The sequence below is a fragment of the Phycodurus eques genome, chromosome 8, assembly GCF_024500275.1.
Source record: "Phycodurus eques isolate BA_2022a chromosome 8, UOR_Pequ_1.1, whole genome shotgun sequence".
NCBI lineage: Eukaryota > Metazoa > Chordata > Actinopteri > Syngnathiformes > Syngnathidae > Phycodurus > Phycodurus eques.
The window spans coordinates 21,409,004-21,697,361 of NC_084532.1; the positions used below are offsets into that span (position 1 = coordinate 21,409,004).

Below are 288,358 nucleotides of genomic sequence, written 5' to 3' on the forward strand. Positions count from 1 at the left end.
CCAACATGTCGTAAGGCAGACAGGTTTAGGCTTCTTAGAGCATGTTTCTGTATAGTAAAGTATGTATTGCAATAGTTAGTAGAAAGTGTGTGTTGCGATTCTGAGAAAAGATGACACAGTTCGAGTGACTGGAGATTGTTTATATATAAAAAAAAAAAAAAAAAAAAAAAAAAAAAAAAAAAAAAAAAGCCACTGACGTTCAACTCGAGCCATGAGTCGCCTAAGAAGTCGCCTTCTTACTATACATTTTTTATTTTGAGATCAAAAGTACTCTTTTTTTGTTGTTTTATACAACCCCCATTCCAATGAAGTTGGGACACATTACAGTCCCACATTTAAAATTGTTTTTGGAAATTGTGGACGTCGTGTCCTCCGGGCCAAACAGGAAAAGAACCATCCGGACTGTTATGGATGCAAAGTTCAAAAGCCAGCATCTGTGATGGTATGGGGCTGTGTTAGTGCCAATAGCATGGGTAAGTTACACATCTGTGAAGGCACCATTAATGCTGAAAGGTACGTACAGGTTTTGGAGAAACACATGCTGCCATCCAAGCAACGTCTTTTTCATGGACGCCCCTGCTTATAAACCACATTCTGCACGTGTTACAACAGCGTAGCTTCGTAGTAAACGAGTGCGGGTACTAGACTGGCTTGCCTGCAGTCAAGACCTTTCTCCCATTGAAAATGTGTGGCATATTATGAAGCGTAAAATAAGACAAAGGGCACCCCGGACTGTTGAACACCTGAAGCTGTACATCAAGCAAGGATGGGAAAGAATTCCACCTACAAAGTTTAAACAATTAGTGCCCTCAGTTCCCAAACTTTAATTGAATGTTGTTAAAAGAAAAGGTGACGTAACACAGTGGTAAACATGACCCCGTCCCAGCTTTTTTGGAACGTGTTGCAGCCATAAAATTCTAAGTTAATGATTACTTGCTAAAAAGAACCAGGTTTATCAGTTTGCACATTAAATATCTTGTCTTTGTAGTCTATTCAATTAAATATAGGTTGAAGATGATTTGTAAATCATTGTATTCTGTTTTTATTTGTTTAACACAACGTCCCAACTTCATTGAAATTGGGGTTGCAGACTGAAGTGTCACTACATAAATTATTTTAGCATGAAACTCACTGTTTTGCTTGACTTCACAAAACTCGTTTTCACCGCTTTTTAGTTAAAAACCGGTGTTTTTGGTGAAACCAACCTGTGTTCTACTGCTTATTACTCAAGAACAGAAAAAGCTAGAAACAGCCTTTCTGGTGAAAGGGAGTCCGCTCTTTCTTTCGGTGTAGAAAGAAATTGTCTGGTAAAGAACTCAGTATTCTGTGGGTCTTGAAAGATCAGTCAAAATGATCTGAAACAGCTGGTAATATGGAGAAAAGGGCTGGCAGTGAGTTAATGACACAATTTTGAAATCCTTTGAATGCTTAACAGGACAAATGGTACGGGTGCAAGCATCATAGCAACAATAACAGCAGTCGTTTTTGTTCTCCCAGGGAAATGTCCCATACTTGTAATCCTGTGTATCTTGGCGGGTATTTTGACAAGCCTTTGTACCTGTGAAGTGATAATGTACTTGGTATTCAAAACACTGGATCTCTTTGATTACACTGAGCTACAAAAGTGTCTGGAAGCTGTGATAAAAAGTAGGTTCTCACTTGGACATCCCGAAAAGCTGCGCAACGAGCCCTCTGTGGAAGGTTTACCGGAGAGAGAGACAAACAGCAGCAGAAGAGTCACATTTTGAATGAATAGCTCCAAACGTCCTGCTTTTACATGAAGGAGAGCAGTGAGCTGCCTTGTTTGAATAGCAGTTCTACAAACAGGACAGAAACCTGTAAGACAAAATTAAACTGTAGAGACATGACAGAAATGACACCAATGATTTAACAACAACAAAAAAACAACTCCCTGCTGGCTACGGATTACAATGGGTGGGGAACATCTGGTCAGATATTAGATATAGACTACTCAAAGTTGAGGATATTTCGCTTTTGGGTGAAATTTCAGGTTGAACCTAAAGTGTGCCATAACCTTTATAATAAACATTTAAATGCACATGCCCAACTGTTCAATGTTGCGAGTACTTTTTGCGCAACTTGCTGTTTCTCAAAGAAAGAGCTGAAAGGTAAAATTTACAACAGATACATTTTTTGGTTAATTTGGTATTTAAACAGTTCTCCACTTAATGCCTTTTACATCTTGACATCATGCAACCAAGACGACACTTAGGAATTGATCAACAGTACCTCAAGATTGTAAGGCTGTAAACGAGAAGCAACCACTTAGCTTAGAGCATCACAGTGACATCAGCAGGTTGCAAGAGAGACGGAGAGGCTGAAAGGCAAAGAAGTACATGTCCCTAGAAACGTTCACAGATCAAACACCTGTCATGAATTTTGCCATTCAGCTCGTTATAGAACAGCAAATTGTGCCGAAACTGAACAGTTGGACATGTTAAGGGAAGGTTTAAAATAAAGGGGATTTTCACTTTTTGTGACTTTTGTCAAAACTGTCACTATGACCTGACTGCAGTACATGAGGAAAACCATCTTTTGGAAGAAAAACAAAAAAACAAACAAATAAAAACCAGCACTCTCTGGCCCCATTTTGTACTTCTAGTTTTTAAGAAACTAGAGCATCAGAGAGGAAAAACAAACAATCAATGTCAGGGGGCGTGACTGACAATTTTTCTTGTGCACTCACAGGCACACCCCCGCGGCCTCGTGCTGTTTCCTGCTAAGTTGGACCTGAGGAGCTTTGCTGAAACTATGGTGTAAAACTGGACTGATCCCATGACAAAACAAGGGTGAACATATAGGAGCTGCCTAACAAGAGGGGGAGGCGCCACAGGCAGCCGAAAGGATTCAGAACGTACATGAAATTAACATTTCTGCTCGACAGGTAAGTTTATCAAATCTTTGATTTTTAGTTAATTGTATATGTACCTTTCAAAAGATAAAACTTCAAAACGATAACACTAGTAACGCTTTACGAATAGGTAATGATACAAACGCAGCAGCTGTGGCTAACATCTTGAAATTTCAACTGAAAGACCCACATCCCGCCATTTTTGTGAGTAATATATTACAGTCCCCTCCAAAAGTACTGGAAGTTTTTATTTGATTTTTTGTTGTATAAAGATCAAACTATGAATATGAGACAAGGGTTCAGAATTTCAGCTTTTATTTCATGGTATTTACATCTAGATGTGTTAAACAACTCAGGACATAGCACCCTTTTTGTTTGAAGCCACACACTTTTCTAGTGATCAAAAGTATTGGAACATGTAACTGATGGGTGTTTCTAGTTGCTCAGGTGTTGCCTTTTAGATTGAATGAACAAACATGAAGACCAGAAAGCTGTCTATGGGAGATAAGCATACCATTTTGAAGCTGAGAGAAGAGGGAACGTTGATCAGAGCTATTGCGCAAACAGTGGGCATAGCCAATACAACAATTTGGAATATCCTGAAAAAGAAAAACTACCGGTGTACTGAGCAACAGACATCGAACAGGTCGGCCAAGGGTAGCAACAGCAGTTGATGACAGAAACATTGTGAGAGCTGTGAAGAAACACCCAAAGACAACAGTCAGTGACATCACTGCCAACCTCCACAGGGCACAGGTGAAGGTATCACAAGCCATTGTTCGAAGAAGACTTCAAGAGAAGAAATATACAGGCCATTCCACAAGATGCAAACCATTCATCAGCAAAAAGAATCAGAAGGCCAGATAGGATTTTGCAAGAAAGTACAGAGATGAGCCACAAAGGTTTTCTGGACTGATGAGACCAAGATTAACCTTTACCAAAGCGATGGAATGGCCAACGTATGGAAAAAGAAAGGCTCCGCTTATGATCCAAAACGCACAAGCTCATCTGTGAAGCATGGTGGAGGTAATGTCATGGCTTGGGCTTGCATGGCAGCTTCTGAAACGGGCTCACTAGTCTTTATTGATGATGTAACTCATGATGGTAGTAGCAGAATGAATTCTGAAGTCTACAAACCATTTTATCTGGCAATTTACAGAAAAATGCATCCAAACTAATCGGGAGAAGTGTCATCATGCAACAAGAAAATGACCCAAAATGTACTGCCATCACAACAAAGAACTTCATCAGGGGGGAAAAGTGGATGGTCTTAGACTGGCCAAGTCAATCACTGGACTTTAACCCAACAAAGCATGCATTTTACCTCCTGAAGAGGAGACTGAAGGGAGAAACCCCCAGAAACAAACCAGAACTGAAAGAGGCTGGAGTAAGGCCTGGAAAAGCATTTCAAATGAAGAATGCAAATCTGGTGAAGTCAATGGGTCTCAGGCTTGATGTGGTTATTCCAAATAAGGGTTATGCCACCAAATATTAAATGTTATTCACTTTAAATTAATTTAATCGTGTCTGTTCCAATACATTTGCTCACTTGCAAAGTGGGTGGCTTCAAACAAAAGGTGCTCTGTCCTGAGTTGTTTAACACATCTCGATGAATTCTGAACTTTTGTCTCATCATATTCACCTTTTGATCTGAAACCCAAATGTCTCCAGTATACAACAAAAACCAAGGACTTGAACTTGCCGTTCCAATACTTTTGGAGGGGACTGTATATGCACTCATGTGTCGCATGTTTTTAGGCTTTTTCAATTAGTTCCTCTGAAATTTTCTTTATTCTTAGAATTTCATCCGTATCTGGCCCACAGACCAAAGGTTCTCCACCCCTACAATCAGCAATTGTGTTCAAATAGAAGTCACATACACAGTCACAAACGTGTTTTACATCAGTGCGGCTCTTTCGATACCCACAAATTCCTCAAATAAAGAAGGACCTCATCCATAAGACGTTGCTTTGTTTGCACCATCAATTGTTTAATTTCATGTTTAAAACAGAAGCACCTTATGTCTGTTTTTTTCTTCCTGCAGAGTGTGAGAAAATGAAAACAAAAACGACAGGAAAACATCTACGTCATGTTCTCTCCGCCACAGCACCTCGGCACGTTGTAGCTGCGTGTGCCGCCATGTTTAAGGTCATGTGGTGGCTGAAGACTGAATGTGGGAGTCACAATGCAGCACCGATAGATTTTTTTCCCTCTCTCATATATATTTAGACATACATAATTACATATTAAATATAGCTTTGCATTGGCGCTTTTGTACAAAACTTTTTTTTTTCTTCCACTGAATGTTGTTTATCCAAAAGTGTTGTACACTCCAATACAATATTAAATAGAAGAAATTAAAGGCCAAAAAGGGGGGAGTTAAAAAAAAAAAAAAAGTCCCTGTGTACAGCACAATGTGTCACCTTTCTTTTTTGGATGTTTGTTCACTACAAGAATAAATAAAATCAGGCACGGTCCAAATTTAGCACCATTGTTTTCTGACAGCGAGTCACGTATATTGCATTGTACAACATTTCAGGATTTAAAAAAAAAAAAAAAAAATAAAAATAAAAAAAAAAAGGGGGGGGGGGGGGGGGGGCAAATAGGGGGACATAAATATATAAATCTAACAACTGTACAGTCAAGAGAATGAATCATATTCACAGTACAAAGACAAAAACGACAACACAAAAATGTGTGAACTAGTCCAGTAGTTTGTTGTGGTGAATGGTAAAAAGATTTTCCCAGTGTGTGATGGTTTGTGTGTGTATGTTTAACGCTTTTTAGAGTTGTAAAACCTCAGTATACACCCATGGTGCCCAGCAGCTCAAATAAATATAAAAAGTTTAGCTTAAGAAGAGGTTAAAAAACATCCTGCTTTGAGGGGGGGCTCAAAGTAGTGCCACTTGGAAAAACATGAATAATAAATACAGAAACACACGCAGTCTCGTTTTCTTCCTGTCATTATTATTATTGATATCTACCTGGATTTAGCTTCACTTAACTCGACAGCAGTGCCAGAGCAAACGAACACAGAGCACCATTTAATAGCAGAATAGTAAGTCATGTTCACACCTTTAACATTTCTAAACTAGGCTGAAAAAATTGGAGTAAACACTTTTTAATGTATGATGGCATACAGTAAGTCAGTAACCTCCACTGATATGTTAGTGTGATGACAGAAGTGCTTTGATCCAGTTAGCTAGGAAACTAGAGCTCTGTGAGCATAAAGCAGACGGATTAGTTCCACAAAAACCTTTTTCTTTGTTACTTTTGAATGAAAAGATCGGTGGGTCCTAATTAGACAAAACCATAATGCAACAAAACGCAACTATGTTGTTATCCAGTGTGAACTTAATCAAAACATGAATTTCCTCATCCTGTTTCATATGTCAGATGTAAGAAAAAAAATGAAATGAAAGAGAAAAAAAAAAAAGCGTGACGTCTGAGCAGAAATCAATGAATGGGTCAAACAGGAAGTGGCTCCTCCGAGACAGAAAGTTGTGTGCTTGTTGCATTAAGTCATGGAGGTGGAAATTAATTTCTTAATGTCTTACAAAGATGTATGAAACAATAATTGACATCTAAACCGGTTCCTTTGAAATCTGCTCATGGTGATCACTGCACTGAGTGTCTGTGTGTGCGTGTGTTTGTGTGTGTGTGCGTGCGTCCCCCAGTACAGAAGCCGGTCTTGGAGGCGGTCTGGTAGTACAGATATATTAAAGCACCAGTAAGTGAGGTGCAGAGTGCCTTGGGTCCACACCTTGACATTTGCATAGTTTATTTGATGTTGAGGTAGTTTTCAGCAATTACCTGAAAAGCCACACAAAACAAGACAAAATAAGTGATTTTACTACGACATAGACCAGTAAAATGCCCTTTTCCTACTGCACTGTTCTCCCTATTGATGCCGCCCAGGTACTATTTCTAGAACTCTAGTCTAGCATAGCCTGTTGCTGTTGTCTTAGTTAATCATCCAATTTCATAATGTCCAAACATTATTATTTACTACAAATAATATATCTCTGTTCATCTATGCCAGGGATGTATAATAACAGGCAAAACAATTACATGCTCTTCCACTAGATGGCAGTAGGTATATAATTTACATTTGTGCATAAATTGAGGTGAGCTCTTGATTTCACTATACAGGAGTAGTACCTTGACTGGCAAATTGCATCATTCTGTGACCAAGCTGGTGACTCAATTTACTGATAAAGTGGTATCTTGATTCACGAGTGAACAAAAATGAGTTTTTCGAGATATGCGCTGTTGCTTGGACCTTTTTTTTGCTTTGATTTGCAAGCAAAAATGTTATATACAATTGCGAGATGATGGCAGCGCGAACTTCACAACAAGCAGCAGTTTGGCAGATCGTGAACAATTCGTTCAAGCACTCAGTTCAAGCGGTTTATTGCCACTGCCAAACTGTTACTGTCAAAGTAAAAATAAAACAAAAATAATTACACCTGTATGTAAAACCACATAGCTTTGCCTGAGGAAAGTCCACAATCTTAATGCTAACAATGTGAAATGCCAAAGACGGGCTAACGTATACCATCAATGTTACAGAGTTACAAGCCTTCAAGCAACAGGTATTTGAATACAAACGAGGCATCACTGGTAGACAGAATTTAACACTTACAGGCAGATATTTATCCTCTGCGTAAAATTACTACTGCAACTGAGCATGTCACCGTCTCTATGTATGGTTTTATTTTACTGCCCCTGGTGGCCAAGGCACTGACAAAGCTGCACAATGAATTACAGGTACAGCTCAATAAATTAGAATATGGTAGCAATGTTCATTTATTTCATTGCTATTACATAATATAGATTAAAACACGGGAAAATATTTTTGAGCGCAAATTCCTGCCTAATTTCTACAATAAAAATCATTTTCATTGTTTCTGTTACGCAATATTCTAGTTTGTAGAAATGGTGAATTTGGGGTTTTTGTTTGCTCCAAGTTAAAATCGTAAAAACGATACATGTATATTAAAAATTATAAAATATTTTGAGTGCGTGGAGTGCATTTCTGAGTTACACTTTCTGAATTGAACTACCTAAAATAAATTAAGCTTTTGACACTATTGTAATTATTGAGATGTACCTGTAATCAGGATGCATAAACTGTTTGAGTCTTTAAAGTCTATTTATGTTATTTCTGTTTCTATAAAGTACCATACTGTAGCGTTCTACTTATTGAAAAATTTGCAAAAAAAAAAAAAAAGAAGCTGAAATTAATGAATGAAATTTCTAGTCATTTCAATGGGGAAAGATCATTTGGGATACGAGTGTTTTGCGTTACGAAGGTGTTCACGAAAGAAATTAAACTTTTAAGTGAAGGCACCACTATTTATCAAATTGCTTTTCCTCATTGAAATGATCTGAAATGCCCAGTGAGAGCTCACACCCACAACAGTGAAACTTTTTCGTGCAGTTTTTACTTTCTTGGTAGCCAATCTGAGGGCTAGATTTACAGCAAAAAACGAAATATATATAAATATATATAAATATGTGACTTGGCTCAATAAAAATTGTGAACCACAGGTCTCTAAGTTCCCACATTCCAAAAACATGCATGGTAGGCTAATTGAAGATTGCCCATACGTGGGAATGTGAGTGGGTCTATGTGTGCCCTGAGATTGGCTGGCGGCCAGTTCAGGATGTACCCCGCTTTTAACCCAGAGTCAGCTGAGATAGGCATCAGCATGCCCGCGACCCTAGTGAGGATTAGTGGTCCGGTAAATCGATGGATGGGTGGATGGTCTCGATGTGCTCTGTGATTGACTGGACACTTTTTCACTGTAAAGCCTGCCTCTTTCCCAAATGTCGGCTCGGATAGGCTCTCACAGGAGTATCAGTCGAAAATGAATGGATGAACAATATCAACCGAAACCAGGACAGTGCAGTAGGAAAAGGGGCAAACATCCTGTCATATCTGAAAAACAACTTTCATTCTAGAACTGAAGGTATGTCTTACCTTGTTTATTTAGAACAATCAACTCCCGACAAGCCTCTCTCTCTCTCTCTCTCTCTCTCTCTCTCTCTCTCTGTTTGCCCCTTACACCACCCTCCCCCCAAAACCTATCTTGGTCGGGAGCCAGGGAGTGGAGTTGTGGTGTTGGTGTAGGTGCCATGCATGCTCTGAGTCCTCCGCATGCTCCCGCCACCACCTGAGCTGGTGGCGGGAGGTGGAGGTGGCAAGCGTGGAGAGTAGTGCACAGTGTATGGACGAGACATGGAGGAGGTGTGAGCGAGAACGACAGAGGAAGAAGAGGAGGAGACAGTGAGGGCATGGGACGAATGCACCCTGTGGTGATGGAGTGAGGAGTGGGAGAGACGGGAAGAGTGGGGTGTCGGCGAGGTGTTGGCGGGCGTGGTTGCCGAGATGGAGGAGGAGGGGGCGCTGTGCAGGGGCGGCGGAGGGGGCAAAGAGAGCATGGGAGGGGAGGGGCTGTGTAGCACTGACTGGGTGCGACTATGCTGGGCCTGCAACAGGGAGGGAGGTAGAGGTGAGGCCGCGGAGGCTAGTCTCATGGAAGCAGGTTGGGAGGAGAGAGTGAGCAGAGAGCTGAGGCCTCCGGTGGTGGGCAGCGCCACCCCAAACTGATGGGAGGATACTGAGGGAACAGTGTGGAGAAAGGTACCTGCAAATCATATAGCAGAAATGGAGGGAGCAGGGGCAAGACAGCAGGGAAGCAGATACAAGTAGCAAAGAAGAGGAAAAGGAGGGAGGGAGGGGACAAAGAGAAGCGAGGGCTGAGCCAGGTAGCGCCAAGCGAGTCTTAAGACAAGCACACACAAAGCAAAATAGAGTCAGACCACTGTCACGTAAAAAAATAAAAATAAAATAAAAATAAATTAAAAAAAAAAATAAAAAAAAGCATCGAATTATCTTAAAAGGGGACATTTTGAAACTAGATTATTAATTGCTTGTACAGAGATAGATGGATCTGTGGATTGCCTGCCCCATCCAAGTAAGTCGAGTAAATTTTTTAGTTTAAAAAAAACAAATTTTCACCCAAGTCACTACAAGAGTAGAAGACAGAATGCTGATTAAGCCTATCAGCTGCTGACACATCTTGGTATATTTTTCAATATTATTTTTTTTATATTTAGTGACTATCCTATACATTCCCGTGCTGGATCACTTGTTGGCACTAAAAAATAACAGCGGAAATGACGTATTTTATCTACAAACGGGCAGGCCCATATATGGACAGTGTGCAGGTCGACTGAGCCATCGAGAAAGGAAAGCATGCGGGGTTGGAAGGAGGAGGAGGCATGTGGCCTACGTCATATCGATGCGATGAAGACTTTGTTGTAATGCTGAATTACAGCGTTAGGGGGCACCAGAAATCATGGATTAGAGCTTTAAACAAATACCACACCATATATATTTATTTTAAAAATATTTTTATAGAAAATAACATTCACAGGATAGGGAGCAAAAAGCAAGTGAAACCTTTGATTTAATAACTGGTTGACCCTCCTCTGCCAGCAATAACCTGAACCAAACATTTCCTATAGTTGCAGCTCAGCTGTGCACAACGATCAGGATGAATTTTGGACCGTCGCTCTCTACAAAACTGTTGCATTTCAACAAGATTCCTGGGATGTCTAGTGTGAATAGGTTGCTTGAGGCCATTCCACAGCATCTCAATCAGGTTGAGGTCAATACTTTGACTGGTCAACTCCAGAACACATATTTTCTTCTTCTGAAGACACTTGATTAGCTTCTGTTTCTTGGATCATTGTCCTGTTGTAACACTCATCCTCTTTTGACCCTCAACTGTTCTTCTGCAAAATATATTAATAAACTTGTGAATTAATTTTACCATTGATGATAAGTTGTCCAGGCCTTTAAGTAGCAAAACATGCCCATACCACAATGCTCCCTCCACCACACTTCACAATTGGGATAAGGTTTTGATATTGGCATGCTGTGCCATTTTTCCTCCACACATGGCGTTCTAAGTTCCTCCCAAACAATTCAACTTTGGTTTCATCTGTCCTCAGAATACCTTGCCAGTAATGCTGTACAACATCCAAATGATCTTTATCAAACTTCAAACGTGCAGTAATTTCTTTTAGACTGCAACGGCTTCGTCCTTAGTGTTCTCCCATGAACCCCATTCTTGTTTAATGTTCTTGTAAATTCTTGTAAACGGATCGTAGATTTGTCAGATGTCGGCAAGTCTTCAGCCTACACACTAGTTTTTTTTAACCTCATTGAGCATTTTGCACCATGGTCATGCAACTCCTTGCAAGAGAAGGAAGAGCGCTGAACTTTCTCCATGTATAGACATTTTGTCTAGCCGTGGACTGATGAACAAGACTTTTTGTAACCTTTCCCAGCTTTATATAGCTTTATTCTCCAGCTTTCCAGAATCCAAGGGTTCACTTACTTTTTCTCCCGCCCTGTGAATGTTATTTAAATAAAAATCAGGAAAACAATTCTGTGTGGTATTAGTTTAAGTAGACTTTTTGTTTACTGTTGTGATTTAGATGTACAACCCCAATTCCAATGAAGTTGGGATGTTGTGTTAAATAAAAACAGTATACAATGATTTGCAAATCATGTTCAACCTAAATTTAATTGAATATACTACACGGACAAGATATTTAATGTTCAAACTGATAAACTATTGTTTTTAGCAAATAATCATTAACTTAGAATTTTAAGGCTGCAACACATTACAAATAGCTGTGACAGGGTCATGTTTACCAGTGTGTTACATCATCTTTTCTTTTAACAACATTCAATAAACGTTTGGGAACTGAGGACACGAATTGTTGAAGCTTTGTAGGTGGAATTCTTTCCCATTCTTGCTTTATGTACAGCTTCAGCTGTTCAACAGTCCGGGGTCTCCGTTGTCGTATTTTACGCTTCATAATGCGCCACACATTTTCAATGGGAGACAGGTCTGGACTGCAGGCAGGCCAGTCTAGTACCCGCAGTCTTTTACTACGAAGCCACGATGTTGTAACACTTTCGGAATGTGGTTTGGCATTGTCTTGCTGAAATAAGCAGGGGCATCCATGAAAAAGACGTTGCTTGGATGGCAGCACATGTTTCTCCAAAACCTGTATGTACCTTTCAGCATTAATGGTGCCTTCACAGATGTGTAAGTTACCTATGCCATTGGCACTAACACAGCCCCATACCATCACAGATGCTGGCTTTTGAACTTTGCGTCCATAACAGTCCAGAGGGTTCTTTTACTCTCTAGCAGGGAGAGTAACGCCCAGACTTCCCTTTCCCCAGCCACTTCATCCATCTCTTCTGGGGGGATCCCGAGGCGTTCCCAGGCCAGCCGAAGGATATAGTCTCTCCAGCATGTCCTGGGTCGTCCCCGGGGTCGCCTCCCGGTGGGACGTGCCCGGAACACCTCACTGGGGAGGCATCCGAATCAGATGCGGAGCCACCTCATCTGGCTCCTCTCGATGTGAAGGAGCAACGGCTCTACTTTTGAGATCCTCCCGGATGACCGAGCTTCTCACCCTCTCTCTAAGGGAGAGCCCGGACACCCTGCGGAGGGAACTCATTTCGGCTGCTTGTATCCGGGATCTCGTTCTTTCACCATAGGTGAGGGTAGGAACATAGATCGACCGGTAAATCGAGAGCTTCGCCTTTCGGCTTAGCTCCTTCTTTACCACAACAGATCAATACAAAGTCCGCATCACTGCAGACGCTGCACCGATCCGCCTGTCGATCTCCCGTTCCATTCTTCCCTCACTCGTGAACAAGAGCCCAAGATACTTGAACTCCTCCACTTGGGGCAGGATCTCATCACCGACCTGGAGAGGGCACGCCACCCTTTTCCGACTGAGGACCATGGTCTCAGATTTGGAGGTGCTGATTCTCATCCCAGCCGCTTCACACTCGGCTGCGAACTGCTCTAATGAGAGTTGGAGGTCACGGCTTGATGAAGCCAACAGAACCACATCATCTGCAAAAAGCAGAGCTGCAATACTGAGGCCACCAAACCGGACCCCCTCTATGCCTCGGCTGCGCCTAGAAATTCTGTCCATAAAAATCGTTGACAAAGGACAGCCTTGGCGGAGTCCAACCCTCACCGGAAACGAGTCCGACTTACTGCCGGATATGCGGACCAAACTCTGACTCCGGTCGTACAGGGACCGAACAGCCCGTATCAGGGGGTTCGGTACCCCATACTCACGAAGCACCCCCCACAGGGCCACCCGAGGGACACGGTCGAACGCCTTCTCCAAGTCCACAAAACACATGTAGACTGGTTGGGTGAAGTCCCATGCACCCTCGAGGACCCTGCCAAGGGTGTAGAGCTGGTCCACGGTTCCACGGCCAGGACGAAAACCACACTGCTCCTCCTGAATATGGGATTCAACTTCCCGACGGATCCTCCTCACCAGCACCCCTGAATAGACCTTACCAGGGAGGCCGAGGAGTGGGATCCCCCTGTAGTTGGAACACACCCTTCGGTCCCCCTTCTTAAAAAAGGGGGCCCACCACCCCAGTCTGCCAATCCAGAGGCACTGTCCCGATGTCCACGCGATGTTGCAGAGGCGTGTCAACCAGGACAGCCTTACAACATCCAGAGCCTTGAGGAACTCCGGGCGAATCTCATCCACCCCTGGGGCCTTGCCACCGAGGAGCTTTTTAACCACCTTGGCGACCTCAACCCCAGAGATAGGAGAACCCGCTTCAGAGAACCCAGACTCTGCTCCCACATGGGAAGGCGTGTCGGTGGAATTGAGGAGGTCTTCGAAGTATTCTACCCACCGCCTCACAACGTCCCGAGTCGAGGTCAGCAGCGCCCCATCCACACTATACACAGTGTGGATGGTGCACTGCTTTCCTCTCCTGAGACGTCGGATGGTGGACCAGAATTTCCTCGAAGCCGGACCGTATTATGGACCGTAGATGATGAAATTCCTTGCAATTGTACGTTGAGGAACATTGTCCTTAAACTGTTCGACTATTTTCTCATGCGCTTGTTCACAAAGAGGTGAACCTCGGCGCATCTTTGCTTGTGAATGACTGGGCAATTCAGGGAAGCTCCTTTTACCCCAATCATGGCACCCACCTGTTGCAAATTAGTCTGTTCACCTGTGGGATGTTCCAAACAGGTGTTTGATGAGCATTCCTCAACTTTCTCAGTCTTTTTTGCCACCTGTCCCAGCTTTTTTGGAATGTGTTGCAGCCATAAAATTCTAAGTTAATTGATTATTTGCCAAAATAAATAAAGTTAATCAGTTTGAACATTAAACATCTTGTCTTTGTAGTGTATTCAATTAAATATAGGTCGAACATGATTTGCAAATCATTGTATTCCGTTTTTATTTATGATTAACACAACGTCCCAGCTTCATTGGAATTGTATATCGACCGCATTTTATGACCAATTTATGCAGAAATGTATGAAATTCCAAAGGGTTCACATACTTTCCCTCCCACTGCACATCTAGACTCAGTGATAAGCTTTTTATGTGGGGGAGATGCTAAGTTTCGTCTGGGTTGTTACGGAGAGTCCTTGTTACATGTAAACCCTCATTTATAGTGCATGTTTTAAAAAAAATTAATAATCAGTAAGCCAATTATTTTAAGGGTAGTGTTCTAAGAGGAGTTTGAATTTATATTAAACAATTTTGGAATCAATTTGCGGTATATTTATGGCATAAACGAGGTATTGCCAACATATGGCCCACGGGCCAGAACTGGCCATCAGGGCGTCCAATCTGGCCCTTGGAGATGGTTTTGCCAAGTGTAAAACTTAGAACATATTTTCTGCATTTGTTCAATAAAAGTAACTGTTGCTCATTTTGTCCACTGCAGGTCGCACCAACGCTACATTTCTGTGAAAATGAATACCTACTGTAGAAATATTTGAAGACACCGAAGATGTGACTCGGCTTTTCCCTGTCAGGACGCCACAGCGAGTCACCCACTTATTTTTAACCAGGCTTTGGTCCAAATATTTTAAGACACTGAATACTGTAAAATGTCCGTCAACAGCTTCAGGTCAAAAGAGATTGGTTTGGTGGACCCCTTTTGCATTTTTTATTTTTTTTTTAATGCAGTGTCACAACTTGTATGTAGAGGTATGTACCAAAACATGGATATTAAAAAATACAGAGGCAAAGTCCATTTATGTCAATAATTTGTTTCAAAAAGTGAAACTTGTATGTTATATTAGTTCACCACACACTAAGTGAAACATTTCATGCCTTGTTTCAATTTTGATTATGGCAGAAAGACAAAAAAATAAACAAATCCAGTATTTCACAAAATTTTAATATTTCATGTGACCAACAATAAATGATCTTAAACACAGGAATGTTGGCCTTCTGAAAAGTGTATTAAAGTAATATGCCCTCAGTACTTTGTTGTGCCTCCTTTTGCATTAATTACAGCATCAAGGTGGCGTGGAGGTGATCAGCCTTTGGCACATTTCAGGTGTTATTGTAGCCCAAGTTGCTTTGATATTGGCCTTCAGATCGTCTGCATTTTGGGGTTTCTGTTCCCTCATCTTCCTCTTGACAATACCCCATAAATTTTCAATGGGGTTCAAGTCAGGCGAGTTTGCTGGCCAATCAAGTACTGTTATTTCATTACTACTAAACCAGGTATTGGTAGTTTTGGCTTTGTGGGCAGGTGGCAAATTCTGATGGAAAATAAAATCATTGTTTCCAAAAAGCTCTTCGGCAGCAGGAAGCATGAAGTGCGCCAAAATTTCCTGGTAGACAGCTGCGTTGACTCTGGACTTGATAAAAGACAATGGACCCACACCAGCAAATGACATGGCTCCCCAAACCATTAATGGCTGTAGAAACCTCACACTGCACTTTAAGCAGTTTGACTTCTGTGCTTCTCCAGTTTTCTTCCAGACTCTGGCACCTTACTTTCATCTGAAAAGAGGACTTGGGACCACTGGGCAACAGACCAGTGCATTTTCTCCTTACCCCAGCACAGACACTTCTGACGTTTTTAAATTCAGAAGTGACTTGACATGGAATTCTCCAGCTGTAAGCCAATGTCATGTAGACGTCTGTATGTGGTGGTTCTTGATGCACTGACACCTACCTCAATTCACTCTTTATGAAGCTAATATATAAAATATATAACAAAGGTATCATGTTTTGAAACAAAGTATTGAAATAAATTTACTTTCCCTCGCTATTCAAATTGTTTGGCACATACCTGTATTATGTACACATTTACATGGCAGGGGGATAATTGCACCCTCTTTCTTAAAAGAGTTCGTTTGTGCGGTGTGATGAGTCAGTTTAGCTTGTCATTATTGCCACATGGATGCGGAAATTTAAGTAAATTTAAAATGATTTCTAGACCTTAACGAGTTGTTTTATAAACGGTACATATAAAAGATCCACTCTGAAGTGGCACACGTAAATGGAAAAACTGATTAATAATGTTGAAATTGCACTCATTTGTTAAGACATTTCAGATCCCTTGTATGATTTGCAAAACATATATTACATTTCAATATTTTCATAATGTATATGTAATTATTTTTACCAAAATAATGGGAAACATTTGGTAAACTCATTATTTAGAGCTTATTAGGCCACGAATATACTGGTCCAGCCCACTTGAGGTCAAATTGGGGTGGATTTGGCCCTAAACTAAAATTAGTTTGACACCCTCAGTTTAAATTAACATAGGGAATTTTCAACCTTGGGGGGGGGGGGGGCTTCAATTACTCGCTATTCACAGCAGGTCTCAGTCCCTATCAATTACTGTATAGTTAAATTAGCCAGTGGTTGCTTAAAGTGTCATAATTTGTAGTCTGGCGCAGAAGGGTGAACAACATCTGCTGATCTACTGAGAAAGAACCCCCCCCCCCCCCCCCCCCGCCCCAAAACAGTCATTTGAGTGTATTTCATATATACATGTGTGTTAACTGTAGATCATCATTTATGTATTTTGACCAAAGAATATCAGATCCCAAAGAACGTCAGACACCTTTTATTAGGACGCCGAGGAACTTGAAGGGGGAAAAAAAACAAAAAGAAAAAAAAAAAAAACATAACGTCTCCTTTAAAAGCGTAAGTGGTTGGAGATTGATTTTAGCGTGCAAGTGAAATGACTCTGACAAACAACTACACCCACAGAAAATTACAAAATAGCAAACAATTTTTAATTCTAATGAAATTGATAGTCATTTTTTTTTGTTTACATGCAGCATTTTCCAAGGGTGTTTGCAACTGCACCCAAGCAGCCAGTCAAAGCAAGGCAGCACAGAGAGCCAGGTACCCAGGCAGACAGAGAGGCAGCAGCAGCTTGGGCCTCCACTTACCTCCCTGTTAGTGGGCCTGTTCTGTTCCTTGTCTTTCATAAGAAGGTTAACACTTTCCCTCACTCTGACTGCTTACTAATGTTAAGACTGGGATGATAAATCATAAGCATTTACTCACCTCCTGCTGCTCCACCTGCAAGCCCAGCACTAGAGAAGCTGCCCAGGCCAGAGTGTCCGTTGACCAGTCGTGCGTTCACGCTCGCGCCGGAGCTTCCTGTCTGGGCCCCGAACAACGACTGTAAGACCGAAGTCCCTCCGAGTGGGAACTGAGAGCCCAGGTACTGACCCACTGAAGATCCTGTTGAAACTGTGACAGGGCTGCCACCGACTTTTCCGCTCAGAATGCCCGCACCGCTGCTGGCAGCAGCAGTTATGAAGAGATTCTGACTGGAATGGCTGCTGCTTGTCTTCAGCTCCCAATCACGAATGGCCTTCTGCTTTTGTAGAACCTGGCGGGAGTCAGGACCGTTGCCAGCCTGGCCTCCTCCACTCCCAGTGGTGCGGTTGCCAGCCTCTTGGCTCAGGAAAGGGTTGGGATTCATGTAGGTGGATATCTCTCCATCGCTCCCCTTCCTGGGCTGTTGGTGGTTTTTGTAATCAGTGTCTGAGTTTGACCCTGCCATTCCAAACGGCGAGCCCCCTTGTCTTTGGTCAGAGTTGGGTTGTTTGAGGTCAGAAATGGGTGAAAAGGTTGACTTCCATTTGCTTGTCGAGGATAATGATGATGAGGAGGAGGCCTCACTTGCTGTGCTGTTACCACTGCTGCTGCCTGACTTCCGGCCTAAAGAACACACAGGAAGAATTAAGTGGAACATGGAGATGAAAAAAAAAAAAAACTTTTTAAAGGGAACATGTGAAAATTGTATAAAAGTAATTAAAAGAAAATATATTTGTTTACCCTCGTGAGTGCCTGTCAAATCAAACAACCAAGTCAAGATTTTGTTAGCTACCTATTTCTGAAAATGTGTCTATAAGCGAGCCTTTTGCATTTTCCCCCACACTATATGCAGATGTCAACCCCTATCATCACCTCAGGAACATTCAGAATATTTTGTAAGGAACATTTAGATTTTGTCAAGAACATTTGCATCTCAGCCAAAACAAATGGGATTAACACACACATTTTATATAGAAAAAAAATCTTAAATTGATTAAAGATAAAAATAAACTAAAACAACTGCAGTGGGGCAAAAAAGTATTTTGTCAGCCATCAATTGTACAAGTTCTCCCACTTGAAAACATGAGAGGCCTGTAATTTTCGTCATAGATATACCTCACCTATGAGAGACAAAATGAGGGGAAAAATAAAATAAAATCACATTCTCTGATTTTTAAAGAATTTATCAGCTAATTATGGTGGAAAATAAGCATTTGGTCAATAACAAAAGTTCATCTAAATACTTTGCTATATAACCTTTGTTGGCAATTACAGGTCAAATGTTTTCTGTAAGCCTTCACAAGGTTTTCACACACTGTTGCTGGTATTTTGGCCCATTCCTCCATGCAGATCTCCTCTCCAGTGATGTTTTGGGGCTGTCGCTGGGCAAAACAGACTTTCAACTCCCTCCAAAGACTTTCTATGGGGTTGCGATTTGGAGATTGGCTAGGTCACTCCAGGACGTTGAAATGCTTCTTACGAAGCCACTCCTTCGTTGCCCAGCCGGTGTGTTTGGGATCATTGTCATGCTGAAAGACCTAGCCACATTTCATTTTCAGTGTCCTTGCTGATGTAAGGTGGTTTTCACTCAATCTCACAATACATGGCCCCATTCATTCTTTCCTTTACACGGATCAGTCGTCCTGGTCCCTTTGCAGCAAAACACCCCCAAAGAATGATGTTTCCACCCCCATGCTTCACAGTAGGTATGGTGTTCTTTGCAACTCAGCATTCTTTCTCCTCCAAACATGACAAGTTGAGTTTTTACCCAAAAATTCCATTTTGGTTTCATCTGACGATATGGCATTCTCCCAATCCTCTTTTGGATCATCCAAATGCTCGCTAGCAAACTTCAGACAGGCCTGGACATGTACTGGTTACTGATGGTAGCCTTTGTAACTTTGGTCCCAGCTCTCTGCATTATCAGTGGTCTTGTATGTCTTCCATTTTCTAATAATTGCTCCCACAGTTGATTTCTTCACACGAAGCTGCTTTCCTATTGCAGATTCAGTCTTCCCAGCCTGGTGCAGGTCTACAATTTTGTTTCTGGTCTTCTTTGACAGCTCTTTGGTCTTGGCCATAGTAGCGTTTGGAGTGTGACTGTTTGAGGTTTTGGACAGTTTAAACAGGTGCCATTAATACAGGTAAAGTGTGGAGGACAGAGGAGCCTCTTAAAGAAGACGTTACAGGTCTGTGAGAGCTAGAAATCTTGCTTGTTTGTAGATGACCACACTTATTTTCCACCATAATTTGCTAATAAATTCTTTCAAAATCAGACTGATTTTCTGGATTTTTTCCCCCCTCATTTTGTCTTTCATAGGTGAGGTATACCTATGATGAAAATTACAGGCCTCTCTCATCTTTTTAAGAACTTGCACAATTGGTGGCTGACAAAATGCTTTTGTGCCCCACTGTTTATAGAGGAAAACATATATGGTAGTAAACCTAGTTTTCAAGGAATGTACATGTACATTTTAATGTAGTGTAATGTACACTGTTTAAATCCATACTCCACTCGCAGTGCCGTAAATGCGAATTTGCAGATAATGTAAAGATGCTACCCCAAAAGACTAGCGTTGATCCAGTTGAATGAACCTTCATTCATTATTCATAGATTGTAAATGTAACCGCTGTAATGTCTTAAGTCATTCTTGTCACACAAAACCTCACAAACTAATACTCTCTCTCTCGAGGCATATGCATTTGAGTTGACTCACCACCTTAAGACAAATGTTATTGTTTTACTTATTCGATTGTGACTTCCCTAAGGCTCAAGATCGGAGCTGGGTAACATCAGAGCTAGCACATCAAAGACGGGGCATTCCATTACTTATAATCTTCTACACTATGTATCTGGAGGTGTTTTATCATGTTAGTCAATCAACCTCCTTTCCACAATATTGTCTTATTGCAAGTCTTTCAGTAAGGTGACTGCTTATTTGTTTTAACAAAGTTAAGCCACAATTTAGACAGCCGTGCGTACGCCACTGGGCACACGGCACATGCACGAAATGCACACTTCGTTGTTGGTGTTTGACCGTTCAGCGTGTTCTTCTTCCGATTGTCAGACTAAGCATCGAAACTCGACGCACTAGGGTAGCTCACTCGCAAACTCCAAGTGAATCTAGCAAGCAAAATGTCCTCTCCAGAACATTTCCGCCGTATACGGCGCAACAAATGGCAAATGCCCGTAACAAAATACGGCAAAATCAGCATCTTCGCATATCTGTATATGTAACAGTGGGGCATTTTCTTTAATTTTATTCCTGCGGTATTTTGAGAACCATGTCACAGTCATTACATACTGGCATATTATAAAAACTTTGGAAATATTTTAAATTGTGATTTTTTTATTTTTAAATCTTTGTTTATTACCTCTTTCACTATCTCCAAGTCTACTGGGTCCATCTCTGCTCTCCAAGGATATCGTAGCAATTTTTCTTTCAATTCTACAAGGAAAACAAGCACAGAAAAATCCACATAAATGGTGAAAGGCGTCATGTAAATAAGTAAAATTTTACCTCAATCATGCAGTTGTTCCTTCTCAATGCTTAGAATGCATTTTGTGGCCTTATTTGTGTAACTTCCTATTACTTTATTCCCCAAGTCACACTTATACTAGCTAATATTTGGATAGAAAAGCCTCTTAGGCCATAAAGAAAAAAACAAATGAAAAACAATGTCGTATGATGTACTTCAATGGCTTTAACTGAATTACCTTGAACTGGTGCTGTCAGCTGGGTATCCCGAGTCCTCATCATCAGTGCTGGGGGCGGAGGAGTAACGACCAGTGCCATTGACTTCCAGGGGGCGCTCCCTCTTCAGAACTGGAGGTTGGTCGAGGGCTGGTGCAGCGGGGCTGCGGCTTGACTGCTCCGGCGAGGAGATGGCGGCGATCTCCAAAGGCTGGTTGATGTTGTTCACCTGTTGATGACAGCAGTCATGAGCTCACACTTGACGCTCCGGTGTCAAAGGTTTCTCAGTGAGTGACTCACCATGGAATTAATGTTTAGTGGGGACCCGGAGGAGTGGTTGTTAGCATTGATCCCGGGGAACGACCTCCTCTTTGGGGAGCCGCAGGCTGCGACAGCTCCTGTAGAGCCGCGCTTCCGCCTACCCCGCTTACGTCCTTCTTGAGGAGCGAGGCCGTGTGTGGACTGTGATGACGACGTGTGCGCGGGGGGCGTGTGAGCGCGCTGCGTGCCGGGTGACTGGTGGTTGTGGTTTCCGTGGTTACTGAGATATCCCTGCTTGGTCGAGCTGCCAGCGTGATGATGAAGGCGCGATCCTGTGACCACGCTGCCTGCTGATGAGGAAGAGGAGGAGGAGGAAGAGGAGAAAAAGATTCTCCTCCGCAGTTCATTGTCCTGGGGCTCTGTCTCTGACTCTGCCTCCTGACGTTCCTGGCAGTCTTCTGGAAGAATCCTTGGGGGTCCGTCTGCATAATGAAGAACCCCTCCAGTGCTGAGTGGGGGGCTCTGGATTGGACCTCCTCTGCTCATGGGTCCCCCCAGAGGCGGGTTTGTGTGTGGAGGTGATGAAGAAGCACCATTTTGTTCCTCTGGATGGGGACCTCCATTCATGAGTCCTGAGCTAGATGAATATCCTACAGTGAACAACAAACATAATGAAGCACAATTATAGTGTACTTGCTATACAAAGAGCAGAAATTGGTTAATTATCTTCAACAACTTGACCAAAAAACATACAGTTCATCTGGAAAGCATTCACAGTGGTCCACTTCAAGTTTTATGTTACAGCCTTACAAAATGAAATAGATTCTCCCCCCCCCCATGCATATTCTACACACAACAGCTCATTTTGGCAACAAGAACAGAAGTTTTTGAATTTGTTGCAAATTTATTAAAAAAAAAAATAAGAAGAAGAAATCCCATGTACGGTAAGTATTCACAGCCTTTGCTTTGTTTATGCACCCTTGGCAGCAATTACAGCCTCAAGTCTTTGAATATGATTCCACAAGCTTGGCACAGCAGTCTTTTGGCAGTTTAGCCCATTCCTCTTCACAGTCTTTCTTATGTTCAAGTTCTATGGAGCGTGTCGTGGACAGCCATTTTCAGATCTCTTCACATATGTTAAATCGGATTGATGTGTGGGCTCTGGTTGGCGACTCAAGGACAAAGAGTTGTCCTGATGATACTCCTTTGAATAATTTGGTTGTCCTTTGGGTTGTTGTCCTGCTAAAAGATGAACAGTCACACAGTCTGAGGGTAAGAGTGCTCTCAAACAGGTTTTTATCCAGGATTTCTTTGTACATTGCTGCATTTATCTTTCACAGGCTAGATGAGATGATGAGCTATGGCTGGTTTCCTCCAAACATCCTGTCTGGCAATCATGCCAAAGAGCTCAACCTTTGTCACATCACCAAATAATTTTGTCTCTCATGGTTAGAGTTCAGTTTGGCGCATTTAATCACTTTTAGAATGGGCTTGGCTTTCACATGTATAGTGCTTTTCTATCCCCAAGGTGCTCAAAGCAACTAACTTCTCATTCACAGACTAATGCTGCAGAGCATCAGGAGCTACTGGGGGTTCAGTATCCTCCTCAAACAAAGGTTAGACCTGATCACAGGGACACAGGATCGGACACAGAACCTTCGGGTTGAGAGACACCTGAGCCACACTGCCCCTAAATAAGGCTTTAACATAAAATGTGGAGCGCTGCGAATACTTTCTTGAGGAACAGTATCTATAAACATTTATAACCTAATAACAAATGAAGATGTATTTTGTTTAGTGATGCACCAAAATTAAAATTCTTGGCCAAAACTGAAAACCGAAAATGAAGAAACCAAGGCTGAAAAACGAAACACCGAAAGAAATGATTATGCCACTTACTCATAAAATTCATCTTACATGTTCATGGCTAGGACTGCAGAGCAGCTAACCTATGGAAATTTACTTACAGAACAATTTGTCTGAATTTCCATATTTTTAAAATCAAGAACATTACCATGGGACAAGTATTACAGTACATTATGTAATAGGATCTAAAGTATTGTGCATACTGTTAAATTGCACAACATAATCAGTAACAAATTGGTTATTTTAATGTATTTAGTGCATCAACCTCAACCATCAACAGCGGATGCAGTTGCAGCCTGAATCAAATAAGATTACAATCATATAAGATTTGAGATCTGAAATGCTTTTAACACAAAAACCCATACATCATAAAATGACTTTGGCAACAATGGACAAACAATTAGGAGTTCAAAACAATGGGTATGCAGTAGTAAGTCACACTTATGGTAAATATTTATATGAAAAACTCATCTAGGCAATAAATATTAAACAATCAAATGAACAAGCGGGAATTGCGCATGCCTTGGGCCAAACTCAAGGATTGCATGAGGTAAGTTCACGTACTTTTAATACAATACGTCTCCCAAGCAGGCAAGAAAGAGTCATGTAGCCAGGCAAGCTAGCGCTGGCACTAATGTTTGTACTTAAACATCCTGGCGTTTTGTCGGATCATGCTCTAAAGCTTTGGTAAACATTGGATTGTGCACGTGAATAAATGTTGACAATGGTGACAGAGTATGTTGACAATGGCAAGCACGGGAGGCGATACGCCAGCAACATGGAAGATTAAAAAAATAATAATAATTCAAACATGCTAGACTTTTCATTTTAGCGTCATTGGGCTACCGTAGGGCCAAATCATTGGTTGTGGATTATTTCATACAAGAAGTTTTGTCATTCCCGACAAAGAATGTCGGGCCTGATCTGGGAAATCGCCCGCGATAGCTAATTGTGCCAATACCGGGAATCAAATCCTGTAGTCTGATCAAGGCATAAGTAGAAAAACCCATTATGAATGAAGGTTTATTCCCACAGATTTTTGTAATAATAATAATAATAAACATTCAGAAGCCAAAAGATATTCCTTACCATTAATTTGACTGGCCTGAGACACAGGACTGGGAGTATTTCTCTGCAATGATGCACAAAAAAAATAGCATTTTGTGATGCCAAGTAAAAAGTGAAACTTTTCAAAACGTTGAAAATACTCACCAGTCTCTCAGCCCGACTGGGAAGCACCACGCTGGCCAGTGGAATGCTGACTGGAAGTTTGCTTGGGTGAACAGTGCTCAGTGGAATACTTATTGGAAGGCTTGTGATACTGCTATCTGCCTGAATAGATGGACTCTTCTCCTTTCCACCCTGAAGGGAAAATGACTGATTGAAACCAGAAGAACAAACCACATGCATGCAAAGACAAATGTATTACCCTCTCAGTGCTCTTCTGAGTATTCTGCGCATCTAATGCATTAGGAGATGGGCTGCTCTGCTTGGCTCCGAGAGGTGAGTGAAGCCCACCCATTTCGCCTCTAAAATGAAATATTGATAATGACGTCACAACTAATCACCAAACTTGAGGAGCTTTTAGAAACTACAGACCTGTTTGTGGGCAGCCCAGGGCCTCTCAAGTGGCCAGCGGCAGTGGGTTCCTGGTTGAGGTGCCTACGCAAGGCAATTTTGGCGGGGGAGAAGCGCGTGTAGTCGGGAAGCGTGTGGGAGATGTGCTGCCTCTGTCGAGGCTCAGGCATAGCCGTCCCAGTGTCGTGGTCAGGAGAGATCGGCAGATAGCGTGAAATAAGCTCCGTCTTGGTGTTCACACGGTCGAAAGAGGGCGAGTGGGTGCCATTTATGGAGCGTTCCGGGCTTATGCCATTGAGAGCTGGGACTGAGGACAGGCCAAACTTGGAGGGGTCCATGTCAGCAGAGGAACGGGATTCCAGGTTCTTTCGGTAAGGGGAGCCCTCATGAGGGCTGTAAGATTTGAGCTGAAGCAGCTCCTGCTGCCTTTGACTTTTCTCCAGCTCTACTATGCTAATCTGTAGACACCAGGCGGAGCCATTACATCATTCAACAGGCCACGAATACATCACAATAACTAACGTGTCAGACAGAACATTATCCACTTAATATCCACTTAACAGCTAGCAGTGCTTTTAAAAATCAACTTTGCTGAAAATGGGGAGAAAGTTGACAGACACCTTACCTGTAACTCCAAGCAGTGTCTCTGCTTCTCAGAGATCTGTCTCCGCAAGGCCAGCTTCTCCTTCAGTAGACTCTCCAGACTCAAAGAGCCCCAATCTAACTTCAGCTCCTCACATCGAGACTTCAGCTGCAACCCAAACTTGGTTTAAATTCTACTCATCAGCAAAAACATCATACAACCCCAATTCCAATTAAGTTGGGATGTTGTGTTAAACCAATAAAAACAGAATACAATGATTTGCAAATCATGTTCAACCTATATTTAATTGAATACACTACAGAGACAAGCGATTTAATATTCAAACTGATAAACTTTATTGTTTTTCGCATATAATCACATCCACATTTCAAAATGTTTTTGCAAATTGAAATTGTGGAAGTCGTGTCCTCCGGGCCAAAGTGGAAATGAACCGTCCGGACTGTTATGGACTGTTATGTTTTTAAAAAGGGGGACCGGAGGGTGTGTTCCAACTACAGGGGGATCACAATAATCAATATCCCTTGGTAAGGTCTATTTCGGGGTGCCAGAAAGGAGGGTCGAATCTCGGACTGAGGAGCAGTGTGGTTTTGGTCCTTGCCGTGGAACAGTGAACCAGTTCTACACCCTCAGCAGGATTCTGGGGGGTGCATGGGAGTTCGACCCACCAGTCTACACGACGTTTGATCGTGTCCCCTGGGGGGGTTCCTGTGGAGGGTGCTCCCAGAGTATGGGGTACCGGACCCCCTAATACGGGCTGTTCTGTCCCTGTACAACTGGTGTAAATATGTGCTCTGCACTGCCAGCAGTAAGTCGGATTTGTTTCCAGTGAGAGTTGGACTCCGGCAAGGCTACCCTTTGTCACTGAGTCTGTTCATTACCTTATGGACATAATTTCTAGGTGCAGCCCAGGCTTTGAGGGGGTACAGTTTGGTATTACATCTCTGCTTTCTGCAAATTGCTTCTTCAGCCCGTGATCTTCAACTCTCGCAGGAGTGGTTTGCAGCAGTGTGTGATGTGGCTGGGATGTAAATTAGCAACTCTGATTCTGAGGCCATGGTCATCAATCAGAAAAAGGTGGATTGCCCTCTCCGGGTCGAGGAGGTGATCCTGCCCCAACTACAGAAATACAAGTATTTTGGGGTCTTGTTCATGAGTGAGGGAAGAATGGAACGGGATACCGACAGCCGGATAGGTTCAACGTCTGCAGTAATGTGGACTGCAGTAATCCGTCGTGGTGATGAAAGTGCTAAGCAGAAACACGAAGCTCTCGATTTACCGGTCGATCTACGTTCCTACCCTCACCTATGGTCATGAGCTGTGGGCTATGACCGAAAGAACAAGATCATGGATACAAGCGGCCAAAATTAGTTTCCTCTCTTCCCTTAGCAGTTAGGGCGCGAAGCTCGGTCACATGGGAGGGGCTCAGAGTCCAGCCACTGCTGAGATGCGATGGCTTGGGCATCTTGTAAGGATGCCTCCTGGATGCCTCCCTGGTGAGGTTTTCTGGCCACGTCCCACTGTGAGGAGGCCCCGGGGATGACCCAGGACACACTCGAGAGACAGAGTCTCTTGGCTGGCCTGGGAACACCTCGGGATCCCCACGGAAGCGCTGGACGAAGTGACTAGGGAGAGGGAAGTCTGGCCTTCCCTGCTTAAGCTGGTGCCCCTGTGACCCGAACCCGGTTAGGAGGAAGAAAATGGATTGATGGATGAATTTAAAGCAACATGGCAGAAAAATGTCTCACCAACAGCACACTGTGATTTCTCAGTAAAGCCATGTCTCTCTCAAGCTGTTTGGTCTGCTCTTTCAGCTGATGGTTGTGGGCAGATATCTCCTTCTGTGCCTGCAGCAGGTCCTCCACAGTGAGAGCTTTCACTCCCAGCTAAAACACATACACACACACACACACTCAATCGCTTTAAACACGCCAGACAAGAGTGCCCTTGAAGAAAGCACTGTGATACAGCATGTGGGTTTGAGTCCTGTATTTGGTAAGAGCAAACTGCACAACGGTACCATGAAGGTCGAACGAGTTAGAGCTTGCAACGGTTTGATCAAAGATTTCCGGAAAAAAAAAGTCTTAAATGTCATACAAGGCTATCACAGTGCATCTCACCAGATGTCATTTCAGTCAATACTGCATGCATTTTGCGGACTCATTTAAAGCAGTAAAGACTCTAGCCGCGTCCAAATACTTTTGGACTAACATCTCACCTAAACGTCAGCTGAGATAGGCTCCAGCTTGGCCCTAATGAGGACAAGACCTATGGAAAATTGGATTGGTAGTGTTTGATTTAATTTCTCTGTTGTGTGAGATTAATGTTGAAAAATGAGATGCGTGAGGCGCATCAAATCATCATGTCAAGTTACGATATTGTTTCCAATCCATTAATATTAGACTGGTTAGCTGCTTGTATGATAATAATATTAAAATGCTTGGTTTTATGATGATGACAGTTTAGAGTCTGGAACAAATTATTCCAAATATAGTTGTTCTCTATAGGAAATTCTGTGTTGAAAGTCAACCAAATCCGTGGTCATGGAACAGAATTGTGTTCGACTTTGAAGGTACAGAATGAAAACAACGTGCATCACAAAGTGTGATCTTCTAGTAACGCCACAGGTTGTTGCTTTTGCCTTTGTTGCTGAATCAAAAGAGAGCAGTACCCACCTCATCCAGTTTGGTCTGAAAGAGACCTTTAATTTTGTCCTTGTGAGACTGACAGATAGAATGGAGCTGCTCTGCCTGCATGGATAAATCCATGTGTTTTTGCTAAAGACAAAAGCCAAGACACAGGAAATAGGACTTTAGACTTAAGATGGATGTAAAAAACAAAACAAAAAAAAACAGTTAAATCAACAACTACAAGAAATCCAAATGTGAGTTAATACAAAAACAAAAGGTGCGGCCATAAATTACCTTCTCCTGCTCTAAAATCTGCTGCAGATTGGATTGATACTGAGGAGTCTTCATGTAGGCCATAAACTGGAGGTATTGAACTTTGATGTTATCTGTTAAAATACGGGTGACAAAGTAAATGAAAGACATTATGCAAGTTCACTAAAAGCACTGGTCTGGGTTCAGTTATCCTTGGCTCACCTAGCAGTTGTTGCAGACCAGGAGGGGTTGGGCTCAGCAGCATTTGATTGGCTGGATAGTGCTGAACCTTAGGAGGTAGTTGGTAAAAGGGACTCCGTGGTTGCAGGTATGCATCTGCGCACAACAAACAAGTTAAACGAGTCTAAAAGGCATACAGTTGAGGATATATTTCTCAATATTACAACGATGACTGGTGTATTGTGTGTTCCTCTGACCCTGAGGGGGTGCTGCTGAAAGGGTCTTGGCGTGCAGCAAATCCAACGCGCTCTGGTTCTTCTTCTTGTCGACAGCCGGCGCCGCCTTCTTGGGTCGACCCCTCTTCCTGTTGTTCAGCTTCCGACCCTTGGCCAAGAGCTTAGTTTGACGGGGCTTGGCGGGAGGCTTGACCACAGTCACCAACGGGGGGCATTCCTCCTCCCCACAGGAGTCCTGCTGTAAATCGCAAATTTATGCATCGAGGTCAAAGATAGCCCTTTTCATGTTACATATGTTGCATTTGCGATCCCAACCACCATGCCGGAGGAACTGGTGCCTGGGCTATACGGAGAGACTGAACAAAAAATATTTTATTGATCAGAGCCTGAAAGAGGTTTTGTCAGATGCAGCTGCCTGTGCCTCTGTCAAACTGCTCATCCCAGGCACATGATGTGGAGGTCGGGGGGGGGGAAAAAAAAAGTGATCCCATAACCTAACCTCTTGGGGAAAAAAAAAGCCAAAATGAGAGCTAGGAATAAGAGTCTATAACTTCAGAAAAAAGAAAGCAGCATTTAAGAGACAATCTAGGTAGTCCTACTTAAAATTCAGGTTTACCACTACAGGTGGTTGTCACACACACTGTGTTAATATGTTATGACAGTCTCGCAAATGAGGCAAGGGAGCCTGCAACACACGCCAACCTTATGTTGCAGCCTGTTTCAGCACATGGAGACCAAGAACCAAGAGAAGACAAGTCTGGATTAAAATCAGAGCAGAATATCCAGAGGTTGCACAAATAAGGAGTGAATTCCTTGCTTCCATTTCATACATCCCTTCTTTGTGAAGCTGGATTTTCGGCAACGATAGTGGGGAACCAAAATGATGAAGTAGACTGGACGTACAGTGGATATAAAAAGTCTACATACACCTGTTTACATGCCAGGTTTTTGTAAGGTTATAAAAAAAAAAAAGAAAAAAAAAAGGGGGACCAAGATAAATCATTTCAAAACTTTTTTTTCGCCTTTAATGTGACCCACAACTTGCACAACTCAATTGAAAAACAAAATGAAATATTTTAGGGGGACAAAAAAAAATAAAATAAAATGTACAATAACCTGGTTGCATTAATTTGTACAACCTCGAGCTAATACTTCATTGCAGCACCTTTGGCTTTTACAACAGCACTAGGTGTGTATCCATCCATTTCCTGTACCGCTTTATCCTTACGAGGGTCGTGGGGGTGCTGGAGCCTATCCGAGCTATCTTCGGGCGAGAGGCGGGGTACACCCTGCCTCTCGCCAGCCAATCGCAGGGCAGATATAAACAAACAACCATTCGCGCACACGTTCACGCCTACGGACAATTTAGAGTCTTCAATCAACCTACCGTGCATGTTTTTGGGATGTGGGAGGAAACCGGAGTGCCCGGAGAAAACCCAGGCGAATACAGAACATGCAAACTCCACACAGGCGGGGTCGGGATTTGAACCCCGGTCCTCAGAACTGTGAGGCAGATGTGCTAACCAGTCACCCACCTTGCCGCCAAGGAGTGTATCAATGTACCAAATTGTGATGTGGCAATATTTTTTCTAGTCTTCTTTGCAAACACATTCTAAATCTGTCAGATAGTGACGGCATCTTCTGTGCAAAGCCCTCTCTCCCGTTACCCCAAGATGGGTCTGGCTTATTCAATAGAAACAAGCACAGGGTTTCCACTAATTACAACCAAATTCAGCGTAATGTTGAGGGTTGCATTTTTAATCACTTGTTCCTGTTTGTTTCGATGGCAGTCCCTCAAAAATATTGCTTTGCACGAAAATGGTTCATGGCGAAAAGAAGGTTGAGTACTGCTGCAATAATGATAGCACGTTCTACCTTGTTTTGTTCCTTATGTTTGGTGGGCGTGGTGCTATTGCTTTTGCTGTCCTTTGTATCTTTCTGCTGACGTCGCCGAGCTGCCTCTTGCTCTTCCTGAATGGAGACATTGTAAAAGTTTGATACACAAATAGCCAGAATTAGCCAGAAGGCTAATTCTGGCTATTTTAACCATGTGTATTTCATGTGTTTTATGAAATTGCATTGTCCCCTTTCAAATAAACTGATTAATAATAATAACAAATTCCAATAATTACAGCAGCACATTTTATTGCAGAGAAGCAGAATATCAGTACTTACCCTGAGTTTAGGATTTTTTAGACTAGCAAAGTAGTTTTCAAGCTGAAAAACAGGGACAAAGAATGGTTTTAAACAAAAAAATTAAACTTAAAATATGATTGTAACCCAAACACACAAAGCATACGTGTCTCAAATACATTTTAATGACAGTCAAAGTTGGATAGTGAGCCAGGGTTTCCCTCATTTAATGCTGATCATGCATGTAAACGTTTGCAAGTTAGGATAGTCCTCGAACCATGTGGATGAGCAATGTTTTAGCACTACAGCCTTGTACATTATTTTAGCTTTGATGTCTTAGTCAGAGCTATTATAGACCAACATTTTGTGAACGAAGGACTTTGATTTAGTTCTTCTCTGACTGGTGTGATGCATTTGAGTCAATCTATTCATGCTGTTATAATAGGAGCACTGAGTGAAGATGCAACTGCCAATAATTGTGTTGAGTGTTTTCTTTTCCCCGAATGCCAGCCCAAAAGAATAATCGGCAATTTGATATAAGTCACCATATACAGCGGCTGAAATAAGTACACAACATGTCACCATATTTCTCACTAAATATATTCCCAATGTGCTATTGACATGAGATTTTCACCAGATGTTGGGAACAACAAGTAATCCATACATACAAATAAAGTAGAACAAATAAACTCAGAAATTAAGTTGTGTGTAATGTTGTTAAATGACAGAGAAAAAGTATTGAACACACCAATTGGTACTTTAATACTTTGCACAAAAGCCTTTGGCAGCTTCAAGACACCTCCTGTATGGAGAAAGTAGTCACATGCATTGCTCTGGTGTGATTTTGCCCCATTCCTCCCTCCACACAAGCAGTCTTCAAATCTAGAAAGTTCCGTGGGCTTCTTTTATGGGCCTTGAGTTTCAGTTCTTTCCGTAGATTTTCCATTGGATTCAAGTCAGGTGATTGGTAGGGCCATTCTAGCAGATATTTTTTTTTTTCCTTTTTCTTTGAAAACAATTGAGAGTTTCCTTGGCAATCTCTTTTGGATCATCATCCTGCTGAAATGTCCACCCTCATTTCATTTTAATCACCCTTGTAGATGGCAGCATATTTTTGTCAAGAATGTCTCGGTACATTTGCCCATTCATCCTTCCTTAAATAATGTGAAGTTTACCAGTCCCATTTGTACCAGTACCAGCACCTCCAAACCTAGTCTGCATTGTGCCATCCAAACAGTTCAATTTTACTCTCAGCCGACCAGACTATATCTTACCAGTATTTAACGGTCTTGTCAAAATGTTGTTCATCAAACTTTAAAGGAGCTTTGACAAGCTTTTTTTCAGGAATTGGGGTCTTGCATGGTGAGCGTGCATACAGGCCATGGCGGCGGAGTGCATTACTCACCGTTTTCCTTGTGACAACAGTACCTGCTAATTCCAAGTCTTTTTGATGCTCTCCACAGGTAGTCCTTGGCTCTTGGACAACTCTTCTGATTATTCTTTGCACTCCTGTCAGAAATCTTGCAAGGAGCACCTGATCGAGGCAAATTTATGGTGGTATGATTGGCTTTCCACTTACATATTATGGCCCAACCGTGCTCACTGGAACGTTCACAAGCTTAGATATGTGCCAATCATGAGGTGTGTCTTGACTCACACCTTGGCAATAAGACATTTTTGTAGGCCATCCATCAGGAATGAACCAGCTAATATTCATTTGCACTGACAAGGGGCTGGATTGCTGTTTGAGTATAGATTTTAGGGGTCGTCTTGACTTTCCATGCCTTTTTGCACCTACCTTTCTTCATGTTTTCAATATTTTTTCCCTGTGTCATTTCACATTATTACACACAACTTAATATCTGATTTTATTTGTTATACTTTCTTTGTATGTATGGATTACTTGGGTTGTTCCCAATATTTGGTGAAAATTTCATGTCAATAGCACCTTTGGAAATATATTTAGTGAGAAACATTGGGACGTTAAACACTTATTTCAACTGCTGTATTCTAAACAATACAAAATAACCATTAACTGATATCATAAACAAGTCTTGTGAGTTTCCTACACATTTGGCTGTAGTGTATATGATTAAAGGAAATGTCATTTGCCAGTAGTAGTTCTTTCAGGTAGAAAGGCTGTTTTTTTAAAGGTGCCGTATTTTGCTAAAACAACATTAAGGTAAAGAAAAACGTGTGCTCTCACGAGTGGGTCTTTACACAGACACAACCAATTAAGAGGAAAGGAGGCAGTCACAGCCAAATATGAACAAAGCGGATACAAAACTGGGTCAAACAGAAATATGACCACTCGTATGACAAAACCAATGTGTACACTTTTATACAAAGTCCATGCTCAAGAGTCACTCTATGGAGGTCTAAATAGATAAAATACAGGACCTTTACATATGCATTCAGTTTAAAGTGAAAAACAGCTTTCCTTACTATGGTGCGGTCTATGGTGTGCAGGTAGTAGGAGACTGGCTTTCCAGTCCAGGACACTGAGCCCCTCAGTGGCGAGAGCTCTACCACACGCATTATTGTGCCTATATCTACGGGTGACAGACAGAGAGGCATCAAGGCTATTTTACAAAACACTGATTAGTTGCAAGATAAAAAAGTGGCACTTACCACTCAAGTTTCGGCTGTTTATGCGAAAGTTTAAAGGTGCAAATGGTTTGGAGGATACAATTTTTCCACCTGAAAATTAAAATATGGACTGGAATTTAAATGTTGTGCAGTCCAAGATGTACAGTGAACTTAATATAATAGCCTAATATAACATAATGATAGCATAATTCAAGACAATCCAAATCTTATGGCCCTAATATGATGAGAATGAGTCATATGGAGTTATTTCCGGAGGCTTAGTAAGTACTCAACTGCAGACAAGGGAAGCCAATATTAGAATTTACAAAAGTAAAATTTATTGAAGTGAAAGAGTTTAAAACTAAATAAAAAGGACCTAAAAAATGAAAATGAGTACGGTAACTATCTTTTTTCCTGATTGGAAAAGGGAGGCTTTTACTGTGGATGATTATTAGAAAGCCACCATTTGAGGAAGGAAAAAAACAACGTGTTTTCTTGGTGTAATCTACATGCAGTGAGCACAAAAACATCATACTAACCTTCCTTCATGTTAGCAAAACGTTCCTTCAGCTGGTGATCTACCTCTGGACCAAAGGCAAAATTATTCACAAAAATAATACTGCAAGACAGAAAAAGAAAAGACACGTCAGTCAGAAAACATCAGACAACTTTGTGAATACAGTGTTTCAAAAGGTTGTTAATGCCAACCTTGTGTTGGCGATCCTTTCTTTCCATTCTTCAGACAGAAAATCTCCTCTTTCCAGCTGAAAAGCAGAGACAAGAAAGAATGAGTCTTTTAAGAACCCCTAATATTGACGTTGGTTTTGAAGTGTGCACACTACTTACAGTGTACTCCCCGTGTTTCTTCCCATACCATTTCATCCACTTTTTAAACTCTTTGTCCATGGTCTGTAAGAAATAATATCAACATTACTACACAAATAACTAAAGTAGTAAGGCATAGAAAACCACACTGCATCCTACCAGGCCCACCCCAATTGTTTGAGTTATTTGTTCAGTCGCCTGTCAAATCAAACGAAATGTTCTTTTTAATTATATTGAATTCATGAAAAGAAAGAAAGCTATACAACTGAATAATAGGACACTTATGGTCCAAGTTGAGATGTCAAAAAGTTACCGTTACTAACGTGAATTAATCTACATTAAATCTATGAGTAAAGAAATGCAATAACTTCATCACAATTGAATTGAGATACAATTGCTCAGACTGCTGTAGTGAATATACAAAGAGAGGAAACGGGTGTGAAAAAAGGAGAGTGCGGATTTTTGAGAGGCTCGTGGCAATGATCGCCTTATTCACGGACTGAAATCTTGTATTTCAGCAACATGAGACTCCACCACATTTTGCTTTTTAGCCACAGGTACACAAGTAATTATAATTACAGTGCACCGCAGCTATTCGCAGGGGCTAGGAACCGAGCCCAACCGCGAATAGCTAAAATCTTGACGCCCTCTTATAATTGCCATAATGGGAAAAAAATAATAAATCTGAACAATATGCTAATGAGCAAAGATATTGTTGAAATAAAATGCAGGGATTGGTTTAAAAAAAAAAAAAAAAAAAGCAAATAAGTGTGGATTTCCGCAAAGAACGGGGGATAGGTACCCCCCAAAAATGTATTTGCGAATGCAGGATCGCAAATATGTGGGGGTCTGCATTGGTACAGCGTGGCACTGTTCACTATTCACCTGCAATTAAAATTTTGAATTGTAGCAAAACTAGTGCAAGACGTTTGGCCACAGATAAAAACTAGTGGCGGAACCCAACGCACTGTGCGACAGTTCTGTTCTCTGGTATTTGGTCACATCGCTTGGTCGGCCGGTGAGAGGCGGGGTACACACTGGACTGGTCGCCAGCCAATCGCAGATGATCTAAATCTCATTCAAAATAAATTTGTTGTTTTGAGTTGTGTGTGTTACCTCTGCATAGGTTGCTGGAATGTCTGCTTTCTCGACGCCGTAGTAGTGTTTGCAGTTGGTCGCTGCTGCAACCTGTAGCACTACCTGACCCACACCTTTGCAGCACAAATATTTGACTTAATATTGACAAATCAATACAACATTTGGACTAGCGTACTTGGCATTCACACCACTGAATGGCTATCTTACCACTGCCGAGGTCCACAAAGGTGTCATCTTCCATCATTTCCATCTCATCGATGATCTGCGCCACCAGGTCGAAGGAGGTCTCGCCGTACACCTCAGGTGAGAAGGGCTCGTAGTTGTTCAGCTTCTCCGGGTCGGTAACCGAGTGGTTGTACACTTGCTGGAGGATGTGCCGCAGCAGCCCGTTGGAAGGGCGCTTGTTCAGCTTCATGGGCTGGGTGGTCCCTTTCCACTGCAGAGACAGTAGATTTATGTTTTGCATAGTACACAAGTGACATTCATTTAGTCAAAACTTCCTAAATTGTAGTAGTCAACTACATTCTAGAGTTGTGGACAAATTTTATTACATCTGAGGGGCACAGTTTGTGTCGTCTTGAACTTGTGCTCTTGGTTTCTGCTGTTGTTAAGAAATGGCTCCCAAGACTTTCTCAACTTCTTCGTTCTACATGAAGTTGTCAATCAAGATCACAAACACGATTTTATTTTTTTTTGTCCTGTTCGGCTGTTAGGTCAAGCAGAATGGAAAATCTGTATCCCTTTTATGCCGGAACAGTTTTACTGTGTCACAGTGGAGTTTTTAAGCTTCTGCTGTGGTTTCTTAGTATTATAATTGAGGTTTATTGAGAATCAGACTTGATCAGTCGAACAGAACATAGTTTCTAGAAGGGAGAGAGAAACAAAGACAAAAGACAAAGCAACCCGCCCGCACCTACCCACATTCCCATTAGCACCCACTACCCGCCCCTGAGTGTAGGAGGTGGACCCCCTCCTCCCCCAAACCAGGCAGGGAAAAGAACCCCACAACAGGCCCCACAGCCCGCAGGGGACCACCCTGCTCCCCCACGGGAAGAGGAAGAGTCAACCGCAGCGGGACGCAAGGAAAGGAGAGAAGAGGAGGAAGCAGGCCCGAGGAGTGACAGGGGGGCCGCCCCCCACCAGCAGCCAGAGTGGGGGGACGCAGGCGGGTGCCAGCCGGCACCGCCCCAGCACCCACGGAACATGGGCAAACAAGATGTTAATGAATATCGTAGGACTCGCCAACCTTTTTCAAACAGAGAACTGCAATACTTCTTGGGTACTGAAGATACACCAAGTACTCTCCTGCCTGCCTCTCTGATCAACTTGGCTGCAGTGGTCCAGTCTTCTGGAAGCTCCTCCTATCCACTGAGAGCCTGTCTCACCTCTTCCCGAAAAGCTTTACAACACTCGTCCTGTCTCAGCTCCCACCACATGGTTCTCTGCTCTGCCTTTGTCTTCCTAATCTTCCTCCCCACCACCAGAGTCATCTTACACACCACCATCCTATGGGGTCTAGCCACACTCTCCCCTACCACTACCTTACAGTCGGTAACCTCGTTCAGATTACATTGTCTGCACAATATGTAATCCACCTGCGTGCTTCTAACTCCGCTCTTGTAGGTCACCCTATGTTCCTGCCTCTTCTGGAAAAAGTGTTCACTACAGCCATTTCCATCCTTTTTGCAAAGTCTACCACCATTTGTCCCTCCAGGTTCCTTTCCTGGATGCCGTACTTACCCATCACTTCTTCATCACCCCTATTTCCTTCACCAACATGTCCATTACAATCTGCACCAATCACGACTCTCTGTCTGGGATGCTCAGAACTACTTCGTCTAGCTCCTTCCAGAATTTCTCTTTCACCTCTAGTACACATCCTACCTGTGGGGCATAGCCACTAATCACATGATATATAACACCCTCAATTTCAAGTTTCAGCCTCATCACTCGATCTGATACTCTTTTCACCTCCAAGAAATTCTTAGCCAACTCTTCTTTTAAAATATCCCCGACTCCATTTCTCTTCCCCTCTACACCATGGAAAAATAATTTCAACCCTGCCCCTAATCTTCTAGCCTTAGTGCCTTTCCTCCTGGTCTCCCGGACACACAATATATCAACCTTTCTCCTAATCATCATGTCAACCAACTCCTGAGATTTTCCTGTCATAGTCCCAACATTCAAAGTCCCCACATTCAGTTCTAGGCTCTGTGTTTTCCTCTTCTCTTTCTGCCGAAGAACCCGCTTTCCACCTCTTCTTCGACTTCGACCCACAGTAGCTGAATTTCCACCGGTGCCCTGCAGGTTGATGGCGCCGGTGGCGGACGTTGTAAATCTAAGTCAACAGAATTTTTTTTTGCAAATTGTTCCCCAGTGTATACCTTTGACCACAACTGAATGTTTGATATTGGATTTAAGAAAAAAAAAGGAGAACTAGTTGGATTGGGGTAATTCACAATTACATGACTGTCGGGATGATTTTGTATTCATTTCATATTTCACTTGCTTACCAGCTGGTGAATGCTGTCAATGGCCCTGTTGTATTTGTCACACAGTCTCTGCATACTCTCATAACTGTTACAATCAAAACAATAGAAGATTAGTGACATCATGTTGCCGTTTGTATGACAGAAATGTACAGCATAAACTCTGAAGTGAAACGCATGACCGGACATTTGCTGGGTTTACAGGGAGCCTTGTATTCGGATTAGAATATGGTTAGAAGCCGAACTGAATAAAAATGCTCCATATAAACACCTCAATTGGAATATACCGAATGGAATTTCATTCGGTTTCACAAGGGTAGAATATTCCTTTCCTCAAACGGATGAAAACTCATGTATAAGCTCAATCGGAATGGTCAGGCTACGTTCTGTCTGTGCATGCTCGGTTTTGACGTAAATGCACAGTGATGTCATTGTTTAGACACTTGAAAATATGGCGGCTTCCATACAAACTACTTTACTACTTCAAACTTGTTTTAAATCAGCTTAAGTTAGCCTACTAACACTTACCCGAGATTTTGAATATAATCATAAACTAAAAAGACTGAATTTGAGAAAATTATCTTACTTCCTGCGCTCGATAAAGTCCTTAAGATCCTTGTGAATAGCTTTTACTGTAATTGGTTAGAACAATCAACATTTAATATAGGTTACCATTTTAACCGCTTTTGTACTCATCTTGGTGATGAAAAGCGTCAATTGACTCACTCTCCATTTCTTCTATATACCGTATTTTCACGACCATAAGGCATACTTAAGTCGTAAATTTTCTCCAAAATGGCCAGGGCGCCTTATAATGCGGCGCGCCTTGTGTGTGCACAGAGTTCCAAAATCTATAAATGTTGTTGTGTGATGAGCACTCCGCTTGACTGACTGGGAGCATTTCCTGCCGACACGCTGCTTAAACAGAGGGAAAGCGGAGGTGGCTGAGGACAGCATGCGGACGTAAAGGGGGAAGGGTGTACGTGAAGGAGGACGCTAAAGGCACGCCCCCAGTCGGTATATAGCGCCGGTCAAGCCAGCCTCCACTCGTAAAGTAGCAATCAATCAATTCATACTAGGCATTACGGTAATAAGTCGCCAATTCACGGCGGAAGCCACCTTCAAAATAAAACCTTCCCAATAATACGGACGTCGATGCTCTTCGGTTAAGGAATGCAACCAGCAAGGTTAATTTGAATCTTGAGCTGCATTAAAAAAATTGAGTTTATTTATCTTCATCAAACCTCTTTTAGTGGAGTCCTTGGTGGTCTGTCACACAGATCTGGACTTGTCTTGCGATACCAATGGGATTATGTTGGGGTGGCTTTGGCTCAGTAGGTAGAACAGGTTTGAATCCCTGCTACGACTGTCCGCTTGTTGAAGTGTCCTTGGGCAAGACATGGATTAATGAACTCCAACCGCTGGACATCGGTGTAAACAGGGCGTTCCAAGTGAAGTTGCGAACGGCGTGGGAGCGATGAATGACAGATGGCGAAAAACAGCTTTACTAAGACTAGGAGGCAGTGCCGGCCGAGTTACGTCACAATTTGTGAATGGATTGTGGATGCTTGGGCTAACGTGCCTGCTTGCACTATTGTTCGAGCTTTCGTAAAAGCCAGCATCATTTCTGAGGAGCCGCATGGCAACGAGACTGACTCGAACCTCGCGTGTTTGATTGAGAACTTGCCCAGCTGTTCCTTTCGGATGCAGAACATGAGGACTTTGATGGATTTGTGGATGAGGATTGATCAAAAAATAACGTGAGTACATTGTTAAATACTTCAATAAAGTACAACCGAACTCAGTTTTGCTCCCACTGCCTTTTTAAAAACATTGTTTTAGCGTGCATGCATGCGACTGTATGTTTTAAGATAGCATATGTTTTACCATGCCTGCGCCCAATAATACCGCATGTATGCCTTATGCCTTAATACCTTATGTATGTGTTAAATACAGAAATAGACCCCGTAACTTCTGTAGCCGGGGATCGGCTCGCCAAGGTCCCCACCTTCGGCCACCGCCCAGCTCACACTGCACCCGACCCCAATGGCCCCTCCCACAGGAGACTCCGGTGACGACCCAGGACACGCTGGAGAGACTACGTCCTTCGGCTGGCCTGGGAACGCCTCGGGATCCCACCGGAAGAGCTGGATTAAGTGGGTGGGGAGAGGGAAGTCTGGGCCTCCCTGCTAAAGCTACTACCCGTGTGACCCGACCCGGATAAGCGGTAGAAAATGGATGGACGGATGGATGGACCCCGTAACTGAAACTGCGCCTTTTAAAACGGTGCGCCCAATGGTTGTGAAAATACAGTACTCGGCTGACACTGATAGCACCGCTACTGATACTGGCAAGAGCATTTTCATATTACATGTTCACAAGGCGTGAAGTTAAATCAATCAGTCAGTATTCTACTGTGATGATTTTTTTTTTTATTTTTTATTTTTATAAATCAATAGTAAAATAAAGATTTGTTATTCATATAATTTCATCATTCCCAAATTGTTCAGCCCCAGCCCTGATTGAGGACTAGGTGGTTTTAAGTGGGAACCCATCGTTAAAAGCTTATTGGATTCCCAGTGACGAGGCCTGAGTAAGTGTTGCTAGAGGTTTAGCCACATAAACACATGTGAATGTGGCTAAGTACACACGTGTGGCTCGGAGATTTTTATACTGTTGTTTAGCCACATTGACTGAGAGGTTTCATGACCCAGTGCAAACCATGCATTCTGAGGCTCACCTCTTGGTGTCGTAGTCGATGAGCACATAGTTTTCCATTGCCAACTTGAGGTCTGGAATCTCCTCGCACACCCACCTTGGAAACAAGTACAATTTAGTCACAAAGTGATTCACCTGACAGTCACACAGCAATGGCGTGTTGAGTCAAAGTGAAGAGGCGAAACTTACCGGATGGTCTCGATGATTTCATGGGCAGCATCGTGGTGTTTATCCTGGAAAGAGAAAGAAGTCATTTTCTACATCACTGCAAACCGGAACATACACTCGGAGAAACAATACACCATGAATGGCCAATAACCACTTAAGAAATGAGCTGTCACAGAATAAGATTACACATGCATAGACTCATGCGTTTCATGTAATTACTCACGGGCAAGAGTGAGGCACTAAACAAGAAATTAGTTAATGATTACAAATGACATGCTTGCTTTTCTAAGTCATTACACATGGAGGGCTGCGGCAACGTTTTGAGTCCAACACAAACACGGCTTGTCATAACCCAGCTGATGTTGGGCAAGAGGCGGACTGGTAATGGAGTAGTTGCCATTCACACCTATGGACAATTTAGAGTTTAATGAACCTAACATGCATATTTTGGAACACACCTCAGGACATGTCCATGTGGAAACAGAGTTGATGTAAACACAGAATAATTTTAAGAAATATGTGTGTCCACAGGAAAATGCTGTACTATATATGCCAGACCTGCGTGGCACTAACGCTGCCACAGAAAGTCATCAAAAACAGAATAGCCATGCGATGTAAACAAACGAACAACAACAAAGGTAAATGTCAAGTGAGGAAGAAAGGACACAGTCTGGATTGGATTTGTGTGGAAATTTTGCTGGAAAAGCCGTATCACGCTGAAGACTTTCTGCAGTAACAACGTAACACGATAATACACCGTTGTTGTTGTTAATGTTGGCGGTGTTAGCGCATGGTCACACAATGGGACAAATCATTGCAGGAAAGATATGTATATGTTGTACACACAGAAATGCTAGAGCATTATTTGAGATTCCAGAACTGATTGTATTCTGGCTCACAAAATGCTGGCACCGTGCGGACAAAATGTAAAATGATATAAAGCCTTTGCTGATACGGTCAAACTTGTTCCGTGTGGAAGGGGTCTGAGTCTCAGCAATCCATGTCAGCTCCATTTATAAAGAACATCCAACATGGAAATGGGAAAAGGTGCGAATGCCCCATTTAAGAATACTGCACTAAAAATATAACAGCAGGTGACCGCTGTCAATGGCCCATGTTGCATTTGTCACAGTCTCTGCATTCTCTCATAACTTAAGTTAAAACAGATTAGTGGCACCTTAGAATTGATTGAAAATTAAAAAACATACATTGGAAACGCTGAAGTTAAATACACCTCCAAAACCATACAATTTAGAATTTGTCCCCCCCAAACAGGCCTCTCAAGGAGCAGAAAACTTTAAAATTTCAAATACTTATTTTAAGTCATATTTTTTATATTGGTTACGCACGTCAACCAGTTGACAGTTAATACAAAAAATTGCCTGTACATTTAGAAAAGGTGCTATGATAGCGACAGCTTGACGCTGAAACATTATTTCTATTTTTATTATTTCCCATGGGGTAAAACTCTTCTGTCCAATCTTTCATGTAGTTTAAAATGGCAACATGGTATCCTCAGACAACCTTAATAAAACTGCATCATCTGCAGGGCTAGATGATAATCTAGACTGCAGTGCACGGGAGCAACGGGGCACTCAAGTTGCAGCTAGAGCACAGGCAGTGGGAGCCTGTAGCCTGAGTTGACCCACTGACCCACTTTCCCTACTCACGCTGCGGTGCACGTCCAAGGGAGTGCCTTTGGTGGAGGGAGCGCAGGGAAGGAGAAAGGCAGAGAAGAGAAGTGAGGCGGTGGAAAAAGAAAGCGAAAGCAAGGAGAGGCGGAGGAGCGTGGGGGGGGGGGGGGGGTGGACATAAAGGACAGCCAGGCGGCTGGCGAGGAGGGAAAAACCTGCCATTTTTCAGCTGTTCTGCGGCCTGGGCTAACAGCTCGCGGACCCCGGATTCCCGCTCAATATTGCCCGCCAACACATCACAAACTGCGCGTGCGCACATTCAAATACGCACAGGACAGGCTATTTCTGTCAGCGCAGTAAATAATCAACATAACTACTAGCTATCATGCAACTAGGCCCGTCTGATACGAAAACACTATTACTACGGGACATAAATCTATATAAAATGTTCGGTATGCATGCGGGATGCCATATGGGGGAAGTCACATGATCGCACAGAATGGCACATAGCAACACCAGCAGAGAGCCGTGGCTAAAAATAAACTGGTGAAAGGGAGACACCCTCCCCTCTTACTGTATATTGTGAGCAGAGTGATACAATTCAAAGGGGTGTGACTGTGAGGGTGTCAGCGACATTATGGACTACAGACTTACTGATTCAGCCAATAGGGCACAATAAAGGGATATCTCATCTGCTGTCCTCTCCATAGCGACTCATAACAGAGGTCATTAAAAAAAAAGACCTTTTGTTCCGTCTCTGTGTGTTTAACTTAACTGAACTGAACTTGGCTACAAGGGGCAACAGGCCAATGCCTGCAAACTGTCCCCATTCTGTTCACTGTAGAATCTCAGAAGTCATGCAATTCGGACCTTGTGGCAAAAAAAAAAGAAAAAAAGAAAAACGAACCACCAACATGCATGACATTACGTAATACAGTACTGCTCACCATTGTTGGTACCGCTTCATTTTATGATCTCTGTATGATATCATCGGAAACAAATGGAAACGTAACAAACTTTTATCGTCAGGATCTTTGAATTGGAGATCCAAAGTAATTTAAAGAAAATATTTTTTTTGAACTTAGATATTGTAATTTCAAAGAAAAACAAAACTGAAAACAGCTTTTGCAGCAAAATTTGCATAACTCCTTAATATCTGGTTGCACACCCTTTGGCAGCGATGACAGTCTCCAACATTTGTTATATCCATCTATAAGCTTTTTGCACTTCTCATGTGGTATTTTCTCCCACTCTTCCTTTGCAATTTTTTGTTCTAAGTTTTGAACATTTGCAGGGTTCTTTATCCCAATGGCAGATTTCAGCTCCCCCCAAAGATTTCCAGTTGGATTGAAATTAGGACTCACTGCTGACCATTTTAAAACAGTCCATTTGTTCCTTTTCAACCACTGCTGTGTGCTTTTGGATGTGTACTTTGGGTCTTTGTCTTGCTGGAGGACCCATGATCTTTGCCTCAAAGTGTTCTCACACTGGGTAAGACATTTTGCTCTAAAATCTCTTGATAATTTTCTGATTACAGTCAAGTCCTCCAGTACCAGATGTGGCGAAGCAGCCCCACAGCTAGGCCTGTCACGACAATTTTTTAGAAAAATGATATATTTTCCCAAGAAACTATCACAATAAACAATACTTTTTTTAATGCCTTTGAAATCATGAAAACTTAGGCATGTACTTATTTTTTACGTTTAAAATCATTGTTTTTATTATCATTACTGGTATTATAATTTCCTGTTTCTCTTTAAATTGTTTTTCTTTACTCTGTGTTATGGATTACCATGGGTCTGAAAGAAAGAATAAGGAGCTGCAAGACTAGCCTGGTTTACATGGAGCCTTCTATTTCGATTATAATCTGTTTAGAAGCCGTAACCGAATGAAAATGCTCCATAAAAAAAAACTCAATCAGGAATAAATAAGCCGAATCCAAATTGAATTTCATTCGGTTTCACAGGGGTGGAATATTCCTTTTGCCAAACTGTTGAGAAGTAAATTTTTGCCATTTGGAATAGACCCGGGAAAAGTGCTGTCTGCACAGGTTTTGTCACGATTTAAATGTCTGGTGACATGATTTACGCATGGCGTAAAAATGGCGGCTCCTGATGGAGTTCATATGCAACGGAGATCTTGTTTTTAACTACAACCCCAATTCCAATGAAGTTGGGACGTTGTGTTAAACAACTAAAAACAGAATACAATGATTTGCAAATCATATTCAAGTATATTTAATTGAATACACGACAAATACAAGCTATTTAAGGTTAAAACTGATAAACGTTATTGTTTTTAACAAATAAACATTAACTTAGAATTTTATGGCTGCAACACGTTCCAAAAAAGCTGGGACAGGTGGCAAAAAAGACAAAGTTGAGGAATGCTCATCAAACACCTGTTTGGAACATCCCACAGGTGAACAGGCTAATAAGGAACCGGTGGGTGCCATGATTAGGTGTAAAAGGAGCTTCGCTGAATTGCTCAGTCATTCACAAGCAAAGATGGGGCGAGGTTCACCTTTTTGTGAACAAGTGCGTGAGAAAATAGTCGAACAGTTTGAGGACAATGTTCCTCAACGTACAATTGCTAGGAATTTAGGGATTTCATCATCTACGGTCCATAATGTTATCAAAAGGTTCAGAGAGTCTGGAGAAATCACTGCATGTAAGCGGCAAGGCCGAAAACCAACATTGAATGCCCGTGACCTTCGATCCCTCAGGCGGCACTGCATCAAAACCAACATCAATGTGTAAAGGATATCACCACATGGGCTGAGGAACACTTCAGAAAACCAATGTCAGTAAGGACAGTTCGGCGCTACATCCGTAAGTGCAACTTAAAACTCGACTATGCAAAAGCCATTTATCAACAACACCCAGAAAGGCCGTTGGCTTCTCTGGGCCCGAGCTCATCTAAGATGAACTGATTCAAAGTGGAAAAATGTTCTGTGGTCTGATGAGTCCATATTTCTAATATTTTTGGGAAATTGTGGACTTCGTGTCCTCCAGGCCAAAGAGGAAAAGAACCATCCGGTCTGTTATGGATGCAAAGTTCAAAAGCCAGCATCTGTGATGGTATGGGGCTGTGTTAGTGCCAATGGCATGGGTAACTTACACATCTGTGAAGGCACCATTAATGCTGAAAGGTACATACAGGTTTTGGAGAAACATATGCTGCCATCCAAGCAACGTCTTTTTCATGGACGCTCCTGCTTATTTCAGCAAGACAATGCCAAACCACATTCTGCACGGGTTACAACAGCGTGGCTTCATGGTAAAAGAGTGTGGGTACTAGACTGGCCTGCCTGCAGTCCAAACCTGTCTCCCATTGAAAATGTGTGGCGCATTATGAAGCGTAAAATACGACAATGGAGACGCCGGACTTTTGAACAGCTGAAGCTGTACATCAAGCAAGAATGGGAAAGAACTCCACCTACAAAGCTTCAACAATTAGTGTCAGTTCCCAAACGTTTATTGAATGCTGTTAAAAGAAAAGGTGATGTAACACAGTCGTAAACATGACCCTGTCCCAGCTTTTTTGGAACGTGTTTAAGCCATAAAATTCTAAGTTAATGATTATTTGCTAAAAAAGCCATCAAGTTCATCAGTTTGAACATTAAAGATCTTGTCTTTGTAGCGTACTCAATTAAATATAGGTTGAACATGTTTTTCAAATCATTGTATTCTGTTTTTATTTGTTTAACACAACGTCCCAACTTCATTGGAATCGGGGTTGTACTTATAAGTTGTTTTTAATCAAGCGTTTTTTTTTTTTTTAAATAAATGTATAAAAACAGTATGCTGAACAGACAACAAACCACCTTGATAAATGATGTGATGTTCACGAAGACGTGAGCATGTCACACGGCTGTTCCGATTAAATGTACTGCACATCATGTATACACTTGATCGGAATATATCATGTCTCGTGTAAAAGTTGAACAAAGATATTCATTCCAAATGATTTCAATCAGAATCCGATCAAATGATGGGAAATTAGGGCTGACAACATAAGTTTCTGATGATCGATTTTGGTTAATAAAAAAAAAAAAAAAAAAAAGTCTCTTAATTTTTCAAGGGCACAAAGTGACAAAATAATCCTGAGGGACAGCTATTGCCGAATGGAACAGAAATAGCTTGACCTTTATATTACAAAATGTAAAGTTTGTGTGGTAGAGTGAAAATGACAAGTGGCAGCCTGTGTAGTTAATAAAGGTTCTATGGTGCCCACCATTCCATTCTGGAACACTAGTAACCCCATTCCATTATTTCCTATGAACATTTCTTCAAAATATTAAATTTGTGTTTGACCAGCACATTTATTTCAACCTTAGAAGTTCTACCGTACTAATTTTGTGAGATGACAACATGGTAACGTGGTGGATACTAGCACATCTGTCACACAGTGGAAAGGTCTTGGGTTTGAATCACGGCTCAGGCAGTGTGTAGTTTGCTCTCCCTGTATTTGGTTGGTCTTCTCTGGGTACACTGGCTTCCTGCAACACCCAAAGCATGTATGTAAGGTGAATTAATAATAAATTGTCTATAGGTGGTGTGAATGTGAGTGTGAATAGTTGTTTGTCTATATCAGTCATTCCCAACCAGTGTGCCATGGGAAATTATCAACCATTCCTTATCTGCTCAAAAAGGTATTATATATATTTATTTACAAGAAATAATGTAGCTATGTTTATCTATTTATCCCTTTTAACACCATAATAGATTTATTAGTTTCACAGCTTTCAGGGGCAGTTAGAATGATGAAAATTGCACGAAATAGCGAGGAGTTTGAAATACACATGCACCGTGGTGTCACCAGTGATCCCTGTGGTTTTGAGGCAGAGTGACAGAACAAATACATGCTCTTCTATTAGATGGCAGGAAGTACATACAGTAATTAATGTATCCACTTTTTGTGACATTTTTGTTTGTTGGTGTGCCGTGAGATTTTTCTATTTTAAAATATGTGCATTGGCTCGATAAATGTTGGAAATCACTGATCTATATGTGCCCTGCGATTGGCTGTCGACTAGTCCAGGGTGTACCCCACCACTCGCCCAAAGTCAGATGGGATAGGCAGCCCACTCCCATTTATTTATTATGAATTCTGTCAATGTGATGTGATGTCGTTGCGTGTGGGCATCCAAAGAGGTTGACGAGTGTGCGCCTCGAAGTATACCACAATAGTCTTATTGTGCGCGTTGAAAAGGCTTTTACAACACTGTGCCCATGCAATGTGGATGAGAGTGATGCAATCATCTGTTATGGAGTGGAATCAATTGCTAAACGTTTGCCTTCAAACAGGACTAGGTATGTCTTTTGGAATGCAACTGCTACTGCCATCCTGCCCTCTGTTGTGTTGACCATATGGACAAGGGGAGCAGAGAGGAAGTCTCGCCCCTTTGCAAACAGTTGGGGGTGTGCTTCAGACTAGGACCCGACTGCTTGTAACGCTACGCTGACACACAGGCTCAACCGTATCGCAAATTCCTGCCATGCTTGTTCTCGTGCGTGTATCCATGCAGACCATAACAAAAGGAAGTGGGTGAGGCAGTCAGAGCGGTTGGGAGAGAGTTATCAGTAGTGTAAAAGGGGGAGTCAACATTTAAAACCAAGCTCAGCCTGGAGTGGCTGATTGTGACGACTACATTTCCATACTTGTAGGCGGAGAGGAAACATACGCTCCCCCCCCCAGTATTCTGAGAATTTACATATTTTTTTTGTCACGGTTTACTGTCTCACCGCAAGCACGACAGAATAGAAACAGTTCACTTCATGCGTTTCACAGACCAAAAGACAACCGCTTCCCTTTCCGCCTCTTCTCAGGTCCTAGACAGTGAGCTCACCAACAAACAACTAGTCTTAGTCAGCTTGATGACAAATGAAAGTAAAAAGGACCAAATAACCACTCAGTGTCAACAAAACACGTCTTAGGCTGCCTTTACACTGCATGGCTCCATGACTCGTATCCAAATTCGGATACGAGTCATGTAGGGCTGCAACGATTAATCGAGAAATTCAAATAATTTGATTACATAAAAATGGCGAGCCCAAGTGAACAAAAACAATACCTGCACCTATTTAATAATGCAGAATTCTGTTTTAAATAATTTTTTTATCAGATTACTCAATGGGATAATTGGTAGAATACTTTATTCTAAAAATATTCGATAGCAGCTGCCCTCGCGTCACAGTAGCGTAAATAGAAAAAACACATTGAATCGTATAGCTTCAAAACAGAATGAGCCCTCTTCCAAATATGGATACAAATTTGATGCATATCAGGTATGTGCCAATGTGATTGCAGCGTAAATGCACATATCAAATATAGCTCGTCAATGCCAGCATGATATCATCCAAATATATTCATACTCGCATCTGCCCAAGCAAACTACAGCAAATTCATAGACCATTTAAATGTGATAGGAATAAATATGCTCCAGTACAGGCTTGTCTAGGCTTCCTCCCACATTCCCAGAAACACGTATGCTAGGTTCATTCAAGACTAAATACTCCACAGGTGTGAATGGTTGTTTGTCTACACGTGCTCTGCGACTGGATGGCGACCAGTCATTTTGCCCGAAGGCAGCTTGGCTCGGCTCCCCACAACCCTGAACAGGATAAGCAGAATAGAAAATACATGTATATAAACTATAAGTGTGTGTGTGACTTTAAATATGGACAGTAGATGGAAATAGACTTTAAAAAAAAAACAAAAAACGGACATAGGCATTAAACGGACGGGACTCGAACACTTGACACGCGGTGTAAATCCAGCCTTAAGAACAAAAACAGCCGTGACACTTTGGCCATGTACAAAAAGGTGAGTGTTAAGTAAAAACAGATGTTAAGTCTAAGCTAGTAAAAACAAACGTATATGCTTGCATGTACTTGAGAGCACTATAAGTCTACTTCAGTGTAACAGAGGACAAACATTTGGGGACACATGCCCAAGCTATCAAGGGACTGTTTTCATGTATTCCAAAACTGTCAGTGTCTATATTAATTATAATTAATAACCTAGGGTTAGTCTAACTTTTAAGCCGTTGCATTGACATTTACGGCAAACCAACACCAATGATGACCCGATCACATTTTTTCACTAGATTTTGAGCATCTGCCGATACAGTCGTCTTCAAATACCTCGGCAACACGTTAAGAAAAAATTAGATCCCCCTCTAAATTTTATCAATTATATTATTTATCATCTGAATAAAAGTATACCAATGCAATACTTCTATATAGGGCGATATGTCTTGTGGCAGCAAGGTGGACGACTGTTTAGCACATCCGTCTCACAGTTCTGAGGACCCGGGTTCAAATCCGGCCTCGCCTTTGTGGAGTTTCCATGTTCTCCCGTCCCTGCGTGCGTTTTCTCCGGGTACTCCGGTTTCCTCCCACATCCCAAAAACATGCACGGTAGGTTAATTGAAGACTCTAAATTGTCCGTAGGTATGAATGAGTGCGCAAATGGTTGTTTGTTTCTATGTGCTCTGCGATTGGCTGGCAACCGGTTCACGGTGTACCACACTTCCCTGCCCGCAGTTAGCTGGGATAGGCTCCAGCACTCCCGCGACCCTCGAGAGGATAAGCGGTGTAGAAAATGGATGGATGGATATGTCTCGTGCAGCAGTGGTTCAAACCTAGTACACAAAATATTTTTCTTGGATATCAGTGGTGAAGCACAAAATAATGTAAACAAATTACATTTACATATCCTGAAGATGACAAATCAACTCCCAGTCGTTTCATAGCAGAGTTTTCTGACAATATAAGCACCGAACCTACCAAAACAATGAGCACGCTTTTTTCCCACCTGAATTAAAAAAGTTGGATTCTATCTTTTTCCAGTTCTGTAATAATCACCAGTCAAACATGAACTGGTTTCACCAAAAATACCAGTTTCTGACCGAAAAGTGACGAAAAAAATGTGTTTTTTTTTTTATATAAAAAGCAACATGTCAAGCAGAGGAGTGAATGTCATGCTCACATTTTTTGCTTTGACATTTCAAACTATTAAAAACAAGACAGAAAGGGTTTTAATGGCAAAATTTATTTACAGATAATACAACTATGAAAGGCGCCGTGGGCGCAGCTGTCCGCTTGAATTGAATGGGAGTTGTTTTTTTTTTTTTTTTACATGCCATTCGTCATTCACGCAATGAACTGTCATCTTTTCTCACAACTGCGATACACAATGCTCTACTACCATTCTACACCAAATAATCTGGTTATGCAATTTGGACATACTCTGAGTGTAAGATGCCTAAACTTGTACAGATGTCAATGTGTTAGCATTTCTCTCCCTCATAATCAACGTCACAAGCAGAGAGAGTCACCGCGTAATCTATCTTCTACTCAAAAGCTGTGCTGGTTCCAAAGCAATGCACCACCACACCATCTACAGGGGTCTTTTAGTAGTAATGTGATGAGTGGCCGCAGTCTTTTCTTAAAAACATGGAATGAGCATTTTAAATGCAGTTTAATTTTTGAAAACAGATTTTCTATAGGAAATATCACAGGTTTCTTTCCCCCCCCCCCCAACACACACACAAAACTATTCCTCTACAACCCTTCATCCAATTTTCCAAATTCTTGGTGTACTCAGGTTGAAGTGGCTACTCCATCCAGAATCAGCATTTTGACACTGTCATTTTTGGCAAATCTTTTTACTTTGCTACTTCCAGTACATTTTGGAATCGTCCTGAAATTTCGCCAAGAAGCCAATTACCACAAACCTTTTAGGAATCGTGTATTTTACCAGAGTTGCCTTGCCTTATCTGTACAACTGCACATGAGAAAAAAAGCATGGGAGAAGTAGCGATGACAGATTTATGGGACAGAAGTAATTAATTTATGTTTGACTGGCGCTCCATATCTAGGTATGCACTTGAGAAAAATACACAACGTACTGCTAATTGTTATTTAGTAAAGGCTCTTGAAAACAATTGCTCTAATCAACATGACAATATTGCAAAATAAGTTGACTCAAGATGAACGTTCGCGACCGGGTGCTTAGTTGACACCACCAGGGATGTCCTAACCACACTGGCGTGCCCGAGCTCGGAAGTGGCTAGCACCGGGGCTAGCTAACAAAGCCAAAACACACACAACACACATACACTACATATAATCCAAAGTATGTTGATGAATAACACTTACGTAAACCGGTAATGGCCAAGGGTAGCCAGCGGCTTCTGCTCCAACCGGCGATTTGAGCCTGAGCTCCAGCTTTTCTCCCATTCTCCACTTGACGGCGGCTTGGGGTTGCGGCTAGCGAGTAGACTGCTCTCCGCCAGCTACAACGTGAACATGTTGAGGTGGCTGAAAACGTGTTTTAAAGAGGAAAAAAAATGCCCCCCCCGGAAAGGCGTCGAGGCGTGTAACAAGGGCAAGGTGACGTCTGACTCGGTTAGGAATTGTCAATAAAAATGCCCTCTTTATGACCACTGGCAATAACACCTCGTCTGTGTGGCCGCCATCTTGCCCGGCATTGAAAAACTATGGCAGGAGGCCACACACAGGGGAGAGTGACGTCACCGACGGGGAGGTGCTTTGAAGCCGGGGAACCGCGGCGGCGGATGGCGGCGTGCCAATTGTTTGTTTTTTTTTTCTTTAACACGCACGACAAGTTTTCGCACTCATTTTCGGTTCGTAATAAGTCCAAATAACATAAAATATTTTAAAATATGTACAATTATTTTCAAGGCAAAATGTCACTCGGGGACGAGAATGACGTGATTAAGTAACAGCTTTGACATGTCAGCTTTTTAAAAAAATATATTTTATTAATTTTTTTAAACATTCATAAGTGACACATTTTCCAAGAATTTCAACAAAGAATGTTGAACATTTGTTAGCATAACAGTACAGTACTGAACAATAAAATAACACAGCAGATAAATTCACACAAATACATGGAATAATATATATAATGCCTTTCAAGGGACCCAAGGCTATCTTCTGCCCAAAACACATACCACATCTCCTTACAAAAGTGCTGCTAAATGTATCTTGTGCATGAACTATGCTTTGATTTAGGTTTAGGCTCTGGCCTGGGCCAAATCCCAAACTGGAATTTGTTCTTCTGGAGAAGCCATTCTTTTGCTGTTTGGGCTCACAGCTGAGCTGAAAGGCAAGCAACTTGGACATTACACTTTTAACAAAAATGTCTTGTTTTTTAAAAATGTATTTATATTTTTGCCTGAACACCACCTTCTCTTCTTATTAAACGGAGCAAAATGTATTTGCAACAAAAAAACAAACCACATTGAGACCTCAAATGAAAATGCTTAAGACTTCCCAGATATCGAATTATTTGGTGAGTATTACATCATATGATGACACAATGACCAGAAAACATGATTATTATTTTTTTAGTAATGTCACACATCCCCTTATTAAAGTCACACGTCAAAGAAATGCAGTGCAGGATGATGACTTTCCAGATCTGTGATTAGTTTGACATCATGACTGTACATGTCACCAATCACCTCCTATTAAAGTCACAAAAGCAAATTTGCAATAAACCACACATTTATACCTCATTAAATTGCATGATGAGGGAATCCCAGATCAAAGTTGTAATGATTTTGTCAATATTCAATATACACAGTGACCAAAGAGGTGTTTTTTTTTCTATTGGGTAATGTCACCACTCTTTTTTGTTAAAAATCACAAAAATCTATTTGCAACAAACCATGAGTCCCACGTCAAATTAAAGCGCTCGAGAGATTCCCAGATCTGAAATTATTTTAACAATATCATATGATGACACAATGACTAAAAGATGTGCTTTTTGGCTTTAAAATGTCCCCAGGCTCCTTCTCTTAGTAAACTCAAATCAGTTTCAAAACCACAATGCACATCTTCACACAGACATGTCATCAAATAACATCGTGGGCACCCTGTGGGCGACACAGCTAGTTAAATCCAGTCAAAATGTGTGTCTAATAAAACCCAGAGAGGGGGAAGGAGGAGAGTTCCAGTGGCTTCCATATGTGTATAAACACGTCAGCGTGTACTGTATAGCCGCTGTATGTCGGGGAGACATGGCGGCGTGCCACAGTGAACCCACTGACCACATCCCTCCTCCCTCACCAAAGCTTTGCTGCATGAGGCCAACTTTGGGATGCGAGCCAGTAGCAGCATAACATACGAGGCCCAGGCCAAGTGGAGCAACAGTGGCCATGTGGAATTCTGGGATCCTTTAGCAGAGTGTCATATTACAGCTCGAGTCTCTTCCTGGCACTTGTATTACTGGCGCAAAGCCAAGGGATCCTCATTTACTCATGTGGTGCATTTATTAAGATAGTTTTAAAGGTAAGTCTGGACTATGTTAATAGAAAAACTTGTTTTGTCCCTCTTTAACACGGTGTTACCAGTGTATGTAATGCCCCTTGCAGTGTTGTTGACATGTCAGAAGGAACCATGCCAAGTGTGGAAACACTGGGAAAGATTTGGCGTGAGTTTGCTGCCTTCTAGTACAAAAACAAAGTTCGTCAGTTAGGTTGGTGGAAAGGAGGAGTGTGCTGCCACCAAGAGGTTTGGCTTGGTTCAAATCACAATAAATATGGAAAACACAGTTCATTTCTGGGACAAATTGTTTGTTTTTATTGCAAAAAGTATTGAGCAAACAATGGGGATAGAATTTGCTCTTGATACTATGTACCTTGGACCTTTTTCTTCTTAGGAAGTACTCATGACCCACTTCATTCGGTACACCTACAGACCAACAAGAGCTATACATAAAAATGCCGAAAAACATTACTATCAAGCCATTTTTGATTTTTTTCCCTCAGGAGGTGCGCTGGAGCCTACCCCAGCTGACTGGGTGAGAGGCGTGGTACACCCTGGATTGGTCGCCACACAACCGCAGGGCGCAAACCACCATTCACACTCACAGTTAAGCACAATTTTGTCTTGAATGAATCTGAGCTGCATGTTTTTGGAATGTGGAAGGAAGTTTGAGAACCCAGAGAAAAAGCACAGTGAAAACAAGGTTGGCGTCGAGTCGAACGTCGAACTTCAGAACTGTGAGGCAGACGTGCCAACCACTATGACACAGTGCTGCCAACAAGTAAATAAATACAATATGTGGTACAAAACTGTTTGGTCAAAACATTGCCCCTCTCAATAAGATCGACAAAGTATTAACAACATCTCCCGGTATGATGCAGTGAAGTTTTAAATCACAGCAAATAAAAAAAAAAAAAAAAAGAATAGCACCAAATAAAACAATACTTTTAAAGTTGCACTTTTTTTCCTACAACTGTTGTCTTGAATGAAGTAACAAATGTCTGGTATGGTGAGTGTTAAAAAATGTAAATTAAAACGTATAAATTTGTATTTTACTGAAAAAATGCATTAAAAAATTAATGTGCAACAAAACATCCCTCAAAATCAAGTTCAGTCATTTAAATTCAATACCAAATATATTAAAATTTTGAAGTGTTCCAGGCTTAAACATTTGCCAATTTTAAGTACATAAGTATGTACATATTAAAAAAAAAAAAAAAAAAAAAAAAAAAAAGTAAAACAACTCACCCTTTGAAGACACCTGACAGACATGAAATGAGAGGAAACAGCATTTGCAGGAACTGTCACCTAGGGGCATTTTATGGATATTGCTGGAATTAGTAACCGTGTATAGTAAGTATATTTACTTTAGCATCTGATTGGTAAAATGTGTTAATTATATTGCTTATATTTTAGTGAATAGCCTGACCTTTTCCTCTGCAACCCTACATTCTTTTTCCTGGGAAAAAAAAAAAAAGATGAAAAGTTCTTGAAACCAAATTTGAGTCAGTCAATGAATGCCCATTTTGTGTCATATGTGCTTGAACCATAAGCAGGCCCCCAATATATTCCACAATCAATCAGACAGACAGCAATAATAAGGTTAAAAATTTGACCAATCAGGATTTTAAATAATTTTTATTGAAACAAAAGATTTTCATTTCAGTCCCAGTCCCTTATGGTTTTCAAAAAGCATGCTTTGGGTTTTAAGTGCTGACATTTTCAGACTCTTCTGCCTCCCGTGTGTGCACCCCCAAATCGCCCCCCCCCCTTTTTTTTTTTTTTTTTTTTTGCTTGTACATTAGCAAGACAAGCAAAGAGGGTGAGGAAAAAGTATTCTACAAGGTCCTTTTGGCACAATCACTCCTGCGCGGCTGAATAGTCACTCACAACGGATTTTCATACAGGCCAGGACAGGTCAGTATGCAAACAGAAACAGTGCTGCAAATTCTCACATTGGGAAAGCACTTAAGGAAGAAGAAAAAATAATTCCTAACACGAGTCCAATTCTTCACATTGAAACAGAGCTTGGATTTTTGTCAAACCTTATTCTCTGCTCCTAATGAAGACGCAACGATTGTTCATTCAGAAAGCATGCACACCGACGAAGAAAATAGTCACATGAACAAAGAAACAAAAATAAATAAAAATAATAGTAATGTAACTTGGCCCAAAAAACAACCTCACAGATCACAGCAAGCTGAAGGAGAAAACGTGATTTGTCATCTTCACAAAGCAGGGGTTCTTTTTCCTATCGGGGGCCATTTTGGGTTGCTACACTAAATTTATTACAAAATAACTGAGCATTTGTGGGCTTTTCATCACAGTTTCTTTAAATTTATTCTTGGCATGTAACTTCACCCATGGGCCGCAGGTTTCCTAACCCCTGATATAAAGGATCTCCATATGCTGTTTGCTATTCTGCAAGCTCATCTGACATCAAGTGTGGCGGGGGGGGGGGGGGGGGGGAGGCAAAAGTCGATAGCGGGGCGAGCGTCTGTTGCGGTGGAGGATGGCTTCGTGTTAACAGGTATGCGGACGCAACGTGATCGGCCGTGGAGATCTGCCATACTAAATGTTTGCTTGTGATCATATACGCTATTCACAAAAAGTAATTGGGCTTTCAGTTGAAATTTCAGGTTGACCCTAAAATGCATTAACCTTTACAGATGAACTTGATCTTTGTCTAAACATTTGAATGCACGTTCAACTGATAAATGTTTTGGTACTTTTTGCACAACTTGCTGTTCTCGAACAAGGAGCTGAATCATCATGAGACCAAGACGACATCGAACAATCAAAGGTTGGGATAGTCACAAAAAGGCATAAAAGCGGACATCCTCAGAAATCTTTATGGAAGAAAACCCTATTGCCGTTCAGCTCCATCAGAGAACAGCAAGTTGTGCAAAACGTACTGAAACGTTGCAACAGACATACAGAATAGAGACTGGAAGAATGACAGAAAGGCTAAGAAGTGTACATCCTTGGAAATCATGGATCTAACACCTGCAGGTGGCCACTGGGCCTTAAGTTTCAAAAGTGTCATGGGCAGGTTTCAGTAGAGATAATGATAGATGGTGAGAGTCGGAGAAAAGCATAAACGCGGAGGTCCTGGGAAGTGAAATTTTCAGCTCCTTGTGCAAAAAAAATGATCAAATGTTGAACAGTTGGTGAGGTCCATTTAAAGGTTTAGAGAGGGTCAAGTTAACTTGTAAAGATTATATTGCATTTTAGGTTCACCCCTAGCTTTTTTGTCAGTAGAGTTTATGAGTTAAAGGCTTAAAAGGTGTTTTCGCACACAGGTTTTATCTTTTTTTAGAATTGAATCCGACGTTCTCTGTTGGCCACCTGCGGAAGAGCAGCTCTTCTCAAGCATGATGAGCAGTGAGACAACAGGCTTTGGTGATTTAAAGCGCTCGTGAATAAAGGGATGGGAGACTTAAGACTTCCGGAAAGCATGGCGTGCGACTCCATCGACGTGCGTGCTCTCTTTTAAAGAGAGAAGCATGAAGGGCAAAAGGCAGCTTTTGAATAGAATACTGGCTGACGTTCAAAATGAGGAGAGACGGCCTTGATTAAGCGCTGATATTCCCCATCACGCAGAGGCCGTGAAAATAAATATATTTCAATATATATAAGACGGGGAAGACTTTCATTATTTTTCCTAACTCAAAACAAACATTTGGCCTGCACTTCCCAGTCTCAAAAGCAGGACAGACATTTCCTTGGAAAGAAGTAGTTTTTTTTTTTTTTTTTAATTCCCTGATTCTTTCACATCTCACTGGAAGAAGCTGAGAAAAAAAAAAACAGCCTCACAAGAACCTGCGGTGACATCTTCCCCAACGAAAAGACAAGTAAATAGAGGACAAAGATTCCGTGTCCTTGTTCGAGTCCTCATGTGAGCCTTTGGCCTAAATGAGTAGCATCCTCGTCCAAACGCAAAAAAAAAAACAAAAAAATAATTCCAGGTTTTTTTTTTTTTTTTTTTTCCTTGTCCAAATAAGTACTTCTACTTTCAGAGTTGCTGTTGATCGTACTCGCCGATGACTCTTTTGATATGTGCCAGTTTGTTGTGCAGATATTCACAGCGGTTTTTCTCTTGGCTATAGAGGGGATTAATCTGTAAGGCATACAGAAAAAGCACAGTCAAAACAAGGGTAGATTTACAGGGGGACCTTGAGATACGAGTTTAATGCTTTTCGTGACCATGCTCCTAACTCAAAACACTAATCTCAGATGCCATTAATCCATTCCAGCACCCCTCCCCCCCCAAAAATATTTTTTTTGTGATGTTTTAATGAGAAAAATAGCACTTGTACTTAACAAAAACATGCAGTCATAACAATTAAATAGAACGTAAAGAATTCAACAGTTTTTGCTTCAATTCAATGTCTGGTGTGTGCGCCTTGGCCACCTGGTGGCAGTATAATACAGACAAAGGGAGCTACATGGAGATGGTCACAGCTGCTCAGTAAGCTTCAGTAATATTAGGCTATTTCACACTGGAGGGCATGATGCCCAATCAAGATTTTTCATTAAATCCACTCATTTTATGTAGTGGTTCACATTACCAAAAACAAATGAGACTATTTTTTTTTTTTTTGCCAAGTATGTCCAAACCACTCTAGTATGACAACAGACAGTCAATTGACAGAATACTTTTGAGTCACAAAGACATAGAGAAAAACACTGAGCAATAAAAGTTTGCTAGTAATCTGGTAATGACGGTACATTCATTTTTTTTTTTTTCCTTGACAATTGTGCAAAAAGATGCATAGTCCTCCAGCAATTAGAGCGGTTTGAATGACTAATATAGCAATAGTCCGGTGCAATGACCATTGTGCAAAGGGCGTCGAGACTTCAAGGAATGTATGCTGATCAGATGATTCTGATTCTGATGAGACTTCTATTGTGGACAGAATGAGTCGGTGACGTCACACGCATGCGCTCAAAACAGGATGTTACATTGTGCATGCGCACAAACATGAAGCCCGTGTGTTTGCATGAAGGTCTTGTCATGATGCATTTGCAGCAACTTCAAGGATTTTGTGTAACTGGAGCCAATATTTTCTTGTCTTTATCAGTTGTAAAGCATCTTCATTTCGCCACTGACTGTTTTCTGCTCCTACGTCCGCCGTTGCTTTTGTGGCACGCCTGTTTTGCCGAACAACTATGAATTGTTTGTTGCCTCGCCTTTTGATGACGGATAGGTCGGATGAGGGCGACCATCCATACTGCACTTGCATTGGATACATAACCAATTTATATCCACATATGAAAGAGGCCTGGGTCAGATATGAACAAAAAACTGAATTGCAGTGTCCACACTGACATGAAAAAAAAATCTGATACATCACATTCGGGGGAGAGAGGAAAAAAATTAAATAAAATTGAATTGACCTGCAGTGTGAACATAGCCTTAGTCAGTCTATACAGAGGATAAAGATTATATGCCTGTGAGTATTATGTTGTCTGTCTACATGGTGGAGCAACAACCATTTGTGTTCAAATATCAGTTGCTTAAAGCGTTATAACACCGCAACATTGATGCTCATTAGCCCATCTATGGCGCTTCCTATTAGTGTGTGTTAGAATTCAGCTAGCCCATCTATGGCGCTTCCTATTAGTGTGTGTTAGAATTCAGCTAGCCCATCTATGGCGCTTCCTATTAGTGTGTGTTAGAATTCAGCTAGAGAACGTTAAGGCAAAGTTGTGTGATTGTTTTAAATACACGTGTATTTCTCTTTGTTTTAAGTTAGGTTTTACAGTAAACTTGAACTGGGAGTGGTAATAAACAGCTTTTGAATAAAGAATTGCTTTCTATCTGCCAAACTGATGCTTGTTGTAAAGCACCATACAACGCTCACAACTCAAAATTTTGCTTGCAAGTCAAAGCATAAACTGGCCAAACAACAGCTCCTATCTCAAAAAAACTCTTAAATCTTAGCATTTCAAAGTACCGTAGTTCGCATTGCAATACATGATTGATTTTAACAATCTTGTAAAATATCTGGACAATCAGATTCAATTCAATCAATTTACCATCTCTGATACTGTATACACATTTTGTTCAAGTTAAGATTAAAGATTTAAATTGAATTAGAAACTGGAAACTTAAAAAAAAAAAAATTTATCAATAAATTAAGCCCCGACATTATTCATCGTACAAATGTTAAGGTCAAGTAATTCATTTACGGTAGCTGACAAGAAAGTGGCAAAATACTTGAAGCCAAGTTACTTATTAATTTTTAAAAATATATTTTATTGTTCCCCAATCATTCATATGCCTGATCTTAGACAATTTTGAGTAAATGCAATGTCCAATCTAAAATCAACCTAAGCAACATGTCGAACATTAAAATCAACTATACATTTACAACACTGGATAGTTATTACAGTGAATAGTTTTTTTTTTTTTTTTTTTTTAAATAAATAATTCTTAACACGTCTTAGTCATTTGTCATTTTGTGTAATCTCCAGTTAAAAAGATATTCATTCAAAAATTTGAAAAAAAAAAAAATACTTTTTGTTAGGGTATATACATTTGTTTCTCATACCATTCATTTATGTGTTACTGCAAGAAACCTACCTTTTTAATGTTATGATACTCTTGGAGTATCTGATTGTGGATTGTCTGCAAATGACAGAACACATGACACCACATTTTTAATGCTGCCATGACACAAAGATATCAGTTGCGTCTAAACAGAACCTCTACCTTGTACTTGTCTGTGCCTTGTTGGAGCTTCTTTAGCTCGTTATCCAGCTCAGTGAAGTGCCTGGTGATGCTCTCGATACGAGCATGCAGACCGCGGTACTCGCTGTACTCCGAGTTGAAGTCGTTTTTATACCTCTGACGCTGCTCTGGAGACGTGATCACTGTGTACTTCCTAAGGGCGCATTAAAAGAAAGGGTTACAACAATAGTGGAAAAACTAACTGGAAGTCAATCAAATAATGCCAATGGTCAACCAATCCATTTTTCCGCATAAGGAAATAAACATAGCACTAAGAAGTAAGGAAAAATGTGACTGGTAGATTATTTCTTTGTTGTAACAATGCTTCTAGGCAGTTTTTTCATGAGTGCAACACACAAACTCAGTTCTGCTGCTCATCCCACAAACATGTTTATTATAAATGTGGCACCATTTAAAACAGAAACAGGCTCTCTCACCTGACTTCATGTGTGACGGTGGTTTGAACTCCAAGACTTTGTGAAAATTTATTAATTACATTTTTGTTCCCTCATTTGTGCCTCTAACATTTTTACTTGGCATGACCGTGTTAAAAGAAGTTAATCCCTCAAAATTGCAAAATGACCACAAGTTTGATAAGTTAAATGACTTATGGTGACATTCGGGTATTACAACTGTACTTTTAACGTTCGTCTGCTTATGTCAAGTTACTTCCTGTGTATATTCTTCTTTTAACACCTCTTTTGTCGTGACCAAAAAAGCAAAAGAAAAAGCAATCATGCGCAGAAGTATGTGTTTGCTGAACTGAGCTACCATGAGCTACGCTAACTTCTTTCATGTCATGCATGACGGTTAAAAACGCCAAAACACACGTCCCCGGAGTTCATCCTTGAGGTGTCGCGAGATCTGCGGTGCCTCACGTGATGTCATATTCTAGTTTTGTACAACGTTAGAGAAGCACCCACCCCCCCCGAAAATGGTGCTCAAAATTCCAAATTGTACGACCTCATTGTTATGGAAGTCTACAGGTTCCACTGTAAATGTCAGTTTAATAAGTATGGCGGGGAAACGAAAAGTGGCAATAGTGACACTGTTGAAATACTTACAATAAGTAGTCCGCCACCTCTGGTGATGATGAAATACCGGTACTTTTGCACATTCCATTCAGAGCTGAAACACAATAACAGTAATATGAACATGTAACACCATACCAAGTTGCATTCCAGATGGGTGGGAAATGAGAAATATCCCACTGAGTTTACGAGACGAGGTCCGACCACAAAAGAGCAAACAAAATGGTTGATGGCCACAATATAGAACAGATATTATAATATACTGTACATAAGATTTATTTTGTGTGAATAATAGTCCTGACAACAAACTTTTTTTTTTCTGACAGCCTTTATAATAATAATTTTTAAAAAAACAAAGCAACTGAAAACTAAATTGGGCTAACTCCATTTTTTTTGTAATTTTTAAATCCATCCATTTTCTGTACCACTTCTCCTCAGTAGGGTCACGGGTGTGCTGGAGCCTATCCCAGCTATTAAGTGCAAAAATTAATAGAGGCTAGGCATGTCTTTCAGAGGAATACTGGTCCGGTATAAAGTTTAGTTCCAATTTCCTGATTCTTCAATGCAACACTGTGCCAACTCCCATTTCCAAAGAGGTTAAAGAGATTACTCAGAAAGTAAGCAATGCTATAGCTCGAGGTCCAGTGAATCTGCCTTTTGGTATACATTAATTTTATTTATCTTTTATGAAATATTGAAGGATTTGACAGATGTTTGGACTTTGATCACTATTGCACAAATTTTCCCCCCCCCCCCTAATCCTAGTGTATTTCTTGTTGTTGTTCTTGTTTCTAATGTGTTGATACTGACCGGGATCCAACCTATGAAATTAAAGATGACAGTACCTTAGTTGTGGATTAAAGTGCAAGCAATATGATCCAAGTCCAAAATCATTTTATTTGGCAGAAAGTCAAAATTTGAGGAAATCTCATTATAGCCATATAAATCACCAAGATACAAATCCCCCAGATTTTATTGCAGCCATTATACAGTAATGTTAAATCACTCTCCGACACAATGACCAAAATCGAGTTAATCCCACTCTCGGTCTCAGTGGCTCATTTTACCGAATAACTTTTATGGAGATGCGATCTAGCTACATAACTACTTCGATGCCTGTTGGGTTGAATGACAGTCTAAGGTGTCAGTTTTGTGGTATGCATCATCACAACTCTTCTGAACAGTACCAGGTTAGCTGGAGCAGGGTGTACAAGTGCCCAGCAGAAGTCTTTGTTTAATCAATGAGTCACACACTCTTGAAGAAGATGAATCACTCGCAGTGGTGACTAATGAAGCAACATATGAGGGCTTGCTTTTATTCCCTTGCGTTACTTTATAACAAAGTAAATATATGATGTTATGAGACTAAACTTTGTGATTGAAAGGATTTTTGCATTTGACTGCTTCAGCCCACGATGAGTCATATACCCTGTGCAACTACTGTCTGGAGATAAGTGGGGAAAAAAGTTGTTCTAGAGGACATTAAAAATAATGTTGGCCATTCTATCTGTTTTCTGTTTGACATTTTGAGAGCTTGCTGTGTGTAAGCTACAGATGTTACTGGAAAACTATTTAATTTATCTGTCTGTCACTATATCGCTGGCATAGATACCTCTAGATCAACAAATAAATAATTTGTCGTTGTAAATAATTTTGGGCCACATAAGTGAAATTAATCTTTCGCAGCCAATTGGGAATCACTGCTGAAAACGTAGGAAAGAAGGTTGCATTTGAAGGAGACCGTCTAATCCAGGAGAACAGTTGCAACTCACTTGTGCTTTTGAGTGGAATACTGTTGCTTTTGAGGTTTTCTGGGCTCATCCCACAGTTTCTGTCAGGCTCAGGCACTGTGTGTGGACTCTTCCTCTCCTTTTCCTCTTGGCCTTTGGCTCTCCCCTTATCTTTCTTGTCCTTGTCTTTATGCTTTTTGGACTTTTTCTTGGGCTTTTTGCTACCAGTAGTGGCTGACGGACTCTCGCCGCGCAAAAGAGGCGTGGGGGATGCGCCGACGACGGGCGCGGTCGTCACCAAAGGAAACGAAGGCACATGGCCGAGCCTCTCCGCCACCATTTCATGGGCGTCGCAGTCTCGGCCATTGTGGCTCGAGTCGTTGCTGACGTCCGACAGCGCCTCGAACGGTCGGGGGATGTCCAGCAAGGGGAGCGGCTGGGAACTGGATGTCAGGGCGCCATCTGACAGGGGAGCGCCGAGTACTGGCTGCGCTCCGCCTGCCTCCCCTTTGACGTTGGAAGAGCTGAGCTTGCCGTTGATCGGGCTTGGTGCAGTTTTGCTGGCAAGGTGCGATATCCTCGGCTTCTTATTGGTGAGGGGGTCAATGAAGTCTGCCGCTGGACGTTTCTGGCGGAAAAATAAGACAATGTCAACAACAGGGTTCATCAATAATACAACAGCATCTTGTACAGGTGCATCTAAATTATTATAGCATGTCAAAAAGGTCAGTTATTGCAGTAGTTCAATTCTTAGCCTACTAGAACACCTGAACTTTATTTGGGTTTAATCAGCGGCACTTTAAATGGTGGCAGGTGTGTGCTGATTCCCATTTAACATCAGTTTGAAATGTGAGGGTTGATTCTGAACACAGCCAAATCAGTTATAAGAGCTTGTGCAACCACATTATCTCAGTTGAAACATTTTACTTCCCCTAAACAAAAGATTTGTTATCCCAAATGAGTTGCACAGGTTATAAGTGACTAAGAGGTGAAAATGTTTTAAAAAGATATATCCTAGATATATGTAATTTTTTTCCAAAAAACTGCCTTTAAAACAGGGGTGTGTAGACTTTTCATATCCACTGTACCTGTTGCCTCTCCACTACATCTGGCAGGCATCTTCAAAGGGTGAGTAGTTTTACTTTATTTATCATTCGTGTAAGAGTATTCCTGAATGCCAGGAGTCCCACGACACACATTTACTGCACTCCTATCTCGAACGCAGTTGTTGCTGTCTGACAGGTATTTTATACAACAGATGCTGACATCATCTAATAATGGGATAAAGTGTTCCTGTGGGATATTTTAAAGAGTTGTTGGAACACCCCACTTTTGCTGCATTCTGTGTAAAAGGTAGCCCCTGGCATCTGGATTTTTAGCCCGTCTAACGGCCGCTTCTCTTCTTTCCCTTCCCCCTGCTTGGAGAGGGGGCTAGTAGCGATGATCAAAGTGAGGCTTTTACTGTGCAGGATTCTGCATCAACCGACCCGGACAAAACCCAAGAAAACCACTTCCCCGGAGATGTCTACCTGTGGTGCTTTAATTCATTAAATGGACTTTCATGCGGTTTAAACTATTATTGTAAAGCTTCATATCATGTGACTAATGTTTCCCACTTGGCATCCATTGCAGCCTGGTCATCCTGGAAGGAGAATCCCTCCATCTGTGATCCCGCTCAAAGGTTTCTTCCTTTTTTCCGTCCTTCCCCATAATTGAGTTTTTCCTTGCATTTAGACCTGGGGATGTCTTGAATTTTGTTAGTTGTGAGATTCCTTCCTGCTTTTTCAAATGACAAAATGAGACATTTTCTACCTCCGGGGGGTAATGCCAGAACCGAAACAGAGGTGGGACAGCACCTGTGCTGAAGGGAACTTCCTATATGCTAGGACAGGGGTGTGAAGTTTGATGCTCAACACGGACTTCCCCAACCTGTTGGGTTTATTTTATACACCATGGATCGATGTAGAAAAATGCATAAATGGGCCCCACAAAGTGTTGGGGGTGTTTCGTGTAAAGGGACCAGGATGCTCACCGGAGACGTTGAGCTGCTGGCTAACTCCTTGGGCGGGCTCTCTTGTGGAGCAGCAGTAGCATTGTTCTGAGGCTGGCACTGCTTCCTGGAAGAACAAACAATTACCATAATTGACTTGCGGTCACGCCATAGTTCCACCACAATGATTACGACGGGCTGCGACTCGTCTGACAAGGGCTATGTTAATGCTGCAAAACTGTGCAAGCAGACATCTGAAATCAGCTGCTGCGGAATAGAGCCTTTGTACTTTTTATTGCAGGCAGACAAAACCTAAAGGAGTAAATGACCCACAACTGATTATCAGTAGAGGGGGTGGCACCTGGACACACAAAATAATGTGGTGGCCCACCTGCCGAGGATGTTTTTGTGTGTGCGCTGGGGCCAGAATAGAGGTGGTCGAATGACACATAGCTGAACCGTGGACTACTGCCACTTCACACACGCGCACAAAACACACAGATCAGCATGTGCTGGAACTCTATTGTATCACACGCAGTACAGTCATGTTAATGTACTTGTCCTAAATGATAGCTGCTGGAGGAACGTGTCTATGTATGCATGTTGGCGGGGGAAGAGATCCCTGCAGTGTATAGTGAAAATCCGCAAGTAAATGACGCCCCTTAAATTTTTTTTACATTTTTTTAAAGAATTGCCTAAGTAAGCAACAAAGTTTAGCTTGATTTTCTACAACTACACTACTGCAGTTTTAAAAATCACCGCAAATAATTCTGGGTACCCATAATGATATTTGCTGACTATATTGCCAGTACCATGAGTGTGAGGAGTAGTTCAAATGTTTAAACCTGGAAATCGACAGTAAATGGTCTAATGGTCACGCCGTTCAAACATGTACTTGTATTGCGCCACTCGATAGTGACCTCCAGTGGGCAAATAAAATGCCTACACCTCTGTCTAAAGCATGGGTTGAATCAACTGGTCAATTATGCATCGACTTTACTACCCTGTAATAATCGTTAGAGCGTGATATGATTTTGCAATTTGTAGTTAACAACACGGACGACTGGAAGGCAGCCGGTGTTAAAATTTGACAACTTTGACTTGTAGACACAGTCACCCTCAAATATTACAATAGCACAAGCTCTATGCACGGCCATCCGAAGTGGCACCCGCTATTGCTGGCTGACGAACGTGCTAAATCCTGGAGAGGCACGTCAGTAAGTATGTTATGTAAAACAAACTGCTTCTTATAATGTGGACGTGCTTGCTGTTCTGTGTAAATTCCTAGTACAAGCTGACCATTGTCAGTAAATATGCATTATTTCAATGCGAAGCATTCAGTTCTCCTTTGATATATTTTAAAATCCTAGTACTGCAGGGAGTGTTTGAAGTTGTGTTATGTCCATTAGGGTTGAGAAAGTTTTGGCTTTCTATAAGCTCTTGAATGCAGCCTGAATTTGATTGGATGAGCTTGTCTTGGGGGTGGGCTGGTGCAACTGGGAAGAGTCAGAGAGGTGTTCGGATTCCCACAGTTTATAAGTGTGTGTGTGCGATGATTAGTCGCCATATCACAGTCATCACAATTAATAGTTTGATAAGATATGAAATCAAATACTGTTAAAAAAATGTATTTCAATCCTCAAGCAACACCTCTCAGATGAAAAGAGTATCAAGTAAATATAATAACATCTGGCACGCCACATCATTTTGTGGCCGGCGAAAGCAAGTCATTTGCTTCAACTTCCATGACTCTTGCTAAAAATCTGTACCAAAATTTTACAGTAATATGTAATAAATGATAACGTTGAGATATTGCAAGCAATTTTGTTACCACACCCATTTTTACAGTAACCTGAACAAACTACGATCCTTGACTTCTGATTTGAAAACTAGTTATCCATCATTTTGTTGTGTATGTGTGTAATATATATATATATATATATATATATATATATATATATATATATATATATAACAATCAGGCGATGAAAGATTTATATGGTTTCACGGTCATAGCGACCCTCTGATGGAAACTGTACCAACAATGTGGCACAATTAGACACACCCCTGCTACTGTATGTATATAAGAAAATGAGTATGTATCACCGAGTCAAAAACATAAAATGGCTAACAGGAACGTAGTAATTGGTATTTTCAGAGGTTGCGAAGCGGTGACATACCCATCGCCTTCGCACTTCCAGTTAATTTTTCGAAACCAAATCTGTAAGGCATTTATTTTTAAGGGTAGTGTTGTAAGGTGAGTTTGAAATGACAGTCAAGTGTTTTCGATCATAGTTTGGGTTGAAAGAGGTACAGTATACAATTCTAGTGCCTTTGCAGAAGTCTGCGCTCGACTGGAACGCTTTTGCACTTGATTTGTTCAGCATAAACCAGCTTATGTTGAATTGAGTCGTTCCTGATCCGCTGAACATTGCTGCCTGATCTATATATAGCTGGCTGGAAGCTGGCCTTTCCTTGCTAGCAGATCCTGAGGAACCAGATTTTTTCCACTGGGAAGAAAGCCAACACCTCATGATGTCAATAAAAATAATACATTGCTCCAATGGCAACATGTCACAAGTCATTATTCTGGGGAACCAAATACAAAAGGTGCTTTCTAAACCCATAATTACACAACATGTGATTGCATAAACCATGACATTCAGGTGCCATCTGCTACACGCTAGCCTAGCTCTTTTAAGGACAGGTTGGTAGCAACGGGTGACTTCTGACAACAATGTCTGCTAGAGTCTTCACGGTTCATTCTGTGATAACTGCACAGAAAACAGATTTAAATGTGAAATCAGCAGAGGAAATCAGCTTCATGCATCCTGTGTGTTTGCATATGAAGGGCCAAAATGAAAAGATAACTTTATTTTTGTAATCGTAAAAAAAAAACATTCTGGGGAAAAAAAAAAAAAAAAAAAAAAAGATCTGGACAATATGACTTTTCTTCCGAAAATACTTTGTTTAGTCATAATTACAACTTTATTCAGATATTACAACTTGTCACCTGCGCCAAAAACACTACTTTATCCAAGAAGATACAGCTTTTCATTGACTTTATTCTTTTAACACTAAGACTTCTTCCTCTGAATATGTTTAAATATTTCAAAATTGTAATGACTTGCTTCCCTGAAAAAGACCACTTAATTCTCGTAACGTTGCAACTATGAAAACTACAACTTTGTCATTATTATATGACTCGCGAGCAGAAAAAAAAATACTTTGTAAAATTACAACTTTACTCTGAAAAATCTGACGCTATTCTTGTAATTATACGTTACTCCTCCAAAGAATACTACTTTATTTATTACATTTCTTATAACTTTCCGACTTCAATTTAATAATTTTAATTAGTAATTTTAATTCATTTGATCTCAATTTTACTTTTGACCACTTCATATATCAAGATCTGTTTATAAACAATTGATAACAATAGGCGGTAAGTCGTTGCAAACTGATTGATGATCCATCTGATTGCAGCATTTTTAAATACCACATCAGGTACATGATGATCACTGATGACAATTACAGCATTGTCAATGTTACAAAATTCACTTTTCATACAGTGACCAGTTGGTCAATCATACCTGAATAAGATTCTCTTAAGAAGCTGCTGGTCTCCTTCCGTGTATCCAGGCCAGTCTTTATGAACTTCCTTGTACAAAAAGTCTTTTAATGTGAGGGTATTATCTTTCCCGTTCAGGTTTGCCACCTATTAAATGAAAAGAGGTCAGTAGTGGAGATGCAGTTAAGAAATAAAGTTGCCATTATACGACACCGAGTGCACGTGACCTGTTGCAAGTGGCTGTCCAGGGAGTCTTTGTCTGACTGCAAGAGGCCGTCTTTCTGCAACCTCAGGAGCAGCTCGGGCTTCTTGTAAGGCTTGAGGGCCAGCAGGTGGACCAGGCGTTCTCTGAGCGGCCTGTGCTGAGTGCTTGCTTTCTTGACCGCGCTGCTGGAAATGATGACTGGCCGAGAGGACCTGCGCGAGGGGGCCACGTCGGACAAGGCCGATACCGGTTTCCGGATCTGAACCCTTTTCCCTGAAGAGTAAAAATGGAGAAGCTTAGTTTTTGTGAGATTGGGTGTGAACACACGAGATTTCAAGATCAGCGGCGGAACAGAATATTTGTGTATGTGGTGTTATGTGTTGAGATTATTGCCGCACACCACACACAATAAGACCAAAACTGTGAAATACCTGATTTTTTTTATTGTGTGGGTCTCTCAAAGATAAATATTTTAAGATGTGAAAAATCCTTGTGTTCCAGTCCTAGTAAGACTTTTGAGAAAGATCGAACGTGGCCAAACTGCAGCTCGTGGATCATGTACTGTATACGCAAGAGCATTTGATCAGGGCCACCAATTGTAATTACAAATAAAATTAAAGCTGCGAGCAGCGATGAATTGGCCCTTGAACTTCTTTTTTCATGGCAAAGCCTTGAAATGATCAAACTCTGGTGTCATGCTCTGCCCACATTAGGCCCGCTGCACACAAAGCAAATTGAACTATCGCGGCATAGTGTGCGGCAACTACGAGTAGCGTTCATGAGTGTCAAATTCAGATGTACCCGTGTCAAGAAAGCAAACAGTGGAGTCTCTGTCGCTGAAATGCAGACAGTTAATGATGTGATCCATCCTTGCCAAAAGCCTCCCAAAATATACACTCTCTTCTTTGTGGCAATTCACTTCTTCGACAATCGCGCCATGTTTTGGTAGTTCAGTAAATAATACAGGACAGCATATTGTATGTAGAACCTGAAAACCCAATAAAGGGTTGCAGTTTTTCCACTGGAGCGCACCATGTCGCTCTGTGTGCGACAGACTTTAGATGACGAGCCTGAGATGGCGTAGGCAAAAGCTGCCTAGGAAGCAGCTCAGCTCTCCTAATTAACTTCAAAGAGCCTGCTTGTTTAGTTTGTGACAGTCTCATCTTTGCAAGCGGCCAATCAATCATACTGCAGCAGAGGGACCGCACCCCCACAAAAGCTCATTTCAAAACCGCGGTATAGCTTCATATGACAAAATTGTGGCCAATGTTTCATACACTGTAGTGGTGGTCTAAAAACATCTCAAACTCCAGTGTAGGTGGTATATGGCAAGACAACTTGGGAGGTTGCAGTATGCACAATTTTGTCTTTTAATTCCAAAGATGCATTCAGATATTTTCATTTTTTAATGATGCGTTTTGTTTTTCTGGCATTTTTCTTGAGGCACACCGCTCACCAACGAATCTGCCGCCGGGCTTGATGACAATGGCGCCCCTGCTGCGCGTCTCCTCCTCGACCTGGGCCATGCTTTCTCTGGCCTTCTGGTAAGACTCGTCCGTGGCACATACAGTAATCTTGTCTTGGATGGCACCCAAACAATCCAGCTGAATGCTACCCTCGCTGCCAAAACAAAGAGGAGAGACCGTGAGAGAGGAAGAACAGGGTGGGGTGACTCAAAGATTCAATAGGGAAAAAAGTGTGGAGTGTTATTACAGACAAAACATTTAAACAAACAAGTTTTATATTGTAACCAAATACAGTTTTACTCTTAACATCCTTTGGGTGCAAGCATTACTTTCCCAATTACCATACGTCTTTGGGTTTCTCCACACCAACACACCAAATGCCTTTCTGTCTGACCGCCTTCATGCCTCCATTTTGACAGTTTGGCAGCAAATGAGATGCTGCGGTAGCAAGAGGCTGAGCCCCTGTCATTTTACAGTTTCACATTGACGCTCTGCGCATTGATAAAGATCCAGCCGGATGATATATATGAACTCCACCTGACCCACATGCTTGGGGACAGTTTTGACGCTGAGCAGAGTGCATCTCCTTTCTGGACTTCACAAGCTTTGGCTTGAATTTCATTTGATTCAGTCAGCCCTTTTTTGTTGTTGTTTTTTGCCAAGTAGGACAGCAATGAGAGCGTTAATGTGCTTTGGTGCTGAGAGCGTGAAGAATCCTTGACAACATACAGCTGGAGGTCAATTTGCAGGACACAAGGAGCAAATAGTGGTCTTATTGCCTGTTTTGAATAAACTGGCCTGTCTCCTGGTATCTCCTTCACACAGGGTTCCTACATATTTGAGATTTCAAAATTCCATACTTTTCCCAGACTAATTTCCAGACCTCTTGGTAAAAAATAAAATAAAAATAATTTGTGTCCTTTGAGTAAATAGATTATATTTGTATTGTTAGCCTAATAGCACAATTGCCCAAGTCATTTTTGAATGTTTTCATAAAACAAAAACAAAAAATTCAAAAAACTCTGAAGAGTTTAGTTGCTTCGATTGAACCTCTGCGTATTTCCAGGACCAGAATGATTGGGAATCTACGCAAACAAAGAAAAACACAAACTTCACATTTATTTATCAGAAAATCTGACTGTGTCAGGTTGCTGTTTGCTCGTATAATCTATCATATAATCAAATCTAATCTGCGCATTATTTTGCGTCATGATTTTTTTTACAGGAACTATTTGAGACGTTCGAAGGCTGTACATTATCATCAGACAATGTAGACCGATGGAATTTTCTGAGCCAATTAGAATCGAATATTCACCAAGACCATGGTATAATACTGTGTCCGCTCACACAAACATTGTAGCTGCACTTCCAAGCACCTTAAAAAAAAAAAAACTCTCTTTTTATTTTCGAAAATAGAGCTGTTGTAACAGTCTCCGAAACATGAACATTAATCCATACAATAGTTTCTATACTTTTCCCAGACATGGAAATTTATGAAATTAATTCCATACTTTTCATACTTGCGTCGGAACCCTGCTACCTATTGTGCTGGGAGGCACAGCAAATCTTCTGGCCATGGCGTGGCTGTACAGTAGCTCTACAAGGTCAACACACACCCATGTTCAAATGCCAGGTTTTTGTGATAGACAAAAGGATTGAGATGATAATTTTAAAACGTTTTCCACTAGTAATGTACAACTATAACCTGTACAAATTGCCCCCCCAAAAAAACCACCCAAAAAACATAGAAATAAAAATAATGCGGTTGTGTGCACACCCTCATGACTGTGGTTGTGGCAGTGTTCAGAACTAACCTAACACATTCAAAATCATGTTAAATGGGAGTCAGCACACACCTGCTACCATTTAAAGTGCTTCTGAGTAACCCCAAAAAATTTCTGATGTTTTACGAGGTTTTTCCTAACATTTTTGTACAATTCATGGTCCACAGAGACCTTCCACAGTATCAGAGGGATCTCGTTGTTCACTCGGGAGAACGGCACAAAATAATGTCCATGCATTAGATACCATCGAATATAGTGATGGCAATCATCATCACGTGGCGAAAATATGGCACAACGGTGGCATTAACAAGAATTAGACATCCACCTAAAATTAAGGAAAGGATGAGAAGAAAGCTGGCCAGGAAGGCTGCCAAAAGGCCAACAACAATATTGAAGGAGCTGCAGGAATTTGTGTGTGTGTGCATTTGCATGTATGTAGATAAGTGTGGAAAAAGTTTTGAAATTATTTATCTTGGACTTTTTATATTTATTTATTTTTAAATCACAAAAACCTGGCATTTCAACAGATGTGTGTAGATTTTTTTATATGCACTGTATGAATGTACCAACCTTGACCAGTTGGATTCCCCTGGTTGGCACCAGTTCTAAATCATCTGCTCAGCGCTGGCTGGGTCATCGTCAAACATCATCAGTTGGGTTAAACTAACCTGTGTCACAACGGTCTATATTGCGCTCACTTTCTCTGTTCGTGGGTGAAGAACCCAACGCTTGGTGAATTCTGCCTCACAATAAGGAGAGCTATAAACGGTAGCTTCAGTCCACTCCACCTCTCCTGGTGTTCTGGCCTGGCTCCTAGTCTTGCTTACACTCTCTTGACAAATGATTTTCTTGCTCAAAGCCTCTCCTTTCCAACAGTTGTTCTACCCAGTTGCATGGCAGCAGGTAAAACCGATTCACACTTGTTACTTATCATTCCTCGGGTGATATCCCAAAAATGTGATCGACTTGGGAGATATTCTGTGATGATGTAGCGGAGCTGCCGAGCAAGCCTATGAGAGTGCGGGCTCACCTGGTGATGTACTGCTGGATGCAGTCGAAGCTGCCCTGAGGGTTGTCTCTGCCCACGTTGGACAGGTAGAAAGTAAAAGTGTGTAGTTCATTGGAATTTTCTGACCGTGGTATTGAAATTTTCTGCAGGAGGCAAAAAGAGAAAACATGAACGTGACTTAAGATACAGTGGGTATTGAAAGCGAAATACTGAAAGTAATATGCTACAAAGAACTGATGCAGTAAAATAAGGAATTATTCATCAAATGTTGGTAAAACTATAAAGTACTGTATTAAATATTACGATACAGTGGTGACTTAAGTTTAATTCGCTCCGTGACCACGCTCTTAACTCAAAACACTCGTATCCAGAGCTGCCAATCAATAGAAATTCATTTCCAGAACAATTTGTCTGAATTTCCATATTTTTTAAATTATCCATCCATTTTTCATACCGCTTATCCTCACTAGGGCCGTGGGTGTGGTGGCGCCTATCTCAGCTGACTTGGGACAGTTATTGCAGTAGAATATGTAATAGGATAAATATATTTCTGCATACTGTTCAATTGCAGAATATAATTATTACTCTATAATCACAATTGTGGATAAGTTATGGCTTCAATATTTTATACTTTATAAAATGAAACCGACGAAGTTGAGAGTACACGAGTGATGCTTATCTAGATGTGAGCAGAAAAGCGGTTGAAATGGTAAGATAGGGCAAAAATAAATAAATAAAATAAAAACCATTATTAATTTTGTCATTTTCTTATGCAGTTTATTATCACGATTTTATTAATACAGTTTTTAAACTTGTTTAAACTGCCAGTTTTAAAGCATCTCTCCTGAAAAATGTAGAAGCTACAGAGTAATTACATTTTTTTAACATAAGTAATAAGAATCCCCTGTCGGAAGGAGTTTCAACTCCCCCCTCCGACAGAACCTTGCTCATGTTCATGGAGAGGAGGGGGACATCGAGTCCGAGTGGACCATGTTCCGTGCCTCCATTGCTGAAGCGGCCGACTGGAGCTGTGGCCGTAAGGTGGTCTGTCCCTCAGGTGCCTGTCGTGGCGGCAATCCCCGAACCAGTTGGTGGACACCAGCGGTGAGGGATGCCATCAAGCTGAAGGAGGAGTCCTATTGGGCCTTCTTGGCCTGTGGGACTACTGAGGCAGCGGATGGATACCGGGTGGCCAAGCGGAATCCAGCTTTGGTGGTCGCTTTAGCAAAAGCTTGGGCATGGGAGGAGTTTGGTGAGGCCATGGAGAAAGACTTCCGGATGGCTTCAAGGAAATTCTGGTCCACCATCCGGCGTCTCAGGAGGGGGAAGCAGTACACCATCAACACTGTGTATAGTGGGGATGGGGCGCTGCGGACCTCGACTCGGGACGTTGTGAGTCGGTGGGGAGAATACTTTGGAGACCTCCTCAATTCCACCGACGGTTCTCTGAGGCGGGCTCTCCTATCTCTGGAGTTGAGGTCACTGAGGTGGTTAAAAAGCTCCTTTGTGGCAAGGATGGATGGACATTACAACACATTTAGCCAAATATAAAACAACACTGAACTAGTTTACAGTCTTGACAGTGTTTTTGCAGGTATGCAAGACTCAAAGTAAACAAATTGCTCTCCTCGAGATAATGAAGATTTAAAATGTGAGGACTATAATTTTCAAGTTATGATGCTAAATATGGTTCTAACATGACTCAGTACCAACAGTAATAGGAGTTGTTATTCTCAGACAAAGAATGTATTCCTGTTAGTAGTGTATTGTTATATTGTATGTCTACATGTGTTGCAGCACCATTTGTGTTCAAATTAATGAATTGATTTTAATTTATGTAAAGCATTTTGGGTTGTATTGCATCTTACTCGGTCACTTGGGTATCAAATGAAGCCCCTACATTGTTCGACTGTTCCATCACTGGCTGGCTTTTCAGTGACTGTTGACATGTCATTGGATAGATTAAAAAAAAAAAAAAAGAAAAAAAAAAAAAGTCAGTCCTCACCTGAAGTCACTGAGTTTCAAACACGTAATAAATGTAAATTTTTTTTTTTTTAATAACTAATTTTGGGCCAACAATCAAATAGAAAATTATTTGATTGAAAAAACATAGCCATGGTGAAATATGGTCATTATAAGACTGCTTTGGGCTTGTTTTACCTTTACTGGAATCCCTTTACCCTGAAACCTAGAAAAGAAAAGTGAGCTGACAAAGCAGCTTTGCATAACCCCTCAATATGATTCCCATACTTAAGACTTAAGGACGAGGTGGAATAAAAATACCAAGTGGGTAATTCCTTTTTCCCTCCCTAAGCATAATAATTGAAAACTTCTGCTATCCACACAGCGTGAGAATGCATGTAGTATTGGTTCTATTCCATATCATTACAATTAAAACTCGTCATTGTTTGAATTTGAAGTAACTATGAGATTCATCCCGGGCCTTAGTAAATGTGCTCCAGGACTCTTCTTACTGAAAAAACACAGAAAGCCTCTTAAAGCTACACAACTGCTTTCCATTTTCCCATTATTACAGAAACCAAGAACTATGATGGGTATTTCTCTCTCTCTCTCTTTTTTTTTTTTTTTTTTTTTATAATATATGGCACATCTGTGATGTTTCTTGGTAGCAAGTGAACATACCTGGAAAATGCAAACACTTGGAGGTTAAGAAGTATGAAGAAAATATTAAATTTGTCTCTAAAGTCGCACAAACCTTCAGAGCCTTCATGCATGATCTAACCTCAAAGTACGGCTGATATTAATTGAATAACTCCAATAATTCGATTACAAAAAAAATTAAGCAAAATCTCTATTTTTATTAAAAAAAAAAAAAAAGTCCAAAGTTTGGGATTATTTCACACCTAAATAAATATAAAGTACATCGTGTTTACTGCTAAGCAGAATTGACTTTTACAACTATGTTTAATATTGCCATAATGTAAACATTAGCTAATTTAATATAGTTACCACAAAACATTTCATAATGCTATGTAATGCTAAGTAAGTGACCTCACATTCAAAAGCAGTAAGACTCCAGGGTCAAGAACTGCTTTATTCTCTTTTTCCCATAGGTTAAAGTCTTTTTACATCTGTATTTAAAAATAAATAACTAAATCTAAAATTAAGACAGTGTTTTATTATTCTAACACTTATGACAGTTACGGATAGTAAAAATCTTATGTAAAAAAAATAAATAAAAAAAAAACTGCCAGCAGTTAAAGGTTTTTCCATCATCTCCTAGGGCAAAAAGCTTAATCCTAAGAAGTGGGAGGTTGGCCCATGGTTTACTGTTTTGATGAAATGTGACTTTAGACTTGCATTAAACCAAGCCAAGTAATAAACTTTCTGAAGAAGACATCTTTTACAAAGACAGAACGTACAGTATATTCCTCATCCCTTGTTGTACCGACATGCGGTCAGAAGGCAGGCGGCTCAGATCTGTTTACTGAAAGACTTGTGTGGCATACTATAAATACATGTCCTTTATTTCCCGTTTATTTTGCACCACTAGCATAACATGACACACATTGGCTCTTACCATAAAGAGCAATCAAAGTTACTTATAAATTAGATTTGTTATTGACTGGTATGTTCTGAATACAAGGTAAAGACCTCCTCAGGAACACCAACCCACCAAGAACTATCATACGTTGTTATCTCTTAGACCACAAAAGATCTTATAAGACTCTGCTTGGCTGTTGCATGCATACAGTTGGTTTCACATTAATACACTGTTCATCAAAATAAACAGAAAAACAAGGCTCAATGAGTGCAAACATAAATCACCACAGGTTTGTAATTTAGTGTTATTGGCAGAGAGTGTTGGTCAGTGGCTATACATTACAGGGATATAAAATGTAATGCTAGAATTTGAGTCAAAGGGCTCATAAACCAGAGGAGATGGACGTGTGAATCCGGGGATGATTGTGATGCAGACAGGCGAAGCCACCGAGGACTGACGCAGTTGACTCAGTGACTCACTCTAAAGAATGAGTCGAGAGCGAGGCTCCTCCACAACAAATGGCTCCTAGGCCCAAACTCATCACATGCGTACAATTTGTAAGTGTGAATACAGCTATAAAATGGCTGGGAGTAATTGATAAATTGGGATTGCAACGTCCTCAGAAATGGTATGAGAGTGCAAAGTTGTTGCTGAAGCAAAAATGGCAAATTGAGGACTGAAAGGCTGATTAATCCATCGTAGCAGCATACCATTCAAGTATGCTCAAAGTCATTGTGAGCAGTATGGGTCTGATTGGACAATTGGTAAGTGCTAAATTATTAATCTTTGAGTGATTGTAATTTCTCATCATTGATTTTGGAATCGATAAAAATCTGAATAAAAAGCAAAAGGTAGACTGCAGTTTTCAAACAGCTAGCAAGATTTTAATGTGGCCTCACTTTCTTTGCTCCCTCCCGCCACCCTCGGGTCTCTGACTAAAGCCATGGCCCCAGTCTGCTACATGTACGCACAGTACGCAAATGATTGGCATCTCTTCGGTCACGCCTTCTGTCTCTACAGTCTAAGAGGCTGTTCCTGTCACGCCGTGCCAAGTTTTAAAATTAAATTAGAGGCATTAGATGGGGCCACCAGCTACCCGCCAGTTGTGGTAGCCCGCTTGGGAATGTCCTTGCATAAGACAAACTATGGCTTTGCTGTTATTATCATAAGAGCAAATAAATAAAAAGAAAGTATTGTGTGTTCAAATAAGGTGTTTAACTTCAGAATACTTATTTGAAAAAACTAACAAAATACAGATAATAGTTCATGTTTTGATCATATGGGTAGAAGCAAAATCATGCATTGTAAAAATGCATTATACATAGGTAGAAGGGTTTTCCAGAATTTTGGTGAACTGTGGGGGTGCGCATTATACACGAGAAATTGCGGTACATTATAAAAGGAAAAAACTGACAAATGTGAATAAGTAATTTTGCCAACTCACCATGTTGGGGAAAATGGTCATTTTTTCTTTGATTAAATCTGAATTTGTTGAGTGACAGCATCAACTCATTCACTGCTGTGGACATTTATCTTAAAGTGGAATCCCACTGTTTACTGGCACTGACGAATATATCATCAACTAATAATTTTTTTTTTTTCTTCCAATGGATAGGCGTGGGAGAGAGTTTCGTCGAGCTTGTTTGTGAAATCCAGGTTTGTAAACCACAGTAATAACTAACAGATCCCTGTAAATGGGTTGGTTACATCGCTTTGGATTTGAAATTCAGTTTTGTAAACTGTGGTGACCAACAGATCCCTGTAGATGGCGATGTTGCATTGCTTTGTATTTGAGATCAGCGCATCTTCTGAGTTGGAGATTAGGATTAGACGGTGATTTTCAATTTGTCATGTCAATTATGAGGGAGAGAAATGCCTACATGTTGGAAGTCGGAGGTTTAAGCACCTGACACAAAGAGTATCTATATGTAGGGTATAAATAGAGCATGTGTCGCAGTTGGTAGTAAAAAGTGTGTGTTGCGATCGTGAGAAAAGATGATGCAGTTTATGGAGTGGATGAGGAACACCATATAAAAAAAAGCCACAGACATTCAACTCGAGCCATGCGGTGAGTCAGCGTCACTCATGGAGTTTTTTTTTTTTTTTTTTTTAGCAGTATATACAACCCGAACTCCAATGAAGTTGGGACGTTGTGTTAAACAAATAAAACAGAATACAATGATTTGCAAATCATGCTCAACCTATATTTAATTGAATACATTACAAAGACAAGATATGTAATATTCAAAGTGATAAACTATTATTTTTAGCAAATAATCATTAACTTAGAATTTTATGACTGCAACACATTCTGAAAAAGCTGGGACGGGTGGCAAAAAAGTCTGAGAAAGTTGAGGAATGCTCACCAAAGACCTGTTTGTTCCTCAATGTACAATTGCAAGGAATGTATGGATTTCACCATCTACGGTCCATATCATCATCAAACGGTTCAGAGAATCTGGAGAAATCACTGCATGTAAGAGTCAAGGCCGAAAACCAACATTGAATGCCTCTGACCTTCGATCCCTCAGGCGGCACTGCATCAAAAACAGACATCAATGTGGAAAGGATATTACCACATGGGCTCAGGAACACTTCAGAAAACCAATGTCAGTAATACAGTTCGGCGCTACATCCGTAAGTGCAAATTGAAACTACTATGCAAAGCAAAAGCCATTTATCAACAACACCCAGAAACGCCGCTGGCTTCTCTGGGACCGAGCTCATCTAAGATGGACTAATGAAAAGTGGCAAAGTGTTCTGTGGTCCGACGAGTCCACATTTCAAATTGTTTTTGGAAATTGTGGACGTCGTGTCCTCCAGGCCAAAGAGGAAAAGAACCATCCGGACTGTTATGGACGCAACGTTCAAAAGCCAGCATCTGTGATGGTATGGGGCTGTGTTAGTGCCAATAGCATGGGTAAGTTACACATCTGTGAAGGCACCATTAATGCTGAAAGGTACATCTTTTTCATGGACACCCCTGCTTATTTCAGCAAGACAATGCCAAACACGTGTTTGCACGTGTTTGGCATTGGCACTGCACGTGTTACAACCGCATGGCTTCGTAGTAAAAGAGTGCGGGTACTAGACTAGCCTGCCTGCAGTCCAGACCCATTGAAAATGTGTGGCACATTATGATGCGTAAAATACGACAACGGAGACTACGGACTGTTGAACAGCTGAAGCTGTACATCAAGTAAGAATGGGAAAGAATTCCACCTACAAAGCTTCAACAATTAGTGCCCTCAATTCCCAAACGTTTATTGAATGTTGTTAAAAGAAAATGTGATGTAACACAGTGGTAAACATGACCCTGTCCCAGCTTTTTTGGAATGTGTTGCAGCCATAAAATTTTAAATTAATGATAAACTTTGTTTTTAGCAAATAATCAGTTTGAACATTAAATATCTTGTCTTTGTAGTGTATTCAATTAAATATAGGTTGAATATGATTTGCAAATCATTGTATTCCGTTTTTAATTTATGTTTAACACAACGTCCCAACTTTATTGGAATTGGGGTTGTAAATTATTTAGCCATCAAAAGTTCTTTGTCGGTGTTGTTTTTGTTGTTTTTTAGTTTGAGGTGTCACAAAAGCAAAAACTATCACTGTTGAAGTCAATGTTTTGCTGGACATGTTTCTTTACACCAAAATGTTATTTTCTCTGCCTTTTGGTCAGAAAACAGTTTTTTGGGGATGAAATCAACACATTTTCTACTGCTGATTACTACAGAAGGGTGCCTGCTCTTTTTTTGGTAGGTTTGGTGCTTATACGGTCATAGAATACAATATTCTGAGAGTCTTAAAAGAGCAGTCAAAACGCTCTAAAACGGCAGGCAGGGAATGAATTAAGTGCGTTTAAAAGTGCTGCGATTAGATTAGAATAGATACTTCTTGGATGGACGATTATCATTTTGTGTCTACGTTGGTCAGGTTGGGTTTATAAAAAAATCTAGTGCACACCAAAAAAGTAAAACTCAAGCTTGTTTCACTTCAATGCGAACACTACACGGAACAAAGACTAACCAGAGTGAACGCAGTGTTTTTTTTTGTTTTTTGGCATTTATGTTTTTAAGTTTGTGTTCTTCTCTGTGATGTATAATGTGACAAAAAACTACAGGTAAAAAGTACTTAAAGAACTTTGTCTCCCTGTCACCACAAAACCGATGAGGTGAGCGTTAAGACATTACTAAAACACCAAATAAGACAGCACATCCTGTCTACAAACAATGCCCTGTTTACAGCTTTGGCTACTGGTACAAGTGGATTTAAACAGGCTGTCCAAACACCCCCTCCTGCTTTGTCATGCCTGCAAGTCTGCTCATCTTTTCATTCTGCTTGGCATAAAGAAAACAATACCTCTTTTCAGGATGGACTCATTAGAAAAAGGACAGATCCCCACACAGTTCTTCCTCCCAAGCCACAGAGATGAGTAAAGAGACAGAAGTAGAGCGACAATGGACAAAAGGTCATATGGGGTAAAAACGTTTAGTGTGCATTGCCAAACGCTGTCTTACGATTCTGTTCAAGTTACAGTGCAAACGCTAAAGCTGATCGCAGAGTGACCTGCAAGATGTTCCTGTAAAAGCTCCAAAAGACAGAAAGCGAAACTTACTGATTTACTTTATGACTCACTTGTGGCACAATCCTGAACCTGAAATACACTTTAAAAACATATTACTGTCATGTGAGGTTTGCTAGCAAAACAGTTGACAAGTATCCTTGAAGATCGCCATTTAATTTGGGCTCCTCCCTGTTTCCAGGTTTTACATCATGGTATAACCTCAAGACATTGTGTCTTGAGGTTTATTACACAAGACATTGTGTAATAAAATAAACTCAACACAGAGTGAAGGTGAACAATACTCTGTCAAGGAGTATTGTCTAGCCCCACCTTTTAGAAGCATACCGAAACATACCACTATGGCTGTAATAGTGGAATATTTTTGGTCACATATTTTGGGAAATGCAATGAATTGCATCCAGAACCTAAAAGGCTATGTGCCAGGGTGAATTAATCTCTTTGTATTTTGGGCTAATCCGCATCACTACTTATTGTAATAAATATTCTTCAGACCTACAGGAGTAAGAATGCTAAGGTTAAAGACTAATTCGTGCACACAGTACGTATGAAAATGGATGCATAAGTTTTATACGGTGTAGAGTTCACTGCCTTTATACAGTACTTCCATGTGTAAATTTGGTTGGTTGGGATGAACATTCAGCATTATCCACCACCAGAGGATTCTACTCTGAATCAAGTTTTTCTCCAAATGAGAGTTTTTGTTTTGTTTTTTTCCTTACAAAACACAAGTTGACGTTGGTGGCTGTAGGTTGGTCAACACCTTAAGGTATAGCCATGTTGAAGGTTTTTTTTTTTTATTATTATTTTTTTGCATTAGTATCAGCAGTTTCTGTAAAATATTCGCTTTGAATCTCAGTCCCCAATAAACACGGGAACCTTAACTGTTTATTAAGCATAACCTCAGTGGCACACGTTATTCAGCCAGTAGTTGACAACAGCGAACATCAATGTACAGTTTATTTGACTGACAGGTGAAGGACTCGTTTTCAGAGGCCCAACCACACAGTAGCCGCGTTTACATGGAGACATTTTGCCATTCTGATTGAAGATCTCTGGTTAACACTTTACATGTGACGTGATGTATCCCGATGGAGTGTATACATGATGTGCACTACATTTAATCGGAACAGCCCTGAGACATGCGCACGTCGTTGTGAAAGTCACGTCAATCAAGATGGAGGTCAGTCGTCTATTCATCTCAGTAGTTGGGATTGTTTTTATTTTTAAAAACACTTGATAAAGCAACATAAGGAGTTAAAAACAAAGTCTCTGTCATATACGAGCTCTGTCAGGAGCAACCATATTTACGCCGTGCATAAACTATGACATTACTGTGCATTTACGTTGAGACGAAGCATGCGCAGAAAGCTTTAACCAGCTGTATCCCGAATGGCGAAAATTTACTTCTGAGCAGTTTGGCATAAGGAATATTTCAACGCTTTGAAACCGAATAAAATTCCACTAGGATTCTGCCTGTTTATTTTTATATGGAATATTTTCCCCATTCGGTTTGGGCTTCTAAACAGATTATAATTGAAATAGAAGGCTCCATGTAAACCAGACTAGTCTTGCAGCTCTTTATTCCGGACTCAGGAGGAGCCATATCACAGTTAAAAAAAATAAAAAATAAATAACTTATAAAGAAACAAGAAAGGAAATAATACTGATTTAAACGCAATCAAATAAAACAATTATAATGGGGAAATTTTTCATGATTTCAGGGGCATTGAAAAACACCACCATCGTTTATATTAATAGTTTTGGTGAAAATAGTCAAAAAAAATTGTTATCGTGACAGGCCTACTCGTCAACTGTTTACATGTGAAGTGATATATTCTGATCGGGTGTATACATGTGCACTACATTTAATCGGAACAGCCAAGTGACATGCGCACTTCGTCATGAGTCACATTTATCAAGAAGGAGATTCATCCTCTATTCAGCACAGGAGCTGGGATTGTTTTAATACATTTATTTTTAAAAACACTTGATAAAAACAACTTATAAGTAGTTAAAAAAAAAAAAGATCTTCGTCGCATACGAGCACTGTTGGGTGCAGCCATATTTACGCAGTGCGTAAACAATCTCACTGCGCATTTACGTTGACACAAAGCATGAGCAGACATAGCTTTTCCCGGTCCTATTCTGAATGACAGTATACATGAAAAGTTACTTCTGATCGGTTTAAGCAAAAGGAATATTCCACCGCTGTGAAACAGAATGAAATTTTATTCGGATTCTGCCTGTTTATTCCGGTGTTTATTTGGAGCGTTTTCATTCGGTTTGGGGTTCTAAACCGATTGTAATCGGAATAGAAGACTCCATATGAATCGGGCTAGTCTTGCAGCTCTTTATTTCGGACCCAGGGGCATCAATACCACAGAGTAAAGAAAAAAACTTGTTTTGTTTTTCTAATAAAGAAACAAGAAAGGAAAATATTAACAACACTGATTTCAAAGCAAAAAAAAAAATAAGGGTGGGCCTTATTTTTCATGATTTTAGAGGCATTTAAAAAAATCATTTATTGTGATAGTTTTTGGGAAAATATCTCTTTAAAAAAATTATCATCATTACAGGCCTCTGTTAGACCTGCTGCACACCAAGCAACTGAACTGGACAATTGCGAAAAAAATACAGTCGGCAACGCACATGCGCATATCAAACGCTGGGCTCCATATATTCAAACTCGCTGCAAAGGAAAAACTACGACACTAGGTGTTCTTACCAGGAAACAACATTAAAGCACAGTGTTTTACTTTTTTATATAGCTATATTATAATAACACAACGAGCAAATGAGTAAGAAATACAAGGAGAGTGGATATTTGAGAGGCTTTTGTCTCCATTCATCTACTCGTCCATGACTGTGACACACACTCTCCTTGCTTTGCTTTTTCAGCCAAACGTGTGTACACACATGCATGCACGCACGTACACACACACAAAATAAAGATGGCATTTTCTCGACTTCCTGAAAAGTGGAAATCTTAGAGATGTAAGAATTCTGCCCGACAGCGAAAGTACTCTATGTACTGTACTGGTACGGCATGGCGCACTGAATGCCGCTTTCTATCAGACTAACTCGACGATACTGCTATGCCAAAACCATCGGTCGATCACTCATGAAAACTAGTTGCCCAGCACACTGCCCGACAGTTCAGTTGGATTCTTAAATTAATTACCTTGAGGAACGCAACAACAGCAGCATTGTGGGCTGCAGCCTTATGGACAGTTTTACCAGACTCATCACCGGCTGATTAAGATAAATACTCAAGGGAGGTGGATCCTCTCATTTACATGACTGACATCTGTGGTTACAACATTAATCCCCTTTTTTAATTCTTGCCTTCCCGATGTGGGAAATATCCTGGTGTGAGTGTGCATAAACTCCGTCAATAGCCAAGAGTGGATGCTTGAAATCTCATTGTGAAACATCTGCTGTGTCATTTAGCCACGTTCACACTTGTGCCGAACATTCTGACCTCAGCAGCAACACATTTTCCAAATACAATGAGTCTGCCGCGTCACTTTAGAAGTAATTTTATGTATTAATAGACTACAACATCCAATCACAAATGTGGCAACCGATTTGAAAACATGACACAAGGTTCAAATACCAATTTAAAAAAAAAACAAAAAAAGGCTAAGTGATTGACTCTTCAATGTCTGTGCATAAACAATGGTGTCAATACTAATTAGTTACTACCTGGCCTTTATTTGAAGGAGGCATGTCTTCTTGAGATTCCACACTTAAGCTTTGTGGAGAAGTGTGGTATAGAACGATCTAAATAAAGGGGCGGAAACAAGAATATATATATCCATCCATTTTCTACCACTTATCCGAGGTCGGGTCGCGGGGGCAGCAGCTTTAGCAGGGACGCCCAGGTTTCCCTCTCCCCAGCCACTTCATCCAGCTCTTCCGGTGGGATCCCAAGGCGTTCCCAGGCCAGCTGAGAGACATAGTCTCTCCAGCGTGTCCTAGGTCATCTTTCCGGTGGGACGTGCCCGGAACACCTCACCAGGGAGGTGTCCGGGAGGCATCTGAATCAGATGCCCCAGCCACCTCATCTGACTCCTCTCAATGTGGAGTAGCAGCGGCTCTACTCTGAGCCCCTCCCAGATGACCGAGCCGCTCACCCTCTCTCTAAGGGAGAGCCCGGATACCCTGCAGAGGAAACTCATTTTGGCCGCTTGTATCCGGGATCTCATTCTTTCCGTCACGACCCACAACTCGTGGCCGTAGGTGAGGGTAGGAACGTAGCTCGACCGGTAAATTGAGAGCTTTGCTTTTCGGCTTAGCACCTTCTTTACCACAACGGACCGATACAAAGTCTGCATCACTGCACCGATCCGCCTGTCGATGTCCCGTTCCATTCTTCCCTCACTCGTGAACAAGACCCCAAGATACTTGAACTCCTCCACTTGGGGCAGGATCTCATCCCTGACCCGGAGAGGGCACGCCACCCTTTTCCAACTGAGGACCATGGTCTCAGATTTGGAGGTGCTGATTCTCATTCCAGCCGTGAACCGCTCCAGTGAGATTTGAAGATCACGGCTTGATGAAGAGAACAGAACCACATCATCTGAAAAAAGCAGAGATGCAATTCTGAGGCCACCAAACCGGACCCCCTCGGCTGCGCCTAGAAATGTTATCCATAAAAGTTATGAACAGAATCGGTGACAAAGGGCAGCCTTGGCGGAGTCCAACCCTCACCGGAAACGAGTCAGACTTACTGCCGGCAATGCGGACCAAGCTCTGACACCGGTCGTACAGGGACCGAACAGCCCGTATCAGGGGGTACGGTACCCCATACTCCCGAAGCACCTCCCCACAAAACACATGTAGACTGGTCGGGTGAACTCCCATGCACCCTCGAGGACTCTGCCGAGGGTGTAGAGCTGGTCCACTGTTCCACGGCCAGGACTAAAACCACACTGCTCCTCCTGAATCGGAGATTCAACTTCCAGATGGACCCTCCTCTCCAGCTCCCCCGAAGAGACCATACCGAGGAGGCTGAGGAGTGTGATCCCCCTGTAGTTGGAACACAACCTCCGGTCCCCGTCTGCCAATCCAGAGGCACTGTCCCAAATGTCAACACGATGTTGCAGAGGCGTGTCAACCAGGACTGCCCCACAACATCCAGAGCCTTTAGGAACTCCGGGCGAATCTCATCTCATGAATTGTTTGTCATCATAGGGGTTTTTGGAGCTGTGCCTTGTCTGGTCCCTCACCTAGGACCTGTTTGCCATGGGTGACCCTGCCAGGGGCATAAAGCCCCAGACAACCTAGCTCCTAGGATCATTGGGACACACAAACCCCTCCACCACGACAAGGTGACAGATCAAGGAGGGGAGAATATATATATTTATTCATTTTTTGTCTTTTAGTTAACTCACTGGCAGATGGATAGTGTAATTTTATTATTATTATTTTTTTACATTGTCCTTGATTTCTGAGTGAATAACGCATGAGTCTAAACGACAGCTGAAATTTGGATTGTTTGGCCATGGAAGATTTCTGCACTCTACTCATAGCACTTTAAAAGACTGCCCTTGCCACAGAAATGGCAACATCTCACAGCAACGTCAGTGTTCAAATCCAAATGTAGAGATGGGTATAATTGATTGATCAATATAATAATTGATCATGAATAGTTTTGTCAATTGTGGAATTCATTGTTGATTAATCGTGTCTTGAAGCAATTTAGACAAGAAGTTCACAGTTCGTGGGCACCGTTTATTCAGTCTCAACTTGTTTGTGGTCTAAAGATGAGGTTCATGTTAGTTATGGGATGTAAAGCTATATAGAGTCGTACATGCAGAACTTTTTCATGATATTAAATACAATGAAACAATTTTTAAATTTCCCCATATCCGACATCGGAAATGTAGTCACATGCTCATCCTTGCATCCAAAAGCGTGCCTGTTAGTACATTCCAAGATCATTATATTTGATGGTACACTGTGTAGGGAAAAAGTGAAAAATGGAATAGTATAATGCATTCCTACAATACAGACAAGATTATATGGTTACGTTAAAAGAAAAAAAAGGTTTTATCAAGTCAAGGTAGAAGCTTGACAAAACAAAAACAAACAAAACATGTGGTTGCATGACTTACCCCTTGGTTTCCATTAAATGTAATCAATGGTTGTGATGACAGGACCTGAAATAAGAAAAAAAAAAAAAAGTTACCACTACCAATCAATTTACCTAATTCTTAGGTTTTCGAGCATTTCTACAAATGTTTAAATATCAATTCATGAATGTTGATTAGATTTAGGGTTGTGATGATTAATCGAATAATTCACATTACAAAAAAAAGTCAAAGCAAAATCTCTGCCTCGCAATAATTATTTTTCCAGACAGACTAACATTAGTGCAGTAGCACACACCACTCTGGAGAGAAGAGTCCATACAAGACTGTACAAAGCTTGGGATCATGTCACACTTAACAAGGACAATAAAAAGTGCAAAACAAAAGTGGGAGCATACCACTGACATTTTCCAAATACTTTAAGCCATGTACGGAGCAGAATACACTCAGTCTAGTCGATTGGTGACACACAATCATTTGTCACCAAAACCAAAGGAAAAATATTAAAAAAAAATAAAACATTATGTCTTTGCAAAGCACATTAAGAAGGATTTTGTTGACTTTGTGCTCAATGAAGTTAAAAAACAAAAACCATGATTAAACAATAGAATGGAAGGAGGAACATGCATTTGATTTTGTACCATGCACTTAACAAGTAGCCTGCTGACAACTTGTTTTTATATAAAAAAAATAAATAAATAAATAAAAAAACATGGTTCCTGGTTGATATAAAATGACAAACAAAAAGACTGAGCCATGAGGAGGAGCACTTTTATTCAGATGCTCACCAGAATTTAGTTTAGATTTTTATGCAATCTTGCTAACTTTTCTCCCATTTGCTATGGCATAATGACTGCTAAGAAAGTTAAAACCACTTTTTGTACAAAAAAACTACTAAGAAATCTGATTTCTATTCCAGCAAAGAATGAGGACACACGTACCACAAAGAGGAAGTCAAATTGGCTGTTCCTCCTCCACACATCTTTGTTGGTTCAAATGAAATCAAAGTTCATTCGAGGGCAAGTCAATCAAAGACACATCACGCTTTGTACTCTCCCATACGAAGCATTCACTCTCTCTTCTGTTGAGCCTATAATTCTCTAGATTTAAGCTTGAATCTGCTTTTTCTGGAATGTATACTCAACCAACTGAAAGCATGAGTGAAATGCAAGCGTGAAACAAAAGCTTGGTTTAACACCAGTCACAAGTTGTGACTTTCGGCTTGACCCATCAGGGGTCGCCCAGAGCGAGTCACTCAATTTGTTTGGCAGTTTTTCATGCTGGATGCCCTTCCCGATGCAACCCGCATTTATTTATTTATTTAAAAAAAAATAATAATAATAAAATAAAAAAATAAATGCGGGCTGAGGACCGTCAGTGGTTGGTTATTGGGCCACTGAAATCGGTTGACTTCAAAATTGCTCACCGTAACTTGGAGGTGGCACTAAGCATATCGTACATTTTTAAAGCTTCGGTTGGCTGTGATCCGCATTTGAAAACTAAACAAAAGGAACTGCATTCACATCATGGGATTCAGAGAGAGAGAGAGAGAGAGTGAGGTGGTACAAATCCTGCCCAGACATTCCTGACAGACTAACTGAAGCTGGTTCTGCAAACCCTGCTAGCCATGTGACAGCTCTTGCTCAGAAAACGCCTTGCTTACCAAATTCACTGCATGATTGATTAATTCATGGCCTAATGTTTAATTTAAAATTCTGGGAAATAAAGAAACTTACTGACTCACCCACGATTGCACAAAGACTAAAGACTATCCCACATTTGATTGAGCCCATGAATTTGCGCAACAATTACCAAAGTGAGGTTTTAGGCTACTCTTAACTCATTCACTGCTGTGGACATTTACATTCGTCAACTGGGATCCAACCGTTTACAGCCAGCGACGTCGAGTACGTTTTTCAAAAAGTAGGCATGAAAGAGGGTCTTGCCAAGCTTGTCTGTAAGATTCAGGTTTGTAAAACATTGTAATTACTTTCTCAGTGCTTTGTCTTTCTTGTTTTATTGTTTGAAGTGTCACAAAACCAAAAATATTAGCTTCTAATTCCCTGTTTTGGTTGATATGTTTATTTTATATATGATATGTTTATGATATAGCTTGTTTTCTCCACTTTTTGGTCAGAAACCGGTGTTGTTGGTGAAACCAACACATGGTCTACTGCTGATTACTAAGACCCCTATCTCATTGGCCAGGGGACTAGTTGGCAACCTGATGGCGACTCAAGTCTTCACTGGTTGCAGAGACGTCTCCTGGAGAGGAGAACAGCCGAGTTGCCAGGGAAGTGTGGTCAAATCCAATGTTTGACTTCATTCGTGACAAAACTGCGATGTCCACATACATTTTCATCACCAAAATGTATGTGGACATCTTTACTTTTCCCCACTTCAACCTCTAAAAAAATATCAGAATGATAGCCCCAATATTTTGGATTTTATGGACGATAAAGTGCTTTCCTCATTATTGAGGACTGTGCTGACGTTCTGTCGATGTCTGTGCTCTGAAAACTGCAGGACATGTCGTCCACTTGAAGGTTCGACAGTAATGCAAGTATTCTCGCTGTCGAACTCAAATGGGCAGCAGGCAGCAAGCTACAGCTGCACATGCACGCAACAAGTGCTGCACCTGCGGCCCATTACTTGTTTTTCTTCGATTGTGGTTTTACATTTGTGAGCCAAAATTTAAACCACGATTAAAATTAAATTAATTACCCAGCCTGTACGTTAGAAATGTAAACGGTTTCATCTGAATTGTAAGCTGTTATTAAACCTGTCTGCATTAATAAATTACATGTGGAAACCGATGTCTCCTCTCTGGAGGCAGTGATTAATATTTCATCGCTGTATTTTAAAAACAAAAACACAATGTACGTTATATTTATTAAAATAATGTATATACTGTACATACATAGTCCTATATCAGAGACCTCCGGGTGAAATGGTTGTCACCTTGTCTGGAGACGTCTCCCAGACATCTTCCTGGTGAGCGCACAAGCAATATTTTGGTCTCCAGGGCCCCAAAGTCACCTTGACTGATAAGCCTCGGCAGTGCGAAACATGCTAGAACCAAACTTTTTTTTCTGGTGATAGAAGAGTCTAGTCTTTCGTTAGGAAGTTTGGTGCTTATCACAGAAAACATCCTGTGGGTCCTGAAAGATCAGTCAAAATGCTCTAAAACGACTGGCAAAGGGGGGGAACCGTTTTGGAAACAGCTGGCAGTGAATGAGTTAACAGACATGTTTCAATATAGACTACAGGAGTTACATTACTATTCGGTATTGAAATTGTATTGAGTGCACACCCGAACACCCTGTAAAATATATTTTTCTCCATGTTTTGGGGGGATTTTGACCTAAAACATTCAAACATCACATACCAAATATTGTTTAAGGTATACATACTGGGAAAATATTTCGCCTTTGCATAGATCATAAATCAGAGTTTTGTTTCCAACTACACTGCATTTTATTAGATGTATTGTATATGTAATACAAAAGTATAAGACATTTAGGAATGTCTTAACCTTTTTTTTTGCATTTGCGGACATTCCCCCCACCCTAATGCTGCGTCACAATTCATTTGACTTGATATACTCATTTCACTCATATACTCATGAATGCCTGCTCATGATTCATTTTCCCTGCAACGGACTGTTTCACTTCCTGAGCTCAACACAATGGGAACGCCAAGAACACCTGACATTTCATGGAGCCAAACGCCTTGGTGAAACCTCAACACTGCACCAGCTTTAGCACTCCAGCCCCCGGCCCCCACCCCCACCCGGCTTCGCAAACATAGTGCTACCATCAGCTCGTTGATTTGAATAGGCTGCTGACATGCCACTATTCTGTGGGACCTGATCCCAGAATGTTCCACAGAGCTAACATTGGGGACAGAGCACAGGTCCGGACTGTGGGATAGATGACAAGGCTGTGAATGCCACCACACACTGGCAATTAGAAGCAGAGTTAGCAAAGCCGTTAACAGAGGCGGGACAACACCGGTGTGTCAGGGAATTCTGCGATCCCAGTAAAGAGCTGTTATATTTAACACCCAACACTCACATCTCTCGCCCTGTTGTGTTGACAACAATGTCCAACAAGTGTTTTATACATCACACCAGACATTGACGTCATCACAAATGTAATTATCTGATTGAAAGATGTCGTGCTAGGCCTTCCGGTTTAGCTATAATAGGCCTGGCAATATGGCCTTAAGATAAAATGTCTGCCCACCCCCAAATCTGATTAAATCAAAATAATCAAACAAACTGATATAATGCTGCAATTTTGATGAGTCTCTTGCTAAAACTGCAGTAGTGGCAGGATAGAACAGAGCAATTCAGTACAAAAACACATCCTGGTTATAACCAGTTAGAATGACCTTAAGACGAACACGATGAAATGCCTATAAATTATTATAAAAGTCTTGTGTGTTGATTGAGCAGACTCCTCGAATGTGTTTCACCGCAAGTGGCCTCATCACTGCTTGAAGGAATTCCTTTGAAGCTCTTAGTGCTTTGGCCGTGACTCAGGTCAAGTGAGTGTTATTAATTTCCCACTGTACACTACACTGTATCTTCATCGTTAAGAGGACATGGACAATCGTGTGACTGATGAGCAAAAAAATAAATAAATATAAATAATTTAAAAAACACTTTAACCACCGAGGCCAAACTAACGCTAAATAGTGGTAGATTCTGCTCTGCTAAAGATGACCACACACATAAGCCATTGTAAATATTGACGTGGTTTAACAACTACGATTGACGGCTCCGACCGCTTTACGAGCAGATCAGTTAGATGCTCAATTTTGGTATTATTGATATGCGTGTACCCTACTTTACCAACTGTGTTTGCAGGGTCGGACATTAATGGTGGCCCCGTGACGATCTACTACGTGGCTTACAGACGCTGGCTCGACTGGGCCAGTACAAATTTAATACAATGAAATCAACACGTTCTTGCTTTTCAACCCACATTGTTTTAGTTTTATCCACATGACTCAATCAAGATCATGTTATCGCACTGCACACATTTTTTGCGCATGTCAGGTTAACAATCCTTGATTATTCGGTAGAATAGGTATACACCCGTAGATTTATTCTACAAATAGCGTTTGCTGTCGAGGCTGCTGCAGCAGACCACTCCATGTAAATTTATCCAGGCCAAATCTATGCGAGAAACCACGTAATTTCATTGGAGCATCATGTTTTCATTGACTTGCAAATCTACTTGAGTAACTCGCTAAAAATATGACTAACCCTGACAGTTCTTGAAATGTCTAATTCTGAAACTAAAACTGTCATTACATTGTATGCAGTATCAGAATAGTGATACAATACCAAAACATCATATGGAATAAATTAAACTGAAATGTAAATTGTTCAGTAGTCAATGAAATTTTATGCTGCCTGAAAACAAACATTACATTCTAAACAACTATACATAAGTAATTGTCAAAGGCTTAAAAAAAATACAATATGAAAACAAATAATTATTTAAGCTTTTCGTATTATATCATGACTATACGGGGTAGTGCCAGTTGACAGGGTTATGTTGTGAACAGAGGACTCCCTGCCCTAATACTTATTGTATGTGTAAACACTCAACTGTCACTGAGGTGATTGAGATGTTTACTATGCTAAATAACCTTATCACTAAATCAGCATTTCCAAATAAAAGACACTCGTGTTAATCAAGCAAAGACTCTTTTGGCCAAAGTCAATCATTCTATCCATTTATCTATTCTGCCTATGCTAATAAAGAATGAGGAATCTTTAAGACAACAAGTCTGGCCATTGATCAGTTCATTAGTACTTCCCTCATGAGTGACAGAACATCATTAAAAGGTCTTATCGGGAAGACAAAACCTGTGTGCATAAACTCACTCCGCTCGCATAACGCACAAGTCCGAAAGCACGTCCGTGGCAACGCGTGACGACGTGCCGCCGCTTCCATGTTGTGGGTCACAGAGTCTGACTGCCGTGTACGCCGTGACACCGAGGTGACGTGATCGCTGGTGAGAATGTTGCCACAGAAGACTAAGGAGCACAGTGATATTTCGAGTCATATTTGGCCTGGTGTGATCATCTCTCGCTCTCTCTCTCTCTCTCTCGCCGTGTCCCATGATCAGCTGAAACTGGAGAGTCAGCATTCCTTAAATAACCATTGCAGTGGCACATGCTAACCTGCTTCAAGCTACCAAATCCCCCCCGATCCCCTCAAGCCCATCTGTATTGCTTCCCATATCAGCAAAACAACAATTTCTAACAGTTAAAAAAAAAACTGAAAGTGAAAGTCTGGGGGAAATACCTTTTCTATTTAAAAAAACAAAACAAAAAAAAACACTCCTTTGTTAAATTTGTCTATCATGCATACCTTGGGTGCACACCTCAGTCAAGGCTAAACAATATTGATTGGGGCCCAGCACCTGCAAACTGCATACCTGGATTTGACCATTTCAGATGCATCCATTTATAATTGAAAGATTTAGCAAACTGGTAAAAAATTCCTGTTTTCCAATGTTAACAAAAATTCTTCGGAAAGGGCAATGACACAGAGTTCCGCTAAGGGTCAACAATGAAAATTTGAATCAGTGCCATATGAAGCCCCAATTTCCCCTGCATTCCGGGCAAATTGGTGTATTAGAGGCAGTAACGTCATCTTAAAAAAACAAACAAACAAAAAAACTATGCCTTTCAGAGAGACCCTGCCCAAGTATGCATAGTCACATTGCCATTGCAGCTTCATACATTCAGATAATTAGATGCATGGCACAGTCGGTGCTAACATCTGGGATTGCAACAATTGTTTCCTAACAAAAGGGTGTGGGCAGGGAGTCTCAGGTCAGGTCTCGGGTCTGCGTTTGTCCGCCTTTGCTTTGCCAGAATTTGCCAAGTGGGCATTATCACAGCCGATGCAGTGAACCATATTGACATAATTAGATGCATGGCTACATCATCATGATAGTGACTATTGGATTTATTTTTCATGTAAGAATTCTAGTAAGTACAACAGCGTTCTTATTTTTTTTTCAAATTTCTCACAGATGAGATTTTACTTCAATTGAATCATCACCATCTGCATGGACAAGTTTAGCATAACAACTCAATCATCTTATAAAAAAAAGATAAAATTAGCACCAGCCACAAATTGAAGGTAATGTTAATATGTATTACAATAACGCCATCTTGAAACATTTGCAACCAACTACGAGAGTTAGCGCGTCAGCATTAAGCTTTCAGCATACAGACAGGAAAACACGTCCACAAAATCCAAAATGTTGGTGTGATCGTTCAGATATTTGCAGAGTTTCAAGTGGGCATAGGTAGAGATGTCTATATAAATTTTGGTGACAAGTGATTGCAGTTTTATGTAAGTTTCCTTAAAAGACCTAGGTAATCCTGTGAATATGGGCACTTATTCCATAGTTCTGGATTTAGAAATTATGATCCCCCTTAAATAGACTGTCGTAATTTTAGGTTTGATTTTTAAGCGAGATTTTGGCCCTCCTACATTTTGGACACGTCACCCTATCACGGCCTGACACGTAAGGGGCAGGAGGCGAGGACATTTCCTCATTGAACTACTATGTATTCTGTATAATCTTTGCGCGTATTGAAAGTCTGGATGTTTAGACAATAACGAGTGAAAACAGTGATAGTGAAAGTTTTGAATAGGCTTTTTTTTATTTATTATTATTTTTTTTTATAAATAGATTGTTGAAATGGGCGGCACGGTGGACGACTGGTTAGAGCGTCAGCCTCACAGTTCTGAGGACCCGGGTTCAATCCCCGGCCCCGCCTGTGTGGAGTTTGCATGTTCTCCCCGTGCCTGCGTGGGTTTTCTCCGGGCACTCCGGTTTCCTCCCACATCCCAAAAACATGCATTAATTGGAGACTCTAAATTAACCGTAGGCATGACTGTGAGTGCGAATGGTTGTTTGTTTCTATGTGCCCTGCGATTGGCTGGCAACCAGTTCAGGGTGTACCCCGCCTCCTGCCCGATGACAGCTGGGATAGGCTCCAGCACGCCCGCGACCCTAGTGAGGAGAGGCGGCTCAGAAAATGGATGGATGGATGGATTGTTGAAATGCCTTCTTGAGGAAAGAAGACAGCCACATGCTCCCACATGAGGTAGTGCTTGCAGATTCATTTCCGCACATATAAACAGATTTTATCAGCCTAATTTTTTATTGATTGAATCACAAATGCCTCTAAGATGTTGGAAATGAGTTCCTATGGATGACAAAGGTGTTTCTGTAGGGTGCACGGTGGCATTGTGTTTGGCTGGCTGTCATAACAAACTGCCAAAAAGCTTTACATCACTTATTGTCCCAAAACAGCGATCAATTGTCACCAATTTATGTTGACATCTCTATTTATGCCCACTTACACATCTGAAAATATAATGCAGCCCTATGGGGGGGCACAAGCCAGCGCAAACTGTAGGCCAGTCCCAAGCCCGGATAAATGCAGAGGGTTGCGTCAGGAAGGGCATCCGGCTTAAAACTTTGCCAAACAAATATGAGCGTTCATCCAAAGAATTCCATACCGGATCGGTCGTGGCCCAGGTTAACAACGTCCGCCACCGGCGCCGTCAAACTGCAGGGCGACGGTGGAAATTCAGCTACTGTGGGTCGAAGAAGAGGTGGAAAGCGGGTTCTTTGGCAGAAAGAGAAGAGGAAAGCACAGAGCCTAGAACTGAGTGTGGGGACTTTGAATGTTGGGACTATGACAGGAAGATCTCGGGAGTTGGTTGACATGATGATTCGGAGAAATGTTGATATATTGTGTGTCCGGGAGACCAGGTGGAAAGGCAGTAAGGCTAGAAGTTTAGGGGCAGGGTTTAAATTATTTTTCCATGGTGTAGAGGGAAAGAGAAATGGAGTCGGGGTTATTTTAAAAGAAGAGTTGGCTAAGAATGTCTTGGAGGTGAAAAGAGTATCAGATCGAGTGATGAGGCTGAAACTTGGAATTGAGGGTGTTATGTATAATGTGATTAGTGGCTATTCCCCACAGGTAGGATGTGACCTCGAGGTGAAAGAGAAAATCTGGAAGGAGCTAGACGAAGTAGTTCTGAGCATCCCAGACAGAGAGTCGTGATTGGTGCAGATTGTAATGGACATGTTGGTGAAGGAAATAGGGGTGATGAAGAAGTGATGGGTAAGTACAGCATCCAGGAAAGGAACTTGGAGGGACAAAAAGGATGCAAATGGCTGTAGTGAACACTTTTTTCCAGAAGAGGCAGGAACATAGGGTGACCTACAAGAGTGGAGGTAGAAGCACGCAGGTGGATTACATCTTCTGCAGACGATGTAATCTGAACGAGGTCACCGACTGTAAGGTAGTGGTAGGGGAGAGTGTGGCTAGACAGTATAGGATGGTGGTGTGTAAAATGACTTTGGTGGTAGGGAGGAAGATTAGGAAGACAAAGGCAGAGCAGAGCACCATGTGGTGGAAGCGGAGACAGGACGAGGGTTGTGTAGCTTTTTGGGAAGAGGTGAGACAGGCTCTCTGTGGACAGGAGGAGCTTCCAGAAGACTGGACCACTGCAGCCAAGGTGATCAGAGAGGCAGGCAGGAGAGTACTTGGTTTATCTTCTGGCAGGAAAAGAGAGGAGGAGACTTGGTGGTGGAACCTCACAGTACAGGAAATCATACAAGGAAAAATGTTAGCTAAGAAGAAGTGGGACACAGAGAGGACTGAGGAGAGGCGAAAGGAACACATTGAGATGCGACATAGAGCAAAAGGTACAGGTGGCAAAGGCCAAACAAGAGGCATAGGATGACATGTATGCCAGGTTGGACACGAAAGAAGGAGAAAATGATCTATACAGGTTGGCCAGATAGAGGGATAGCGATGGGAAGGATGTGAAGCAGGTTAGGGTGATTAAGGATAGAGATGGAAATATGTTGACTGGTGCCAGTTGTGTGCAAGATAGATGGAAAGAATACTTCGAGGAGTTGATGAATGAGGAAAATGAGAGAGAAGGGAGAGTAGAAAAGGCAAGTGTAGTGGACCAGGAAGTGGCAATGATTGGTAAGAGGGAAGTTAGAAAGGATTAAAGAGGATGAAAAATGGAAAGGCAGTTGGTCCTGATGACATTCCTGTGGAGGTATGGAAGCATCTAGGAGAGGTGGCTGTGGAGTTTTTGACCAGCTTGTTCAATAGAATTCTCTAGCACAGTGAGAAGATGCCGGAGGAATGGAGAAAAAGTGTGCTGGTTCCCATTTTTAAGAACAAAGGTGATGTGCAGAGCTGTGGGAACTATAGAGGAATAAAGTTGATGGGCCACACAATGAAGTTATGGGAAAGAGTAGTGGAGGCTGGACTCAGGACAGAAGTGAGTATTTGCAAGCAACAGTATGGTTTCATGCCTAGAAAGAGAACCACAGATGAATTAAGGATGTTGATGGAAAAGTACAGAGAAGGTCTGAAGTGTCTTTGTAGATCTATTGTGTCTTTGTAGATCTAGAGAAAGCCTATGACAGAGTACCCAGAGAGGATCTGTGGTACTGCATGCGGAAGTCTGGAGTGGTAGAGAAGTATGTTAGAATAATACAGGACATGAAATTTTTTGCCAACATCGCAAGTCTAATAGAAATATTTTAAAACCACCAAATCTTCTTGGTATCTATGATGATAGCATAACAGGGGGCTCTTTTGAGGCCACCAAATCTCTCTCAAACATAGCTACGGTAGCAATATTGTAAAAAGTTGTTTTGATGTCAAAATTATGACATTCTCACCAATTTACCTATGATAGTGTCACCAAAATGCACTATTTTGATGCCACCAAATTCTTCACCGACATGGCTCCGATATCGTAAAAAGAAAATTATTTTGGTACAACGTAATTCTCACAAACTCAGCCACTATGACAGCATCATAAAAAGGTGCTCTTTTGATGATAAAATTATGAAATTCTCACAAACTCAGCTACTATGACAATACTGTACTGTTTCTAAATTATCTTTGAACACAGCCAAATTATTTGCAAACTCAGCTACCTTTACAATATTGTAAAAAGGATTTACAAATTCTTCCAACCCCACAAAAAATATATAATTTGCAAACAGCTACAAAGAAATATGTGAGTTTGATAAAAAACAAAAAAAGTAATTAGCTAAATTGGCTCCAATGACAATATTAATATTGCAAAAAGGAACAGTAACAAAATGACAAATAGGAAGCCAATTCGCTGGCACAATTTATAGTTGGTGCTTATCAGCTGTCAGTGGCGCTGTACATAAACACTGTGTGTGAGGAGATAAGGCCGCCTTCTCCTGATCAGCCAGGTTTTCCCTGTCAAATAGTTATAGAGGCTGAAATGTTAAAAGGCAATCCTCCGGAAAAGCAGCAGTAGTCCTAACACAGCGGAGCCATTTCCACAAATGAATCCAAGTGTGTCAAACTCATTTTCATTGTGGGCCTCATCGTTGTTAGGGTTTACTTCAGAGGGCTGTTATGACTGAAAACCATACAAATGTACAGTGGTGCCTTAACTTATGAGTTTAATACATTACACGACCATGCTCATAACGCAAATCTCTCCTATCTCAAATTATCTTTCCCCATTGAAATGGATGCAAATGCTATTAATCCCTACCAGCTTCCCATAAAACGCCAACAAAATATATTTTAACATGTTTTTAATTGAAAAAAATAATTAGCACTTTACTGTCTATGCATGCATACAATAGTAATATAATTAAATAGAATTCAATGAATTGAACAGTTAGTGCATCAGGATTTCATGCATTCAGCACCTTCTGGTTTGGGTTTCTTGGCCACCAGAAGGCAGTATAATACATGGCAACAAATACACAAGAGGAGTGTTGTTATATTGTCTGTCAACATGTGTTGCTTTACTGTTTGTGTCCAAATATACATTACTTAAGGGATTAAAACACCACAATGTCAAATGCTAGTTTTATTAGCATTTTGCATTGTGTGTTAGCATTAAGCTAGCTGGCTTTTGTCAGACAAAGTTATGCAGCGTGTGGTTAAATATACAATGTGTAAGTCTTTCGCAGTCATTCGCAGGTTATTCACACTACGACTGCAAACAATTATTTCGTAATACATTAAAACTGAGTATTATTTTTTTCCATAAATTGATCATGATTCACATGGTGGTCTGTAACATGGCAGAAAACAGAGTAATATGTTGATCGTTGTTTTCTAAAGTGAAACCAGATGTTTCCAAATGTCTTATTTTGATTAAACAAAATATAATTAGTCTGGATTTCATGAGGGACTACAGAAATCTGAGAATATTTATTGAGAGGCGGAAATCAGAGGATTTGGAAAATTTCTCATTTAAACAATGGCTCTAAACCAGGGGTCAACAAGGATAACATGAGTAGCCCGCAGCCCTGTGATAAAAAAATATTTTATAGTGATGGGATGTTGTGATTACATAGAAATGCGGAAGAGATCCTTTGAAAATGTAAACACTTTCAAAAAGTTATAGAAATTAACACTGATTATTATCTGTTTCCTAAATTGTTAAATTATTCTTGATCATTATTGTGAGAAATCATTAACATGATCAGTGTGCTTCATATAGACGAATCTATATAATTGAGAGTAAGAACATAATTAAAAGGTAATTTGAGCAAATTTGTTATTTCAGGTGTGTTTCAAACTTGTAGCCCTTGGCCTTAATCAGTACCCACACACCTTGCAGTTTCAAAAAGATTGCTGACCACTGCGCTAAACGATTATCAAAAATAGTTTAGTATTAGTATGATGATGGATTAGTTGGCAATTAATTAATTGTGACACCACTAATTCAAAATGTAATGAAAACTGTTGTTCTTTTAGGCAGGATGGTTTGAAATGGATTAATGGCATTCCCATTCATTTCCGTTGGGAGAGCTGATTTGAGATACAAGTGATTTGAATTACAAACGTGGTCACAGAACAAACATATATTGTACGTCAAGGCACCAGTGTACATCAGTTTTGCTTTATTTCAGAAGCTGCCACTGATGGTGTGGCCACTTGCTGGCTGCTTCACCAGATTGTTTTGACAGCTTAACAAACTTTCTGGAAACAAGTTTGGAACGAAATATGATAGTTGACAAACTCACTAGTGAGGTGACAATAACACCCAAATAAAATAAAATATGAAACTCGAGTGTCCAGTAGAGGTTTCAGAGTCAAGTCTGGGTGTATCTGCTTTAAAAAACGCTAACTACCTCACTAAAGTCAAGCGGGCTCAGTGGGGGAACCGAGGGGCCGCTAAACTTCCCTGGTGTGGCCGCCTCTCGGGGCTCAAGAGGGGGGTTAGCGAGTTGGAGTGGCCCTGCTCCCCCTCCCTCCACACTCCGCACTCCGGCTTTACTACCGCCGCCGCCTGTCACAGCCTCGCGGACACATTTCCAACAAACCCTCCTCCCTCCCTCACCTCAGCCCGAAATGTCTCGTTCCGCCGTGGCCGTGGGTGCGCTTACCTTGCCGCCCCGGTAACCCTCGAAGGCCCTCAGCGCGCTGTCAGTGAGTTTGACGTGGAAGACGGAGACATTACTGCCGTTGCTCACTCTTCCACAGGACAGCCCGTAGCTCCGCTCCTCTTTCAGCGCCGCCATCTTGGCTGCCGTTCCCACCACCGCCGCTACAAACACACACGCACGCACACAAACCCGCGCGCACAGGCACGCACAACCGACAATTCCCGTTTCCTCGGAATTGGCTTGTCAAATACTGTCGTCATATGATGACGTCACGCCAGCCCATTTTGATTGACCCGCCCACGTAGATGTGCGTCAAACACGTCGAGATCAGTTCATTAGACCACTAAATACTTAAAATATGTATCCCGTGTTGTATTTTATGAACATTAAGAGTTTATCTTAAAATGTTTTGCTTATTAAACTGGTAAACTAAACTAGCAGGTAGCATTCCATTTTTACAATATCTGTCGAGTTACTGAAATAAGGTGCAAAAAAACAAAACAAGTTGACGTGAGTTCAAAGAGGACGGCTGTTCAGCAGGAGAGGTATTAGATCATATTCATTACGTCATTAGAACGTACAAGTGCCCCACCAGTGTGGGAATATAGCTATTTGTGTTAACCTACAAAAAAAAAAAAAAAAAAAATCTACTATTAGTATATATAAAAAAAAAATACTTGACCCTAAACATAAATGAAAATGAAATATGAGTCAGACCTAAAAACGTTTAAAACATTAAACGTTAAAAAAATTACACTACAAATAAAATATACTTATCAAACTTTGAAAAAAATACAATTCATATTCATCAGTCAAACCCCAAAAAATAATTTTAAATATATTCTTGTTAGAAGGAACGCACACAGGTGTGACGACAGAAAAAAAACATTTATTCTGATGTATACAAAATTAAACAGGAAATCTTTTGTCACCAACTGTTAATGGCATCTTTTTCTTTAATTTATATTTACCAAGGGCACATTCATGTAGCTCAGGTGCATTTCCTACAAAGCAACTAGCAATGACGCTGGAATAAATTCACATTTTAAAGGAAACAAAATCAAAGTACCTCACACACTTCACCCGCATTAGACTTGTCAACATTTGGTCTTAAAACTGTCAAAACCTGAGGTATAAAGTGTCCTCCAAAAGTATTGGAGCAGCAAGGTCAATTCCTTTTTGTTGTATACTGAAAACATTTGGGTTTCAAATGAAAAGATAAATGAGACAAAAGTTCAGAATTCCAGCTTTTATTTCATGGTATTTACATCTAGACCGGCCGACCTGTTCGATGTCTCTTCCTCAGTACACCAGATGTTTTTCAGGACATTCCAAATTGTTGTATTGGCTATGCCCCATGTTTGTGCAATAGCGCTGATCGAATTTCCCCCTTCTCTCAACTTCAAAATGGTTTCCTTTTCTCCCATAGACAGCTCTCATGTTCATGTTTGCATAACAGCAAATTCCGTTTTCACAGGTGTAACCCAAAGCCAAACACAAGCACTAGCTAATGTTTAAGTAATCCCCCAGCAGTCACATGTTCCAATACTTTTGCTCACTTGAAAAGTGGGTGGCTTCAAACAAAAGGTGCTCTATCCTGAGTCGTTTAACATCTCGATGTAAATACCATGAAATAAAAGCTGGAATTTTGAACTTTTGTTTCGTATTCATCTTTTGATCGCAAACCCAAATGTCTTTTGAAAATAACAAAGGAATTGATATTTCCGTTCCAATACTTTTGGAGGGGACGCTATATAGGTGACAAAAACATCCAAAATAGGCTCTCTTCCTGCAGTGTCAAGGTCGGACTGTTTTACAGCATTGCAGATCACCTCGCAGAATGTTCCTAATGTTTGGCTTTGGATGTTTATCTAAGCAAACTGTACCTTGTGCTCTATTCAACTTACATCACACACATTCTAGAATAATTTAATACAAACTGAAAAGTAATGAGGCGGCACGGTGGTCGACTGGTTAGAGCGTCTGCCTCACAGCTCTGAGGACCGGGATTTAATCCCCGGCCCCGCCTGTATGGAGTTTGCATGTTCTCCCGTGCCTGTGTGGGTTTTCTCCGGGCACTCCGATTTCCTCCCACATCCTAAAAAAATGCATGGTAGGTTATTTGACAACTCTAAATTGCCCGTACGTGTGAATGTGAGTGTGAATGGTTGTTTGCTTGTATGTGCCCTGGGATTAGCTGGTAACCAGTACAGGGTGTACCCCGCCTCCTGCGCGCTGATAGCTGGGATAGGCTCCAGCATGCCCACGACCCAAGTGAGGAGAACCGGCTCAGAAAATGGATGGATGGATGAAAAGTAATGAATATGAAGTAGGAGAAGTAAAATAGTGCATTACAGTGAACCCCCAGTATTCAAGGTGATAGTGAAACACCGCTAGTAATACAGCCACCCTAAGGTTTGTAAAAGCCTATAGATGCCACAAGATTGTGACAAAGCACTTTCGTTCTGACTAAATTAAGATCATTCTCTTACTTCAACATCGGTTCTTGGCCACAACACCCGAGCAATACTGTTACATCAGACATAGCTTTTTTTGGCCTTAGCACAAAAACAGCAAATAGGTGAGCTTTTAGGCAAGAGGATAGGATTCCCCCCCCCCAAAAAAATATTCAATTCAGCGATTGGGCAAATACCGAACTGTAAATATGTGGGGGTTCACTGAATTATATATTGGCAACACGTGGAATAAATGATTTTGAGCTTTTTATAATGGTCCTTGTCGCAGGCCCACTTTGCTTTGAATCTGAACATGGCAGCGGCCATTTCAGATTCAAAGCAAAGTGGTCCTTGTCGCAGGCCTAAAAGGGGAGGATTACTGATAAATAGCTCCTACAGGGGTTGTTAAGATACAAATACGTGATGCATACATCAAACTTCTCATGAACAAACAGTAGTGTTTTAACTCCTCATTCGATTGACTATGCTGACATGTCCTCTGTGCCAGATGTGCTTCTTTCTTGGTCCGTTCACAAGCTAACGAAAAAAGGCGCTCGCTTCAGTTTCTGGCAGCCAAGACCACCGATAAGGCTACGCCACCGATGGCGACTGCCGTGGCGCCGAATAACCACTTCCAGCTGAGACCCTGGAGAAGAAAAGGGGTGGAAGACAAGAAAGGAGAGAGAAAGACCATGTTAATTTTTGATAGCAACACAATGGAAGTAAATGAAGTGCCACGTTTTCTCCACCCTCAGTAAAGTCACAAAAAAACCCAGTTGAGATTGTTGGGGATAGAGTAAAAACTGCCTATCTGCAATTACCATACTTGCACACATTATCTTCTGTACAAACAAAATAAAACTGTTTAAAAAAATTCAGCTATCTTACAGAGGGTTAACTGCAGTTCATTTGTGCGGGGTTGAGGTAAACATGCTGCTGTCCTTTAATTGGTCGACAGAGAATTCTCACTTCTGATTCATCATGGAATGTTAAAAGCAGAAGGGGAAAAGAGGAGTTTACTGGTATGACATTTGCATTGAGTTCAACTTTTTTTTTTTTATTATTTCCCAACCTTATGTGTTACTAACTGTCCCGTCTACACACACTGCACCAGAAACAATCATCACCAAGCTTTACTGAGCCGGAACAAACCATGTGGCTTAATCATGCCTGGTAGCAACCAACACAAATGGAGTGTGTGTGGGGAGTGACTGTTGATTCAACCAGATTGCTGTCTAAAGAAGCGCAACAGGACATCAGCTATGTGAAGTTAAGATACAGCATGCATAGACAACTATGGCACTGATGTGGAAACAGAAGTTCAGAAGATTCAGATATCTCTATCCATTTTCTAGAGTGTGAGATACCCAGGAAAATCCAAGCCAAACACGGGAAGAACATGCAAACTTTACACAGGACGGTCTAAACAGATTCAAACTCAGAACTGAGGCAGAAGTGCTAACCACCAATCCACAGTGCTGCCCACCATAGGGACTATCATATATATATATATATATATATATATATATATATATATATATATATATATATATATATATATAGTTTCATGTTAATTCTTGTTCAGCACTTTGTTATAGCTGCAGTTTTTTTTGTGTTCTCTAAATAAATTTGAGTTTAACTTTAGCCAGATAAGTATTAGTTAATTTATTTCATAACAGGCCACAATGTTAATTGTGAAACCAATATAAATGTATAACCCAACTGAAGAAGGGATTTGTGGAAAATTAATGCTTGTAGTGAAGAAAAATTGCAATGCAGTTCTTTCTTGGCCCGTTGCCCAATCATCTACAAGGTTTTGTAATAGTTTTGACATCATCACCATTGACTTGACATTGGGCCGGGCTCAGAAGACTCAACAGGGACTCACCCATGACGACTTAGTCCAGCGTTTGTGTGGGCCGCTGCTGGCGGGGTTACCAAGCATCTTCTTGTACATGGCCTGCTCTGCTCCTCTCTGCTCAGAGTGTTTCTTCACTAGTTTGGACAGCTCTGCGTGGATGGTCTACCGAGGCACAATGGTTACAAATGAGCTTACACGTGTAATGGAAATGTGTCAAGAGGACAACAGCCTGACATTAATACTTGGGCAGTTTGGGAATGATGAACGTCAAAGGGAATGTGGTCAGACTCAAAACATTTTATTCCTAAAAAGTAGATTTCATCTTATTGAAATCAACTTAAATTGAAAAACACTTAAGCCTTTGTAACATGATGCAGTTTGAACATTAGCACTGTGCTTCAAAATAGGAAAAGAAAACTGTACTTGAATGATTCAATTAAAATATATTGTGCATAAAAGCTAAATCAAATGTGTACTTAATGTAAATGTTGAAAAACAAAAGGTTCATAAAAATTTTATACATCGTACTGTACTTTTCAATTACAAATGAATTGTACTTATAAAAATGTAGTATAAAGTTCTTGAAAAGTAAAAATAAATAAGTACTGTACTAGCTTTAAACAAACATTTTTAAACAGGTTTAAACTTTAGGTTTAAAGGTTTAAAAGTTTAAACAAGAACAAAGGTTTATTTCATGTTTTGAAGATTTATTTTCCAAATGTATTCACTGATTCTTTCATGTACCATTAGAAGAAAGCACGCGTACTACATAAAGACACGGTGAGAATCCGAGATAGAGAACGACCACCAAACACAGCCTAAGGTGGAATATTGCCATGTTATAAAACATTGTTTAAGACTTAAAATAATCCTCCCTCGTGCTTTAAACACATTAAAAATTATATGTAGCATTTTGTTAGTACTGAACATATTGTTGCACAAACAGATGCAGGTTGGTCAACCTATGCAAAAGGTTTGGCTCGCAATTTACAAAAATGCGCCCCCTAAGTTTTTGATTTCATACTGATTTACACTTATCGTGTTGAATGAAAAGCTGAAAAAGCCAAGTTGTGTTTGCCAGATTGGTGTAGGACTGTGTGGGGAGTATTCTGGCCCTGAATCCCACACGGCCATAGACCCTTGTATGTCCATCTGTGGGAGCGGAAGAACAGGAGGCACGAGATGGCACCGGCGTGCAAGGCGAAACCTATTTAAAGCCACTTGAAAGCAGATCCTCTGAAATGATGACTCAGCAGCTCAGACTGTGGGATGGGATTGATTTTCTTTGTAGCGCCATCTAGTGGGCCTTCAAAGGCAAAAGGTGCTAGTCAAAAGAGATTTCTGGCAAATGAAATTACAGTTGGAGTTTACAAGGTCCAACTTCTAAGTGCCAAATCTTTTGACTCCTCTCCTTGATCACGACTCAAAATTATACACTGAGGGTGCTAGTTAAAATCGATTACTGTTGCTTGTCACTTTAAATTAATTTCATGAGGACCTCTTACATACATGAAAACTCTTTTGGTTGTTGCCATATTTAATTTCTACTGTTAAAAATTTGTGTTCCTGATTTAATACTTTTGTACTAAAAATAAAATTTGTAATTTATAATTTTATTTGGGGCAAATATAATTTTAAATAATTTTTTTAACTTTATAAATTTATTTGGGGCGAATATCTGATTTCTTCTAACAAAACTAGGGGAATGGAATATTGCAGATTTTTGGGGGGAACACATCTACATCGTGTTGCAGAAAATCCCACTATATCGTGGACATCTGCGTATTATACCGAACGATTTTTTGATGGGTTTTACAGCTTTTGACATTAATATGACTTATGTACATTATTGAAAACATTTTTTTATTAAAATGTAGTAAAAGGTCAACATGAAACATGATGACCGTTTAAGTGGTCCTGGGGTATTTTCATTTTCTTGGGCTCTGATTAGTTGCTGGAAACCATACATTATTGGATAAAAAACTTTCAGTTAGGTTTTAAGCCCTTCAATGGACTTGCATCTTCGAAGGCTTCTGCTAGTGAGTCCAAGTTCCAGAAAGAAGATTCTGATCATTTAGTAGAAAGCAAAACCTCCTGGATATGCTCTGGGAAGGAAGGTTTTATGCACCTTAGTATTAAAGACAAGACAACCAGAAAGAAAGAAAAAAAAAACTACAAAAAAAACTAGACAACCTGCTATGGAATGCCATACCTAGTCATTACTGCCATGTATGGGTATTCACGGCACACAGCATTTATCCAGTACAAGTGGTACCTCGACTTATGAGTGCCCCAACTTTTTTCGGAATATGAGAAGTTGCTGAGACGACTTCTTTGGCTTGACAACAATGAGTTATGAGTGCACTTCAGACCCTCTACTGCTCCAGTTAAATGGGGTGGGGGAAATCGAGCATTTACAGTGGAACCTCAGGTGACTAACAAATTGGATTACAAAAAGAAAAATTCCGACAAATATTGCTTAACCCATGCTTAATGGTAGTCAGATGGAACACTCCGTATCACCCAGTTTTGCTTTCTCCCACTCCACGTAAACATCATTCACTGTACGTATCACGTAGTTAGGGTTAGGTAGTATGTAAATTCATTCGTGTGTTTGTGTCTAGAATGTGGGAAGGTAATTTCTGACTTTAACTATACAAAATTGTATTTTGGGGGGTGGTGGTATTTGCAGATTTGGAACTTTTTTACAGTTTCATCTCCAATCTGCACAATTTTCAATGGAGAGCAGTTTGGGTCACATATGGTTTAAGATACGATATAAGATATACATTAACCTCAAGTATAATTTATGTAGTCTAAACTTGAATTCTGACTGGCATTTTGTTGTATTTGCCATTGCAAGAAGGTCTGAAATTTCCAACTCCCCAGTTTTCCAGCACATAGCATTTGGGTGGGCATTACCTTGTTGCTTGGTTCCAGCTTCAGTGCTTTTCTCAAAGTTTGAATGGCTTCTCCATATTCGCCTTGCAAGGCCATTACCTGTGAGAAGGCAGCATCAGACTGTCAATTTTAATCATGACAAGGAAGCTAAGTAAGTGTGTGAAACGTGTACTTTGCCCATGCGGAAGAGTGCTTTGATGTTATTTGGCTGGTGAGCAAGGGCGGCGAAGCACGACTTGAACGCAGCTTCGTAGTGGTCCAGCTTGAGCTGTGCCGCCGCCATGTTGTTCAGACACTTCACTTTCACATCTATCAACTCGTTTTCCTCCTCTGGGTTTATGTCCACTGTCAAGACACACAAACAAATGGTGATACTTTCTTTTCACAGTGTGAAGGCCAACTTATAGTGCTACCTTTGGAGCTGGATTCACTGATCTGCAGGGCAATGCCGTAAGAGTTGATGGCGAAAGCGTAGTCTGCGCGCTGATAATGGACATTGCCCCTTTCTCTCTTTCCACTGGCCAGTGCGATCTTTTCTAGCGGGGGCAGGAGTTCCAGGTCTGCTGCATCGCAGACTTCCTTCAGCTCCACTTCCAGAGACAGCTCAGCATTGGGCGGCACATCCGGTTCACAACTGGAGTAACACATCATAAATACCATTTAACATGCAGAAATGTTGTGCGGCATACATTTTATTAGATAAATGAAACACTGTCACTACCTTCCCCAGGTACCATATGCATATGTGGCAGCAGTTTGGACGAGAGCCTTTTCGCCCATTTCCATGAGCAGCACTGCGAGATCAAGGGCCTGAAAGACAAAAACAAGTCATTGCAACAATTGCAAAAATGACCACAATGTACCACACTGGACAGCTTTAGGATTGTTCTCATGCATTCCTGCACACAATTGGATAAAAACAAATACTGTGCAATGGCTCCACCAAGTGGTAGAATTGATGGATGACAGATTTTTTTTCCAACCCTTCATAAGAAATAGTACACGTCCAAATTTTAAGAGAAAACATTTTTAGTAAAATGGAAAGAAAAATGGATAAAGAAGGGAATATTTATGTTTAAATTGTAAGCCATTTTGGTCAAAATTAAATAATGTTTCAGTAAAAAATAAATAAATGAAAATATATCGATTTAGGTTCTAATGCAGCAAGGAGAAACCATGTTTAATTAAAAATTGAAAGATCTGAGAACATTTTAGGTCCAATAGGAAGGATTAGAGACAATTATGGGTCAGAATAGGAGGCAACATTAAAATGTTTGGTCAAAATGTAAGAAGGACAGACCATGCATAATCAAAATGCAAGAAGCATAATTCTTGGGTCAAAATAAGAGGGGGAGATCCATTTTTTGGGCTAAAATTATCAGAAGGACAGAGATTTTTGGTCAAAATAAGATACCAAATTTTGGGGGGTCAGAATGAAGGAAGTCGTAATGGAAGAAGTAGATGCAATTTTGTTGTCAAAATGGCAATTTTGCATCAAAACTGGAGGAGTAGAGAATATTTTTGGTGAAAATAGGATGACAAAAGATTTTAGGTCAGAATGTAAGTATATAGACCATATTTAATCAAAATGGAAGGAGGAAACATTTTTGGTCAAAATAGAAAGGTCAAAAAAGGAAAAGACTACTATTTTTGTCAAACTGGATGGAGATACTTTTTTGGGGGAGGTGGCCAAAATCAAAGAAGCTGGATACCATTTGAGGTAAAATTGTAAGGAGTAACTATTTTTGATTATAGTGGAAGAGAGACCATAATCAAAATTGAGATTTGGGGGGGGGGGGTAATGGAATGGAAGATGGAAATCCAACTATTAGCCCATGTTGACAGTCACCATTGCAAATCCAGTAAGAAGCTTCATAAATTGGTCATTGAAAAAATACCACAACGAAGGACTACATGCGGCCAGTCAGTTTTCTCCATTAATAATAATAATAATCCAAAATACTGCTTTTCTAGACTCAAAGACGCTTTACAATTTTCATGCATTATTCACTCCCTCCTCAGTCACACCCTGGTGGTGGTAAGCTATTTGTGTCACCACAGCCGCCCTGGGGCTGCCGTTCTGTGCCTACGGCCGCCACATTCATTCGTAGACAACGTGGGTTAACATTCACTGCCATCGACAGATTTAGAAGTCAAATATCCATGTTAACTGGGAAGGCTGGCAATGAATGGCGGCGGGAATACGAACCAGTGGCCCTCCGGTTGCAGGGCGTACTCTTACCCTCAGCTCCACAATTAATAGTACTTTTAGTGATGGAACAAATTAACCAAATGAAATCAAATCAATTGAAGGTGTTTGAAGTGAATCCTAAACATGTATTACACCAACATGAGGAAGTTGAACTGCAGTACCTGGATGACATCGCCGTCTCCCAGAGTGAACGTGAGCTTGGGTTGTTCCTCCACCAGCGTTCCATCCTTCAGGAATGTTTTAAGACAAATGGTCACATTCTGTCCTTTCTTTGGTCGACTGTCTCGGCCCTCGCCTGCCACCAGGACCTTTTTCTTCAGTTGTTCATTACCTAGAGACGAACAGTTTTAAATATTACAATTACAGAACACATCATTAGTATTCCCGCATTTTGTAGCCCCTGACTCTAAGTACATAAGCTGAGGGTTCAAAATCATGAAGAAGAAAAAACAAAAAAAAAAACAGCTTTCGCTTCCGCTCTCAAGGGCTGTAGGTGGGTATGCTGAATGCGCTGAAACCATGGACCGGAAAATATTGGATGCTACTTCGTCTAGCATCTTTTGTATGCCTAAACACCCCTACATGATTGAGCCGCTTAATGCATCGAGTGGCTGGAATATATCCCACGGGATCATCATGGGCTTTCTACGCCATGACGAGAGGACCTAGCCACCAGCTAGCTCGCGAGCTAACCAGGGTTCATGTCGGCCGATGGACGGGCGGCGTTCCCACCTCGCTTGGTGTTTGTATTCGGTCTGCGGGTCTACATAACAGAGAAACTTCAAGGAAAGTCAACCATTTATTAAACACGACAGCACATTATTCAGCAGATATCTACTACTAGTACCCATAATGTTTTGCGTTTGAACATATTACAGTAGCCTGGATAACAGTAACACTTGGGAATATAAATAACGACACCGAGCTACTCTGTAAACTGTGGCATCCAGGGAAGATGCATTGTATGGATAACTAGCAAGCTAACTGCATGCTGTAGTGGTAGAAATAGGCCAAGTAATTATAACGAAGTAACTTGCGCCGGATAACTGCTGATGCGAACGAAGGCACACGAATGACTTCATAATGGGGGAGGAGCAACTCATGCGAAGGGCCCAGTGCACTCAAAAACATCCTGAAAACTGAAAATGGTGAAAAACAGTTTAACGTTACTTTAATGTTTACTGTTGTCGTACTAGAGCGGCTCCAACTACCGGAGTCAAATTCCTTGTGTTTTTTGGACATACTTGGGAAATACAGATGATTCTGATGGCAAAAGAGAAGTTTGACTAACCCAAATTAACAATGTAGATAAACTTTTTCTGACGAGTCGTAATTACATACCTGCATGGGTTTTCTCTCTCCCACATCCCAAAAACATGCATTAATTGAAGACTCTACGTTGCCCGTAGGTGTCAATGTTAGTGCGTATGGGTGTTTGTTTCTGTGTGCCCTGCGATTGGCTGGCGACCAGTTCAGGGTCTACCCCGCCTCCTGCCCGATGATAGCTGGGATAGGCTCCAGCACTCCCGCGACCCTTGTGAGGATAAGCGGCTCGGAAAATAAATGAATGGATGGATGGAAATTTAACCCATGAATCTATGAACAACTGTGTTAAAGAAAAAAACCGCAAGTACCGAATCGCGAATGCACGGGGGAACGCCGTATTGTTTAAACTATCTTCCTACTCTATGTTAGCCAGTAGTCAATAAGCAAAGCACCTACCTAGCATATCCAGCCATTCCTGCGATGCTTCTTCTCGGTCTGTCTCCTCATCTCCGCGTTCCTTGTGTGAGTCCCGGCCCTCCCCGGCGCCGGCGTCTTCTAGGGGAGGGGGGTCGTCGTCAATGTCATCCTCGTCCAAGACCTCAAAGTCCTCCCCGCTGTCGAGCAACGACGTCCGGCCGCTCTTCTTGGCCGGGTCCGCCGCGCTGCTCTGACTATCTACGGTGTCCATAATGTTTCCCGTTCATAAGTTGGAGTCGCTAAAGTGAGTTCATGAAACGTTTCGTTAAATTTTTTAAACGTAGTATGACGTCACGAATCAAGGTCCTGTTTGTGACTATTTCAAAACATCTCGACCCGCTTCGTTTCGGCCCTCAACATGCCCATAAGCGACAGTTATTGTTGCTTACGGACTCGTAAATAAAGAAAACGTGCACAATACGTCACTATTTTCAAGCTTTCTTCACATTTCTGAAGGATTTTACAAAGTTCTCTCGCGGTCGCTTCAAGGATAGATGGTCTCGTGACAGGTAGCCTTGAATTCGTTATGCTAGAAAGCTAATTGTCTTAACGCTAGGGACAGTCTTTTTCTACTATTTTCATCCCCCCAAAAAATATCACGTATAGCTTACCTTCGAACACGGCCGCTCGCTTCGAAGGTCCAACTCTTCAGTACGTTCAATTGAAGGTGAAGTTATGTATATTTATTTAAATAGTCAGTCTGCCCATGGCGGATCGAAGCAACAGTTTCGCCACAAGCCTCTACTTCCGGTTAACCTTGCGCTACCCGTGGCATTACGGTAATCAATGTTGGAGACAGTTTCAAAGTAAAATCTTGAATTTATTTATGCCGTTTCAATATATATATATATATATATATATATGGACGTACCATCCATACCACGTTACCACCTATTCAGGAGTATAATAGACCTGCTTTTTGGGTGACGTTCAATTTGCAGTCAGCGAAATCACCAACGTTTCATCTTATTTTGAAACGGGCTCGTATTAACCGTAATGCTCAGAATAAACGGGTATGCCAAATCAACCAAGAGGCGACTTGATTTCCCTCCACACACGTACTATTTGTGCAGTACTGATTGATGCTTATAGCTTTTCAGCGTTAAAGTATGTTTCAGATTTATAGAAGTTGTACATGCAAGCGACTTTAATCACACAATACAGTTTATCCGACATAATCCTCAATTGACGGACAGCTCGAGAGCTTTTTTTTTTAATCTAGTGAAGGAAATTGTATTAAATAAAAAAAATTAATAAAAGTGTGTGTTTGATTTGTATTTGGATTATTCTTTGTTCTCAATGGAACCGTAAATTGAATTTTCTGCAACAGGAAATGTGTCTGGCTGTTCAGTACATTATAAACAATACCAATCATTAATATCATTACTGCAAATTAATTCCACCGAGCAGATGCTAATATAAATACACTTATTAAATTTACACTCTTAATAATTCAAATAATACCTATAAAATGGCACTTTGTGACAGTGTCGCACTGCTTACACATTCCCTGCTCTCCCTCTCAATGATGTGCATTTCAGCAGTTCCCTTCTTCTTGCATTTCCTTAACAATTAATAAAGGTTTTAGTTTTGCCACAGAATTAATGACTTTACATTATTCCCTACGGAAAAACGTATTGTGTACCACTGTAGCATTTTGCACAAGAGAGTCAAACAGTGAGTAAAATAAAAATCAAATAACATTTATTTTTGATGCATTGTTTCTTCTTTCTGATAAGCAAATTATGTTTTTTCCTCCTTTCAGTCTAAAGAAACTTTACAATATAAAGAAACATACAAAGAACATCTTTATTACCTACACAAGACATCTACGTCCCTAAGACAAGATTCCCAACTAGCCTAGCATGAAATACAAAGCAAACCAGGAGACAGACTGCTTCATATTGAACACTGCAGGAGAATCCATTATGTCCCGCCCAATAACCCCAACCCCCTCCTCCCTCCCACACTCAACATGACCAGCAGATCTTACTCCTAATGGTACAGTATTATACATCACAATAGAAGTACAGAGATGATCCATATACACAGAGGACTGAGAGAGTGTCTGTACAGGACTCCATATCAAAGGACACTGTTTTTCTTTTCACCCCGTCACGGTCATTTAATAACAAACTCCTCTTGAGTGTTTTCAATGGCTAAAAAAATCCTTCATATTAAAAACTGCAATATGAGGTCAGGTTTTAATGATTACTTCTAGTCATCTCTGCGTCCTAGAACAACTTTTTTTTTCTTTTCTTTTTTTCCCCAGAGTGGACATTTAGCCACATGTGAGCCAAATAGTCAACGGGTGTCCTCTTTCCTCTATGAAAAAACATGGACAGTTTCATTAATAATTTACTCTCAGCTGTACTCATCGGTAGTGACTGACATATCAAAACATGTCCATGATATCAAAATGCATTGTACAGTATTTACAAAAACAAAACGAAAAATTAAAAAGTAAAGAGGGGTGGTATTTGAGGAAAGAAAGGGAGGGTACGTGTCATTATGTTGACCGGTGGGAGTGTCTCCCTGGGCGGCCTCCTCTGGGAGCCAAATCCTGGAGATATCCACCCAGCACATAACATAACAATATAATTTTTATCCCTTTAAACTCAGGCCAAATGTACAGGAATAATCATGTCACTTAGAAGATTCTGTGGACGTTCTGTGGATTATTCTTACTGCTGAATGGATCAAAACAATCTGATAAAACAACAAAGGAAAAAAACAAACATATCACTTAGTTGATTCTGTCATCTTTCCAACAGTCTGGACTACTTAACCAATGTATGAAGAAGTATTAAGGCCGTGCTATAAAAAAAAGAGAAAAAACGAGTACGTGTTAAGAGATTTTGAGAGTTGTAGTTTTTAAAAAGTTGTAGTTTTTCTTTTAAAGTTGGAAGAAAAAACGTATTATTAAGGAGTAAACGTGGCATTATCCTGATAAAACGCTTTATTTCTTTAAGAAAAAAAGTTGTATTATTATGAATGAAATAGTTTTATTTTATGAGAATAAACTTGTAATATTACGGTTCAAGGCATTATATTATTATATTAGGTTGTATTTTTTTTTCAAACTGATGATGAGAAAATAAGGTGACAAAGTTGTACTTTAAGAAGAAAGTTGCATTTTCTTTTTAAGAAAAAAAGTCATAACATTAGAAGAATAAAGAAGTCTTTTTTCCAAGAAAAAAAGTCAGATGATTACAACAATAAAGTTGTAATATTATGACGATAAAGGTTATTTTTTCCCCCCCAAGTAAATTTTTTTTACTGTATCCCTTTAGAATAAATGTGTAATATTATCAGAATAGAGATGTATTATTTCAAGTGAAAAAAAAGTCACATTACAAGAATAATAGTTTAATATCATGAAAATAAAGGTGTATTTTTCCCCCAAAAAATTGTAATATGATGAGAATAATGTACTAATATTATGAACATAATTGTTTATTTTTGCAAGAAAAAAGTTTAAGAAAATGTGAAAGATTAAATTGACAAGATCCTCAACAGGTTTATGCTTGTACAAATCTGACTTTATTCTCATAATACTATGACTTTATTCTTGTAAAACTATAAATATTGCCTTAACAGTTCAACTTCATTCTTGTGATATTCAAACTTTATTCTCAATATCAAAAATATTTTTTTTAAAATTCATTTTGACAATACAGTTTATCTTTGCAGTGTGGCCCTAATACTCCTTCATACCAAAGGGCAAAATCACCACAATTGAATTCGAGTCCAAATAAACACAATAAGTCTTGAATCGAAAAGAGGTCATGTTAAACTCCATTAAAAAAAATAAAAAAATAAAAAACTGATGCAGGGGGTAAACACATTTTAGGGATTTAATAAAAAGGAAAGGAATAAAATGAATAAAAGGACAGCAATATGGGTTAAATATTTACACATGAGATCAAATCTGTTGGCTCACCTCAAAAGATTCAACCTTGACGGATTTATGCTGCATTCCATGAAACTGGGAAAGCGGAAGTTTCCGACCTCAGACTAGGAAAAAGTGCATTGTAAAACTGCTTCAAGTCAGAGTTGCTTTTCATGAACTTGGCGGAAATCATGATGTACTTTGACATACAGTGGATAGTAAAAGTCTCCACACCCCTGTTCAAATGCCTGGTTTCTATGATACAAAAACATGAAACCAAGAGGAATTTCAAAACCTTTTTGCACCTGTCACCTCTACAACTCAATTGAATTTTTGTTTATCCTTTTCGAGAGGGGAAGTAAAAATAAACAACTGAGAAAATGTGGTTGCACAAGTGTGCACACCCTTAAAACCGGGGAAGTGGCTGTGTTCAGAATGAACCAATCACATTCAAACTCATGTTAAATGGGAGTCAGCACACACCTGGCACCATTTAAAGTGCCTTTGATTAACCCCAAATAAAGTTAAGCTGTTCTATATCCACTGTCCATCACATATGTATATGTACTGTATGTATGATGTACTATTTGTACAGTACATGGAGATACCTATCTTTAGGTATTTGTTATAATATAGATTGCCATTGAATACAACTGATTTGTGGAAATTAATTGTCACAACATAAAAAGAACATAAAATACTGATCGAGTGTTTTTTTGTTTACTTGTCAACAAAACACTTTGAGCTCCGAATGTGATATTTCCCATTACCCAGCAGGCCTTGAATGGAGCGAAACACCTCAAGATATTTGTCAGGAGATAAAATTAAAAAATATATATTGCGCATTTTTTGGGGGGCCTGTGCTTATTATTTCTGCCATTGTTGAGCTTCATGACTGGTTGAATGGACTGGGTGTGATATTTTGGGGGGAGGGGGGCTCCAAGGCTCATGACAAGGAGGGGTGGAGGGGGAGTGGTCGCAGCAGGCGAGGAAGAAAGTCTCATGTTCTTACTCCCATTTTACAGACGCTGGGATGGGGGCCCTTGAGGGGGGTCCTGCTGTCCATGGGCATCCCGAGGGGCTGCGCGCCGATCCACACGGATGAGGGAGGAGAAGGGGAAGGAAAAAGGGCAATGCAAGTCACACCAAGGGTGGATGGGGAGGATAAAAGGGAGATGAAAAAGTAAAGTAAAACATAAAATAAAAATAAAAAAAGAATCACACACTCATCGTCATGTTGGGTGAATACTGTAAAAAAGAGAAAAAAAGAGAGGGAAGGGAGAGAAAAGATAAGCCCATACTCTTTTTCAACTTAGTCAAGCAACGATGGACTAAATGCAGCCCCCCTTTTTACAGCAGCATGTCATGTAATATTATGTGAGTACACCAGCAGCAAGCAGAGCGCAGTACATAGGAGGAGGAGTAGTACAGCCCACAGAAGAACGTTAGAAAATATAAGGTGGCAGTGATAGATTGTGATGCATTATCAGTATCATCGTAAGCCTTTTTGAGGATATTTTGCATGCGCACGTGTTGTGTTGCTATTTCCATGCGTGTTTGGTTGTGCATGCCATTTTGTTGTGAGGGCAAAAAAAAAGAATACTGATCACAATCTTAAACTACGTCCACCAGGACTGTTCTAAACATTTAATGGATTGGATTGATGCAGGTCAACTAAATATGGAATTGAACTGAATTCAATTCTTAATAAATGACTGGTATTCAACAGCAATTATAATTATTATTATTGTTGTTTTTTTGATGGGATGCTTTTCAAAGTGACCTTTCAGGTTTAAAATTAGAACTCTTTAGATTTATCTACACACTGCACTAATTACCTCTCCTATGCATGGAAAATGTAGAAAAAATCAAAAACTGGATATACATAGTATGGACTAAAAAACAAAATCACAATTTAAATAATATACACTGCATTAAATATAAAATAAAATAAAATATATATGTAATAAATAAAATACAGTGGACCCCTGCATACTTGTGGTTCGGCACCCGCAAATTCACCTATTCATCCATCCATCCATTTTCTGAGCCGCTTCTCCTCACTAGGGTCGCGGGCGTGCTGGAGCCTATCCCAGCTGTCATCGGGCAGGAGGCGGGGTACACCCTGAACTGGTTGCCAGCCAATCGCAGGGCACATACAAACAAACAACCATTCGCACTCACAGTCACACCTACGGGCAATTTAGAGTCACCAATTAATGCATGTTTTTGGGATGTGGGAGGAAACCGGAGTGCCCGGAGAAAACCCACGCAGGCACGGGGAGAACATGCAAACTCCACACAGGAGGTGCCAGGGATTGAACCCGGGTCCACAGAACTGTGAGGCTGACGCTCTAACCAGTCGTCCATCGTGCCCACCTATTCAAATTTTTAATACATTTTTTATTTTTGTTTTTTTTATTTTTGGGGCAAACCAACCGCAAAAACATATTGGTGGTTTATACCTGCTTATTCAATAATTGTTTGGATATTATTTTCTTTTTTTCCCCCCAATGCAATTATCATAGGCGTCAATTATCTGCAGATCTTTGCTATTCACGGTCCGGTCCACTGTAGACTATATATATTTAAATAAAAAAACAAATATCTATAAAAATTAAAAACTTTTTTTTGTCAAGGTCTTTCTGTCTCAAAAGTGTTCTCTGTTGTCTGTTGTCGTAATAGAGCGGCTCCAATTACCGGAGACAAATTCCTTGTGTGTTTTTTGGACATACTTGGCAAATAAAGATGATTCTGATTCTGACTGACATACTTAACGTATTAAAAATAAAATAGGTAAATAAAATAACATAACCATATATAATGAATAAATAAAAATCGAATATATAGTGTAATAAAACTATAAAAACATTAAAATATATAGTAATTATACTTTAGTATATACAGTATTTATTTTATTTTCAATGGGATTCAAATGAACTACAATGCAATTTTAGAATAGCAGTACAATTAAAACAAAACAAAGCAATCAGGAAAATAAATGAGATGGTCCCCGTTCAGTCATCAGTCATATTTTCCCCCAAAATTACCAATATTTCACAAATATCCAAAGGTATGTCAAATTATGAGCACAATTGTAGCAACAGGTAAATCGAGGTAAAAAATTTGAATGTTTTCAAGCGCTCAGGCAACAATATATAATTGTTCTGGAAATGGTGATTTATTTATTTATCTATTATTTTAACAGGACTCAGAAAATTGACTTTGTTCTATTTTGGTGCAGACTTAAATGCTAATGGGGTGGCCTTGGTGGACGTACCGTATTTTCACGACCATAAGGCGCACTTAAAAGTCTTAAATTGTCTCCAAAATGGACGGGGCGCCTTATAATGCGGCGCGCCTTATGTGTGCACCGAGTTCCAAAATCTATAAATGTTCTTGTGTGATGAGCGCTCCGCTTGACTGACTGGGAGCATTTCCTGCCGACACACTGCTTATATAGAGGAAAGGCGGCCGTGACTGAGTACAGCATGCGGATGTAAAGGGTGCGCGTGAAGGAGGACGCTAAAGGCACGCCCCCAGTAGGTATATAGCGACTGGGTGTGCATTGTGCAAAATAACATCGGTTTGGCTAAGGACCCCTGAAAATAGCACCTACGAAGAGACACGCTTACGAAGCACAGTTTAAACTGCAAGCTGTCAGTTACGAGGAGGGACATGGGAATCGAGCAGCCGCGAGAGAATTCAAGATCAACGAATCCATGGTTTGACATCCCAGGGGACCACAACGGTAGCGATACGCATAACGGGGCACGAGAAGTCAGGTTTTACTGTTGTGCTTGGTTGTCATGGTAATGGACAGAAACTGCTACCGATGGTGATTTTTAAGAGGAAGACGCTGCCTAAAGAAAAGTTTCCAGACGAAGTCTTTGTTAAGTCTAATCAAAAGGGCTGGATGGATGAGGAGAAAATGAGAGAGTGGCTGAGTGAGGTGTACGTAAAGAGACCGGATGTTTTTTTCCACACGTCACCGTCCCTGTTGATCTGTGACTCCAAGCGCGCCCATCTCACAGCCGCTGTGAAAAACCAAGTGCAACTAAGACTGGGAGGCAACGCCGGCGAGTTACGCCACCTTATGTGAATGGATTGTGGATGCTTGGGCTAAGGTATCTGCTTTGACTGTTGTCCGAGCTTTCGCGAAAGACGGCATCATTGCTGAACAGCCCCCCGGCAACGAGACTGACTCCGACAATGACGAGAGGGAACCCGGCGTGTTTGTTGGAGAACTTGCCCAGCTGTTCATTTCGGATACAAAAGATGAGGACTTTGATGGATTTGTGGATGAGGATTGATCAAAAAATAACGTGAGTACATTGTTAAATACTTCAATAAAGTACAACCGCACTCAGTTTTTTGCTGCCTTTTTAAAAACATTGTTTTAGCGTGCATGCATGCTACCGTATGTTTTAAGCTAGCGTATGTTTTACCATCCCTGCGCCCAATTATACGGTGTGCCTTATGTATGTGTTAAATACAGAAATAGACCCCGTAACTGAGACTGCGCCTTTTAATACGGTGCGCCCTATGGTTGTGAAAATACGGTAGTTGAATACGTCGTGCTACTCACACTTTCACTTTGGAATGGGTTTAAAAAGTTGCCTGCCATCTCGCCGTCATCCCGAGGAGTGCCAGGCGGATTGTTCATGCCTGCCATGTTGTTGGGAGAATTCTAGCACACAACCACACAACACAGTCAGTAAGTGGATTGACATGCTTATTATGTAACACACACTAGGGGTTGTACAGACTAGTAGACTGGTTGATTTGCCAGCTTTACTACTCCAACATTGATCTCTAGTGCACGATGTCGATTAGTCGCTGGTAATCACATGCTTTTTAGCTTGAGGAGGAAGGAAAGCCGCTTGCCACAATAGATGAGTGTGTTGAATTCAATTAGTCTGTCACCTTAACTGATTAAAAATTTCGCCCATATTTGGCACTGGTTGTGAAGCGACTGAACAGGAAGTAGCCTGGGTTTACCTATAATAAGGAGTCGGATGAGATTAGTAGTAGCTAAAAGGGAAGTACGGGTTTATTCGATTCTAATGGGACGGCACGATCTCGGGGAGTTGAGGTTTGTCCTTGAGCTCCTTGACTCGATGAAGACCACTTCAGGGTGTATTTCATGCTGAGCAGGGAGCAATTTCTTTTTTACCACGTCCCAGTATGGTGCAGTGAGTCATCACATTATTGACTAATTCCTCCATTTTCTCCCCCATTTTCTTTTCACTGTAGAACGCCGCCAAAACCACTTGCGTCGAGATGTCATCAGCGCGCGCTACCAACCTCCGCAGCACGGCTTGCACCCTTGCATTTACTCAGTTCATGGGTTGCTTGACGCTGCACTGCGCTGTGTGAAGTGCAGTGTGAAAAGGCCTTTATTCCACCGCACAGGAAAGGGTGTGTGATAATTTGTCAACACTGCAAATTTCCACCATGGAGAACCTGTTGCTGTGGTCAGGTTTCCCTGTTTGGCAAAGTTGTGCAAGCGTCACCTAGCTGTGCCAGTGGCAAGCATAGACCGAGCAAGAGGATTTTTTTCCCCCTGGCTGAAATTGCTGTCATGCCACAACAGGCAAGCCTTCACCCAGCCCACATCTATGCTTTTGTTATAACATGTACGTTCTGCGTAAATTCGGTGTATGAGCTGTTTATTGTCAGTAAATACAGCACAGGTACATCTTAATACATTGAATATGGTAGAAAGGTCTATTTATTTCAGTACTCATACATTATGTAGATTTATTTAATACTTGGGAAAATACTTTTCAGAGGGGAAATTCCTGCCTAATTTCTATATTAAAAATAATTTTCATTGTTTCCCGATTGTTTGATAGTGAATTATGGGTTTTCATTTGCTATAAGCTATAATAATCAAAATTATAAATATATATGTTTAAGTCATCAGATATTTAATTCTGAGCATGTGTAGTGCATCTCTATAATATTAGTTTTACTTTTTGAATTGAACTACCTGACTAAATTGAGCTTTTGACATTATTCTAATTTGTCGAGCTGTACCTGTAGATATCAATGACATCATCAGCGACTAGTCGACATTGCCTCAACTTTCACCACATTAGTGTCGATTTAAAAAAAAATAATTCTGAAGTCGTGCAACATCTAACTCACACAAGTTGTTTTTCATCTCACCTTTGGCAACCCGTCCATGTCACCAGACCCTGTGAGCAGACAATGGAAATGAAAGCTTAGGACTGGTCCACACACTAATTCACATACCCGTTCCAAGCAGCCTAATAGACTTGAATAAAGCTGAGTATTAGACACACAAGAGTGTCTATCTGCACCATCAACTAATCCAATCTCGTTTTAATTACAGCTAAAGAGGACGATGGAGTGCTTCCTCAGCTGGCCTCTGGAAGGCGCAGTTTGATTTCCAGTAAAGAGTGGCGCCTCGATGCTCACCTAGCGAGCCGTTCATATGATGCTGCTCCATGGCACCCATGCCACCCATGGGCCCGTCTGGCCCCGGTCCCATTGGGAACTGTGAAGAAAGAATAAAGCGGTCACTGACAAGAAAAGTCCATTATTGTTATTAGAGATTTCTTTATTATTGCTCACGTTAGGTCTATTTCCACCAGGGCCAATGGGGTTCATCATTGTATAGATGTTTTCACTTGAGTTTGTTGAATCTGCAAGGGAAAAAAACAGTGGATGAAAACAAAAGAAAAAAAAGAAATGCATGAACAATTTTATGTATATATTTCATATCCCTTTCCTGTGATTTATAAGAAATTGAGCCAAAGAAAGTCTACAGAAAGGGTTTAAAAAGAAAATCTATATTTTTATGAAAATAAAGTGGTCAATTAAAAAGTTGTACATTTGTTTTTGATGAAAATGCCTAATTTTACAAAATAAAGTCACAATATTACAAGAATAAAACGAACATTTAATGGAAATAAAGGGGAAAATACAAAATAAATGATCTTGTAACTTAAAAGTTTCCTCATAAAATCAGGATTATTGTCTCATAACATAACAACTTGTTCGCATAATAAGAGCCACTGAGAACTAGAGTGAGCTAACTCCGTTTTTGTCATTTTTAAGTTAAGTGCAGACATAAATAGAGAAAATGAATACGACAGGTAGTCTAAATCAAGTTCCAATGTCGACATACTGTATAGGGGGCAGTCCTTTCTTACATTCAGCACATTATCAGATTTAGCAGTGAGAAACTGGGAATGAAGAAGACTCAGAAAGTAAATAGTTCTTAGGTAGGGCACCAGTGGATCTGTCTATTAGTATAAGTGAATATTATTTATCATCTTTGATGATGACTTTACCTCAGCTGTGGCTAAAATTACAAGATATATGATCTAATATTAATATCCCATATGATCCAAGTCCAAAATCATTATATTTGGCAAAATCGGAAGAGAAACACAATTTATGCAAAAATTAGTATCCATAAGAAGAGATAATTGGCGGCACGGTGACCGACTGGTTAGAGCGTCTGCCTCACAGTTCTGAGGACCGGGGTTCAATCCCCGGCCCCGCCTGTGTGGAGTTTGCATGTTCTCCCCATGCCTGCGTGGGTTTTCTCCGGGCACTCTGGTTTCCTCCCACATCCCAAAAACATGCATGCGAGGTTAATTGAAGACTTTAAATTGCCCGTAGGTGTGAATGTGAGTGTGAATGGTTGTTTGTTTCTATGTGCCCTGCGATTGGCTGGCAACCGGTTCAGGATGTACCCCGCCTCCTGCCCGATGATAGCTGGGATAGGCTCCAGCACTCCCGCTACCCTTGTGAGGATAAGCGGCTCAGAAAATGGATGGATGGAGGAAATGATAATTGTCATATACAGTAAATCACACAAATCTTATTGCACGTGAACACTTATGCTTGGGTGGTGATAGATGCATGAGGTCAGAGGACATATTTAAGTAGTATATCATATTTTAAGTCAAATATTTAAGTCTGTTGCCACACCGGCCAAGTGACAATGCTTCAGTCACACACAGCTCGCTCTTCCGTACAGAGACGTCGCCGTGCTAGACCCTCATTGCGCATCATTTAGAGGGAATAAAAGAAGCCGCTCTGATTGGCGGCGAATGAAGTCGACTGTGTTCACTCCCACAACGGTGTAGACAGCCCCTTTTTTTAAATACGCCACTAAAGACTTACGCCGCCAGTCGCGAAAATATTCCACTTTTTTTTCCTCAGAATATCACAAGTTCTTCTCTTACGATGATAACTCTTTTTAATAATATCATGACTAGTTTCTCATAAAATCATGATTTTATTTTTTTTCTTGTCTTTTTTTTCTGGTAATTAAAATTTTCTTTTCAGTGTAACAACCACTCATGTTCTTGACATTATGTCAATGTGCGCGTCTGTTTTCTACGCGGTACGCCACCAATCAAGAGCCATTATGGCAATCTCCTTGACAGAGATCGTGCCGTTACAGGAGCAGTGGGGCAACTTAGCAACAGCACGCCTTGTCGCCGCTCACGAGGATGAGATGACCTTGATCTCACATTGCCAAGGGAAAGTTGCAAGTAAAAGGCTGGGAAGGGGGCGGGGGGAGACGGCAGATGTCTAGGTGCGCCATGGACAAAGTGCCTGAATCTGGCCATTGTTGTTGGGACTGAGGGCCAATCGTGAGTGAGGTAAAATTTTGTGGGAGATTGAAGTGTGTGCATGATGTGTCGTCGTGGCGACTGGCAGTGGAAAGTATGCCTTCCCTCACTGAGTACGAGAGTGGGAAGGTTTTGTATAGAAGGTTTCCCAGGAAACGCAGCACAATAGAAGCATGTAATAAATAATAAACACAACATCTTATCCACAGGTGAGTGTGTTTATTCTTAGCCAATTCTCAAGAAGGGCACCATATTGGTCATTTTCAAAGTGCAGATGGAGCAGCACTTGCATATACTGTACAGTACAGTACAATAAAACTTTTTATGTAACCATTTTCATCCATCCATTTTCCGTACCACTTATCCTCACTAGGGTGGCGGGTGCGCTCGCGCCTAACTCGGTTGACTCTGGACGAGAGGCAAGGTACACCCTGAACTGGTCGCCAGCCAAATTGCAGGGCACATATAAACAAACAATCATTCACACCCACATTCACACTCACACCTACGGGCAAATTAAGAGTCTTCAACTAACCTACCATGCATGTTTTTGGAATGTGGGAGGAAATCGGAGTGCCAGGAGAAAACCCACGCAGGCACGGGGAGAACATGCAAACTCCACACAGGCCGGATTTAAACCCAAGTTCTCAGAACTGTGACACAGATGTTCTAACCATTTTCATTTTAATATAAATGTCATTTCTTGTTTCAGTTATTAAACTTTTACATTATCATTAGATTTAATTGTATATCACAAATAATATTTATTGAGGTTTTTCTCCAAATAAACTTTATCGGTAAACCTTTTTACTCACAATGGGGCAAACACATCTTTTACCCAAGATGCACAATGTATTGGAACAACAGTCCTTCATAAAAACAATACTAATAACTTTGACGATAATAACTCAAACCATACATTTGTTCATGGGGCGACTGTCCTAAATAACAATTAAAAGATAACTTAAAATAGATAACTTTTTCTGGTAACATTAACCTTTGTGATTGCAATTTTCCTCCCTTTTCCCCCCTCCTGAAAATACTGATGTATTCTCACACCTGTAACCCTTGCAATATCACTAGCTTGACGACATGTTAAGTCATTTTAATTTAATAGATTGTTTTAAAAATATATATTCATTTTTATTCACATTTGGCAGCATGTTTTATATATTATGGTTGTATTCAATTAAAATAATTGATCTTTATTTTCTTGGGTGCCTCTTTGCCCCCATTTTGAATTCCCACTTAAGTTTGAAAATGGGTTCCTTGCCCATATTGTCTTTTACTATATGCTGTAAAAGTGACTTTATGATTTTAAAATTTATTTGAAATCTTTCTTCAAATATGCTGTAAGATATCTGCTACTTGTCCAATAAAGATTTAATTTGGCCTAATATGAGCCCCTGATAACTAGAGTTGGCGAACTCCATTTTTGTCATCTAAAGTGCAGAAATGAACAGAGAAAAGACATATCTTTCACAAGAATACTGGTCTAAATCAAGGTTTAGTTCCAATTTAGACACATACGGATTCGTCTGTGCAACACTTGGCCAACTTCAATTTCCAAAAACTTTAAATCACTCTCCTGCAAAATGACAAAAATGGATTTTGCCCACTCTAGTTCTCAATGGCTCATGCTAGCTTCCATGAGCCTGTACTGTAAGTATTCCTTCACTGAAATGTGAAACTGTGCATTGAAACGGGAAAGGTCTATACGTCACCTCCAGGACTCGGCATGATGGGAGTTCCTGGTGGGCCTCCTCCCCCTGGGGGGCCCTGAAGAGAGAAAGAAGAAAGGAGGAGAGTAAAGTGAGCGCTCGGTGGTGTCAGCACACCTCTGTTTACACATCTCAGCAGAAGTGACGGATTACTTCATGGTCACACACACACACACACAGACACACACACACACACACACACACAAAGACGGCAGCGGGACACTCACTACGTAGTTGCCCGGAGATGAAGACGAATAAGCTATCTGTGGAGAGACGACACACTGCCATGTCAAACACACTCAGATGTCAACGCAGATAAAGACGTGAGGGGATAGTGTTACTCACTGAGTTGTTGTTAGGGTTCGGCCATGGACCCCTTCCGCCAGGACCCCTAAAGGGAAATATAAGTCACAGGTTTATTCATGCTCACTATTGTAACACATACTGGACACAACATTACACCGGCAAAATAAAAATATAGTAACGCTCTGTTGTAATTGACACTCTCAGGGAGGCATTCATTTAACAATAGATTTTTATATAGTTGACTATATACTGCAGATCACTAAAAAGTCCACTAAAACCCCATTGTGGTGAGACTGTATTTGGAATTATTTACTCATTCCCTACTCCACACTCACCATAGAACGGAACGAAAGACACACGTTTTTAAAATAAATAAAAAATGCATTTTGAACAGGCTACTAACATATTCATGCCGGGCATCCCTGGCCCCATTGAGTTTGGAGGAGGCCTCATTCCTCCACCGTAATTCTGTGGGAAGAAAATAGGAAAAGATACACAAACAGTCAATGAAGCGCAGTGGCCGTAACTTCTTTAGTTACCGGTAAATGTCGTCAGCCTAATAGCAGTTGCCTAATTCAACAGTTTCAGAAAACAAGGATTTAACAAAAAAGAAGATTCCATTTGCCTCGAGTCAACATTTGCGGATTACATTGACCTGGATGACTGAGAGTCTACACAGTGTGACAAAAGTAAGTATAAACATATTTTTTTTTTTTTTAGCTAGCACGGAGTTAAAAATTACTTTGGAAATTATGCTATTAGGCTAACGATTTACAGTTCTCCACTGAAGGAGGCTTCCTTTATCCTAGCTCCGAGTAGCAACACAGATATTCATAGAAGCGCCACATACAAAGCTGGGGACCGCGGCAGACTGAATTTGAGAAACAAGCGGTGAAAGATGATGACAACCAGCTAGCTAACCAGCAGGCTAAGTAGCTAGCTGGAGAGGCAGCCACTTGTTTCAAGGGATGAAGGCACTATGCAGCTAGGATTTACGACGCCGACAGGGAAAAACAGATGCAAGTTGCTAACTTTGGCTAAAGTATGGCGAGGGGTCCTGGTTAAAGTAAGACATTTTAAGCTTAAAGTTCCTGTATTTTACCAAACCAACTTTTTCTACTATTTGGGATGTTATATTGGCTTTATGGTGCCTCAGTAAACATGTGAAATATGAATTAAAATCATCCATGCATTCCTGAGTTCCAGATGTTTTTCTGCCAAGAGGCCTAAAATCAGGTCATTCGAATTTCTCGAGCTTAGCTATGTCACTTGCGAAGATCTCCGCCGACCTCTCCACTCCCGAGCCAGCGCTGTCAACATAACTAACACGTGTGCTCTCACAAGTGACTCTTCTACACAGAGGATCAGAGGAAAGGGAGCGGTCTGAGCCAAATATGGATAAAGCGGATGCAAAACTGGGTCAAACAGAAGTAGCTGTCAGAAGTAGTGTCCAGAAAAGGAGTATGACCAAGGTGTTTTTTTAAAATGAAATTGACAGTTATATACTAAGTCCATGTTATAGAATCACTCAATGGAAGTCTAAATAGCTAAAATATGGGAACTTTAAAAAAATATATATATAAATAAAAAAATAAAAATTAAATACATTTCTAAAACATCTTAGCCAAAACGTGCCAGCGGATTTTTCTTTTGTTGGACTATTATTTCGGAATAGTACAAGGAGTAATGATTTGGTTCTGATTCGCTAGTTTTTCATTGTTGTCAACTACTGTTACTGCTTCTATGAATAGTGAATGGGGATTTAGAGGCCAAGTCCAAGCCCGAGTAATGACCCCCATGCTGCTTCATCAAGCAAGTGTATAAAGAAGTTAACCATTGTAAAAAAACACTATTATGGAAAGAAGTGATGACGCATTTGGTGGCTTACTACATTTAATGTGAATGCTTACATCACGTAACTTCTTGTGTCTATTTGTCTTCCTTAATCCAAAGAAAAAGCCAAACACTTGCTTTGAGTTAATCATCTGAAGCTCATTAGGTATGCTGACATCATCGGTGAGACACGTTTTAAGACAGTTTAGAGGCGTATTTTTAATGAAAATGTTGGATGGTGGAATTCAGAATGGAGGACTTTAGAGACTCCACAGTATTTATGTACTGCCGTGTTTTGGCTTTGCATGTGTATGAGTGTCTGTGTTTGTGTGTGGTGAGTGAGGCTCCACTCTGAGGAAGAGTTTTGTTCAGCAGACGATTACACTTGTCGAGCAGATGCCACACCAGCTGCCGGTGCGCTCTGTGCCAAGAGTGGCATCGTAGTAAATGGGTACCACTGGGTACCTCTGTGTGTGTGTGTGTGTGCGCGCGTGTGTGTGTGTGTGCGTGTGTGTGTCTTGTGAGGCTGCTGCACAATCAAGCAGCTGTCCAGCCATTGTCATTTAAAAGGACACAGGACAAAACAGCAAAAGTGTAAAAAGAAAAGTGTGTCACGTTGGCACAACTTTTGGTGAATGTGTTGGCAAGCGTGTGATATTCCTCCCAAGGTGGGAGTCGGCAGGCGGGCATGGGGAGTGTGTAGAGTGGGCAGAATCCAGCAAGGAGCCAAGCTCACAATAAAAAGGCATTACAGTATTAAAGATGGATAAGATCCTGGGTTTTGGATTCGAGGTTTCAAGGTTACAAATGGCGTGCTGTAAACTAGTTTGCCTAGCGTCGTAAGAATACATGGTCACGCAGCACAAGAAAGCACGCTCAGTTGCCAATGTATTTACTGTTTTTCATCTGATTGTTTTACAGTCGTGTTTTTTATACAAACAGTTACAGCCAATTTTGGTTACCGAGGATCCCCTGTAATTCAATATTTTGTACCTGTGGACCCATGCCCCCCATTCCTCGAGGGGGATTCATTCTCATCGGACCGCCCATGTTTGGATGTCCTGTGCAGAGAGACAAAGAAACACACTTTAAAAAAACAACACTGAAGTAAGTGCTTCGATTGGAATAATAACAAAATTATTTGGTGTGCTATTGTACAGTGTTTCCTCAAATAGTGATCTTTAAACTACTACTACAACTACTATTACTACAACTATTATGAATAACAATAACTGATATATGCAGCACATTTTAAGTGACCCAAGGTCGCTTAAATAAATGTCAAAATAATCACCAAATGAGCTGTTCGCCACGAAATAAGGAAAAAGAAAAACATGGTAACTGTAATTGCCTCAATTCATAAATGGTACTGTTCCCACACAAAAGATTTCACAGGGTTGCTAATTAAAACAGCAGCACCAACTGAGGCCCTTTCAAAATATCAGCAGCCCTTACACATAAAGTTACAGCTCTGATACTTTCTCAGAGGACGGATAATTGCCAGGTCAACTTTGTCCCCCATGTTGCTAACTAAAACAGTGGCACCTACTAAGGCACGTAAAAAGTAGCCCTTTTCACAGTGCATTTTAAAAGATGGCATATTTCTCCTTTTTTCCTGTTTTTTGTACTGTTTTTATTCCAGAACAGCAATACAGAAAAACAGCTGAAAAATGCCAGCTTGCCAGGAAAATAAATCCCCATCAATCAACGCCTTATCATCTAGTAAGACTGGTCATTGTTAGTTGCTACCTTGAGGTCTGGTGGGGTCCAGGCTGTTTGGCAGGAGAGGCTGTGATCCGGGAATGCTCCCGGGCGGCTGGTTTGGCATGCGGAGTGCGGGTCTCGGACCACCTGGGTACCGCGGCGACATGAATGGCTGCAAAAAAAAATAAAAAATAGATGAGAAATATATTTCAATATTGTTAATTATTATTGTTATTATCTTTTTAAAAGCAGGTTTGTAGACACAGCTAGTGTAGCCAGTGAACGTGGTCAATTCAAGTATTAGTCAACAGGGGGAGGTGTTGTAACGCAGAAGAATGCACTTGTTGGTCACAGTTACATGACATTCGTAAGTAAGGATCCACTTCGGAATGGCAAGACCTCAGGTAAGGCATTAGGATGAAGTCAAAGAAAGGGGGAGGCTAAACAAAACATGCAACAGTAACTTCTGTGAAGTCTGTCTTTACAAATTATTTAAGAGCATGTTCTTTTTGTGTTATGTGTTTACTTTGTAGGTTGCAGAGGTGTGGATGTGAACTGCAGCAGACTGAGAGCTGTTTCTAATATTGTGTCTCTCTCAAGCAGCTCAATAGTGTAACCTCGATAAGGCAAACGTTCAACTATGAAAATAATTTGTAATCAGTTCATCAATAGTTACTCTTTAAATATATTGTTATAGTAATTTTGGAAGTACTGTGTTTTTACATTTTTCTGTATAGTTTATTCCTGTTTCTTTAAAATGTATTTTACACAAAACAGTGGTGACTTGAGATAAGAGTTTAAATCGTTCTCTTCCCATTGAAATGAATGAAAACGCCATTATCCATTCCAGCCTCCTGCTGAAAAACAACAAATATTTTTGGAATGTGTTTTTAATAAGAAAATAGCACTATCCAAGCATCAGCCTCATAGTTCTGAGGACCGGGGTTCAATCCCCAAACCCTGCGTGGGTTTTCTCTGGGACATCCATCCATCCATCTATCCATTTTCTGAACCGCCTCTCTTCACAAGGGTCGCGGGCGTGTTGGAGCCTATCCCAGCTATCATCGGGCAGGAGGCTGGGTACACCCTGAACTGTTGGCCAGCCAATCGCAGGGCACATACAAACAAACAACTATTCGCACTCACAGTCACACCTACGGGCAATTTAGAGTCTCCAATTAATGCATGTTTTTGGGATGTGGGAGGAAACCGGAGTGCCCGGAGAAAACCCACACAGGCACGGGGAGAACATGCAAACTCCACACAGCCGGGGCCGGGGATTGAACCCCGGTCCTTAGAACTGTGAGGCTGACGCTCTAACCAGTCGTCCACCGTGCCGCCAAAATAGCACTATGTACTATTTTATTTTATAAAAACATGGACAATTACATAAATAAAAAGTAAAGAATTTCAAAAAATGTTGCCACATTTTTTGTCTTTAATTCAACAGACATTGTGCTGCTGCTTCTGGTCTGTACGCCTTGCCCACCAGGGGTCAGTATAATACTTTTATACATGGAGACGGTCACATCTCACTTCTCAATATGTTGCAGTTTTATTAGTCATTCTTCACAGAGGATAAAGAATATATTACCTGTCTACATGTGTTGCTCCACCGTTTGTGCGCAACTATCCATTGCTTAAAATCACAGGTGACACCGATGCTATTCGGTAGCCCGTCTGTGGCATTTTGCATTGTTTGTTAGCATTAAGTTTGCATTAAGCTAAACAGACAGTAAGTGGTTATTTTAAACACACAATGTGTAATTATTTTTGTTTGTGTATGTTTAGTTTGGCAGTAAATTTCAAACCGGGATGGCGATAAACAGCTTTAAACCTCTTTTTGAAGAATTATTCACTATTTGCCAAACTGCAGCTTGTTGTGAAGCGAGTTGAGTTCGTTGCCACTACACAGCACTCATATCTCAATTGTTTGCTTGCAATTCAGAGCAAAACTTCAGCTGAAAAAAAATCATGATTTAATTGTTGCAATCCAATTCATTGTGCAGCTCCTTCCATTTAAAAAAACAATTTTGTGAATGCAGAATTTCTTGATATACTTGATTTCATTCAATTGCGCAGATGTATCTAATAATTTGACCAGTATTTTCATCATTTGGAGTTAGGAGGCATTACATACATACTGATAATAAGGCAGAATTTGAGCATTTTCTCAACCATTTAATGTCATAAAAGTTGATCAGAAAATACTAATCTGAGCGATTATCCTTTGGTGTAGGGTGTACAAGAGTGATTTTTCCTTCCCTGTCTGCTTGGAAAATGGTCGCGGCTGACAATCGTGTTAAACGTGTTAAATATTTACGCAAATCCTTATGTGTGTGTGATCAAGTTCATCATGTGTGGGATTTCACATTTAAAAAAAAAAAAAAAAATAAAAATTCATACAAGTGTACCCCAGAGAATATGTCACTGGAAGTTGAAGACACGCACGTTTACAAGCAAATATAGTGCAGGTGCGATAAGTACTGTAGATGACAATGTGATTGCAAACACAGTAAACTTGTACACTTGGATCAGAGTAGATCATGATAATAGACGGCTGGTTCCTCAAATTTCCTATGAGACTTCACCAAAAGTGCAAACGCCCACTTTGTCACGTGAGATAATAAGAATTACTTGAGTGTCAAGTGTGAAAAAAACACTGTTGATTATGTGAAAACGGTAACGGCATCTTGACTTATTACAACTGTTTTTCTCTGGTCTCTTCTCGTCCGTGACCAACTTGTGGTGGGTTTATGCGCGAGGAGACACGCCGTGTTGCAATATTAATGCTCCACTGATGGACTCCGGAATGGCGAGTGCCTGTCCGAGGTGGGAGAGAAGCCCCCCCTGATGCATCTCCGCCCCTTACAGGCCAGCCCTCCCCTGCTAAATTATTCATCCCGTACGCTGTCCTGGATGCTGGTTGTCCCGAGCCAGCGAGAGAATGAGTGTGTGAATAAGGAAGTGTGCGTGCGTATGTTTGTCTGTCTTACCTGTCCATGAGGGCCCATCATGGGATTGCTGGGGTTGTGTGGGGGAGGCTGTGTATGAGGGGAAGGCTGAGATCCTGGGGGACCCTGGAGAAGAACACACATGGTTATGTCAATAAAGATCAAGTACTAAATAGCAACTATTAGAGACGGATTCTATAGGTTGCACATTTTTTGTTGTTTGCTGGAAATAAAAAGTCGACACACCCCTGTTCAAATGCCAGGTTTTTGTAATATAAATAATTAGACTACGATAAATCATTTTAAAACTTTTTTCCACCGTTAGTGTGACCTATACCCTGTACAATTTAATTGCAATTATTATTATAGTTGAATCTTTTCGAGAGGGGACGTAAAAATAAACAACTGAAATAATGTGGTTGCGCAAGTGTGCACACCCTTTTATATGAAAATCAGAATCACACTTATTTTCCAAGTATGTAAAAAACACACACGGGATTTGTCTTCGTTAGTTAGAGTCGCTCTAGTATGATAAGAGACAACCATTTTGACAACAACAAAAAAAGAAAACTTTCAAACTTGTTAAATGGGAGTCAGCACATACTTGCCATCATTTAAAGTATCTTTGATGAATCCCAAATACATTTCATCTGTTCTCGTAGGCTTTTCCTGACATTTGCATTTATTTTGCTTTCTAGCAAAAGCTTGAAGTTTTTGTGCTAACAGCGACTGCTATTTCGAACAGTTGAAAATAATTTCCACTTTGTCTAAGGCAGCAGTTCCAGCTGAAAAAAAAAGCAGCCCCAAAGCATGATGCTGCCACCACCACGCTCCACTGTAGGGATGATGTTCTTTTGGTGATGAGTGTTGTGATTGCGCAAAACATACCCTTTGGATTTACAGTATGGCTAAAAGGTTCAACCTTGGTTTCATCGAACCATAACACATTTTACCACACGTTTGAGCTTTTGTTATGGTCCGATGAGACCAAGTCTCATTTTTTTATATCACAAAAACCTGGCATTTGAAATGAGGTGTGTAGACTTTTTTTTTTTTAGCCATTGTACTCGATTTAATACCGTTTTTCCACTGCACAGTACCTGCCTGCTCTGCTCGGTTGCAACATAGTACTGCGTGAAACTGCAAAAACCATACCGCACTGAAGACATCAGTCAGAACCAGACCACTGACAAACAAAAAAATGGAAGAGGAACAAGGATCTCCTGTACTAGATTTACTTCGCAACAGTTGGTAAGGACGAGACGCATTTTGTTCAGAAGGAAACTGAAGGCTGAGGGCTGGTGTCACGGTGACCGACTGGTTAGCACATCTGCCTCGCAGTTCTGTGCCTGAGTGGGCTTTCTCCGAGTACTCCGGTTTCCTCCCACATCCCAAAAACATGCACGGTAGGTTAATTTGCAGACTCTAAATTGCCCATAGGTGTGAATGTGAGTGCGAATGGGTCTTTGTTTATACGTGCCCCACGATTGGCTGGCAACCAGTTCAGGGTGCACCCCGCCTCTCACCCCAAGGTAGCTTGGATAGGCTCCAGCACCCCTGCGACCCTAGTCAGGATAAGCGGGATGGAAAATGGATGGATGGATGGAAACTGAGGGCAACAAGAAAATGAAGAAAATTAAAACTGCGGAGTGGAGACTTGAAGTATAATACTGCAGTGTCCAGAGCTGAGGCAGAGTATGCTAACGTTAGCATGTATGGGTTTATTTATTTTTTGTCATTTCAAGTGAATTACAATTTCTTAAGACTGAAACAAAACCCACTAGGAACCACCAAGAGCTGTCATTTTGTCATTGTATTCCTTTGACGAACTACTTATTTACCTACATACTTATTATTTACTTATAATAAATAATTTACAACTACATGGAACCTAGCGTACGTAACAAGATTCCCCTTCCTACTTTAATCAGTATTTTGACATCACAGGCTGCAACCAGGTGATAAGTAATTCGTGTTTTAACACCATTAAATAAACAACAGTCCGCATCCAACTCTGGAGCATCAGTATGGAGAAGCAGGATCACCCCAAGCTGGAGCGGCCTTATCTGTACCTCTGTCAAGCACTCAGGTGGCATTACAGGTGTGTGTGTGGTTAAGTGTGTGTGTCTGTGTGTGTGCGCTTACGTGTGTGTATGTGTGCGTGCGTGTGTCTGTTTATGAGTGTTCTCCTCAAGTGTTGTGCTTCGTGCATGCAGGCATGCTCCAACAGGTGTATATCTAACATCACACCGAAAAGCCAAAAGGATTATGGGATTACTTGCAATATAACCTGAGAAACATGCACTTAAACACATGCTCGCTCTCTCTCTCTCTCTCTCTCTCACACACACACGCACGCACATACGGACGTGTTCCGTAATTGTGCCGCCATGCAAATCAGAAAGAAAAACACACATTGTCACTGAGGTAGAGATGATTGTTTTCCTTTACTAATTTAACATGTTTCTTTTAAATATGTGCAGTAGGAAATTGACCTGATTAATACAAGGATTATTCCCCTTGCAGTAGTTTTTTTTTTTAAGAATACCAATTACGTGATTCACTCTTTTTTTCAGTCTTGTGTATAATACAAAACCTCACTACATGAATCCATCCATTTTTGATCGAATTTTTCCTGCTTCGGGTTAAAGGTGAGCTGGAGCCTATCCCAGCTGACTATGGGGCGAGAGGCGGAATACAGCCTGTACTGGAAGCCTGCTAATTGCAGGACACATAAAGGCAGGCAACCAAGTATCCACACACTCACATTCACACTTAAGGAGAATTTAAAGCCATGCTGCCCAACTATAATTTTATAACATTTAAAACAAGGTAGAAACGAATATGGTGAAGTCCCACCAGCTACATGCTAGAATCTTCTTGATTCCATTAGAGAAGAAATTATAAACTGAATTATTGTCCATGTAGTTGTAATTTGCTTGAATCTACTGACTGCGATCGACATCCTGTTTTGTTTTGTTTTATCTGTAAAGTATTAATTTAGTATCTTTCATTAGGATGTTTTGTCTTTGGCTATGTGTTAAATGTCCTGAGCCCCCACCCAATAAGCTTTTGACTAGCTTCTATGAGATGTTTCTTTTCACATGCTGTGTGGTATACTTCCGTATATACTGGTGCTGATGTGAGTGCAACTGTATTGCTTCAAACGTGAAGAAACAGAAACAGACCTTATTATAATGGAAGTCAAATATTTTACACCAAGTAGCACCGGAAAAAAATATTTAGCTCCCCAAATACCACTATCATGACCAACATCAAAATACAATTCATCAAAAACAAGACCGAGTTTTCAATCCTAAAAAGATTTACTATTATTGTAAGCCACTGTAACATTACATTGGAAAATCGACTTTATCCCTCCATTCCGTTATTGTTACATAAATGAAGATTTACCAGCGAAAGGCTGCTGCATGTGATCAGATACTTGGTGAAGCAGCATGTGGCTCATTACCCAAGGCTATTCTTGTACGCTCTGCTCAGAGTGACAGGAAAGACTTTTAATGCTAGGTGTAAGTGTGACAGCAGTATAAGTCAGAAGACCTTGTATACTGCGTTCCACATGTTTGTACCATGCAATTTATACTTTTCTCGCGAGAATATAACTAGCAAGACCACTCTGGCGCTTTTCCAGCATTTATTACAGTAAAGTAATATAGAAACCAGCAATGCCCCGGTGTACCTAACGACGTGTGCCACTGTCATGATTTGATATAGCAATTTATGGATCAAGGAGGGAGGGAGTCAGTGGGTGCTGCAAGTTAACCTGCCTGAGTGACACCTTGAAAGGAGTCACTCTGCATAAAGGAGCTTTGACTTTTGAAAGATAGGATAAGCTCAAACTACGCTGCTCAGTAGCAAAGAGCAAGTCTACAGGTTGCCCCATCAAAAAAATAAAATAAAAAAATCACTCTTTGACTGCCCAGTATTCATATATATTTTTCTTTTTGTTTCAGGTGCCCCCCTCAATAATGGCAAATGTACAATTAACTTTTCTAAAAAGAGAATTTGTCATAAAGTGCTGCTAGAAGTAAAACCTGTCAAAAGTGAAAAGATAATTTCGAAAACAGGTTCACAGGAATCCACCAATGTGACGCACCACTGCTCGCATCAGTGTTAAATTTGAAGTAGGGATGCGTGGATGCTGATACCAGTATCAGTATCGGTACCAGGATCGGAATCGGTGCCGTTACTATTATTTTCTGTACTTGTAAAAACGCTCCGGTACTACGACACCCGATACCAGCCTGTCATATACTGGTACTATCCTATTCCATCCTCTCTGAGTATGCAGTGTGCAGTTAGGCAGTTAGCAAACAGTTCGTCAGGCTGTTAACAAAATAGAAAATAAAAAGACATCACACATATTTAAGATAACACATAGCTTCATCTTCCAAATGCCTGCAAGCTTAATCCTAACACATAATGTGAAATGTTTTGGTTTTTTATCAAATGTCTGCATGCGTGCAACACACTGCCCCTCCCAAGAAAGTGGAATAGCAATATTCCGTGTGGAAGTATTATATTTAAGTGGCACTTATGCCATGTTCAATAGTTAAAGTTTTTGTTTTTTAACGTTATTTAATTAAAATAAAACACATTATCATCGAGATTGCTAGATGTAATGGCATGGTCAATTGAGCATGGTACTTGGTTCCGGCGAGTACTCAAATCTCAGTACTCAGTCTGAAAAACGTGGTATCGGTGCATCCCTACTTTGAAGCAGATGGAACTGTTCAATATGTCCATAAGCAACGTTTTGCAAGACCTTGGACATCCACCGGCCCCGCAAGAGAAGAACAATCAATAGAATCGCTCTTCCGCTCCCCAAAGAAATCGTTACGACAATCAGGTCGTGGGATAGAAATCACAAAATCGAGCATTTAACACATGTTGACGCCAGCACATTGCGCAGGAATCAGTAGACTAGGGGGGGAAGAAGTTTTCTTTTATGCTATTAAATGATCTGTAATATAACATTGCTTTCTTTCATTTAACTCATTAAGTTTGTATCGTCATGGCCGCTCTTAATTTTTTTGGGATTCCCTGCAGAGTCGAAAAATATAAATAGCCACCAAGGAAAGAAATGCAGGTGCTTCCTCTCGCCTCCCCTGTTGACTTTCACTCTGCCGTGAGACAAGTGTGGTGAAGCCGCTTATTAAGCAGACAAACAGCACTCTGCCGGCCTGAAATCTATCCCTGTGTTATGAAAATGTTGGTTTAGTTGGACATGCGGCGGAGTCTGAATGTGTTGGCGCAGTAGTGACTCGTGTGTGTCTGTGTGTTTTGGGGTGGTTAACACCTGCTGTCCTGGCCCACTCTGTCTCTCAGCAGGTTCACACTGGGGCTAATGCAGCACGAGCTGCGCCTGACCTCAGAGGTTATTGTGGTTGTTGCCAAGCCAGCCATCCAGCCAGCGTGTGTGTGTGTGTGTGTGTGTGTGTGTGTGTCTAACAAGAGACCCCTGCAGGGTCTGGCTGCACTGACCCAGATGCAGCTTCTTCTTTATATACTCACACAGGCTAGTTTTCCTCACTTAGGAGGAACCTGCGTTGATATTTTCCTGCTTCATGCCTGGCTCCAACAGTCTCCTTTAATAATTCACTGTATAATCTGAAAAGGAGCTATTTTATCCCCACAATCACAGTTCGGTAGCGTGCCTCGTGGGGATAATATGATGAACACACATGCACACGCATGCTTTACAATCCTCATCATACAATATTGCAGTGAATTATTAAATTCAAATGATATTCAAATGTGTTTAAGGTGTGAACTGCCCCTGATGTACAATGAAACAATGACGTTCGTTGACTTTTTGGGATCTCAGAACTATGTTTCCATCAAAAGAAATAGGTGAATACTGTAATATATTCATTACAGGGTCAAACTGTCACCACCATAAAACATTCATCAACTGGACACGAGGTGTTTTAAATACAAATGTAAAATGTTTAAACAACCATACAAGTGTAGAACTATCAATCCATTTTCTATAGTGCTTGTACTCCTTAGGGTTGCGGGTGAGCCGGAGCCTTTCCCAGCTGACTGGGTGAGAGGATGGATATACCCTGGACTGGTCGCCAGTCAATCACAGGGCACATATAGATAAACATCCGTTCACACTCAAATTCACTCCTATGGACAATTGAAATCGACGAAAAGTATGTCTGAAAAGTGTGGTCAATGATTCTTGACCAGAGTGTTGTTAAGCGACATCCCATTATCACCTTACAGACCCTGATACATCTGGGATACTCTGTTAGAAGCCAACAAATTTGCAGGTCGACTTAAATTCCCCCCGTTCGGTACCTGACACACAGGAAGTTGGGAAAAGGAGTGAGGCTGAGATGGCCTCTGTAAAAACTTAGAATTTACTTTACTTCAACTTCTAGGGTATATTCTTTTCTTTTCGTGTTCTCTATTTTGAAAAAGTGTTGCAATAACACTCGCACAATGAATCCATCATTTCATACTAGCTGAAATTAGGCTTCACGTGATATGCTGAGCTTTTTCAGGCTTTTTATCACCCACTGTACAGACTTATCAAGACAACTTTCTTTCTGTCCCCTTAAATGGGGGTGGAGGTGGGGGGAGTAGCCTCTGTGTAAACAGATTCATGCCCCCACAGCATGAAGAATAGCCCGCACACACACATACTCTTCCCCCATAATGTGCCATAATGGAGCGCAGTGCCTCGGCTGGCTGGGCCTCTGCGGGCCTTCCTGCCAGTTACATGTGAATGGGCCGGCATACGGCATTTATGAGCGCACTGTCCCCTCCACAGGTCCCCGCAGAAAAAGAACACTTCAACTGTCACAGAGGTGCACGCAGTCCAACACTGTGTGTGTGTGTTTGTGTAGGAGCGCCCAGGAGTGGATGAAGGGGTGGAGGAGGGACATGGGGAGCGTTAAATGAAGCAATTAATAAAATCATTTTCTAGCCGGCTAAGGAGATAACAGCTTGGCACGGGACCACAAAAGCATCAACACAGCCCCCTCGCCTTGCCAAACACTCCTTTAGGCTCAAGGAAGACCCGCAGCAGCATTCCTGTTTGGTGGCTTTAACTCGGACGCCACGAGAGGGCAGTGTGTAGCTGCAGTCGAGTAGCAGGAACACACACACAGACACACACGCGCACACACAAACACACACGCACAGAGTGAGAATACAAAGCAGCCTGCATCACTGAACACAACAAACAAAGCCAGGAGGAACAGCCTGCACACGCGCGCGCACACACACACACACACACACACACACACACACACACACACACACACACACAAGCACATTGTCACTCCTTGCTAACATTCCAGAGAGCTCTCCAGCTAGCTGACAATATACGTATATAGCATGGCGACAAGATGACAACACGCTATCATGGCTGACTGAGACATTAAACATGATAGAACGGCAGCAAGTCGTCCGTGTCAATTGGGCAGCACAAAGGATGAGCGGGAGCCGAGGAGGTTTTGGGTTCGAGTCTCACTTTGAGCTCCCAAACATGTATGACAGGTTCATTGAAGATCATGTAAGCCACAGGTGTGAAACTGGTGGCCCGGGGACCAGATCTGGCCCGCCACATCATTTTATCTGGCCCGCGAAAGCAAATCAAAATTTCGAATTGTGTTTTGGTGTAATAACAGTGAGATATTTGCAAGCATTTTTTTGTTGCCAATCTCGCTTTGAAAGTAAATGTAACTGTTGAAAAACTTTTTTATAGGCTTCTGAATTCAAAACTGGTTATTCATTGTGTTGTGTATTCTGTATTTAATTATATGAGGTAATCTTTCATTTATATGGGTTCACAGTCGTAGCGGCCTTCCGATGGAAGTCATAACTACGATGTGGCCCGTGGCAAAAATTAGTTTGACACCCCTGAGGTAGAGGGTTGACGAGAACGGGTGGACACAATAACCAAACAAGCACACAAGACAAAACTAAAACTAAACATAATCTAAACTAAAACACAGACCATAACACCAACTTAACGACTCTCTAAGAGAAACCATAACTACAGTGTGGCCCGCGACAAAAATTAGTTTGACAACCCTGATGTAAGCGTTAGAATTGCTGTCATGGACATTTATCAGAGCAGACACTGCTCTGTGCACTTTCAGCCCCTTAACTACTCAAATGGCCGTTTAACTCACAAAATGCCCGACAATTATTTGCACTGCCCGCCGCAATAACTGCCAAATAACGAGGTGAGAAAGTTGCCATTTTCTTTACTTGCAATTAAGTCGCTTGGACTATACAAAAGTATGACCATGTCAAAGCCAGAAAGCTAGGCAGCGCTGCAGTGTTGTTGAATGCGCAGACTAGCATAAGCTAACAGTTGCATCCGCATTAGCAGTAGCACATGAATACACTGTACAGTAAACTCATGTGAATACCGAGCCTGAGTAATTGATCAGTGATTCTTAAACTGTGGTACACATACAAATAATGGTATGTGGGCTCCTTCTACTGGTATACAAAAGAATCACTGAATTAAATGCTCAAATTTGATATCATGTTACAGTGGCTTAAAGTTTTTTTTTTGTTTTTTTTTTATCCAGTCGAGTACCTTTGTTGAGTACAGGTCAGTTGTGTTTAACTATTAAGTACAAGCCATTTGCATTTCTGGCAGCACGGTGGACGATTGGTTAGCACATCTGCCTGATAGGGATAGGCTCCAGCACGTTCGCAACCCTTGTGAGAATAAGCGGTACAGAAAACGGATGGATGGACATATGTATTTCATCTTTTGGAACTGTTTGTTTTCAAACATTTAATTATTATGTGTAATACGTTTGAATTGAATCATTATTTGAGTTCAGTGTTGATCTTCAAACAGTGCATTTGTGTTATAGTGGCTTACAATGAATACACTGTTAGGAATAAAACCTAGCCTTGTTTTTGATAAACGCTTGGGCTTACTACCTGGAGAGCGAAGTATTTTTCTGAGGTGGTACTTGGTAAAAAAAAAACTATTCCGTATTAATAGATTAAACCATATACACAAAATAGGATCCCAAAACACTTTAATATCATTTCAAACTCCTCTTACAACAATACCCTTAAAAATAAATGGCTTACAGATTGTTTTAGAAAAAAATGCCGTACCCCGCCTCTCGCCTTCAGTCGGACTCCTGCTTCCCCGTGATCATGAACAGGACAAGAGCTATAGAAAAGAAAAGTCTATTGACGTCTGAGGCAAAGGCTAGCGTCATATCTGATGTTTACCTAGAGTGAACGCCATCAAGAACGGTAAGAAGAAAATGTTTCAAGTGCTCGTCATTCTTCGAAATCCCTGAGGAAGAATCGCTAGGTGTCACTTTTGTGGCAAGACAAGCAGCACTGATAAGAATCAAGTTTGGTGCCATTCCCTGTGGGTTTGATGTGGAAGCCAGTGACACCTTTTTGGCCAGTTTCCCCCCTCACAATATTTGGGCTGCAACTTTACAGGGATTTCCCCGAAACTCTAGAGCAGATGAGCGTGTATTGTCTCTGCAAAGTTATAGTAGATTTATACATCAGGAACTAGGACTCTTTCGGAGAACCATTGTGTGTTTGGACCAAGGGAACTGTCTGAGAGAACATGCAGAGCTGAGATTTGAACACCAAACCTTACAACCAAGAGGCAGATGTGCTAATCACTCGTTCACCGTGCTGCTTTTTCTGGTTTAAGTTTAGGAAGTGACAGATCTCTTAAAATTCAAGAAGACTCATCCAGACAAATCAATTGAAAATCATGAACGGGAACACAAACGTAGTGTATTGATCAGCGTTTTCAACAATTTCATTCTCAAATTATTCTGAATTTTGTTTTTTTCCTTCTTCAAATTGTCACGTTTTGAAATATTTCTACAGCATTCATTTCTTCATAAATTGATTTTCTAGTTGCTTTTTACTAGCTTTCCCCCCCCCCATTCATCAAATTCTGAAATGAAAGAAAAATCTAAATCAATTGAAAACGCCTAGTGCAGAAATCAGAAATCATTCAAAATGTGTCGTATTTTTGACACGAACGCTACAATTCTTACTTTTTTTTTTTTTCTTTTTGACTGTGACAGTTAATAAACAACACCAGCGTGCATTCAGAGTGGATTATTTCGTGGTGCGACTAATCAGAGCCGATGTGCGCCTTTTACTTTTTTGGAAAAAGCAGGTGGCTTTCTAATTCGCCACGTGCTCGCCACGCGGCCGCTTTGAACAGCCTCTTGAATTTGTCTTTGATACTTGTGTCGCTTGTTCTTAAATGTGTCACCAAACTTAATCCTCTTGTTGGGCTTCGTCCCGGAAGCTCTGCAATTACCTGTGTGCTAAAAAACCCTCCTGCTCTAGACTCTCGGATCAGTTTTTTGGGGCAAGAGGAGACATACAGTTGTGGTCCAAAGAGCCTGCCCGCCCCGTCCTGACACGTCCATGAGTTGTTTGACTGCAGATCAGAGGATCAACCCAATGTAGATATTAATCTCAAATTATTTGCACTGTCATACAGGTTTTTAAAGCGCGCCTTCATTCTGCTTTGATGAATGACCCCAGTTTTCCCTTTAAAACGGACGGGATTTGCAAATGGACGAAAGCTTCAGGATTTCACTTAATTGGTCCGGAAGAAAATATATATATTTACTACAAATGATGCATCTTTGTTCATCTAACTATGCCAGCGATGTACAGTGACAGGCTAGAACATGCTCTTCCCCTAGATGGCACAAGGTACAATTCATCTGTGTGTCCACCTGTTGCCATTCATACAACAAACGAAACGGGCCCAGATTTCACACAAAGGCTGGAAAACATTGGACTAAACCACAGGGAGTTGATATATTGAATTGGTCTCCTCTACAAATCTTCCACATTGTGGAGTGTATGTCTATGGGGAAATTCATCCCAAAGGTGCTTGATGGGGTTGAGGTCAGGGTTCGGTCTTTTACACCAACCTCATCCAAGCATCCCTTTGCTGACGTTAAATTGACAGGTTAATTCAGCAGTTCGGCTTCTGGCGACTATATGAGAAAATTGAAAAACAATGATCGATGAAGATGAATGTTCAGAACTCCTGTTTCCATGCCAGTGTCATACTGATCAGAATACTGCTGGACATAGAAGTTCTGCCGCAGGGTGACTGTAGCCCACAGTTAATTGCGCACACAATCCACAGAATTCTTTCAGATCAATTAATGGACAATGATGCCAATGCATACTAAAAACACTGGTGAAAAAGTCTCTTGGTGCCTTTGTGTGCTCTTCTCCTCCTCCTCCTGCTGCTATCATTAATTCGCTCTCCCCTCCTCGCCATCTCCCTTCTGCCTGTCCTCCCCAGAGGGCCGTGATGCAGCAGTGATGGACTTTGCCTGGGAGGGGAGGGGGATTATATACCTGACGTGTACACTGTTTGGACCCTTGCACCGTCTCCTTGTCTTGTCTTGTCTTGTCTCCTTGTTTTCAGTTTGCGCATCTCATCTATCTACTGTTTGTATGCAGCAGGTGGCACGTACCACCTCTGCCCCTCACCCTTGCCTCACTCACAAACAAAGTTAGGGTCGCCTATGTTAATTACCTCGCAAACGCAGCGGGGAAGGCAAATAAGAAAACTGTTCACGAGTCGGCGAGTGAGCGTGGGTCACCGAAGCAGCATGTTTGCGAAAAGAAGTCCTCTTACAAGAATAACATCACATCCCAATGTTTAGATGGATAAAGTGAGAGTTTAGCAGGAATCAGAGGAAAAATCTTCCCCTTTCAAAAGCGAGAGTAGTGCGAAAGGCTGGCAACCGCAGTAGCCATTACTTCACCAGGGAGTGAATGTCAGCTAGTCAAGACTACAAGCGTGTACGCTTTCAGCTCCAGTTTCAGCTATGCTATACTCAAACTACCGCATAGTAGTGTGCGTCTGTGTGTGTAATTTAGAAGTTTCAAGAGGGGCACGGAGATTCTTGCCTGTGTCGACTTCAAGCGTGTGACAATAAATCTCTCCTTTTGTTTCAGACCACTTCTTTCTGTGGTGAATAAGGTACTGCTTATGTATTCTTCTTTCTTTTTTTTAGACTTATTGGCAATTTATCGCTGCTTACTCAAGAATTTTTGGGTTTAATAATAATTATATATATATATACATGTATATATATATATATACTGCGATTGGCTGGCAACCAGTTCAGGGTGTACCCCGCCTCCTGCCCGATGACAGCTGAAAATGGATGGATGGATGTATATATATATATATATATAAAACGTTTTTTGAAGTTTACTGAAATGTGAGAATCTGAGATATGAAATTGAAAAAAATATGCTAACTAGAGAAAGCATTTTTTCCAAAAATATGAATGTTGAAGAGCTGAGGCTGATTCAAAATTTAAAACTATTGAAATGTGAGAGATTGAAAAATGAAAGTCATAATAATAACTTGGGAATGCAATCGCTGAAGAAATGGCATGTTGAAATGTAGTAAAATGAGACAATCGGGAAAATGAAAGAACCAATAAAGTAACTAGAGAATCTAATTAACTAATAATAAATGGTTTCCTATGAAATGTGATATATAGAAAAATCATGCTTATTTACTAATAACAACAGAAGCATGTGAAATTCATGTGTTTGATGTTTTCTCTGCAAGTTATTGCTGGCGAGTGAAACCAGACAATGAAGGCTGAAGAATGTGGTCACGCTTGAAATAAATCCATCCATTCCTCTTGTTACTCCCTGCATCCCCACTGCCATCCTGTCTGTCTGCCTGTCTTTCTGTCTGTCTGTCTAGCTGTCATGCGCACAAGGTCTATTTATGGCACGTCGTGTCACTCACGCAACACCACCGGATAGCTTTCTCCCTGCCTGCGCACTGCTCATACATCATTAACATTCTGCGCGACCCTGACACGCAAGTACGCACACACATTTTACATCCTTGAGCACATGGATATGCATGCAAATGGCGGTGTTGCACACGGTACACATGTCTACAGAAATATTCCGTAAGTGTGTTTGTCCTCTTGTTTAGATGTTGGAATGAAGGATCAGTGTAATGATTTAATTATGACGTAATTAAAGTATAATGTTATTGTGTATTCAATTTAGTCCAAATAATGTTTTGATTCCATATATCAATTTCATTTAGTTTATGTAATGGTTTCTTTTCAAATGGACAGTACAAAAATTGTATGTAATTATTATTATTATTAAACATTTATATTAATAATAATTATTATTATAAATGTATTTTTTTAATTAATTTATTCTATTGTCAATTTAATTTAGATAATTAATGTTCATGTTGTATATTCTAATAAATATCCATCCTTTTAAATCACAGTTTCTTTAAAATTGGCAACATTTGTTTGAAGTTATAACAATTCATTTATAATTTATTAATGTGCTTAATTGTCAATCTAATTCATACTTATTTTTTCATTGGTTTTTAGTTACAAAACAAACTATTTACTTCATAACCGATCTAGATTGTAATTTATTTCATTAAAGAATTTTATTGCCAAATTTATATTCATTGTTCAAGTTTGGGATCAGTTGTTTTTTTTAACAAAAAGCATCTTTTTTAATTAAGATAACATCAAATTAATCAGAACTACAGTGTAGACATTGTTAATGGAGTGTTTTTTTTTTTAAGGACATTTCTTTGTGACCTTCAATCTTTTCAATGGCCGATCCAATGTTGTGTTTTCATGGAAAACATAAAACTGACTGGATGGCAACAAATCTTTAAACAGCAGTGTATGTCTACGGTATATTTCAATTATAACACGATTTAAGATGACAGTGTGTGTGCGCCGTCATGCTTCATTACTGAAAGGGTCATTAAAGTTGTGCTCAAGGACACCGCCATGAGACAAATGGCCATGAAACATGATTGCTGCGCTCAATGGCGGTTTTGTTTGTTCAGTAACATTTAGGGATGCCTTCGTTCCAATACATGACGATATTATAAAATCTCCATTTCCAAACTAGTTGGATGTGGGTCAAAGTAAAGCGAGCTGAAAAGGCTTGCGTGCGTACAAACTAGGGAGAGTGTGTGTGTGTGCGTGTTTGAGAGAGAGAGAGAGGGAGAGAGAGAGAGAGAGAGAGAGAGAGAGAGAGAGACCCTGTAGAAAGTCTTCAGAGAAAAGCGATGACAGGAGGAATTAGTAAAGCAACACAAACCAGGGAGAACAGAGAACCTCTCTGTCCACCTTCACTGAAACATTAAAGGCCGCGATGGCTATTTGAGCTACAAAGAGAAAAGAAAAGGCTACAAAGTGCATGAGGAGTCAACAAGCGGGCCGTGTGACATATGGGCGGGGGGCAGTGGGACAGAGAAGGGCGCACATCTGGACAAGGATTAGGACAGCTAAAGAGGCTAACAAAAAGGAGGAGGAGACAGAAAGATGGGTTTAAGGGTAGTCAAGGGAGATGACAGATTCTTACATACAGTACAAACTAAATCATGTGAAAATATCAAGCTTCCTGATGTATACTTTATGCAATAATATTAACTAAAGAACCTATTTTCCAAACAAATGAATGACACTAAGATCAAATGAATGAATGCAGAAAAGCTGACACTGCGCTGTGAAATACAGCTTAAATGTAATTTAAAAATGGAAGAAAACCTTTTATAAAAAAAATAACTAGAGAATGCAGTTTATGTAGACATAAATGTGGAAGGGCTGACACTGAGCTGAAATGCTGTAGAATGTTTTGAAATGTGAAAATTTGAAAAGTCAAAGAAAAAATAGAAACGAGAAAATGCAATTTATGGAGAAATGATAATAATAACACAGTAATAACTACAGAATGCAATTTCTGGACCAATAAACAGTGAAGGACTGATGCTGTGCTGAAATTGTGTCGAAATATATGGAAATGTGAGAATATGAATAACATAAGAAAATTTAACACGAACAATGATCACTTGATTTAGAGAAATGAATGCTGAAGATCTGAGACTGAGCAAAAATGCTGTAGAATGTAGGATAATCAGAGAATGCTATTTGTAGGCCAACAAGCAGAATGTAAATCTGAGAATTAAAAAAAAATAATTAACTGTTTTTGCAGATGCTGAAACCAAGGAAGATTGTACAAATATATATATGTAAACATGCAAAAGCAAACTACATTTCTGGTCCTTACTTGAAAGAATCCCGGTGGCATGGGTCCTCCCGGCATGCCATCGTTGGGCGGCATGTTGCCCATCACTGGACTGGGGGCAGCGGCCGCACTCTGGAAAACACACAGGGGACACACGTTGAGCCACAAAGTCAAACTTCTACGGATCTGATATGACAATAGTTTACAGTTTTTTCGAGAATTGGTTATTTATCTTTTGTTCCTCAACCTCATTTAAAACAAAATGGTTATATTTAATTGTAAATAATAATAAGTCGTAATAATAGTTGATATATTGTACATAATGAAATAAAAATGTAAATTCATTCACACACACACACACAAATATATATATATACAGTGCAATTTTGTATTCAATAATTTGTTAATCTAATTAAATTATAAATAATGAAATCAATTAGAATCAATGATTTTATTATCCAAATGAACTTTTACATATTTTTCATCTATTTATTTGTTTTTAAATTTATTTTACTCATTGCTCGCATTAAATAATTGTTAAATAACGTATCACAAAAAATACCCCCAAAAATAAATAAACAGCTTTACCTTAAATACAAATTTCCCAATTTTGTATTTTCTTCCAAACAGTTGGTTAATTAATTCTAATTAAATAAATCCTGAAAAATAAAAAATGTATATATTTATATTTATATTTTCTTCATATTTTACTTATCTTTTTCAGATATTTTGCATACGCATTTAGACATCTTTTAATAACCATATCTACTAATGACCTAGCCATTTAAAAAAAAAAAAAAAGTTTTCCCACCAGTCCACTTGTGTTGCTATTACATTGTAACCTTTTAGGCCAGAATACACTATATGAGCGATTTTCAGTGTCTAGTATAGTAATACACACACAAAAAAGACTGAATTTAATATTCAATCTGTGCATAATGTTACAGTGTTGTAATGTTTTTTTTGTTGTTGTTTTTTTTTTTTAAATCCAGTACAGTTCATTTGTAAAGTACAGTGTAGTTGTATTTAACTTTGAAGTTTAATACATTTGCCTTCTTTTTTATTTTTATTTTTATTTTATTTTTTAAACTCTACATGGAACACTGAAGAGCTAAGAAGTTATTTTAGGTGTTACTTGGATTAAAACGTTTGAGAACCACCGCGATACATGAAGCTTCTCAGAATTTCGGGGACCTCCCTTATGTGGGTGTCATCATTTCTGGCGTTATTTGTATTGGGTCTGACTATCCTGTTTGTCTCAATTGTTCAGGCTATTGAGACACGTCCCGCCCTGGTATGTCTTCCACAGGTTTGTCTTGGACGCGTCGTGACATCCGAGGAAGCCAATAACAGACTTTGCTTTACTTCGGTGGAATGAATCACTTTGTTTCATGTTCTCTCACGAAAATACCCCGAGACGTGACACGCCGCTAACCTCAACCTGGCCCTAATAAAACGCCTAATTGTCGGCGGTTTGGGGGGGAGCAGGAGGGAGGAAAGCTGCATAAAAACACAACCGACATACCCGAGCGCATGATCTACAACAGAAGGAAAGAACTTAAGTGAATAAAAAGTATAACACAATGTGGAAAAGCCCACTTTAGCCTCCAAAGAGGACTTAAAGGATCAGGACATTCACTAGTTGATTTCTCTACTGTGCGTGTGTCTGTATATGCGCAAGAAGTGTACAAGGCTGCACACACGACGCAGGTGAAGCCAAAGCAGCAGCAGCAGCAGCAGCAAAATGCCCCCTTCTCCTAGTTGCCATGACAACCCCGACCTCAGCTCCTGCACTCCAGTGCCCATTAAAACCCTCAGGCCGTCAATCAACAGCAGGGCAGGGGTGGCGGAGGGAAAGCGAGGGAGTGAGGGGGAACGAGAGAAAAAAATAAAAATGAAGAGAGGCAAAAAGCAATACGAGATGCAGTCAGACGGAGCCCTGTTGTCCACCGTTATCGCCTCCGTTCTGTCGCCGACGTACAAACATGTAAAACCGCGCTGATAAACATTGAATAAAGTATCTTAAAGCGACTTTAGCGTACCCTGTTGCTCTGCCTTAGTTGTGAATGTTGAAGTATTTTATTCCATTCTCCACTTTTCTGCAGCAGACTGTTTTCGGGCCCCTTCCCAAAGTCTCCTCTTGACTAAAACACACGGCAACCCTGTTGCCCCGCCTCCTGCCCGATGTTAGCTGGGATAGGCTCCAGCACACCCGCGACCCTAGTGAGGAGAAGCGGCTCAGAAAATGAATGGATGGATGGATGGATGGATAGTTCTGGATGCTGAAGTTGGCATTGGTTGATTTCTCGCTGCCCACAGTCTCCTTTCGAATGTCACACATGATAATATTAGCTTGCCCTGTTACTGTGCCTCAGTTCTGGATGCCACCATGTTATACTTCACAGTCTGCACTTTTAGCAGCAGGCCATTTTCTTCATCAATACTTTTAGGCTGTTTCTCCCTACTCTCAGTTTCCTCTTGAATAAAGTGTCTCATTACAACAAACAAATTAAACTCTGCGTGGTGTTTTTTTGTTGAATTGAAATCTAACCTCCATTAACAAGCCAGTTCTGTGTTGCGGAGAAGCAGAAAGAGACTTTTAGCATAAGCTGCTAAACAGAGGGAAAATACGCTTACATTCCATTCCATGCATGCTTTTATCTCACAAAAAGCAAAGTCGGAGTACTTTTTTTGACGACAGTGACAATTTGTGGAGTTCACATGGTCACACTGAAGCTAATGTGAGTAATAGCGGCAGATGAGGATAGATGTAACACTTTGACAAGTCTGACTCATTTTGGGTTAAAAGTGGGAAAACAGACAGTTGCGTCTGCGGTTTTGATCGTTCTCTCTAACAACAGAGGGGCCGCTGTCATTTGGCCCCTTGGTTTGTGAAGCTCTTCAGCTCCGTGCCAATGGCTACTTTGCCTGCCAGGCTGGCTGGATGGCCCTCAGACAGTGAATGAGCGGCTGGTATCAGTGCGGGGATCAGACCGACGCTTGCAGGGAGTAATGGATCCACTGTTATCTGGTTCCAAACAAGCAGACCGACACGCTACTACGACTACCTGCTGACCACTAACAACACTGCTGATGGTTCAGCAAGTGTCTCTATGAATATGTTTTCCATCTCCACACATAACGGTTGAAATTGCTGTTTTTGAGTCTCCATAACCTCACAAACCTCATCACTACCCTCATCACCACTAGTCCCTTCCCGGGGACCCTCTGTCATGACCCTCCTTCACCTCCTCTTCCCTAAACCACAAGTGGTCCAATAAGTCTGTCAGTGGAGGCGATCCCACGATGATAAGCAGAGACGAGAGTGTGTGACGGTGCAACTGACGGCACACAGCAAGGGAGAGATCTGTGACACAAAAAAGAAAGTAGCCGCTCTGTGGCGCCTTCCACCTAACAGGGCCCTGCTAAGACCTGGAGGCCAAGAGAGAGGGCACTATCTGGGAAGGATCTAGAATGCCATCCATTTTTTTGTATCGCTTATCCTCACTAGGGTCGTGGGCGTGCTCGAACCTATCGCAGCTAACTCTGGGCGAGAGGAGGGGTGGCACCCTGAACTGGTCGGCGATCTAGAATGTTCCCTCGCTATATGGCGGTTGATCGTTCACGCCCCCATTATATTGTGTTTTTTTTTAAACACCCGTTTTTTAATGTCTATTAACAGTGTCGAGTGTTGCCTGGAGATAAGAGGGATCAAACCTACGATTTCTTTGCGATACAAACTGTCATTCGGCCGATTTTTTGCTTTGACTTGCGCGCTGTACGGTGGCAGTGAACTCAACGAAACACACTTCACAACAAACAGCACTTTGGCAAATTGTCAACATCCATCCATCCATCCATTTTCTTTACAGCGTATCCTCACTCGGGTCGCGGGCTGCTGGAGCCTATCCCAGCTATCCTTGGGCGCAACACCAATTACTACGTTCCTATTAGCCAGGGATTTGGCTCCTTCTTGTGGCATCTTAGGGCATTACAGAATGAGCACACGAAAAAAAACAAAAAAAACCGCAAAAACTGAATAATGAACCACAAAAAGGTATTCACTGTACCCCCCTGCCCCTCGGAGCACATTGATTCAATACCCAGTTGATGAAGTAATTACACACATACATTCACACAATGAGATAAAAAGGGAAACAGTGACATGGCTGCTTGCCAGTAAACTTTATATCGATTAGGGCGGTTGACTGCAGAATACACAACACAAGGCACATACAATGGAGGTGAGCTATTGTAACACCCAAGCGGGATGCAATGGATTTGTGCTTTTGGGCGTCCACCAAAGACTTTATTTTTTTTTTATTATTATTCGCGAGCATGTTCACATAGCCTTCCGGATGTCATCTTCAATAGCTTTCAAATAGGGAGCGGAACCATCTCTGAAAACTTAAAACTTCAGTCAAAATGGCTGCCACGCACCTCGCTGTGAGAATCGTCTGATTTCTCCCGGCCAATCACACTTGGATGAATATTAGGAATCTGAATTACACACGTTTTTAAAGTAAAGTAAAGCATACACAGTTTAACTTCTTTTTACACATGGATAACCGTTAATGCAATGCAGCAAGCCTCCCTCTCCACTCCTCTTTCATCGCTTCATCCTAGGGTAAGTAGTTTAGGTTTTTTATTTTCGTTTTATTTCACACTGGTGTAGCGGACACGTCATGAAAAGATGACACCCAGCACCCCAGTCTCCGGCGAGACTCACTCTTCCCACGAGATAGGACTATTGGACTAGAGATAGGACTATTGTTCAATCCCCGACCCCGCCTCTGTGGAGTTTGCATGTTCTCCCCGTGCCTGCGTGGGTTTTTTCCAGGTACTCCGGTTTCCTCCCACATCCCAAAAACATGCATGGTAGGTTGATTGAAGTCTCTAAATTGCCCGTAGGTGTGAATGTGAGTGTGAATGGTTGTTTGTTTATGTGTGCCCTGCGATTGGCTGGCAACCAGTTCAGGGTGTACCCCGCCTCCTGCCCGAAGATAGCTGGGATAGGCTCCAGCACGCCCGCGACCCTTGTGAGGATAAGCGTGATGGAAAATGGATGGATGGATGGATTTAAATAGGATGCAAAATTCTCTTTAAATAGTTAACATGACATGAATTCCAATCAACTGAGTTGATGTCAGTTCATGAGTGGCTTCCATCCACACGCACACCACACAGACAAACGCACACGTAAAGGCCTTTATTCGCAGCGTTGGTAGTTAATGACCAAAGGTTGCCGACGGCCTGCTGCTCACTCGGGTGAAACCTTTCTAACACAGGTCCCCCCTGCTGGCACTGTTCTTTAATTACACGCACAAACATAGACGCACAAACACACACACACCTGTGTGATCCCGACATACACCCCCACTCGCTCAGCCCGTGCCCTTTCACTCCCTCATTAGGCACTCGATGTCGCCACGAGAGACTCGAGACGAGCACACATGCGGACACACACACGCTATGAGTGGAACATGTATTTGCAGCTAGGTGCCTAATTGAAGATCATTAACGCTGCTAATTAGGGAATGCTCCGAGGCTAGAGACAAAGCTAAATGTGGCAGGATGAAAGGAGTGTGTTGAGGGAGGGAGGCAGGGAGGGAGGGAAGCAATCCATTCAGACAAGTTATGAATTGCACATAGTTTGTCCCAGTGGCGCTGCTGCGGACAACTCCGGCGATGCTCTATTGAGTTATTTGTTTACTTTTGAGGCACACATCAACAGCTGTGAGGAGTTGGGTTCAACCTCGCCGTACTCTACGACGTGATTTTGCTTGAGCAGTGACAGGAGTTTGTCATTCCGTTTGATCATATTGCGATACTACCACAAACAAGATTTACAGTGGACCTTAAAAAAAAGTCTACACACCCCTATTCAACTGCCATGTTATTGTGATGTCAAAAATTGAGACCAAGATCAATCATTTCAAAATTTTTCCACCATGTGACCATTTACCTGTACAAGTCTATGGAATAAAAAAAAAAAAAAAAAAAACATCTTTTTTGAGAGGGGGAAGTAAAAATAAACAACTGAAATAATGTGGTTGCACTAGTGTGTACACCCTCTCGTAACTGGGGGCATGGCTGTGTTCACAATCACATTCAAACTCCTGTTACAGTAAATGGGAGTCAGCACTCACTTGCCAAAATTTTAAGTGTCTGTGATTAACCCCAAATAAATTTCAGAAATGCAATAATAAATTAAATAAATTGAATACATTTCAGGTGTTCTACAAGGCTTTTGCTGACATTTGTTGCTTACCTGTGGTTTAGTAAGTTAGTTACAGTTACTTCATTACAGTTACATAGTTAGGCGAAAGTTACTTAGAGTTAGTTACTTAGTAACAGTTACATAGTTACAGTTACTCAGTTACAGTGATCATAACAGATACTTAGTTACTTCACTGTAGGGATGGTGTTCATTTGCTGATGAGCAGTGTGATATCTGGCTAAACATACTTTTAGAAATTATGACAAAAAGTGTAAACTTGGTTTTATCACACCGCAGCACATTTTCCCACCATGTGTTTGGGAGATTTTAGTTCTTCTACCACCTTTATACTTCCTTAACACCAATTAGATGTCCAGAGTGTACCCCGCTCCTCTCATCCAGCTCCAGCTCACTAGCGACCCTAATAAGGACAAGCACTACAGAAAATGGATGGATGGCAAATGTGTCATTTTTAGGATCATTAATGATCCCTGGGAACTGATCCCTGCTGTTCAGCTGGCCATCCATTGTGCTGCCCGTTATGTACATTATCTCCGTGTTCATAAACCTTCTCTTTTTCACTCTTTACAAAGCTGGAGGCAGAAGCAGAGCTGTAACAGAGGCGGGAAACTCCTGTGTGTTTGGGAAATCCACAATGCTGGGACCAGTGTGCATTTAACACCCGACATGCAACTGTAGCTATGACCACGAAGTGTTCAATACTACCAAGTCTGGAGCCTCTTTCACATTGTGTGTAAAAGTCAGCTTTTTTTTCCACATCAACGATTTGTGTGTGTGTGTATATATATAAAACAAAATTTTGCCAATTTTGCTGGACTTCTGTTTGAAAGACGACGGTTCTTTTGTTTCTCTTCCTTCAGGACTACTGGACATGAATCCTCAGAGGTGAAAAACAACCCATCGGCGGCGTTAAAATCAAAGAGCAAGCGCACATTTCATCAAGCGCTTTCACCCCGACCTCCACTAATCATAAAGAATGGGGGAGGGGGTTGCCATTAGAATAGATGCGTAGCTACCCTGCTGCTCTGCAAAAAAATGTACATCATCAAACTCTGCTATCGCATGCTTATATGTTGTACCTACATATAAAAGAAAAACCAACAGAAATTCCTCAGGCTAACTGACGCCGTCTGAGGCGAGCAGAATGCTCTGGAAAGCAGCGAAGTATGTAAACTAAAGCAGCAGATGACAAGAGTTGGTGCCACAAAAGATATGGCGACTGACAGCAAAAATACCAGGAATGCATTTCGTGTCTGAGCCTCATGATAAATATGACCTACACACACACAAACATTTCCGAGACTGCCACACACACATACATTGGTGGTGGGCACATACAGTATATGCACGCAGACCCCTTCACATTATGACATTTAGCGAGCAGTATAGAGTGGCATTTAACTGTTGATTTGCTGAGTGACACATTTCTATGCTCCCTGCATACTTCTTTATGAATGTACGATTGGAGATGAGGAGCGCATCAGCTAAAGTAGAATGAAATGAATCAATAAAAATGAAAGATACAACACACTTGAATGAACACAAAGAGTGAATGTGATCAAATTGGCAGCAATGTGGAGTTATTGCATCGAGTTTGTGTGAATCTGCGAAGCGCATCAACTATTACGTCACAAACGTTGGAATTCATATTGCAGAGGTTAATTGTTCATATTCAAATTACATAAATGTTATTTAGTCATGAACGATGATGAATATGATGTTGCTACATCAGCTTTGTTCTTATCTGAATGGATTGTTTGATATAATTAAGGCCCACTGTAAAAGCGACACGCCCGAATATGACTAAAGTGGGCGAATTGCGAACAAATTACAAACAAATTCGGCGACTCACACCCGTACACATGCGGATTGATCCTAGCACACATATCAACTTCCTGCAACGTAAAAACCGCGACCCATGGTGTTTTTACAGGGAAACAACCTTTTGAGGCGTCGGATATTATGCTATTATTGAACCAGAAACAACATGGGGTGATTGTCAAGGAAGAAGCGGATTTCCCTGGCCGCTGTAGGTAGACTATATCAAGAGGTGCGGTTTCTGACATGGTTGATATGGGCAGCCGCCCAGGTCGGCATTATCTGGGGGTCGCACTTGTACCCCCACCCACCGACCCCCCTCCAGGAGTTTGGTGTTTACATCAGTGGCAGTAGTAGCAGGACTTCCACTTCGTGCTTTGTCTAGAACAGATTCAGTTTCAAGAAACTTGCCATGGATAGTGTAAATTGTACTCGCGTTGTAGCGGTGTGATGGCCATAAAGCTTCTAAAACGGTCAGTCGGGGGCAGAAAAGCTTCTTGCCAGGCGGCAATTTTGTGGCGCTGCTCCAATGTCAATTGGTGAGTCGCGAGCAAGAAAAACTGCAAAGCCTAAGCAGTCAAATGCTGACGGCCTCATTTGACACTTGTATGACAGTTAACAATGTTAAACAATTACTTGGAAAACATTCCTGTACAGTGAATAAAGGCTTTGCGATGGACAAAGCTTGATTCTGGAGCAAATTATTTCTATTGTATATTCCTAAGAAATCAGTGGCCAAAAGAACATTTGCATTTAGGGTGTCATCCAACCTACAGACGCACGCTTCAACACTTGCTACTGAAACGTGTTGTAGCTCCAACTTTTTTGCCAAGATTTAATAACATAACACTTCATCAGCCAGACCTCCTACGGGACTATCAAAAATGAAAAGAGTTTCTGGCAACCTGGTTAGCAAAATCTACATTCTTATTCCCTGGCATTCTTTCATATTATTCTGCTGCTATGCTCTTTTTTTCCTTATTTATATCTGCTCAGAAGAGGAAAAAGGTGCACTAAGAGCGCTTACAGCCGAGGACTTACAGTCTTGCTGCGCAAATATTCCGTGGCGCCTACAGCAATACAGTGTACGCTGCAGTCAGATGTCCTTACCTTAAAACACTGAACATATTTGCATTTTTTATTCTGCATGATGGGTCAAAAACGGGTGTTGTAATCACCGTCATGAGGATTGCGGGTAGGGTCCACGCTTTCACCACCTGCACACTGTCGGATGTTCCGACCCGATCTCGACCCGTCCCGTGTGGATGCGCAGTTTATGTTTAGCGACCGACAAGACACAGGCGAGACATTTAAAACCATCTCACGCCAGTCTGATCCACTCAACCCGTTTCTATTTTAGCGTACGTCTGAGTATGTGTGTGTTAATGTGTGTGTGGAACTAGGCAGGAAGAGGCATTCCCAAAGGAGCAGTCCTCTTGAGCACCAGACATTGGGGGGTTGGGCGTTCAGACACACACACAGACACACACACACAACTAATTTCCATTTCATATCCCCGAGGCAGCGGCGTATGGACCACCTCCACCTCCAAACAACAAACCGACAGCTTGGGATTGAAACATTTTGATAAATGGAGAAATTTACATGGTGGTCTGGGACAAGGGAAATATTTTATTGTGCGGCATGTTGCGTCATCTCATCAGTTAGTCAATCGCCATGTGACGTCGAGGGTGAGCCAGCAAGTTCAAACCTAAATACCGTAACATCTGTACACAAGTTATGCCTGAGATACCAATAATAGCATCTCCTTAGTTTTAGCGTCAGCATTTAGCATGATAATTAATTAATTGATAAGAATTACAGTCATGCTGAAAAACATTGGCACCCCAAGGTTGCCAATGGTTTTAGCCCTGACTGCATTGTCTATCATATAAATATTTGTTTTAAAACTAAATCCTTCTTACATTATTCTGGAATTTAACAAATAGAAATAATTTTAGTAATCGTAATTGACTTGAAACAGGAAAAGCCAAGACAGTCAGTGGGAAAAAAGCGCTACGTTTCTTTTTATACACTCACGGCTAAAAACATTGGCACCCCAGGGCGCAGCTAGGGCATTGCAACAAGGCGAGCGGTGACTTGTTCTCAAACAGCCTGCAGTCTGAAGAGAAAGGCAAACCCCGCAAAGACATTCAAAATATAATGTCTATTTTTCTTTGTGGTGGCAACAAATACCACCATAATGACAACATTAAAATACAGTCATGTATACAATATACAGTAATGTAGTAGGCCCAAGAGGTTGTATTTGTAAGAATTATGTTTATTATTGCAAGCCACTGTAAAAGTGATTCAGTTTGAACATTAACACTTTTATATAAAAATAAAAAACATAGATACATGAATAAATTAAAAATCTCATTTGCCGACGCCAAGATCACTCACCAGGCCAGGCCCTGCCTTTTAAAGCCATCAACACTCAAAGTCACAGATACTCCAGCAAAACATGAGGGTGGCGACCCCAAGCGGACAGAAATAATACCTAAACCCCATTTGCAGGTTTGTGTGTTTAATAACACAAACATCTATTTTATCCGATTACTCAATTAATCGATAGCATAATCAGTAGAAAATAGTCCACAAATAGTCAATAGCTGCAGCCTTAATTGTGACTTTTACTGCTTTCAAAAGGCGATTCTACCCTTCAGACAGAACTCACTCAGTTAAAGACATTGCATAGTCCAAAGTGTGAATTCACATAGCAGATTTAGCTCCGCACACTGACATAATTAGATATGACAGTGACCATTGCTTTCAACACAAGGGGGCACTGAATCTCAAATGTTAAATTTTACATTCCCTTACACAATGGCGACCTTGCGCCTCTGATACTACCGAGATGACAAATTGGCGACGGGACTTCCCACATCGGTACCTTATACACAGGACAAGTGAAAATGTGGAATAAAAGCCATTTTAGCCAGGCAGCTTGCAAGGGGCTTTTGCTACACATCATGACCAGCTGAAAGGAATTCAAGCAACTCATGAATAGATGTTTCTTGTACTCAATCTGTGCAATAACAGTCATTTGTGGTGTGTTTTTACAAAATACGTAAAACATTCTTTTTACTGTTCCTGGAAAACAATGCGACAATTTTTATTGTTTTGATTGATGAATTGATTGTTCATTTCCCCCATAGTCTAGTGGTGGTCAACTCAAGGAGTTTCAAAAGCAACAAAGAAAAACAAATGGAAGCTCACACTTCTCCAAAATTAACTTTTCAACATCTGTCCAAATTAGGTAGACCTACACAAATGAACTGCCATAGCTGATCAGGTTCTCTGACTAGGAATAACTATATGTCAAGTTTAGTCCTATTGGCCATCCTGCTCCCGAGGTAAGTCGGGTTCTAGTCTTCAGACCCGCCGACCTAACAACACCTCAGCCTGTCTGCTGCCAGACAGTCAGGAGGAGGGGAAGGAGGGGGAGACAGAAAACCACATTCCCAAGACAATGGCTGGTCTGTGAGACTTGCTGAAACTGTGAGGTCCCCTGGAGGCACGTGGCCCGCTGAAGGGTAGAAAGTAAAACGTTTAAGAAAAGAGAAAGTAGCAAGAGGGAGGGGATTCACAGAACAGATATGGACAAAATCGATAGAATATCACTCGTATGTAAAAACAACAATACATCTAACCTGTACTTAAGATCTAAATGTGTGACTGTAACTGCTACAAAATATCCACCTGATTAAGTCCATTTGCACTTACTGTACGTCAATCAATGAAAATGAAAGGGAAAAAAAAAACGCCATCGAATAATCTACGTCGACTCTGCTAACGTGACCTCAGCTTCGATTTCAAAAAACCTTTGTTCAACCGCTGCCATACAGACCATACATTTACAACATGCGGTAAGTCTCCGCATGTGAATTAAAGAAGACATTGTATGTGTGTCTTGGTAGGTGCTGCTGTTTTGGTGAGCAACTCAGCTCAATTGGGCTCAGCAGTTAGCTTTTGAATTTCTGTGGAAGATCATCTTGAAAACCTTACAGGAAACTTGTTTACAACATGCAGCACTTGAGTTCATCGAAGAGACTGTTGCTGTGCCTCGGCCGGTGCTCCTGTTTTGGTTAGCAACACAGCTCAAATGGGTTCAGCACTTGATCAGCTCTTGACTGTCTGTGGCAGAGCATCTTGGTGGCAGAGCATCTTATCTACAATGTGGCAATTCTTTGTACCTCATGTGGCAATTCTTTGTACCTCATTCTTCTGAGAGACTGTTTACATGCCTTGTTAGGTGTTCCTGTTTTGGTTAGCAACAGAGGTTAAATGGGCTCAGCAGTTTACACGTTAATGTCAAGATCTTTAATAAGGCACAGGAAACGTGTTCACAATGTTATATAATTAATATTTAGTTCATCAGAAAGACTTCACGCTGCTGTTTTGGTCAGCAACATAGTTCAAGTGGGCTCAACTCTTTAATGTCCATGTGCGAAAGATAGCTTCAAGAAAATAATACTAAAGACTATTTTTTTCCCCGTTGGCAAAAGGGAGGGTTGTATTTGAGGGAGGCGTTTATTTGTCTGAAGCCATTAGAGAAAATACACTATGACATAAATGTTCTCCGCTCACATTCTCACTTCTGAAGACCTCTTTTGCTTCCTCAAGCAAGTCGGTCATTAAACCTTCACGCCAAGCGAGGCGGAGAGCACGGAACGCTTCCTGGGGTCGCCGAGCCAACACTTCCTGGGTCAGCCAGGATGGAGGTTGACAAATATTTACTCTGGGACAACAGAGGCCGAGGAGGAGGAGGAGGAATGAGGAAGAGCAACTTTGCACGGAGCGCACGTGTAGGCAGGCTCACCAGCGTTCGCCATCAATAAATAAATGGAGGCTGACAGAAATATCCACGCCACGACGGCAGCTAGCCATGCGCTGCATTGGCACGCACACCCAGAAAGAGAGGACAACACGCACACGCACGCACATGCACAAACACAAGCACGCACACACACACACACACACACAAACATAAAGAAAGAGGCACGACGACGAAAGTGGGGAACGACACGTACGGGAGAGAGAAGGAGAAAATGAAGAGATTTGTAGAAGGAGAAGATGTCTGCAAGTATTAGTCAGTAGCAGGAAGGTTGAACATGCTTCCCTCCCTTTGACCCTGTTTGGCTCAACACACACACACACACACACACATACACACACATGCATGCACACACTGAGCATGAAGGGGAGGTGGTGAGCAAATAGCTGCTCCTAAATCAGAACCAGAAGTTGAGACAAAGAAATTGAGCTGTTGTGTGCGTGTGTGCGTGTGTCTGTTTTTTTGTATTTCTATCTTTGTGCGGCATCACCCATGAGAGGACGTATTACACTTCACCTGCGTGTGTAACGTGTGTGTGTGACTGTGTGTGTGTGTGTGTGTGTGATAGAGTGAGTGTTTGGGTGTTCTTGTTTGGGTGTTCTTGTTTTTATGTCTTTGTTGGTACATTCAGGCTGGTGTGTGTGTCTGTTCCCGTCTTTCTGTCTTTTTGTAGCACCAACCTTGACATCGGACCTTCATTGGTGGGACATTTGTCTTTGTGGGGACAATTTGGCTGATTCACACTGGAATTAGACTGTGTGTGTGTGCGTGTGTGTGTGTGTGGATCCACTTTGACATGTGCAGTGCACACCCTGAGACGTTTATGTACACACACACACACACACGCCCACACAGCATGCATGCACCATGCACATTATATTCAGGGAGACACGTTACCACTCTTCAATGATTACTTTAAATATGCCAGTGATCACAGAATGGCGGGAAGATCGAAGCTCCACACATGAACACAAACAATTGCTTGCATACACACACAAATACACAAGGACACACAAATACACACAAGCAAACTATGCCATCTTCCCCATGCTCTAAAAAAAACAACACACTAATTTCATTTGCTGTTTTGTCCCTTATCAAGTGCCAGAAGGCTGCTAATGGACACACATGCACACACACGCATAAACACACACAGGTACAGTAATGCTTAATATTTCAGCCACATGGGCTGTGTCATGCTTCTGCCATCAGATCACATAAAAATCTATGGAGAGGCATCAGTGACTCTACAAAGTCCTCCCTGGTACCAGTGAGGCCGTGTCATAGCATGTTAGTGGAACATTCTTTATTTACCTGGGGAAAACCCCTTGAGGTGCAACATCTCGTTTCCCTCCTCTCGGGTCCCACCTTCACCTAATACCTTCAAGCTGGCATCGAAATAGGAGGTGACAACATCCAACGTGATTATACCATAAAAAGATTATCAATTGACTGATCAAGGATTTTCCCCCTACAAACACCACCACTGTTTTTTCACTATATTTCCTCACTTTGTGGATGGGGGTGTTCATTTACTAAACTGCAAAGGTGCTAGGTAGATATTAGGGGTAAGGAATCTATTAAAATATTATTTTAGGCATTCAGAACATCCTGAAAGCAAAAATATCCCAATCAATCAATTCATTTCATTATTAATCACCACTATAATTGTCCTTATTTCCTCATATCGTGGATATAGGCGTTTATTTACTCAAGTGCAAAGTGCACTAGCATCTCTTAGGGGTAAGGCATACATTTTTCAACATTATGATGGATAGATATGGCGTCAGTGGTTAAACACAATCAGTTCCCGGAGGCAACTTTGATTTATGTTTATATTTAACATCCCAAAAACATGCATAGTAGGCTAATTGAAGACTCTAAATTGCCCGTAGGTGTGAATGTGAGTGCGAATGGTTGTTTGTTTATGTGCGCCCTGCGATTGGCTGGCAACCAGTTCAGGGTGTACCCCGCCTCCTGCCCGATGATAGCTGGGATAGGCTCCAGCGCTCCCGTGACCCTTGTGAGGATTAGTGACTCAGAAAATGGATGGATGGATGGATAGATAGATAGATAGATAGATAGATAGATAGATAGATAGATAGATAGATAGATAGATAGATAGATAGATAGATAGACAGACAGACAGACAGACAGACAGACAGACAGACAGACAGACAGACAGACCATGGCTGTATCCGGCATCTCTCATGGGTAGGGCATCAATTTTGAAATAGATTATTTTAAAATATTTATAGATAGATGGATCAATAGATATATAGTTATATTGCGCCTGGTGGTGTTCATTTACGCAACTGCAGAGGACACCAAGCTTCTTTTACGGTGAAGGCATCTATTTTTATATCATTTTAGATTTTTTTCCCCACAAATAAATAGTGACACATCTTTCTTCAATTTGGATGGATAGCTGGCCAAACAGACCTTATTTCCTCATATATTGGCTGGCAGTGTTCATTTACTCAACTGCACAGGGTATCATGCATTTATTAGGGGTAAAGCATGTATTTGTTTAAGGAGATAATTCAAAATATATTTTACCCAGAAAATAATGATACTTTGTTATGCAGGGTAGATACATAGAGCAAAAACCTCTAACAGGGAAGAAAGCCAGGCTTATTAGCACGCAGCAACACACGTGTACCGACATTTACATGCAACGGGGAACAGCGGCGTGTGCGTACGACCCTGAGAATATGGCACGCACACACATTTCTCAACCCTGTATCTCACACACCTCACGCGTCACCCTCCCGTTCTGCTTTATGTGAAACCCACACATGAACACAAGCAGGCTGCACAACCCCATGAGGAGAAATGGGGTCGTTTGCCTCCGTTATCTCCTTTTCTCAACACCGCACCACCCCTTCCTCCTCTTTTCACCCCTTGCTTAACTTACTCTCTCTCTCTCTCTCTCTCTCTCTCTCTACAATCACCCCCCCCCCCCCCCCAGCCCTCAACCAATGGCGTCTGGGTGGCAGGCAAGCGCGGAGAAGCTGTTGTCATGGTGACGGGGCTCCTGTCTGTGCGCTGTCCCTCAGGCATCCCACATCCAGAAATCAGCATTGTGTTTACATGAGGAGGGGAGGAAGAGGAGGAGGAAGGAGAAGGGAGGAAGAGAAGGAGGAGACTGGGAGCAAACTGCCCCACTTTGGTCAGCTTTTACTGTGCATGCGTGCATGTGTTTGTGTGTGTGTCTGTGTGCTTTAACACTGTAGACACGCAGGCATCTCACACTCCTATTCCTGGCACCTCCACCCAATATATGATCTTTCCTGGACTCCAGTATGCAGACAGACCAGCTTGACCCAGTACAAAACCACACCTCTTTAGACACCATCCCTCCACTAACACATACACACGCACGTAAACACACTCCCCGCGAGATCAAGTAAGCAACCCAAACCACTTGCACCTGGTGTGGCCCAAAATAAGGTCACCGAGAAGACCCGTGATGTGGGCTGGCACATCGCAGATCATGGTGTGGTGCAGGGTCACATAACTACTCGCACAGAGCAGGTGCATGATAGTGGATGATAGTGCATGATTGTGGTAGTCCTGTACCACTTATGGAGGAGATACACTGACCAATCAAATACTAAAACTGTACCAAAAATATAATAACTAAGCAATGAAACAGGCCCTTACACCCCTTTCTCATAGCGTATCCTAGAAATTATACAGCGGGTACAGAAAGTTTTCAGACCCCCTTAAATTTTTCACTCTTTGTATATTGCAGCCATTTGTTAATATAATTTAAGTTCATTTTTTCCTCATAAATGTACACACGGTGGCACGGTGGACGACTGGTTAGAGTGTCAGCCTCTCAGTTCTGAGGACCCGGGTTCCCCGACTGTGTGGAGTTTGCATGTTCTCCCCGTGCCTGCGTGGGTTTTCTCCGGGCACTCCGGTTTCCTCCCACATCCCAAAAAACATGCATAAATTGGAGACTCTAAATTGCCCGTAGCTGTGCATGTGAGTGTGAATGGTTGTCTGTTTGTATGTGCCCTACGATTGGCTGGCAACCAGTTCAGGGTGTACCCCGCCTCCTGCCCGATGACAGCTGGGATAGGCTCCAGCACGCCCGCGACCCTAGTGAGGAGAAGCGGCTCAGAAAATGGATGGATGGATAATGTACACACAGCAACCCATATTTACAGAAAAAAAACTTAACTGTTGAAATTGTTGCTGATTTATTAAAAAAGAGAAACTGAAATATCACACAGCCATAAGTATTCAGACCCTTTGTTGTGCTCATATAGTTAACTCGGGTGCTGTTCATTTCTTCTGATCATTCATAAAATGGTTCTACACCTTTATTGGAGTCCAGCTGTATTTGATTATACTGATTGGACTTGATTAGGAAAGCCACACACCTGTCTATATAAGACCTTACAGCTCACAGTGCATCTCAGAGCAAATGAGAATCATGAGGTCAAAGGAACAGCCTGAAGAGCTCAGAGACAGAATTGTGGCAAGGCACAGATCTGGCCAAGGTTCCCAAAAAATTTCTGCTGCACTTAAGGTTCCTAAGAGCACAGTGGCCTCCATAATCCTGAAATGGAAGACGTTTGGGACGATCGGAACCCTTACTAGAGCTGGCCGTCCGGGCAAACTGAGCAATTGGCGGAGAAGAGCCTTGGTGAGAGAGGCAAAGAAGAGCCCAAAGATCACCGTGGTTGAGCTCCAGAGATGCAGTAGGGAGATGGGCGAAAGTTCCAGAAAGTCAACCATCACTGCAGCCCTCCACCAGTCGGGGCTTTATGGCAGAGTGGCCCGACGGAAGCCTCTCCTCAGTGCAAGACACATGAAAGCCCGCATAGAGTTTGATAAAAAAAAAAAAACACCTCAAGGACTCCAAGATTCTGAGAAATAAGATTCTCTGGTCTGATGAGACCAAGATAGAAATTGTCAGCCTTAATTCTAAGTGGCATGTGTGGAGAAACCAGGCCCTGCTCATCACCTTCCCAATACAGTCCCAACAGTGAAGCATGGTGGTGGCAGCATCTTGCTGTAGGTGTGTTTTTCAGGTACAGGGAAAGGATGGCTGGTTGCAATCGAAGGAAAGATGAATGCGGCCAAGTACAGGGATATCCTGGACGAAAACCTTCTCCAGAGTGCTCAGAACCTCAGACTGGGCCGAGGGTTCACCTTCAAAAAAGGCAATGATCCTAAGCACACAACTAAAATACCGAAGGAGTGGCTTCAGAACAACTCCGTGACTGTTTTTGAATGGCCCAGCCAGAGCCCTGATTTAAACCCAATTGAGCATCTCTGGAAAGACCTGTAAATGGCTGCTCACCAATGTTCACCAGCCAACCTGACAGAACTGGAGAGGATCTACAAGGAGGAATGGCAGATGATCACCAAATCCAGGTGTGAAAAACCTGTTGCATCATTCCCAAAAAGACTATTAGCGCAAAAGGGTGCTTCTACTAAATACTGAGCAAAGGGTCTGAATACTTATGGCTGTGTGATATTTCAGTTTTTATTTTTTCAATAAATCTGCAAACATTTCAACAATTCTGTTTTTTTTCTGTCAATATGGGGTGCTGTGTGTACATTAATGTGGAAAAAATGAACTTAAATTATTTTAGCAAATGGCTGCAATATAAAAAAGAGTGACAAATTTAAGGGGTCCTGAATACTTTCCGTACCCACTGTACATGGGTGTGCGTGCATTATACACGAGAAATTACGGTACATACAAAATTATTGTTAGGTATCGAAGGTCGAATGGAGAATTTGATGCCAAAAAAAAACTGTTGTTCCATCATCTTCCCAAGCTCTTTTTCAAAGGTCTTGGTGCAATATATAAAATGAGGCGTTGACTACGGCAAATGAATTTGTACGTACAGTAGTTAACTATGTGGCTGACACAGTTCAGTGTATGGAAGTGTTACAGCTTTTTTACAGCAGTTTTAACAAAACGGGTTTACACAACATCTAACTGAACTACTTTTACTCGTTATTGCCCAAAAAACATCCAGACTTTTAATCTTGAGGCAACATAATACGCATGGCTTCCGTGGAGTTAGGGAAGAGTTTTACACCACTTCTCAGACAGTTGAGCGTTCAAGAGTAAACAGATTTGCTCTCAAGCTATTTTCAACACTTTGAATTGCAAAATAATGTGTGGGGAAAAAACTAACAGACTACGTGGGGACAGACTAACAGTATAGATTTATGAAAAAATATTACCGTATTTTCACGACCATAAGGCGTACTTAAAAGTCTTACATTTTCTCCAGAATGGACGGGGCGCCTTATAATGGGGCGCGTCTTATATGTGCACCGAGTTCCAACATCTGTAAATGTTGTTGTGTGATAAGCGCTCCGCTCGACTTTTTTTTTTTTTTTTTGGCATTTCGGGCAACACACTGCTTACGCAGAGGAAAAGCGGACGTGGCTGAGGACAGGGGAAGGACGCTAAAGCCACACCCCCAGTAGGGATATAGCGCCATTTTTTATTTTTTTTTAACCGCTTTACTGACTGGGAGCATTTCCGGGGTGTGCATTGTGCAAAACAACATTGCTTTGGCTAAGGACCCCCGAGCAGCCGCGAGAGAATTTAAGATCAACGAATCCATGGTTCGCAAGTGGAGGAAACAGGAAAACAAGCTTCTCCAAGTCAAGAAGACGAAGCAGAGTTTTCGCAGAAAAAAAAGAAAAACAAAAAAAGCTCTCAAAATGTCTGGCCTCGAAATAACAATGACAAAGAAAAAAAACAATTTAAAATGCCAGTTGTGAAGAGTGTGACGACAGCCTCGCCACGCCTTTTGGAGGTACTTGTCCCAATTGAAAAGAAAATACAGTTCCTGCTTGTTTCATTTTTACTGTTGACATGGCAGTTGTACTGAAAAAAAAATATCTATTTAGGATGACTTCCAGGATATTCCTTAAATAGTTTTTTTTTCCCCTTACTGAAGCTCAATTTGTTGCAGCACTTCACCGACTGTGAGTGAAACAGTGTAGCAGTCAAGTGGCTCGGCCCTGAGTAAACAGGATGTTAATGGTTGTGAGTGTGCAGTTTCAACATTAAGTGCCTAACCTGCGCACGGCCCGAATGGAAACGTCCGACCGACCGAGGGGAAAACGGTTGACAGTCGCGTTGATTGACGTGATTTTTCGGCGTGGTGGTACAGTGAGCTACAGGCGGCGCGGGTGTTTGTGTTTGCCTCCACAATGCCTTTCATACCCCTCGCATCAGCCCTCCTTTCATCAGACCACCCCCCGCTGTGCCGTTTCAGAGGAGGGGTCCGGTCGGAGAGGCGGATTAGCTTCTTACTGGTCCTGATTCTGAAGGGGGGAAGGGAGGTGGGCTTAAGCAGCCTTGCAAAAAGCAGAGAGGAAGACGCAGGAGGGAGAAGAGGAAAGGACTCCTTGTCGGGAGAGATGCTGCTTGTCACTTGTTTACATTGAAATTATTTTTGACTCTCTCATGTAACTTAGGCTAGGTTTACACTGCAGGTCTAATTGCCTAATTCTGATTTAGTGCCTATTCGATCTCTTTCCAGGTTCCGTTCCCATGAGTCGGAACGTGCCGTGGTCTATCACTAACGCAAAGTAAAGTCAGAATCTCAGTGAATATTTGTATGAAAAACCCTACCACGCCTTGAATGTACAAAAAATCAAGTGAAAAACAGTAAGTAACTGAGTCAACACCGTCGTAAACCGAAGACCCATTGTCTCTACTTTCCAGTGATCCAAACCCAAAATCATTGATGCACATGCTCACATGCACAAAAAAGCAAACCCAAGACCACCTCTTCAAGCGATCTTGGTTCACTTGTTTGGTGTGCACCGGGATTTTCGGATGATAGCGTTCCCATTTATCCAAACAAACCAGCAGAGCAATCACAGTTTGTTTTAGCCTCTGTGTTCATACCGGTATTTATTGGACGAAAAGTAAAAAACACATACAGTGGTACCTTGACTTACGAGTTTTTCGAATTACGAGCCATTGTTGGTGAATTTTATGCTTTGTGTAGCCAAGTCGCCATTGTATTACATCATCCTTAGGCCTCACTCTCCAGGCATGATAATCGAATTACACTCATGCCAACAGTTACACGAATGTAACAGTTGAATTAAGCGTGGGTTGATTCAAGTCTGCGTTATAGAAAATAAACGAACATTGAGTTACGTGAGTTATGATTTTTAAGTTCGTACCGGAAAGCATGGTGGAAGTGTATCATTAGCTTTATCCTATTATCCACTGATGCTAATGTTATCACGAGCTGCATGCTACGCATTATTAGGAATTCCGCATTCCGCTCGCGCTCGAGGCAAGACATGCGGCGCTTCAATATAACTGGCTGCAGGACACGCACCGTTGCAATATGATTGGCTTCTGTATCCCAATAGAACACGCCCTACCGCTTCCAGGCGGGAAGAGAAGTATGTGACTTAAGTGTGGTGGTGTTAATATGAATCGCACTAAACGTAACCCACACTAATCTTAATCCCAACCCTAGCCCTAAACCTAACCTAACCAAACTTCTTTGTTTTTATTTTGTACAAATCTGATACGTATTTGGAATGGTCATCTAATTATATCTGCGTAGCCTGCTCTTGCCACAATGCAGGAGCCAATCATGTTGCAACGGGGCATGTCCTGCCTAGAACACGAGTGGGCTTCCTAATAACGCGCATGCTACACCTCTTGTAGGAGGTCTCGATACAGTTTGGTCCGCATTGGAATTTGTTTGGCATGTCAGATGTCCAAATGAATCACGCCCAAGGGGAACCCAACTAGAGTTGGATTAAAACAGGCTAAAAGGGTGCAAATGTGAACGTAACCTAGAGCTGGATTTTTGTGTGTGCCTTTGTTTAAGTGTAATTTGGATGTCAGTGTGTTCTGTTAGTGGAAATGGCCATATCTGAGACGTATGTCACTTGAAATATACATGGAAATATACAGTGAAAAAAAAATATATAACTATAATATATATATATATATATATAGGCAGGCATTAAATCGGATTTGTACTATAAATTCAGCCTGTGTGTGTATTTGTGAGGACATCCACCAAGATGCACGCCGCAAAATTCCTTTTATGTTAATTGTCTTATTACCACCACCATTCATGTTATAATTTCAAGTGATTCCAAATAACGAAAGGAAAAAAAAAAAACAGATGAAACCCCAGCAGACGCAATCTGATTTAGCGCTCGTTGAACCCGATCAATCGAGGTTCAACACTTGCCAAACTGAAACATAAAAGACGGGCGCGTTGGAAGTAAAACAGACATTTTGTCAGAAGGAAAGGCAAAAGAATTGGAGCCAAGGACATTTTTGTATTTTCTCTTTGATATTGATTGTTCGTGAATATGTGGAGGGGGTCTATTCATAAGACACACAGTTACTCACAAAGGACAATTTGATGGAAAGAAATTAGGAGTGAAATGACACTCATATTCCCTCCGACGTCATGTTCCAAACAGCTCACCTGCTCCGCCCTCCCCCTCCCACCAACCCCTCACTTCCATCTCCTACTCCAGTCCTGCCTGCACCCACCCATCCCTGCTGCCCTCCAGCCTCGCGGCAAAGCGCAGAGCAATCCCTTGGCGGGTCAGCCAGATTAAACCGCCGCTGTAATCGGCTTGGCTTTCACCTCCTTGTCCTCAGCCCGAGCGAGAGATGGATGGAGGCGATGAGGGGAGGGCGGAGGAGTTAAAGGGCAGCGGGATGGAGAAGCGAAAAGAAAGGGGAAGAGCGGGTAGAAGGGAACAGCTAAATGACAACAAGGGCACGAGAGAGAGGAAAACAAGGAGAGCCAAAGGGGCTAATGAATGTCGTGAAGGGGAGTTATTAAGGACGAGCGAGGGCTGCGGCTAGTTGATGCTTTGTCAGGCATCCTCCCGGCCAATGGGAGCCCTGTTGTGTCCGTGTGACTCGTTAACAGGTAGCCTCTACCTTTGAGCTCATATAGCGGGGAGAAAGAAAAGGCTGTTATATATGAACAAGGCATATGGTGGGTAGGAATGTGGTTTCGCCAATAAAAACCAAAAGGGGTACAGTAAAGTAAGTGGGGGTGTATGGATCTGAGTGAGACCCTCCTCCCTCCCACAACAGAGAAAATGCCGCCTGCAGTAAAGTCACACATTATGCATGTAAGCACCAGGAGGGCAACTTTAATGCAGAAAGTCACAACAAAGCAGCACAATTCAGACCGTAGAGAGTTCATGAAAGCATAAAAGGATTGTTTCCAGTCAGGCTTTACTGACGGGAGCTAAGCTAGTGTAGGGTCATGTTTTCAGATATTTTTAGCTGATCTAATTGACATTCCGACGAGAAACTAGAAGGATTTTGCACAAAAATACTGACCTAATAATTGTTTTATCAATTGAAATAAAGTCAGTTTCTACGCAGCATGACCGCGTTACGAGCTTGACGATGGAACGATAACACTTGTAAGTCAAGGCACAACAATATATCTTAGTTGTAATTTTATAAAACACATGCTTCTTGAACACAAGTTCAAGAAGTTCTTACAAAGTAGGGGAAGGGCGACTCATTCCGGGCTTCATAGTGCGTCACGTGGCTCTGCCCACTTGAGTTGAGTACTACGTAGTTCTCTGTCTTTGCACATCCATCCATCCGTCCATTTTCTGAGCTGCTTCTCCTCACTAGGGTCGCGGGCGTGCTGGAGCCTATCCCAGCTATCATTGGACAGGAGGCGGGGTTGCCAGCCAATCGCAGCGCACGTACAAACAAACAACCATTCGCACTCACATTCACACCTACGGGCAATTTTGAGTCGTCAATTAACCTACCATGCATGTTTTTGGGATGTGGGAGGAAACCGGAGTGCCCGGAGAAAACCCACGCAGGCACGGGGAGAACATGCAAACTCCACACAGGCGGGGCCGGGGATTGAACCCCGGTCCTCAGAACTGTGAGGCAGACGCTCTAACAATTTGTCCACCGTGCCGCACGTCTTTGCACATGTTTCCAGCAATTATCTTTAAACATGTATAATGAATTTGAAATCACTTTGCGGGGTCTTTAAGAATGTTGCATATGTTGAACATATAAGGAGTTCTAAAGGGCTACAAGAAAACGTTAAGTGTGCAACATTTGCTCACTGATGACTCCAGCATGCTTGTGGACGGGTAATGATAATGAGCACCATCAATAAAGCAAGAAAAGAACATGAAAGAAAAGCCCAAAAAAGAAAGAGAAAAGTCCCCCATGCACCTACGCACGCACATACCGCCACGTTCACGCCTCACAAGTGATTGATGATTTTAGGAAGTGGGTTCTCTGACACAGGAAGTCCAGTCTGGGTCAGGCCTCATCGCCATCTGCACGCCGCACGCACGAACGCGCACGCGCGCACACACACACACACACACACACAAACGCACAAAACAACACTTTGTGGAGCCTCCTCATCAGCACGCTCCTTCGCACATTGGGATACCGCTTCCTCTTGAGCGATCTCGTCATCGGTTTTGGGCTCGGGCGGGCCAGCGCGAGGCTGTTTTTGACAGCGGCCATTACGGCGAATAATTGAGGAGCAAATGAAGACAAACGATTTGATTGCCTGAGCGCTCCCCAGCAGTCAATCCGCCATCTCGGTGGCTCCCGTTCACGTGTATTGATCAGCTTTACAACCTAAGTAGCCGGCCAGGAAACTAAACGGTGGTGATCAATGCTATTTAACAGATTATTGAGTGCCGACTGGTTGCCCGAGACACGAGGAGTGGGGGAGGAAGGAATAAGAGCACATGAGATTGGTTGCTTTGGTGATGATGAATAGTTGGGAAATGGCAGAGAAACAAACAAAGGTAAATCTAAAATATTTTTCCCATCTTTCTAGTATATATGGTTAAAATTCAAAGTTGGCAACTCGAGGATAAATTCCCTTAACCTATGGAAATAACCCTAAAATGGCTGCTTTAAACCAAAACTGTTCACTTCATGTTCGAGCAAGACTTATGACAAGTCATCAAACTTTGCTGCCATGCTCTGCCTACATGCAGTGATGAAAATCCAATTTAAATTATAATTTTTTTTGCAATTTAGTGTCGCTCATCTTTGTAGTATACCTAGTTCAATTTTTTTTAAAGCAGCTCTGGACGTGGCAAAAAGACCCTAAATTGGAGACTTCAAAACACTCCGGTTTCCTCCCACATCCCAAAAACATGCAGGGTAGGATAATTGAAGACTCTAAATTGCCCGTAGGTGTGAATGTGAGTGCAAATGGTTGTTTGTTTGTATGTGCCCTGCGATTGGTTGGCGACCAGTTCAGGGTGCACCCTGCCTCTCGCCCGAAGATAGCTGGGATAGGCTCCAGCAGCCCGCAATCCTCGTGACAATAAGCGGAACGGAAGACGAATGAATGAATGAAAACAAATGGCAGACTTTCCGTGTCTTTTCGGGCATGGGTTTTGAGACTTTCATGACCAGTCATCAAACTTCGCTGTCATGCTCCACCCACATGCAATGACGAAAACATTCTGAAATCAACAGCCATTTGTGCAGTATTTATAGGTCACATTTTGTAGAAATCGGACAGAACATCGAGGCCAAGTTAGCTTCTGGCTGACTTTTCCATCTTTTCGGGGATGGGTTTTTGAGACTTTTAAAGCCAGGCATCAAATTTCACTGCCATGCTCCTCGACCGTCACATCATGACAAAAACAACAATCTTTTTCAATTTAGTGGTGCCCATGTGTCTCGTATATGCACTTTAAATTTTGCAGTAATTAATCAAAATCTGTAGGATAAGTTCGCCTTTGAAGAAGCCCTGAAGATGGTGTAAATAAACCTTAATTTTGAATTACAAACCAAAAGGGCAAAATCTTCAGTATATTTTCGGACATGGATTTATGAGATTTGTTAAACTTCACTGCCATGCCCTTCTCACAACCAATGACGACAACCGATATTTTCGGTCTAAAATTAACACAGCACACACAATACACGTTAGAACACAAGAGTTGTCACATGATATTATTCGTGGCCAAAGAACAAAAATCCTTCTTCAACACGCTTGCCGCTGGAAAAGTCAGGTACACACTTGCACAACTTGGCCAAACGGGCAAACATGTCAAGCAGCGGGTTCTGCACTGTGGAAATTTTCAGTATTTGCAAATAATCACGGACCTCTTTGTGTGCCATGGAACAATACCACGCACTGCTTCCACTTTGATAGTTGTGTCATATTGTGTATCAAACGGTTCAAACAGACCGCCAGACGTATTCCACAATGCAACCTTTTTTCCACAACCACTGACAACAACAACAGGCAACACTGGGGCACCATCTTGTAAAGTCAGACCTTCAAAACAAAAGAACAGTTTTTGTGCTTCTGCCTCTTCCTCAAGCAAAAAACAAGTGATTAGCGACTAGGCGGCGTCACTCTCTAATCACCATTGTGTAGTCATAAAGTTGACAAGTCGACTAGTTTGTATAACCCCCTAGGCCACACACAATGAAAAGAAATTATTATTATTATTTGCTAATTTGGGAATGCCCATTTGTCTAGTATACATAGTTCACATTTTATAGCAATAAGACAAACTCGTTCTTTCTTGTAGGTCTACTCATGATGACTACCAAACATTCATGTTCCAGCTTCCACTCTTTGCTGAAGCTTCTACCACTAAAGGCTTCTTTATACTCCCGCGGGCGGCGACCGCGCTTACGTCACTGCGGCTATCCGGCGCATAGTTTGCCTTTATAATCGAGCGCAACCCACGCACGCAGTTTTGAAAATGTACTGCAGTTCTCTTCCAAGTCGAGGGCGTCGCTACTGCTGGTATTCGCTTGGACACCACAGGGTTGCCGTTTTTACTTTCCTTTCAGTAACAAGAAACAAAGCAACAACAATGGCGACCGTGGAACAGTGTCTGCTAGAACAAATGGACCTAGATGGCCAGATGATATGTTTAATTATGCTGCAAAATCTATCGAGAGGGCGGCGGCGTAGATGGTATGGAGAACCAAGGGGCACGCTGAGTACGTCATCACAGCATGTGACTAAAACGGACCAATCGCGAGAGATGATCTCCGCGGCGTTCGACGCTATTTTTGTCGTGTGCGCGGCGAGCTACGCAGAGGTGCTGCGCGGGGCAATTCGTCAGTCACGCGATGCAATGCGGGCATTGTCGGCCACACGACCGCGGGGGTATAAAGAGGCCTTTAGCCATTAAAACTACATGCATTGGTTCCACGGAAAGAAGCTCGCTGAAATCAGCCCCTCCTTTGTTCCTCCTGCAAGCTTGACGGAGGTTTCAAGTAGTGCGTGACAATGGCTGCCGGCTGCCGCAATTACAGCGTTTTGACTAAATGCTCCTTCAAGTGTGCCATTCTGGAATTAAACCTACCTGACACCTGTTTTGACACTTTTAGTGCTTTGGGGTTTCTGTAAATAAATAATAACACATAAATAAAATAATGTGCGTATACTAAACAAAATTTGTATAAGAAAGATCGCTGTGATTGTGGGTTGTGTGACTACATACATAAAGCTACCTCCAACAGCACCAAACATGGTAGGCAGCATTTGGTAGCGTTTAACGGAGTAGTGCGTTACCATGGTGACCACCCCTGCTCGGGCCCCAAGGAGCCCATGAAGCAGCGTGCTTGGTGAACCAAAATGTGTTTCTCGTCAGTGCGAGTGTGTGCGGGCACTATAACGCCATCTAGATTGTGCTTGTAATTTTTGTTTGTCTGTTTTACTGTGGCTGAGATTTAAACCAACAACAAAAATTACAACCCGAAAAACAATTTGTTTGGGGAAACAAGAATGTGGCCAAGCTTCAGTGAATTACTATGAGAGTGAGTGAATACAGACTTAAATATGGCTCTAGTAGATATCTGGCTGCGTGTACGTTTGCTCTGTGTGTGTGTATGTGTGCGTGTGTGTGTGTGTGTGTATGTGTGCGTGTGCGCGCGCGTGTTTGTACTCCCCGCGCCTTTTCCTCAGTTCAGCAGAACCTCATTAAATTCAACAGGAATGGAAATCATTTCTGCACGGAGCATGCCGGAGACAGAAGGAGATGGAGGGGAAGACGTGCTGCATGTGGGGAGGGTGTGGGGTTCCATAAATACATCTTTTAATATATATTTTTATAGATTAAAATCATCCAGTTATTTAATGTTTTAAAAGTTGGTTCCACCAACGAGCGCGTGGAATTAGTTACAAAGGGAATTCGACAAAGAAAGAGCAATATTTGACTGCTGTCCTAAAATAATATATGAAACTGGGTTTATTTATGTCTTCACAAAACTTTGTAAAAGGGCGCCACGACAGATCTGGATGAAGATACAAATCCAGGATTTGTTTTTCACTTTTATTGTAGAAAATGGAACATTTTCCTAAGGCTAAAGATTTATACTACATGAGTAAAGTGACAAAAAAAAAAAAAAAAATTTCCCGCGTGGCCCAATTTGGATATGCATTATGGCAGTATAAGTAGGGGGGTGCACTCCAATAAACACAGTAATATTAGTCACTTTCAAGTGATTTGAAAGTTCACTATATTTATTTTAAGTGGAGTGGCACAAAAGGAGAATTAGGCAGTACTGCCTAAACAGTGTGGCCAAAGCAAACACAAGCAAAGAGTTAGCTTCTGACACACACACACGACACAAAATATAACATTGGTACATTGTAGCAGTCACTTGCACACCCCGCAGTAGAGGGGGGCCGGGTGTGCCAGTGCCAAAAACCAGCTGCTCTGAACAGGGCTCTTTAGCGAACATGATAACGGAGTTGTTATTCTAGATCCTTGGGGTATTCTGACCGAAGCATGTCACATACATTTATTGAATACACCTGGAAATGTACTCTACAAATATAAGAAAAACAAGAAGTCAATACTAAAACTGACCTAAAATCCAGAGGAAAATATGGTACAATTGTAAAACAAGAGTCCAGAATCCATTTGAAAAACAGGCAAAGGATAAGAATGAACCAAAAAGGCAAATCATAGGAATGGCAATAGCAGTAAAAGTACCAAAAGTGGCACTTAAATGTGAAGTTTACAGATTTTTTTTAAATTTGTTTTTCAAAGTTTGAGGTTACAGGAATTTACTCTCGTGGGACCACACTTTGAAAAACATTGTATTAACGCTGTTTTTACAAAATCTGACATGTGCTTAATCTAGATTAGGGGTGTCCTCTCTGTGTCCATAAACACACACAAAAAAAGCAAGGACAAACAACCAAATATAGAAAATGTCCAGATGGAAATATTAATAATAAAAAGGTAATCTGATGTGGTAGCAAATCAGGGCCTTCCTCCCTTCCTCGTCTCCTACAGACATCGCCGCTGCTTGCCGCCACACAATATGGAGCAGACGCTAATCTGGTCGTGCAATGAGGAGATTATGGCATTCTCCCTCCCCCCCGCCCAAAAAAAAACAGTTCAGTAGAGAGGAAGGTCCAAAACCTTAAAAACCTTCCCTTGCTTTGACTTTTTGCGACGCGCTCCCTTCAGTGAACGCTGACCTTTTTTCCTCATCTTAACAGAGTGCAGTGTGCTGGATCGCTCCACTGCAAATGTCAACATTTTACAGAAAAGATGTGCAACAATAAACACAGATCTGAACCTCACAAGGAGGATGTGCCGAAGGACTAACACATTTGTGGTGTGCAAGCATGTGAGCAGTGACATTTGGTGTTTTGTTATATTTTGTATGCATGCATTAGGAGTGGGACAAAACATGAATACTGCAATATATAGAATGCATTTCTTGCAGTATTCATTATGCCAACATAAGTTACCGTTACTGTCTGACATCCAAGTATGTGATGACAATGCAGATAAATGAGGTAATCTTATAATACAGAGGTGCCTTCAGGATAGAGTTAAATTTGTTTTGTGGCCACGCGCTTAACTCAAAACACTTGTATCTTAAATCATCCCCAAAAAACATATTTTTTTTAATTAGGAAAATAGCACTCTAAAATATTGTGTTTTATAAAAACATAATCGTATTAATTAAATATGGTGTGCGTGCAACTTGGCCACCGGTAACAGAATAATACGGTCATGCAGATACCAACGAAGAAGAGTTTCTTAGCTACTATAGGTGACTCAGTAAACTGCAGCAATATTGGTTGTTTTACACAGAAGATTAAAAAAAAATATGCCCGTGACTATTGTTATATTGTTTGCTTACATAATATTAAATATTATGTAGGCAAACATAATCCCACTAGTCCTACTTAAAGCATTACAACAGCACCACATTGATGCTGTTCGTTAGCCCATCTGTGGTGTTTAGCATTGTTTGTTAGCAGTAGGCTAGCGTGCTTTGGTAAGACAAAGCTATGTGGTTTGGTTAAATACGCAAATACATAAGCCCAAATTTCTTTTTGTTTTATGTTCCGTGTGACAGTCAAGTTCAGTTCTGCCAAACTGCTGCTTGTTGTGAAGTGAGCTGAGCTGAGCCGACTGCCACCATATCGTATTTCGCTCATATTTAAAATCTGCAAGTCAAAGCAAAAAAGATGAAAAACAACTCGTATCCTAAATAAATCCTTTTAGATGTGCGGATGTGATTACCAAAATTAGATCCTACATTAGAATCTTTGGGTTAATGGTCAATTACAGGTGAAACTAGTAAAGAAATCCCTTGAAAAGCTGCTATAAATACAGGAAGAGGGAAATGATGTACGCGAAGAACAAGTGTCGATCCTGTCGATTAATTAGGACATAGGCAGAGTCAGATGTCCGTATCAAGCCTGTTCTTATGACATTTAATAGGATTTCAGACAAAACGTGATTGTGGGAGTTACAAATTTTTTTTTTAAAGATAAATGCAACTTTTCCAACTAAATTCTCATGAGACCACATTCAAATTGCATAAAGGGAATCCTTCGTTACAATCTTGGGGCTGACAATAAATTACAGGTCAAATGGGTTAGAAAACCCTTGAAAGGCTGCTATTAATAGATGTCGAGAAAAATGATACATGCGAAGAACAAGCGGGAGGACCAAATGAGAGGTGGTTGAGGCGGAGGGCGGGTGTGAATGTAGCCACGGAGGTAATCAGCGAGCCAATGGGGAGTCGTTCCACTCGGAGCCAGCAGGCTGCACAAGTACCTTGAATAAAAATAATCATTACGGGGCATTAAAGGCACCGTCTGTAAATATACCCCGGGTAGCGGTAAAGAACGAGAGCTGCGGCGACATAATGTTGCATGTGAGGAGTGTGCCACTGATGTTTTGTGAGAGGGGAAAGGCAAAGGGGAAAAAAAGGAAAGAGAATGACAGCAAATGCCTCGAGCAAAGCAACAGAACTTTTGTTTGTATTGTCTGATCCTGCAGAAATATTCCTTAAAAAAACACTAGGCTGCTTCGGGGTTTCAATACAGCGCCTTTTACACTGCACGTAAAGCCCTGCATTTTCGGAGAGGCCGGGGACGCTGGTGTTGGGAGCGAACCAGTATCGCCGTTGTTGCTGTCATCATGGGACTGTTACGGTTGTTGATAGGGCTGTTGTTGTGCCCATTGTTCTCTCATTCCTCCCCCAGTTGTTCAACCCCTCTTTCCTCTTTCTCTCTCAATCTACTGCTATGTACTTGTACTCTGGGTTCTGTGAGCTTTCCCTTGCCGATGTCGCCAAGTGCTTGCTGTTGAGGGGTTCATTTGGTTTCCTTAAATACACTTGTGCCTTGAGATAAGAGTTCAGTTTGTTCAGTGACTACGGTCATAACTAAAAACACTGGAATATCAATCCTTCTTTCCCCCTTGAAATAAATGGAAATGCCATTAATTTGTTTCAGCCTCGCAAAGAAAAGCAAAAAAATATTTGCAATTTTCTTACTAAGGTTTTTAGTAAGAGAAATACCACTCTATAATATTTTACTTTACAAAAAAACATACAGCAATGAAAATGTAAAGAAAATAATTATTTTTCACACGTTTTGCTTCAATTCAATGGACATTGTGCTGCTCCTTCTGGTGTGCGCACCTTGGCCACCAGGGGGCAGTGTAATATTTCATATGACTACAACCGAAGAGACGAGAGTCACAACTGCTCAGTAAACTGAAATAATATTAGTCCTTTTTCGCAGATGATAAAGAATACTTCTCTGTGAGTATGGCTGTATTGTCTGTCTTCATGTATCAAGCCAAAATGTGTGATCAAATATCCGTTGCTTATAACATTACAACACTGATGCTATTCATTCGCATTAAGCTAAGTGGAATTAAGCACACACATTCCCAGTAATATCCCACTTTGCTGAATTCTGTGTAAAAGAAAGGGTGTATTTTTTTATCAAATGGCACACTCGCACTCTGCTCACAACCATTCTCTGGCCCAGTCATGCATACGGTGCCTTCGGGGACCTAGTACTTTATGCATCACACTGCTGCCTTGCTGGGTTTTGTGTAAAAAGCTAAACGCTGCTCCTCTACTGGCTCTATGCAGCCATTTCGCAGGATTTCTGTGTGAGAGAGGATTAGGGTTTCTTCAGAGATTCAAATTAACATCAATAGCTCTATAATTACTGTGGAACTTTTGGCTAAAATTGGTTGCAGTGCGTGTGCGCCGGGAATGTAACCGGGATATGTGTCTCGCCCATACGTTCATTGTGCCTCTTAGTGTTTCTGTGTATGGGTGAAAAGGAAGGATGAAGTTTGCAATTAAGAGCAATTGAATGAAAAAAAAGTGTCAGTTTTACTCTTGAATACAAACAGAGAGGGCTTCAGTGTCTTGTAGATTTCAAGGCCTGTGTTGGTTTCACTATTTAATTTGGTGAGCAGGGGACAGCATATACACACACACACACAAACACACGCGTGTGTGAATGGCGTGTGTGTGTGATCACACAAAAACAACAATTAAGGCACTTCTGCACACGTGTATCCACCCATAGCATCATTGATAGAGAGGGTCTGTTTACTTGGGTTGGGAGTTTGGGTGTTCAGCTGGTACTTGAGACTGGTGGACTGGCAAGACCGTGTAGCACACACAAACACAGTGCCAGCTTTTGACGCCCATGACAGGCTAGCCTACTTCCACTGAGAGAAGTCGCGGCAAGGGAGAAACAGCAGAAAAGCAACTCAGGCAATCGATGGATTGATGCATGCTTAGGTTCTCGCCGTATTTACTGCTATTGCTCATAGATATCAGATTGTGCTGCATTTGCACCCATTTTTAAAATCAAACTATAGCTAGGGAGTGTGTGCTGAGCTAAGTATATTGTTCTATCGGCCGCAATAGTCACCTTGCGCTAATGCGTCACACTCCACACTCGACTGGAACTTCCCGTTGCTTTGCAGTAGCTAAAAAAGACACTCATGGGACCTTTTATTAGGTACACATGCTGTAATGGAAATTTACCAGAGCAGGCTGCTACTTGCTTTCAATTTGGTGAAACAGCATGTGGCTCATTGCCCAAGGTTGTTCTCGTAGGCTCCGTTCCAAGGAAATCTTTCCCCATTGAAATGACTGGAAATGCAATTAATCCGCTCCAGACCCCCGAAAAACACCAACAAATCCTTTTGCAACGTGTTTTTCAATAACAAAATAGCACTTGAGTATTGTACTTTTGGAGCATATTTAAATAGAATGTAAAGACTTAAAAAGTTTTTCATCATGATTTCATGCTTTAATTCAATGAAACTCCTTCTGGTGTGTGAGCCTTGGCCACTAGGGGGAAACATAATACAGCCGCAGAAATAATACACTTAAATTTTGACGGTGTAACACGAAGAAGAGCATCGCAACTAAGCTGCAGTAAAGGCTTTTCACAGAGCATAAAGAATATATGCCTGTCAGTAGGCATGGGCCAGTATCCGATTCTGACAGTATGATAACTGTGAGCAAAAATATCTCCGTTTCACTGTATTTTGAAATGTTTGGGTAAATAGCAACAGCTTTTTTTCCATTGAATTTGCTCCGTAGGTGCATTAGTAAACGTAAATACAAAATAAACACTTGAATTTTCTAAATAAAATCAATATGTAGTAAAAATACTTTCTCAGAAAATGAGTTACTCTGCTCTTATCCGCTTTGTGAAGTAACAATCAGAGCAGAAACAAACTGATGTTAGCCATGCTAGTTAGCTAGTCTGCCTTCGGTAGCGAGCCTATAGTATTTATTCCACCGATTTTACACTCGCTAACTATCGTAGCTGGCTGTAAACATTTAGATCAAGACAGCGTTATATTAATGTATTAACATTACCTTGAATTTGCTAAAGAGGGATGGGTGGCGCTCTTGTAAATGTAATATGGTACTGGCAGTATTGGCTTCTCTTGAAAAACAACTTTGTACGCACATTCTGCATGTCCTTCTTCTACGAAGCCGCATTCCCGCAAAAATTCTCAAGAGTCACACCAACAATGTTAGAGGGTGGAGTTGTGTCATTTTGCTGACTGATGACCTAAAAAAAAAAACAACAACAAAACAGCTCATACCGCCGTAACTGAACCATACCTACGTACCTATGAGTGACTTGTTCCTCACTTGAATTTGTGTTCAAATATCTGTTCCTTATAATAATCTCACATACACAATGTTGAATTCTCTTTGTTTTATGTTTGGTTTTAAAGTAAACCTCAACTGGGAGTCGCAAGAAACTGCTGCTTTTTGTGACGTTCACCACTATCTCGCGCTCATAACTGGAATTTTTGCTCCTAAAAAAAAAAAAAAAAAAAAAGACCAAATAAATTGGCTGACCGATGACTCGGATCTCATAAAACCCATAGCTCGGGTCACTCATGAGTAGAGTTACCACTGGACTTTGAACAGGGCTCAGCAAAAATAACCTTGGCTAATGAGCCACATGCTGCTGCATCATGTCTAAATACAAAGACAGTTTTAGAATGAGAGTGTTCTTGAGTTTACAGTACCTAAATGGGTTAACTTCCCCAGCAGTGTAAATACTGAAATTATCCAAACCGTTCTCCAATTCTGCTCATTGCGAGGGCTTCAATGTAACCATTCAATAAGTTGGAACTCTCCCAGGGACCAGGCTGACAATCTCTGAGCGCTAGTCAGTGTTTCAGAGCTAATGAGGAACAGCAGAGCCGGAGTGCTACTCCGAGCCGGTCCTCCACAAAAGAAAGCTGCAAGTAAAACGGCGGCCGTAAAAGAGCAGCGAATATTAACGTCCTTGAAATTTACTTAAAAGTAAGAGAGGCTGAATATCTTAGGGATAACACCCTAATGCCAGGTTTTTGTGGCCTCTCCAAAAAAGTTAACTAAGCAGAGTGCAAACCAAAAGCGTGCAGCTAGGTCTCGTGCGCCACTTTGTGCACGAGCCAAGATAGGAAATGCGGGCTTGGCAGGAGAAGCGCCTCAGACGACGTGCCCCGGCCCACGTCAAACTTACCCCAACTTTAGTTTGATTTAACATTAAACTGTTTAACCTTGTATGACCATTAGGAATGTTAAAATGCTTTGTGATTTGATTGACACAGAAAAGTGCAGTCGTAACTCTACTTGCGAAGTAGGGCCCGAGCAATAGGAATTGTTTGGAGGGCGATGCCTCTTCCGATATTTGGCAGAAAAAAAAAAAATAAAAATCAACTGATTAATTCAAAAAATATGCAATTAATAAAATAACTTAATTTTTGGGCCCTTATCACTTATAACAGCAAAAAGTATGAATTACAGACAGAACCTTTTATTGTTCTACTTTGTCCTTTAGTTGAGTATTTCTTTAACTTAGAACAGAGAGGAATTTTCAAGTACAAAAAATGCTTCCTCTCAACCAAAAGTTTCTCTTGGTTGCCCTTCTGGTTGTTATGCACGGTAGATTTACGAACATGTGGGATATACTGTTCTTCATCTCCACTTGTTGCTGATGGTGGGAGTAGAGTAGCAGGAGATTTTTCTGTAAAAGCAATATCATGCTCAGGAGCTTCGGCAGCACGAACACGGCAACGGTAACACGGCAATCCACCATTGGTGTTGTAAAAGTTGCCGGTGTTCGCACACGGTCACGCGAGAACTGGGACAACCATGTCATCGTCTCAAGAAAGAGTTCAGTTCTCCCTCTAGTGGACATCCTCCTGCACAACACAACAGCATTTATGGTGCTAGTTTCATTAGCCCGTCAATGGCGTTTTGTATCGTGTGTTAGCGTGAAGCTAGCATACTTGTGGTTTGATTAGATGCACTGTGAAATTCTTTGTTTTCGGTTTAAACTTCAAATGGGAGTGGAAATCAACAGCTTGAAGGAAATACTTGGCCTCTTTTATAAGGAATTGTTCCGTATTTGCTGCTTGTGAAGTTCTCTGCCACCATTTGTGGCTCGAATCTCAAAACGCTCAGTCACTAGTAAGTCGAGGTACCAATGTATAAAGACAAAATGTAATAAAAGAGAATACACAGCAATCAACTGTTTTTATGAATTGTATTGAACCCAGCGCCTTCACCATGCTACTTTAATACATTATTGGGATTGTAGTATGCTTTAGTGTAGAACTGCATTGCATCACACTGAGACTTGTGTCTAAACTTAATGTGCTGTATTTTTGCAACCACTTTAGAGACACGTGGCTGCAAAGAAAGAGAGAGAGAAAAATAATAATTATCTTTCCCTCATAACAACATAACCCAAAAGAGAACTGAGGTAAACAAATGCGCCAATGCGCTACTATACCACTTCCTAGCAGGTAGTATTCATTTATGATGATGTTGCAACTAAGAGGGCATTCGTGGGAAACTGGGTTATAGGAATTAAATTGGACAGGCTTGGAAATGTGCATGTGTGGAGGAGGTGAAGTCAAAGCTGCACCTTGTGGAATACAGAGCTGCCAACGTATAAAAATTCACTTCAAAAACAATTGGTCCAAACTTGTCTGAATTTGCATATTTTCAAAATTTTGTCAAGAACGTTTCTGTGCGACAGTCATAATCATAATCGTTAATCAATTATGGCTTTAGTATTTGTCGTCTTAATGTTTTTATTACATCAACCTTTTAATGGTGGACGCAGTTGGAGCATGAATCAAAGTACCAGTATATGAGATTTTAATCTTCCATCATCAAAAATATCTGTGTCTATGGATTAATTCTTCTTTACCAATTCCGTTTTCAACCCTGGCAGATTAATCAGATCTCAAACGTCAAAATTAAAAGTCAGCACTCTATTTTGCAAACAAACAAATAGCATTGCTGATAGACTGAATTTGTATATGTATGGACAATAGTTTTGGTTTCTATTTTGTGCAATGTACTTCTTGTACGCGTACAAGAAGTACATGTAAGAAGAAGAAATGTAATGTGGTCTTCTCTTCCATGTTATTTATATTACATATTTATATTTCCTATATCCACAATTGTTGCTGAAACAATGCAAATTTCCCCGTTATCTTATCTTATATCACAAATAACTGTCTCATTATGATTCCCATTGGTTACCATGTTTTTGGACTTGTATGAAAGCTAAGAAGGTGTACTGGTTACTTTCAAACTAGGGCTGCAGCCTGCAACAATGAACCGAAGACTTACTTAATAATTATATCTATTATAGCAGACTGGTTATCTTTGTGTTTCATGTAAATAAGATATTTGCAAACATCTTTTACTTTGGAAAACAATTATCAAGACTTTTGCCTATTTTCTGGTGTTATGGACAAAACAGGTAACTGAACAATAATCAATTTATTTTTCCGCATTTTCTGCACTGTCAATTTGAAATAATGTCTTGTTTTTGGATAAATAAAAAAGATTATCTGATTAATCGATAATCGAAAAAAATAATAATAAGTAATAATAATAATAATAATAATAGTAATAATAATAGTTGCAGCCCTAATCATTTTAAAATCATCCTACAACGGACTGCGCTCTACCATAGAGCTCCCACCGTGTATGCTTTTCTGCCTACTGCCGCCCGTTGCCTCACTTTGAAGCCTCCCTCTGTCCACGTCTGTCAAACGCATCCAAAGGAGCTCACAGGCTACCCGGAGTCGAGGATCAAATGCTTTACGGCCACTTTAAGCCGGACCACAATGAACCTGCGGCTGGAGGGAATCATAAACAATATTTGATCTTCTTGCTTCTGTCACTCACAAACACACGCACACAGCTTGAGGGCAGCACTTTGGTGCACACCTCGGATAGATAAAGGTGTACACGTAGACGCGTGCATAAGAGCTGACCGGCCTTAAAAGGGACAATAAACAACCACAAAGACAAATATGCCTGCATGGGACAAACTGAGGATGTATAGGAGGGGGAGGGAAACTTGAAAGAAATGCTGGAAAAACGGTGTGTAGGCAGCACTTAAAGCAACAGCGGCCAAGAAGAAGTAGAAGAAGAAGAAGAAATTGCCGTGCCAACTCCATTCCTCTGCTGTCTCTCTCTCTTCCCCTCCCTCGTCTCCCCATCTGAAAAAAACCCTACTCTGCTTACATTATGGATGTTATTATTATTCCACCATGTCGTCATGTCGCCCCCGCTTCTCTCCTTCCCCCGAGCGAGAAAGCGGGCACTGCTGGCACCCAGCCAGATTACCCAATCAATCTCCTGTGAGATGGGAGGCGGGCGAGGAGGGAGGCAGGGGGAAGGGTGGCGGGAAAACAGTGCGGAGGGGAGGGAGCGTAGAAGAGAGACGAAAAAAAGGGCAGAGAAGCGGGGGGGGGGGGGGGGTGGTCATGTATGGGGGGAGGAGGGGGGAGCTGTTGTGAAAAAGACCTGAGAGGAATGAAAGCAGGGGAAAGAAATGGATGAGTAAATTCTGCCAAAAAAAGGGGACAAAGAAAGAGGAGAAGAGGAGGCTCTGAGCACACCGCACCTGGAGCAGCAACCTGGAAAACCCGCACACACAAACACACATCCACACAAAAGGCCGGGCCATCAAGCTTGTTTACAGAGTGCAGCTCGTCCCCTTGTGCCACCTGTTACTGTGGTACAGTCTGACAAATGTTTAACCCTCCCAAAACGTCCCCTGGCAACGGCTCGCAGCGCACCTCCGGCCGTCCCATCATTATATCATTTGTCATCTTCATTTACGGGCGCGTCGCTAGTGTACCGCTTCACATAGCTGACTTCCATGCAGCTGGTGCGGGACCGAAAGAAGAGCAACTTGACATCAGCTACGTGAAGCTGAGCTGTCCGCAGACCGTGTGGCATTTGTTACCGGGCCGCAGAGAAAGGATGACCAATTTATATCATTTCTGTTGTATTGCAATTCGCGTGTCAACGTGTTTTATTTTGAAAATTGACCGGATCTTCTCCGCCGCAACAGCTGCTCACTTGACACGTCGAGACTGCGCAGAACGCTTCCGTTTCCGGTCCGAGCGGCAGAGCTCAAAGAACGAAATCATTTCATAAACGAATTCAGCTCATTACGTTTACTGAAAAGATTTGTTCTCTTGAACGAAACAACACTATATCAGGATTCCTACTTAAAATACGGGTTTATCGCAACAGTTAACTCTCACGCACCAAGTCCGCTCTGATACAGATAGTCGTAGGTTTCTGCTCGACACAGGCAGAACTACTTTTACGGCGTTAAAAGTCTATTCTCATTGAGGAGCTACGGAACTGCAGTCTGGTCTAGCTGGCTACAATAACTCCGACCACCCCTCCTGCATCGCGTCCACAGTGGACGCACCACGAACGGCGAAGGAGGAAGCATGAACTGCGTCATCTTTTCTCCCAATCGTGACACATAATTTCTCCTAACAATTGTGACACATACCGTTTATACCGTACTTATGCATATAGTACTCTCTTTGAGATTGAGACGCCTAAACTGGTTCGACTTCCAACTTGTAGGCATTTCTTTCCCTCATAATGGTCGTCACAAGTTGAGCTCAACCCCTAGTCTATATCTTCTACTCAAAACCTGTGCTGATTCCAAATCCAAAGCATCTACGGAGATCTATTAGTTATTACAGCGGTTTACAAACCGGAATTTCACAGACAACCTCTCCCACGCCTACCTGCTGAAACACATACTGAACTAATATGTTTGGCATTGGCAGCAAATGGTCAGATTCTAGCTGACGACTATAAACGTCCACAACATTGAATGAGTTAATATCGCTATAGAAACAGGAGTTCCGAACGTTCTCCTATCTAAAACACAGTCTTTAAATAAGTAATTGTTGATCACCATAGCTAGTCAAGGAAATTTCAAGGAAACAATTAACAAAAACACACTGTGATATGTTAGCATCAGCCCAAATACTAATGATACGTTAACAATATGTGTAGTGCTTCTACCAACATTGCTGCACACTGTAATAATGACAACAATGACAAAGAACACTGTGTATTTGTACAGTATTTATTGATGTGATTTAGAAGGAAATCATACTTCCCATCTGGACAAGAAAAAAATAATCCAATAATTCTTACTGTTTCTTTAATAGATTAGTACTTTAGGATTACATTCCACAAATGCAAACAAGGTCTTATCCGTCTATTTCTGGACACTAATATCAGATTATGCCCTTGCACCTCAGCCCTCATCATGACAGTTGTCAGCGCCGCCGTGTCAGTGACGCACTTGCGGCGTAAAATCTGAGACGCTTCCACGGGGCGCTGACCTTAGATGGGCAAGAATCGCAGATGTTCGGGTTCGAGACCTCTGGCTGAGCCCGAGCGAAACGTCTGCGACAACACGGCTCGAGTGCGGCGCTCCCAAAAAGACTTGTTTGTCTCGTCATTAGAAGCGACACAGAGAGCGCCATTCTGTCTTTTAATCATCCGTGTCGACATTGCCGTAATCAAAGTGCTTTTGAAAAATTCCAGAAGGAGGAGTACAAAGCATGACTTTGTTCCCTTTTGGGAATTGAAGGTGATTAAACGCGAAGAAAGGCGCAGATTGACAGAAAGGCAACAGTACTTAATACAAAGAGAGAGGCCACTTGAACAGAGGTACAGTGGTGCCTTGAGTTGAGATACAAGTTTAATATGTTCCATGACCAGGCTTGTAACTCAAAACACTTGAAATGTGGAAAGAAAGAAGAAAAACACCACTCTACAATACTGCACTTCATCAAAAACATCATACCACTATTAAATGTAAAGAATGTAAAGAATTAAACAGTTTGTGCATCATAATTCATTGCGACTGTGCAGCTCCTTCTGGTGTGTGCGCCTTGGCCACGTGGGGGCAGTATAATGTATAAGTTTATACACTAAGAAGAGTTTCACAACTAAGTGACTCAGCAAGCTGTAGTAATATTAGTAATTTTTCATAGAGGATAAATAAAATATCCCTCTGAGTATTGTTATATTGTCTGTCTATGTGTTGCTGCTAGGCTTTACACAATCAGGATTTTTGGGGCCGATCACTGATCACCGATCAGCGAGTTTAAAAAAAAACGATGACCGACCACCGATCCGATCACAAGATGGAGCAATGTGTCTATTTATATGACTTGTTCATTTACTGTATATACTTGTGTACTTAATTGCTCAAAAATATATATTTACAATAAATAAAGTATCTTTGTTCATCTATTTATGCCAGTGAGGGATCGTGACAGACAGAACAAATGAATGGTCTTCTATTAGATGGCAGGAAGTATATACAGTAATTAATGTATCCACCTTTTGTGACATTTTTGTTGGTGGTTGTGCCGTGAGATTTTTAAATTGTAAAATATGTTCCTTGGCTCCATAAAGGTTGGAAATCACTGCTCTAGTCAGATCGTGTATTCTAATCAGTCAGGTCAAACCAACATTACAAGACAGAAATAATGGGTGCTAACTTACTGTAATTAAATTACTTTATTGTAATTAAATTACTTCACACACACCAAAACTTTGGAGCTTGATTCGACAGAACGCCTGCATGTTCACTTACAACCGTTAGTGCTAACACTAGCTTGCTAGGCTACATAACGTTTTGTTGCCTGCTTGAGAGCGGTATCATATTAAAAGTACGTGTAGATACCTCAAGCAAGCCTTAAATGCACGTCCTCTCCCGAGCACCGGTGACCACCAACGCACGTTTTCCCCCATTTTGTTCTGATAAACACACGACACGATCGATTGTTGTTGTCGTCGCCATAGTAACGAGTGTATCCGGTCGTGTTTGAGTTGACAAGATGAAGCCCAGTGATCGTAAAAAACAGGATGCTGTGGTATCGGAATACGATAAGATTTTATTGCGGTAGTCTGACTCGTTAAAGATCGTTAAAGACCAAATTTCTCTTGTAGCCTGATTCGTGCATTACGTGTTGTCTGTCCCACACCGCCGACATGTTTTTTTAAAAATAACTTTATTGGTGGTCAGATATTTACAGTAGGGTTAGGGTTAGTTAAAAGACACGTGACAAGGCTAAAAATAAACTAGCTTTTGGATTCGAATAGACTGTACACGACGGCGACGTGGAGCAAATGTTTTTTGCGGAGTCCTTGATCGGATCGGCAAATTATGACCTTAAAGCCGATCATCATAAAATGCTAATTATCGGCCGATACCATTCAAACAGATCAGGTTGGTGTAAAGTCTAGTTTCTGCACCGTTTGTGTCCAAATATCGGTTGCTTAAAGGGGTATAACATCTTGACATTGATGCTAGTTTCGATAGCCCGTCTATGGCAATCTGCATTGTTAGCAAAAGCTATGCTTATCTCAGATCGGCATTAGTTAACAGCGTAAGCATCTGATAAGCAGCACATGCATTGATTCTTCGGTGAAGTTGTCGACACAGTGGTAATGAGGGGTATTTAATTTACTGTGTTCTACCTAGTGTATGAAGTGCTGCCTCAATGGGTGAAAATACATTTTTGCCTTCATGGGCCCTCACTTTTTTCACCCACACTCTAGGCTCTGCTTCCTCGCTATGATCGGCAAGGCTTAGATTTGGCTCCAGGTCATCAGGTTAACGAATGCCAGACTATCAGTCCAGCCATTTATGGGCTGGTTCACTTGCACGAGAAAGGCCAGCCCTTAAACATTTCAGTAAGACAGAAATTGATCTTTGGAGTATTTTGACAAAAGCCTATCACAGACATGTTATTGAAACACATCCATCCATCCATCCATTTTCTGAGCCGCTTCTCCTCACTAGGGTCGCGGGCGTGCTGGAGCCTATCCCAGCTGTCATCGGGCAGGAGGCGGGGTACACCCTGAACTGGTTGCCAGCCAATCGCTGCTATTGAAACACAATGGAACGGTTTTAAATTGTTGAAAAAAATGCACCCTACAGTATGTCTCCCTTGAGCTATTTGCGAAATGTGTGTGCATGCGTGCGGGTGTCAGTGTGTGTGCGTGTGTGTGTGCGCGTGTGTGTGTTTGTGTGTGTGTGTGTGTATACATTTGCATACAAGTGTGGCTGCATTGTTACAGCATGACAACACAAGGACTTTCCAGGGGTTCCGGGAGCGCGGCCAGGCCGCCAATCCCAGCACATTCCCCTGGATTAGCTGTCAACCCGTCCTCAAATCTGAGGATTAGCACTTCATATTCCATTATCTTTCCAAACTGGAGGGTCCAAAACGTCATAGGGAACTAGTAGGGCACAGTTGAGCAAGATGCGCTTTCGAAAACGGTAAACATGGAGCCAAAACGCTGTTGCCAAGCAACCAAATAAATCCCGGACACAAACAATTAAATGTCATTTATGCCGCATATAGCTGATATTGAAAAGAGGACTATAAAGGACTACGTCTTTATTTTCTATAGCACTTACTCTCATTAGGGTCATGGGTGGGCTGGAGCCTATCCCAGCCTGATTGGGCAAGAGGCGGGGTACACCCTGGATTGGCCACCAGCCAATCGCAGTGCACATATAGACAAACAATCACAATCAAATTCACAGCTATGGATAGTTTAGGGTCTTCAAAGAACATTTTGGGGGGATTTGGGAGGAAGAGAGTATCTGGAGAAAAACCACGCAACAATGGAAGGAACAGAGACTAGATCCCTTATCTTTTGATTGAAGGGCAGACATGCATACTCGGGCACGATGCTGCCCTCGTGCCACTGTAAGACTAAACTAAAAATGATTGCAGTTTGAGAAGTCTGATCTCCACCGCCAAGAACATGCGAACTCCACACAGGAAGGCCGGAGACAAGATTCAAACACAAATCTCAGAACTGGGGGGCAGACGTGCTAACCACTGCTTCACCCCGCTGCCCCTCTTCAAACAATCTTGATTAATCTTCCACACATTCCTGTCTCAGAGCAGACGCACCGGGCGAAGTGTGTGCGCGGTTCCTTTTGGGAATTGCCTTGTTTTTCACTCTGCCATCCAGGGGGAACCGAGGGAGCCGTTATCAGCAAGGGGCCGCGAGTGAGGCTCGATGGGCCGCTCGGTCCCCGGGGACCAACGAGCCCTAGTTAATCAGAGGCAGACAGACCCCTCGTCAGCCCGGGGATTCGCACGGCGTCGACCCTGACGGTTCTCCTTCTGCGTTGCACAAAAGGCAACAGTCACACTAATGTGTTCATACTATACTTCCTGGTCTGCACACAGTTAAGTGGATTGTGAATCCTCCTAAATCATCACTTAATGTCTGTATTACTGCCATTACAGAAATAAATAAAGTGCAACTCACTAAAACTCATTTCAGAAAATATCAAATGATTAACTCTTGTTGTGTTTTTATATGACAGTAGTCAGAAAGGAAGAAGAAATCAGTACAGTGTTCCCTCACTATATCGCATTTCACCTATTGCAGATTCAATGCATTGCAGATTTTTTTTTTCATATTCATAGTGCGCATAATTCTCCATATTGCGGGATTTTCAGTTTTTGTGGTAAAATAAATGCTTCCTATCTTAAAACATTAATATATATATATAATTAAAACACATATTACAAGGTATAAAATGTACATAGTGTACAGTACTACTGTATGTTTAAGTGTTTAAAATGTGTTTAAGAGTATAGAAAGTGCTTATAAGAGTACATTAGAGGTTAATAGGAGCATGGGGAAGGTTCATACAGTCCTATAAGTGGTCACTACTTTGTGGATTTCACCTATTGCAGGGGTGTCACTTGCGATCAAAATTTAGAACGTTACGAGTGTGTTCTGCTTTACATTGCATTAGTGATTGATTCTATAGTTGTCCCGATTCGTCACATGATCGGAAATCAGGGCACATCATTTTCCACTGATCGGTATTGGCTAAGCTAGTAGGCCTAGTCTGTAGTGGGTGGAGTCTTTGTTCTCAAAGTTTATGTTCAAAATGGCAACAAGCTTTCCCGCTTGCTCGTTAAGGAAAATGATGCGGAAACATTTTGCTTGCACGGCTGACAATCAGGACAAGACAAAAGACTACAAACTGAACCAAGTCTACAAAGCCATACAGACCACACAGGCTGAAACAGTATGACCGAACAGCTTGTTGAGCGTTTTCATCAGAGTGAAAAGAGTGACAGGTTATCAAATGTGATGCATTTAAACTACTTACCTTCAAATAAACATCTAGCGAGTGTGAATTATTTTGTGAAGAAAAATTATGCCCCACTGGTTGCATTTGACGAGGCAATTAATCACTAGTGTTGTTTGTAGATGAACAGAGTCGCGCAATAAGCATCCAACAATGCAGCTGCATTGAGTCATACACTTTACACTTAATTTAGACATTCTTCTAAATAACAATGTAAATGTATTGTTCACTATGGAAGAACTCAAAAGATGGATGGATGGATGGATGGATGGACGAACAGACGGATAGATTCTTCCCTAAGCATTGCCGAGCATGGGCGACGCAAATCATCCCTAATTGAATCCAATTTCTTCCTCACCTCATGTTTGAAGAGTTTTTGCTAAAAATCATGTATTTTCTACAGTGCTCGTCCTCCGTAGGGTGAGCTGGAGCCTTTTCCATCTGACTCTGGAGAGGTGGGGTACACCCCAAATTGGTCGCCAGTCAATCGCAACACATATTACAAATATCTCAATGGGAAATTTCGTTTTAAAGTCAACTGGCATCACGGAAAGACGTCCGGAGCTTTCATTGTGGACTGACTCTTTAAGTTAAAGGTTCAGGCATTTGCTACAAAGTAACTTAACGTGCAGAACCGAGGTGCGGGCTAATTTTCTAACCTCTGAGACGGATCAGTGCAAACAAACGGAAGGCCAACAACTAGTGCTTACTCGTCCAGCCCACTCGGTCAGTCGGCTTGCTCCTGAACCCACTTCCTCAACTTCAGTCAGGTCAAAGCTCAAGCATCATCACCTGCATCCTTGACCTCGTGAAGACTCCCATTTATTCCTCGAGCAGCGTGGCGCATGTCCACATTTCAGCTCTAATGCACTGCCAGCTTTAAAACACACATCTTTAAGCCCCGTGGACGTTAAAGTTTGGCCAACCCGGCAGTCATTTCAGCCTTGAAGTGCAGGTATCCAGCTGGCCTTCCGCTGCAGAAAGGTGTAGCAAATTATATGGCATTTAGATTAATTAGACACAGTTGTCAGATTTAATTAACTACTCGGTTTAATTAACCATGTAATTAATCTTATGGTGGTCCAACACATGCACACGCACACAAAAATGTGTCAGCTGGCGTCTACACACACACACACACACACACACACACGCATGACATGAACAACAAATGTAATATGTTGGGTTGTCAAGTGTCATACAAGAGTTAGATTGCCAATGGCCTAAAAGCGCCGGAATGAAACGTGAAGGGTAAAAATAGCAGTTTCCCACTGACTTGTAGTCATTCATATGTTTATGTTTTTTATATGCTATACAATACTATAATATACAATAATATTCTATACTATACTATTTATATATATAATATATGCTATCAGACTAAGAAAAGCAAAGCAAATTTATTTATTTCATACACAATGTAACTCAATGTGCGTTACATGATTAAAAGCATATAAGTAGCAGACGACTACCCATATGATACACTATTATCCATCTATCCATATTTTTTAGCATTTGTCTTCATAAGGGTCACGGTTAAACCTTTGCCAACTGACTTTGGAAGAGAGGCGGCACCAATCGCAGTGACACACAATACTGACTTCCTCAAACAAATCATTCAGGTTAAGGTCATCCAAAATGTGGTTTACACTACAGCTGGGCACAACAATCCATTGATTGAATTGTGGAATTGATTGTGGACTAATCGCATCTTGAGGCAAAAGGGAGCACGCTACTTGACTGCAACCAGCCGAGGTGCTGTTTGATGCACTCTGTCTAAAGAAGAGCGCCTTGACGTCAGCGTTGGGAGGATGAGCTACATCCACGACTTCCACTTTGACAACTCCTGCGGGCAGCAGTATTTTTTTAACTGGCATGGAAACAGCAGTTCAACACATTCATAGAGATTCTCCTTTCACATTATATAAGTATAGTATATAGTATAATATATGCAGTATAGTATACTGCATATATTAAAAATCGCTCAATAATTAATTGTTAATTTGCCCCGAAGTCAATTGAGGAAATGTCGATCATATTGGAATAATACTCTCCATGTAAGTACATGTATTATGCCTGCTTTTAACACATCTCAGGTCAATGTTGTCTCTATTATACATAATAGAGTGTCAATCCAATCAAAGTAAAGTGCAGATGCCTTTTAAACAGAGTGAGAGGGTCTTCGGGGTAATACAATGAGCTTGCGCCACAAAGACATTCACATATTTGATTTGATCAGTGAGCTGCCAAGGAAATGCAGTGTATGTGTGTGTGGGTGTTACTGATTGACCACCCCAACTCTTCAGAAGATGACAGGGTCAAGGGGACCTCAGACCCCGACCTTTCAGCGCCCCTGAAGCCACCACTAGCAAGGCTTTTTAAAATGTACTTTAAGTGTGTGTGCGTTGTGTGTGTCTGAGCGCTAATGTGCTTCTGTGATCAGCCAGCTGCTTTATGCGCGTTGACCTTTAGTGGACCAATAAATAATACGGGCTGTGGCGTGACCTTTCATCAGGGGACGACGTTTCCTCTCAAGAGCCGAGAGTTCAGGGGTCAGTGTTTGAGGAAGTGCGGAGGTAAAGTATCTGAGCGACTGTGGTTACCCGAAACGCATACGGAACTGAATCTGCAGCAGATGTTGTACGGCGACTCCACTTAGACAAACTAAGTGCCATGGTCACGAAGATATATAGATTTCGCCCAGTAACATTTTCAAACTTTGCTGCCATGCTCTAACCACATGCTGTGATGAAAACTCAATTTTGGGGCAATATAGCATTTTGGTAGCAATCAGAGAAAATCACAAGTTATTGTTTGAAGAAAGCCTGGAAATGGCTCAAATGAAGGGGGCGACGAATAGCCACTTCAAAACTAAATTGCAGACTTCCTGTCTCTTTTCAGGCATTGCTTCTTGAGGCTTTTTTGGGGATCTACTCATGATAGATACACCTACCAAATTTCACATTGCCTTTGTATGAAATAGCAAAGCATGGAGAGTTTGTCATCAAAATGCTTTTACAGTAAAAATGATTTTTCCGGGTACAAAGCGACAAACCGTCACAATACATTGTATAATACAGACTGAAATATCTGAATTATTTCCTTTTATTTCCCCCCTTCGCTCTCTTAGTGTTATTATTATATAGCTACAGCATCCAGGGCAAACCACTTCTTACTTAACAATCGTGCCATGCTGTTTGTGGTTCAGTTAAAAAAAAAAGAGTAATATGTTTTCCAATAAGAGCACAAGGGTCACAATTTTTACTTTGCAGTTATATGTGAAAGCCTGATCTGCAGTGGGTGAAAATTTGCCAGAAAAGGGTGACTTCCTATTCAATGTCTGGCATGGACCCTTAAGACTTCCTCGTGCATTCTGTCATGATACACATGTACACCAAATTTTATGTTGACTGTTGAAACTGGTGTGGGGGGGGAATAACACTTTTCTAACTTTTCACTGAGTGATTTTTGGGGCACTGTGTTGGAAAACAAATTTTTCAGCAGGATACACACTCTTGCTAAAATAGATGACTTTCAGGCATGTGGAGACCACCCGAAAAGGGGATTAATTCGTCAGAGGAATAATGATAAACATTGCGATTCCAAGAGAAATCTTGAGGCATACTGTAAAATATGTTTCCAAGATAGCAGCCGGAGGACGCATTCGCATTGCGGCTTGTTGTCATATTTTGTCCCAGATGCACTTTGGGTAACCACAGAGAGTGATACCTCATCATGTGAAAAGTGATAGACTGCCAGGAACACATTATTCAAAGATGGATGTATTGAGGCTTTCCCATAAAATAAAAACACACAGCATTCCCAGCATTTTTCTAAAACATCTATCTACAGGCAGACTTCTTAAAAAAAAAAAAAAAAAACAGAAACCAGCAGCACAACCACAGAAACGCACAGAACCTAACGCCAACATAAGAGACCCCCCTCAACTCTAGTGAGTGACGGGTGGTAGTGCGGTGTGTTTTGGCTGACTCACATAATCGTGGAAGGCCTTGGCCTCGCTGGAATGTTCGCATGTCTCCCTACGGTCCGGGGCGGCACAGTACAGATCCCAGAATACACTGCACACACAGGAAAAGAGGGGTGTTAAACAATCCAAAACATGCTCATATGTGTTTTATGTCATCTAATAGAGACAAGTGTACAGATGACTAGATAGTGTCGCGACAATAAAGCTGTGATTCATCGAGGCTTTGTGTTTTTTGTTTTTTTTTGTGTGCCACTTTGACAACTAAACAAAGTGAGACAGGTTCACGCTCCAATGTACCTTTTTGTTACGTGCACATAAAAAGCAGAGATTAATATAGCAGCCAAAACAAAAGACGATCATCTGCCGCACTGGGACGCGCTTGTCTGTATCTTCTTAGGCTTATTTATTAAGTGCAATCACAGTTTCATGTTCCCTTCATGCAAACAGACACAAGCTGAAGTAAAAGGAGAATGTATTAAAGAGGCTCAGCAGATATTGTATCACGCGCTTAATAAAATGGCAATTGGCAAAGATAAGACATAAAGCTGAAAATAACAAACAATTCTTCTGCACACCGGGGAACACAAAAGGCTTAGATATAGCATTTAATTGAATTTCATAACTGTGATCGAAGCTAATGTAATACCACTGTTGACACATACACATACACTCATCTTGTGCTTTTTTTCAAAGTACAGCCACTCCTACAAACAATTGACAAACAGTTAATTGACATTTTATTACACCCAAAATTCAAATGATTACTCATTTTTGACTAAAGTAGTAGGGCTGAACTCTACGTCTGTACTCGTACGAAAAAAAGTGATATCCGATATCACACACCTATACCGCCGACTGCAAATTATGCTCTGAAAAATGGATGATGGACTCAGCTCGGGCAGCGGGCTCCGAGACAGCCGCGATCCCATCAAGAAGCTGCCACAGCGTGGCATATCGAGCAAAGAGAAGTAAGCAATGGTGTAATAAAGGATCACTTCAGTTTTCCTGTCACAGTTTTATTTTATAACTTGTGGTAGAGGCAGTCTTGTATTACTTCTTACCAACTGTATTTTGTCCTTAACACGCAGATGCTACATGACATCCCAATGGGTATCTCCACCAGACCACGTTCGTCTTCGAATCTTACTTCTTCTTTGTCTCTTATCTCCTGTATGTACTCCTTATACATAGTGCACCCTAGTGTTCAGATACCGCATAACTGAAATGCCTTGCATTAAAGACTACACTATTGTGGCAAGACCGTTAGAAAAGCATGCGGTTGGATGTTGGAATGTCAGTAGTGACGAGTTGATACTCAAAAGAGTGTTATATTTGAGTGAAAGGTAAGCCATGCTCAAGACAAGTTTTGAGCTTTTGAGCAATAATTGGTTAAAATAAAAGACATTTGCATCACAATTGCAACCTGTAATGGCATTACGATACGATAAGTATCGGTACGCGGTTTTGGCGAGTACTAAAATGTAAGTCAAATAGGACAATGGAGACTCTGGATTGTTGAGCAACGGAAGTTGTATATCAAGCAATAATGGTAAAGAATTCCACCGAAAAATCTTTGACAATTACTGTCCTCAGTTCCCAACCGCTTATTGAGTTGTTAAAAGCAAAAGTGATGTAAGACAGTGGAAAACATGCCCCTGTCCCAGCTTTTTGGGGAACATACGGCACTCATCAAATTCTAAATGACAGAATTTTTGCAAAAAAAAAAAAAAAAATTGATCAGTTTGAACATTACTCAATACCTTGTGTTTGTAGTGTACAATAGTCTATTGAATATAGGTTGAAAAGACTTCAAATCACACACATTGTGTTTATTTAAATTTTACACAACATCCCAACTTCATTGGATTTGGGGTTTGTCCAATAATAATAATGTCCTAGTGGTTAGCACGTCTACATCACAGTTCTGAGGTTCCAGTTTCAATCTTGGCTTTGGCCTTCTTGTTTGGGGTTTGCATGTTCTCCCCATGTGTGCCTGGGTTGACTTCGGGTACTCCGCTTTCCTCCCACATTCCAAAAGCATGTTTCTTAGGTTAATTGAAGACGGAATTGCCCATAGGTGTGACTGTGAGTGTGAATGCATGTTTGTCTATAGGTGCCCTGCGATTGGCTGGCAACCAGTCCAGGATGGACCCTGCCTCTTGCCCAAAGTCAAGTGGGATAGGCTCCAGCTCAACGTTGCCCCTAATGAAGACAAGGACTATCAAAAATTGTTGGATTGAAGGAATAAAAAAATAATAAGAAGAATTTTTAAATGTAATTGTTGTTCCTACTACCGGTAAATTTAAAAATAGACTCAAGAATTAAAAAGGAAGAACTCCCCCGGCAGGAAGTAGAAAGGGGTCACCAAAAGTCCCACCTTGTCTGCCCTTACAACCCACAATATCGACCAATCACCTGCAATCGTGTTACTTAGTGTCCAATCAGCCGTAGCGATATTAGTTCATTAGTATCAATCCCATGTCTCAGGAGGCCAGGAAGGGTCCTGCTCTAAACGATTCCATAATGACTACACCGAGATCAAGTACCTGGTAAGTCAGTCACATTCTTGTCCAATTGATTTTCAATGTTCAACTCTTGAGGTGGGAAAAGTGGTTGTGTTACTGAAAAATAGTTCCAAATAAATATTATATGAAGATTGAACAAGCCAGCAAAAGGCTTCTACAGAGCCCAGAGTAGACAATCAAGACAATAAAACTATTTTCAATCACAGAAGCAGGACTTCATGCACTACACTTTGTGTATGTGGCACACCTCTACTCTGTCAACAACTTCATCAAGCAATCGAGTACAGTGGGGCCTTGAGATGCGAGTTTAATTGGTTCTTAGACCATGCTCGTAAATCAAAACACTCATATTTCAAATCATCTTTCCCCATTGACATGACTGGAAATGCCATTCATTTATTCCAGCATCCCCAAAAAATACTTTTTGCAATGTGTCAATTTCCAAAACTAAATTTTTCACTTTATGTCCTTTTTAACATTTTTCCTGTGCAGTTAATATTTTAGGATGGCCACAATTTGCCTCTGGAATGGGTTATTTCTTAAATATGAACAAATCGAAGTCCAAGCAGCGTCCCAGAAGAGATTATATTCGACCTCAAACATTCCACTGTATTTCTGAACACTGCGTCTTTCGATTCATTTTGATGATGTTATTGGAGGGCAATTTGAACAAAAAGGTTTCCAAAATCAAAGTCCTAAAATAAAATGCACTTAAAGAAAACATCACTTTCAACCTTTCGCACCAACCTCTCAAACTTGTGAAAATGTGAACTAAAATAGAAGTGTTAAGAGTATTTATAGATGAAACGAAAGAGTTGGTGCCCTGAGGCGGTTTGCAGGCACACGGATGCCCTCTAAGACAAAGAGCTTGATGAGCACATATGCTGTGTGTGAATATGTATTTGTTTGTGTGTGTGTGTGTGTGTGTGTGTCTGTGTGTCCCACTTGACAATAAAGTCAGTGTACATTATCATAGCTCTGTGTCAGTGTTAAAGAGATTGCTGCTGCGCCGGAGCGACGAGGGAGCCACGACCATCGCAAATCCAATCAGCTCTCAAGGGAAATGAAAGGAGATGCGGAGGTTGAAGTTTGTTACAAAAAAATAAATAAATACTACAGGTACATACATTGCGGGGGCTTTAAGGTGCAGGGTGACCTGGCCTCTGAAGTCTGATACATATTGCCATTTGAACAGCTGACCTGAGGAATCTCATTGTCAGTCTTTCTGTATAATCTGACACTGGATCAACTTTCATTCTCCTGGTATTATTTGTTGACTTTAATACATCCTTCTCTGTATGTTTGAAGGACACAAGAATAAAGTTGTCTGTTGGATTCTGTAGAAAACCACAATATCTCAGGGAGTATGTTTGAAGAAGATTGGGTAGAGGAGTTCCTAAAAGGAAAACGACTTGATAGATTTCTTCCGCTACAGCGGAACCTCAAATGTCTGAATACTCTCCAACCTGGGACACTGACCTCTGGTTTCCAGGGTCACGCTTTGGCCATGATTAAACTTTTGTTAACTGTATTTTTTAAGTAACCATGTCACGTTCTTAACTGCCCTCTTCCATCCATTTTCTACAGAGCTTGTCTTCATGAGGGTCACAGGTTAGCTGAAGCCAATCCCAGTTGACTCTGGTAGAGAAGTGGTCAGCAGCCAATCAACAAGACAAACAACCATTCACACTCAAATTCACACCTATGGTCTATTCAGAGTCTTCAATTAATATAGCATTCACAACTTTTGGAATTAGTGTTGCAAAATCAGATAACAAAAATAATCCATAATAATAATCCAAATAAAGAGCAAAACACACACTCAGATTGGCAGTTTTGATGCACTGAGGTACTATACAAGGGATGCACGATATTTTGTTTGAGCATCGTCATCGTGATATGCATGTGTGCAGTAGTCACATTGCAGGGTCTGCTGATGGTGATGTTAATGTGCTGATATACAGTGAATCAACTGTAATGTTAAAAGTGTCCATCTGAGGGTCTTGTTTAGACATCCATCCATCCATCCATTTTCTGAGCCGCTTCTCCTCACTATGGTCGCGGGCGTGCTGGAGCCTATCCCAGCTATCATCGGGCAGGAGAAGGGGTACACCCTTAACTGGTTGTCAGCCAATCGCAGGGCACATACAAACAAACAACCATTCACACTCACATTCACACCTACGGGCAATTTAGAGTTTTCAATTAACCTACCATGCATCTTTTTTGGGATGTTGGAGGAAACCGGAGTGCCCGGAGAAAACCCACGCAGGCACGGGGAGAATATGCAAACTCCACACAGGCGGGGCCAGGGATTGAACCCCGGTCCTCAGAACTGTGAGGCAGACACCCTAACCAGTCGTGCACCGTGCCGCCTTGTTTGGAAATGCTCAACAGATTCAAAGATTATACACCTGCTGCATTTCCTTTTTCGCTCTTCCGAATGAAACTGGTACGTTGCAGCTGCATGTGTGCTCGAGGTCTGTTCAGGGACATTGCGTAAATGGGAGTGAATGTGTTCTTTTGTAATACAGTACATAATTATAAAAATTTGATTTGAAATTTTAATTGCACCATGAGCAGTGTCACAACATCGCAGATGTATAGATATAGATACAGTATATAGATATAGGTATAAATATATCGTGTTTTACAATAATACTTAACTATACTTAGAATTTCACATGAACTTGTGGCCCAAAAGCAAAGTGTGGAGAGTCTCTGTCACTGAAACGACAAGTGCAGTCAATGAATGGAACCAAGAGCCCCTCAAATATTCTCTTTTCTTTATTTCTCACCCATTTCTTCTCTTTACCCATCCATCCATCCATCCATCCATCCATCCATCTTATGTACCACTTATCAGGGCCAATCTGCTTTTCCTTGACAATCACCCCGTGTTGTTTGTAATTCAATAAAAACAATAAAATAGTATATGCGGCGCCTTAAAATGTTGTTTGCCGATAATGTCGTTTTTCCATTGGAGCGAGTGAGTTATGTGTGCGAAGGTGATTTTTCATGATAGTCCAGTTCAGTCGCTCGGTGGTCTCATGCAATACCCTGCAAACATTCGTGAGGCCTATTTTACTTTCTTCACGCAGATCAAGATTATCTGTTACATCAACAATTGTCGTTAAATACCATAAATTATTTGATAAGGAATCACGCACGCTTGTAACGGTATTATCTAATCTGTCGAATCTAATTAACCAATCTTTGCCATCTGATTTCGGTATTAAAGCTGGTAAAGCGATGTTATTTGAGCTTCTTGGGGGGGAGGCATTTCCGCTCTCTTTTCAAGGAGATGCAGACATTAACGTATAGTCTTTCATTTCTTCAAAGCAGCAACAAGGCTAAAAAAAAAAAGACAACGTAACACCAACATGTCGGAAAAAGAGCAGAAAGAGGGATTAGAATCCAGACGTCCAGAAGAAGACAATTACTGAAATTAAATGCCATCCCGATAATTATTTGCAATTAACTGCGGTCTGACAAAGCCAGCGGTTACAATGGAGCTTTGCCGCTATGATAAGGAACGTAAACAAAGCCAGACGCACACAGCTTGGCAGGTCTGCACCATAATCCTGTCTGCCACTTTGGCTAGCTCCAAGCTAGCAGACAGCTGACAAAATCAGACAGAAAGAGAAATAGAAATTCAATAGGTTTGTAAATGTTTAAATTACACAGGTATGGTCATATATTACCTCATTTTCTTTTATTCTGGTGGCCATTCAAGTCTAATTTTATTAGCAGCTCTCATTAAAGTAGCTCTCATTTTCGATAATTTAAGATAAATGGTGTTGAAAGACCATGGATGCTACTCATCACTGTGACACAGTTCCATACATGTTTGAAGTTCCTATGTGACAGATGTCACAAGCATGCAAGCTTAACAACGTAACATTCTGCTAATCCTTCACATCTGTAGTTAATATGGGGGGAGGATAATGGCGGCGGTTCAGTCCCAGAAGAGAGGGAAAAATAACTGTCCCTTGTGCTCAAAAGGTAGAGTGTTTTACTTGCATCAATCCCTTTCTATAGCGCTTGTCCTCATTAGGATTGTGGGTGAGGTGGAGCCTAACCAAGCTGACTTTGGCCAAGAGGCAGGTACACCGGGCACTGGTGGCCAGCCAATCGCAGCGCACTCGAGCATGTATGTTTTGGAATGGTGGGAGGAAGCCGGAGTATTCAGAGAAACGCCACACAAGCACGGGGAGAACATGCAAACTTCAGAATCAAACCCAGAACCTCAGAACTGTGAGGCAAAGGTGCTAACCCCTGGGTTCTTAAAAAAAAAAAGACATTTCTACTATGAATAAAAAAATCTTAGACCCATTTAAATACTGGGGGAAAAAAGTGCAGTGATTGGGCTACATCTGCCTAATATGACACTGGCATGGAAACAGGAGTTCACAACATTTAGAAAACGATTTTCCCATTGCACTGAGTCCTAATTTTAAACATCACGAGTAACAAATTCATTGTTAAATTTCCTTATAGTCGATCAAGTAATTTTACTCCAATGTCCATCCCTCGTCAAGTGATGTGATTTGTTGGCGAACATCTAATCACCTGTCACCATAGACTTTAACACATATTACCAAAAACAACACCCTTCAAATGTCATTTCAACATTTTCTCGCCTTGTGGCACAACTAAGTAAGCTTTGTGTTTGATTTGTAATGAAATCATATAGGCCTGGGTCGATTACCGGTTTCAAGGTATACTGCGGTTTTAAAAAGGTTATGGTTCCAAAACTGCTTAAACTTTTCATCAGCAAAGTGAACGATCCCTGCCACTCCCGATGTTGGCGTGAGCAGTCAGTGAGCCCCACGACTTTTCCCATTGTGGAAAAAGTCAACTGTATGGGAATGTTTCAGGTACCGCTGCTGGGTAGAGGAATGATATGCAGAACGTGCTAATGAAGAGTGGCTGCTCCAGGACGCGGTACTTCCAATACGATATCACATTTAGAAAAGTGCCACCCATCACTCTTCGACAAATTGATGATAAAGTTAATATATCACTATAACGCTGCCTTGAAATTAACTATGCAACCAACTACGAGAGCTAGCGTGTCTCCAATTGGTGAAATCAATATTACAGACTTGCTACCGAGGCAGATAACATGGCTAACTAGCATGGCTAACATGCTAGTTAGCCATGCGCTCTGACGTTATTTCACAAAGCGGAGAAGTAGCTTCTCATTTTCAGAGAAAATAAGTACTTTTACTGTTTTACCACATTTTGATTTTATTTACAGTTTAAATTCAATTGTTTATTTTTTTTCTTTTCTAATGTACAAAATGTTCTACATGTTGTTTAAAAATAAAATCAATTGCATTCAATGGAAAATAGTTGTTGTTGTAATAAAACATTTTAGAGATGTAATTGCAATACCGTGATAGCACAATATTTTTGCTTAAGGTTATCATACCATCAGAATCTGATGAATTTTAATATTTGCGTAATGGTTTAAACCAGACACAAACATACATTCACTGAATTAATTTGAAAACTATTATGATATTTGAGCTGATTCTCCAACAGTTCTAGAGCATAGATGTTTACAATATAATAATAACACATACAAAAAAAATCATAAATAATAAAAAAAGGAGGGGAGAAAATATCTTTAGACATTAACAATGTTTCAGAGCAAAAATGGACTCTTCTTCCCCAACATAAGAAGAACTCCAACAAAGTGATGGCACCTAGAGATTCCCATGACTGTTGTTGTGATGGGATGATTGTGCGTGTGAGTGCGTGTGTGCTCGTGCACGTGTGTGCGCTCAGAGGGGTTTAGAATTCAGTGGCCATCCAGTGAAAACTGGTTAAAGCAATCGATTTGGGGATAAAGAGGAGACAACTAGCAGTGGACAATAGAGAAGAAGCTAATGACACAATCAACACCTGCAGCCTTCACTGAGGCTTTTCTTTACCCCCCCCCCCCGACCCATAAGAACAGATGTGGATGAGTGACCCCCCACTAAAAAGCTTCAGTCCCCAACACCTCTCCAGTCCCTTCCTCAGTCGTATTCTAAAGCACCCCCACAGCATCCTGTAGGAAGCATCCACAGAGACAGCGAAGAACAGCCTAGTGAGGTGCTGAGGAGGCGACGGCTGGGGGGGTGGGGCCAGGGTGACAGTGGGGTCGGGGTCTTAGATTTGGCTGTTTAACACAAAAGAGGCTGAAATGCAAAGAGTTAATCCATTCGGGGGTCTCTCTTCCGCAAACAAAGGACAGGCCTCCAGACAAAGGTTGCGAGGGGGCGGGGGAGCGATGTGGAAGGTTGGTGGCTTTCCTACCATCTGGAGCTTTTGTTTTGGGGGAGGTTTGCGGGGGAGGGGGGTGTCCAAGGGGTGGACCCCCGTGACAACCCCGGGATCTCACCTCCCCCCCTCGAGAGTCCTCATGTCCACGTGCTGCAGAGCCCAGACAGACGCCCCTTAGCTAGGTCGTATACACCGCAGGCCTCCCCGGCTAATCATCAGCGTACTCTCCACTCAGACACACTCAAACACACACACTAGATCAGCTGTTTTTTTTGCACCTTGTACCACTTTTACTGTAAAACAATATTTTGACAGCCAGGCAAAGACGCAAAATAAACAAAACATTGATCATAAAACTCACCGTTACGCTGAATGTAGTTGTAATTACTATGAGCCTTGTTTCTCTTTAACAAGCCGTCCCATCTTGGGATAATAGGAGATAATGCTACCCAAAGCATATTACTTACAGTGTGTACAGTCTACTCCATATTTTTGCTTTGGTCATTCATTGCATGAAATCCAACTTCACAAGGATATGATGTTGGAAATAGAATGAAGGTATTAAGTGCCTTTTTTCTTTTTAATGATTCACTCCCTCATTTCCAAGCTCTGAAGTCAAGGTACCACTATAATGTGGTAACACACATACATACAGTGGTACCTTGACTTACAATTTTCTTTAGTTATAACCCATTGCTCGGTTAATTTTTGCTTTGTGTTACAAGCCAAACTAATTTACGAAGAGCATCAGATACGCCACTGCTCGAGTGACATGGAAAAACAAGGAGACTGCCTGGCAGTCGCTGATGCACTTTCAGCCATTTCTTGAATGCTGAATGAATGGTGCAAACAGTCAATAATAATCATGATATTAGACGAAACTTTCCTCACGATCGAAGGGACAAGCTGAAATGCACCCTTTTAATCTTTTTCTTCTACTAAAAAGCTGTGCTGATCTCAAATCATTTGGTCTACTCATTTTTGCTAGCTTGTGGGCTTCCTTTTTTTTGCGATCGTATCACGTGACCAAACGAACGGGGTGGTGAGATGTTTGACTAGGCACAGGCGGATGCAGCTGATTTTCAAAATAAAACTTCTTTCAGACTTTGATGATCAATAAAATATATTTTTGTTCAGTCTCACTGTGCGACACGGTACCAAATGGCCCACAGTCAGGTACTAGTCCGTAGCCCGGTGGTTGGGGAATGCTACTCTTGGTCATCTCTCACACTGTTACACTCACAACATTCAAACACACTGTATATTTGCCTTTTGTCACGACCGCTGTCTGGCTGAGAGAAGCTGGGATCTTTAAGACCATCGTGAGCCGTGTCAACACGGTCCACAATGACAACGCACACACACACTGAGGCCCAAAGAGGATGAATGAATGAAGTGGCACATTTCTTATATGGAGCTGGGCCAGGGGGCTTTGGGGAAGAGCATGAATGACGAACAAAACGACCCTCCTGTCAAATCTCTTATTCCGGCTCTCGCTGCCACCGTGCCACCAATGCAGAGGATTCAGTATACTCCAATCTCTCTGCCCCTCTGTGTGCACCCTTTTCATCACAGCCCCACTTTTGTGTAAACTTGAATTTCTCGAGCTCGTGGTCAGAAACCAGGGAAGTGCATTTGGGGGGATTCCATTGCCTTTGAAGCCAACCCGTTTCCACCAAGCAGTACCGTACACAAGCCATCTTCTGACTGTGCCTCTTGATTCATTCACAGAAAATAATGTTAAAAGCAATTTTAACAATGTGAGAGATCCCAGATATGACTAGGAACAAATTTGGCATGTGTGTTTACTGCTCTTACATAACCAGCACAGCACACCAACAAGATATCTCACGGACAATCCTTAGCCGAAAGTCTGTCATAGCACCAAGACTGACCTGTGAGAGGCAGCATGGTGCCACAGGGCCTCCACACCGCCAGAAAAATACAAAGAAGAAGAAGAAAGAGTACAAGTAAGGATTTTCAATAGTGAGTATTGACCAGGTTTACAATTGTTGGCCCGACCGTGCTCCGAATGGATTGGCGAGGAATACATTGTTCTTAACTCACGCCACACCACAGGATAACTGCTCAGGGTAATCTTTGAGAGACAGCCAATAATGTACAGTGCAAAGTCAAAGTGCAGCTCACGGACATGATAAACCACTTGAGAGACAAAAATGTCTCTCATTTTCATTCACATATCCGGTGTGGAATCATTTCAGTTTCGCCGTTGGATACGACGACAAGCATTGCTTAAAACATGCCCCGTACTTATGGAAACACAAGCGTTATGACCAAGGTTGTCCTGTGTTTGTTTCAGGATACAACACACCAGTCGCATGTTTAAGATTAACATGAAAAAAAAATTAGCTGTGGAGTGTGAGAAATTATTGCTGAAGATTTGCAGCCCTTTTCTGCACTGAAAGATGTGTGGTGTGGTCATTTAAAGAAAACGCTCGACCCACTTTATGTTTCGGCGACTATACATATGTAGCGGTTGGATTAAGCGTGGGTCGATTGGTAATGCCTGCAGAGTCGGTTGCAGGCATGACCAAACAATCCACGTTTAATCTGTTACACAAGTAGTGTGTTTGTCTTACGTTTTTGCATGTTTTAATTTGTTAGCCATATATTCTACTATTGTATTGTCACATGTATACAATTAGTCAAGGAATAACAGGCAGTTTACCATTTGAAACAGTTATGTTTGAAGAACAGAAAAAAAGTATTAGTATTGTACCTAAAGGTTGGAGCTAGATAACACGTTGCAGTCTGTTGATTATTTGACGGAGAATCTACAGGTATGGAATAGGAAGAACAACAATGTATGGCCTTGGCATGATAATTACATAACTACACCGCATCGTGGCAAACTGCTCTGAACTGTACCGCTTGGCTGGAAATGTGGCTTATTTCTGCAGAGGACAACAGCGTCAGCCTGCAAGTGCACTGACCCGAGCCAGACAGACAGAACAGAACACACTGTCCGCTGTTTATGAAGCATTAGCAGACCTGGCGCATTTGTAAAAAGTGTCAGAATGGAAGGAGCAAACCTGCGAGAAATTACGCATAATGTTAACGTAATAGACAATGCTGTGTTGAACATGTGAAGAAAGTGTTTACCAAATAGCATAAGAAGGTGGTAAATGGCAACGATGCAAGGAGCACTTAAACATATGTGAGATGATGCACTTAGCATTCCCTGCAATTACTGTCCTCCCTCCCACCTACCTCTACACATTCCTCTGGCTCATCACGATGAGCACTCGTACAGTTGTAATGTGAGCCGTGTGTGTGGGATTGTGTGTTAACATAGTTTGATAGGATTGCCATATATACATACCACCACCACGAGTGTAAAAATCCCGGAGGTTCCCCGAGTGTGATGTTCTTCTCCCATCGGATCTGAGCGGCAGACAAGAAATAAAGCGTGTTAGTTCAGTTTGCTTTTATATCAGTCAAACTTTAGTTGGTCGTACAGAAAAATGTTGGCTTTTTTCCGAGAGACTGTCGCTCTCCACTGCTCTCAGCAACAACTCCAGCGGCTACCTGGACATCTTGATAAGATCCAGAATGTGATAGCGGACCTGCTACCTGCCTTACACATGCACTGTGACAGCCAGCACAAGTCCCTTTTCCACACTTTAAGGTACCTAATCTACTCGCTAGTGATGCTTTTCACTGGAAGAACTAGTACTATCAGGTACCAGGTGGCATAAACCACTGCTCATTGGTCAAGCAGATACGTCAATGATAAGGTATTGTACTCCAGAGTCTCCACTTTGCTACAGCGATCTGTTTTCTGCCCTCAGTCTCTTTATGAATGACGAACTCAGCTCTGGACACTGTAGTATTGCACTCCACACTCTCCACGTTGTTGTAGCGGTCTACAGTCTCCACTTTGCTGCAGGGATCAATTTTCTGCCCCAGTCTCCTCTTGAATAACACCCTTAGCTCTCGTTGCTGCAGCGATATACTCCAGAGCTCCCACTTTCCTGCAGCAGTCCCTTTTCTGGCTGTCTGGCTGCTGCAGCGGTCCGTTTTTCTGCCCTCAGTCTCTTCTCGAATGACACACTTAGCGCAGGACACTGCGGTGTTATACTCCACAGTCTCCACTTTCCTGCAGCGGTCCATTTTCTACCCTCTGGACACTGTTCTACTACGCTCCATAGTCTCCACTTTGCTGCAGCAGTCTGTTTTTTCTGCCCTCATTCTCCTCTTGAATGACACACTCAACTCTGGACACTGTGGTATTGCACTCCACAGTCTCCAGTCTCCACTTTGCTGCACAGATCAATTTTCTGCCCTAGTCTCCTCTTGAATAACACCCTTAGCTCTCATTGCTCCAGCGTTATACTCCAGAGCCGCAACTTTCCTGCAGCAGTCCCTTTTCTAGCTGTCCTCAGTCTCACTTTGAATAATAGTCTCCTTAGTGTTGCCAACAGCCACATCCCAATACCTGAAATACCGTGCGCTCTTTCTACTCCATTGTAGTCTCATTCTGACTGATCTTACCAAAACTCACTGTGGCCTGTTTTTTTTTTTTTGCAGCTTCCCGTGACTAATAATTTGATGTGGAAAACCTACCACCCCAGCTTGTGGAAAGGGGCATGAGGGATCATTAGAATGAATGCAGAGGCATTTTCTTCCGATCCTGTGAATCCACATAATTCATCATCTCTGCAGAGACAACACTGATTAGCAGGAAAATTGGTTTAAATTTGTCAGCCTAAACTTTGACCCAGCTTTCTCAAGCATCTTGGGAGTGGATCGAGAGGCTTTTGGCTTCTACAAAGAGCAACAATCTGCTGAAATTTGGAAGATTATTTGCAAACTGCCAAGCGGAGTACTGAGGAACATGCACCCACTGATCTGACATTTGACCTAAGAAATCAATAAGGTTCTTGCATCACTTTTAAACAATAATCTTTGAATGAAGTGTGTCTGAGCATGTACTGATAGGACTGTCCACAGCTAACTGAATTACCTTGTGTCCAATTTCAATCCAAACAAATTGGGTCTTTTCTTTGACGTAAAGGCTTGAAGAGTCTCAGTTCATAACTGCAGCCAGTGATAGAAGAAACCAAAAATCCTACAGACCGCGGCCAAACCCTACTTAATAGCGTAGCCGCACACAACCACATTTACTATTGAGTTGATTCTTCTGTTTTATGTGTGCTTCTACTCCAATCAAGTACTCTTGGACAGTGTGCACATACTATAAACGCGAGCACCTCACCGTGGGAGGACCAAAGGTTAATTGAGAGTCCGGGCGATAGTGCTCTCATTAGACGGAACCTAGCGCCTGAGCGTGTCTTCAGTCTACCTGCAATGACAAAGGTCCCTAATCGTTTTAAACATCTCTGTGCGTGTGGGAGAGAGGGAATAATAGATATGGAGGCATGAAGGGAGCTACACAGAGCGGCTGAACAAAATAGAAATACAACCTGCTGTCCTCAAAGGTGTCGTTTGCCTAAACACACATAAGCCTACAGAAAATAAATATTTTTAGCTTTTTACTTACAGTTATTTGAATTAGTAAGTCTGTGTCCGACAGAAGGGAAATAAATTTAGCTTCTGTTGTTGCATGCAAGTTGTTTTGACTGGTTGTCTTTCGGCCTTGACTAATTGAGCAGAACTTTTATTGTTTTTGTATACAGCAGGGATTCACAAACTGTGGAGAGGGGCTGACGGCAAGATAAAATGTGAAATGGCGATGCCGTGTAATTATTAGGGGTAGGCAAGCACCGATATTGTACTAGGTATCGGTATCGGGCCAATACCGGCCTTATTTTGAAATATCAGGTACTTGTGAAGGCTGCCAATACCAGCCACTGATACCTAAGGCAAAAATATCTGTAAAATCTAGTCAACGTGATGCCTTTGTTTTAAGGGGATACGCCATCTCTGTCCGACTGTTGAAGGGGGCCGTCGTCGATTGAAGGCTTATTTCTGCTCCTAGTACGTATGAAAGTAAATGTAAATGTCACTGGCCTCATGCAGAGGGTCTTCAGCTGACGCTTGCTGACTATTGATGACATTTCGTGGTTTCTATTGATGACATTTCGCTTTGAATCTTAATGGTTTCCGGTGGTATTGCTACATTCAATCAGTATACATAAGCATCCAAGAGACGGGCACAAAAAAAAAAAAGACAAAATGAACATAGAGGACCGATAGAACACATCTGGATGCGAACATCACCATCGCTTTTAGTTAAGTTATGACCAATCACCCCAAATCTACTTGGCTAATTCTACCATGACGCAAGTCAGCGCAAACATCTTAAAGCAGCTTGGAGGTTGAAGAGCAGGAATACCCAAAACCCTCATTCATTGTCATTAACTTTGATCCCTTCTTCATAACTACTTCTATCTCTGTGCCGGGATCGATGGTCTTTTTTAGCCATGTGATTTTACGGAAGACATGCATGATCTAAACACTGTCATCAGGTCAAACAATCGGTAAATCGAAGTACACTGTTTTGTTTGGTGTTGAGCTACATCCGCCTTAGTAATGAATCCCCAGCGAAGGGTGAATCACAGTCAAAAGCAAGTGAAAAGTAAAAGAGGGAGAAAATAAAAGCAGCGCTCTCTGGTGATTCATGAAGAGCTGGAGTGTAAACCTGGTAAGTGAACACTGATGAATACAGATGGCTGACAGAGTGTATCTTTTCACAACCATTTGTCTAATACTCCACTCACTTTATGTGCTCCCGCTACAACTGCGTCAAGAGGGGGAGCGGTGAAAGGTCAAGCTGCTGCTTTTACTCACACGTACACTCGACTGTCAGCGTAATCCAAATACGCGGACCATTTCAGATGTCTACATCAAAGTGGCGCAGGGGCTGGCGTGAACTAGATAAAATGTTCGAATGAGGGTGTCGCATTAGGGACAAACCGACTTAAAAGTCAACAAGGACTCTCGATTTCTGGGCGATTCATTCACTAGCTTGCCTTTTTGTTTGGGGTGTAACGATACATGTACTGTATTCATTTTCAAATTTTGGGGACAAAGCAAGGTCTTCTCTGCTAACATAAACACTATCAGAAGCACTGACCAGCATTTCCAACCTAAGTTCAGATATTTGTTCTTAAGAGTCTATTCTACTTATAGCGTTTCTCTTTGCTGCACAGCTTCCAGTGCATGTATATGGATGAGATTATTTGTCCAATCAGATTTTAGCCTCTTAGTGCTGTCATGTCGACCTAATTTGCTCAGGGCCTTCACAATCAGTCATGGTGGCCCGATGTAACAAACTATATTAGCAGTGAGACTGTTTCTTTAACCAACCAAATTTCAAATTCGCCTCACAGGACCAGCTAGCTGGCCCACAATAAAGTCAGCATTTTTCCCTCCTCTCGTTGGTCAGCGTAAAACAGTTACAGCCAAGTTTGACACGCAAAACACATCTGCACACATTTAGAAGGAGGAAAAATTTACTCTGTCTCAGAAAATCGTAAAACTAAATTTTCAAGGCCGACTTTTCCAGAATAGCTAGAAGTACATTGGATAGGAAGTATAACTTTAGTCCGTCTACCCCGTAAAAAAATAACAATGCTGCTCAGCCTCTATTTAGCAGAAATCATGGCTAGCGATATGCTTTTACCAGTATATACAACTTGCTGACTCATGTGAAACAAAAAGAAAAGAACTAGCAGGGTACAAATACAACTTCCAGCGACATTTCAACATCCTTTCACAGTCTCTTCAGATGGAGCGAAAACAATAACAAAAGCTATTGTTTGTGTTTTTACAGTATAATAGTTCCAACTGTTACAATTGAACTTGTCTCCCTCCATCTTTCGTTTCCAAAAAATAAGAAAAACTGTTGATGTTGGACTTTAAGAAAAAAAATAATTACAGATGGTTGCCAATTCCATGTTATGGTTTTTACAAATTTTATAAACAGGTGCAAATTTTCTATGTACTTTTTCGTAGCATTAAGGGATTTGGGAGTTAATCAAAAAAGAGCTGAATTAAAGCAGTAATGTAATGTAAGTAAGTGAAAGCTGATTTGAATAGCACTTTTCAAAACACAGACAAAGTGCAGCAAAATAAAGCTGTTATACGAATGAGGGCCTGCATGTGGAATCATTAGCAGGAAGCCAGAATTTCCACTAGGGAGGAGGTTGCAATACATTAGGTTATAGATCTTTGACAGTTCAAGGACCAAATATCAGTCCAGCAGACAAACGGCGACTTTGCTTTGGAACGCTTTCCAAATAGCGCACGTTGCATTTAACTTGACGGTGGGAGGAGGCTGGCTGAGCTTCTTAAGTGTTGGAGCACAAAGCGAGCGACAACCCATGCTTACACGGCGTCAAAGTGATCTAATTACACAGTGTTTATTACAAATTGGGACTAATAATGAAGGGCGGGTAATCATATCAAGGAGCTGAACTGATGCCTTGTTTACATTTTCGGAAATTAACGAGGAGTCAAGGGAGCACTGCGCAAGAAAACAAAGCCCAGCGTACCAAACAATTTTTCCCATTTGTACATTTAAAAAAAAAAATTTTTTTTAATGTATGCCTTATTACTTGCTATCGTTAGTCTTCACGTGGACTGTTTTATTCAGGGTACATACAGTTTTAAAGGAAGCCAAATGTTTGACTGTTTAAAGGCCACAAGAAATGTTTGAGACCTTTGAATGGTGGATTACAGTATTCAATAAGGACGGGAATCGAAAACCCAATCTTTTTGAGAACCGGTTCCCACTAATGTGATTCCGGGAATCATTTGTTGGCTTGCCAGATGATTCTGCTTATCGATACCTGTTTTTAAAAAAAAATTACAAATAAACAAAACAGCCCTTTGACCAGAAGTCGCCCACTGGTGAGGCTGCTTAAAGCATCTAATTCAGGTGTAAGAATAAGAGAAGAGCGAGAAGGAGAAACATAAAGTTTTGAGAATTATTCATTTTATGTCTGTATGTAATTACTTTTGGATCAAGTTGAATGCAAAAGGAGGACCTTAAATATTCCTTAATGTTAGTACCTAAAGTGTCACCTATTGGGAAACCTATCCAGTGAAAAAAACATTTACCTGTTGGATTAAAAGAGAGCTGATACCCTTAGAGGAATGATGAAATTTAGTTCTCCTTTGACTGTTCCCAGTCTCAAGGTTTTAAACATGTTGTATCAGTTGGGCTTAAAACCCCAAATATAAAATTTTCTCTGGACCAATAAGAGTGGAACCGGACAATTTGAAAGGCGCTCTGATATCTTGTAAGGTACGCAAAAACTGCATTTAGCTTTTTGGTCTCTTGACATGCTTTGAAAAGTAAGTTGCCTACTTTGCGCCCCCAAGGACACAATACAGATTATGAGTGCATACTAGAAGATATTTAAGAGTCAGAGCAAATAAACCCATTTGTATTATTTCAATCCCTTACCCAATGAGAAACGATTAGACAATCGATAAGGAATCGTATCGATAAGATGTATCAATAATGGAATTGGAATTCTAAATTCTTATCAATTCCCATCCCTAGAGTATTAGGTGTCATTTTCAAGGTTAATCAAGGCCTTCATTTTGGAAAAATCTAATTAAAGACTTCAAGGATCCATGGACACCCTCTTGAGAGTGAAGTCTTACCTCTGACAGGAAGGTCTGTGCTGATTTCTGTGCGCCGACATGCAGCAAATACTCATACACGTATAAAGCTAACCTGCAAAACAAAACAAAAAAATGTGTAAGTTTACAACATGTCAACAGTATTCCGCTACAAAAACACTTTACAACACGACAACATTATTCCTCTACGAGGCATTGCAATGCGACCAACAAAATGTACACAACTGGTGAAGAATCATCCCTACGAGATTAAGTTGAGGGCGCGGGGATAAACAAGATTTTACAGTATGAAGATCGTAGACACAGCGGATGGGTTGTAAATGTGCGTTGTACAGCTCTCCAGCTCGGAGCCAAAGAGCCTGCGTGGCACTCGGCCATGTCCCTGCGGTGTGCGGAACGCCGCTGTCAAGGCTGCGAACACAACAATGTGGAGCGGCGTGAACCGCGCAGTCAAGTACCAGATATCAACACCGTGTTCGCAAAAAGGGTTCTTGCTGCATCTGAGTGACGTGAATGACGTGACGTGAATGGTTTCTAAAAGACGAAACTCTCAAGAAGATGAAACACATCATTGCACCTCCGGCAATATAAGGGCGGTATTGGACTTCCATGACTGAGAGGTGTGAAGACACACGTTCGCAGTACACATTCGCAGGAGTATACTGGAGCACTTTGCCAACACATTAGTTCCAGCAGGAGGAGCGCAAACGAGGCTTGGCCCATATTGCAGGGCCGTCTCATCGGCTGCCATAAGGAGTAATGTGTTGTATAAATAAGCTGCATCCCCCCCAAAAAAGGTTGTGGTCACTCCAAGGAATCAAAGATTCACTTTATGCTCTCGGTACATGGTTTAAAAGTGAACCTCTTGGTGTTCTGAGAAAATCCTCATGAGATCATATTGCTTATACAGTAGCTACCTATAGTACACCTTTGGCCCCACTTTGTTAATGAAGAACCCCTTAAAGACTTTTTCATTGTTTGTACAGATATTTTACTGTAGGTCATTCCTGGCTATTGGTGCCTTTTCCATCCCCGTGAAAACACTATGTTCATTAAAATAAATAACACGCTCATTATAAAAACATTTTATCATAGATTGATGTCTTCTTTCTAACAAGAACACAAAATAAAGCTTGTAAAAAAAATAAAAAATTCCGGTAATAATTAACTTCTTTTTTTGGGTCCAGATGTTCCTTTAAATCAGGGATCACCAACCTTTTTGCAACTCTTTCGGTATCGATTAATGTTTAGGTTTACCAGATTGATACACACTTCTGAAATAACAAATTTGCTCAAATTACCTTTACTTATATGTTATGCTATATGAAGACACTGATAATGTCAATGATTTCTCACAATAATTATCAACAATGATTGGACAAGTTAGGAACCTTCATTATTGGTTAGATTTCGTTTTCTATAAATCAAAATCTACTGTACATCAATGGTTTTCATTTTTTTTTTTTTTTTTTTTTTTTTTTAATCTTGTGTATCCCAAGTATTGCATTCTACCCTGTTAGTTCGTGGTAGTTTTGCACGGTCCCCGATGCACTTTTCAGCCGTTTATTGAACGGAGAAGAGTAAACCACAATGAGCACACTCACGCAGGAGTTGGTGTAAGGCACAGCTCACGCCCAGATACTCAAAAGCAGACTTGCGACGTCACATGACACACAGACACCACAATATCATATACAATGTATTTAAAAGGTGTGTTTTAAGGAGTTTAATATGTTTAAAGCATGTGGGAAATGTTTTTTATATGCTCTATATGCTGGAACATACCCTTCGTGATGAACGGGGGTTCATTTCAAGTGTACAGTATACAGTACAGTATAAAAAGGGGCAACCTTACCATGAGAATAGCTTTAAATCACCATTTTGTAGTCTGTGGGATCGAACAGTCATCCACATATACTGTAGCCATGAAAGTTTCGTGGCGGGGCCTGGTGTGATCTAAGGGACTCGGTGCCCTGGCAATGTGCACCTGCCCCGGATGGAATACATTATTCAGAGCCCGTCATTCAGTCCAGGCTTCGGGGTGGGGACGCACCTTTTGTTACTTAGTCAGATGCGGTAAGTGTAAACGGACAAAGTTGAAGACATTTTGTCAGGCTGACTGATTGATGAAGGGCAGGCAGATGAAGTGTCATAGGGAATCTCAAGGTCGCGGCCTCCTCCTTCCTATGCGGATAAGGAACACTGGAATACCTTCGCGGTGAACCCGGCGCTAATGGCACTCGTCACTCAGGAAGAGGAGACAGGAAAGCACATGTAGAACATGATGCTTGCATGTAGGACATGATGCTCGCATGTTCTGACCTTCCTCAACATTCTTACAGATAGACAGCAGTTAAAAAAATTATATTATATATATATAGGAACGGGGAGAACAGGCAAACGCCACACAGGCAGGGCCGGGATTTGAACCCCGGTCCTCAGAACTGTGAAGCAGATGAGCTAACCAGTCTACCACCCTTCCACCAGTAAAAGGCATATATATATATACAATAATTTAATTTGATATCCTCCACTGCCAAATTATTTTTAATTACTACAAATGCTAAGAATTGGAAGCTGCATGCTTTGTCATCTATGATTCAACTGCTTTCACTTATGTTTTTTCCCGTGGTATTGTTCCAGTATCAGTATCAAGGCACTTTATGCAGGTATATTATCAAACTCAGAATTTTGGTATCATGACAACAATATGTTGACTTCAAGAAACTCCTTTCTTACTCAAATCTGTACCAACATTGCATGTTGTCTTCACATTCAATAATTTCCACCCAAAACTGAATGAATGGAACAATACTTGATACTATTTTCCTTAAATTATGATTTCAAAACTAGTCATGCATCAATTTGCTGTCTTTATGTAATAATATAATTTGGCAATATTAATATGTTTTCCCAGTCATTAACAGCCCTCTGAGGAAAACCATAACGTCACGTGGCAAGTAACAATAATTAGTTTGACAAACATATGGCATATTATGAAAAAGTGACGTGTATGCACATTCAGTATTTGGGTCTCTGAAGTGCCTGCGCACACATTAAGCGTGAAATTACAAAACCAAGCAAATTTTTAGTAAGCTGCCTATTGTCCATATATTTCTTTAAGCAAGCCGTTCAGATTTTGGCCCTAATATGACGCCACAGACCGGCCAATTTACATGATTGCGACCTCGCACAGTTTTCCCACCCATAACGTAACATAACAAGCCAAAACACACACACAAAGAAGCACAAAGTTATTAGTTATTATCATATATAATTTCTGAAGCTGGTTTAACAAGGCTGCGAAATTGTGGGTCCAAATAGGAGGGCATGTGCCCCTAGCTACCACAAACAAATTGTGTTATATACCCTTTATTTGATATCAGCAGTGTACCTGCTTAGACACAGCGAAATAATTCACTAAGCGTTGTAGAGGAGCACTGAGAATTGCAACTTGGAGAGTGAAAGGTGGAACCTCTGAATTCAAGAAACTCTGAAATTCAATTCGGAAAATGTCAGCAAACGTGCTTAATAAGTCTCACAAATATTAAAACGAAAGGATTACTCCACAAGGGTGTTTTACAGAACGGTACCAATGATAGCAAAGGAAAAGTGCGATGATACCTACAACTCACTGTCCTAGCTGCTCAGGGCAATATCCATCCATCCTTTTTCTGAGCCGCTTCTCCTCACGAGGGTCGCGGGCGTGCTGGAGCCTATCCCAGCTATCATCGGGCAGGGGGTGGGGTACACCCTGAACTGGTTGCCAGGGCAATATGTTTACTGTAAATCAACATCATGATTGAAAAACAAAAAAGTTGTTTGTGTTGTCTAAAAGTAGAGAGAGTCACCTCCTCGGCATACCTCCCTATCAAAAGTGAAGACATAATTTGTTGTCCTATTACACAGCAGTTGCTATTTGTATATTTGTATGGCAGAGTTTTTGTACATTATATATTGTAATCATGATTATTAATCACAATTATTCCTCATGTTAGGGAAAAATCTTCATTTTTATTACACTACTTTTCAACAAACAATATGTAACAGTTTTCAGTGCAAAATGAATCTTTAAATAAGAATAAATGATAGTTAATAATAAAAAGAAATTACCCCCGAAAATTCTACTTTACCAAGGGCTAACTGAATAAATATGCTATTATAAAGTGCAATCACAAATTGCAACTTAATGGAAGCAAAGGTAATGCATGCTTAATGCATAATGCATGCTTCCCATTTGAAAATCCCTGTCGTCAATATTGTGAATTGTCAAGGACGGTACGCCTCCGTCGCTCTGCTGGACCATTGGTCAGTTGTGCACGGTCACAAAGTGCAAAGAGTTCCACCGTTGTGATTTCCCTCTCTATTTACTTCTGGCGTTATTTTACTGCGGTCAGACCAGCCGAAAAGTTCAAGTCAAGACAGCCGCTACAACGATTGGTAATAGCGTCCTACTGTGACACGCCACCTCTTCGCCAACATGCTGAGAGAACCAACTTCCAAATAAAAATGTCATATATTACTACAATGGACAATGCCATTTTAAGCTTTTATTTGGAAGTTGGCTACGGAACGCGATGCCGACCATAAATGAAGCCTTAAGCATACGTTCGCCCCCTGGTGGCTTGGCTGACTAGGTTGCGGGCACTGCTACAAAGGAAGCACTTTTCATATGCAGCACTGCCCGCATTTTAAATGTAAACAATCGCCAACGAACAGGCTCATTAAATCGTGGCTGCCAAAATTGCGATCACAATTAAAATTGGATTAATTGTGCAGCCTTAGTGTGTTTTACTTCTATGATGAAAAACATTCTCTGTAGAGTTTCTCTTCGCGCCGCTGCCCTCGTTCCTCACCGCCTGTCCCGAAGTACCGCTGGTATGAATCTTTTAGGACTAGCGGCAACGCGACTAGCCAAAGCTAGCGAGGCGAACTACTGTGCTTTTCCATAACCAGCTTCATATTCGGACCCGCACAGATGTATGAATACGGTGGCGCCTTGTTGGTCAGACACTTCACTGGTCCACAGTGCGTTATTAGTTTAAGGACAGCAGCAGATGGGCGAGTGAAAAGTCTTCCGCAAATTAGCTGATTAGAAGACGACATACCAAATATGTTATTAGCAATTGAACGACTTCAATTGTTAAATGTTGACGTGGTGTAGTAAAGTTGACTTGTCAACTAGTCGACTAATACAGTATATTAGTTAAAATATCAATCGGTTGGAACCGGTTCCAAATTAACCATACCTTGGAATCATTAGCTGAATTTTCTAGCGATTCCCTATTTGAATTGACGAGGTCATAGCACATTTTACAGAGCGTACGCATCGCATGGATCAGCTGATATTCACACAACTACTGGTCTCAAGTGGTATTAATATGTTACATGACACTAACTATTCTGGGTAAGGGTGATTGCCACCAAGAGCAGCAGTAAACGCACGACTAAAAACGACACCATTTTAACTAGAAACAACTAGAAACGGCACCACTTGAACTATTAACCCTGTCTGTACAAAATAACACATTAAAGATATTTAAAGTCCCCTGGGTGTTTTTCCTCCCTCAAACTTCAAATTTGAGAATCAATGAGAATCGATAAAGAATCGATCGCTAGGCAGTTTTGAAAATGGAATGTGAATCGTAAAAATCTCAATTCCCATCCCTAGCGCAGAGAGATCATTTCAAAGAGCATCATTACATATGGGGAAAATGCCTTTGAAACATGAACAAACTGAATGTCTGCCAGTGTCCTGGAACACGTGGTGTTCAACCATTCCACTGTATGTTAATGCAAATGAAGAGACTACAATATGTTTGAGTGCCGATGTGAGCTCCACAGTCCAATCAATTTAGCGTCACTCGTAAGATCCACACAATGTCACTAACTCAAGTCACGGTTTCTTCCTTGGTCCAAATGAGCACTTTGTTCCTCGCCCACACATCAAGAAGTCTTCTCTTCCACTACCTGGTCCCCTGGAATCACACCTGACATTTAGCCCCCAGGGCTGCCCCCATCCTTGCATTACCTTTCCTCGGCTCGCCTCCAGAGACAAGAGCATATCAGCCATGCTGAGCGGCTAAAGCGCAGACAGTTAGCAAATGAACTTTCGTGTCTTTGTTTCAATAATTCAGCAGTTCGAGCGGGAGCGGGGTGAGCTGAGGTGTGCTGGGAAGGAACCGGATTAAGCACCTCTGTTTCACAGACAGTATTATCTTTCAGCGGGGAAAAAAGACTAAAGATGTGTCGCATGTATAATTTAAATCGTACCCGGCAAGTGTAGCCACATAAAAATCGCAAAATATTATTTCCGGAATATTAATTATTCATGAAGATCGTATAAAGAGCAGTATGGATGTACCACTTGAAGACGCCTGAGCGACGTGGATGCTGTGATACGCGCCCGCTAAAGCTTATTCCCACCGCACACGCTGTTTATATTTGCTCGGCTTTGTTACGGCACTCCCTTTGTCAAAACAAATCAGTGTCAATAAGGCTGAAAACACGCACAATCACATGTGCTTCTGTCGCTCGACGGAAGAACACCTGCAAAAATGCCCCATCATTTTGTTCATCTGTTTATCATCAACACGCCAGCGAGACAGGCAGTGAAAGAAAAGCAGTTATAATGATTGATGGGAGATTATATTGCCATAAATGTCTGTTTCAGTCAAGACCTGCACAGCAGCTGATGAGCTAAGGAATATTACTAAAATGATGAGAGGGAAAATTGTTGTAATATCATGAGGGGGAAAGTCGTAAAATTACAAGACAAAAAAGTCGTAACCTTGTGGGAAAAAAGTAATAGTCATAAAATAGCAAGAATATGCTGCCAGAATATAGTTGTAATATTATCAGAAAAAAAATAATAATATTATGAGAAAATAAAGTTTTAATATTACGAGAAAAAGTTGTAATGTTGCCAGATTGAAGTTATACATTTAGAAGGAAAAACGTAACGTAACGTAACCAGAACAAAGTTTGAAAAATCACAATAAAAAAGTTGTAACATTAGAAAAATGCCCAAAAAGTTGTAATGTTACATGACTACAATTGAGAAAAAAATATTATATATCCATCCATCCATTTTCTGAGCCGCTTCTCCTCACTAGGGTCGCGGGCGTGGTGGAGCCTATCCCAGCTGTCATCAGGCAGGAGGCGGGGTACACCCTGAACTGGTTGCCAGCCAATCGCAGGGCACATACAAACAAACAACCATTTGCACTCACAGTCACACCTACAGGCAATTTAGAGTCTCCAATTAATGCATGTTTTGGGGATGTGGGAGGAAACCGGATTGCCCGGAGAAAACCCATGCAGGCACGGGAGAACATGCAAACTCCACACAGGCGGGGCCGTGGATTGAACCCGGGTCCTCAGACCTGTGAGGCTGACGCGCTAACCAGTCATCCACCGTGCCGCCAATCTTATATATACATATGCACATCACAAGAATAAGCATGTAATGTTGCGAGAATAAAGGCATAATGTTACAAAAATAAAGTCTTATTAGTACAAGAAGAAAATGTTTTATATTAAAATAATAAAGTCATTATATTTGAAGAAAACAATTTAATTTAACAGGACAAAAAAATTATATTGCCAGAATACAGTTGGAAAAATACAAGACAACTGGTGTAATGTCATGAGAAGAAAATGAGAAAGAGGTCATAAAGTTGTGAGAATAAAGTCATAAAATTACAATAATAAAGTTGTGGTGTGTCGAGAATAAAATCGTAATGGTATAGTAATTAAGTTGTAATATGAGGAAAAAATTTGTTGTGCTACAAAAACAAAGTACTAATATAAGAAAAGAGTTATCAAGTCACAAGATCAAAGGAATAATATTACAAGGAAACATTTCATAAAAATGCAAGGAAAAACATCAGTATAATATTTACATACGAATATAAACGAAGAAGACAGTCACAACTGCTCAGGAAGGTACAGTAATATTAGTCATTATTCGCAGAAGATAAAGAATATATGCCTGTGAGTATTGTTGGATTGTCTGTCTCCGTGGGTTGCTGCACCGTTTGTGTTCAAACGTACAAAAAGGGTTATAACAATACGACGTTCATGCTTGTATCTTAATTTTTTTTGCTTGCAAGTCAGAGCTAAAAAAACATACATGAAGGTAGCGGTGTAATTTTTAATGGAACGGAAGAATCTTTGTCTGAGTGGTCTGTACTCCTGTTTCAAGTATCGTATTGCGTCGATTGATTCTGCCCGGAAGAGCCGAGATCTGTGTGGATGCAGCTCAATATTCCCATGGCTGACGTCACGTTGTTCTTCCAGAGAACGCAAACTACATAGTTGAGTGAATCATCAGCGCCTCTGTTGGTTGTAGTCAGGTAGTACACTCAATTGATTTCACACAATCGACAAAATTCTTCTTTTTTTTTTTTTTTTTTTTTTTTTTGGCCCACCAACGCTGTTTTGTTCCTGATGTGCATTTCTCTAATAAACCAACACTCGCAGCCCTTCACGCGCTGATGTCAAACTAATTCATAAACCACAGATCCAATATTTACACGGTGTGCTTTACTTCAAGCGATACAATCTGACATGCGCGTGCACTGGCAGCCGCTGACGAGGCTGACGAGAGGCAGCATTAATTGACTGTTGTCATCTCCCCGACACGGGCGCAGTCAGCCGAAGGGTGCCGGGGCTAAATCAAGGGTTCCTTTAGCCTTTTCCAGCAATGTTTTCTCTTGTTCGTGCGCAGCTCTTTATGTCGTCTTCAAAAGGCTAAAATGCAGATGGCAGCGCCATCTGTGCGGAGTCAAAACGGCGCATTGAAAACCTGATGATCCCCCACCATTAAATGGCACGAAAATACGTGGGAGGAGCCAGAGGAGGAGGAGCGGGGGATGTAAAGAAACAAACTGATTAACTTTACACTTGAAGATCTTTTAGCACAAACACATCTCCAAATCACACAAGAACATGTCTGTAAACAAACTGAATGGAGACGTTTGATCGCTATCTAGAATTTCAGCGAGTGCGGAAGTGTTAATTAAGACCCAAGATTCATCAGCGCACATTTCAAAGGCTTGCCAGTGACTGAACAATAAGGTCATATTAATGCAGAAGCCCCTGAACGGCTTGTGTTCACTTTAATTTAATTAAATGCTGGGGTGACGGCATGCCACGGTGGTGGGGTAGTTAGCACATCCGCCTCACAGTTCTTAAAGTTGAGGGTTTGAATCCTTGTGTGAAATTTGCTGTCCGGGCTTGTGCTGTTTTTCTCTGGGTAGGCTACGCCCACATTCCAAAACAAATGCAGATTAGGAAGACTGTTTGTTTGTGTATATTTGCCCTGCGATTGACGGGCGACCAGTCCAGGGTGTAGCCCGCTTCTCGCCCGAAGTCAGCTGGGATCGGATACAGCTGCCCCGCAAACCTAATGAGATTAGTTGGTACCAAAAAAAGCATGGATGAAAGAAATGCAGGTGAAACGTGCTGTGAGCAATCCATTTCTTTATCTGCAAAAGGGCGACGTCCCCTTCCTTTTTGTCACCAATTCTAACAAAAGTCTCATTGCAGCATTATTTCTCAAAAATAAATGATGGAAAAGGGAAACAATTCTTATGTTTTGCTCTTGAGTAGCTCAATTGGTCAGATGAGTCATGGCAGTGTAAGGAGAAAAAAAACTCTGAATGGAACCGGTTATCTTCAGATCAGAATCAGGCCTCTTCCAAATGTGGATAAAAATCTGATATGTATCTAATATCTCCCACTGTGAGTGCGGCATGAACGCGCAGATGGGATGTATAATGCGAGCTTGCTGACATCAAAATCAACTGTTTCAGCCCAAACCACACAAAACACATTTAAGGGCACTTAGGGGAACTAAAAACTGCAGCAAAAAAATAATTGTTTTAAATATCGTCTACATCTGCTACATTAGAGGGGTGTCCATAATTAAAGCTGGAGTATGTAACTATTTTGTGTTAAAATAAATAAAAATAAATAAGTGATTTTCACCAAAGCCCCTATTAGAGGAGATGATTGACTGCTCAGCTCCTCTGACATCTTGCTGTATTTTCAGTATTTGATTTTCTCTTATGTATATTTAGTGAATGCTCGCTTAATTTCCCATACTGGCCCATTTGGTGGCACACCAAAAGTGACGTCGCGGAAATGACGGAAGAGAAGTGACGCATTTGACCTAGGAATGGATGGAGCGCAGCGGCCCCTCGTCTTTGGAAAACAAATTGAACACAAATGGTGCAGCAACACATTTAGACATTCAACATAGCAGTAATCACAGTCATATTTTCTTTATCCTCTGCGAGGAGCTGAGAGGAGATCAGATGTCTATAATGTACGGACATCCACATACAGTAAACCCATCTGTCTGTCTTATATTGCCCTCAGGTGGCCAAGGCGGACAGCAGCACAATGGCCATTCAATTCATGGACTGTGACAAAACTGTTTAATTCTTTTTAAATCTATTGAATTATGTCATGACTGTATATTTTTTAAAAGTACATTATTATAGAGATTTAGCTCAGATTTTTCTGTTGCACATATGATTTCTTTGTGTTGAAATACATTTACAAAGTGCTTAAAAGGTGTGCTTACAATACATAAGCTTCAATGTAATTAAAGTGTGTGAGAGGGGTATTTTAAAGCTTATTATTTAAGTCCATAATTATTAAGTATGTCCTATACATTTTATCCTGGCAAAAAAAATTGTTAAAATGCTTAATATGAATTAATTTTTTTTTTAATAAACTTAAATGTGTTTAATGCATGAAAGGAGAGCTATTTTAAGACATGAGTATATATATTTTATAACTACTTACACGGTCTTTCTATACTGTGGATTTTCAATTATCGTAAGTTGGTCCAGAACAAAACTTTTGCGATATATGTCGGATCGCTGCAAACATTTGGAAAAACTAAAGTGTAATACTTGGAATACTTTAAAAAAAAAAAACATTTTAAAATTGGACATACTGTGTATATTAAATCCAAATTAGGCACTTAGAGTGTAAGGCTTCCCTTCGTTTGGATCCGAGGGAACAGACGACATCAGTCTTGTTCAATTGTCTGCCCTCTGGCGCCCCCTTTACAATATGTGAATATGTAAAGAGCCATATGAATATGTTAATGCCAGCTAATTCTGCGACGCACCGAAGCGCTCTTACAAGGGAACATGTGTCGGCCCTGTAGGGCAGGTTTGGGTGACAAGACAGGTGAGGGGGAAGAGGGCAAGAGGCCTGCATGACAACACACACACACACACACACCATTTACGATTTTTAGCCTTTGGACGGCATTTGGACTTACTGCGCATAGTTTCTGCGTATGTACGCAGTTGTTGCTGTAGCCCACCATCGAGATCTCTGCGGGACGGAGGCAACCATTAGCCTGGCCTGAGGACCCGCACCGATATTGATGGCAGTGCCTCAACCGAACCCAAAAAGGAGCCATCGCCGAGGTGGAAGGCAAAAAAAAAACGGTAGCCAAAACGGCCCAGCGTACTCTCTTTTCGGCTCAATAAATAGTTTTCAAATAATCAAATTGTTTTTTTCATTCGTTGGACTATTATTTTAGAATAATTACACGGAGTAATGATTCGATTCCGATTTGGAAGTCATTCGTTACTGTCAATAGGAATAGCGAATCAGGATTTAGAGTGCGAGTCCTAGCCCTGATAGTCTTTCACCACAATAAAAACGACAAGGAGAGTTTACAACCACATGTAACTTCTTCTATTTCTTCTTCTACCACTACTCTTTTTCATCTGTGTCCTATGGCACCATGAGGCCTCTCACAGGTCAGTCTTGGTACTACGACAGACAGAGTTACATGTGTGGTGTGCTGTGTTGGTAATCTAGAATGCACCAAATACCTGTACTGTAACAGCAGTAAGCACACACAGAGATTTATTTTTCCTCATCATGTTTGAGGTCTGTCACTTTTTCAAGATTGGCTAAGATGTCGAAAAGTGGTATGCGTGTACCCCGCTTCAGGCTTTTTTTTGCTGCAGCATTAGGAAATGCTTGGCATTTCAGCACCCACACAATAACATGACACTTATTGTGCTGCTTTTCATATGTGGCTGATTAGAACGCAAAGCGACACACTCCGCACGATAGACAAATATGAGGCTTTTGTTACCCATTACGGTACAATTCATGTCGCCACCTCTCGAAAGACGTGTATTCCTCATGAGCTGAATTATTAATACTCCTCTTACACTATCGTTTTAAACGCGGCAGCGATTTGACCGCGACATGCGATCAAGATCATTCTTGATCAGAAGCGCATGCGTATATTATTTAATCAGCCTACAATCAATCTGTTGCTTTTGGGGCGGGGAGGGAAGGGGGGGGGGGGGGGGCGTTAAAACGGCAAACAGGTGTAAACGCACCCTTAGCGTCTGCTCATGTCATGTGTAATATTAAGGCATCATACACGGGTTCAAGGGTCACCTCTTGCCTGCTGTTGGTAGGGCCACCTGGGAAGCGTGTGTACAAAACCCACACACATCAATTCACAGCAGGATGACGCAATGTCAGACCCGACCAGGTAACGCATTTTATATGAAAGGAAATGTTTTTGTTGGTGCTTAGTGGAGCAGTGGTTTGCACCAAATTCTCAACAAGCATTTGAATATCCACTTTCCCATTTTGGACCCTGGGACATTTTTTATTGGCTTGTCGATTGTCATAGTTTAATACCATAAACAAGTACATCATTTGGAACCAAGTCCTGCTGCAAACTTCAAGTAATTGACGTACAGACAAGAAAGTTTGTAATTGCCTATAGATTCCTCAAGATGGCAGGAAAGCACTTTTTTCTATTAGACAAGGCTACGGCCAAACTAAACGATGCTCCTCGAGCCCCTTACTTCAAAATAGTCCCTTGGCACCAAGATGCCGCCAAAATCATATTTTTATATTAGACATGGGTTCAGCCTGCACACAAAAACAGCCAATACGTGAGTTTTTCAGCGATTCGTGTAATAAATTAATTTCTCTTCCTTTAAACATTTAGTATCAAACATACACTTTTTGTGGCCTGCAAAAAGCCACATTTACAAACTCCCCAAAAAAAAAACATTTGTGTTTTTTATAAATGTATAATACAGGACTTCCTCTGTTTTATGACAGTCCCAACATGCGACATTTTGAGATTACGAAAGGCGCACAATGAACTAGTTTGCGCAGCGGCGAAAGAATACGTGGTCACGCAGCACAAAAAGGCATGCTCAATTACTTACATACTTACTATTTTTCATTAGATTGTGTTTTTTCATACAAATATTTACGGTGATTCTGACTTTAGCACTGCATTAGTGATTGTTAGTGACAGACACGTTCCAGCAGATGTACAAAATCAGATTACGTTGCGCCATAGAAAAGGAACTCTGTCTGTAAAACCGATGTCCATCATTATACTGGTTAAAAAAAAGCTAGAAAAATCAATTGCGGAGTCCATTATGTAAAATTATAAAATGAAAAGCATGCACAATGATATGGTTTCACAATAACAAATTGTACCTCATAGGGCGACCATGACTCTTCTGTGTCACATTGTAATAGTGCTACATGATGTATTTGTATACGTTTGGGTCCCAGAGAGGAACCAAACATCTAGTTTGGCTAAACAACAAGTTATAGAGACCCTAAATTAGCTGGGATATGCCCCCTGTTTTAAATGAAGGGGGTCCTCAGTTTACAATAGAGCTCTGTATTCTTACGCCACTGCGCAAACTAATTCCTTACGCGCCATTTGTAAACTTGAAACCTTCCTACGACAGTTCCATTCCTAAAGCAGTGATGTAACCTCAATGTATATGCAACTCCAAAGTTAATAACCTACATTAAGGCAGTAGTAAAGTCATAATTACAGTAAAGATTTGCATGAAAAACACTTCTAGACCATTAATATAAAACAAATGAAAAACCGTAACTGCGGTGACTCAGCATGCTGCGTGTGTATTCTTACGCCGCTGCACAAAGTACTTAATTGTGTGATACTCGTAACTTTGAAATGACATAATTTCAGTAATTATTTGTAGGAAATTTGTTTTGGGCTATAAGTGTAAAACAATACAAAACAATGAGTGTGGCGTTAACGGAGCGTGCGAAAACGAGTTAAACGCGCAGGGTTTGTAATCTTAAAACCTCTTGCGTAAATAAAGACTGACATAAACGGAGGACCACCTGCACAGAGGTGTGATACCTCTTTCGTATCAGAGGGCCATATTCAACACACAGTGGTAGCTCGACTTGTGGGTGACCTAACTTACAAGTTTCTTTAGATGCAAGCCAATCGCTCGGTCGATTTTTTTTTGCCTTGGGTGGCAAGCAAAAATTTGAGTTACGATTCGCTAGTCGGTCCCAGCGAACTTCATAAAAGGGAGAAATATGGCAGATAGTGAACAATTCTTCAAGAAGCGGGGCCCAGTGCTTTATTGCTCAAGTTGTTTATTGCCACTCGCCGTTGACGTTTACTCTCAAACTAAACATAAAAAGAAGAGAATTACACTTTGTGTATTTAAACAAACCACATAACTTTGTCTTATGAAAGTCTGCTAGCTTAATGCTAAAATACAACACGATGTCGCTGCGTTATAACCCTTTAAGTGACAGATGTTTGAACACAGATGGTGCAGCCACACACGTAGCCAGACAGTGTAGCAATACCCACAGGTATATTCTGTATGCTCTGCAAAATAAACGACTAATATTCCTGCAACTTACTGAGCAGTTGTGACCATCTTCTTCATGTATACACATATTATACTGCCCCTGGTGGCCACGGTGCGCACACCAGAAGGAGCCCCACAATGTATTCAAGCATGAAATAATCACGTGCAAACTGTTTAATGCTTTACATTCTATTTATCTATTTTCCGTACCGCTTATCCTCACTAGGGTCGCAGGCGAGCTGGAGCCTATCCCAGCTGACTCTGGGCGAGAGGCGGGGTACACCCTGAACTGGTTGCCACCCAATCGCAGGGTACATATAAACAAACAACCATTTGCACTCACATTCACACCTACGGGCAATTTAGAGTTTTCAATTAACCTACCGTGCATGTATTTGGGGTGTGGGAGGAAAACATTCAAACTCCACACGGGCGAGGCCGGATTTGAACCCGGGTCCTCAGAACTGTGAGGCAGATGCGCTAACCAGCCGGTCACCGTGCCGCCCACATTCTACTTCAATGACTTGAAGTTATTTACTGTAGGATTATGACATTTCTGTTCATTTCAATGACAAAAGGTGATTTCAAATATGAGTGTTTTGAGTCACGAGCGTAGTCACAGAATGAATTAAAGTGCATCAACCTTTTGCATCGCAAATGTTGGAAAGCATACTAAAGAGGCTATTTGTTTATATTCAAATTGGAAATTGTGCTGACAATTGTATTTCTTGAAAATATGCTTGAATATGACTTTTGTGACACACTGAATATAATGAGTATTTGCATCAAAATGCGTTTACAGCATTTCCTCTGGGTTGCATGTCAGACCAGATCAAATGCTCTGACGAACTGTATATGGCCCACGGTCCATAGTTTGCCCATGTTTTGGTTTAAAATGAATGAATCCAACTAATCTTAATGGTTCTAGTGCAAAAAAAAAAAAAGAAGTCCCGCAAAACAGGTCAAATGAGCCGCACGTGAATTTTTCTCAAGTTTCTCCCAAGTGCGCACCCAATGAGCGCTTTAAAAAGAACAAGAGAACCTTTTTTTTTAAAGCACACCTCCGTGATTTCCGCGCACCATAAGCCACCAGAACCACGCGAAGTGCAATTTTTAACCACTCAAAAAAGTCTCTGCAAAAAACGCACCATCCAGTCGCAAGACTGCTTCGGCCCCTCTCGGAAAAGTTTCCCGGGACCAAAACTTTTGACTCCTCGGTTGCACTCCGCACGTGAGCGCCCGCAAAGGCAGCCTCGGTTCTCCGACCAGAGAGAGGAGCACTTCACAACAAGCACCGCGAGAGAAACGTAACTCTTTGGGTGGGGGGGAAATAATAATAATAATAACCAACAGGAAGTCCGTTGAAAAAGTTAAAAGTTTAACGCGTGCACCTTTAAAGCTTGAGAAGGCGTGCGTGAAAACAATGACAATTCACAGTGACGAGAGCTTGTTGGAGAAAGTTCACATCGGCGCAAGAGTGCAGGTCAAAACAGCTTTTAAAAAAGGAGAGCGAGAGAGATTTAAAAGCAAACAAACGCTGGGACTTACTTTTCTCGGGCTTGGCTGTCGGAAGGGACCACAGCTCCTTTACCTTTGGCGTACATGCTGGATTCTGTTTTAAGACTTTTGCCCCACTCAACACCTGTCAAAGAAAGCAGCCAGGAAAACGCTCCATCTCCATAGCTACCCCTTCTGTGTTTTTCCTCCCCCCTTCCTCCCTCCCTCCCTCCCTCCCTCTCCCTCGCTCCCACCTCCCTCTCTTTCTCGCTCACTTTTTTTTTTTTTTTTTTACATCGCCAACATTGGCCACAAATCAGGCACAGTTTCTATCGGGGGAACTTGAAACCGTCCTCGGCTGGATTTTTTTTTTTTTTCCCCTCCTCTCCTCTCCTCAGCCGCTGTTCCGCAGACCTGCACTTACTCCCTCCGCTAAACGCGCGGTAGGGGTTTCTTAAAGGGAAACACACACTCTTAGTGTGCGTATTGACCCCAGGAACAGGAGGAGATATGTAATGATTATTTTAAATCGTTTGCCGGAGTTTACTTTGTAACATATCACTGTAAATCACAGTTAGAGACATATTGTTAAGTACTGTCAATCGAAACTGTCGCTTGGATCTATAACAAACAGTGGCAGGCAGTGCATTTGGAACTTGGGCCTTCAGTTGGGACTTAATCCACTTCTTAATACCACAACTATCTTGAACTGTAGCAATTAAAGTAAACATCAATATTATACAGAAAGCGAAATAACAGCACAAAAGTATATATGGCTGTTCAAAATCAATATTGATGTAGTAACGTGCCATGAAATATTTTTTTAAATGTGGCACCTTCATTTATTTCACACTGTGTGTTTATCAAGTACATTTCCCCCATTGAAATGAATTCCATACCCCCAAAGAACACCACAATGTCTTTGTTACGTTTTTAATAAAGAAATATAGCACTACATTGGAAAACAGCTTTTTGAAATTCAGAGCTACTTGGGTAGTGATTAATGAAATGGGCTACCTGTTTCATACACACTTCTGAAATAACAAATTATTAATTTTTTGTTTTTTTATTATCTAAATTAAACTAGTTTTATAAAGTGTATTTACAGCAAAAGTCTCTCACACAGAATGTAGTAGTCGTGTGTTGATGTGTGCCTTTAAGGGGCGTGGCCTAGCGAGCAGTCAAGAGCGAGAGTCATTTGGGTTATCTGTTTACCAAATTCAGTATGAGCTTGTGCTCCATGTTCCCTTGCGAGCTTTTTCTTTGTGTGTTTGTATGTTTGACTGCTTCATTAAAGGGCTGAAAGTGTATCGGTGACTGTGGCTCTCCTTGCCCACATGCAAGGGCATTACAGTACCTTAGTTTAGCCATTTTTCACGAGTTCACTCAAACAGCGACATTTCTGTAGCTTGATCATAAGTCAAATTTTCCCCTTGCAACACAAAGCGAGAAGTTGACCAAGTTGTGGCAATCGTAAATCAAGGAACCACTGTACTTCATGTTGCCCAGATGTTGTTATTAAATGTTTGTGTGCAGATCACTACAGATGTGTTTTGCTCATCAAACTTTGCTCGCTCTGACCAACCAATCGGAGAAAGGAAACTGAATTAAAATTATTGTGGGCCTGTGAGGCAAATTTGAAATTTGATGGCTGAAAGAAACAGTCCCATTGCTAATAAAGTTTAGATTACATTGACCATCACTACTGATTCTGAAGGTCCTGGGCAGATTAGATTGACACGGCAGCACATAGAGGCTGAAATCTGATTGGACGAAAAATCGAACATCCGCATACAAGTACCGGAAGCAGTGCAGCTAAGAAACTCTACTATATGAAGACAACAGAATGTTGGGGATAAATTAATACACTTCAATGGAACAAATATCTGAATTTAGGTTGTAAACGTAATGTAGGTCGGTGCTTTTGTTAGTGTTTCGGCCAACAGAGAAGTCACTGCTGGGCCTGAGGTCAGGTCAGGGGGAGAAGAACAGGAGAAGACAAATATCCACTGCAAGCGTAAGAGGAAAAGGGAGATGTATGTGTTGTGAAATAGTTATGCATTATGCCGTCGTCATTTGTTTTAGTACAAGAAAATATATTATTGCAGTTTTATGGTCAACAGCGACGCACCGATCTTTGCCCATGCCACACCCACCAAGTGTGCAGAAAATATACTCTCTGTAATTTAGCATCATCCATCTGTTTGAATAATGGAAGCGATCCAATCATTCCCATACGAGAGGGTTAACAATACTTTTTGATCGAGATCGGAGCTTGATAAATTAAGCTAAAAGAGTTTGGTGTTTCATAAGGAATCTTCAAAGGAGATTTTGTGTCCAGGCGCACAAGTGGCGGGTTTTGAGGGGTGTTGTGTCTGGAGCCTACAGCTCCTCCATGGCGGGCAAACGCAGTGAGTAGCAGAGAGTGAGTTCACTTGAGCTCTTCTCATTTGACAGGTTTGCCACAGTAATCCCAAACCCGGGATATGCTTCTGTCAGCCGGAGATGAATCACACATCTCGACACACGGCTGTCTGACTGATAAGACATCGCGGGTTCGGGCTTGCACCCTTGTTTGCACGCTGTGATTCCTGTAGATTGTTGGAATTCTTTGAACATGGCAATCCCTGAGTGTTATGTCACGTAGGGATGGGCATTTCGCTACATTTCCTTCATAGATCATGGGGAACATTACAGAGCAATCAATGAATTGTTTCTTTTCAACAAGGTAAGTTAAAGTGTGTTGTCTAAGAGGAGACTGAGGCCAGCAAGAAAATGGACGGCTGCAGTGAAGTGGAGACTGGAGCGTAACATACCGCAGCGCCCAGAACTCTGGCACAGCAACAGGGTAAGCAAATGTTAGCATGAGTGTCTCATTTGAGAGGAGGATGAGGGCAGCAAGAAACCGATCCACTTCAGCACAGTGGAGAATGTGGAACATCACACTCCCTAGAATTGTCAGCAAAGCAACATGTTAAACTTACATTTACAAGTGCGTCATACAAGTGGAGATGGAGGGCAGCCAGAAAATGGACAGGTGCAGTAATGTGGAAACTAAGGAGTATAATAGTGTGGCATATACTGTATTATTCGAGAGGAGACTGAGGGCAGCAAAAATGTTATCCGTTGCAGCAAAGTGGAGACTATGGAATGTATTACAGCAGCATCCAAAACTGAGGGACAAGTCAAGAGGAGACTGAGTGCAGCAAGAAAATAGAACAGTGCAGCAAAGTGGAGACTGTGGAGTATCAAACTGCAGGGTCACAGCAACAGGATAAGTCAATGTTAGAATGAGTGAATCATTATGGACGAGATTCAGGTTCGCGATGAAATGATCCGCTGCAGCAAAGTAGAGAATGCGGAGCATAATACTCCCCAGAATTGTGGCAATAAAGCAAGGTAGGATGACGTTTACCAGTGTGTTACTCAAGTGGAGATGAAGGCATTCAGAAAATGGACAGGTGCAGCAAAGTGAACACTGACGGGGATAAGATTGCATCAGTTTGCAGCATCCAGAGTTAAGACACAGCAAAAAGGTAAGCTAACATTAGCATGTATGTTATTCAAGTGGAGACTGGGAAAAGCAAGAATACGAACCAGAAAGTATAATTCTCCAGTCTCTTTATTGTTGTGCCACAATCAAGAATGTTAACATGGTTTAAAGTCCAAATTGAGATACATATGTTACCAAATATGGTTCCTTACCCAACAAAGTGGTATGCTAATTTACCTCTAACAGATCTTTGTGAACTAAACTTGTACCTCATGATTGAGGGCAACAGAGGCACTACTGTTTTGTGCCCTATAAAGGTGACGTACTAGTTTCATAACCCAAATTAGCATGAGTTATAGATGTTATTGTCTTAGGGTAAGTAGTTTTGCTTTATTTTAGTTTTATTTAGTATCTTTATACTTGTGTGACAGTCACCACAGTAATTCAAAATGTTAGTTTTTATAATGGTGACACTTTGACATACTTTAGGAACAGCACTGATTCACTTTACATTGTTTCCTATATAGGAGAAAGGGGGATAAAAAAAATAAAAAAAATCTAATTAAAACAGCCAGCGTTATGGAATGGCTCGTTCCACTTTGTAGGTTCCATTGTGATTATTTTCCAGAACTTAAGAAGGATGCTTTAGATTCCAATGTGCACATATTGCATATGAATATTCTTCTCACACACACACACACACACACACACACAAACGCAAACACATTTTCAAATTTAATGTGGCGCTTTGAAGCCCTTGGGGCACAAACATACACTGAGACTTTACAGTAAAGCAGATGTCTAGGGTCAAGCGCTTTAACCCATGAAACCAAGTGATGGAGAAGGTTGTGCCGTATCGATTTTTATGTTCCACTCGTTATTTTCTGCTCCCCAAGACGCATGTGCGGTGTTGCCAATATGCATATGCTTGTAGCCAAGACCGTGGGGTGGCGTGTTTCGCGTTATGCACGCTGTGCATCGAGTTGCTCCTCTCACCTCATTCTTTCCTTGTACTTAAGCGGGGTTACACACATACAGATCTTTTTTTAAACAGCTTAATCAATTTTTTAAATGTGAGAGGCCACACACGACAAGCAAAATACTGTGTACTGCAGAGGTGGGAGTAAGTCACTTACGTGCAAGTCTTAAGTCTCAAGTTCATTTAAGGTTTCAAGCAAGTCGCAAGTTACTGTGGAAGAACTCAAGCAAGGTATGTTGAGTCCCTACTCACAGCATGTATCTGCACATTAGCAACTTTGCACTCAGTACAGTATGTGTACTTGTGTTAGTTAGCTGCTAACTGTTAGCTGCTAGTTAGTGAATGCTAACTAACAGCTGTTAGTTAGCATTCACAATGACAAAGCTTTTGAAGAAAAAAAAAATAAGTCTCTGCAATTGTGAATCACTTTATGGTCTTCTCAATTCAACACATAACCGACATGAAAATTAGTTTCTGTTTGACCAGCTATTGGTTAGCTAAATGGTGAAGTTAACATAGCTTACCTGTCTTTGTGGATTTTATAATGGTGACGGATCAAGTTAGGATCCTGACATGTCATTGGAACAAGGCAGAGCAATTGAGGAAAATGATTATTGTAGCCTTCTTTTCTACCACTCCAGTTTGAATGAGTGATGTGTCAGCTGAAAAGAAGATGGTAATGTGAGGTAAGGCCAGACGGAATACATCATTTACATTTCAACAGGTAAATTGATGTGGTGGAAAGTTGAACATAGTGAGGATGATCATGAGGGACAATCTATTAAACTGACTATTCTGTTGCTCAGATTAATGGCAAAAAGGTCAAATGGATGGCAGGCTGTAGCGCTGACATTAGCTAGCATGCTAGCCTTTCAGTTCTGCTAAATTACTCAAAGAAGACCCAACTAAACATTTATACATACCTGTGGGAAAATGCCTTCCACAAACTCGATGTTGGAAGTTTGATTCCCAGGCTGTCCCTTTAGAAGTGGCTACTACGCCACCAGGCAGTCTTGCAAACTTCTCTGTACTACTATTGACGACATCCACTCGATTGAACTTTCTCACCCACAGCTCCCGCCGGATTCATTTAGGTTTTTATTTATTTATTTTTTATTTTTTTTAAGGAAATTTAAAAAAAAAAAAAAGAAAAAAGAAATATTTTGGGGTACATCTGGCAGTGCAATGCCAAATACAAGTTTTGCATTGTTTCAGTTCAGGTCAGCGGTGGGCGATAACTTTACATCAGATAATCAGGCTTTTAATAACTTTGATCGCAAGAGATGCAAAATGCTCAAATTTGGCCCAATTGGCGGTGTGTCTGTCGCCGGTTTGACCAGCACCGCTCTATACCGAGCCTCAGTTCCTCGTGCTGCCGGATTCCATTTCGAGCTCATACGTGAAAGTCAGTGACCCACACAAGGTTGAGCTCGTGTGACACTGTGGACTCACGGCCATCACACTGTCGCTCGACCTGTCACACCTCTTTATCAAGCGGGCCTCTGCTGCACACGTGTGGCCCTGCTGTCGATTTGGGCTCGGATCATTGGACACGGGAAAACAATTTCAAGCGGTTATTGACCTATGCCTTAGAAATATCTGCTGCATCTGCTCAAAGAGGCAGTTTGAGAGGGGGAACAAAGTGCATTATAAAACCTTGTATTGATTTTCATTTGTATGTTGTGGGCGTTAAATCTGATGATAATAACCGACTGACTCACTTTTGATTCATTATTTTCTATTCAAATGGAGAGCACGGCACAAGCAGGCTTGACCCGTCGTGCTCGCCGAGCAGCGAAGTGGGACATGATCTTTGCCTAACATGATTGTTAAGAAAAATCAAGAAGCCAATTGGGTTGTATACGACGACGGGAGGCAAGAGTTAATTGCACTCGTACGCCTCGAGGTCTGGAGGTGTCTCAGCTGAAGGAAAGTTTCACCCGCTCGCTACGTGAGCTGCTCTGTGTAATAATAATCTGACCATATGTTAACGTTTGAGGTCTTTTTATATAGCACATGCTTACATATAGGGGTGTTATATTGCTAATTAGATGGGGAGGAGGGGGGGGGGGGGAATGACACTATGTGGAAAAAATTACTGGTAGCAAGTGGGCGGGGTGTGTCTGTGTTTTCTGGGGTTTCGTTATCACGGTCAGCATGCTTTCTTCCATTGCAATGTGACTCGCATTTCTCTTTTGGTCCCCAGCTCTGGATCTCAATGCGCTACGCTGCCGTTGACTGGGATCTCATTTGCTGTCATTGGTGGGTGCACACGCCAGTCATGGCGGACAGCACCACTCATTGGTCGGTTCCATCACTAAGACATTTGTTAGTCTGCATGTCAATCACTAAAGTGCTTACACTCGTCTCCTATGTATGTATCCCAATACTTTTGTATAGATAGAGTAGTTACAAAATGTGGTTTTACTCCTTGATAGTGAAGACAGGTCTAGGGTCAATTACAAGTTTTATGTTTTTTTGTTACTGTGGTAAATACTGAGAAACACCAAAAGTATAAGTAAGTAAGTAAGTCTTTGTGTTTGAGAGGAGAAATTGCAGAGTAGATGTACAGAATACAGGATAAAAGGTTGCAACTGCTGTCACACTCCGACTTATCATGACCCGAACAGTTGTTTACTTCATTTACTTGGGAACATCCATCCATCCATTTTCTGAGCCGCTTCTCCTCACTAGGGTCGCGGGAGTGCTGGAGCCTATCCCAGCTGTCATCGGGCAGGAGGCGGGGTACACCCTGAACTGGTTGCCAGCCAATCGCTGGGCACATAGACACAAACAACAATTTCGCACTCACAGTCATGCCTACGGGCAATTTAGAGTCTCCAATTAATGCATGTTTTTGGGATGTGGGAGGAAAGCGGAGTGCCCGGAGAAAACCCACGCAGGCACGGGGAGAACATGCAAACTCCACACAGGCGGGGACGGGGATTGAACCCCGCCCCTCAGAACTGTGAGGCTGACGCTCGAACCAGTCGGCCACCGTGCCGCCTACTTGGGAACAGTGAGAACAAAAATAACTTTGAGCGATGAGCCAGATGCTGCTTCACCAAGTCAAAAGACGAAGACATAAATGTTACGCCTGCTCTCCTTCATGCCGTCTGCAGAGCAAAGCCTTTCCCACTCCCCTGTTATGCAACAGCTTTGGCGGTGATGAAGTCAGATGCCAGGCACCCCTGTTGGGTCTGGGCTCCACCCGGACATCCAGCCTAGACAGGAAAGAAAAGCACAATGCGCTGCAATTTCGACCGGCGAAGGAATTCCCCCATTTCGCTTCCTTGTTGAAGCCAAATCCAAATTGATCACAGCTTGAATAATTTGGCAAGTAATGCATGGTTTGTGCGTGCGTGCGTGTGCGAGCGCAGTGGAAGACCTTGTCTTGCTCCAGAAAAAGAGAATCACGCAACCCCAAAACAGGCCATAACAAAGCAACCCCTCCAATCACTTTGAGTCAGCCTTGGCCCCCTTTGGCCGGCCTCGCCCTCTTCTCCTCACACTCCGTCCATCTTTGCTCTCCACCTTCACATCTTGATTTGGACAAATGTATGGATGGGGCCTTCATCGACTCAAAAGCCCCTTCATGTGCCTGGCTGGGTCAAAGAGCTCATCAGGTTTGGAGGAAATCCAACAGGGAGCGAGGTAGACGACTGCGTGGGCGCTTACAAAAAGACTGATGTTTCGATCAAAACCATTAGAAATGGCAGAGAAGTGACACAATGCTGATTATTTTGATAATTTAAAGACCATGATACATGAATTCAGAGGTTTGTTTCTAAATACATTTTACATGTTTGAATTGCTTAAAAACGTGCAATGCCTGAAAACTACGTTGTACTCAATAGCGGAGCTTTGGTGTTAAACTGTTTTTCACCATTTCAGTTTATTTAAAAAAAAAAAAAGGCCTGACTTAACAGCCAATGTGTGGACTGGGGCTTTGGGCTGGCATGGCCGATTTAGAGCGTCTCGTTGTCGCAAGTGTGGAACAGGTCCGTGACGAGCTCGTGAGATATATTCCAGGCACGGGAAGCTTTAAGCGGATAATATTTTCATGGGTCAAACATGAAGTTATGTGTAGGCATCAGAAAGATGCTAGATGCAGTAGCATCCATTTTTCCAGGTTATTGTAGAGGTATTTGATTGGCAGTTGACTGCTGAGCGGGGCATGGTTTCCCACATTTAGCGGACACGTTTGAAATCAAATGAAATGTGGGAGGAAGCAGGAATACTCTGAAACAATTTATGTAAGCACATGGAGAACATGCAAACCCCACACAAAAAAGCCCGTGCTAAGATTCAAACCCAGAATCCCAGAACTGTGAGGCAGACCTGCTAACCAATAGTCCGTCATGCTAGAAGGAAAACAAGTCGCTTGAAATAGTAGATGGCTGTTTCGGCAAAGGAATTTCCTCCATCATTGATCCAAGCCAGGCATGACTGGAATGTCATCGCCACATCCTCGTCTTCACTGGCTGCTAACCATGAGGATGGGGGAGAAGAAAATGGCTGCGGTGCCCTTTGCTGTTTGGTATTAGGCCGCGACCGCAAACGGCGACGAGAGCAGGCGGTGAAACATATGGTTTCATTTGATGTCGTCCCCCCCCCCCCACACACACACACTCCTTTCCCTCCACCCTTCCTTCCTTTTATCCGGCACGCTCCACCCCGTCATCATCTCCGCTTCCTTCACCGGCCACCGCGACATATTGGCTTCGCTGTGCTCACACGGAGTCAAATTACCATGACGCCGCTTGCAGGAGATGTGACAGCGGCCCGCTAGCTGCCTGGCTAACAGGCTTTGTGGTACCCTACTTCCTCCTGTCACTTTCTCTTGAGCTTGATAAGCAAGGAGTAGGATGCTCGTGGAAATTGCATCATCGGCGTGAACGCTGTCACCGTGCCAAAAACACGCCTTGGTGGCACCAGTGCGAAGGTTTAAACGCATGCACATGCTTTCCAACATTGGAAAGCCCTCTTTTATTCGATCTCCAGCTTAAGGTACACTCCATGTCATCACAAGTAGATAATTCAGTGCACTAGTAGAATGGCCGTGTCTTACTAGCTTGTGTACTTTTTAAATTGTGTCTGTAGTAAAAAGAAAGTAAAAAGAATTTTACTTTATTGATTCAATGTTTGATATTTGTCATTGAACTAGGTATTGTATAGCTACCGTTTAATATTTTCCATCGATCTATCGCTCTATCTAGCTAGCTAGCAAGCTGGCTATCTGTACATCTGTTCATCTATCTATCTATCTATCTATCTATCTATCTATCTATCTATCTATCTATCTATCTATCTATCTATCTATCTATCTATCTATCTATCTATCTATCTATCTATCTATCAATCTATTTTGTCTACATCTTTTGACCTACTAGTATGTAATTAACCCTTACTCGTAAATTACTGTGCTGCACTAGTAACACAACTAGGCCTAACTTGTAAGCATGTGCCATGCACTAGCAACCTCTTGGTGACTAATAAAAATGTCCACTAGTAGTTTGGCCTCACTAGTAACATAGTTTGCCAAAGTTGCGCATTTAGTGTTCAGAAATGTCATGTATTAATGGAAAGCAGTAGCGGGAAAAAAGAAAAAGAAAAAAACATTCTAGTAAGACATTCGTTCTATTAGTGTTTTGAATTGTCTTACTAGTGCACTCCATGGATCTTAAGATGGATATTAAGGAAATTGAATAGTACGTGCCCACACTAGCCGATTCCTCACTGTACATACGTACATAGCTGGCACTGCTCCCACACATCCTAGTGCACGACAAAGCACTGTGACCTCAGTCTGCCCTGAGGGTCTGTGCATGTGTGCGTGGAAGGGGGTGGGGGAGGGGATTTACACAGACAGGCTAATGGGGGTTGTCACACCAGGGAGTCAGGGGGATATGCGGTCGTCTACTCCGCGGTGTCCTAGAAGAGAAATTGGTACCACTATGAAGACTGTTCACTCCACAAACGTTCACTACATTCAAAGGGACGATGGCTGGATTTACAGTGGCTGCTTCAAGCGACTTAATTTAGCTTTTTCGCTCTTCGGAGGCACAATTGGGATTGTCATCATGGCACTGTATCAACGCCACACACAAAAACATAAACTAAATTTGGTTTCTAAGCAATTTGACTAAACAACAAAAATAAACACATTGAAGTAAAATCTGCTGTAAATTTAAATCGCTGGCAATGCATACACAATTCAATATGATGTAAATATTCTACATTGGAGGTGTGTCCATCATTAAATAAGTACATTAATTGATGCCACAGGATTAATGTGGAGGAGACCCTCATTTTAGTGAATAAAGATACGAGTCAGCAAATAAAACCTATGTAACCTTTAATATTTGTATTATTTATGTTTTGTATGTTTGCTCCTGTGTTGTTGCATGCTTCTTATGCGGGGGGTTTTGTTCAATGTGTACACACTGGCCTTTACAGTGGACTTTTTTTTAAAATGTAGTTAAAAACTGTTATTTAGGCAGGCATTCCAGTATGACTAGAATATTTCTTGATTTGTTGTATTGTAAAATGTTGTGAATTTGAACTATGTATATACTGACTATATTTTAAATTATGTGCAGACCTTTTGTAGGTTATCTCTGTGAAAGGTACTATATGAATGAAATTTACTCACTTATCAGAATCAGAATCATAGAATAAATCATAAAATCATTGGCCAAATATACAACCCCAAATCCAATGAAGTTTGGACGTTGTGTTAAACATAAATATAAACAGAATACAATGATTTGCAAATCATGTTCAATCTATATTTAATTGAAAACACTACAAAGACAAGATATTTAATGTTCAAACTGATAAACTTTATTGTTTTTAGCAAATAATCCTTAACCTAGAATTGCAACACATTCCAAACAAGCTGGGACAGGGTCATGTTTACCACTGTGTTACATCACCTTTTCTTTTAACAACATTCAATAAACGTTTGGGAACTGAGGACACTAATTGTTGAAGCTGTAGGTGGAATTCTTTCCCATTCTTGGTTGATGTACAGCTTCAGCTTTTCAAAAGTCCGGGGTCTCCGTTGTCGTATTTCACGCTTCATAATCCATTTTCAATGGGAGACAGGTCTGGACTGCAGGCAGGCCAGTCTAGTACTCGTAGTACCCACACTCTTTTACTATGAAGCCACGCTGTTGTAACACGTGCAGAATGTGGTTTGGGATTGTCTTGCTGAAATAAGCAGGGGCGTCCATGAAAAAGACGTTGCTTGGATGGCAGCATATGTTGTGGTTTGGGATTGTCTTGCTGAAATAAGCAGGGGCGTCCATGAAAAAGACGTTGCTTGGATGGCAGCAAATGTTTCTCCAAAACCTGTATGTACCTTTCAGCATTAATAGTGCCTTCACAGATGTGTAAGTTACCCATGTCATTGGCACTAACACAGCCCCATACCATCACAGATGCTGGCTTTTGAACTTTGCGTCCATAACAGTCCGGATGGTTCTTTTCCTCTTTGGCCAGGAGGACACGACGTCCACAAATGTGGACTCGTCGGACCACAGAACACTTTTCCACTTTGGATCAGTCCATCTGAGATGAGCTCGGGCCCATGCAGTGATTTCTCCAGATTCTCTGAACCTTTTGATGATATTATGGACCATAGATGGCAAAATCCCTAAATTCCTTGCAATTGTACATTGAGGAACATTGTTCTTAAACTGTTCGACTATTTTCTCACGCACTTGTTCACAAAGAGGTGAACCTCGCCCCATCTTTGCTTGTGAATGACTGAGCAATTCATGGAAGCTCCTTTTATACCCAATCATGGCACCCACCTGCTCCGAATTAGTCTGTTCACCTGTGGGATGTTCCAAACAGGTGTTTGATGAGCATGTCTCAACTTTCTCAGTCTTTTTTGCCATCTGTCCCAGCTTTTTTGGAATGTGTTGCAGCCATAACATTCTAAGTTAATGATTATTTGCTAAACACAATAAAGTTTATCAGTTTGAACATTAAATATATTGTCTTTGTAGTGTACCCAATTAAATATAGGTTGAACATGATTTGCAAATCATTGTATTCTGTTTTTATTTATGTTTAACACAGCGTCCCAGCTTCATTGGAATTGGGGTTGTATTTAAAAAAACACACATAGACACGCACACAAGGATTTTTTTTTCTCCAGCAATTAGAGCAACTCAAGTACTATAGCAAACAAGCCACTATAACAATAAATACATTGAGCAGATTTAAGGCAAAACAAGTACAGAGAGTCATTAAAAACCCACCAAATAGGCCAAAAAAATGTCTTGTAAATTTGACACACCACAGTGTTTTAAAAAAAAACCTGCCAAATTGGAATGAATAAGAAATGTAAAACAAGGCTCTTTCACATCATGAAAAATTAAAAAAATAAGGACTGTGTGGGCATCTCCACTGAAGGCGCTGGAGACAGCTCTTCACCTGCCACTCAAATACGTTCACTCGCTGTGTGCTCAAATGTTTGTAGTCAGCTATTGGCTGAAAAACGTGTGCCGCTGTGGTTATGGTTAATATAGAGCTAACTTTCCCGTGTGTCTTCTATGTGGGGACCTACACACAACTCCGAGAGAGGCGCTGACACTTTAAACGACCCTGCCGCGGTCAATCGAGCTTCTTAGTTTGCTAGCTCGCTGGCTAGCGAACATAACAAAGAGTCAACTTTCCTTTAAGTGTCTCTGTTGTGCGGATCTTCACGGGGCGCATGGAGCAAGGCTGTGGAGTATTGGTCCGCCGCCGGTTCGAGAGCGGACCAGCAGCTAATAAGTACTAGCCTAGCCGCTTTGTAGCACTCCACTTCGCAGTGGAGCTGTCGGCTCGCCGTGAGACACGTGTGGGTCACCACAACAGAGACACAAGCCCAAATAACACAAAACGCTTCAGGGAAAATGCATTTTTCAGGTTGCAGGCAGAGCTTGATGGTTAACTGCACAATCCAGTAGTGATGGAACTGGGCCAAGCTATTATTACCATGTACTATAACTCGCAGTTCCGGTGAATAGCCACAGATGGCGCTCGTTAATCATATGGTAGGGCCGACTCATTTTGACATCAGCGCAAGCCCGTTTTAGCCCCGCCCAAAAAATCCATCCAGCTGAGATGGTGAAAAAGTGTTTTAAGATGTATCGCAACAATTCAGTACTAAATAGCTCTCAGTCTTTGGACGTTTTCAGCACTTACCTTCAAGCATGTTTAATGTATTTAGAAACAAAACACGAAAATGACTGGTGCGGCTTTAGACAATACAAAGTGTCCAGTGTAGTAATAATGATACAACAATGAACACGCAAATGATGCAGAGCGAGTCATGAAGCAGTAATGACTGTACTGCACTGCACTGTACTTAATTTACTTATTGAAAGATACATGTCACTTGGAGAATAGACTACTGTCTATTTTAAAATCTATAGAGTAAAGAACTGGATACAAGTATTCATTAGACAGGCACTGGGACGTATAGTGTAAATCCAGCCTCAATGATTCACGCTTATTCACACGTTTTTGCTGGCGAGTGGTAGAGCGCATGCTTTGCAGGTATGAGGTCTCGGGTTCAATCCCTGGCATCTCCATTTGGCATAAGGGGCTTTTCTTCTAGATCATAGGTGCAAATATAAATCTGGAGAAAAATGCAAACAACAGCCTCCCTAACTTTACAACAGATTCACACTTTAAAAAAGTGTTGTACCTTGACTGTTTTCTAACAGAATAACTTATTACAATGAATATGAACTTCAATTTAAAAGGACAAAATCGCAAAGGCACTTTATGGTGATATTGACTTGTATGTAGTATAGTACACACAGAGACGCATTATGCAAGTCCAGAAAAAAAATCAACATATACACGTGGCGTTCCAAAATCACAACTAAACTGAACGCACTGACACGAGTCTATGTGACGTCTCGCTTTGTTTCATCCGTCACGTGTGATGCATGGACGAGGGTCATCGAGGGGACAAAATCTGACATGATGGCTGGAGGTGCGCGTCTGGGTGGTAATTGTGTCACCGAGGCGGGGAGGGCGGATGCTCAGCCGCATGAATAATAGCGCTTGGAGGGCGGGCGGCCATTCTTACCAGCTCTTCACACCTCCGCCAGCTCAACGCCGCATAGCCATGTTGTTGCGAGAGCCAGAAACAGAACCCATTTGCATGAGGTTTGCTGCCTGTTTGAAGCTCCTAAAATAATCCGCAGTGGAATGATAAACATCGAGCTGGGTAGGATGATAGTTACTGTGTTTCCTCAATACGAGGTGGCCTCCACTCTAATTAACGCCTTACCTCAAGTCGTACTTTTTGATGTAATAAACAGTGGGAATAATCATGTTTTCTTTTTTGTTTTATTTCTTGCAAACTGAAGTGTTTATCACATTGAAATGAATGGACTTGCATGCCATTAATCTGTTCCAGCCCCCCGCCCCCCCCAAAAAAAAGTTTGTAAATGTGTTTTTGATGAGAGAAATAGTACTCTATAAAATTCAGCTTGATAAAAACATGCAGTGACGTCATATTCAAATAACACACAAATAAAAAGAATTGCAGTTTTTTGAATTTTTTTTGTCACCGATTCTGTTCATAACCTTTATGGACAGAATTTCAAAGTGCAGCCGAGGCGTAGAGGGGGTCCGGTTCGGTGGCCTCAGTATTACATCTCTGCTTTTTGTATATGATGTGGTTCTGTTGGCTTCATCAAGCCATAATCTCCAACTCTCACTGGAGCAGTTCGCAGCCGAGTGTCAAGCGGCTGGGATGAGAATCAGCACCTCCAAATCTGAGACCGTGGTCCTCAGTCAGAAAAGGGTGGAGTGCCCTCTCCAGGTCGGGGATGAGATTCTGCCCCAAGTGGAGGAGTTCAAGTATCTTGGGGTCTTGTTCACGAGTGAGGGAAGAATGGAACGGGAGATGCAGACTTTGTATTGGTCTGTTGTGGTAAAGAAGGAGCTAAGCCGAAAGGCGAAGCTCTCGATTTACCGGTCGAGCTACGTTCCTACCCTCACCTATGGTCACGAGCTGTGGGTCGTGACCGAAAGAACAAGATCCCGGATACAAGCGGCCGAAATGAGTTTCCTCTGCAGGGTATCCGGGCCCTTAGAGATAGGGTGAGAAGCTCGGTCATCCGGGAGGATCTCAGAGTACAGCCGTTGCTCCTCCACATCGAGAGGAGCCAGATGAGGTGGCTTGGGCATTTGATTCGGATGCCCCCCGGACGCCTCCCCGGTGAGGTGTTCCGGGCATGTCCCACCGGGAGGAGACCCTGGACATGCTGGAGAGACAACGTCTTTCGGCTGGCCTGGGAACGCCTCGGGATCCCCCCGGAAGAGCTGTATGAAGTGGCTGGGGAGAGGGAAGTCTGGGCGTCCCTATTAAAGCGACCCGACCTCAGATAAGCGGTAGAAAATGGATCAATGTATGAAATTTGTTGCTTCAACTCACTGTATAATGTTCTGCTGTATAGTACATACATATTGCTATATATAAAGACTTGTTTCAGAACTGACTCAGTATGCTGCTGTAATATTAGTCATTTTTCGCAAAGGATAAAGAATATATGCCTGTGAGTATTGTTATACTATCTGTCTATATGTGTCGCTCCACTGTTTGTGTTCGAATATCTGTTTCTCAAAGGGTTATACACGGTGATACTGATGCTATTTGTTCGTCTGTCTATGGTGTTTTGCATTGGGGGGTTTTTTTGGCATTAAGCTAAACTGAAAACATGTCAATCTTTAGTTTCGACAGTGAACCTCTCCTGGGAATGGCATTTAACAGCTTCACGCCTCTTTTTTGAAGACTCATTCACTAATTACATTTGCCAAACTGCTTGTTGAGTGAGTTGAGTTAGCTGCCACCATACAGTTCTTCGTCAAAGCAAAAAGTCAAAGTAAACAAATCGGCTGAATGTTTGCTCGTATCTCGGGGCACTTGTATCTCAAGGCATCACTGTTCTGTCGAAAATATTACCACAGTACTGACTGTGCTAGATTATCGATAGGAACCCAGGTTAACAATTATACATTTCATTCCCATTGTAGCACGTAAGTAACAATTCTCTGTCGACCAATCAAAGGAAAGTGACATGTAATACGCCTGGGGGGCGCACTATATGAGGAATTACGTTCGTTTATCTGCTTCCTTGCACTTAAGCATCTCCTGAGCCGCGCTCCAACACAAATCACTGCTTCTGTTTTAAACCGCACGGTGTAAAACCCTCCAAAACGGTGTCAGTGAAGCTTTAGTCTCAGTACCGTGCCAATGCGGAGAATGGACTTAACAAAAAAAAAAAAAAAAAGCCACACTGTCATGGGACACCTGGGGTATGGAAGCACAGGCTCGAAAAAGTGAGCACAACAAGATGAACACCAAGGCAAATGTTAAGAGAATGTGTATGTGTGTGTGTGTGTGTGTGTGTGCATGTGTCTATGCGTGTGTGTGTGTGAAGAATGTAGCATCCCTCCCCCTCTCCTCAGGCTCCACACAAAAGTGTCTCAAACAAGAAACAGGTGCTGTAAGAAGTGACGAGGGATTTTTTTGACTGTATCCCTGCATGCATTCACGTGTGTGTGAGTGTGTGTGTGTGTGTGTGTGTGTGTGTGTTGCCACATGTGCACGTGTGTGTGCGTGTGTACGTGGAAGGGGCGTAAACCTTGTGGAAAATAGACAGGCGTGACCTACATATCCATGTGTGGCTGCTTATTAGCATACACACATTATTCACACACACACACACACACACACACACACACACACAAGCGCACGCACAAGGCAGATAACAGTGACTTGTGTCATAGAGACAGCCAAAAAAGAAGGCTATTTACATTATTTGCATTGTGTCCTTTGTTTGTCGACACCACAGCAGATGGCACGCACTCTCTCTCTAATACACGCACACACACACACACATATAAACACACACACATCTGGTTAATTTGGAGATGGACACACACTCTATATGTGAGCGACCCCAAATGCAATTTGAATATTGCATGACTCATTTTCTTGACGACTTCCTCCAATTTATATGATGATGCGGGCAGACAGACGTGTGACAAGAAGGTTGACATTTTCTAGTCCTTTCTAGTACAAAAGGAGGAAAACGGTCACGTGTGTCTGAAGCAAGCAAACAGCAAACGTGTGCTTTGGTTTTATGTTGTGTTGTTGACATAATTCATGGGCCTGGTGCAATGCTGAAGTGCAAATCCACTTGTTTTTAAAGGGTTCTTCTTCATCTTCTTCTTCTTATTATTATTATTATTGTTGTTGTTATGTAATTATTTATATGATGCAGTTAAGGGATGGTAAAGAAGATTTATTTTTTGTATTAATCTATTTTGTTCATGTACATTTATTTTTTATTCATGTATTTATTTGTCATTCCATTTATATATTATTCTTGTTCTTATTCTTATTATTATTACTAAACATGATTTGACTTAATGGTTCATTAGATATTAAAAATAAACTCTACATATATAAATAATCTTGATCATACAGTACATCATGTTGTGATCAGTGTCATCATATAAATAATCACATTACAAATAATGTATGTCATGTTTTCCAAAATGCATAATAATAATAATAATAATTAAAATAACAATAAGGAACCATGTCTTGACTCTTTGTTAAGTTTACTTATTTATATATTGTCTTTGTTGTTGTTTTTCATGTATATTTTAATACACTGTTATATTGAGCAAGAATTAAAAAATAGCCAATATTAATATTATTGCTGCCATAATTACTTATTTTTAATTTGTGCTTTTGTTATTTTTTAAATATGCGTCATATATATATATTTTGCTTTTTTTTCTAATGGTATGCCTTCACGAACAGTCTCAGATTGATCATGTCAGAGAGGTATTCATTTATCAACATGTTCATTATTATGACTGTAAAATCGCACTGCACCATACTGAGAGGTTGCCTTATTTAGCAACAAGAATAAATGTATGAAATATCCTAAATATGGTGTGGGTATTGATCGGGTTAGTTTGCAATAAGTTTTTACACAATTGCGACATTCAGAACTCATCTCAGGTCTCATTCTCCTCTGTGCTGTTTTTTACTCTTCTTTCTCCTCCTCCTCCTCTTCTTCTTCCTCCCCCTACACATCACTCACTCCCCCCACCCCTCATCCTCCTCATTGCTGAGCAGCATCCCCAGGACAACTATTAATCATAGGCAGAAATGATAGATGCTTTGCACACCAGCAACGCCATCTATTTTGCCTAAGTGCACGCTGTCGATGCGCCGCAGCACGTCGCGCATGTCTATTCATCGAGCTGCATGCAAACAGCACACACACACAAACAGAGGCTTGAAAGTGGGGGGAGGGATATATCATAATTGTTCAATGGTTTTGGTTTCAACATGTTATTCTCATTTACATGTGCAACACATTAAAGGGGACACATTATTAAAATGTACTTCTTTATATCTTGTACATACATGAATTGGGTGTCTGGAGTGTCTGCCCACCCATCAAGTATGAAATTAAACAACCAAGTAAATCTTTTGTTATCTGTTATTTCAGAAAATGCATAAATGAGCGAGCCCTTTTGAATTTCTGTAGGGATGTGACATAACAGTGGGGCAATTTACATATTAATCACCCCCAACCTCCTTTATCCTGCCCAGGACTCGATCAGGTAGGCTGGGTGAAGATCCGGAGCCATCTTCAAACAAAGGCCAGAGCCTGGCAGCTGGACAACATGCGGAGGTACTATCTTCGTCAGCAGAAGGACCCACATCCCCCACGGGGGAGATGCTCTTGTCATTTCAAAAACAAAAAGTAAGCAGAGCTGCATTGAGTTAAAAAAAAGAAGCAGTCAGTGTTTGCACAAAACATTCATGTTTCTGATAGAAAGCAAAAAAGTCACAAAAGGCCTACCAGAACAACTGAAATGTATTGGAAGTTAAGATAAAAAAATAAAAAAATAGTTAGACAGGTTACAGGTCACATTAAAGCTGGAAAAACTTTTTTTAAATTAGTATTATCTCGGTTTCATTTTTTAATATCGCAAGAACCTGGGCTTTGAGCTGGTTTGTCTGGATTTTTTTTATCTCCACTGTATGTGCCCATGGTGCATTCCACCTCTTAATTTATTGTGAGCTTCGATAAGTGGCATATACTTGGTTGCTCGGTGGAGGCGGGGTTTATTTTTTGGGGGGGATGTGCCCAAGGGCCACATACACACAGTGTAGAGAAGTAAATTCCCTACCAGTGTGCCTTGACAGATCAACACGTGCCGTGAGAAAGTATGCAAAATCACTGAATTTGTCCGAACATTATTTCTTTACGACAAATGTATTTTTATTCATCTATCCATGCCAGCGTCGTATAGTGACAGGCAGAAGAATGAAATGCTCTTCCATTGGATGGCAAAAGGTATATAAATGACTTTTGTTGCCGCTTTTCATGACATTTTTTGTTTGGTGGTATGCCATGAGGGTTTTTTAATGTAAAATATGTGTTTTGGCGCAATAAAGGTTGGGAATCACTGGCGTAGTGTATCAAGCACCACGACGGAAGTGCCTCTATCTCCTTGATTTGTCGGCAACATTTTCTACCTACACCTACGGGACTTAAGAAAAGTTCTTATTTATAATTACAACTAAAATTATATTCGTAAACATAGCTTAATGTGAACAAAAATATGATATTGTAATGTGATTTAAGCTCATTTGGTCCCATCACTAGTTTTTACCAGTGACAACCTTGTCAAAGACCTGCAAAAATGAAAAGAAAAAACAATACTACAATATAGCTGATCTTAAGGCTTTCTTGCATTGCTTTTACAATATATAAAATTGGAGGGCACAACACATTCTTGAACACCACAAGAATGTCCTCTCATTGGCAGCCTGGCTGGAATTAAAGCGATGACACAAGTGCGTACAAGACAAGAATATGATGCATTGTTAATGTGGGGAGCAGTGTTTGATTCATTGCAGAGCCAGCGGGGGGATGGGTGCCGGAGCAAGCGAGAAAAGAAGAGATGGAGGGTGAGCAGCATGACAAGGATGATTTACTCATTTGGTATTTATTAAAAAGTGCACGAGAGGAACTTTTCAGATACAGTCCAACATCCATGACAACATCCAATTTGGTGGAAGAAATATACAATAAACTTCCCACCACCTTACCTTTGTGTGCTGCCAATTAAAGAATGAGGTGCCTGTGGCGCGAAATACCTTCACATTACGCCTATTTTTGTTTTGTTAATGTTTTGTTATTACATAGGCAGCACGGTGACGTCGTGGTTGGTGGTTTTCTGCCTCACATTTCTGAGGTTCTGGGTTCTAATCTCAGCTCCAGCCCAACTGTGCGGCATTAGTATGTTCTCCCTGAAGACTCTAAATTATCCATAGGTGGGAATGTGCGTGTGACTGGTTGTTTGTCTTTACAGTGGATATAAAAAGTCTACACACCCCTGTTCAAATGCCAGCTTTTGGTGATAGACAATTAAATGAAAATAATTTCAATACTTTTTTTCATCATTAATGTGAATTGTATAACTAAACCGAGTAAAAAAAAAAAAAAGAAAGAAAAGAAAGAAAGAAAGCTTTTAAATAATGAGGTTGCGCAAGTGTGACTGGGATGTGGTTGTGTTCAGTATTAACCAATCCCTTTCAAACTAATGTTAAATGGGACTCGGCAAACACCTGCCACCAATCAAAAGTGCTTCTGTTAAACCTCCAATAATTTCTGATGATCTAGTAGTGTTCTGGCGGCACGGTGGCCGACTGGTTAGAGTGTCAGGCCTCACAGTTCTGATGACCCGGGTTCAATCCCCGGCCCCGCCTGTGTGGAGTTTGCATGTTCTCCCCGTGCCTGTGTGGGTTTTCTCCGGTCACTCCGGTTTCATCCCAAAAACATGCATTAATTGAAGACTCTAAATTGCCTGTAGGTGTGACTGTGAGTACTAATAGTTGTTTGTTTGTGCCCTGCGATTGGCTGGCAACCAGTTCAGGGTGTACCCCGCCTCCTGCCCGATGATAGCTGGGATGGGCTCCAGCACGCCCGCGACCCTTGTGAGGATAAGCGGCTCAGAAAATGGATGGATGGATAGTAGTATTTTCTGACTTTTTTTTCTTCTTTTGCCTTCTAGAAAGTAGCCTGAAGATTTTGTGCTAACACTGACTGCTATTTGGAACAGTTGATAATTCCTTTCACCTTGTCTTGAGCCCCAGCTCCAGCTGAAGAAAAAGAGCCCGACCTTTCGCACTCGCCGAGGTAGCTACACTACAATTATATCGATCAACAATAAATTTATTGACCAAGATTTTCTTTTGCTAATGGGACAATTTTGATGTGCTGAATCTAAATATCACATTGGTTTTGCTCAATCAGGTCAAGATTTGGAACTACGGCCGCATGTTTTTGTTTACATGTATAGGCATTTTCGCTTTAGAAGTTCAAATAAACTGAGGTTCATGCCCTGAATTTTGAACAATTATGATGTAACATTGAATTTACAGGTACTTACTTTTATCGATGTCTACTGTTCAATTTACAGTAAGCAAAGTTTGTAACATAGCTGTTAATAACTATAAAACCCTGACCTGACCAAGAGAAACTGGTATCATTTTTGGATTCGGCGATGCAAAATTGTTCTAAATCAGTCGAAAAAACACAGAGAACCCAGTGTTATGCTGGCTCCAACTTGATTTGATTTGAAGGTTTTCTGATTTGAACGTTTATTTTGAACATGCAAGACACAATCAAAACATAGAAAATGAAACACCTAACACTAGCTTTCCATGTTCAAAAAGGATTGGGAAGACATACCTCTGAAAAAGTCCAATCCCTTCTACATGTTCTGTTGATTTAGTTTTTCTGCCTCCGTGATAATGATAATAACACTACCACGAATAAAAGTAACAAACAACAACATAATAAGGATAAATAATATAGGAGATATATTCATCATCATCATCATAAATAGACAAAGAGAAAGGAACCAAACAATAACAAAAACACAGTCAAACATGTAGTATTATAATATGCTTATTAAACTTTTTATACCATGTACCTATCAAAAATGAACCTGAAGTTTTATTCCTAAAAAGTATATTCAATACCTTTGATAGCCACTGTAACATTATGCACAGTTTGAATGTCAACACTGTGCTTAAATATAGGAAAATGAATAACTGTACTTAAATAATGATATGATTCAAATGTATTACGCATAATATTTAAATAAGAAACGTACCTCATTAAATATTTTAAAACAATAATTTCTAAGTGTTTCATTGCAAATGTATTGTACTTAAAAGTTTAATAGAATTGAACTCTAATTATCTAATGTACTGTAATATTATGCACAGTTTGAACAATTGTCTACAAACATGGATTTCTTGTTTTCGCAGTGAAGGAAGACCTTTTTGTTATACTGCTCTTGTATTTTACACCCAATGTTTGGACTTTGAGGTCCACTGTTAAAGAATTGCTTTAAAGCTCAATCAAATGAAATCATGTTTTCATTATAGTAAAAGAGAGTAAACCAGGCTACAAACTGTGTGGAGTTTCATTTCAGATGTTTCGGAAGAGGAAGTGATTAGCGACCGTTCCACCATCAAGCAGGTTTTGAACTTCAACACGGACTGTCGCTACCCCCGGCGACTCGTTAGTGCTAAGCTAATTACTAGCAGTTTGCCGGCTGGGGGCGTGGAAGCGATGGCGGGGGAGGAGTCGGGCTAATGAAGGATTAGGCCGAGGTTGTTATACTGTTTCCTTTTGATGGGATTACGGCGCCAAGGGCTAAAGCGACGGGCGCGGCGTTTAATGGCGGCTTGACGTTGACAATAAGAAGAGTGGCACCAAATAAAGCAAAGGAGGAAGAAATGGCCCTGTCTGGTTTAACACCCTGGATTCCCTAGCTCAACATTGGTTGTAAAAAAACATGAACGTGTACTAATGTCTTGGTGAAGCAGCATGTGGCTCATTACCCAAGGTTATTCTCGTGCTCCCTGTTCCAAGTAACTGTCAACAATTGTATGTTTGTGATCACGAGGCAGCTCTGTTTAGAGCCAGAAGACTTGTGTACTGCATTTTGTGTGACAGCTCCATGCAGTTTCTCCTCCTCCAAGTAATAATCAATTGTAATCAATTCTATTGTTTGTGATCATACGTGGCTTCTGTTTATTGGAAGTGTGGGGGGTGATGTCATGTTATCCAGGGAGACCTTTGTATATAGTCTTGCATTCTCTACATCTGCTCAATGCAATTTCTCCCCATTCAAGTAACTTTAAACATTTGTATGTTTGTGATTGTTTAGTATAAGCATGATAGCAGCTACACGGTTAGTCTGGAGACATTGTACCTTTCATTCTGTGCATCTACCCTATTGTATGTTTGTGATCAGAAATGGTTTCTGTTGAGTGTAAGAGGCAATCTATCCTCTTTTTGCAAGGAATAAAAATGAATTTGGCTATTCATGGTGCATAATATCGAATACATGGCCACATCACGCGACATCACAAATTTTTTATTTTTTAATAATCTTGCCGTTAGAATTGTGCGAAAATACACTCATCTCCTTGTTTCCCTCACTCACTAGAAACATCCACCGTGTAAAATTTGCCCTCTTTGTTTTGGCCAACTTTAATTGAGCTGCTGTTGGAAAATTACACATAATTGCTGCCTGTGAATGCTTATCCCTCTCATTCTGCTCTCGTGCGCACACTGGCTTGACACACACACACACACACACACAAAGGAAAACGTGGCACATGTGCCAATGCTAAAGACATATGCACATACACAATCAGAATACCTCCTGCATTCCTTTTATGTGGTTTCCATGATTTATGGTCTCCACACAGCAAGAGGTCCTCATGATGTTAGTGTGTAAACAAACTTTTGTCCCCATAAAGTAATGAATCCCAGTACACACACTCATATACCTAGGTGCATGTGCGCGCACACACACAAACACACACGCACGCACAGGCGGAAAAACATGGCAAATGTGCTAATGCTAACAGCTTTACATGTACAATAAGAATAGCTGCTGCGTTCATTTTATACGGTTTTCCTGATTTATGGTCCCCACACAGTAAGAGATCCCAAAGGTGTGAGTGTGTAAACAGACTTTTGTCCCAATAAAGTGATACCAAAACACACACACACATACACGCGCGCACTCCTCAAGGCTGATAATGAGGCCAGGGAAAACATGATTTACGTTTCATAGTGAGACCTAATTGATTTGATTCATCACGTTCCTTCTCGACTAATTAAATTACCACAACACATTATCAAACATTAGAGCACGAGGGCGCCTGCTTGTTTTCACCTCTGGAAGGTTGTAATCAATTAATTTTATGTCGGATAAAACAAAACAAAAATACAAAAAAATGTTAAAAAGCTGCAACAAAAGGCACAACTGAAGAGCCCCCCAAAAATATCCAGCAGGGAGTTCCGCCACATACTGTAAACTATAAGAACCGTGATGCAATATGCTATTCATAGACATACATTGTTATGCAACGCTTGCATGTGCGCACATACAGTTGGAAAGAGATTACAGACATCACAGCATCTTTTTATGGTAATATTCATTTTATATTCTGATACTTTGCATGATGCCCTTTGGACCAGATTTAGATTAGTTGACCCGCCTTATCAGAGTTTAGGCGTAAATATGTTATTGCTGTGGTTTTATCTCAGTCGGTCTGGTCAGTTCTGAATCATTTCCTTATTTATGCTGTTATTTTTTTTGGGCAGTACAGATTGCAGCTTAACTGTAGCTTTCACATATTTATATGAGCGCTTTCATTGCTGTTTGTTTGTTGCAGGTTGCAGGATTATGTCAAAGCTGAAAAATGGAACCATAAAATGGGAACAGTAGTGGCAATATAATATATTGTACTTAAAAGTGAAATACTACTGAACTGTAACACGCTTTGAGTAATCATTGGCCTAAATGTTGAATTTTCCATATCGATGGAGGTGTAACAACAATGAATTATGCGTCTACATCCTTCATTTCAACACTTATTGCATCTTTTCAACTCATGGCCCCCCAGTATAACAACCTCGGCCTAATGCGAAATACAATACAAAATTATGATACTGTACCTTTCACTGTACCTTTACTATTATTTAATCAATTAAATTAAACATATTAAAAAGTACTGTAAATACAAAATATTGTCCAATAATTTCTGTAAATGTGTAATACAACAAATTTGATAGGTCTTTACAAATTTAAAATAAAATGAATGTTAACTAAATTGAATGAAAAAAACAAATTCCATCCATCAATTCATCCATCTCTGAATTTTCTACATTGCTTATCCATTAATTAAAAAATATTTAGAAACATAAATAAAGATATATACAAATGTAATCTAAATTATTTTTTTAAATTTGAATTCATTTAAACCAATTGAAAATAATGATGAATTTTAAACATCATCTCATGTAACGTAAAACAAAATCCCCCCCAAAGTTATACCTTTTTTAATTTAAAAAAAATATATATTTATTAACATTTACAAATATTATTATTTTTTCATTTATTATCTTTGACCACCCCAGCAACTCCCTCAAACCACGATTATATAATGGAAGACACGGGAGGCGCTTTATGTATCAAATATGTGTTCTGGCCCTTTAAGACAACACTTTATTACATTACTCCCACTGTCATTTGTCATATATGCTGCACATGGCCTTTTTTATGCCATGTTTGCTGGGTGCTGAGAGTCAGTGACTAAAAAAGTTGACAATAAATTCAGTGTGAACAAAGAGGGAGGGGGGGACATTGGGAGCCCTGAAATTGTGAAATTCAAAGGTAAAGTGGGGACCTTATGAAGTCATGTGCGAAGATAAGGCACATAAAAATGGGGGACAGCAGGATGGGCGAGATTGGAAGAGCAAAGCAACCCAGCAGACAGATTGGTGTGTGCAAGAGGGGAAAAAATGGAGGGGAAGACAGGAGGATGAAAGCAACAAAAAAAGAGAGCGTAAGAGAGTTAAAGAGGTCACAGAGTGGTTACGAAACCAACTGTGACCTAATGTGGCGTGTTTATGGCGCTGTTTTGGGGCGGCGAGATGCAGGCTGGAATTAGAAGGGTGGTGGCTGCGCCTCGACTCAGAGAGACACAGCAGTGCATTGTCTGGCCTTTTTCTCTTTCGAACACACCATTTTGAACCGAAAATTAGGGGAAACTGCAGGTATACGTATGAGCCACGAAGAACTAATGTGGGCTAACTGCATTTTTTTCACTTTTCAGGAGAATGACATCCACTTTTATGGCTGCAATAAAATATAGGGCATATACAATATACAGTGGGGACAGAAAGTATTCAAACCCCCTTAAATGTTTCACTATTTTTTATATTGCAACCATTTGCTAAAATCATTTAAGTTCATTTTTTTTCCTCATTAATGTACACACAGCACCTCATATTGACAGAAAAAAAACACAAAACCATTGTTGACATCTTTGCAAATTCATTAAAAAAGAAAAACTGAAATGTCACACAACCATAAGTATTCAGACCCTTTGCTCAGTATTTAGTAGAAGCACCCTTTTGCGCTAATACACCCATGAGTCTTTTTGGGAGTTTTTCACACCTGGATTTGGGGATCATCTGCCATTACTCCTTGCAGATCCTCTCCAGTTCTGTCAGGTTGGATGGTGAACTTTGTTGGGGAGCCATTTTCAGGTCTTTCCAGAGATGCTCAATTGGGTTTAAATCAGGGCTCTGGCTGGGCCATTCCAAAACAGTCACGTAGTTGTTCTGAAGCCACTCCTTCGGTATTTTAGCTGTGTGCTTAGGGTCATTGTCTTTTTTGAAGGTGAACCTTCGGCACAGTCTGAGGTTCTGAGCACTCTGGAGAAGGTTTTCGTCCAGGATATCCCTGTACTTGGCCGCATTCGATTGCAACCAGCCATCCTGTCCCTGCAGCTGAAAAACACACCCACGGCATGATGCTGCCACCGCCATGCTTCACTGTTGGGACTGTATTGGACAGGTGATGAGCAGTGCATAGTTTTCTTCACACATGCCAATTAGAATTAAGGCCAACAATTTCTGTCTTGGTCTCATCAGACCACATAATCTTATTTCTCACCATCTTGGAGTCCTTCAGGTGTTTTTTTTAGCAAACTCCATGCGGGCTTTCTTGTGTCTTGCACTGAGGAGAGGCTTCCGTCGGGCCACTCTGCCATAAAGCCCCGACTGGTGGAGGGCTGCAGTGATGGTTGACTTTCGAGAGCTTTCTCCCATCTCCCGACTGCATCTCTGGAGCTCAGCCACGGTGATCTTTGGGTTCTTCTTTACCGCTCTCACAAATTACAAACTGTTCTCCCCCAATTGTTCAGTTTGGCCGGACGGCCAGCTCGAGGAAGGGTTCTGATCGTCCCAAACGTCTTCCATTTCAGGATTATGGAGGCCACTGTGCTCTTAGGAACCTTAAGTGCAGCAGAATTTTTTTTGTAACCTTACCCAGATCTGTGCCTTGCCACAATTCTGTCTCTGAGCTCTTCAGGCAGTTCCTTTGACCTTTGCTCTGACATGCACTGTGAGCTGTAAGGTCTTATATAGACAGATGTGTGGCTGTCCTAATTAAGCCCAATCCCTATAATCAAACACAGCTGGACTCCAATGAAGGTGTAGAACCATTTTAAGGATGATCAGAAGAAACGGACAGCATCCGAGTTAAATATATGAGTGTCACAGCAAAGGGTCTGAATACTTATGGCTGTGTGATACATCCGTTTTTTTGTTTTTGTTTTTTTCATAAATCAGCAAAAATGTCAACAATTACGTTTTTTTTCTGTCAATATGGCGTGCTGTGCGTCTATGAATGAGGAAAAAAATAACACATGATTTTAACAAATGGCTGCAATATAACAAAGAACAAACAAAAACATTTAAGGGTGTCTGAAAACTTTCCATACGCACTGTATTTCAATGATTTATACGGCAATGATTACTTCTTCTGGGTAATTGTTAATTGGATATTCATATTAGATCATTTTGCTTGCACTTTTATCCACAACTGAGGTACTGTCATTATCTTCAGTTTCAGTGGTTGGATCCCGGTCAGTATCATCTCGGTTGCCTGAAACAAGAGAAATAAACTGGGATCAGAAAAAAGGTTTTGCACAATAGTGGTCTAAATCTAAAATCTGTCAAATCTATCAATATTTCATTAAATATCATAAATAACATTAATTTGTACTAACATGCAGATGCACTGAAACCCAAGATAAAACCAAAAATAACTAAAACCTATGTGAGCCATTGAGAACTAGAGTGGGCTAACGCAATTTTCGTCATCTTGCAGGAGAGTGAGTGATTTTATTGCTGCAATAAAATCTGAGGGTTTTATAAACTATGTTGGTGATTTATACGGCAATGATTACTTCAGCTGGATACTTGTGTTGAAATTGTCCATCCATCCATCCATCCACGGTGCCTGGTATAATGATTTTGGACTTAGATCATACTGGATCTTCATATTCGACCATAATGCTTGACATTTTTATTGACAACTGAGGTAATGTCATCATTTTCAGTTTCATAAATTGAATCCCGGTCAGTATCATGTAGCTTGCCTGAAATAAATGGGAATTAAAAAAACGTTTTGTGCAACAGTGGTCTAAGTCGAAACATCAATATTTCATGAAAGGTGATAATTAACATTCACTTTTACTAACATCCAGATGTACTGAAACCCAGATTGATGCCCAAAATGACCAAAAAAAACAACTATATAAGCCACTAGAGTGGGCTAACTCCAGTTTTGTCATTTTCCAGGAGAGCGACTTGAAGTTATATACCTGCAATAACATTTGTAGCCTTTACACCTGTATCTTGTTGATTTATATGGCAATGGTTACTGTTAATTAATTAATTAATGTTCTGGATACTCATTTTTAAAGAAATTGTCAAATTACGAGCACCTTTTTTTACTCAAATTGCTGACTCGCGATACATTCACATACCAACTGTCAGCATGTGAGCATTTTATCATCAGGTTTTACATCATATTTGAAATAGTAAATTTTTTAGGATATTGATCTGGAGATTCTTGCAACTGGTAGACCCCGTGAAGACTTTATCACATGGCCTCCTTGCAGGTGATAACACAGGTTGGTTGCAGTGGTGTCAAAGTGTTTTCTCACAACATGATGTTACGGCTACTATCACGGCCGTGGGCATATGCGGAGAGTCAGCCGATGTCTCCGGTGCGTGTGACTTCGCAGCCTCTCATCATATTGTCATGACATGTGCCAGGCCCGTGTCACTTCAACCCTATGCTGAGTCTCCATGAAGAGCTGCAATTCGTTAATGAACTTGATACTGTGGATGTGTGCAATAATAAATGTGTCTCTGTGTGTGTGTGTGTGTGTGTGTGTGTGTGTGTGCATGCGTGTCTGTGTGTGTTCTTGTTTTCATACTTTCTGGAGATGATGAGTCATCACTTTAAGAGCGAGGACATTTTTTGGGAAAGACATTTGGAATGCGCCTCATGTTCTGTGGCATCTCCGTGTGAAGAGGCTCGTGTTAAAATGATAGAACTATCCTGGAGTTTCACCTTCATCCCGACCTGCATTAAAATTGAATCAAATCTAAAAATTATTGTGTGTATGGAATGGTGAACTATCTATGAAGTAAATTTAACATACGATTTAAATGTGAATAAATTAATTTAAAAAATCAATACAACATTATTCTCCATTAATGATGTATATAATTATTATTATTATTATTATTTCATTAAAAAAATATATTAAATACAAATAATTAAACATTTAATTAAAATGGGGATTGTATATTTAGATTAATCACAAATTAAATAAAAAATATTACAAAATAAATCACAATTATTGTCAGTTAATCAACATAAATAAATCCAAAATGTTGATACATTTTTAGAAAACTACAAACTTATTCTAAAGTCACTTTAATCAATAAAAAAAAATCTAAATTTGAACAGTCAAAAGGACAAATATTATAATGTAAATAACACGTGGCTGGGAAAAGTCATCCCAAATAATGATACATGATTAAAACTGAAAAATAGTGTACATTATAGTCAAAATAATTGAAATGGGAAGTAATTAATCAAAATTAATTGTATGTATGTTACAAGAACAAAAGTTAATTTAAAACTATTTAAAACAATTAAAATGGGAATAATTGAGTTACAATTTAAAATGTAAAATATTTGAAAATAAATTAAACACTATTTTACATTAATTATTATAATCTGTGGAACATAATACAAAATGATAATACTGATTAAAACTCTGGAAATTAAAAAACGTCAAATTAAAAAAAAAAAAAAAAAGATACTAGACCAGTACTGCATCCCTGTCAAGCATTTTTTTAAAGCAGCACAAGCCGACAGAGGAAGGGTGTGATTGGACGAGGAAGCACGGCTAGTCGGCTGGATCGGCTAGCAACAGTTTGGGAAATCTTTTCCAAAATATTTTGGTATTCTGTATACGATCACTACTCGAGCATTTGTCAGCCTCCGAATGCTATCCAGCAAGGCCTACGGAGTGGAGCAGACCAAGGCGCAGGCCATGTGGGCGGAGGCAGAAGCGCGGCTGCCTCAAATTCGTCAACAACTTTTTGAAACTAGTCTTGTTTTGCTTAAAACGCAGACAATTTGTCTGCTCTTCTGGGGGACAAAGGAAATCAGAAAGTATTCACCTTTGAGAGGCTGAAATCAAGATTTGGACTTTTTTTTTTTTATTATTTATGAAATGTTTCAAAACCTTTTCACTGTGTGTCCAATAATCTTGATGTTGGTTTACTGAAATTTGATATTCAGTATTACAATTGGACATTTAATATCTGCCAACATATGCTTTAGCTCAACTGGAGTTTGACAATTCTTTGGCCACTATCAAAGGAGCAGTTGAATGCGAGACGATGATCATTTGCTCATAAAAGTTGGCTTACGCCTCAACAATTTCTCCCCCCCCCCCCCCCCCGCCCCCCTCTTGTGAAATGATGGCTACACCCCTGTTGATACAATATATCTCAAATGGTGTCAGCAGATGACTCGAAGAAGAGCCCTTTTTGTGTTTTGATCATAAAAATACACTTGGAGGTTGATTTCCTGCAGGGAAAAAGCCAGCTAACTACCTTCAGCATGTCTGGCTCCTCCTTTGCAGGGCCTCTTCATCCTCTGCCACCCCTTCTTTTTCTTCTTGCACACATACACACACATACACATTCCTAGGCGCTGGGCTGAGACGGTATGTGAACAAAGCACAGACAGACAGACACAGAGAGAGCGAGGGAGGGAGGTAGAGAGAGGTAGGCCTCCATTGTTACTGATGACTGCAGGAGAGCGCTCGCCTCTTCCAGCTCTTCTCACAGTGACCCCGCACACACACACACACACACACACACACACACACGCGTGCACACACATCGAGTGAGGCTATACATCTTCCTGCTGCACTACTGCACAGTATATACAGGCTCAGATGACAAAGCCTCCGTGTTACAGCATTTATTCTACCAAGAAGATGCTCTCTCGCTCCAATGAAGATATAATCAGTAACATGCAAACATAGATATGCGATTCAGTTCTACAAGTACACAATAAGACATAAGCCTACTGTACATTGAAAGCAGCTGTCAGTACAATGCAGTGCAGTACTATCTCTATAGATTTTGTAATCTATGTATATGCCTGCTTTAAAACGTACTTTGGTGCGGGGCACAACTATTAGCATGTTAGCATTTTATCATCAGGTTTTGAGAAATAGCATCTGACTACAAGGCATGCTATATAGTCCTCACTGGTCTACGTTGGCACTTTGTTTACTCGAGTTGCTAACTTGCTATATATTAGCAAAGCAACTGTTAGCATGCTAGCACTTTATCAGAATCAGAATGGCCTTTATTGTCACTGTATGCAATACAATTAAATTTGAAGTTGTTACTCCTTGGTGCCTATAAAAAATATTCAGTACTAGTCAAATAAAGTAAAGTAGAATAAGAATAGTACAAAATGGAAATGGGAATAGTACAGGAATAAAATAAGATTGGTGTAAATAAAAGAAGAATAGTGCAATGTACATAAGAACTAAAATAAATAGAAGAGCATGTGAACAGTTGCACATCATGTCATCAGGTTTTTGAAATCAATTCCGATGAGTCATGTTGTATCATACGTATACGTCTGCCTCAGCACTTTCTTTGCTCAAGTTTCGAACTTGCTATACATTAGCACACATTGGCAACTGTTAGCATGTTAGCATTTGCTCCAGTCTCATTAGGCACGCAACTAATAGCCATGCTGTGCAGTCGTCATAGGTCTGCCGTAGCACTTCCTTTACTTAAAAAGCGAACTTTTATTCATTAGTGTACTTAAGATAATTACACAAATGCATGTTAGCATCTCAGTTTTGCAAAGACGTATCCAACTATTAGGCATGCTGTGTAATCATCGAGCGTCTGCCTTAGCACTTTCTTGACTCAAATTGCTAACTTGCAATATGTTAGCATAGCATACAATTATCATTAGGTTTTAGATAAAGTATTTGACTAATCGGCATGCTGTATAATCCTTATGGGTGTGCCTTGCCAAAATAACAACCCTTCACCCTGCGCATAGTCCTTTTTGTTTCTGGTAGTCTGCCATACGCACAAGCGGCAAACTCCGAAAAGACACAAGGAAGCGCAACAGATCCATTTTACAAGCAGAAGCTGGCTCCCTGGGCCGCCATATTCATCATGTCGCTGGCAGTGTTCTTTCATGTAAAACGGTCAGTAAAAGCTTCTCTCCGGCGTACACACGTCGGGATAAATCATTCGCTCCTGACAGCTTGTATCTCTTTATTGCCACCTGAAAACATAGGCCCCTGTGCAGTGTACGTCTCGTGTAAGCTGTGTGGTCTCCAACGGGCTGCAAAAGCTAGCGTGTTATATATATTATTGTAGCAACTGTCAGCATGTTCGCATTTTAGGCCTTGATGGATCGTACCCATCTCTCTTACATGGGATATTCCCATGTAAACATTATGACTCTGCTATCAATTCTCACTGGGAAGAATAAAAAAGAAAAAAAAAAAAAAGTTCTCAATTTTCGGTTGCACGTGATTAAAATGTGACGTAATTATCCCCTCTTTTCCTTTAAAATTAGCAAAGAATAAATGTTAGTTTAACACATTTTAATCGTGCAGTCGAGCTAAATGTTCAAATTAAGTACATTCAAAGGATTTGTTTCCTGTGTATGCGGGTTGATGGCATACTAGACTCAACAGCATGTTAGCATTTACTCTTCAGGCTTAGAAACAGAATCTGTCTTTTGATGAGATTTTCTCCAGCTCACATTGCAGGTGTGCCATACATTTTTTTTTGTTTTGTTCACAGCACCACTTGCCGGCATGCTAGATTATAGCATAGCAACTGTTAGAATTTTAGCATTTTATCAATCTCATGAGGCTTTTGAAATAATACCTGCCTGGTAGGCATGTAGTATAATCCTTGTGGGTCCGGTTGAGCTCATTTATTGCTCGAGCTGTTCGCACACTAAGTGTTAGTGTGTTCGAATTTTACCCATTCTCTTAGGATTTCCAAATAATAACCAACTACTAGGCATGTTGTTTGATCCTAATGGGTCTGGCTTAGCGCATTCTTTATTCTGTTAGCACGTTAGCATTTTACAAGTCTATTATTAGGTTTTTTAAATATTATTCTACTAGGAAGCTTGTCATATAATTTAGGCCATATATTCTGTATACATGCCATACATATTTTTGCTTTTGAAAGGCATGTGGAGAAACCGGATGTCCATTTCTTTTTGTGTGTGTTATTTGCTGTGGTCGGCAGCTATTTGCATGTTTATTGCAGACAGAAATGGAGCTGCATTGAAAACCTGACACCTCACTTTCAATCCAAATATTTTCAAAAGTAAAATACCTCCCACGCCATTTTGTACGACGTCAATACCTCCCACGCTATTTTGTAGGATATCTATTTCCCCCTTTTGTCCGAGTCATATTATTAACACACAAATCTCACTCATCTTGTGTAGTTTTTCTTGCCCAATTTCATTTCTCCTGCTCTTATTGTGAGTACTGTTCTTGTTTGTCTTATTACTGTGACATTTGTGGACGCCGGGTTTTATCTTGCCTGTTTTGTTACGAGCGAAGCCCCTTCTGCGTACGCGCCTCCAAACGGGGTCATCTGGCGCCCCTCTGTCATCACTCATAATTCTCATATCAGCCCGCATTCAAACTTCATATCCATATTCCACCCTCATATCAAGCAAGCGTGTGCTTTAATTACACGGGAAATTGCTGCTTGAAGTTAATATTGCACTGCCATTTGGATGCATTAAATTAAAGAGAAGTAATATTTATGTGTAACAATTGTTTTATTACTTCTGCCAAACACAAAAACCTTGTTCGTTAGCATCCGATTCCCATGGGCCCAAAAGGCTCCATGATTTTTTTTGTGCACTTTGGTTAACAGGTCAACATTGCTGGAGGTTTGCGCTTCAAAATGAAGGCCATTCCTTTGACTCTACTTTCTCATTCTTGTCAGAGCCTTCACTACTGATTGCAGAAACTGCCACTCGCCACATTATGATTCCCAAACCAAGCATAAATACGCTCCATGGGTCTTTTCTTTGGTACTTTACCCTCAGTAAAGGTCTGGCTTCACTGTAATAGACATTCATCAATTGTCTTGCAGAAACTGCTGCTCGACATAATGTAGCCAGACAATAAAAATAAATTGAGTTTTTTTTTTTTCATGTATTTATTTATTTGTTTATTTTTTCCATAGTTTAATCATGGCAAAAGTTTGCTATTCACAGTATGAAGCCATTCAGTAACATCTACCGCATCCTTCATGACAGATCGCCCGCTGCTGATTTACCATATTGTGGTCGTACAGGCAAACAAATAAGACACTGCGGTTTTATTTTTTAACTTCTGTTCAGGCCTGCCACTCATTGTACCTATCTGCTGAACAAAACGTCATTCGAGACTGTTTGCTCAGCAGAAACCGGCGCACTCTGTGCGCTTGTAATTTTCTTTCAGTTTTCTGGCTCACGAGGCGAATATCTAACATGTTTGGTATTTTTCGAGTTGCAAAGTAAAAAAATAAATAATAATCACCTCGTGCGTGTTCTTTGAGCTACACTGAGGGCAGAAATTCAGGTGGCCAATCCAAATAACTACAATTCAAGTTACTTCATTAATTACATTCAGCAGCTATTATTTCTTCTACAACATACTTCACAAAAAACTTCTTCAATTCTCCCCCACTTACTGTTTTTTTTGTTTGTTTGTTTGTTTGTTTGTTTTTTGGCGCCTAAATCCAGCTTTAACGCATACAAATACATACAGTGAGTTAAACGCATAGTCTTTCTTAATTGTATGAATACATTTGGCGATGGCTGCCCTTTTGTCGGCTAGAGCACCTGCCCCCAAAAATGTCTGCGCACGTGCCTGAGTTAAACCCTGCAAGAAGCCGTTCAATACCATCTACTGCTTCGGTCTTATCAAAGCGCACGAGTTATGTTGGTGACTAATGGTTTCAATGTATTTAATTCAGCGTCCCACCCCGTTCTTCTCTTGAGCCACACGTGTGCCCACCTCTGACACACTTCTCCAGCACTCTCCATCTGTTGGCCTCACTCCAGCTCTCCTTCCTCCTCCCCTCCATTCATCCAGCGAGCGCATGTTTCTCCTCCTTCTCTCATAATGGAGATCATATGTGGAAGGCGGCGCGCTGAAACCCAAGACGGGACATCCACATCAAATAAAAGCTGCTGTCAGCAGCAAGGCCCGGGCTCCGCCGAAGGGGACTGAAACCGGATCCGAGCGGGCCTCGCCGACACGCCGTTAAAATGGAAGCCCGCGAGGAGAACGGCGGACCTACAGGCGGACCGCACCTCGACCAGAGGCATTCCGTTCCTATTCGACAAAGCATGACATTTCTGACGCATATTTGCTGAGGTACACATAAGGAACATTTTGACGAGTCGAGTCCACAGAATAAGTGAGAATTCAGCCTGCATTGAAGCCCACACGACTGTACAGCTACACTGCTATTGTGCCCTGAACTACGGTGCACTCAAACGGTCAAGATTGTGGCGTTAAGGCAATTTATTTACTCAACTGCAATTTTACTGAGACATGACGGAAACTTGAGTCTAAAATCAAAACAGTGACTATTAAAGAAAAATGCATGAAACAGCTGCTGAGGTACTAAAGTCGCTTCAACGTGCACGCACACAACATTGTGGAGCGGCCACTTCAGAATCTACTGGAATGATATGCGTCATTAAAGACTGAACAAAATATTATCATAAATAGTGCGCAGGAAACTCAGACTGTTTAGGTACCGTGGTAGGTGCTGCTGTTTCAGTTGGCAACAGAGTCCAAATGGACTCAGTAGCTAACTCTCAAATATCTATGTAAGATCATCTTTAATGCTGCGCAGGGAACTCGTTCACAAGTTGTGGTAAAACGCCACATATTCATTCACCTGACAGACAGTTTACGTGCCTCGGTAGGAGCTGCTGTTTCGGTTAGCAGAAACTTTTAAAATTGGCTCATCAGTTAGCTCTCAAATTTCTGAATTTGATAATATACTTTGATACTGCCCATCTCTGATACATGTAGCTGGCTTTGAGGTGCTTCTGATTTGGTTAGCAACAGAGTTGAAATGGCCTTAGCACTTAAAGGCCTTTTACGTTTTTTTATTTGCTCATTGTTTAAGGTCAACCACAGAGAATTTTTCATTTACGTGAAATAAAATCAGAGCCCTTTTTTTTTGAACCCAAAAAGATCTCTGGGATTTTTCTCCTTATTTGGTGAGTCGGATATTTCCTCAGAAAGCTACTCACTTTTTTTTAATGCTAGAGTAAGTCGAATAATGTCTATAATAATGTCTAGAGACATTGCTAACTACTACAAAGATCTACAACACAAGACAAATGTTGTACCATGATATGGTAAAGAAGGCAGATGGATGAACAGAGATCTCCACTACTTGAATTGTGCCAGGTCGGTTGAAAGTGGTAGAAACCCGTGATTTTAGCATTTTTAACAATACAAATGTTAGCTTAAAATTAAATATAGAATAATAACGCATGCTTCACCTCTCCTCCTTCTCAGTGACAAATAACTATTGTCAAGCTGCGTCCAAACCAGGAGGAAAAGGCACCAGGCTGCCTCCGGTTCGGTTGCTTAGCAACCAGCGCCAAATATGGGCAAGCTTGCGCCGTGGTCTTTGGACCGTCCTGTGCCCTACACCAAAACCAAGTGGAGTGTGTAAGCGCCTTTGCAATACAATAACATCTGAATTCAGATAATTACAGTTACTACCATTTTCTTTCTGACGGAGGCATCTATTTAAGGGATGATTCAACCGACGACTAATAGGCCATGGGAACTATTTGAGGAAATGCGGTGCTGACATTATCGTGGTGCCTTGAGATATGCCTTGAATTCATTTTTTTAGCCATGCTTGTAACTCAAAACACTTGCAGCACAAATCATCTTTACTCACTGTAATGAATTGAAATGCCATTAATCCATCCCAGCATCCCCCAAGAAACATAAACGTTTAATAAATGTGTTTTCAAAAGGAAAAACAACACTATAATATTGTACTTTATAAAAGAATATATATACTAGTGACGTAAAAAAATATAATGTCAAGAAATTAAACTGTTTTTGCCTTATTTTTTTGCATCAATTCAGTGGACATTGTGCTGCTCCTTCTGTTGTGTTTGGTTTGCCCACCTGGGGCCATTATGACACAGACATACAGATATACTGTACATGTCAACGGTTTCAGCTCAGAGGATAAAGAGTATATGCCTGTGAGTAATGTTGTTACCCCTCTACGTGTATTGCTCCACTGTTTCTGTTCAAAATAGCTGTTGATTTAAGAGTTATAAGACTGCAACACTGATACAATTAATTAGCCCATCTCTGGCGTTTCCTCTTATGCGTTAGCATTAAGCTAGCCGGAGGCGAAGGTAAAGTTGTGCTGTTGTTGTTATAAACAGAATGTGTACTTCTCTTTGTTTTGTTTAGTTTGACAGCAAACTTCAACTGGGAATGCAAATAAACAGTTTGAAGCCGCTTTTTTGTTAAGAATTGTTGAACTTCTGCTCGTTGTGACGAGAGTTGAGTTGCGTTCACTGCCACCATGCAGCACTCGAATCACAAGTTTTTTCAAGTCAAGTCAAAGCAAAAAAATCGTGCGAATGACAGCTTGTATGTTGAAACACTAGTAGGTTGGGTCACTCCTATCTCAAGGCACCACTGTACTGTACTGTATATTGCAGTGATCAAGGAGCTCTTCTTGTGTGGTACTGCACACACATGGTCCGCAGCCCACCCAGTGTATCAGCAACATCACCATTTCTTCGCACGTTACAGAGATAGAGCTGCCCTTCCTCTGATGGATATCCCCAGCAAGAGCGCGGAAGATGGATGGAGTGGACGCCCGCGACGCCGGAGGAAGTCACAGAGCCCTGGTTTTCGTCAAGTAGCTGAGGGATCAGATGTTATCGAGCCGGGAGGTGTCGACCGTGCTCCGCTCTGCACCGCGTGCCGCGGATAGTTTACGTAAAGGATCAACTGTGACCCGAGGACATAATCCGCCAGCAGGCCGAGCGGTAGCGGCGTGGATTACTGCGGGTTAACTGGAGCTTCTACTCTTGCCGGCCACCTCAAGAGGAGCCTAATTGAGCTCAATTTCATTATTTATGGCCAACTATGAGAGGGTCTTTAAACAAAAGTCACACAGGAGCCAAACATGCAGCCATACAAACGCACACACAGACACAGGCTATATCTCTGTCACAATTTCTGCAATCAGCAGCATACGCTCTGACAAAAATGAAGCAGTAGATGGCAACGAATTGCCTTTAATGCAAATCCAAACCTCTGTCAGAGTTGAAATGTTAACAACTGTCATGGAAATTTACCAGAACATTTGATCAGCTAATGTCCTTGTCTTTAGATGTGGTGAAGCAGCATGCGGTTCATCACCTGAGGATATCGCGCACGGGTTAGTTTCTGACTAGAACGAGGCAGAAGATGGAAAAGAACAGCACTAATTGTGAAGCGGAGACCTGTGCTGGGTTGACCCGTTCGGATGCCCCCCCACAAGGCCTCCACCGCTCCCCGTTCGCCCGCCCCCCACTCCCACACCCCCACCCTTTTACACGTCACTGGCTCAGCCCTGAATTAGATGCCGCTGGTGTACCTAATAAAATGATTAGCTTGTGTGAATTATACAAGCACATCCTTTTTTAATTAAGGCGCTTGTTTAATAAATGCGATGACAAATGCCATAATTGCAAGTTTGTACAATGTTACCATTCAAAGTCATATCCACTTATTTATAGTGCCGCTGACATTCATTGTACAAAAGTATAATATCTACAAGGAACCGCGGCCCGTGTTTTTAATCAAGGTGTCAACATATTTCATTGCACAATAAACTTTACGAGCCAGTTCAGGCATCTAAAAAAGGAGAAGGATGTTGCTCATCTGCCGCGCAACACCAAAGAGAAAGAGAAAAGAAAATGACACAGAAACAACTATTAGCTCAGCGTACACAATGTTAATCAGATACGGCCACGCAGGAGCTTAATTACTGTACGTGTTGGCACAATGCATGGAGCGCACGTAAGTGGAGGCCTCCGAGCATTTGGGAGAGTTTTGAACATGTTCAAAAGGAATCAATGTGCTGTTTGTTCACATATACCATCAAAACGGTTATTTCCAGGCCATAATTACATACAGTTCTTTCATTGAAGATTTGACGATCCACAGTCTCCCTGCTTTAAAACTACCTGTCCAAAATGATGAGTTAATTGTAAGAAATTAAACTTTGTATAATATTAACATAAGCAAAATGCTGTTGTCATCTCTAAATCAAGCTAGCGCATCCTGAGGCATGTCCTTGGCTGGTCCGCCGAGATTAAAACACCAACCTCAAAAAAAAACATAAATCAAAGCTTGAAATTATTTTTTTCCCTGTCACTAATCACAGGTGGGTAGAGTCGTCAAAAATTATACTCAAGTAAGAGCACTGACAGATAATTGTGAACATAGACCTTTCTTCCTTTCTGACGCACATGACGATTTGCTGCTGAATCAAACCGCAGCAGAGTAGCACCAAATACTGGTGAGAAGAACCTACTCCATGTTAGATTTTGTATTTTTTTTGCCTTAAGTATCGCGGGGGTTATTGGCAGCCCTCACGAGTTCCCGATACATTTAAATAAGACCTGGTATCAGTACTCACCCATCCCTAATCAAATAAAAGTAGCGAGCTGAATGCCGCTCATTGTAACGGACTAAAAGAAGAGTTTCATCACAAGGAAAATACTCATATAAAAGTAAAAATTATATTGCATTAAAACTCCTCTGACAAGTACAATTTATGAAAAGGTTACTTCAATAAATGTAACAGTAAATTTAGCATGTTACTTTACTACCCAGTTTTGTGTACCATTCGCGCTGTTATTTCATTACTAAAATTCATTGCCTCCCGTTTAACTCCGTAAAGTTGGCTCATTGACTTGTGATAATAGTAACGTTGCAAAAAAAATATATAATAATAATAATGTATTTTCTACAATTTAACTTGGATGCCTTATTTTGCATGTGCGCATTTACATACAATATCGTCAAATTTCACATTTCATGGCGACCGATTGCAGTAAATTGCTTATGGATATAGACTCCCCATCTTGTTTTGATAACAACGTGACGGAGGGGATGCGCGGCAGCAGGAAGCACCCATTTATTGGATTTAACTGTTTTGCTCCGCACACCATTGGCTAATTCCTTCTTATCGGCCCAGAAGCTGTCGTTATTTACTCGAAAATGGACTAATTTCTTATTCCAGCGGAGGGGGGACCGGCCGCTGACTTGAACAGCTGCTTCATGACCCAAAAAACTGTCAGTCTTTCCCTGGAATAAATTGTGGACCGTACCACCGGAAAGCCAGGGGGTGTCCGTCACCGAGCACCCCCGCTAATCCTCTTCAAAAACGTTTTAAATTTGGTATAATCGATTTAAACGTGGTAGTGGTATTAAGCGAAAACATTAAGGTGTTGATATGACTCATTTGTGGGGTTTGAGGAACGAATTTTTGGAGACTATTCCCGAGCGTTCGCCCCTGCCCGTCGCGGACCACCTTGGTGCGAGCTCATAGTAGAATCAATTCACCGAGAGGGCAACTTGAAACCGGCCGCTCACACCGGAGCGAGTGGCGTTTTTGGCCGGCTCCGAGTTTAATAGTCCGGCTAGCATCCGGCCTGTGTGTGTGCGTGCGTGTGCGTGTATACACGTCTGTCCACGCGCGTGGAAGGACTCACAGAGTGGAGGAGACCATGCCGTAAAGCTTATTGGCTCTTTCGTGGTTGTTGTGGATGAATTTTGTTGGGGGGGATTTATGACAGTTAAAAGTTCCACGCGTGTCGACGCTCCCTCCGTTTAGGATACGTGAGATGTCCCACCCCCCTTAAACGTAGCACGTTCAGTCGGACACTTGTCACGCACGGCCGGCGTGACTCTGCAACCCAGGCACAATATGGACACCCAATATTTGCTGCGCGGATTAGCATAATAATGAGTCGTCGTCATGTCAATGCATTTAAAGGGCCAGTCACCCTTTAAAAACATGTCACTTTTCATTCATGAAGTGCCAAATTTGAATGGCAATCATTAAACATGCCACTCAGAGATGGCGGACATCTGCCTCGATTAGTGTGGGTTAAATACACCCAGGGAGGCCAAAATATTAGGTACGCCTGCACAAATAGGCTGGATGGAAAATTCTCATAAAGGTGTTCTAGTCTTATTCACTCTGTCACATGTTTAGGTTTTATATTAAACTCACTGAGTGGTAGTCATGTCGATGGATTTAAAGGGCCAGTGACCATTTAATGTTTCGATTTTCATTCATTAAGTGCCAAATTTGAGTGGCAGTCATTCGATACGTGCAACTCTGTGGCGTGGGGACATCTGCCCAGTGTGGGTTAAAAGGCCGAAATATTAAGTACACTTGCACAAATATGGGGGGGGGGGGGGAAATATGAAAGATTATCATTTTTAAAAACAATTGCCACTCATGATTTTATATGAAGTGCATTGCATTGTTCTGAGAGCTGTCCCTAATATTCTGACTTTCTTCATAAAGGTAATCCAACACATTGTAAAGGTAACTCACGACAACCTACATCAGGAAACAAGCTAATGTGATTGTGCACGTGGAGCTAACATAACATCATAGAACATAACTTAATATAACATCAGATAACTGTAGAAATGCACAATATTAATTGTGGTTTCAATTGCAGGTGACTTTCAGTGCGAGTTCAGATAAGAGCTGCACAGTGCACAATCACATTGGAATAATAAGAATAGTGATAATAAATAAGGATAATGAAATCCAAGCTGAGTGGATGCATAGCGCCCCCTGTTTGTGATGGGGGACACTACACTGAGCGTGGCAAGGCATGGCTTGCTCTGCTCTACATATTATTATTAGTATTATACATGTAATTACTCGTGTTAACATAATGGTTAAAAAATTGTGAATTAAGTAGCTTGTACTCAATTTATCCACTCCGTTTAAATGCAACTTTTGACTTTACTGATTTTAGGCAACTAGCTGAAGCGCCTCGTGTTTCATGTAAGTAGATTAATAGTTTAAACAAATATATTTCACGTTCATGTGCAAAACATGCATTCCTTTTGTTAATTATTGCTTTTTTCTGTTCTTTTTTTCCATCTTTGTTTTATAGCCGACTTTGATTTGTTTTTGTATATGTTCAATAAAGACTGTAAAATATCACCTATAAGCACAGATATGAACTGCATATCGAATATAACGAACGAATATTATTTGATGTATTGGAACTAATTAAACGTTTTCATTTGTTGATAACATTATATACTTACATTATATTTAGAGAAATAATATAATATTAATATTTGTATTATTTTATTTGTGCATGTTATGCATGTATAGTTGTTTACATTTATTATTTTCAGCTAAATGTTTAATTAAGTGTGGTCATTATTTTAATATTTGAAAATTATTTTAATATTTGTCTCTTCTGAAACTTATTCGACTTATATGTTTTTTATTTTTTTTGTCATCCAGATATTCCATTTCAGTATTCATATTTCTTCTAAATGATTTATTTAGTTTAAATTTGTAGTATTTTTAATGTATTTATTTTATATAAAATGTATTTCTTGTCAATTCAGTATTACATTATTATTGATAAAATCTTTGCTTTAGAGCATATTTTACATTTAATTTTGTATGATATCAAATGTACATCCATTTCTATATATATATATATATATATATTCATGATTTTTAGGACAATGCTATTATATTTCTATTATACATTTATCATTGTCATTTTTTAATTTTCATTTAAGTCATTGTAATGTTATCCTTAATAATGAAATATAAATATATAACAAACAACAACATATGGAGAACAAGTCTCAGGTACTTTCAAAATGAATCGGGTTCTTGCTCGGACACAATGACGTCATCCCTTTAGCATCCTGGGGTCGCTGGCCCTGCTTGTGGCGAGTCAGGAAAAGCAAACGATGACAGAGTGTTGACTGCAGCTGTCGGGATTCGACGCGAGTGTTCAAAGTACACGCTCCGCTCATAAACGTCAGCTCATGTGACGTGTGTCCGTAAAGTGTGTTTATTTTTCCCTTGCAAACAACCACTGAGGGAGGTGGCGAGAGGTCGTTTGCGTCTGTGAAAAATACGATGTGCTACTGTGACACCTTCGTTGACCTGCGTTCAACACAACAACTCACTTTACACACTTCACTTGAGCAGATACGGATAAATAATGTAGAGATGAGCGCTAAAGCGGTAACTACACCACTAAGGGGCCGGTGACAAGTACACTACTACTACTACTACTACTACTACCACACTTTGACTTGAAATCTCCCAAATGCATGTGGGAAACTGTGTTATGGTCCGATCAAACCAAGGTTGAACCTTTTGGCCGTAATTCCAAAAAGTATGTTTGGCGAACACAACTACGGCTCATATCGACAGTGAAGCATGGTGGTGGCGGCATCATGCTTTTGGGCTGATTTTCTTCAGTTGGAAATGGGGCCATTGTGGACGTATAAGGAATTAGGAACAGTTCCAAATAGCAGTCAGTTTTCGCAAAAACAAATAAATCTGCTTCTGCAAGAAAGCAAAGCAAAGACAACAAAAGCCTACTAAAACAGCTCAACTTTATGTGAGGGTAATCAGACGAACTTTAAATAGTGGCACTGGGTACTGACTCCAATGTAAAATGAGCTAAAATGTGATTGGTTCATTCTGAACACAGCCACATCCCTTTTATAAGAGGGTGTGCACACTTATGCAACCACATTATCTCAGTTGTTTATTATATATTTTTTTACTGTTGACTTGTACAGGCTATAGGTCATAATGGTCGAAAGTTGTTTTGAAAGGATTTATCTTGGTCTCATTTTTTATATCGCAAAAAAACCTGGCATTTGAACAGGGGTGTGTAGACTTTTATATTCACTGAATGTGTGTGTACATATGTATATATGTTTGTATGTATGAATGATTATTATTATGTTTTTGTAAATTAAACAAAAACAACACATAATAGTAACTATGTCTTTACAATGGAGCACTCGTGTAATAACCCAGGGACGACTAGTGTAATATAGTAATAACAAAATAAATTTTCCGAAAGTTATTATTTTTTTAACCTTTGTTTCATCCATCGATGCCAGCAAAAGTGACAGGCAGAACATTTAAATGTTCCTCCACTAGATGGCGGAAGGTACAATTAACAAGAGTATCTAGTTGTTGCCATCTCTGTACAATATATACCTGCGTATGTATTTTGCTTTTATTCCATGGTTGTCTTATGACATTTTTATTTTATTTTATTTTTTTGTGGGGTAAGATATGCGCCATGGCTCAACAAAGGTTGGGAAACACTGCTCTAAATGGAACTGACCTTCGGAAAGAAATGGCCAGTCTTTGCTGACACCAAGTGGACAGAAGAAGTATTGCAACTAAAAGGTTGTCAAGGGGGAAAAAACGTCTGGTAGGACAGGACGTAACTAGATTTTGAGAGCAAAATACTTCTAGTTGTAGGTCATAAGTATAATGAAAAACGTAAGATTTAATTTATTTGCAACACACACACCTTATCACAATGTATTTCTTTTTTACTGGGGAAAATCCGACTTTATTCTCTAAAAAATTGCAGTTTTTCTTTCTTTATTCTGGTAATCATTTGCATTTTTCATCGAAAATAACCCCAACTTTATTGTTGAAAAAAAGAAAAAATCCTAGAAAATGCTATCCTTTTTTTCTGGAAAAATATGACTTTATTCTCATAATATTAAGCTTTTTTTCCCCTCAAATGAAACAGGACTTTATTCTTACAAGATTATGACTTTTTTTCTTGGGGTAAAATATAACTTTATTCTCATAATATTACACATTTTATTCCCCAAATTTAAAAACAAACCTTATTGCTTGTAGAAAATTGCAGCTTGTTTTGTCATAAAAAAAACAACTATTCTGAAAAAAAACCTCATATTTTTCTGTAAGTTTTTCTTAGAAAAGAATATGACTTTATTGTCATTATACTACGCACTTTTTTGAATAAACAAAAACAAAACAATACTTATAACTTTTTTTTGGAATATAACTTTATTGTCACATTATGCTTTTTTATTATTACTTATTAGGATTGTGACTTTTTTTTATCAAAAAATAGGACTTATTTAATTTTTTTTCTTAGGAAAAAAATTGCAACTCTTGAAAAAAATATTTTCCTGGAAAAAAATACTGTTTATTCTGGAAGAAAATATGATTATTCTCCTAACATTATGCATTTGTCTAAAAAAAAATAATACTATGATTACTTGTACAATTATCACTTAAGAAAAAGACTACCATTGTAACACTGACTTTTTCTTTAAAAATATGAGTTCTTTAAAAATATGAGTTTGTTGTAAAAAAAAAAATACATTTCTCTAAAAGCTTTGTTTTTGGGGGAAATAATATGACTATTTGTGATATTATGCATTCTTTTTCCCAAAACACAACTCTTCTTAAAAATAAGCTTTTTTGGGGGGGAGGTAGTACTTGTTTCTGGGGGAAAAATACGACTAATCTCATAGTATTATGTATTTTTTAATTACATCTATTGCACATTTCCTTTTTAGTCTAAAAAAAAAAAGAAAAAGAAGAATACCGATTAGCTGTACGATAATGACTTGTCTTGAAAGATAGGACTTTTTTTCTTGAGGAAATGCAACTATACTTGAAAAATATTTTTTTCTGGAAAGATCTGTTGACATCCTCATAATGAGATCGATCCATCCATCCATTTTCTCCCGCTTATCCGAGGCCGGGTTGCGGGGGCAGTAGCTTTAGCACGGATGCCCGGACTTCCCTCTCCCCAGCCACTTCCTCCACCCTGCCGAGGGTGTGGAGCTGGTCCACTGTTCCACGGCCAGGACGAAAACCACACGCCTCCTTTAGTTATTATTTGTAGGATTATTACTTTTTGATGAAAAAGTTATTACTTATTACTTGTAAAATGACTATAAATGACATTTTTCTCAGAAAACAGGACTTAATGAAGTTTAAATACAACTGTTCTTAAAATGGTAAAACAACATTTTGAGTTTTCTGAGTTTGTCCTGGGAAAAAATTGCTTAATATTTGTTCAATATTGTGTGTGTTCCCTAAAAACAACAACAAAACTATTCCATTCCAGTTTAAACTATTATGGCTCTTCTAGAGCGTTTGGAGGGCAATAATGTATTGTAGCAATATTTGGTATTGCAGGAATTAGTCGTATCCCGTCTTATGACCACCATCACTTGCACCCTTCTGTGAGAATTATGAAATACAAAAAAGCCAAAGAAAAAGCAAATCACACACAAGATGACCGTTTGAAGCCCCCTTCCAAAAATGTACACATACGTCTTTGTTTTTGTCCATGAAAACACTTTATTCATTATGTTGCAATTATTGTTTCATTGTAAATGAACTGAGCAGTAAAAAGGAAACAACACAACAGTTGTAAATTCACATCATATTTTTTTGGGGGATATATGCTCACGTTAGATTAAATGGCTTTTGTTGTTGCTGTTGAAAAGTCCTTCTGATGATATCGGCATTCCTTACTATTATCATTATTATTCTTGTTATAATACATGTTCTAATCATGTTTACAGTAAAGAGGAGCACACAAAAAAAAGGTCACAAATCTACAGCGGAGGCGAGCCGGGCCTTCGGGGAGCGTCGGGCGATCAGGATTCAACTATCAAAGCTTGACTCGGCATGCACGCTTTATTTGGGGGATTCCAAGAGCGCTACAGGACTGCAAAAAGCACAAAGAACGGAAAGTCTCGAGCTCTGTCCGACTGGGCTCCATGACAAAAGATGTCTTTTTGTATGTAGTACACTGTGTGCACAGGGGACATACAAAATAGTCGGCTGTTGACTTAGAAAGCACATGGCACGTACAGTATACGGTACTTCAAACAGCTCATTGTCGTCATAAATACACAAGAATTGCCAAGGGCTATTAGGGCCACACTGACAAGAAAAAAATAACGCTACTATGAGAGGAAAAAAAAGTTGCAAGGTTATGAGAATAAAGGTGTAATTGGACAAGAATCAAAATTTGGTTTTTTCGAGATCGAAAGGTTGTAATTTTGGGTGAATAATCAGATTTTTCTGAGAGAGAAAAAAAGAAGGTTTTTTTTCTCGAAGAAAGTCATATTGTTTGACTTTTATTTTACCATGATGTTTTTTTATCGTCTTCATTTTATAAGAACGGATCAAATTTATTTTGGTAAAATCCTGAATATTAAGAGGATAAAGTCTGGGTTTTTTATTTTAGAAAGAAATCTGACGAAATATGTGTTGTTTTTTTTTAAAGGGAAGAAGTTGAAAGGTTACACAAATGAAGTTTTTTTTTTTTAAAGATAAAACTTAAAATTGTGTGAATAAAGTCATAAAAAACAAGAAGTCAGATTTTTTACAAAATTAAGCTTTAGCATTCTGGAAAAATTGGGACTTTTTCTATCTTGGGTGAAAAAAGTCTCACTGTTTGGAAAATGAGTATTTTCTTTTTTTTTTTTTTTTTTTTTTTTTTTAAACATACATTTTTCAAGGTCAAACACCTACTGAAAATTTTATTTTATGAGGGAAAAAAACAAAGATACAAGAACTTAGACTTTTTATTAGATAGAATATCTATTATGCGAATAGTCAGATTTTTCTTTAAAAAAAAAAGTAATTTTTTTTTGTCGTCTTACTTTTAAATAAAAGGTTGGATTTGTTTTGTTTTGTTACAGAAAAAGTTCAATAAGTAAAAACATGTAAAATTAAAAGGATAAAGTCATCTTTTTTTCTTAATATGATGCATTTTCTTTCAAGAAAAATATGTCAGTCTTGAAGTAGTAGGAATTTTTCCTGCAAAAAAAATGTAATTTCAAAACAAACAAAAAAATTGCTGAAAAGATATCTGACTTTTCTCCCCGAAAAACTGAGGGGGGAAAATCCGCTTCCAAAAAAGTTCAATTCATGACAAAAATATTACTTTGTGCGAGAATGTTACTTTTTTTTTTCAAGAAAAAGTAATTTTTTTGTGTGTGATTCCCCCCCCTCCCCCCCCTCGATTTAAAAAAAGCTATTCCTTTACTTAAAAAATAATAATAATACTGACCTCCTTCTTGAAAAATACAACTTTATGAGTCTCTCTTAGTACGTGTGTTTTATTTTCAGTGCGGCTCTGATAATCCTTGGTAAATAATACTCTTATGTCTCGGTTACAATGTACTGTATATTACAAGCAGCTCAATGACTTTGCATGGCACTTCAATCATTCAGAAGAAATACAATACTTCCTGTTCATTTCAACGACACATTCCGAGGTCGCGCTCCATGAGTACAAAGGTGAGTTCTGCACCTGGCTTTGTTTCTCTCTACTTGATTGCCTCACGACTGTGATTCGGTGTCAAAGTCAACGTGACATCAATTTCGAAATGATATGAAATCAATTTAGAAAAGAGATGCTAGCGCTCAGACAGGCCGTGCAATCAAATTAACATCCACAGGGAGTATTAATGGTGTAAAATGATTTGGAGAGTGACGTGCTCCTTTTAAAAATAAATAAATAAAAAAAAAAAAATTTAAAAATAAAAATTTTTTTTTTAAAAAAATCAAGTGACTGAGTGAAAGGAATCCCAAAAGTTTCTAGACGCGCGTCTTGTCGAGGTCCACCTTGACCGGCAGAGGCCCGGCCTCCTGGCTGTCCTCGGCCGCCGGCGACTTGACGCTGACGGCCAGCAGCGGGCTCAGGTGGTACGGATTCCCCTTCACCCGATTGTCGTCCAGGAACGCGTTGTCACCGTTGATGCTCAGCTACGAATAGACGGTGACCGCAGGTAAGTTACTAGAATGCTCAGTAATGTACAGTAATATTATTGTTTTTTTCATCGCAGATAAAAAATATATGCTTATGGGTGTTGGTATATTGTCTGTCTACATGTTTAGCTGCACTGCTTGTGTTAAAATATTAGTAAAAAGGGTTATAACTACTACACCATCAATGTTAGGCTGTCTTTATCAGGGTTTTTTTGCATTGTGTTAACATTAGGCTCAAATTTCCAGGGACCCCCAAACGTCTCATAAAAACTAATTAATAAAGTTAACTTCAATTTATAGCAATTAGGACTTAATTCCCGCTCTTAAAAACACACCAAAATGCTTCATCTATCATGATTGTTTCCAGTGCTCCCCTCTGCCTTCTCATGTAATGGACTATTCCATCTTCTTAAGCATCTCACTTTGTAATAAATATAAAAGACTCAATTCTCAACTTTTCTATGACAAATTTGTAATCCTAATGAGTCACTGGGAACAACAGTGGGTTAACTTCCTCGAGGTTTAGTTTTATCCATCCATCCATCCATCCATCCATCCATTTTCTGAGCCGCTTCTCCTCACTAGGGTCGCGGGCGTGCTGGAGCCTATCCCAGCTATCATCGGGCAGGAGGCGGGGTACACCCTGAACTGGTTGCCAGCCAATCGCAGGGCACATACAAACAAACAACCATTTGCACTCGCATTCACACCTACGGGCAATTTAGAGTCTCCCATTAATGCATGGTTTTGGGATGTGGACAAAGCTGATACAAAATATGGACAAAGCTGATACAAAACTGGGTCAAACAGAAGTAGCTGTCAGAGTGGCCTGTTCTGGACACTCGTATGACAAAACCAAGGTATTTTTTTTTTTTTATGAAATTGACAGTTTTATACTAAGTCCATGTTAGTGAGTCACTCTATGGAGGTCTACGTAGCCAAAATATGCGACCTTTAGACCACAAACCTTTTATTATTATTATTATGATTACTGTAAGAAAAAAAAAATTAAAACAATGCCAAAACTCAAACTCAACATCTGTATAAACAAGAATCCAGAAGAAGTAATCACTGTCATATAAATCACCAAGATATAAAATCCCCAGATTTTTATTAAAGTCATAAAACGTTAAATCACTCTCCTGCAAAATGACAAAATGGTGTTAGCCGACTTTTGTTCTCAGTGACTGTAATGTGAGATGTGTCACTTTTAAACAAAAAAAAACAAAAAGTGAATCACTGTTAATGTTAAGACATCAAATGAATAAGACATTCAAGACCCAACTTTAATGACCAATGGAGACTAAGGTGATTGACATTCATTCCTTCTTTAACTGTGATAGAAATGCACCTGGTTGCACTCAAAGACGTCGTACCTGCGCCTTGATGTGCTGGTCGGGTGCGGTGACCAGGCTGGCGCAGCTGAGCCACAGCATGACCATGATGGACAGGAAGAGGCACGCCGCCAAAATCCATCGGGGAAGACCCGAACGCCTGAACACGAGCGAGATACGAGAGCATTTGAAGATGAAAATTAATGCGTCATATACACGCTATACATATCATCAATCTCGGCTCACCTGGACATGCAGCCCAGGAAGTCGTGCTCGGCCGAGGCGGCGGAGTCGTCGGTGCGCTGGACCTGATGTTTGCCTCTGCTTCCCGCTTTGGCTCCCGCTTTCTCGCCACGCCCCCTCACACCTGTTTAAAAAATAATAATAATTATTATATCTTTAATAATAAAGTTGTGTTTTTTCTCCAGACTAAAGGTCGTAATCTTTTATGAATAGTGGCCATCTTTCTGAGAAAAATGGGGAGGGGAAATAGACAAAAAGTATTGTAATTTTACAACAATAAAGCTGAATTTTTAGTCCCCAAAAAGTTTTAATTTTACAAGAATACAAATGTTTTTTTCAAGAGAAAAGCTGTACTTTTTTCAATTTTATTTTATTTTTTTTTAAGAAATTTGTAGTACTACAAGAATTAAGTTTTTTTTTTCATAGATAAAACTCGTTATACTACGAGAATAAGGCAATTTCTTTCAAGAAAAAGGTTTGTAATTTTATTTTAAATTGTTATCAGTACTTTCTGGGATAAAACGTACGAGAACAAAGTAGATTTTTTTTTGTACATTAAATTTGTAATATTACAGGAATACAGTACATTTTAAGATAACATTACAAAAAAGAAATCTGATTAATTTCAAAACAAAATTTATAATATAACATGAAGAGCATTGATTTTTTTATAGATACTAGTGATATTTACAAGAATAAAGTTTTTTTTTTTTTTTTTTTTAAAGGTGCAAAGGTAGAAAAACAAAGTTGTTTTAAAATTTTTTTTTTTTTAATTAAAAAAAAAACACCCCGCCTCTCGCCCGAAGATAGCTGGGATGGGCTCCAGCACGCCCGCGACCTTTGTGAGGATAAAGCAGTACGGAAAATGGATGGATGGATAAAACGAAACCGGAAATGCAAGTAGACCTCCAAGGACAAATGACATTAAGGTTGGCTTGGGAGGAAATTACAGACCGCCAAATTCGCTAACGTGCATAGCGAACCTTGTGCTTGCATGAAAATCAGGAAAATAGAGCTTGTAATGTTTTGAAACCATCATGTAATTTTCAAGTCCATGTTAGTGAGTCACTCTATGGAGGTCTACTCAATATTATATAAATAATATCGGAATTTTTTTTCAGAAAAAAACAATACTTTACAAAACGAACTTATTATGTATGACTTGTTTTTCTAGAAAAACATATGGCTTCTCAAAGGAATAAATGATTTTTAAGATTGGTGTTTTTACATTTTACAAAAAAAAAAAAAAAAGTCAGAGTTTTTTTCAAGGGGTGTGTCTGGGAAAAAAACTGAAGTTTGACAGCAGTGTGTTTGTGCGCGCTCACCATGAGGTTTCTGCGTGTGCGAGTGCACCTGCGGCCAGGGGCTGTCGGCCATGTTGGAGCGAGGAGCCTGCAGCTCGGGGAGAGAGTACTCCAGCTCAGGTTGGCTCTGAGGAAGAGGACGACGAAGATGAGACTCGGACAGTCATTAGCATGCATGAAGGTGACGTCCAAGCACTGAAGATGAAGAACGAAGAGGAAACCAAACTTGGTGGATATACAGTGGATAGAAAAAGTCTGCACACCCCTGCTCAAATGCCCAAGCTTTTGTGGGGAAAAAAAGGAGACCGTTATAAATCAGTTATATATTTTTTCCACCATTAATGTGACCTATAACCTCTACAAATCAATTGAAAAAATATATATATATATTTTCAAGAGATGAGGTAAAAATAAATCCTTAAAATATTGTGGTTGCACAACTGTGCACACCCTTTAATAATTGGAGCTGTTGTTGTGTTTACAATTAACCCATCAAATTCAAACTTGTGAAATGGGAGTCAGCGCACACCTGCCGCCATTTTAAGTCTCTCTGATTAATCCAAAATAGTTTCAAGCTCAGATGTTCAAGTAGGCTTTTCCTGACATTTTTTTGCTAACTTTGCTTTAGTTACAGTCAGCTACAATTATCTAGTTACAGTTAGGTTACAGTTATTGTTGATAAATTGGGCAGGGTGAAGATCCAGAACCACTTTCAATGGCAAGACTAAAATGTCCGTCGGGTCTCATATGGAGACTCCGCCCCATGGTCGTCAGGGTAACGAATGCCAGACTTGCCACTGGCCCAGCAGTATATAGGGCACGATAAGGGATAGCTAACTAGCTAATTTCAGCAAGACAAGAAATAGGGTGCATTTTAGTGAAAGTGTGTGTGTTAAAACACACGGGGACTGTTTTAAATTGTAAAAAATAAATAAATACATAAAATAAAAACATAATACGTCTCCTTTAATAGCATTTCAACTGCATTGAATGTCATAAGAAGTTTTTTTTCTTTCTAGCCATCACAGAACATCAGTGCTGCACTACTGGGCGCTCTATTGTGTGATCCGTGTCTGCGTTTTCCCCTGGAGACATCATTAAAAGAGGATTTTTTTTTCTTGCCTCGCCGCTGCGCTCGCCTTACAGCGGCCACAGTCAGCGGTGGCAACGCTGTTGATGCCTTCAGCAACGCACGCGCGCACACACACAAAAACACTTTTTGTAGAGTGCATACTCTCGCCACCCACAACTTTTGTTTCAGAGGTCTTTCTTGTGCAGCTAAATAACCAAAATATTAGAAACAGCTCTCAGTATGATGTAGTGCACTTGTACACCACCAAGGGGAATTACACATTTTTAAAACAACCACATAGCTTAGGACAGCCCCCTCAGCTTAATGCTAACAAACAATGAAAATTGCCATAGATGGGCTAACATATCGCATCGGTGTTGTAACCCTTCAGGCAATCGATATTTGAACACAAACGTCAGCATGACAAACAACATAATACTCACAGGCATACATTTTTTATCCTCTGTGAAAAACGACTAACGTTACTGCAGCTTACTCAGACGTTGTGACCGTCTCCTCAGTCCCTATATAATGGAAGTTTACTGTAATTTCTACAGATGTGTCTATTCACTTGCTTTTTTAATTGAATGATTTATATGTAAAGAGAGTTAATGGACACCCTCAAAACTAAAAAGACAATTCTTTGTTGTTGTTTTTTTTCTCGCTGTACACAACACCACCACAGAACAACATTTACAACTTAAGTCAGCACACAGTCTTCTCACAGCCCGTCGGAGCCCGACGTCGTGTTTCTGTTTCAGCCAGCATGCCAGCACCGCAAAAAAGCAAACATCCATCACGGTCTACAAATGAATAAAAAGAATAAAAAATTTTAAAAAAACATTTGCGGCGTCTGTGTCTCTATATGAGGTAACGTCGAACTTCTCCTAGTCAGTCCTTTAATTACGGAGCCCAAATTGCATTCTGCAGTTCTCTTGAGTTTGGACGCTGTGGTTGGCAGGCAAGACGGATCCCATTTTTTTACTGTTGCTTCTCTTTGTTTTACTGCAGTTTTTCGACACACAACACTGGCTTGCAGGAACTTTATATTTGCTAGTTTAATTATAGTAAATGCTTGTTGTTCTTCCACATATACCGGTAGATCTACTCATAGAAAAATAAGGGATTTCATGGCAGAAGAGTGCATGAGGTTTTTGAAACAGGAATACAGCAGCGAGAGGAAGTGGCGTGTCTTAAAATAACTTTAAGGAGCTGTGATTTTGTCGGAGAAAACGCGTTGTCCTTCCGCGTGTCTTTGCTCGCTGAATGCGTTGAATCCAAAATGAGCGGTTTTGGCCCAGATGCTTGATAATGTACGGTGGAGCCCCACCGATTTGTGTTTTACATTCACATATAGAGAGGAACCTTGATTTTTTTCCGTCCACTGATTGGTTGGTCAGAGCAAACTGTTTGACTAGTAAAACATATCTGTAGTAATCTACACACATTAATACGAATTTTTGCCATTCGAATCTGGGCTCAATCCCAATTGCGGCAGAATAGCGAGGGTTCACCGAGTGGCTTAATTGAACGGGACGAAAAACCAAAAGCTACCTGAAAAACGACAACCTTGCCATCGTCGGCCTGCAGGTAGAAGGTCCAGGTGGAGGAGATGAAGCTCTGGGCAGAGCTGACGATGTCGTTGCACCAACTGGACACGGCCTCCATGATGGAAGGCACCTTGGGGCGGAGGGTCATGGCCTTGAGCTGCTGGGAAAATCTCTGTCATTGCGTGTGCGTGATTGTGATTGCGTGATTGTGTGTCTACGTGTGAAGGGTCTCTCACCTTCCTCCTCTTGATTTCGGGCTCCGAGGGCTGGCTGGCGCAGCCGGTGCTGCACGCCTCCTGCTCCACAAGTTTGACATAAGCCTCCTGGCAAGCTGCGGGCATCCACAAGAGGAATAAGCAGAGACGGGAAAGGGAGGGACACTTCATTAGGTACACAATCTAACGTGTTTATCGATTAAAGCAAATTTATCAGTAAACATGTTTTTTTTTTTCTGATTCCCCCCCCCCCCCCCCCCCGCAGGTCAAAGTGCATCGCTTACACTAACAACATGGCTGTGGACAGAAATGAGCTAGTTTACAAAACTATAGTCAGTGTTGCAAACTTAGTCATTACCTTTAGCAACGTTTCGAGAGACTCTTTTTTAAAAAAAAGCAACAAGCAAGTTTGATTTCCACTAAGAAACACACAAAAAGAGAGGCATAATTTTTAAATTGTTTTGCATTATGCCGGTGACCACTGTATTTCAATAATTTCCTGTTCGTAAATCCAAGGTGCACTAACAGAACTTAAGGTAAGCAAATTAAGGTCGATACTCCTAGGTAACCGTAAGAAACACAGGCATCTTCCAACAATGTAACATTCAAAGGAACTGCTTTTGTAAACTCGTGGTGTCATACATACGGCCTGTGGGCCAGAGCCGACCCATCAGGGGGTCCGATCCGGCCCTCTGCCATTGTTCCGCTCGTCAGGCAGGTTTTAGTTAATTGATACATTTTGAAACTCATGCTTTTAGTTTGACACAAGCACCGTGGAACAGGAAGTTTCTATGACTCGCGTGACGGGACATGAGAAAAGATTGGCGCGGCGGTCCAATCCATATGTAGAAATAGACTCCT

The 288,358-nt window shown here is 41.0% G+C and overlaps 5 protein-coding genes across 11 annotated transcripts in view; all 5 read right to left on the bottom strand.

Moving 5' to 3' along the window:
- Nucleotides 1–5,467: 5,467 nt before the first annotated feature.
- Nucleotides 5,468–55,116, bottom strand: dot1l (DOT1-like histone H3K79 methyltransferase). Of its 6 annotated transcripts, none has more exons than XR_009768997.1 (29): nt 51,456–51,775; nt 40,676–40,719; nt 40,509–40,583; nt 37,793–37,856; nt 35,487–35,715; nt 35,298–35,392; nt 34,203–34,265; nt 34,065–34,120; nt 33,896–33,975; nt 33,399–33,467; nt 33,213–33,319; nt 30,810–30,851; nt 30,510–30,605; nt 28,656–28,872; nt 28,441–28,554; nt 28,261–28,352; nt 28,012–28,113; nt 27,085–27,222; nt 25,361–25,486; nt 24,757–25,193; nt 24,587–24,686; nt 24,370–24,519; nt 24,247–24,289; nt 21,331–21,941; nt 21,054–21,259; nt 20,711–20,784; nt 17,297–17,959; nt 8,859–9,525; nt 5,468–6,685 (listed from the first exon to the last, which is right to left on the bottom strand). XR_009768997.1 is itself a non-coding variant. In XM_061682849.1 (29 exons), exons 1-28 carry the CDS (start codon nt 51,534–51,536, stop codon nt 17,326–17,328), a joined length of 4,077 nt encoding a protein of 1,358 aa, XP_061538833.1. In that variant the 5' UTR covers nt 51,537–51,775; the 3' UTR covers nt 5,468–6,685; nt 17,297–17,325. The 6 variants fall into 6 exon arrangements, 5 of the variants coding, with proteins under 5 accessions (XP_061538833.1, XP_061538832.1, XP_061538831.1 ...); XM_061682849.1 differs by lacking the exon at nt 8,859–9,525 and having other exon boundaries at nt 17,297–17,396; nt 17,465–17,959; XM_061682847.1 differs by lacking the exons at nt 5,468–6,685; nt 51,456–51,775 and adding exons at nt 54,840–54,899; nt 55,021–55,116 and having other exon boundaries at nt 8,499–9,525.
- An 8-nt stretch (nt 55,117–55,124) lies between these two features.
- ell (elongation factor RNA polymerase II) lies at nt 55,125–100,990 on the bottom strand. Its single transcript, XM_061682851.1, has 12 exons — nt 100,778–100,990; nt 87,326–87,370; nt 73,135–73,256; nt 70,311–70,474; nt 68,877–69,127; nt 68,672–68,796; nt 65,121–65,205; nt 63,131–63,716; nt 61,392–61,455; nt 60,310–60,481; nt 60,181–60,225; nt 55,125–57,711 (listed from the first exon to the last, which is right to left on the bottom strand). The coding sequence occupies exons 1-12, from the start codon at nt 100,910–100,912 to the stop codon at nt 57,607–57,609; spliced, it is 1,899 nt and encodes a 632-aa protein (XP_061538835.1). The 5' UTR covers nt 100,913–100,990; the 3' UTR covers nt 55,125–57,606.
- A 656-nt stretch (nt 100,991–101,646) lies between these two features.
- On the bottom strand, nt 101,647–112,701 carry fkbp8 (FKBP prolyl isomerase 8). Its single transcript, XM_061684362.1, has 9 exons — nt 112,562–112,701; nt 111,930–112,189; nt 110,369–110,538; nt 108,717–108,805; nt 108,409–108,629; nt 108,168–108,340; nt 108,017–108,094; nt 105,122–105,256; nt 101,647–103,879 (listed from the first exon to the last, which is right to left on the bottom strand). Exons 2-9 carry the CDS (start codon nt 112,159–112,161, stop codon nt 103,793–103,795), a joined length of 1,185 nt encoding a protein of 394 aa, XP_061540346.1. The 5' UTR covers nt 112,162–112,189; nt 112,562–112,701; the 3' UTR covers nt 101,647–103,792.
- A 1,218-nt stretch (nt 112,702–113,919) lies between these two features.
- Nucleotides 113,920–232,013, bottom strand: ssbp4 (single stranded DNA binding protein 4). 2 transcript variants are annotated; one of them, XM_061683607.1, is made up of 17 exons: nt 231,871–232,013; nt 215,666–215,738; nt 209,409–209,470; nt 197,271–197,355; nt 148,108–148,197; nt 133,024–133,107; nt 130,073–130,199; nt 129,317–129,384; nt 126,894–126,958; nt 126,530–126,575; nt 126,412–126,447; nt 126,188–126,242; nt 122,446–122,516; nt 122,290–122,368; nt 122,017–122,045; nt 120,431–120,532; nt 113,920–116,923 (listed from the first exon to the last, which is right to left on the bottom strand). In XM_061683607.1, exons 1-17 carry the CDS (start codon nt 231,924–231,926, stop codon nt 116,843–116,845), a joined length of 1,209 nt encoding a protein of 402 aa, XP_061539591.1. In that variant the 5' UTR covers nt 231,927–232,013; the 3' UTR covers nt 113,920–116,842. The 2 variants fall into 2 exon arrangements, with proteins under 2 accessions (XP_061539591.1, XP_061539592.1); XM_061683608.1 differs by having other exon boundaries at nt 116,832–117,090.
- A 48,997-nt stretch (nt 232,014–281,010) lies between these two features.
- tmem59l (transmembrane protein 59-like) overlaps nt 281,011–288,358 on the bottom strand; it is a 10,475-nt gene continuing 3,127 nt past the window's right edge. The window contains exons 3-8 of the mRNA XM_061684733.1: nt 287,519–287,613; nt 287,287–287,439; nt 284,682–284,787; nt 283,360–283,480; nt 283,156–283,273; nt 281,011–281,776 (exon numbers count right to left, since the gene is read on the bottom strand). Of these exons, the coding sequence (XP_061540717.1) occupies nt 281,609–281,776; nt 283,156–283,273; nt 283,360–283,480; nt 284,682–284,787; nt 287,287–287,439; nt 287,519–287,613 (761 nt within the window). The 3' untranslated portion in view covers nt 281,011–281,608. The remainder of the gene's footprint in view (nt 281,777–283,155; nt 283,274–283,359; nt 283,481–284,681; nt 284,788–287,286; nt 287,440–287,518; nt 287,614–288,358) is intronic.

What these genes read in the sequence shown, in the direction of transcription:
- ell (XM_061682851.1), bottom strand. Translation starts at nt 100,912, where the DNA reads ATGGCGGCGCTGAAAGAGGAGCGGAGCTACGGGCTGTCCTGTGGAAGA. An exon ending in ATCCAGCAGTACATCACCAG is followed by an intron (nt 70,475 to 73,134) that starts GTGAGCCCGCAC and finishes TTGTTTTGGCAG; the next exon opens with CGAGGGTAGCATTCAGCTGG. An exon ending in CCAGCAGCTCAACGTCTCCG is followed by an intron (nt 63,717 to 65,120) that starts GTGAGCATCCTG and finishes TTTTTCCGCCAG; the next exon opens with AAACGTCCAGCGGCAGACTT.
- dot1l (XM_061682846.1), bottom strand. Translation starts at nt 51,536, where the DNA reads ATGGGAGAAAAGCTGGAGCTCAGGCTCAAATCGCCGGTTGGAGCAGAA. An exon ending in GAAATCATCGAGACCATCCG is followed by an intron (nt 40,584 to 40,675) that starts GTAAGTTTCGCC and finishes CTTGTTTCCAAG; the next exon opens with GTGGGTGTGCGAGGAGATTC. An exon ending in ATCGACTACGACACCAAGAG is followed by an intron (nt 37,857 to 40,508) that starts GTGAGCCTCAGA and finishes TGATTGTAACAG; the next exon opens with TTATGAGAGTATGCAGAGAC.
- fkbp8 (XM_061684362.1), bottom strand. Translation starts at nt 112,161, where the DNA reads ATGGACACCGTAGATAGTCAGAGCAGCGCGGCGGACCCGGCCAAGAAG. An exon ending in GGAATGGCTGGATATGCTAG is followed by an intron (nt 110,539 to 111,929) that starts GTAGGTGCTTTG and finishes GTTCGTCTCTAG; the next exon opens with GTAATGAACAACTGAAGAAA. An exon ending in GAGACGGCGATGTCATCCAG is followed by an intron (nt 108,806 to 110,368) that starts GTACTGCAGTTC and finishes TTTGTCTTTCAG; the next exon opens with GCCCTTGATCTCGCAGTGCT.
- ssbp4 (XM_061683607.1), bottom strand. Translation starts at nt 231,926, where the DNA reads ATGTACGCCAAAGGTAAAGGAGCTGTGGTCCCTTCCGACAGCCAAGCC. An exon ending in TGCCACCGGGATTCTTTCAA is followed by an intron (nt 133,108 to 148,107) that starts GTAAGGACCAGA and finishes GTTCTTCTCCAG; the next exon opens with GGTCCCCCAGGATCTCAGCC. An exon ending in ACATGGACGGGTTGCCAAAG is followed by an intron (nt 120,533 to 122,016) that starts GTGAGATGAAAA and finishes GTTGTGTGCTAG; the next exon opens with AATTCTCCCAACAACATGGC.